This window comes from Pan troglodytes, chromosome 10 (assembly GCF_028858775.2).
Source record: "Pan troglodytes isolate AG18354 chromosome 10, NHGRI_mPanTro3-v2.0_pri, whole genome shotgun sequence".
NCBI lineage: Eukaryota > Metazoa > Chordata > Mammalia > Primates > Hominidae > Pan > Pan troglodytes.
The window spans coordinates 82,042,989-82,331,346 of NC_072408.2; the positions used below are offsets into that span (position 1 = coordinate 82,042,989).

The 288,358-nt window shown below is 36.4% G+C and overlaps 5 protein-coding genes and 1 pseudogene across 35 annotated transcripts; 4 read left to right on the plus strand and 2 right to left on the minus strand.

The window, feature by feature from the left end:
* Positions 1 to 335: 335 nt before the first annotated feature.
* On the minus strand, positions 336 to 116,640 carry CAPS2 (calcyphosine 2). Of its 30 annotated transcripts, none has more exons than XM_016923872.4 (19): positions 116,492 to 116,572; positions 51,165 to 51,274; positions 49,982 to 50,031; positions 47,926 to 47,971; positions 47,723 to 47,836; positions 45,795 to 45,971; positions 40,709 to 40,831; positions 37,238 to 37,305; positions 29,152 to 29,271; positions 24,245 to 24,319; positions 23,277 to 23,372; positions 23,093 to 23,186; positions 17,596 to 17,714; positions 16,066 to 16,142; positions 15,167 to 15,268; positions 13,966 to 14,120; positions 9,306 to 9,425; positions 6,594 to 6,690; positions 336 to 3,409 (listed from the first exon to the last, which is right to left on the minus strand). In XM_016923872.4, exons 2-19 carry the CDS (start codon positions 51,264 to 51,266, stop codon positions 3,234 to 3,236), a joined length of 1,911 nt encoding a protein of 636 aa, XP_016779361.3. In that variant the 5' UTR covers positions 51,267 to 51,274; positions 116,492 to 116,572; the 3' UTR covers positions 336 to 3,233. The 30 variants fall into 30 exon arrangements, with proteins under 30 accessions (XP_016779361.3, XP_054520478.2, XP_016779360.3 ...); XM_054664503.2 differs by lacking the exon at positions 116,492 to 116,572 and adding an exon at positions 112,045 to 112,125; XM_016923871.4 differs by lacking the exon at positions 116,492 to 116,572 and adding an exon at positions 54,860 to 55,102.
* Positions 29,567 to 30,756, plus strand: LOC134807449 (necdin-like; annotated as a pseudogene).
* GLIPR1L1 (GLIPR1 like 1) lies at positions 60,443 to 95,952 on the plus strand. Of its 2 annotated transcripts, XM_001160352.8 has the most exons (6): positions 60,450 to 60,740; positions 69,505 to 69,750; positions 73,446 to 73,546; positions 88,849 to 88,937; positions 95,670 to 95,696; positions 95,795 to 95,952. In XM_001160352.8, the coding sequence occupies exons 1-6, from the start codon at positions 60,567 to 60,569 to the stop codon at positions 95,884 to 95,886; spliced, it is 729 nt and encodes a 242-aa protein (XP_001160352.1). In that variant the 5' UTR covers positions 60,450 to 60,566; the 3' UTR covers positions 95,887 to 95,952. The 2 variants fall into 2 exon arrangements, with proteins under 2 accessions (XP_001160304.1, XP_001160352.1); XM_001160304.8 differs by lacking the exon at positions 95,670 to 95,696 and having other exon boundaries at positions 60,443 to 60,740.
* A 56-nt stretch (positions 116,641 to 116,696) lies between the features above and the next one.
* On the plus strand, positions 116,697 to 157,234 carry GLIPR1L2 (GLIPR1 like 2). The gene is made up of 6 exons (XM_003954446.5): positions 116,697 to 117,003; positions 136,020 to 136,265; positions 139,165 to 139,268; positions 148,505 to 148,590; positions 156,318 to 156,344; positions 156,427 to 157,234. The coding sequence occupies exons 1-6, from the start codon at positions 116,770 to 116,772 to the stop codon at positions 156,801 to 156,803; spliced, it is 1,074 nt and encodes a 357-aa protein (XP_003954495.2). The 5' UTR covers positions 116,697 to 116,769; the 3' UTR covers positions 156,804 to 157,234.
* Positions 157,235 to 205,829: 48,595 nt separating this feature from the next.
* Positions 205,830 to 227,319, plus strand: GLIPR1 (GLI pathogenesis related 1). Its single transcript, XM_009425866.5, has 6 exons — positions 205,830 to 206,617; positions 207,397 to 207,642; positions 215,717 to 215,829; positions 220,867 to 220,952; positions 224,008 to 224,034; positions 224,138 to 227,319. Exons 1-6 carry the CDS (start codon positions 206,444 to 206,446, stop codon positions 224,290 to 224,292), a joined length of 801 nt encoding a protein of 266 aa, XP_009424141.1. The 5' UTR covers positions 205,830 to 206,443; the 3' UTR covers positions 224,293 to 227,319.
* On the minus strand, positions 222,189 to 237,282 carry KRR1 (KRR1 small subunit processome component homolog). Its single transcript, XM_003952244.6, has 10 exons — positions 236,965 to 237,282; positions 233,750 to 233,922; positions 232,250 to 232,384; positions 231,948 to 232,073; positions 231,780 to 231,863; positions 230,661 to 230,717; positions 229,371 to 229,541; positions 227,389 to 227,466; positions 227,189 to 227,282; positions 222,189 to 225,283 (listed from the first exon to the last, which is right to left on the minus strand). Exons 1-10 carry the CDS (start codon positions 237,047 to 237,049, stop codon positions 225,141 to 225,143), a joined length of 1,146 nt encoding a protein of 381 aa, XP_003952293.2. The 5' UTR covers positions 237,050 to 237,282; the 3' UTR covers positions 222,189 to 225,140.
* Positions 237,283 to 288,358: the final 51,076 nt, after the last annotated feature.

Here is a 288,358-nt window from a genome sequence, read left to right on the forward strand (position 1 = left end):
TTTTATTCAGGAAGTAATGTATATTGTAAAAGGGCATTCCAACATCAATGGGTTCAAACAAGATTGAGAAGGAGGCAGAGTTGATGAGGGGGAGTACACATGAGAAGTGGTAAGAATTTGAACTAAGGCATAAGCATTGAAAACAGTGAACGAGAGAGATTTAAAGAACCAATGGATAAATTCAAGAACCAATAGCACCTGAGACTGAGTGGATAATAGAGAGTGTGAGAAAAATCTAGAATATCTCAGAGCCTTGGCCTACTGCAAGGGTAGTGCCACTCACCCTGTACAAACAACTGACTAGCAGAATAAATAATAATTAAGTGCACAGTGGCTCCAATATGAAACATTTATTCTTTATTAAGTACATCCAAGAAATCAGTTTACCTCAGAAGTTTATAGAACTTTAAAATAAAAATGGAAGGATATGTATGACAAGAGCCTCTTCTCATGATCAGAAACGAATACATCCATGTCCACCCTGCAGATTGTCTTTGCTCTTCTCTTGCTTGGCTTATTTTATATATGCCCATTACCTTCTATTTCTTTGTTTTAAGCGCTTTCTTTTTTTTAAGCATTTTCATGTTTGTCCTTGCTGGTCAACCTAGTAGCGATTATAGTTTATCAGGGTACATGTTTTATATTTGCAAGCACTACAAACTATAATCTCATAAAAGCATGTTACATAATCTGCAGTAAACATAGCCTAATGTACACAATTCTCTCCTGAAATACTTGATAACAAACAACTTAAACTGGAAGTCAAAAGTAATATGTAAAATAAGACATGATCTACAGCTGTATCAAGATTATTAATTACTCTAAGTGACTGCCTCTATGCAGAGTCACTGGTTCATTAGCACATATATTTATATACTATAAAATTTAAAACAGGGACATACATTTTTAACTATAATGTGATTGCTCCATCATGCAAATATGTATGTCCTTTCCATTAAAAGTTAGCTTAAAATTCCTATATAATATACCTTTTCTTTTTAATAAAATGTTTTTCCTTAAAATTCTCAACTTTTATTTTTAAAATATAAAAACAGAAAAATCAGTATATACAATTCCATAAACAGTATGGTTAACTGAGAAAGCAATTATATAGCACACAAGCAAGTAACTTACAAAGACATAGAGATCTATAAAATATACATAACTATAAAATTCATGTAACAGCATTACAACATATAATTTAATATTTTAACATTTTCAAAAGGTCTTTTAGAATTACAAAGACTATTAAGCATAGGATTTCAAAAGTCAGTTGTGTTGTGGATGTTTGAAATGTCACTTCTCTTAAATGCTCTTTTATTAAGTTTAACACAAAATAACAGATTTTACTATACCAAAATCAAAGAAGAATGCAGGCAGTCAGGCAAATCCAAAAGCAGAATGATTTACTGTGTCACCAATTCTAACAAAATACACCAAAAAAATCTCATAAATAGAGCTATTTCCTACAAAAAACCACATGTGAATGCTTACGTTAGGAAGATTAAGATTAATACTAAGAGTATGCTGCCATGTTAACATGTTACATTCCAAAAGTAGCTTCCCTTTTTTTTTTTTTTTACAGTGTAACAGACTATACATTTTCTGATTATAGTAACAGAAAAATGTGACATGCCAACATTAAGAACAGGTTTCTTAAGAACTAAATAAAAATTATCAATGAAAAACACTATATGCATATTGAGCACCCCCAGTATTAGTCATTTTTAACAAGAACAATTTGTAGGGTTTAAGATGTCTATAGTTGGATAAATTTTTCCAAGAAAAAGATATGTGACAAAAATAGTGTTATAGAGTTATTTCTGCCAAAATGTCTTCTAGCATATTGTTTTAATTTTAATAACCTAATTTTTAAAAAAATCAAGAAATAAAGAATTTAGCCAGTGAAAATAGCACTAGAGGTTTACACATATTTTCCCTCTAATGTTTTAGTATTAAGTTTTAGTACCTTCTCACATCTTGAAAAGTGCAACTTTGAATTTGTTGGGTTCACATGTATCACACTTCTCATGTTGCTGCCAAGTATAGATGGATACAGTGATATGTCTAAAGTCATATTCTACAAAGTAAATGTTTTCATTTTGAATCACTTATTTTTTCTAATTTATGTTATATTAACATAGAAAATTTAAAATTATGAAGTTGAAAACAACTCATAAAGTTGTCTCTTTTCTCTGTATTCCCAGGAAGAAATGACTAGCAAAGAATTTAGAAAGAATGATTATAATACATGTAACTATTAAATAACATATATTTAGAAGGAAATGTTTCAATTGTTTGCTATACTAAAACAGATGTTTAGAATATCATACATTCATTTTAGGATACAAAATATGCTTTCACATTTTAGGCAATAATTACTGAACTATTCCTTGGATTCATATATGCAACAATATACTTTTAGGATCTTTGTTTAATAAGATAATGTATTGATTTTAATAAAGAACATTTCCCTTTCATATTGCTCAATAACAATCGTATGCTGGTAAAAAGGATTACAGTTAAAAAACAGAATAAAAGAACAAATACAACTGGGCATTAGAATAACTACATTGTGCTCTATTTAACCAACAACAGTACATAATTTAGAAGACAGATTTAAAAGACAAGTCAGTATTTAAATGAGCATCATGTAAACCTCCATCATTTGAAATATTCTATATACAGAAAACATCTATAATCACACTGCTTGAAAAATTTCTCTTGCATATCCTTTAATATTTTCATGTGTTAAAAACACATTGAATTATTTCACTGGCTTTGGGCCCAATTCTAATTTATCAAATTGACAATGGTGGCAAATATATTCTGAGGAAGAGGTAGCAAAAAACAATGTGAAAGGACAGGAAACTTGGTTAATAAATAGATGTTGCCATATTGTTTGATGCAGATGTAACTTTCCTACTGAAGTTAATAAAAAATGACCTCTAAAATATATGCAAGATAAGTAATAAACCAAAAAGATATCTTTACAAATGTAAGGACATGTGAGCAGGCATACACATGCACAAACACTAACACACCCCTACATCTATCTTTCTGGATAGTTCTCTTTCCAAATTCAACGTTTTTGAGAAAACAAAACAAAACAAACAAAAAACCAGAATAAAGGAAGTCCTAGGAAAATATATTCCAGTGTTTGATCATCCTTTACATTGATATCATCTCTCCAATAAAATGCTTAGTGTTGATGACATATGTATTATTAAAGACTAAATCCCCCATGGAGTACGTAAGATGTTAACAAAATCTTCATCATCTACTATTCCTATACTTAAACCTTCATAGTAATCTTCAAATTCACCATATGACACTTCATCAGACTTGCTGCAGGCAACTTTTAATGTTTCTAGAAAGGATGATTTGATTTCTTCCTCTGTTGAATGGCCTATAAAATAGTACTGAGTATGAAACAGTTTCCTGAAAAGTTCAGTGAAATGACTGATGATGATAAAGGAATACTTAATCATCTTATGAAATACTTTCAACAATTTTAAATCTTTTGTCAAACTACCAGCCAATTTATTTACACATGAACTGGAATTATTTCATCTCATTCGATTTGCCACTCCTTCCCTGCCCCCTGCTCTCCTGCACTGATCTATCTCCAGGATCCCAGCACAGAACACAATTTTTTTGATCATAAATTTTTAAAAAGAACAGAGGAATTGAAAGATGAAAGGAAGCTATAGTGACTGGTCAGATAACACTGAAAAGAGAATAAACAGAGGCCCATATATAATAGTAGAAAAAGGGTCAAAAATTTCTATGTGACCCTCTAAAACGTTTTAAAGTCAGGTTATGTTTTAAATAACAGGCTTAGATGGGAATACTACTCAAACCGTTTGTCTAATGGGGTGGACAAAATTAAGGTGAGAGTTAATTTTTTTCCCTCAAACCAGACGTTCTCTAATGGACTTAGACAATAATGCATTGCAAAGGGTCTTTCAAACTAAAGGAATGAAATCTACTTTGAATATTCAGAAGTTTGCTTTCTTTTAAAAACATACACAAGAAATAGAGAAAAAGTGATTACTTTATAAAATACAAGTTGAATGTAAAAAGACTGAATAATTGTGCTACGTAGAGATGGTAATATAAAATAATAAAATGAAGTTTTAATTGAATGTTAGTCAAGGCTAAAAATTAATCAAGATCCAAACTATATGAAAACATAGATTTTGGTAGAAATTTCCCTCTTTGTTTACCAGCCATACTTTTGAACAGAGGAGTTTTAACACAGTTTTTTTTCTGAGGAAACATTTTTCACTCAAATTTATATTTCAAATAGCGAAGAATTTCATACCTCCTTTATACCCCTCACCCAGGAAATATCTACCTCCTATCACCTATAACTAAATTTTTTTCAGTCCTCTCGGAGACCAGAAAATATTTACAGCAAAAAATGTTATATTTCTAAAACTATTATACAGAAATACATTTGGGATATACCATTTCTATTAAACCTTAAAATACTTTTATCTAATATATTACTTAAGCAAATTTAAGAAGGAATATTTTCTATAGTTAAAATTAAATTGTATGTGGTATAAGAGCCTTACCTCAAAATCAATTGTAAATTGTGAACAAACTATATCCCAGAGGTGGGCATGTGAACAGATTATAATTTGCAATAATAAATAATAATGGGGTACTTTTTTTCTTCTTTGAAATACAGTGACAAGTTTTCTTCTATTTAGGAATATTTAGCTTGCCTGTTGTCATTTTTAATACGGACGCAAAGACAAATTATGGAATTTTTGAAACCAAAAAAGGCTTTCCCAACAACAAAAATAAAACCCTCATCAAAAATTCCATGACACATAATAAAACTGAAGCTATTTTAGCAACCTAATTAATATTATTAGATGAGAAAAGAGAAAGAAAAAAATACATGATGTTAAACTATCTTGCTCTTATATTTAGTATGACTAATTAAGAGAAAGAAACAGATAATGACGTGTTTAAAGGAAAAAATACACTAGCAACAATTAAACATACACTAAAAATTCTCATAGAGTAGCTGTAGTTTATTTAATGTTATGAATAAGCAAATCAAGCTATTTCAACAAGAAATAGATAATTAGAAATTTGGAATCCAGTGATGATTAGTTTTAATCTTCATAACCAAATCTCATGTTTTTCATTTCATACTTAAAAGTAATAAATTAACCATATATGAGGGTTAATGATGACGAGAAACCAAAGTAATTACAGTGTATCTCTTTTAATAGTAAGGAATAAAATTCTAAAAATAATAGTATTCTATAGTATTTAGCAGTACAGAATTAAACTTATAAGTTGAAAAGAAATTGTTCATAAAATATTGTCAATAAATATTCCTTAAAGATGGACAATCAATAAATATACAAATGTAGGTTTAACCTCCCTAGTAATGAAGGAACTCCACGTAAAATGGGTTTTTTTAACCCATCAGACTGGCAAAGTGAATTTTTTGGCAAAGTTGTGGAGGAAAAGAACTCTTCAACAAATGGCTATATAATTTAATATAGTCATTTTACAATGTAATTTGGAAGTATCACTTAAAATTTTAAATGCAGACATCCCAGTAATTCTAGGTATTAATATCACTCCAGGGAAGCAGTAGAAAACAGGCCTAAAGAGTCACAAATAAGCACATTTATTGCTTCATTAGTTGTTGATCAATAATTAGAACTTAAAATCTAACAATAAAAGAATGGCTAGGTAAATGATAGTATATTGATTCATAAAAAGAATAATATACTGCAAGATAAAAAATAAGGTGGCTCAATGTGGATTAACATATAAAGAACTCCAAAACATACTTGTGAGTGTAAAAAGCAAATAATATAACATTATCTTCAGTGCGCCTTTCATGTCAAAAAAACTTCAAAAAGTATTAAATATTTATAGTATGCACATAGCCATGAAAATTCATAGAGTAAGTAAAATTCATAATGTATTAACTGAAATATATATATGCTAAATGATAATTTTGGCTTCTATGGAAGGAAATGTAAAGAGGAGAGTTGTGGTGGTCAAATGCTTTCTTTATAAAAAGCATGCACTTATAAAACAATTATGTAAAAAAGTTAGAAAAAATATAGTAGGATATAAATCTCCAGAGTTACTTTAGGGAATTTACAATATCCTCAAATTTTGATAGATATATGTATGTTCATTCTATGTATAGCTCCATCCCTAGAGAAAGACACTCCTTCATTCTGCTTAAATCCTTAAGTATGGATAACTATATAAGCAGATACAGTAAAAATAACTCTGAGAACCTGCATATGTATTTATCTATTTTCTAAACCTATTTCATTCTTTTTAACTTAAATCCCTTACTATCTCCTAAGTAGGAAATGAGTTCTATATTGATAATAAATATCAAATAATCAAATGAGTATGGGCAATAGACCTAAGAATTTTTAAATGAAGAAAGGCAAATAGTTCATAAGTTTCCAGTTCAAAAAAATAGTTTATTTCCTCCCTAATGGCCTCAGTCTAAGGTTTAAATTAATATAAAGATATTATCTTTATTAAGTAACATTTTCAAAGTCCAATGCATTTTAACTCCAAATAATTACCTGAAATTACTTGAGAATGCTTCTTTGCACAGTAACATTTTCTTATGTTTATAATAGGCACACTGCCACTTTTGTTGAAATCCAGTTTCATAAAGGCCTAAACAGACAAATATTATTATTATTAGTTTGTTGGTTGGTTGTTTTGCTTTGCTTTGAGACAGAGTCTCGCCTGTCACCCAGACTGGAGTGCAATGGTGTGATCTCAGCTCACTGCAATCTCCGCCTCCCAGGTTCAAGTGTTTTTCCTGCCTCAGCCTACCGAGTAGCTGGGACTACAGGCGCCCGCCACCACGCCTAGCTATTTTTTGTATTTTTAGTAGAGGCGGGGTTTCGCCATGTTGGTCAGGCTGATCTCAAATTCCTAACCTCAGGTGACCCACCCGCCTCGGCCTCCCAAAGTACTGGGATTATAGGCATGAGCCACCACGTCCGGCCTGGCAAATGTTATTTTTTAAGTAAAATTATTAGACATAGGAATCTAATATTCTATTTTACAGCAGGTTATTTCTGAGCTATAAACAAGACATTTTAAAAGTACTATACTGATACACAAAAGAACAATTATAAATACAGGAGGAAAGATAGTGAAGCAAGATATTAGGAAATCTGTACTCAATTAGAAAGTTCTACCACTTTCTAGCATCCTGACCTTGAGAAAGTAACCTGACCTCTATTTCCATGGCCTCTCTCCCCTGAAAACTGAAGAGATGGGTAAAAGACCTCTCAGGTAACTTCCATCTCTAGGATTCATATGAAACGCATAAATGGCCAAAAGAGATTGCCAAGACAAATATTTTAACTCAAGAAGTGAATTTGCAAATATTTCCTCCCTAAAATCAATGAAAAAGTGAAATACCTTTTAAATGAGTTATGTTACTCTATTTCTTGAAATTTAATACACTTTTTAAAATGTAGTTGTGCTATTGTTCCTCTAATTCAGTGTAGCTCTATCATAAGATATCATGAAATATTTCACTGGGAAGAGTATTCACTACTTAGAAAGACACAAGCTACCCAAAGCAACATTCTGCATTCGTAGTGGGGTCAAAACTAGAATCAAGTCTGGTTATTCATAATATTGCATTCACAGAAATATGGAAGCTGTTGTAGATTGACTTGTGTTCCTCCAAAATTCATATGTTGAACCTAATCCCCAGTAGCTCAGAATATGACTGTATTTGAAGGTAGGACCTTTAAAGGGATAGTTAAGTTAAAATGAAATCATTAGGGTGGCCCCTTATCCAATATGACTGGTGTCTCCTTATAAGAAGGCAGTAGGGCCAGGCACGGTGGCTCATGCCTGTAATCCCAGCACTTTGGGAAGCTGAGGTGCGTGGATCACCTGAGGTGAGGAGTTCAAGACCAGCTTGGCCAACATGGCGAAACCCTGTCTCTACTAAAAATACAAAAATTAGCCAGGCATCGTGGTGCATGCCTATAATCCCAGGTACTTGGGAGGCTGAGACAGGAGAATCGCTTGAACCCAGAAGGTGGAGGTTGCAGTGAACCAAGATCACACCACTGCCCTCCAGCCTGGGCAACAGAGCAAGACTCCACCTCAAAAAAATAAATAAATAAAAGATAGTAGGACACAACACAGACAAAGGGAAGACCATGTGAGGACACAGAGAACAGGCAGCCATCTGCAAGCCAAGGAGAGAGGCCTCAGAAGAAACCAAACCTGCTGACACCTTGTTTGTGAACTTCTAACCTCCAGAGCTATGAGACAATAAATTTCTATTATTTCAGTCATCTAGTCTGTGGTATTTTGTTATGACAGCCCAAGCAAACTAATACAGAACTGTATAACACTTCTCTTGCCCTCTATTCCCATTACCAAGATTTATGAAAGAGACAAGCCTCCAATTTCTACACCAGTTTCTCAAACCTATCACCAGGAAGGACATGGAAAGTATGAATAAGTACACATTTATAAATATTATGTGGTGAATTTGTCTAATTTAAGGTTTTTGCTATGTCTCTTGCCCAGTAAAAGTAGAGACTAATTTCTCTATTTGGGATTTCTATAGTTATTTACATTATATAGAATAGCTTTGTTTCAATATTAAGTACATATGCAAAAGAAAAAAGATAACTATATTTCTCAAAAGTATGCTGTAAAAAATGGCTACCAAAATCCAAGTAATACATAGCTTCCTATTAAAGTCAGTACTCCTGTTTTTAATTCCAATTTAACATGATTATCTTAATTTACAAGTTAATATTTATCATGCATATTCTAAAGACCAGAGAAACATTTTTTAGTCATCATCCTAAAACAAAATGACTGGAGTATTGACACTGGAACAGCCACAATGCTAAGAATGGTATATGCATTATCTTATTCAATCTTTACACCAACTCTGTGAGATAGGAAACTGAGGCTTAGGAATATTTTATAATACATATATTCACATAGCTAGTCATTTACGGAGGCAACAACTTATGGAGCTAGTAATTTGTTAACCAAAATTTGATTTCAAATTTTATTTTCCTGTCATAGTATTTTTCTAAAATATATACACAAGTTATTTTGCTTCATTCTGGGTTGATTTGTATGCATATGGACCTGTTTTCTGTTTTACTAAACCCAACATATGTTATAAGTAAATAGATTTAAAACTTTTAAATGGTAATTCATTAAAGTTTTAAAATACTGAACCTAACAATCTATTAAAAATAACAATTTGAAAGATTACTTAACAAAGTTACCTTTCGAACATATGATTTCCTGTATTCATTCATTTCACCAATAATACCACGTTTGAATTCTCCATAATCAACCTTGCCATTGCCATTGTCATTCAGAATTAGCCATGCAGACTCAAAATCCTAGAAATAATCAGAGATAACTGTTGCATTTTTAAGTTACATATCATCACAACAAAATCATCTTAGTTGTATTTTGTTACATCTTCTGTAGTCCTAGATATGATAACTCATTTAATAAGAAAATTGAAGAAGCTACATAAAAATCCAATCAAAACCACTAAAAAAGTGATTTAGAGGAATCTGTGGTGAATGGTTCTGTAAAGTTAGGAGCCATTTAGGAATGGCAATAGCTCACAAATTTACTTTTTTAAGTTTTATTTTTGATGGACAAATAATAATTGTATATAGTTATAGGGCACAATATGATATTTCAATACATGTGTACATTGTAGAATAATACAATCATATCTATCATCTTAAATATTTATCATTTATTTGTGACGAGAACACTTAAAATCCTCCCTTTTAGGTATTTTGAAATATACATTATTATAAACTATAGTTTCCATGCTGTGCAATAGATCACCCAGAACTTAATCCACTGTGTAATGAAAACTTGTACCTTCTGACCAATTTTCCATTTTCCTTGTATACCACCTCTCTCCCCATGCTCTGGTAACAAATTTATCTTTTCAACTTTAATTTATTTCTATATCTATACATCTATCTACCTATAGATATATAGATATGTGTGTGTGTCTGTGTATGTGTGGTTACCATTTACTCAGTTTTGAACATTTAAATACTTTTAATGTATTATATCTGTGTTAATTCAAAAGTCACATCCGGTCCTGGAGTGCTTCCAATGGCATTATAACCACCAATTATATTTCTGCTAGTCTTCATGCTTGAAAATATAGATTTGAATGACTCTAATATTATTCTATAATTTACACTGAAAGGTATAATTTTGAATAAATCCCTTATGCCAGTTTATTCACTTTACCATTACCACTTACTTCTTCAGCAAATGCACTATTTAATAGAAAGTTCTAACACAGTTTTCCTTGACAACAAAGAAATTACAGCATCATTTTCTCAAACTCAAGTAAATATATTTTTTCAATGTTTTAATCAAGTTGTTAGCTTTAAATGTGAATGTAGATAAAATACCTAACAAGGTGCTTAGCAAATAATAGGTACTCAAAAAACATCATCTTCCACTCCCTTCTATTTTTTTTCAAATAAAACTTTAACTAGAAAAACAAAATCTAAAGATGCCTGCCTTCCCTCAATTCTCAACAACCCCATACATCTTTGTCTATCATAATGTACTGCACATTATGCAGACTTTAAGTGTCTGTGTAGTTAAACTGAAGATGAGCTTGACCTTTAAAATCATGAGTAATATGTACAGGAGAAGACCAATTTGCTCATCCAATTGATGGATTACTAGAATTGAAAGATACTTCTTAAAGCTTAAAAGAAATAATTTTCAAGAATTGAGTAATTTAACATAATTGTCAACAACAAGAAATACATATTTATATTTATATATACTTAAGAGATATAAATATATATACTCTTTCTTTCAAAGATACGGTACACAACGGAAAATAATTACATTTTAAAAAGCTGAAGGAAATCACTAATAGTAACTCTATATAAATTAGGCTTTTTAGGGTACATATCAATTTTTTAAATCTCAAATCAGGGAGAATGGCTGACTATGCCTTCCCACAAACATTCTTGTTTCAAAATTAGACCTAGGTTAGTGATTCTTAAGTTCTTCTTCTCGAGCTGTTTGTATATGCTTATCATTGCATGAGCAGTTTACAGTGATATTACAGAAAAAATATAAAATATTAAAATATATGAGAAAAGGAGGAAGCATGCTCATATTTTCATAATATATTCCCTCTATGTTAGAAGTCTTATATAATTACTGTAGTTTTTGTTCCTAGATCTAATCATAACAATTTAGCAAATTAATCAAAAAGGGAAGTATTGTTATGATACAGAAAAATTACTAGACGGGAATATATTTTCTGCGTTCTAGTCCTATATCAGCTATTACTCGTGTGTGATTTTATAAACACATACACACGCAAGCACACACACACAAACACACACATATATATACATATATATATTATATATATATGTTTTCATCCATAGGACCAGTTCATAATTCCCATTGCCCTTCCTTGTTCTTGTTACAATCTTTTATTATGACAGTTGGGCACTTCAGGCCTTAGAAAATGGAATCTCTCTCTCTCTCTCTGACCTTCTCCTGCCCTTCTTTCACCTTAAGCTCCTTTCCCTCTTCAAGGCAGGAATCGTCTCCTGCCTTTCTGTGTTGGAGCTGGCCATAAAATATTCTCTGACCTCCCTTGTCTAATTGTAGGCCATGAGACCCCCATTTCAGAAGGGGTCCTGCCCCCACCATGGAGGAAGGAATGCTGCTCAGAGGCCAAGAAGAGTCAGAACAGGCATTCCTTCCTGGGTTTCCTCCTTCAGTCTATCAGTATTAGGTCATACACTTTTGTCCAATCACATTTCTACACAGTTATGCATGTATCAGTCATGTCTATCCAATGTAGTCTCCATAGAAAAGCCAAGAGGACAGGGTTCAGGGAGCTTCTGGGTAGCTAAGCTTGTGGAGGTTCCTGGAGGGTGGCACCCAGGGAGGGCATGAAAGCTCTGCACTCTTTTCCCGATACTTTGCGTATTCATCTCTTCATCTGTATCCTTTGTAATATCCATTAGAGTAAACCAGTAAATATAAGTTTTCCTGAGTTTTGTGAGCTGCTCCAGCAAATTAATTGAACCCAAGGAGGGGGTGGTGGGAACCCCCAACTCGAAATCAGTTGATCACAAGTTCCAGGGACCCAAACTTGTGACCGGTGCTCTATGCAGAGTGTGTTGGGGGAAGGGGTTGTCTTGTAGAACTGAGATCTCACCCTGTGGGATCTGAGGCTACCTCCAGGTAGATAATGTCAGAATTGAATTGAATTAGAGGCTATCCACTGGGTTTCTACAGCTTGGTATGGGTGGAACCCCCACAAGCATTTGGTTGCAGAAGTATTCTGTGTTGATTATTACTGTGTGAAAGCAGAGGAAACATAGTTTGTGTTATTTTTCTATTCACACTCATGTGATTGTAAGCAAAGACATCAAGGCTTTCTAATTTCCTATTGCTGTTTTGTTATTGTTGTTGTTGTTTTAATCTACAAAACGAAGAGAGGAAGTTAGATGATCCCTAGTATGTATCACTAGGTAGGCAAAAGATTAAACATCATAAAAACCAAAAAGATGGGTATGTCAGAACAATGTTAGGCAACATGATATTGGCACAGAATTGTACAGCTGATATGGCAGATTCCCATGTAATTTTCTTATTTGAGCTTCCAAGCAACTCTAACTATAGCAATTACCTCTGGATTGCTCAGGCAGAGCCCCCCAATCAAAAAAGTTAAAAGACTGGTCCAAGATCATACAATTCAAATAGCAAAGCTGGAACTTGAACCTAAATGTCCTAAGTTCAATTTACAGTGTTCTTTCTACAAAATACACATCTTGTGACAAGATCATTTGAAGCAAAAGAGAACAATGCAAGAGATCCTTTATCTGAAATCCTTGAGACAAATGTGGTTCATATGCTTTTAGAATAAAATCCAACCCTCTTAGCATGACATGCAAGACTTTAATGTACCAGACATTTCTCTCCATTCTTCTCTTTTCCTTCCTTCCATAAATTTATCCATTCAAACTAATGCATTATCTACTTAACTTTCCATATGCTGGGTTCTATTTCAGATGTTAATAAAGAGCAGGAACACAAAAACACTCTGGTCCCCACCCTGATGAGATTTAATGATCTACTGGCAAGCAGAGTCAGAAAATACTTACAAAGTGGCATGAAAAAAAATAAAATGAGAAATTGGTATAGAAAGGACCAAGGATCAGATGGGAGTGCTCCTTTAGACAGAAGTGTCAGGGTAATGCTCTTGACAGAGAAAGCTGTGGCCTGAATACTAAGAAAACCCAGTATGTGAAGATCTAGTAGAAGATTATTCACAGTGGAGGGAACAGTATATGTGAAGATTATTAATCATTTGCAGTGTCAGAAACAGGCCACACTCCCTTCCCCTCCAAGCTTTCACATGTGTCTCCTTCTCATAAAATACACATTGTCTGATTCACACTCCTTTTTCTCCCTCGTCTGGTTAATTCCTCCTCAACCTTCGAAACTCAGCTTACATGTATCCTCCTCCAGGCATCCTTCCATGATCTTTGTTCTCCTTCCCCACAACCTGTCTTGGAATCAGGTACCTACCCCATGGTGTTCCAACAACATTCTCCACTGAATACATATTTTGTTTTATGTTCATTGTCCTTCAATTACGGTGATCTTGACAGTACAGAGTATTATCTCAGAGCTTAGCACAATGCCTGGTTATTAAGCTCTTTATAAATATAGGATGGAGCAATGTTTAAACTTTAAAAACCAACAGGGCTTGTAACCTGATAGCTTAACACTGATAAAGGGCATAGAGAAGGAGAAAATAAATGAAAACTAAAATTTCAGTAGAACAGTGAATAATGCCACCTAAGAATAACATATTATCTGCTGCAGAGAATTTTCTGTAGCACATACCTTTTCAGACACTTCTAAGTGAAACACTTTTAGAGCTTGCTTAAAATCTGCCTTATCTAAAAGTCCATTTCCTTCCTTGTCCAACTGTTGAAAATATTTTCCCAATCCAGTCAAAATACGAACACCTCTTTTATGTAGTTTTTCTTTTAGCACATCTGTTCAACAAGAAGAGAGATGAAAACAAATTGTTCCTATGCATAAATGTATAAAGCCGCAGTTATCTTTCATAAGAAAATTAAAGTTGATGTAACTGAAATAAGGAATGTGAATATTCAAACAAATCAAATGTAAGACAAAAGACTTTGGAAAACAGGATGTTTTTAATCAAGAGGATTAAACATAAAATCACATGAAATATGCCAGAACTATAGCACCACTGTGTGGTGGAAGTGGTATGTTTTTAAAACAGAAAAATACAGTTTCACTTTATCACCAAGAGAATAACCTAAGTATTACAAATAAAATCTTAGATTTTGTTGTGTAGACAACCTCTTTAACCACCCCATATCTTTAATCTGTTTTCCTTTTCTTAGTTTTTATCAACTGAATTACAAAATTGATGACAGGCAAGTCACCCAAAAATTATCAGTTCAACATTTTAAAAATAGTTTGAAATCTTCAAATTGTAACTTGTATACAAAATAGCATCAAGGCTTTTGAATTCTATCCTATACTTATATATTTCATAAGAGGTTATTTGCTTAGATCCCTAGCATTCTCTTTGTAGCTGTTATTTCACTTAATGCACTTTGTACCATATTTACTTAAGAATAGATTGGTAACTTTACTAAAGCAGTTATTAGATACAATATATGAGAGAAAAAAACAAATGTCACCAAGTTCAATTGTGACTAATACTGTATTGACAATGATATAATAGAGAAAACTGTTTACACACTTTGGCATCAAGAACATATGAGAGTCCAAACAAAACTTTTCAAATCTGTTTCTTGCCTTCTTACTGTGAGCCCCTTATCTTTAAAAGATAAATCAGGATTCATGAAAATTCACAAATTAGGCCAAGTGTGATGGTTCATGACTATAATCCCAGCACTTTGTGAGGCCAAGGTGGGAGGATCACTTGAGCCCAGAAGTTCCAGACCAGCCTGGAGAACATAGCAAGACCCTGTCTCTACAAAAACAGAAAAAAAAAAAATTTAGCCAGGTGTGGTGGCATGCACTTGTAGTCCTGGCTACTCACGAGGCTTGAGGCAAGGAGGCACACTTGAAACCAGGAATCTGAGGCTGCAGTGAGCTGTGATTGTACCATTGCACTCCAGCCCAGGCAATGGAGCAAGGCTCTCTCTCAAAAAACAACAACAACAACAAAAAAAAAAAACCATAAATTACATGTTAATTTCTGTGATTGCTTATTCAATATCTTTCTCCATTTTATACTATGAGATCCAACAGAGTAACTGTCTAATCGAGTCTACTATACTGCATTTTCCCAAATTTGGAAAATGTTTAAGTATCCAAAACTGACATATATCTAATTTATTACCTACAACAACCCTGGAAATTTCATATGAGAAGTACTATCATCCCTGTTTTAGAGATGAAGAAAGAGATGCAAGAGATTTCTCTAAAGTCATGTGTGTCTTGCTCAACAGAGTCCAAACATGAATCTGGCTCCCAGTCTAGCTTTTTTTTCTTTTACACTAGGACACCACAAACCTCTTCAGGATATTATCTAGTACATAAGACAAGTATTATATTACAAAAATTACTTTCACATTTTATTCAGTTTATGAGTAAAACCCATGTTATCTAGTAATTTCTAAAACACTTAATTTTATAATTCATATAATACTAGTTAGGACCATTAAAGTAAGGAAAATCTTAAAACGTTTAGAAATCCTAAACAATAAAAGCATATATATATATAGCTTATTTTAAAAAGTGTATATATATATATATATAGCTTATTTTAAAAAGCATATATATATATATATATATATATATATATTCTTTTTTAAATAAGCAAAGGGTAAATATAAATCAAGTGCCACTGAGAAATATCTGGGAAAATGCTGTTTTACTGATTATAAAAAAGGACTGAAAATTCAAAGTACTTGAGAGTACAGTAATAACACATACCTTGAATTGCTTTGAAGACCAGCCTATCATTGGTTTCTTGAATGATTATATCATCCTCCTGTTCCATAGAAGCAGTTCTGCAATTGACATGTTCACAGGGATGAAATATATATATATTCTATTTTACAATCTTGAGTATAAAAACTCTAAGCTCTTCCCTGCTCCAGACTCAAAGAAACTCTCAAACTTGGAAGAGTGCTTAGAATTTAATCAAGTCCCAACTCTGCCTGCTGCTTTGATGCCTAAGAAGATTAAACTGAGAGCTAAAATCCTTAAAATTTTACAAGGACTACTTGTAAAACTACTTGTTTTGTTTGTTTTTTGTTTGTTTGTTTGTTTGTTTTTGAGACGGAGTCTCGCTCTGTCACCCAGGCTGGAGTGCAGTGGCGAGATCTCGGCTCACTACAACCTCCGCCTCCCAGGTTCAAGCGATTCTCTCACCTTAGCCTTGTGAGTAGCTGGGACTACAGGCACCTGCCACCACGCCCAGCTAATTTTTGTATTATTTAGTAGAGATGGGGTTTCACCATGTTGGCCAGGCTGGTCTCGAACTCTTGACCTTGTGATCCGCCCACCTCAGCCTCCCAAAGTGCTGGGATTACAGGAGTGAGCCGCTGCGCCTGGCCAACATTCATTTTGTAACAATTTTAATGTTTTAAACATTTAATTAAAACTATTAAATTTAAAAGCAATTTTACCTTGCAAAGCATAAAATGAAAAATTATTATTTTTAAAAGCCCCCTCAAATGCACTCATTTTTAGCAATATAGTAAATGATGAAGAAACACAGACTTCCTTACAGCCAGTTTGTAGGATATAGCCTCTAATGTGTATATATATATAAAATATATATTATATATACATATTATATATGTATCTATACATATTATGTATGTATCTATACATATTATGTATGTATAGATCTATACATAATAGATCTATATATAATGTAATATAATGTATAATACATATATAATATGTATATATTATATATTATATATAATATCACAGGAATATATATTTTTTAAATCAAAATATATATTCCTGTTATTAAAAAAATTCATTTTAAAAGCAATGTTTGATGTATAGAACTAATTGTTCACTATGCACTTTATCAATCAATGAATACTGTAAGCATATGGGACCCTCAGACTTTTTTAGATACTAAAAAAAATCATAATAACAATGTGAAAAAATTGTTATAGTATTGTATTGATATCCTTTTTTTAATTTATTTCTTTTGGTAATACTTGGTAAAATAAAAGTGTTATAGCAAAGGCAAATTAATAAGGTATCTTTAACATAAAATTGAATATTTTCAAATATCTCATTGATTATAACTCTTCCCACACATGAAGTGTATTTGAGTACAAGATAATACATAAAAAAGACATACGTAGCTATGCTTGTTTTTTCAAAATATAAACCTTAATGAAGTTATAAATACCTTATAGTAGAATGTCATTTTAAGATAATTTAAAAATAGTGTTTTCACCTACTTTCAAATTGCCAAATGCATATTTAACTTACTTGAGAGAATCCAAAGCTATTTGATCAATATTTGTGATTCGGAGTTTAAGTAATGTGTTTTCTTTGATGCTTTCTGGAAGGCTGAGATGATCAGAACTAAAAAATGTCAAGGTTGCACCCTAAACAAATGAACAGATGAATGAAGCTAGAAAGCATATAAGAAATAAAATATAACTAACATCAATTTTAAATAATGGATTTTGATTAATGTGACACGATATACTTTAATAAGGGTAAGAAGTATATTTGGAGAATGCTTATATGTATTTGGAGAAACTATATAGATAAAGAAACCAATATCTCTGTCAATCTCAGAAGTCTTCTATTTAACAATCCATGTGAACAAAAAAGTCAGCAATATAATAAACTCAGTTTGTTTAATGAGAATGAGAGGAAAAAAGAACAAATAATTTAATTTAAATTATGACCTCCCTGAATAGAGCTAATGGCCCACAGAACGACATACCACAAACTGAAGAACTGTGAAGATTTCTCATACTCTTTCACAGCTGAACTTTTGATGACAGATGTTGCCTAATTATAAAACCTAATTTCAACCTAATTAGAACTTCAAAACTTCAGCCACAAAATTCCTATCAAAAAATCTTATTCTAAACTTATAAAATGATTATTTTAATTTCTGAGCTGCTCAAATAAACAAAGCCAGTGTAAGGACAAATACCAAATATAATTTTTTTTTTTTTTTTTTGAGATGGAGTCTCGCACTGTCGCCCAGGCCGCAGTGCAGTGGCACGATCTCTGCTCACTGCAGCCTCTGACTCAGGGGTCCCAGAAATTCTCCTGCCTCAGCCTCCGAAGTAGCTGAGATTACAGGTGCCCACCACCACGCCCGGCTGGTTCTTATCTTTATTTTTTTTTTGTATTTTTAGTAGAGACGGGGTTTCACCATGTTGGTCAGGCTGGTTTCAAACTCCTGACCTCGCGATCCACTTGCCTGGGCCTCCCAAAGCGTTGGGATTACAGGTGTGAGCCACCACACCTGGCCAACAAATACAAATTTTAAATAGGGGCTTAATTCTGCCTGTTGAATATAAAGGAAGGATGTCCCTCCCCTCCATTTTCTCAGCACATTTACTTTACAGAATTTGTAATTGTAATGTAAGTACTTTCTCCTCTCTTTGAAATGTATACAAATACTTCTGAAAATTAGATAAGCCTGTTGTCAGCTTTATGACCTAGATAAGGCTTTCTCAAGGACCCGTGAGCCACTCTTTGAGTGTAAACATCAAGGGAGAGAGCACTGTTATCTCCCAGTTTCTGTGAGAGGGTGGGAGCCTAACTTTCTTAGGCACCTTGCTCTAAGTGCAGAACCATCTCCTGTCACAAAGATATGAAAAGTTTGTTTTTTCCCCCTCCCCCACCTCGGATAAAGCCAATTAGCTAATACAGATAGTCACTCTAATTACCAGGTCAATCTAGGATAAACTATGTGTGACAAATGGTACCGTGGAGTCTTCTTACTTGAGGACTAGTTATTGTTTACACCAAAAACATGTATGTGTCGGGATAGGAAGGAGGTGAGCCCTTTCCTCCCCATCATAATGCTCATTGCCTACATCCCTGTAACAAAAGGCAAGTTTACAAGAGAATAGCAAAACAAATTTATTAACGTGCATAAGCATAGGAGTCATACCAAAAAAAGAAAAAGAAAAAAAGAAAGAAAACTCAAAGAGCCAGATGGCTGATACTTAAATAACCTCCTCACTGGGGAGAGGGAAATGGGGGAGGTTGTAAATGAATGGGCCTGGAAGACCAGACAGTGTTTTGTAAATGATTCCCTTTAGTTGCTGAATGGGACCAAAGGACAAACAATAGCCTGTGGACAAGTTATGAGAGGTGAAGACCCGCCTGTGTAACAGCGAGACCATGTCTCAATTGAAAAAGAAAAACAACAACAACAACAAACAAAGGTAAGATGAAAACTGAAAAAAGATTTCTCAATTTTTTTAGTTAAAGATTTAAACATATTTAACTACAAAACTTGGCAATATTTACCTATACTTCAAATTTAAAGCTTTGTGTTTTTTCCTGGTGGGCAAATATTTCACCTCCCCAGCATTTGGCAAATAAAGCCTTTTGGGAAACCAGCTAGCAAGATACTGCACCACCATAACTGTCAGTATGATGGAAATTAGTGTATATCCAACATGGCCCTTTTGCACTTATTTAGTCTTTCATCCAGTCTTCACTGACTAAAAATCTGGACACATACGATGTTCGCTTTGTCTTCATGTTTTCAATACAAAAATAGAGATATTAAAAATATGGCTTCAGGAATAAGAGTGGTTTAGGCACTTGTACAAGTTGCAGCTTATCACATTTAAATCCATTCATTAAATACATATGTACTCAGTGTCTTCTAAGTACTTGTCATTCTTCAGGTTGCTAGGAACATGGTAGTGGTCATGACAGGTAAGTCCTTACCTTCAAGGGTAGTTATACCATCATGTCAGAGAAAATAATGAATAGATAAAAATATACATATATAAGGTCAGGACTATGAAGAAAAACTAACCCCACTAAAAGAACAGAGAAGGTATGTTCAGATTTGGACTCTTTCAGTCTTTAATCTTTTAGATCTTCATAATAGAATAACACCCAGAAATTAGGAAGGCTTTGGAGAAATTAGTGATCTTCTGATAGCATGAAAAACAAAACAAAAACCTAAAAGATATAAAGAAAAAACTACCAGAGATAGAAAAGAAGATATAAAAAGGAAGAGCCAAAGAATCTGCAATTCAGATTGGAAGATGGAGAACTATGAGTGATAAAGCGAAATATTATCCTGGATTTAGATTATAATAATCTGGGCAGAACACTTAGTAGAACACAGCAGTTTAGATTGACTTTTTAGTTGAGGGAGGGTAAGATTGAGGATGCCAAGATTCAGAGTCTCCTGTAAATAATTATTATGTTAAGCAATTAAGAATATGTGATCTTGTAACAGTGTTATGCATAGAAGCATATGTGTGTACACTTACATGTGTGCCTAAGGGTACAGTCTGTGTCAGTGCATATATGCGTGCATATGAGTAAATACATATGTGGGTACACTTTTTTTTTTTTTTTAGACAGAGTCTCGCTCTGTCACCCAGGTTGGAGTGCAGAGGCGCAATCTCAGCTCACTGCAAGCTCCGCCTCCTGGGTTCACGCCATTCTCCTGCCTCAGTCTCCCGAGTAGCTGGGACTACAGGTGCCCGCCACCATGCTCGACTAATTTTTTTGTATTTTTAGTAGAGACGGGGTTTCACTGTGTTAGCCAGGATGGTCTCAATCTCCTGACCTCGTGATCTGCCCGCCTCGGCCTCCCAAAGTGCTGGGATTACAGGCGTGAGCCACCGCACCCAGCGTGGTTTCACTTTTATGCAGGTGCATCTATGGGCACATGTGCACATTCATGTATTATCTTAAAAACTGGCACCGAAATTTCTTTTAAGGAGTGTTTAGAAAGACTTAATGGGGCATATAGATATGAAAAGGCAAATTCCACAGCCACATCTAGAAAACAAAACAGAACACCACCACCAAAAAAAAAGAGGGATAGGGTTGAATATTTCTGCATAAAACAATAGAAGATTGGGGGGAGGAACAAGGGGTGGAAGAGTTAGAAAAATGGAGAAGAGTGCTTTTACTATGGGAAATATTCAAGGGATGTATTTTTAAGAGTAGGGATATCTAATAAATTGTAAAATGCTTACAATGCTACAATGTGAACCTCTTTTGATATCCCCTTCAAAATGTCTGCTCCACACACAGAGCATCACATATGTGGTTTATATGTAGCTGGCTGAATTTCTTTCCTTTCTCTCTTTCTTTCTTTTTTCTTTCTTTCTTTTTTTCTTTCTCTCTTCTTTCTTTCTTTCTTTCTTTCTTTCTTTCTTTCTTTCTTTCTTTCCTTTCTTTCTTGGAAATCATAAAAAAGAACAGAGTTCCACATCCACTTCAAAGAAATATGGAATGAGGATAGTGAGAATAAATCATAAACTACACTAAATTTTTGGAGATATCAGCTCAAACTTTAAACTTGGAATATGCATTAAACATTCTTCTGCAGGTTGTGAAATGGGAGTCGAGCTGATTTTCTCTAGATCTCAAGAGGCAGGCTTGAGTTCCACATGTATAGTGTATAGTGTATTTAAGTATAAGATGTAAAATTTTTCCTCAACCCACACTTCTCCCTTAACTGGCCACCAAATTGTACTGACTCTACCTATCAAAGAATTTTTATTCTTCTAATTAGCTTCATAGCCAGAGTCACTTGTTTATTCAGGTTGCCATAATCTCTCTCCTAGATTAATATAATTCAATCCTATCCTGCCCTTGTATATCTAGTCTTCAATTCCTTCCCCACATTGTAACCAGACAGATCTTTCAAAATCACAAATCTGATCATGCCACCTTCCCCCATTCCATCCACATCTTCTCTTCCAGTGACTCCCCAATACATGTTAGATAACTCTTTAACATGGGCTGCTTTTAATAAGCTCTGACTCATCTCTTGCCAACCTCCACCTTGAACTCTCCTCCAACCAGACTGAACTACTTCCAGTTCTCCAAATAAGTCATGTGCTCTCTTCCTTTTTGTTCTTAGAACAAGCTGTCTTCTCCACCTGGAAGCTTTTCCCCACCCTAACCTATTCCCTTATCCCAGCCTTGCTAACTCCTAGTCAAGGGTAGATGGCATCTTCTCTAGGAAGCCTCCTTTGATTCCACAAAACTAGGCCATCACCCCTCCTATCTGGCCCACATTGCCCCTCCTATCTGGCCCTCTTATCTATCTGTGTCTCCTATTAGACTGCCAGCTCCACAAAAGCAGGGAATGAGTCTAACTTACTGTTCCATCTACAGATCTTAGGATAGAAACATATATTACCTGAATGATCACTGTGGATAGTGCTGTATTTTACTCACGATATAAAGTGTAAATATGATTTAAAATTTAAGAGCACTACACAAACTGTAACATTATCTATGCTCCATCCATTCTAGGGAATCCTTGTGACACACCACATGCCGGGAATTTCCCAAAGTGGGAAAATCACAAGGAAGATAGGCTATCCAACAAAAAAATGACAGCTCCAGAGGCCCATACCCCTTCACATGGAGGAAACTGTCCATCCTCAGAGGATAAACCTACTTTGGGTAATACTGAGATAGCCACTCACCCAATGACACAGCTTTGAAGAACTTTTCAAAGTACGAAGATACAACTTCATCTGGAGACAACCCATGTTGTGGAATGGGAAGGGGGGTGTTACAGAAAATAAATGCTATGCTTGGATTCAGACTTGAGATTTGGGGCTGGGAAGCAGAAGCTCCTGGCAAAACATCAACCATTAGCCCACACAAATGACCCTGTTCAGGATGCAGGACAGGAAATAAATTGAAGACTAGAAGCCCTACTCCTCCACCTCCATGGGACTCCACAAAATCCACCATCTGGTATTAAATGTGTGCACACACACACACCACTTACAACATAAAAATCACCAAGTCGGTATTGTTTTCCTTTTCTTCGTCCACACTGATGATTATAAATGCTTTTTTGAATAAAAGGAAGCACATTTGTTCTAGAAAGTAAATGAAAAAAAAATGGAAAGTTATTTAGCTTCTCTCGGAAGTGAACATCTCCAGAGTTCTAACAATGTTTAATGGCATACCTATTTTTCCCAAATTGTCGATATTCATAAATTGTAAGGGATTGGTCATGAGTGAAAAAGAACCCAATGAGCTCTCTGCAAGCATCACGTCCATTACTGGAAAAATAGAATGAAATCAAACATCTTCAAATAGAATAATTTTTAGATGAATTAACTAAAAAACATGTTCATCTCAAGAAGGATATCTAACTCTCTTATGTATGTGGCAATGAGTGAAGGTTATGGGAAACTGTAGGGAAAACACAAAAACATAGCTTGCTGAAATGTCCACTAAAAGTTAGATTTGAATGCAGAAAAAAATAATCTTACACTGACATGAAAAGTGGATATATTTACGATGTACATTATTAATTCAACATAGACTTTTAAGACAATGTGAATTATCTTTAAAAGTGTTGAGACTGCAAGAAGGCACCCATAGATACATATTTATTATCTTTTATTGTCATAGAAAGCTTTAAATTCACTAAACAAATAAGATAATTTAAAATACACATTTTATCAGTAATATACAAAGAACATCAAGTAGAATTATTTATTACTGGAAATCTATCAGACTGAAATAATAGATTTAAAAATTATTTTCCTTGTCACTTACTGCACCTATCAATAATCTGTTAAATCATTAAGATAAAATTAAATAAAGCAGCTTATAAAACATTAGTTTTCAGTTTACAAAACTCTAGTAGTAATATAACTCTTTTAAAAATTCACTGCTGTTACTTTTTAAAAAATATTTAAATTCGCTTTAAAGATAACTTTTAATTAGAATGTTTTTCCTACAGATTCATATTTCCTATATTTTTATAACAGATTAATAGCTATTATTTTAAAATGTTTGTTCTAAATTCACGTATTTTTATTTATATGATACAAACCTATCTAATCTCATTACTGTCATTTCTATTCAAAAAGAGAATATATTTTTATAATCATAGGATTAAAAATTTTAATAAAATCACAATTACCGTGATACGATCCTACCATCAAACTGTAATTTATGAGAAAGCACATTTTCAGTTAATGTAGAATGAGTTCTTATCCTGTTAAGAAATACATTTTGTCAGTAATTTTTCAAGATACCTATAACTTGATGGAAATTATAAATGTACAAAAAAAGTTATGTTAATATTTTGAAACCACACAGATTGGATAACAATAAAGGTAAAAAAACCTCTTTTTTTCAGATTGCTAATTGTAGCAGACACAAAAGAAATAACTCTGAGATATAGTATATAATACGTGAATGACTTTTATATTAGAATCTATAGCATCAAAGTGCTATAAAAGTAAATATTGAATAGAGATACAACATTTGCGACTGGCACTGTTGCAGGGCTATCTGAATGCCATTTCTAATCCTCTTCTTCTTTGCTTCCCTCACACCATAGAATTTGCTCTTAGCGGCCGGGCACGGTGGCTCACACCTGTAATCCCAGCACTTAGGGAGGCCGAGGCGGGTGGATCACGAGGTCAGGAGATAGAGACCATCTGGCTAACACGGTGAAACCCCATCTCTACTAAAAATTACAAAAAATTAGCCGGGCGTGGTGGTAGGCGCCCGTAGTCCCAGCTACTCAGGAGGCTGAGGCAGGAGAATGGCGTGAACCCGGGAGGCGGAGCTTGCAGTGAGCCGAGATCGCGCCACTGCACTCCAGCCTGGGCGACAGAGCCAGACTCCGTCTCAAAAAAAAAAAAAAAAAAAAGAATTTGCTCTTAGCATCTTGCAATTAAGGATGAGTAAGGGACCTAGTTCTGCCAGTAAGCTTCCAGGAAAGACTTTCTTTTGTCCTGGTAAGAGAGTGGCATGAGAAGAGTTCCTGCCTGTGAACGCGGCAGGGATGTGATGCTAGGAGCCACTATAGCCACCATGAGATCAAGCCACCACATCAGAACGACCAAAAAGATATAGGAAAGCCAGCCTAGAGCGGTAACATCACTAAGCTACTGAACCAAAACCAGTAAATGCCTACCTCCAAGCAGCTAACTATATAAGAAAAATAAATCCTGACTTGTTTAAGCCACTATCAATCGGTTTTCAGTGATGTGTAGCTGAAAACATTCCTTACCAGAATAACTAAAGAGTGGGGAAGAGTGCTGAATGAAGTTCGAACTTTGTCACAGATCAATAGGTTATTTAATCTTTATGGCCTTCAGACAGTACTGAATGATCTCATAAAGGCTGCCAGCCCTAAAATTCTATTTAACAATATAAAGCAAAACCAAAACACCCTACTGCCAATAATCTCCTTTATATTAAGAGATCTGAAGACTAAATGATATATTTCTCCTTTGCTTCACAAATAATTTAATAATATTCCTTCCATAAAACTGCAGGTATAATGAAATGGCAGTAATGTAATTAGTAAGTAAGTGTGTGGGTCACTGGGATCTTGAAAGCTACACCTCTATAAAATCTAGGTATCTACAAAAAGGAAGCAGGGAACAGGAAACGTGAGCCTGCAAACCAAATGAGAGTTTGTAAGCACAGAGTAGAGCCATGGGAGTGTAACCATCTCAATTCAGTTTAATCTGCTGGGATTAATGTGTTTATTGAATGCCCACTATGTGCCTGAAACAATTCTAAATGCTGAGACAATAACAGCAACAGTACAGCTACCATTTATTGAGAATTTCCCAGATACTAGTCATTGTTAAAATCACTTTAATGTGTATTGGTTTATTTAATACTTATAATAACTCTGAGGTGTTATTATTCCCATTTTTCAAATAAATTTTACAGAAACAGAGACAGATGAGTAAATTGTCCAGGGCCATATGATTAGTAAATGGCAGAGCTAGAAAAAACTTTGCTCTTAACCATTACATTATATTGCTTTTCAATAGTAAACAGAACTCACTTTAACAGTGACAAATGGAAGTAATAGCTTCAAGGGCCCTATAGTCTTCTTGAAAAGATAAAAGTAAATATGTATTTACATTATAAAATGCAAAGTGCCATGTTGGGTTTTAGATGCCCAATTCCTTTTAGGAACCCAAGTTCTTTACCAATACATAAAGAAGAATCAGAAAGACTGAAGATTAAAGTATGAATTTAGTATTGATAAAGCTACTAGAAACCACGGCTTAGGTATGCAGCAACCACAAGCTACTCCTTACCACTATAATTAAACAGACTAAGCCACTCATTTCCACTGGGGAGGGACCCTCTAAAACAATGCACAGGGCAGAATGTGCTGCTGCCTCCCAAACAAAGGGGAGAGGAAGGGCTGTACTACTCACGCCAATTCCTGCCTCTAAATTTATGAAGCAGAACTCTCTCCTCCTCTGGGAAAAATAAATGGGGCATAAGAGGAGTGAAAGCTAAAAATTCAATAATTCTAATCGATACCCCCACAGGATTTTTCATGGACCTAGATTAGCTTTAAACAAGCTGTAGGTATTTACTCTAATACAACGCAATACTAATTAAGATAGGATAATATTGACACAGGGAACAGATAATACTGGAGAAAAAGCCTAGAAACCAACCATGCATTTGGCATGCATATAAATATGTCATGTCATAACCATGCATATAACAACTTGACATATGACATATGTGGCATTACAAGTCAGAAGGAAAATGATTTAGTGGTAGGCAGAGATTATTTTTAAGGAATATACAAAGGACATTAACAATACAGGGAAAGAGGAAAACTGGCCTATGTTAAAACTCCTACTTCTAATTTTAGTTTTTGAGACAGATATAATCAAGAGAATGAAAAGGTAACTACAGAGTAGGAAAAGATATGTGCAACAAATATAGTTGAAAAAGAATTCATTTCTAAAATATGTAAATAAGATCCACAAATAAATATTAAGAAGACAGACAACTCAACAGGCTTGAATGGAAATTTTGTATGAAGATATCAAAATGGCCTATATACATATGGAAAAGTACTCAACTACATTAGTCTCCAGTGAAATGCAAATTAAAATCACTAATACACATCCATAAGAAGAACTCAAATAAAAAAAGGCAGACAATACCAAGCTCTGGCAAAGATATGGTGCAACAAGAACACTCATACTGCTACTGGTGGGAGTGTAAATTTCAGCAACCAGTTGGGAAAGCTATTTGGCTGCATCTTTCAAAGCTGAACATATGGATACTAAGTGGTCCAACAATTCTACTTCTAAGTATATACTCAGCAGAAATGAGTACATATGTTTACCAAAAGGCATGAACAAGGAAGTTCATAGCAGCACTATTCACAAAGAGCCAAATATCTATCAACCTCTGAATAGATAGGTTGTGGCATGTGGTATAATGAAATACTATACAACAATGAGATTAAAAAAAGACAACTACAAATAACACCATGGATAAAACTCACAAACCTAATGTTGGGTAAAAGAAGACAAACACATTTCACTATGTATATCAAAATATCATGTTGTACATCTTATATACAATTAAATTAACAAATAAGTGCCATTAGAGAGAAAAAAACAAGCTGGACACAGAGTCTAGATTTCTTGTAATTTCATTTACATAAATTTCACAACCAGGCAGTTCTAATCTATGATATTAAGATAGAGAGGTTAACCTGGTATAGCAGGGGAAATGAATAGTAACTGGGAGGCAGCATAAGGGGAGGTTCGGGGTACTGGCAATTGTCTGTTTCTTGATCTGAGCATTTGGTACATGAGTGTTGTTCTGTTTTTGATAATTCCTATGTTGTGCACCTAAAATTTATTCACTGTGAATGTACGTTTTATTTCAATGAAAGTTTACTTTTAAAAAGGACAGTTTAGATGTGTGGTACATAAATGACGACCTCCTCTGGCCCAACATGTCTACATCCTAATCCTTGGAACATGGGAATACATTATATGATAGAAGGGACGTGGCATATGTGATAAATTAAGAACATTAAAATGGAGAGATTATTGGGATTATCCGGGTAGATTCAACGCACTCACACATGTCCTTATTGGAGGAACATAGAGAGAAATGTATCTATAGAAAAAGAGTGCCAGAGTGATGCAGCATGAGACCAGCTATTGAAGACTTTGAAGATGGAGGAAGGGGCCATGAGCCAAGGAATGAAGGCAGCTTCTAGAAGCTGCAAAAGGCAAGAAAATAGCTTCACCCCCACTAAAACCTCTAGAAGGAATGTAGCCCTATCAATCCCTTGATTTTAGGCATCTGAACTCCAGAACAATTAAACAATAAATCTGTGTTTTAGAATACTAAGCTCATGGTAATTGTTACAGCAGCAATAGGAAACTAACACATAATGCTTCCAAATATTTAAATGGATGAAAGCAACGGCTTTCAGAAAATAAGAATGGGACAAAACGATTAAAAAAAGATAAGTACTAAGAATTACAGTAGTTTGAAAATATAAAAAAGCTACTGTGGGTACTGGTAGATTTTTTTACGTCTACTAAAGCCGAGGTTAGATGTCAGTGAAACTGTTGAAGAATTTAAGTGGACAGCATCAGAGGATTGTAAAAGATCATACCAATTCTAAGGTTGAAAAAGCTACAACGTAAAATGCAAAACAAATCTTATAGTCAACACCAAGTTTTAATATGCCAATGAGATTTAGCCAGTATATATAGCACACGTAAAATTTCTCGGTAACTATATGATACATTTTCACATCCATTATCTCCAAAGGTTGTGGCTTTTTTTCCCCTAAATTACACATAAAAAATCTGGAGGGCAAAGAGAGTAAAATAAGGTATTGCCCCTAATATCATGAAGTAGCAGAACTGGGAGCTGAACTCAAAAAATTCCACTTTTCTTTATATAGAAAAAAGTGAAACAAACACAAAAGCTCCAGCTAGATACAGAAGTACATTTTAAAAATACTTTTAGAACATAGTGCATCCTCATTTTATGTAATTAAAATCTTCTTACTTTGTTTCATGCAGTGTTCTTTTTCTAAATCGAAGAGGTGTCATCTTTGAATCTGGAAGGATATGATCACTTTCTTTTTGCTCAATGGCTAAATTTTGTTCTGGATCACTGATTACAGCCCTATACAGGAAAATAAAAAGTCCAACAATTAAATACGATCATGCATTACTTTAAAATTCACATATTTATAAGCAGTTCTAAAAGCTCATATACCAAATGCAAATTTACAACACTGTCAGAATATTTTTATTAAATAAATTTATTAAAAAATATTTTCCATAAGAAAGTAAATATTCCTATCTCTTTTTCCAGAAGTATTATCTAAAACGGAACTGAAATTTCGGAGGGAGCTAAGAGCTCCATGTTTTTATTTTACTATTCTTTAAACAAGCAGACACAGTGCTGGTTTCTGATCATGTGGGAGGTGTGTAGGAGAGAACACAGGTAAAGTAAAATAAGAATACAAAGCCATAAATGCCACAACAGAAATTCAATGAACAAACATAGAAGAGAATAACTTAATTCCTAGAAGACATAGAGAAGAGTTTATGAAAGGCATCCTAGAAGAGGAGATATTTGCACTGATTCTTAAAAGGTGAGAGTACAAGACTTCCTCTCCAGGAGTCGGCGGAGGGAGGGCAGACTCAAAGTGCTCCTGGACGCAGAGGCTCTTGTCAGAGGGCACAGACCCGTTGGAACAAAGTAAGGATCTGAGCGACCCCAACTTTGCAGCCCAGGCCTCCAGCTCCGAGGTGCATAGCAACCCTAGGGTTCCGGTAGGCGTTCCTCCGTCCGCGACCCTGGCAGAGCCGCAGAGCCCTCCTCGAGACCCGACCACTGCCCCAGGTCCCGAGCGACCCGAAGGCTCAGCAGCAGGCCGCGGAGAAGGGCGGCGCCCACCAGGCCCCTAGCACTGCCCAGTCTGGCCCGGCACAGCTGCTGCAGAAGGCGCACGACGAGCTCGTGTGGTACATGCGGGTCAAGGACCAGAAGAAGATGATCATCTGGTTTCCAGACATGGTGAAGGATGTCGTCGGCAGCTACAATTAGTGATGGAGGGGCATATTCAGGCTCACCAGCCTCATCCTCGCCCAGGTGTTCGGGATGCACCGCGGAGGCTGACCAGGCTGCACCCGAGGCTGTCCAACCTCCACACCATGAAGTCTGCGTTGGTGAAAGCGCTGGAGCCCGAGGAGCTGGACAGGGTGGCTCTGAGCAACAGCAGGGTCCTGACAGGCCTCCTGCTCATGATCCTGAGCCTCATTCTACTTGAAGGGCCGCGGCGCCAGAGACAGCGCCATCTAGAACGTGCTGCGCGTCCTGGGGCTGCGGCCCTGGAAGAAGCACTCCACCTTCCACCTTCGGGAACGTGCGGAAGCTCATCACCGAGGAGTTCGTCTAGCAGAATTACCTGAAGTACCGGCCCGGCCCCTACGTGGAGCAGCTGGTGTTCTCGGGCCAGCCGCGAAATTACGAACATGCAAATCATGGAGTTCCTGGCCAGGCAGGCCTTCCGGATACTGGGAAGCTATGGAGGAGGCCAGAGCTCTGCGGGAGGCTAATCCCACTGCTTACTGCTCCTGTAACAGTGTCTCTGAGGACTAGCAAGGTCTGGAGGCCGGTGAATGGTTTCTGGCCCTCACCAGGCCTGTGGAAGGGTGGGGGTGGGTCACTAGAGTATTCAGGATTTACAGTGCAGTATTCACGTGTAACTTTACAGTACAGTGCTTTTATAACTTTTAATGCAATGTTGTCATTTGGGTACTACTGTGTAGTGTTTAGGACATACGCATGTTTGTTTATAAGTAAGTTTGGTTGGCGCTTTCGCTTTCGTGCTACCTTTCTTGGATTTTTGTCCCAGAGACGTGCTAAACTGATGAAATATATTGAGAAAGTTTCCATCTTATTCTTTCGTATGGGACTGATGATGTGTATTGGGGTAGGCTGCTCCTGGAAAGTCAGGAAGAACTCATCAGCAAAGCTGGCCTAACCAAGAGAAAAGTCAAGGCCCCTCTCTTCATGACCTTGCTGGGCACAGAAAACATCCTCGCAGAGTGAACTGATTTGAACGGAACTGGCCTCAATGTGGGCACTTGGCACACTTTACTAAACACATTTTCAACCCCACCAGGAGTCAATGTTAAAGTAAACATTAAAGATTCTTGTGATATAATCCAAAAAAAAAGTTGAGTACAAGTTAGCACTCAGAGGAGAAGGAGTAAGGGTACCACAAGCAGAGGAACAATATGTGTACGGCCACAGGAGTAGACAGCACAGTGAGGACACACCTGAGGACTGAACTCCTCAGGAGGACCTCCATTGTAATGGAGGAGAGTACAGACTCTGCAACTAGACTGCCTGGATTCAATCCTTGCCTGCCGCGATAATTAGCTGTGTAGCCCTATCTGGTCATTTTGCTCTGGGCCAAAGTTTTCTCATTAATAAAAGAAAGAATAATGGTGTCTCCCACACAGAAATGCTGTGAAGATTAAATAAATTAGTTAACATATACATATTGTTTAGGAGAGTACCTATAATCTACTAAGTATTATAGAAGCACTCAATAGTTGAGACTTTGCATCCGAATTCCCCTTTTACTGCATATTTTACTGAATATGAATAAATATAGAGGCTTGATAGCCCATCAGGTGGCATTGCAATGAGCTAGAAAAGTGATAGTAAGGGTCTGCACTAAGGTGGCAGTAAACACACAATTTGATCAAGGAAAAAAGATCCAGTGTTCCATAGATCAGTAGGGTGACTATAGTTACAATAATATATAGTACATTTTAAAGTAGCTAGGAGATAATAATTCAAATGTTTCTAACATACAGAAAAGACAAATATTTAAGGTTATGGATATTCCAAGTACACTGACTTGATCTTTACAAATTATATTGTTAAATTATCTCATGTACCCCAAAGCTATAAAATACATAAATACAAGAGAACACAAACAAAATATAATAATAAGTAAATAAATAGACAAAGTAGAAAGAACAAATTCAAGAAACACCAACAGAACTAGAAAACTAACTGGATTTGAGGTCACCAAGTAGAAAGATCTATAGTAACTGAACAACGTGAAATGAGATTCAATCAGTAATATAAGGAACATAGGTGTCATTGTGTTTTTAAGGCAGAAGAATAGGGTCTGGAGGCAGGAAACCTAAGGTCCATTCACAGACTTCCTAGAACTAAATCAAAAGGAAAATCCCAACTTTCCACACCCAAGTAACAACAGGACCAGAGCTACTCCCTTTGCAACCACCCCCCTTTCCTGTGTGGCAGATGAAAAATTGAAAATACCTCTGATTGGTCCCCTCCCAAGACCAATCAGGATGGTTGTGGGCCAAGTCTAAATTTGCATAGGAGGATAACTTTGTAACTCCCTTCAGCCTCTGATTGGTCACTTTCCATGACCAATCAGATGTTTGCATAGGGTGCAACTTTGTAACTTCACTTCAGCTTCTGATTGGTCACTTTCCACAACCAATTAGACTGATTGCAGGCCACTTCTTCATTTACATAGACAAAATAGACAAAGTATGTAAATAGATAAAGTAGAAAGAAATGTATGTATGTATTTGTCATTACATACATTTACATGTACACCAAGTAACCAATGGGAAACCTCTAGAGGGTATTTAAGCCCCAGAAAATTCTGCATTCAGGCCCTTGAGCCACTTGCGTGGGCTGTTCCCACCCTGTGGAGTGTACTTTCATTTTCAATAAATCTCTGCTTTTGTTGCGTCATCCTTTCCTTGCTTTGCTTTTGTGTTTTGTCCAATTCTTTGTTCAAAGTGCAAAGAACCTGGACACCCTCCACTGGTAATAGTTTTGATTTGTTATTGTTGTTATTAATATTATTTTAAGGGTAAGAATGATAGGTTATCCTCATATCCCTATGAGGCAGGAAAATAGGGGAAATGATGCAGGCAAATAGCAAAAGGAATTAAAAGTTGGATAAAGAACAGAATGAGTAAAAGCATGAGAGCAGAAACAAGGTGAAGGGGTGACTGAGCAAGAAGCGAGATAAGAAGCAGAGGTTCAGCAGCCAAAACAAAAGTGAGATAAAAAAAAGTGAGTAAGGCGCTTGCAGTGAGCCGAGATCACACCACTGCACTCCAGCCTGGGCGACAGAGCGAGACTAGGTCTCAAAAAAAAAAAAAAAAAAAAAAAAAAAGTGGGTAAGGAGCCCCCATGGCCAGCTAGGTTTGGACCAAACCTGTCAGGGGCAGCTCCTCAGAGATGGGCATGCTCATTAAAAAGAAGTATGCTTAAAATGACCCAATATGGTAATTAGCTACTTAAGGTTCATGCCTATGGACTGCATATCACGCATGTACTTAGAATTATGGGATGGAGATGACACACAAGCACACAAGGGCCAAATTAACTAAGCAACATCTATCAATCAAAAGGCAGACACGGGCTAGAGATTAGGCATCCTTGGGAAGAGAAGAAAACAAAAAAAAACACATAAAAGGACCCAAAGTACCAAACTAAGGTAGATTTCATCTCACAGAGCTCAGTCCGCTCCCCCACTCCAAGAGTGTAATACTTCACTTAATACACTTCTGCTGCTTTGCTTCGCTATCTGCGTGCGTCTCGTCCAGTTCTTTGTTCAGGACACCAAGAACCTGGAACTACACGGCACCATCCAGTAACACTTACTTTCCTCCTTAACCAGGTTGGGTTCCATGATTCATCAAAATATAATCCTGTACACACCTTTTAACAATCTTGCCCTCTCTGGCTTTTTCTACTTGCCTGGCAAAACCCTAAGTCTGAATAAATTTGATGATTAACTGGATAAAAGAATAAATGAGTAGACATTTTTTAAAGGGTATCATGAATCTTCAAAACTATGAAAATGAAACAGCAATTCAAAGATAGAAGAACTTATGAATTTATTGAGTTATTTCAATTGCTGGAACATTCAGGAAAAGCTTTAGTCATCTCTACCATATACTGTAGATTCTGTTCATTTGTGTGCCAAGTTAGGAACTAAATCTTCTTTTTAAATTGAGCATTAAGATATTTTTTAAATCCCCAAATGAAAAAGGCTGGCATTTATAAAAAAGTGGCACCTATTCTATTCTCACACTTTATTTATCAGTTCTGTGTTAAATATACATACACAGAATGTTAGAGTTATAAGAAATCTTAATGTTAATTTGGCAGAAGCAAAAATCAAGACATAGAGAAGGAAAATATGAAAGCTCAAACAGCAAATTAGTCACATAGCTAAACCTAAAACCAGATTCTGCTGACTGTATTTAAGTCCTCTTTTCCAGTTCATTCATTCATTTGCCTATTCAACAAGTTTTACTATACAGCTACTAGACTAGGCAATGGGAGTGTAATAGTGAGCAAAACTTCCAAAGTGCTCTGCCCTCATGAAGCTCACATTCTGAAGAGGCTGAAAGATAATTAACATGATAAACAGAGAAAAATACAACATGAATTACATGCCCCCATGGAAGAAAAAAAGAAATGGTAAGAAGATACAAAGTTTTGAGAAAGGGATCATAAATTTATTTATGGTCAATTTATTTATTTAAATTTATTTATGGTTTATTTATGGTAAGGCCAAAGTAGGCCTCACCAAGGTGACTTCTAAGTAAAGATATGAGCTAAAATGAGTAAGCAGACATATAAATTTCTGGGGAAAAGGCATTCCAAGAAGAGGGGAAAATAAATGCAAAGTACCTAAGACAGGAATGGAACCTGGTATGTTCCAGAACAGGGATAAGTCAAATGGCTAGAGGAGAATAGGTAAGAGGGAGAGAAGTCCAAGGTCGAAGGTCCAATGGTGGGCTTGGATAGACTGTGTTATTGGACCGAATTTTTTAGTAATCCTGATCCATATCCTTGCTATGGCCTCATTATAGGTGGTATGTACTTTCTCACCCCTTGACCTTGAGCTTTTGACTTGCTTTGGTCAGTTACACACAGCTATACGACTCTGCTAATCTCAACTGAACTAAGTCATGCAAATGGGGGTTGGTTGGAAATCTGTTTATCTAGGATGGTCTCAGCTAAGTAGCTCAGTGGCATTTGTAGAAGGACCTTTTTCTTGAGACTACCAGGCTAGCCAAGCAGTGTTCTTCTCTCAAAGGTAGCAGAAGCACTAAAGGGCAAATGGAAACACATGAGATCATTTAAAGCCTAAGATCAAACCTAAGACCATTGCTTTTGCTCATATACAACTGGTCAAAATAAAAAGTAAGGCCCTTCCAGCCATGGCAAGCCTTGATAGCTAACCTAAAGACACATGAGCAAAAATTACTGTTCTTTTAAGCTACTGAGTTTTGTGGTGACACATAATTAATACGTGAGCCTCGTAGGCTTCACTATGATTAAAATGAGAAATTCCTGGAAGGTTTTATCTGGCTTGCCTTTTAATGGATTAACTATGGGGTGCCGGGTTGAAAATAAACCAGTAAGAGGCAAATGCAGAAACAATGAGGCCAGTTAAGTAGTCCCTGAAATAATCCAGGAGACACACAAAATAAGTTTGAACAGGATGGTGGCAGCAGAGGGAGTAAATCTATGTTGATAGCAGGACTGAGCATGTTTGTTGACAAGCTGGATATAGTACTTGAGAGAAAGAAAGGGATCGAAGCATCACCAGGATTTTAGGTCTTAGTAACATGAAGAATTGAGTTACCATGGAGGAAAATTAAACATTTGGTCATGGAGGAAGAGAGGGCAATAAAATTTCAGACACCCAGATTGGAGAAAGTTAAATTGAAATCTTAGAGAAGCATCAGAATATAGCTGGTTTTTAAAGGCATGATACTGGATGAGATCACTTAAAAAGCAAACACAAAAGAGGTCCAAGAACTGAGCTGCTGGGCACACCCACGTAGGGAAGATGAAGAAGAACCAGGAGAGATTCTGAGAAGGGGAGAAAGGTAGGAGAACAGTCAAGTGTCACGTGCAGGAAGCCATGCAGAAAAACAAAAAACAAAAAACCTGCCTCAAAGAAAATAAAGTTTCAAATGAGACAACTGCTGCAGATGGGTCAAGTAAACGAGAACTGAGAAATCATTAGTCTAGCAATATGGATGTCACTACTTATGGAAAAAAGTTGTTGGAGGCATGGATGGTGGAAGTGAAAACACTAAGTTCATGAGACAATGGAAGGAGGGACATGGGAGACTCTAGGTATAATTATTTCAAATAATTTACTGAAAAACATGCATGTAGAAACAGCCATCATTATTTCTGTCATGCATTCTTTCTGCCACACAACTAAACAGTTTTTTCAAAGCTAAGTCTTACTTATTCCTTGAAGTAGATTATTCCAACCTCTTCAGAAATTCTAGCATAGTTCCATATTATCAAGCAATTCAGCACTGCGTATGTTAAAACTTTAGTTTTCTAAGGGGTTTTAAAATTCTTAACAGTCTCACAGTTCTAGAACTGCACCAAGGAACCCTGACGTAACACAGTGAATTCACAGGGGCACTATGGGATATTTTTAATTTTTGAGGGAAACTCAGTGATACTTGACATCACTTGCACACCAAGTAAACTACTAGTTCAGCCTCAGGGTAGTTCACAGTTTCAACAAGACAGCACACTATACTCCTTCAATGATGTTACATCTTTGCAGAGCTGAGTTTTCTATAGTTGCTATGATAAAAAGCAAATATCAGGTGAAAATCAATATGGAATATAAAGTGAAAGCGGCAGCATTGTAAATGATTCTAGGATTTGAGACACTGTGCAGTGCCCATAAGATGCATACAGATCCTTAGTAAGAATAAAGTAAGGATATCTTCTTTCAATTTATGTGTATTTTTTTTAATGGTCATTAGTTGTTAGGAAATAAATATTTATTAAGTTGTTTAGAGAAAAATATTTAACAAATAGAACTGTTAGGTATTTCTATTCGTCTAAGAGTGCTATGAAAAAAAATGACTAAAACACTAATGGTGCGGTAAACAGAGAAAGTTTGGGAACCTCTGAGTTAGCCACCCTTTAATTGACCAAGGATATGAATGTCATGCATGAAAATAAATTTAATGAAAATTTTCTGAATTGATTTCTATTACCAGTTGCTAATTCTCACCTAGATAAGTGGTCTATCATCACTTGCTCTGCAACAATCTGTTTCTTCTTCTCTGCAGCCACAATTTCCTGGGAAGATTAAATAAAGACAATTTCACCATTCATAAAGCAGAACCATAAAATACTTAACACAAAAGTTCTAAAACATAAATTAAATATCTCTGATTTCCATCTTAGATATAGATGGAAATAGATTACTATTATAGATTATAGATTACTTTCCATCATTACTAAATTTAAATTTCAGTCATTTAATCTATAAATATCATTTATTTTCTAAGAAATAATACACTTAAATTTCAGTAAAAATCATCAGAATTTTCATGAGCTGCCTTTGCATTTTATGGAGCAGACTAAAGGAGAAAGAGACTATGGCATCCTTCCACTCTATTCCTCCCCTCAAGAGATGTCCTGCAAAAGGCATCTTAACCTGCTCCAAGAAGGCTACCAACACTGACACAAAATAAGCTTAGTCTAACACTATTCATAGCAAAAGAAGGCAAAACTGAGTTTGAATTGTTTGACCTTTCATAAAATATCCAAAACAAGGAAAAACAAACAAAAACTCTCCTCATCAAAAGTATAATATTTTCTCTGCATATAATGCATCAATAATATTTAATAAACTTTTCTCAATTACTAGCTTGATTAAGCTTTCTTAATACTATTTTTCACTTTTCCAATTCATCTGAAACTATTTTTACTATTTTTTAGGTCATATCTAATTGAAATACTGGTAATCATTTAATTCAAATTATATTATCCTGCAGCTATAATGACTAAAATGTATCTTTAGAAAGGCAAATAAAAGAGGTTAAAAAATTAAGAGGTCAAAATAAAGCTTGTTCTATTTTTAGAATGTAAATTACTGTCATCCCCATTGATCACTCCAATAAATGAAATTAAGATAGAGGATTTGTAACCTTAGAAAAAGTGCTTTATTTAAAATTGAGACAAAATATCAAATAAGAATGTCTAAAGACATATCATAAAAACAAAAAGTAAAAACTTGTAAGAAAATCGGAAAAGTTGGGCACAATTATTTAAATGCTATTTAGCCTACACTAAATTTAGTTTTTTTGGCTTTTTTTGAGACAGGCTCTTGCTATGTTGCCCAGGCTGGAGTGCAGTGGCACTACCACAGCTCACTGCAACCTCCGCCTCCCAGACTCAAGTGATTCTCATGCCTCAACTTCCCGAGTAACTGGGACTACAGGTGTATGCCACCACGGCTGGCTAACTTTTGTATTTTTAGTAGAGACGGGGTTTTACCATGTTGGCCAGGCTGGTCTCGAACTCCTGGTCTCAAGTGCTCCACCAGCCTCTGCCTCCCAAAGTGCTGGGATTATAGGTATGAGCCACCATGGCCAGCCTAAATTTAGTTTTAATAATAATGTTACACCAAAATTTAATAAGAATGTTAAAACTAAATTTAATGTAGGTTAAATAACACTCTTATTTAGCCTATATTATAGGCTACATAATGTAGGTTATTTAACACTTTTATTTATTGATAATGTTTAAATTATTATTAAACACTGTTATTTAACATTATTTAAATATTATTTAGCCTACACTGAATCTAGTTTTTTGGTTTGGTAGAAATTCAAAATGTGTAGTTTACACATTTAATATGTCCTATATAAAGCTTATGTTATTTAATACATCTTGTGTCACTCTCTAAGCTCATGATGCTTTATAAGATTTTTATTTAGTAATAAATTTAAAACAGCAATTAAAATGTTTAAAAATTAGCACACCCTAAAAGTAAAGCAAGGTATTTTTTTAATATCTAAGAGTGATTCATAAAGTGGACACTGACTAAAACATTAAAATTATACACAGAAAAGATCCACATCGGCTGAACACAGATGTAAAACCCAGACAGAAACCAAAGAAGGGAGATTAATTAACACCCTAGAGCCCATGCAGAAAGCCCATCTTCAGTGTTGAAGCTTGTGGTGGCTTATACTTTGTAGGAAAGGTTAGAACCCATAGGCACACTGATTTAGAGATCTGTGTAAACATAAAGCAGATTACAAGCAGAAGTGACAGTGATGGAAGGATCTGTCAACACTAAAAAATGAGAAAGGAGCTAGATGAGATGGACACAAAATCCGTAGTTTCACTGCTTCTATTGTCACTTAAGTAGTTTAAAATTAAATAAAGAAGTTTTCACCTACATTTTAAAACAAATAGGTGCTAATTTCAGATGCCCTGAAAGCTTACTCATGTAAACGTTTCCTTAGGGGAAGGAGGAGACAGTTAAATGAGTACTATCAAAATAAAATAAAACTTGATAATGAATTTAGATACATTGCTCCTAATAATGTAGTTGTAAGGAAAAGAAATCCATTAACATCCAGATTGCTTTGAATTACATCAAGAACAATACCCAATGAGCCTTAATTATTGCAATACCCATTTCAAATATAACTTCAGGGATATATCAAAATAAGCCTGATTTGAAACACTATTTTCCTTATAAAGTAGCTTTTTTAATTTTTAGGATAATCCTGATAATATTCATTCTATTAAACATAAATATCCAAGTAATAATAGGCACCAAAAAAATAATGTGCATGTGGTTTAAGTAAAAGAACTAACAAATTTGCAACTTGGGACATCCACAGAAAATCAGTTCACGTAGTCCAGAGATTGATTATATATTACTATTAATTCAGAACATAATTGATTCTGGATGATTGTGACCCAGATAAAATATATATTGAATTGCCACTCAATGATAATAGTAATGTAACTAACTAAATCCATATTGCTTTGTTACTATTTATGCTATTGAAACCAGAGTTTTCCCAACTTGTGAGCCACCACACTGGCATTCCAACAATCCGTTATAAGTATGCCTAAGACATTAATCACTTGGGTTTCTAGGGTGGTCAGTGACCTCCAACTCCAAGCAGCTTGGTCCCTTACCCCAGAACATTACAGAAATGTTTTAATTATCTGTTTGTGCCAGAACTGGTCTAAACCATACTTGCCAACCTAATTGATTCTGTAAAAGACATAATTTAAAGTTAATATTGAGCATCTGGAGTTTTGCTTCACTTTTCCTAAAAAAGAAAAATAACTTATTTCTGGAATTTCCTTAACTGGCCTGAATTTATCTAATGTTAGGAGCTCATTACTTCAAAAAAATAACCAGGCTGCTTTTTTGGGGGAGGGGGTGACACCAAATAAACTCACTAACATAAATAGCAGCCAACTCACATTTTGAACAGTATAAACTAAATTTTTCAAACACCTAAAGATTCAAGACAATTTTTTTACAGAATATATACCAAATACAATTCAATCATTTATAAAAATGAGGACTCAATTTTCCATTAATGAATATTCACCCGAGTTCAAATTCAACTGTTGCAATTATTTATTCCATTCAGTCTTTAAAATCTTAGAAAGCAAATAAGATTAATGGCTCACCAAACAAGTAAAAATGCTGACAACTTACTGCATCCAATTTTCTTGCCCTCTGTTGTTTATCGCAAGGGTTGTCTGCATAACCTTCCTGTAAGAGGGCTTTCCTATCCAGAGTCGTAAGGTCATCTGTGTTGGCTTCTTCGTCTTGCACACACTATGCATGAAAGAAATAAATGAAGCATCATACACATATTTAGAATGTTTGTTTTTAACAAAATATAGGAATAGATAACTACGGAATATCTCAGTGACTATTTGTACAACAGTTAAAAGTACAGGCTCTGAAAATCAGATTGCTTATATTTGAATCCAGCTCTTCCACTTGCCCGCTAGGTGACCTCTCTGTGCCTCAGGTTACTCATAGATAAAATGCAAATTAATAATAGGAACTAATTCCCCAGAAACAAAAAGGATTAAGAGATATACATGTCCAACACTTTATAAAAACTACTTGACATAGTAAGCATTAAATAAAAGTTAGCAGCTATTATAATTATTATTGTCCAATTTGAATCTTTGAAAAATTAATAAATGTGGGCATGTCTACTCCATTATAAAATTAAATTCAGAAATAAAATACTAAAAGATGAGTGTAACCTTCGAGGTAAAAAATTCTTTGGGATGCTAAAGAGATAAATACCAAATTGTTCTTTGACTATGAGATGTGTTTACGCTACCCCAGCAAAACAAAAAAAGTTTCCAATAAAATAGCAACTTTTCAAAAACTTAATAGATTATAAGATTTCTTCCCCCCAGGGCTTATTCTTACTTTAGATCTTCCTTGAAAGGTCACACTCTATCTTAATACTCCTCTCTGTCTTTATGACCTTTGATTGCTATATAAAATTTTGTTATATATATTTAGGATTTATTGCTTGCCTCTCCTAATTTAAGTTCCATGAAAGCAGGAACCTTGTCTGTCATTTTTATTGCTGTATCGCTGGTGGCAGAACAGGATAACACAAAGTGAGCACTCGATAAATATTTATTCAATAAATGAATAATGAATCTCGCTTAGGTATTTAAAAATCAATTTATGAAGATACTTTATCATTTTATTTATTTACCCACTAATATACTTCTTTCTAAATAGTGATTTATTTAAACAGGCACCAAAAAGATTCTTAGCATTTATAGGTAAATTAAGCAGATTAATTTAATGCATATATTTAAATATAAGCAAAGCACTGTATTTTGTTCAGGTTGAAAACACTTTCGAAATAATTTTATTTTGTGTCAGCTTGTTTTCAGCCTTTTACAAAAGGAAAACTGATATTTCCACTTAATAATTCAAATTCAACCTTCCAAAACCAGACTTCCTTACAGTCTTCCCCTACCTCCAGTTAATGGTAACCCTCTTAGGCCAAAAGCCTTAGATCCATTCTTTTTTTATTTTAAAATATTTAACTGACATTAAAAATTGTAAATATGCAATGTGTACAGTATGATGATTTGATATACATATAGATTATGTAATCATTATCACAATCAAATTAATACATCCATCACCACACATAGTTACCATTTGTATTTGTCTGCGTATATGTGTGTGTGTGTCGTTAAGACATTTAAAATCTGCTTTCTTATCAAATTTCTAGGAAAAAAATACAGTATAGTATGATTAACTATAATCACCACAAATACAGTAGTTCCTCAGAACTTATTTATCTTATAACTGAAAGTTCACATCTGTTCACCAAGTCCCCATTTTCCCAACCCCTCCCCCCGAGTCCCTGGCAACCAATATTTTACTCTCTGCTTCTGTGGGTTCAACTTTTTTAGAGTCCACATATAAGTGAAAACATAGAGTATTTGTCTTTCTGTGCCTGGTTTAATGTCTTGCACATTCATCCTTGTAGAGTCATTCTCGGTCTTCCCTTTCTCTCAAGTCTATAACCAATCCATTCAAAAATCTTCTTAGCCCTACCTTCAGAATCTGTCAACAACATGACTTTGTGAGGCACTACGAAGTTCCAAGTCTGAAGCTACCATCACCTAGGTCCAAGCCATCATCGTCAAATTTTGCCTGGATTATTGTGTCAGTCTCCTCAAAGGTCTTCCTGCTTTTATCTTTGTCCTATTCTCAATAAAGCCCATCCTCAAAAGAACAAAGTAGCTTTCTGCCTCACAGAAAAAGGCAAAGTCCTCCCTTGGCTTGCGTGGCGTCCCTGATCTGCCTCCCAAACTCCCTTTAACTCTCTTACCAACCTCCTTCCATCTCTCCCTTGCTCTCCCTCCTTTGACCACACTGTCCTCCTCAATATTTCTTAAACACTCCTACTTCATGACACAGAGTTTCTCCTGACTAGCCTGCTCCTCAGGTGTATGCTAAAATGCTATCTTATCTAAAGATCTCCCCTGTGATCCTATACAAGTTGCTATCCCATACCCAAAGCCCTGACTTTCCTAGATCCCTTCTATACACCACACTTTTCACCATGTGTCATACAAGCTGGGTTGACTGATTAATCATTCCATTGATTGATTTTTTTTTTCTCCTTGCTATTTCCTTCCATTAGGATATAAGCTCTTTAGAGGCAGAAATTTTTGTCTGTTTTATTCACCGACTTACCCCCAGTGCCTGGACAGGGGTATTGCATAAAGTTAAGCATTCAGTAACTATGTGTTGAAAGAATAAATAATAAATGAATAAATTATATTGATCATTTCTAAAACTAAAAGTTTTTTTAGAGTGAAAAAAGGTATTTGAAATGAATAATGATAGGTACAATTAGGAAATAAAGATTATTTTCTACAAAATTGAAGTTTAATGATTTTCATGTTTAATTTCAAGATGTCTCATTATTTTAAAAATATATATGTACACATAAGTTTGCATTTTAGGTAACAAAACAATCTGACAACAAGAGATTTATCACCTTTTATAGTAAGTGGAAGGAAAACACAGCAAAGGAAATTTACCATTAGAATTGCCATGGTTTGGATGTTTGTCCCCTCTAAGCCTCATGTTGAAATTTAATCCCCAATGTTGGAGTGGTGTTTGGGTCATGGAGGTCGATCTCTCGTGAATAGATCAGTGTTGTCCCCTTGGAGGCGAGTGAGTTTTCATTCTATTATTTCCCAAGAGTGCTGGCTGTTCAAAAGAGCCTGGCACCTTCGCATGCTCTCTTGCCTCCTATGTTGCTATGTGATCTCTGCACATGCTGGCTTCCCTTGATCTTCCGTCATAAGTAAAAGCAACCTGAAGCCCTTAGCAAGTGCCTAATCTTCAACTTTCTAGCCAACAGACTCATGAAGCCAAATAAACCCTTCTTTCTTTATACATTACACAGCCTCAGGTATTTCTTTATAGCAACACAAAATGAACGAATACAAGAATCAAGTAGAGTCAAACTTCTATTTTGCAGTTCAACTGATTATCAGTTGACTCATGTATCATACTGATTAGTTAGCAATGATAGCCTTTAGTTCTTGCCCTGGATCCTAAATATTTCTAATTTTAGCTTTGCTTTACCAGTAAAGAGAATCAATTTACATGTTGATCTCTGCTTTAAAGAGGGGCTTATATTTCTGATATCAGGGATGTCTTCTGTTTCCAGAGATTACTAGTGTTAATTCATGTAATTGTAACAGAATTTACTACTAGGCCATTTATATAGCAGTTTTGATTCTCATAATGGCATACATTTGAAAAGATATCAAATAAGTTCCTCAAACCCCTTAAGTACAAAATTATTATACAGAGAATCTACAGAAATGCTTTTTAACTAGAAGTTCTTCTATAAGACCACTAAAAACATATTAAACTTTCACACCTTTAATATAGATTCTAAAAAATCAAAGTGGCAAAATAGCATATTTTCCAGAAGAATTTATGTGTATGTTGGCTTCTATAAAGCTCTTTATTCTTATTATATAAATACTTACCAATTTTATGGAAATATCTGCAAATAAAATTTGTTTTTCTCTTAAACCAAAAGTAAAAAAAGTCCTCATTTGAATTTGCATTCAAGGAAATAAAAGTTTTACTTAAAAAATATTTTGAACAATTTTGCTGCCACTCAGTAAGGCATGTGCTTACAGAAACCTTCATTCCGTTTTCCCAACATCTGTACAGTGATCTAAATATCATTTGGTATATCCTGCAAACAATACATGGCGAGATGCTAAAAGGTTATGAAATTATTTTGCCTACTATTATAGACACCAGATTATCATATTTCTGTGTTTATATTTGGGTCTGGAAAGATGTTTTCAAAATAAGAAAGATCAAATAATCCCATTAATTTTGTTACTCTTTCAGCTAATCACTGTGTGATTTATTTAATTCTAGATAGTTCCTACATGGATTAAAAAATAGCTGAAATGTCATACCCACTTATAAATTTATTATTATTTACCTACAGGAAAATGCTAAGCAAATACAACATTAAAACGTCCCTGGAAACATATTACTGTTATAGAAAGTTAACTGAATTAAAAATTCTATTAAAATTAAAATTAAAAATTATCTTCTTTATGGCCACCAGTATCATGTTTTTCAAATTATTCCTTCTAAAAATCAAGATTGACTTTTTCTGTATGATTATGAAAGCCATTACAATTATTATGTTTAATTTATTATTATATTCATTAATAGTGAATTTATACCTAATATTACATAAAAACATAACAATTTCAGCAACACATGATGTTAAAAAATCATTTCCCATAATGAGACAAAAGACAGTAATGAAGTGATGGTAGTTTTTGCACAAACCAGGATCACCATAAAGTCTCAAATCACTTATCAATTTTAAAATTTAGACTGTCAGACCAACTGAGTTCAAGACAGCTATGTCAACAAAATACATAATACTGTCTTATTTCTAATCCCAAGATATGTGAAAAACTTCTAACAGAGAAAAGGTGACAAAACTATATGGCTATAACTTTTTTGTCAGAAAATGATGACAATAACCCTTTAAATTTGTTGTGAAAAACAAACTAGTCAATGTAAGTAAAATATTTACAACAGTCCTTGATATGCAGAAATAAATGTTAGCTATTATACTTATTATGACTAATAGCAAGATATGTCACACAAAAAGAGATTTCTGTAATATGTGCAGTTTTCTTTAAATGTCATTAGAATTTTTTAAAGCCTCATACATTACCTTTTCATCTATCTTGTTTCTTGGAGACTGTTTATGTGTAACATTTGATTTTGTATTTTCTGCATTTCTCTGACTATACTGCTTATAGCTCTCTTTAATTTCAGTTTTACTTTGCTGATATTTTAGTTTATATTTGTCTGTTGGTGCTGGCAAATTTTCAGGTATTGTGTTCTGATCCTATAGGTAAAAAGAAAAAAGCATGCTATCAGAAAAAAAAAGTATTAATTTTCCTTATTGGCATTAACAGGTTTACCTCTTACCTTAGCATCCATTCCTTAAAAATGACCATTATAGTCAATGTTCTAAGCAGAGATGGTATTTAAGACATTCAACTGGTACAGACAGCATCACTGACCAATCAGAGCAGACGGAACTGCTCGGAATGGGCACTTACCTTAAATACCAGTAAGCTTATACCTTGTTTCCTAGCTGAAGATCCATTTAAGATGAGAAAAAATGACTTATCTTTCTTCTTAGGAGTTTTAGATAAGCTTTTCTTCTGCCCCAGAAGAACTTCACTGTTAATCATTTTTTTCATAATAGATAGAGCAATTGAAGATCACTAATACTGAGAAGGATTGGTTGTCATTACTAGAATATCAATATATTCTATCTATTTGCAAACATGGAAATATTTGCAAATAAAATTTGTTTTTCTCTTAAACCAAAAATAAACAAATGTCCTCATTTGAATTTGCATTAAGGAAATAAAAGTTTTACTTAAAAAATATTTTGAACCATTTTGCTGCCACTCAGTAAAGTATGTGCTTACAGAAATCTTCATTCTGTTTTCCCACTATCTTTACAGTGACCGAAATATTATTTGGTTCCCTACCACATTTCCATGCGAGTGAGAGATAATAGAGTCAGTGGATAAGAGAAACCTAAAAGAAGTGCTGGGCCGGGCGCGGTGGCTCACGCCTGTAATCCCAGTACTTTGGGAGGCCGAGGCGGGCGGATCACGAGGTCAGGAGATCGAGACCATCCTAGCTAACACGGTGAAACCCCGTCTCTACTAAAAATAGAAAAAATTAGCCGGGCGTGGTGGCGGGCGCCTGTAGTCCCAGCTACTCGGGAGGCTGAGGCAGGAGAATGGCGTGAACCCAGGAGGCGGAGCTTGCAGTGAGCTGAGATCGGGCCACTGCACTCCAGCCTGGGCGAAAGAGCAAGACTCCGTCTCAAAAAAAAAAAAAAAAAAAAAAAAAAAAAGAAGTGCTGTACAAATACAAGGGCATATTGTATTGACCTAGGGAGGGACAGGCACTCCAAAACGAGCTTTTTATAAAGCCAGTCCAACCCTTGAAAAGTGTTGAGGATATTCATGTCTAACCCAGAGGAGAAGGATGAAGCAAAGCTTCAGGGTATTATTGATGCAATTTTCCAAAATGAAACTAAGAACATGAATAGAGTCAGCTTTATGAAAAGACTAACAAAAACAGAAAAGCCCTACACCTATACTAGTCAGAATCTATATTCAAATTGTGAACAAAACACTAGATATGTTTGAAGCATAAACATGTCTCAAGGAGACAATCTGGAATGAGCATAGCTACTTACTCCATAGTATCCCAGCAGCCTAAAGCATGAATCAGTTTCCAAGAGACCAGTCTTACATTGCTTAACCAGCAAGATCTGATCTAAGAGCTTGCCATATTTTTAAAATTCCTCAATTCCATATTAGGATATATGTGTACTTTACCAATTTCATTTAAAAATTTTAAAATACCAATTTCCATGTGTGACAAAATGTAAAACAAGTAAAAATTATTTCACCAACCTTACGGTTTGGTATTTAAATACATAAAGTATTTAAACTTGGCAAAACATAGACTGAACATAATAAATTTTTTTATTTTATCAAGAAATTAAATCCAGTGCTAATAATGCATACTAAAATTCTGAAAATTGATAAGCAAATAAATACTAACCAATTTATTTAGATGATACTGAGTATATGGAGTTTGACATGGTGTGACCCAGCCAAGAGTAGAAGATGAATTTGGCAGGTTTGCTGTACTAAGTGGAATATATGAAAAATTGTCCTAAAAAATAAAGTTAATGATATTTCTTATATGCTATGCGTAATATTGTGTTTTAATGTTTATTATATTAAATACTAAATAAAAATTACCTCATCATCAGAGTCAACAAGGCTTCCCAAATCAAGTCGTGGGACCCTGAAAGAAATAATCTATGTATCCCGTAACTTTTTAACATGAAACTTTAATAAATGCAAATCTTATATGTTACATGTTTTATAAATAGGTACACTGAAACCAATAGTGCCATGGCTTCTACTGGCTTGTGACAGGCTTTTGTTAAATGTTCAGTAATTTTTAACTGGTTGTTAAACACATCCATCATTAAAAATACATATAAATTTATAATTAAATTAAATTATATTAAATAAATACTTGGCCGAGCACAGTGGCTTATGCCTGTAATCCCAGCACTTTGGGAGGCCGAGGCAGGCAGATCACCTGAGGTCAGGAGATCGAGACCAGCCTGACCAACATGGAGAAACCCCGTCTCTACTAAAAATACAAAATAAGCCAGGCGTGGTGACACATGCCTGTAATCCCAGCTACTGGGGAGGCTAAGGCAGGAGAATCACTTGAACCTAGGAGGCAGAGGTTGTGGTGAGCCGAGATTGCGCCATTGCACTCCAGTCTGGGCAACAAGAGTGAAACTCTGTCTCAAAATAAATAAATAAATAAATAAATACTCAAAATTCATCACTTCCTGATGATTTCACTGTACTTCACTATTATCTGTGCTCTAGAGATTACCTATGTATCTATGTTTATCCCGTCTCTATGGTAGTGTAATAGTGTGCATCTCTTTCCAGTGCTGTGCTTAGTGATGTCATATAGGCACACTGAAACAGCCTTGATGGGATTATTTACACTGAAATTGGCAAATGCTACGAATAGGACTTGGTTTAATATTTGGTTCATTTCTGAAACTTTAACAAGTGGTGGAGAAAATGTTAATAATGCAGATTCAACCTAAAATTATATCATGTCTATACCTGTCACACAGTGAATAGCCCCAAAATACACTGAAGACACATGGTTTTATATTGAAAACTATTATTTGACTCAGCCAAGAAATCACTCATGTCACTTTTTAAAGTAAATAAAAATATTAACCAATATTCATGTTGGAACTACACTAGTTCATCAGTTGCAACCATAGGTTAGCTAGAGATACAGAGTTCAGCAACAAAACAAAGAGACAATTCTGTGAAACTCTATTGGCTACATGGAATCTACGAGAGAGACTATGTATTTGATTAATATTTGTAAATTGCTACACATCCTTTATATCAGTAAAAGCTATAATCAACTTAATATATGCTCAAATTTCTTTATAATAAACAAGTAAAATTTACAATAAACTTATAATACACCTTCAGAAAATCAGTCCTTAAACTTTTCTCTGCACACAACTGACACAGCAATTGTTACTTACTCGATATCTTGGATCTAGTGCTTGCACCTAACTCTATTCTTTATGTCAAGATGAGCATACAGGTAATCTATCACACAGAACCACATAAATGTTGATGTTTATTCATTTTGATCTTCAGAAATGTCAATATTGTGTGGTTCAGCCTAGTAAATTACTAAGTTTTTAATTTCTATTTTTAAAGAAGCTCTGTAATCTAAAATACTTGAAAGAATATAAAAATTATAATATTCCAAATTTTAAAAGTCAAAATAACATGTAACATAAAACATAAATTAATATACTCTAAACCAAAAATAAAATAATTTTAAGATTCATAAAATTGTCATACTCCTCAAAATTAAAGCACAGACATAATTATCCTTAAATTGATGCCAACTAAATGAATTATACAAGGATAAAAATTTACACATCTCTTTAATGAATGCATATAGCTGAATTTTCCAAATAAACAAATATTTTCACTTTTTCAGGAAAATGTAAAACATATTAAGGAAAATAAAAAACCAAAGAAGTATTACCTATAATTCTACCATCTTATCACAACAGCTATTTTAATTTTGGTATAGTAATTTTCAGGCTATCCATATGCATATAGATTTTTCTGTGGTTCACAATCATAGCTACATTTATAATTTTGCTTTCTTTTTTAACTAGTCAATGTATGTTATATATGTGCCCATTAAACAGTCCAAATGTGAAGAAACGTAACTTACACTGGTGGGCAAGAATTCTGGTTTGTCCATGACTCAGAAGTCCACCTTTGCTTTAATTAAAAAAAAAATTTTTTGAATCAGTATGAATATGAATATACCCTTTATACTTTAAGAGATACACAATAAGTCAATGCAATAAAGCTAATTATAATTTTTCTCAGTAAACTCTATATAATAAATACTTATTAAGCCCCTTCCTACTGTGCTTGAGACACAGATAAAAAGGCAAGTAAGACAGATAATCCCTACCCACATAGCACTCTGCTGGAGAAGACTTTCTCTCAAATAAACAATAATGGGAAAAAAAAGTCTATAACAGAGCAACTACATAGCAGTATGCCCAACCTACTCTAGGGAATTTAGGAAGCTTGTTTTTTTTGGTTTGTTTTTTTTGTTTGTTTGTTTTGTTTTTTTCTTAAGGCGACCTTTAACAGGAGTTCTGAAAGATTAGGAGGAGTTAGCTAGATGAAAAGAGAAGAAAGAAAATTGGTTCAGCTAGGAAACAACTTGTACTGCACAGGCCTCCAGATAAGAGTTAGCATTTGGAAAGGGGTAAAATCCAGAGTGTGAGGGGGGGTAGGGCCAAGCTGTTACATTATAGTACAAGTTAGGGAACTTAGACCTTGTTTTTAAGGTAATGGGAAGACAGTGAAGGGTTTGACAAAGAAAGCAACAAACATGTATGTGTTTGTAAACATTCAATCTTATTGCCAAAAAAACTGCAAGGTATAAAAATTACAGCAAGCTTAGCCACCATGAAATAGAAGATATATATGAGTCTTAGGAAAACTTCAAGTTAATGAAAATAGAAAATAACTCACCCATCAGCACTTATACCCTATTTCTGAAATGTTATCTGACTTGTGCTTTTTTTGTGATATTAGTAGCAACCGTAAAAATTACATTCTACTATTTTTCTTGTTTTATATTTTCCTTAAACAAATATTCTTAAATAACAATAATAATACAATAAGTTTAATTTTAAAAAATAAAACTAATTCAAGCAGTGGCAATTTTTCAAGTAATTATTATTATCTTCAATTTTGGTGGTTCCATTCTTCAAATCTAGGAAATGTTGATCCTAAATATCTGTGAATATAAGTAGTCATAAAACATGAAGAAAAGGCAAAAAAATTATTTATAAGTCATCCTGAAAGAAGAAAATTATATAGAGCTCACATACTTGTAGAGGCTTCTTTCTTCCAAAGAATGGCTGAATTTGGCTCCTAGAAGTGGCAGCAACTCCTTTAACCTCTAAATCCATCTGAGTTCCTGTGTTTATCATGCAGTATACTTTGAAAAAGGTAGAGTAAATGTTAAATGGTAATTCTTACTCTAATTTTAAATAAGTCATACAAATTACCTAACAAGTCTACCTGGAAAGAAATCATAAGGTTAATCACTTCTAGTGCTTTTACCAATATCAACTTTTTACAGGGCAATTACATTATGACCTGTGTTAGTATGAATAATGGGCCCCCAAAGAAGGCCATCTCTTAATCCTCAGACCCTGTAAATATACCACCTTACATGGCAAAAAGGACTTCAGATGTGTTTGAATTAAGAATTTTAAGATGGGGAGATTATCCTGGATTCTCTGGTGGGCTCAGTGTAACCACCAGAATCCTTGTAAGAGGGAAGCAAGAAGAACAGAGTGAGACAGAGAAGATGTAAGGATGGAAGCATAGGTCAGAGAGGGGTGAAGATGCTAGGCATTCTGGTTCTGAAGATGGAGGAAGAGGTCATGAGCAGCCTCCTGAAGGCAGAAGAGGCAAGGAATGTATTTTCCTCTGGCGCTTCCAGAAAGAACCTGCCCTGTTGACAGCTCAATTTTAGCCCCTTAAGACTAATGTTGTACTTCTGACCTCCAGAACTATAAAATAATAAATTTGTGTTGTTTTAAACCACTAAGTTTAAAAAAATTTTTAGAGCAACAATAGAAAACTAATGCATCTCCCTCTTCTCTAATACCACCATGAGATATACATTTATTTCCTTTACTCATTTCCCAAACCTTTATGAGTTTTGGTTTTGCCAGATTAGGCTGATGAAAATATTTTTAACAAGCAGTATTCTTCATCTAGAACAAAGAATAAAATGGAGTAAATGGTCCAATTAGTAATAATGTGGTGATTGGTAAAAATGCTAACAAAAGGATATTGAAAGTAATCAACTTGCAAATATGTACAAAATAAAAATCAAATGAATATATTTCATTGAAATTTTGTATATTTTATACTTCACCTTTATATTACCAAGGATAATTTTACATTTAAATATTTATCCATACTTTTTCTATAGTCTTAGATTTATTTTAATAGCAAATTATTTCTGTTTTGTTTTTTAAAGGAAAGATAGTATGGCATCCTGCCAGCTTGGAATTAGACAGACATACACTGTAATCCTGATTTTTGCCATTTTCCCATAATTTAAGTTTGAGTAAAAACTTAATCTCTATGAACCAATGCTTCTATGTAATATGTAAAATGAATTTAATGTTAGTAATTTTCCTGGTGGAATAATGTAACATTCAATAAATGGTAGCCATCATTATTACTACAATATACTTTATTTATTAAAATTAAGTATATTTATTAAAATTATTAAAATATACTTTATTTATAAAATTAATAAAATATATTATTAAAATATACTTTTATTTCATGCCCAGTGAAAGATATCCCAATTCCTTACTAATTTATCTACATGGTTCTCTTCACCCCATCCCTAGAGCTTCTTCCTCTAAAAATCCCTTGCCATAAGCTTGGAACTCCACTCTAAAGTCAAGGAGACTTATCAACCAATAGTAAACATATTCTGAAAAAAAAATACAAATCATTAGATTCAAAAATTCTCCTATAGCACTACAGATGACTTTCTTTCCAGAGCTATTTTTCACAAAGAAGCAACTTTTAAAAGTTGCTGTTGTTTTGTTTTGGAGGCCAGGGTTGGGTTGGTTGTTTAATCACACAAATTATTGTATTTGCGATGATGATTTCTGGCTAACAAACCCAAGTTGAGATAAGGACGCTGAACAATCAGCAAAGTGATTTTCTCCACACATCAGTCTCTCAATTATTTATATCCTAGTAACAGTTATAGCTATTTCAAATCACTATAGGTCATTTCAAATCAGTATAATTTATTTGCAAATTTAAAAAGCGGCAACATGTAAATCCTCAAATGTCCAGGTCCTCCCAGTTCCTGTACTTCCCCAGTCAGGACAGTCTTCACTCTTCACTGTCATTAGATTTTCTTTCCCCTAATAAACAGTCAAGACCAAGAAGGTTGGCGTCTCCCACCCTTAACAAAGCATGGGTAGTAAATATTTTGTTAATAAGTAAATTAATGTATAGCAAAATACATGTATACATTTTACACATATTCTTAGATTCCTTTCTCTGCATCTAACTGTAACATAATCACAATGCCAACATACAAATTCTGTCTTCAATTAGATAAGATGTTTAAAGCATTGCATTATAGCTATTAGTCTTTAATGCTAGACTGTAAGCCTCATATTTGCTCACCCTATGTCTCAGGATTTAGAAAGCCCACAATGTAGTAGGAACTTAACAAATGTTTGTTAAATAAGTGAAGTCAGTCAATTCGGAATGACAAAACACAAAAGTGGTTAACTTAGATATAGTAAGAGTATTCAAAGGGCAATGCCGTCATACATGGAACACTTTCGGATCTATGGAATTAGAGCAGTCAGGCAACTGACACCCTATGTAGATAATTTTAAGATTTTGACAGGGCTTCAAAGACAAAAACAGCTCAACCTTCTGATCTTCAAACCGAGCCAGCTGAGATCCAGAAAAGTGAACTGTACTTCGCTAAATGTTTGCCAGTTATTGCAGACCCGAATTCACACGTGGGTTTCAGATCTCTTTTCAGTACTACATCCTCACTGGTAAAGGTAATAGAAGAATTCGAGGGGAATGAGCTGTAGGGACTAAAAAATTAGAAACCTAAACTTGGTGGCACAAGAATCAGCAAACAACTGGCTGAGTGAATCTTTGAAACCTATGCCAAGGGTTGTCTTTGTCATTAAGCACTGAATATCCAGCTGGGCTATGTTGGAGATAGGGAGTAGCAAAAGGAAGGGATAGCACTTCTAAATGGCTTCTGTCCCCACTTAAATAGCTGCATGTCATGAGATGATATTGCTAGCATATAATAAATACTGTTGGCTAATGTCTTTAGTGCTACCAAAAATAACTGAACACACTTCCCATTTCCCTCATTTTTTTTTTAAGGATGACTATTTCCACTTCCAATTATTATCACTTCTCTCTTGGTAGTAATATTACTGGCTATTATGTTACTTATATCAAATCAGAAAAAAATGAAAAGCAAAAAATAAACTGATTTAATTCAGCCCATAAATAAGAAAAAAAGAAAGAGATGTAAATACAATTTAGTATTTAAGCTACATGAAGGTAGGGACCAAGTCTATGTTGATCCCAGACGACTACAGACCCAGATATCTGAATTGAAACTTAGGTCATTCCTAATTTCAAGCAAAACAGGGTAATATCTCCTTTCACCCACATCACTCCCCCTGCTCCCAAATTATATTATAATTCAGAGCACCTGCAGTGTAGCAAAAGGCATTCCCCATCCCCTACCTAACTGGGATTCCTGGACAGGACAGGCGAGGGGCACAAGAGACAGTCAGCCTGATTTCACCTAACAAGCTCGGTAAGAAGAGGTCCAGAGTTAGAAGAGTTGGAAAAGGTATAAACTAGCGCGATTCCTCCAAAAACCGCATTCAGAAAGCTTTAGACAGGACAGTCTAGACAGTCCAGGCCCGCGTCTGCAGGTTGCCCGGCAACAGGCGCCGCAGCGCAGGGCTTCTGATTACACTCTCACCTCCAGGGACGAAAAGGTCGTCGGCCCAAGTCCCTTGTTCGTTCTACGCCACCTCCCGCCCCCGCCAATCTGCCTCCTCAGTTCCGCTGCCTGGCTGACCGGAACTGAACTTGTGGCCGGAGACCCCGCCACGCTCTCAGAAGTACTTGCTGGCTGGAAAACCCAAAGGGGTGAAACCTCAGCTACAGCCGCCAGAGCCTCCCAGGGAACCGGCTCCGCGGCGCCCCTAAACCCCGGCGAGGAGCCGGAGCGGACTCACTCACCCGCGCTTCTCCTGAGCAGGGAAAGGGCCAAAGCCCGGCCCGGATCCACGGCGGTTGTTGTGTAATACTTTGTCTAATTGAATTCTGTTTAACATATTTCATAAGGCACCTGTCTGTGCGCAGAGCCCAGAATGACGTTTTGAGGAGAAGAAATTTAAGTATATGCTGCAATATCTGCTCTCAAGGACCTTGCACTTATTTTTTTTAAAGACTGCAATATATTATATAGAGATACATAGCTATTAGACATGGATATTACTTTAAATTTGTGTGACTATGTACATATAGATGATTACATGAATAATTGCATATATATGTATGTGTATTTGTGTGTGTATATATAATTAAAATTTAAAATGATGTGTGGAAAGGGCAAAGTCCTAGAAATCAAGAAACCTGCATTTTATTCTTTGCCTTTTTTTTTTTTTTTTTGAGACGGAGTTTCCTTCTTGTTGCCCAGGCTGGAGTGCAATGGCACAATCTCGACTCACTGCAACCTCTGCCTCCCGGGTTCAAGCGATTCTCCTGCCCCAGCCTCCCAAGTAGTTGGGATTACATGTGCCCACCACCACGCCCGGTTAATATTTTGTATCTTTATATAGAGGGGGTTTCACCATGTTGGGCAGGCTGGTCTCGAACTCCTGACCTCAGGTGATACCCTGCCTCAGACTCCCAGAGTGCTGTGATTTACAGGCATGAGCCACCACGCCCGGCCTAAATATTTTTATGTATGCTCTGTACACAATGTCTTGGCATCAACTCCTCATCTATAAAGGGAAAAAGCTGGTTTGAGATAATTCCAAGGATCCACTCCACTCTAATATGCACTAACTTTCCTAAATTACACAGCCAAGAGTCAGATAGTCAAATTAGAAGTAAGAGTTTATGAAAGTTAATCCAGTTCTTTCATAATCATGTTTTTCTAATCTGCAGTAACTTTTCAAAATTAGCTCCCCTCAGAATGTATGTATCAAAACGTGAATATTTCCAGTATTTCCTGGTGCAAATTTGGGAGTAAAAATACAAATAAATTTTTAAAGTATAAAAATAGTGAAGGAAATGAGGTATAATGTAATCACTCTGTATTTTTCTGCTGCACTCCATAAAATTCATCTATCCATTACCCCCACATAGAAAGAAAAGCAAAAATAAATAGCAGAAAACACACATAAAAATAAAACAGAAAGCTAAATTTAACTTTTAAAAAGTTATAAAAGAACTTAAAAATTCTGGTGCACCAACTAACCTTGGCCATTCCAGAAATAGATGTTCAAGAAAATAACATTAGGACATGCACTTGTTGATTCCTGGCAATTAGACTTTTTACACCTAAATTGTTTTAGTATTTCTGAATATAGCTGTCTAAGCCATTGGGAACATGATCTAAAAAACATAATGTATACAATTCAGACATTTTATTAAAAACGTCTCTTAGAAGAGCAATAATCTTGGATTATGTTTGACTATATATACTCTACTTTTGCCAATCTTTAAATTCATTACTCTATGAAATTTCTGTTGTTGTTACAGGCAGTTAATTTCTCTACACACTAAATGAAACTAAATTAGCTATCTGTTAACCTTTATCCCTATTAACCTTATCCCTATCAACCTTTACTGTTTTGCAGTTCCAAAAGAGTTCGCATTTGAAGCTCAACTTTAAATTTTCATTTACTTGATCATTCATTAATGCAGCCAACATTCACTGAGTACCTACTACTTGAAAATATTTTACTTTATCTTTGTATTTATTTGTTCATTCAGCCACTTATGTATTTGACAAACATCCACTGAACACCTTCTATCTTCAAATATACCCAGTGTTAGAAAAAGTGAAATATATAAGCTTACCCAGCATTTCCTTTTATGTGATTAAGTCAAAAATATTTATTGAGCCCCTCATATGTATATATACATATATATAACAATTAAAATATAGTTTCTGCTCTCAAGAAGCTTACAGTTGTATACAACATTATTAGAAAGTTAAAGAGAACTCATTTATTTATTCGACCAATTTTTATTGAGAGCCTAAAGATTCAGTTCCTGTTCAAGGTGCTAGAGATGTAGCAATGAAGAAAACAAAGCTACTGTTGTGGTGAAGGCTACAATCTGATAGAGAAGGCAGATGTTAAAAAAATAAATAACATAAATTCAGGAGGTAATTAATGCAATGAAGAAAAATAAAACAGGTTAAGTGGATAGGCACTGACAGACAGGGGATATAGAATGATCAGGGAAGACTTCACTGAAGGGAACTCTGTAAAGAGCACTGCAGGCAAAAGTAACAGCAAGTGCAAAGATGCTGAGGAGAGGGCATCCTTATCAAGCTGATGGATGTGGCTGATGCAGAATAAGCCAGGAGAGAATGCCAGAGAACTAGCCATGGTCAGATTATGTAGTGTCTTTTGGGCCATACCTAGGACTTCAGATTTTTTATTGTAGCCCCCCACTGTAATGTGAGCCAATTCCTTAAAAGTTCTCTCTCTCTCTCTTTGTATACAAACATATGTATATGTATATATGCCTATAGACATCTGTATCTCTCTCTCTGTGTAGAAGTATATATGTCTATAGGCATACACACACATATATATGTGTATACAAACATATTTATACATAGAGAGAACTTTACATATATAAATGTATGTGTGTATATACACACATTGTATATACATGTGTGTATATACACACATACATGTGTGTATATGTATGTGTGTATATACATGTGTGTATACACACATACATGTGTGTATTGTATGTGTGTATATACACATACATGTGTGTATTGTGTGTATATACACACATACATGTGTGTATTGTATGTGTGTATTGTATGTGTGTATATACACACATACATGTGTGTATTGTATGTGTGTATATACACAAATACATGTGTGTATTGTATGTGTGTATATACACACATACATGTGTGTATATACACACATACATGTGTGTATTGTGTGTGTGTATACACACATACATGTGTGTATTGTGTGTGTGTATACACACATACATGTGTGTATTGTGTGTGTGTATACACACATACATGTGTGTATTGTGTGTGTGTATACACACATACATGTGTGTATTGTGTGTGTGTATACACACATACATGTGTGTATTGTGTGTGTGTATACACACATACATGTGTGTATTGTATGTGTGTGTATACACACATACATGTGTGTATGTGTGTATATACACATATACGTGTGTGTATGCGTGTATATACACATACATGTGTGTGTATGCGTGTATATACACATATACATGTGTGTGTATGCGTGTATATACACATATACGTGTGTGTATGTGTGTATGTGTACACATATACGTGTGTATGTGTGTATGTGTGTATATACACATACATGTGTGTATATGTGTGTATACACATACGTGTGTATATGTGTGTATATACACATACATGTGTGTATATACACATATACGTGTGTATGTATGTGTGTATACACATATACATGTGTGTGTATGTCATGTGTGTGTATGTATGTGTGTATACACATATACATGTGTCTGTATGTATGTGTATATACACATATACATGTGTCTGTATGTATGTGTGTATATACACATATACATGTATGTGTACATACACATATACATGTGTGTGTATGTATGTGTGTATATACACATATACATGTGTGTGTATGTATGTGTATATACACATATACGTGTGTGTATGTATGTGTGTATATACACATACGTGTGTGTATGTATGTGTGTATATACACATATACGTGTGTGTATGTGTGTATATACACATATACGTGTCTGTGTATGTGTGTATATACACATATACGTGTGTGTATGTGTGTATATACACATATACGTGTGTGTATGTGTGTATATACACATATACGTGTGTGTATGTGTGTATATACACATATACGTGTATGTGTGTATATACACATATACGTGTGTGTATGTGTGTATATACACATATACGTGTGTGTATGTATGTGTATATACACATATACGTGTGTGTATGTATGTGTGTATATACACATATGTGTGTGTATGTATGTGTGTATATGCCTATAGATATCTTTATATCCAGGAAGAGACATATATATATAGACACATGTAGATGTACATAACTGTATTGATTTATCTATCTGTATACCTACACGCACACATATACACACACACACACATATATATGTTCATGTCTTTGGGTGTGGGATATCAGAAGCTCAGTTTGGACTATGTATGTGATATGAAAGTAGTATATACAGCAATTCTCCATTAGCTGGTAGTAGACTAGAAATATATTATCTATTGCCCAGTAGAATTTCCATTAGGATCCTTGCATTTTTCGTTTTTTTATAATCTAATTTTCTGCTTTTTATTTTTAAAAAGATAGTAGCTGCATCAAAGTTGTTTGTTTTGGTTTTTGTTTTTTGTGTCAAGGTTGACTATGGCGGATCATTCAGCAGATGTAAGTACGTGTTCACTTGAATTAAACAGCATTGTAAACAACTTCAAATTACTAAGTAAAGGTATTTATTTGAAACATAGAAATACTAAAAAAAATTAATGTCATGGGGAAAAATGCTGGTTTATTACAGAATATCAATATAACTGATGTAATGAATTTAAAACATTAAGCCAAATGAAGTTTTTTTATGTTGCATTGCAGGTAAAATAGACAATCAAATGTACTCTGTCCATCCCAGTCTCAGTGTATCAATTAAAGCAACTCTTGGAGTCTGCCAGTCACCATACAGTGGCTCTGTTCCAAACTATCAAAAAGGGAAGATTTTGTCAAGAGGAACTACTTGGCTACATTTTCCAGGCATCTATTTTTATCTATCTAAGCATTCGGTCTCTTCAGACGAAAAAACAGAAGGAAATTATTAAATGTTTGACAAGTTGATAATTTAGGATCACTGTATGTCACTGTATAAGAATTGCCTATTCTTACTCTATTCCCAATCTCTGAGGGAAGTGGCAATATGATTCTAGATTATTTAGAACAATAAAAATCTATACACGGAAGCTGCGTCTAAGAAACGAATATATAGTGCTTTGCACTCGACTGGCCCATTGTCAGCATCCCGCACTTGTTCTTTACCTAACTTGTGTGGCTTGCATATTGCAATCTGTATTACAATCCAGGCGCGCTCTGCAGATTACAGATTGGATCCACAGAAAGCAGTTTGGATGGTTGAAATTCCCTCCACCAGAGGGCGACTCAGAGCTTTCCCCTGTAGCTCAAAGCGCTGTGGAAGGGGAACCCTGCTGCCTGTTCTTCCCCACAGCGACACTGACAAGCTGATCCAGCCTGCTGGGCATCCCCGCGCTGGGCTCGAGCCTGTGCGGCAGGATGGAGCCAAGGGAGAGCGTGGTGCGGGGGCGTGGGGAAATCGGGTTGCCCCAGCCGTTACTGGTCCGCGCAGTCAGGGCATCCTCCACATACTTCCATGGCTCTGAAGAATAAATTCAGTTGTTTATGGATCTTGGGTCTGTGTTTGGTAGCCAGTACATCTTCCAAAATCCCATCCATCACTGACCCACACTTTATAGACAACTGCATAGAAGCCCACAACGAATGGCGTGGCAAAGTCAACCCTCCCGCGGCCGACATGAAATACATGGTGAGAAAGAACCAGGGCTGGGCTCTTAAATCCCTGACTCATCCTGAGGTATCTGGGTGATAAATTTCACGGACTTAACTTGTACTAATTCAATCCGGACTTTACATATATGCAGTTAAAAAGAAAAAAATTCACACCTTGGTTGGGCTGTCTCCTCCAGAGTCATAGGAGTGAACAAGAAAGGAAGACTTGAAGCTGTTCCTTGCCTCTTGCGGGGAAGGTGGGGATGCTGGAGCAGTGTTTGGAAGTTGCTTTGTTGCACCACTAAAGTTATAAGTACTGAACACAGGATTATTTTGTTTTCTTTCTTCCATTTTTTAGCTAGCAATTTCCACCCCCCACAACCAAGATACAAGATACCAAAGAAATAGCCCAGGAATGGAGATTCTCTTGTTCTCTTACTTATTTTTATATCATATGAATCCAAGATCAAAACAACACTTCATGTGTAGTATTATTTTATTTGAAAAAAATACAGTACTCTATTGAAGAATAAGCATAAAAAACATTGGATTATTAAAATAATCCATAGAATTTACAAAATTTTAAATACTTGACTATGAATTGTATGATTGGAAATTTCCCTTGCATTATAACTTTTTCTTGTTTATAAATGCATCATTATAAGCATAAACGTTGATAGTATTAGTCTATTTTATGTACTATGCAGATGTAGATACAGTATAAGTCATATCTATTCCAGCTTTCTTCTTTTCTATCCAGTGGAAAACAAAAGTAATTATAAAATCACAACTCAGGCATTAAAATAAGTTCAAAACTGTACTAGTCTACTGTATAAGAAAATTATATTTTGATGGGGGAGAAAGATTGAAATATGTATCAGAAATGAAACAAGAATAAACTAATCTCTTTAATGCAGAATTGTTAAGATATTTTAATATATAATGTTTACCAGCTTGGGGTTGTCCAAGGCATAAATTAACTAGAAATAAATATTCAACGGAATTCAGAAATACTAATATTAGTATTAATATGGGTGATGCCTTTAGAGTTTTATTGTAAACTGTATGATAAAAAAGAGTAAATGTGGGGTTAAATATAATAAATGTTCTTTATATTTCTTTTGTACTCATTGACTATTTAAAGCAAAATATGATAACAATGAATTGTGGAGTTTATAATAATGTAGAAACAAAACACATTATAACCAATGCATAAAAAATGAAGTGAAGTGTCAATAGAATTATTCTGCTGAAAGTTCCTTATATTGTTAAGAATCACAATAATATTTCTGGATGGACCGTGAGAAGTTAAGAATGCATATTTTAATATCTAGAATAACCATTAAAAATATATGAAGAAGTAGAGCTAAAAATCCAGTAAATAGAATACTAAAGTCCTTGATTAATTTTTGGAAAACAGGAACAAGGAACAAAAGAACAAAGAGGGAATCAATTAAAAATAGCAAATGGTAGACTAAAACTTAACCATGTTAAAATTACATTAAATGCAAATGACTACTACATACTTTAATTAAAAATAAAGATTATCAGATTGGATTACTGCTTTTGTAACAGAAACATATCACAAACAGATTAAAGTAAAAAGATGGAAAAAATACGTTATGCAAACTCTAAAATTAAGATAGAGTAGCTATATTTATGTCTACCGAAGTAGATTTTAAGACAAGGAGAACTACCAGAAATAAAAGGGGACATTTAGGAAAATAAAAGGGCCAATTCAACAAAAGACACAGCAATCTTCAATACAAATAAATGTAATAATATATTTTAATACACAAAAATTGGCAAAAGTAAAGGGAGAAAGAGACAAAACAGTCATAGAGATTTTAATCTTAGTAAGAGAACAAGTAGGTAAAAATCAGTAAAAATAAAAAAAGATTTGAACATCAAACAATTTTACCTAATTGACATTAAACAATTTATACCACACTGCAAAATACAAATTTTTATCAAGTATTCATTACATTCATCAATATAAACAATATGCTGAACCATAAAACAAGTCTCAATAAATTAACAGTATTTGAAATTTTGTTCTATATTTTCTGAAAAAAAAGACTTAAACTAGAAATAAAGTGTGCAAAATCTCCCAAAATGTGAAATCAAGCAGGACATATCTAAATGGTCCATAAGTTAAAGAAGAAATAATAATAGAGATTACTATAATTTAGATTCGAATGTTAATGGAAACACAGCATATCAAAATTTGTGGGATATAGCAAAAGAAGTGTTTGGAAGCATACGTATAGATTTAAATGAATATTTTAGGAAAGAAGAATAGTTAAAAATCAAGACCTATTCTTTCAATTCAAGAAGGTAGGAAACAAGTTTAAATTAAGCACAAGAAAATTTTAAAAAAACTAAAGATGATCATAATTTGATGAAATTGAAAGTAAAAGTATGAGGACTAAAATCAATAATATCAAAAGTTGGTTTAAAACTATATATTAATAAAATTGATAAACCAGTAGTAAAAAAAAGATTAATGAAGAAAGACACAACTCAAAAATCAATTTTAGGAATGGAAAATCACTTTTAAAAAACTCCACACATTAAATGGATAGATAGAGAATATTTTGAACAACTTTATACTAATAAATTTGACAACATAAAGAAAATAAATGGACAAATGTCTTGAAAATCAGCATTTTATAAAATTGACACAGTATTTTGATATGTTGTTTATTGAATGATTACTAGTGAATAAGTGCATAAAATGCACTAGTTTTAATGTACAATTTTTTTTACATATGTATACGTCAGTGAAACTACCTACCTCAAGATTGGAATTTTTATTTTATATATGCGTGCCATGTTATTTATCACATAAAGTCTCACAAATATTACATTCTGTACTATGTGTTTTATAAAGTAACATTAAATCCTTGAACTTTGCCTAATAAAAGTATTGCTCATTATTTTTATTTCTTTGATTTCTATTATTATTTTTCAACTATTGTCTTCTTTGTCTTGTACAAATGAAAGAATCTGGGGTTAGAGATTGACTTTGAACCCAATATAAATCTTTTGACAGGGATATTTAACCAATGTATGAATGAGATCATTCATCTGCATCTTCATCAATCTAAATAGTCTTATGCCATTACATAAATTAAATATGTAATTTAAAATATTCTTAACAGAAAATTCAGGTGAATTCTAAGAGAAAAGCAACACCAATCTTATACAAATCTCTTTGTGAAACTGAAAGAGAAAATCTTTTGGAACTTTATGAGTCAACTTTTACCCTGACACCAAACCAGAAAAAACATTACAGGTTAGAAAATTATAGCTCAATGTAGATGCAAAAAATCTTCAACAAAATTATAATCAATTGAATCCAGCAACACAATCTCAGGAATAAAAAGTTGGATTAGGACTTGAAAATTAATCAACAAAATCAGGAACAAAACTGGAAACACCATTAACAGAAAACTCCCCAGAAAATGAAAAATCTGTGAGAAATCTGACTTGGATTGGGGGAATTTAATTGCTGTTTACAGTCTGCCACTCTTCATAGATTCAATGAGAAAAATTATTGATCATCTCAATAGAGTCATGAAAACCATTTGGTAAAACTCTGCATCAATTCATTTTATTTCATTTTTTTTTCCATTTTTTCCTGTAGGTTTTTTTAATAATAGTTTTGGGGAAACAGGTGATGTTTGGTTGCATGGAAAAGTTATTTTTTTTCAGTTTTTAAGTTCTGGGGTACATGTGCAGGATGTGCAGGTTTGTTACACAGGTGAACATATGCCATGGTGGTTTGCTGCACAGATCAACCAATCACCCACGTATTAAGCCCAGCATCTATTAGCTATTCTTCCTGAAGCTCTCTCTCCTCCCACCGCCTTCTGCCTACAGGCCCCAATGTGTGTTGATCCCCCCATGTGTCCATGTGTTCTCATTGTTCAGTTCCCACTTGTAAGTGAGAACATGTGGTGTTTGGTTTTCTGTTCCTGCATTAGTTTGCTGAGGATAATAGCTTCCAGCTCCATCCATGTCCCTGCAAAGGACTTGATCTCATTCCTTTTTATGGCTGCATAGTATTCCATGGTGTGTCTGTAGCACATATTTTCTTTATCCATTCTATCACTGATGGGCATTTGGGTTGATTCCATGTCTTTGCTATTGTGAATAGTGTGCAGTGAATATACATGTGCATGTATGCTTATAATAGAATGATCTATATTCCTTTGGGTACATACCCAGTAATGGGATTGCTGGGTCAAATGGTATTTCTGACTCTAGATCTTTGAGGAATTGCCACACTGTCCTCCACAATGGGTAAACTAATTTACACTCCCACCAACAATGTAAAAATGTTCCTTTTTTTCACGTAACACTGCCAGCACCTATTTCTGGACTTTTTAATAATTGCCATTCTGACGGGCCTAAGATGGTATCCAATTGTGGTTTTGATTGCATTTTTCTAATGCTAACTAATGTTGAGCTTTTTTTTCATTTGTTTTTTTGGCCACATGTATGTCTTCTTTTGAGAAGTGTCTGTTCATGTCCTTTGGCCACTTTTTAATGGGGTTGTTCTTTAAATTTATTTAATCTCCTTATAGACTCTGGATATTAGACCTTGGTCAGATGGATAGATTGCTAAAATTTTCTACCATTCTATAGGTTGTCTGTTCATTCTGATGATACTTTCTTTTGCTGTACAGAAGCTCTTTAATTAGATACCATTTGTCCATTTTTGTTTTTGTTGCAATTGCTTTTGATGTTTTCATCATGAAATATTTGCCCGTGCCTATGTCCTGAATGGTATTGCCTAGATTTTTCTTCTAGGGTTTTTATGATTTTGGGTTTTACATTTAAGTCTTTAATCCATCTTGAGCTAATTTTTGGATAAGGTGTAAGGAAGGGGTCCAGTTTCAATTTTCTGCATATGGCTAGCCAGTTCTCCCAGTGGAAAAGTTATTTACTGGTGATTTCTGAGATTTTGGTGCACCCATCGCCCAAGCAGTGCCCAATGTGTAGTCTTTTATCCCTCACCCCACTCCCACTCTTCCCCATGAGTCCCCAGAGTCCATCATTCTTCTGTCCTCATAGCTTAGCTCCCACTTAGAAGTGAGAACATACAATGTTTCATTTTCCATTCCTGAGTTACTTCAATTAGAATAATGGTCTCCAACTCCATCCAGGTTGCTGCAAATGCCATTATTTTGTTCCTTTTTATGGCTGAGTCATATTCCATTATATGTATATATTTTATACACACATATATAAAATATATATTATATATATATATATATATACATACCACATTTTCTTTATTAACTTCTTGGTTGATGGGCATTTAGACTGTTTCCATATTTTTAGAACTGCAAATTGTGCTGCTATAAACATGTGTGTGCTAGTGTCTTTTTCAAAAAACGACTTATTTTCCTCTGCGTAGATTTTTGACAAAGATGCAAAAGCAATTCAGTGGAGCAAGGATAGTCTATTCAAGAAATGGTGTTGAAACACCATTTAATGCCTATAAGAAAAGAAAAAACTTTTTGACCTAAAGAGCAAAAATTAACCCAAAATGAATCATAAATTTAAATAAAACTATTAGAAGAAAAACAGGAGAAAATCCTCAGGACAGGGCTAGATGAAACTTCCTAATATAATGAATTATTTTGATTTTTATCAAAACCGAAATCTATTTTTAAAAAGTCAACAAATTTGACCTCATCAAAATAAGAAACTTCTACTTTCTAAAGTACCCTGTTAGGAAGATGAGAGGACAAACTACAAACTAGGAGAAAATATATTCAAACCATATATTTAAGAAAGAACTCCTATCTAGAGAAATAAGTCTCAAAACTCAACAGTAAAAAAAAAAAAGAAAAAAATTCAATTAGAAAATTAACAGAAGACTGACATTTAGCCACAGAGATATACAGATGGAAAATAAGCACATGAAAACATGCTAAATATCATTAGCCATTAGTGAAATGCAAATTAAAACCACAAGGACATATCACTACACACCAATTAGGAAAGCAAAAATAAAAAATAATGACAATACCAAATACTGGTGAAGATATGGAGAAAATTGATCAGTCATACTTTTCTGGTGGGAATGCAAAATGGTATAGCCACTCTAGGAAATAGTTTGGCAGTTTCTTACAAAAAAAAAAAAAAAAAACACCTAAACATACACTTACATATGACTTAGACTTGCAATTGCACTTCTGGGCACTTTTTCCTTTTTCTTTTTTCCTAGAAAAAGGAAAACATTGCTACATAAAAACCTGCTCACAAATATTTATGGATACTCCCGATTCAATGCTCTTGAGAAACAGGAGTTTAGTGACTGTATACATGTTTGTAATAGCTCAAACTTGTAAACATCCAAATTTCCATCAATAGATGAAAGTTAAACTGTGGTACATCTATACCATGGAATATGACTTGGTCATTAAATGGAACAAACTATCAACACATGGAACATCCCCGTGGCTCTCAAAGGCATTATGCTGAGTGAAGAGAAGCCAATCTCAAAATGGATACATAGAGGAGGATTCTATTTATATAACATTCTTTTTTTCTTTTTCTTTTTTTCTTTGAAACGGAGTCTCGCTCTGTCGCCCAGGCTGGAATGCAGTGGCGCTGTCTCGGCTCACTGCAAGCTCCGCCTCCCGGGTTCACGCCATTCTCCTGCCTCAGCCTCCAGAGTAACTGAGACTACAGGAGCCCGCCACCACGCCCGGAGAATTTTTTGTATTTTTAGTGGAGACGCGGTTTCGCCGTGTTAGCCAGGACGGTCACGATCTCCTGATCTCGTGATCCGCCCGCATCGGCCGCCCAAAGTGTTGGGATTACAGGCGTGAGCCACCGCGCCCGGCCTTTTTTTTTTTTTTTGAGACGGAGTCTCTGTCACCCAGACTGGAGGGCAATGGCACGGTCTTGGCTCACTGCAACCTCCGCCTCCTAGGTTCAAGCAATTCTCCTCCTCATCCTCCTGAGTAGTTGGGATTACAAGCACCCGCCACCACACCTGGCTGATTTTTGTATTTTTAGTAGCGATGGGGTTTCACCCTGTTGGCCAGGCTGGATCTCCTGACCTCAGGTGATCCACCCGCCTTGGCCTCCCAAAGTGCTGGGATTACAGGCATGAGTCACCACGCCTGGCCACCTATTTATACAACATTCTTGAAATAACAAAATTACAGAACTGAAGAACAGATTGGTGATCGCCAGGGGTTAAAGATAGTGTGGGTAGTGAGTGGTTGTGACTTAATAGGTTAGCATGAAGGATCCTTGTGGTGTTGAAACAGTGCTGTATCTAAATATTGTGGGAGTGATTACTTCAATTTATACATGTGATAAAATCACATAAACCTACACATATACAAAAATAAATGCATGTAAAACTGTTGAAATCTTTAAAAGGTCTGTAGATAATACCAATGTCAATTTCTTATTTTGATATCATACTATTGTTACAAAAAACATTATCATTGGGAAAAGTAGGTGAAGTCTACACAGGACCCCTGTGTATTATTTTTGTAACTTCTTGTGAATTTATAATTAGTTAAAAATAAAAAGATGTTTAAAAATAACCTTGGCAATTATACCTACATTAAGACTGTTGCTTTTGTCATGAGTTGTTTCTGGACTCTGTTCTGTTCCATTGAGCTATTTGTCTTCCCTTGTGTCAATATGACAATATCTTAATGTAGCTTTATGATAAATATTGATATCTGGTAGAGAAAGTCTCCAGTTTTATTCTACATTTAAAAGATTGTCTGAGCTTTACTTGGAACATTGCATTTCCACATAAATTTTGTAATCAATTTCCACCCCAAAAAAGCTACTTGGAGTTTGATTAGAAATAAAATTATATGTCATAATCAATATTCTTTTGCAATACAGAATATTCTGGTCCATGAACATTTTATATCTCTCCATTTATTTAAGTCTTTTACAATTTCTTTCAGTTACGTTTTTGCAGTTTTCAGCAGAGAGATCTTGTATATCACTTATTAAATTTATTTATACATATTGAATGTTTTGCAGCTATTCATTTGTAGAATATACATAGATATATAATAGATTTTTGCATATTTTCCTTGTATCTTTCAACTTTGATAACTTCATTTATTTTTATAGTATTGTTTATGTATTAATTTAAATTTTTATGTATCCAGTCATGTAATCTGTGAATAATGATAGATCCCAATCCTTATACATTTTATATATTTTGTCTTATGTATTTACAACTCATGTATTTTATTACACTACCTAACTTCTTGTACAATAATGAATAGAAATAACAAGGGCAGATATCTTGTTTCATTCCTAATCTTGAGGGAAAGTTTTAGTATTTCACCATTTGATAAGATTTTTGTCTGTTTGTTTGTAGCTTATCAAATTAAGGGGATTTTTTCTTTCTATTCCTAGTTTTTTGCCCTTTTTAATTATCAATGAGTATTCATCCTTTAATTGTAATAAATTAACATGACCTTCTGAATTACTAGACTTTGAATTCTGGCTTATTTTAATCACATTCCAATTTATTTGTTTAGTGACTCTAATGTACCAGGCCATCTGCTAAGTACAGGTAATATAACAATGAACTGTCATAGAGTGAGTATAAATAAGTATTTCTGAAGTAGAACTAAAAAGAAATGACTAACTATGAACATAATAAATACCAAAGAAAAACTATATCTTATTAAAATAATAAATTTAAGCAAAACTTAGTTGATTATAATCATTAGAATAATTTAATGCAAATACTTATGCACAATTCAATTTAAATTATTTTTATCTTTCAGATTTGGGATAAAGGTTTAGCAAAGATGGCTAAATCATGGGCAAACCAGTGCAAATTTGAACATAACGACTGTTTGGATAAATCATATAAATGCTATGCAGCTTTTGAATATGTTGGAGAAAATATCTGGTTAGGTGGAATAAAGTCATTCACACCAAGACATGCCATTACGGCTTGGTATAATGAAACCCAATTTTATGATTTTGATAGTCTATCATGCTCCAGAGTCTGTGGCCATTATACACAGGTAAATATTTGACATCTTTATTGATTAGTTCTTATTTGTGCATATTTTAATTGCCAGAATTTATTTCTCTGTATGTAAAGTGCCTTTATTTTTCTGGCTGCCTTTACATTTTTTCCTTTATCATAGGTCTTGAGCAATTTAATAATAATATACCAAAGTTTTCTGTATGTTTCTTGTGCTGCAGTTCACTGGCCTTTTTGAAGTTGTAAGTCTATAACTTAAATCAAATTTAGAAGAATGTTGGCCATTGTTTCTGGAAATACTTCTTTCTCTCACTCTCTCTCTTCCCTTCCCTGGAAGTGGGAAGTTCTCTTCAAGTTACTCATGTAGAAAGCCACTTGAAGTTCTCCCCACATAAATTGATGCTCTTGTCTTTTTTCTTGGTTTTCTTCTCTCTGTGATTAATTTCAAGTAATTTTATTGCTACATCTTTAAGTTTGCTAATCTAGCCTTCTGTAATGTTTAGTCTCCTGTTAATCCCATTCAGTTTTCAATCTTGCACCTTAAAGTTTGTATCTCTACAAGTTTAATATTTTTACATCTTCAATGAATATACCTAATATGTTTTCTCTTTCATCTAGCTTTTTAAGCATATGAGATAGAGTTGTAATAATTAATATTTTCCCTGCTAGCTCTAGTATCTATGTTAGCTCTGTGTTAGTTTCAATAGATTGATTTTTCTCTTCATTATGAATCAAATTTTCTTCCATCATATCATGTTGGGTAAATTTTATTATATTCGCAATTTGTACGTTTTGCCTTGTTGAGTGCTGGGTTCATCTGTATACTATAAATATTCTTGAGCTGTCTTTTTGGGTACAGCTAAGTTACCTGCAATTTATTTGATCCTCTTTGTTCCTGCTTTTAAAATATGTTAGGTAGAATAAAAGTAGCGTTTAGTCCAGAGCTGATAATGATCTCTCACTACAGAGGCAAGATTCTTCTGCACACTCTACCTAATACCCTGAGAATTATGAAGTTGTCCAATTTGGAAAGTGGGAATAGGTCCAATTTCTGGCTTTGTGTAAACCGTGGTATTACTTCCTCTAGTTCTTGTAAATGGGTCAGACTAGTTTCTTCACATACATGTTTTGATTAGTACTTTGCTGAATAGATGATGAGGACCCTCTGCACATTGTCCTAGTGTGTCACTGTACAATTCTCACCTCTTCAGTACTATGCCATCTAAACTTCTGTGTCCGTGGTCTCCCCAAGACTCTCAATCAGACTCTCATAACTATGAGAGTGTATCAAACTTCTCCTGAGCCATAATCTAGAAACTGTCTCCAGGCAATAAACCAGGACAATTATACAGTTTCTATCTTTTTTTTTCTGCAAATCTCAGGGGTATTATGTTGTGTTGCCTAATGTCTTGAAAACCATTACTTCCTATCATTTTCTCAATTTTTAAAATTATTTCAGATAGAAGTGTAAATGTGTCTAAAATTCACCTTTTGGGCCATACTTTAATCCTAGACATGGTACTGAGCCCCTAGGAAAGCCTGTTTAAGCAATATAAAGAGCCAACCTTCTTCTCTAGACTTACCCATTTGCATAAGTTGAATTTATATATAGGGTCTTAAAGCAACTTGTTCTTATCAGAGGTGCAGTGAACAAATAATAGCAACTTCCATGTTCCCTTTATGTTCACTCTTCGTTCAACAACAGGTTGTTCTAAGTCTAGACACTCTCTAGGACATCAGGAAAGATGTTGGTAAAGTATATGGTTTGGATACTAAGGGAAAATTGAGAGAATGAATCAGGTGTCAGATGTCCTGACTAACAAAAAGATGCAATATCCCTAAGATGATATCAAGGCTGAGTCATAGCTTTTATATATCCTTTGTCTTCTCTTTTGCTGTAAAGTAAAAAAACAAACAAAACAAAACAAAACAAAAAAAGCTGGTTCTCAAATGCCCCTTCTCCCTTCGTATTACTAAATCAGAAAGGGGAGCTTACTCTTTATTGGCTAGTTTACACACAAGGTTAAGTAATTAGGAATGGTTATATTCTTATAAAATCAACAACTATATCTTGCTTAATGTTCTAAACAAAATAAGGGAAAATTTTCTTGCACTTATCACCTACTGATATTCATATTAGAGTTACATCCAATGTTCATATTAATATTACATCTAGTTTCTTTAATGAAAGCAATACATCGTAAACCTACATAGTGAATATTTATTCTCACGATTCCAAAAGCCCCAAAAAGTCACAATTTAGATAAAATTTAATGATGTAGTTAGTTATTCATAAGCCAAATTGTTAAACATGATTTTTTGGAAATATATATATTTTAGTTGTATTTTTGGTTAATTGTTTAAAACATTCAAAAGGAAAAATGCTCTTTTAATCATCTCACTTTATCTCATTTCATTAAGTGGGAAACTACCTCAGAATTGATCTGTCACTTACTCACCAAAACCACAAAGATGGTTGAAAGCAAAACTCTTTTTTTTTTTTTTTTTTTTTTTTGAGACGGAGTCTCGCCCTGTAACCCAGACTGGAGTACAGTGGTGTGATCTCAACTCACTGCAACCTCCACTTCCTGAGTTCAAGCAATTCTCCTGCCTCAGCCTCCTGAGTAGCTAGGATTACAGGCACATGCCACCACGCTCAGCTAGTTTTTGTATTTTTAGTAGAAATGGGGTTTTGCCATGTTGGCCCGGCTGACCTCGAACTCCTGACCTCGCAATCTGCCCGCCTCAGCCTCCCAAATCTCGTTTTTAAGTTCTCAGTTCACTTTGATTTTTCTTGCACTTTTGCTGCCTCTCAGGCAAACAAAAAGCTGGTAAAATATATTTTGCAAAACTATTGACTCTGGCTAGGACAAGCCTATAGAAAACAATTGATACATCAATTTACGAAATAGCTTAGTACATTTTGCTAATAAAGTTGTAAAATAAATGAGATCAGAAATTTGTATTGTTAAAATTTATTCTGCGTCTAAATTCCTTGAATTATTTTTCAAATGGAGTAAACCAGTATTTTTTTCCCTTTTTTGTTTATTTGGAAAATGAAAAAATTTTATTCTATCATTGTCACAAAAACTAGTAATGTTCCTCACCTCTTTACCTATCTCCTATAACTAGTTTTCCATAGAAGTCTTCTTCCTTTTGAATAACTTTGCTATTCTTTGCAACTAGATAAAAATAAACATTCACCATCCTTACGGCAGGCATCTTTGAAAATCAACTCAATATGTTTTTCATTCCTACCTATGTCTTGTGACTTGACAAAGGTAAGAATATGGTTAAGATTGCAAAATTTAAGATGTAATTTGTAAAATTTTTCTGAGAAAAACAAATAAATGTAAGTTATTGTTTTCATTTATAGTCTGATTTTCATATTGTTTGTATGATATTCCCAGGGATAGAATTAAAATGTATTTCATAAATAATCTAGAAGAAATTATTTTGGCTGTATATTATGAATTTGGTTATATATTATATTATCCTTTTGATTTATGAGAATTACCAGTAAGGAAAAACTAGCTTGGTAGCTCTCATAAAATCAGCCATGACAATATAAGAATTTTAATATAAATATAAACATTAGAAAAAATATGTAACTAATAAATATTTATGTACATTATTTTTTGTAGCATGACAAAGATTATACCAATTCTCTAAATGCATTGTTTGCATAGAATTGTTTTCCATATTCTATCTTGACATTCCTTTTCTTTATAGTTAGTTTGGGCCAATTCATTTTATGTCGGTTGTGCAGTTGCAATGTGTCCTAACCTTGGGGGAGCTTCAACTGCAATATTTGTATGCAACTACGGACCTGCGTGAGTTATTTTCTCTTAAAAATATTTTAATTGAAATTAATGTTGATGATGGTTGCCAAATAAGAGGACCTTATACTAGACACAAGTGTATTTTTGATAAGTAATGACTCCCTCTACAATGCTAATCAAATGAGATAGGTGAAAATAGAAGATGGTGACAGAATATTGCCTTACTTAAAGAAAAATTATACCTATTATAAGATATTTAAACTTGAGAGAGAAAATGATGGAGACTGATAGGTTTAAAAAAAGAGATAATATAAAATATGTTGCCACAGTAATATATAAATACTGAAACACAAAAAGGCTGGCAGATGCTTCTCTAATATAATATAAAATAAGTGGAATAAGAAAATGATTGAGAATGATTGTAAAAGAACATACTTTTAAGAAAAGAACAACATAACTTTAATTGTCTTGCTGATAATTGCATATCTAAATGAAAATATAGCATAAGCTTAAAGGGAAACTCCAAAAATGAAATTCTAGTCCTCTAATCCCAGTGAATCTATACTAGGAGACTATAAAAACAGTTAATAACCCAGCTCTTCAACAAACATCAATTTAAAAATAAGCAGTAGAAAAGATAAAAACAAAGACAAAGAATAAATATGCAAAACTGATGAAAAGGAGCTGAGATATGCCAAAAGTACTAGAGAGAGGCAGAAATGTGTATATATCTCTCTGTATTTTCTTCCATGACCTTTCACTTGGAAGCAAAAACAAGAATGAAAAATACAAATTTTTATAGCTTGGGAAAAGTAGAGTTTTTATAGATTCAGAGAAATTATAAAACTACTGACACATTTATTATCATCTTTTCTCTTAAGGAGACTAATCACAAGATTTGAAATGGAAAGAGAATAATAATAGGGGATGAAGGCTCAAGATTTGATGAAAAAGCAGTTAAGCATCATACTGCTTTGAATAAGTCAGGTTTTGGGGTCCAAACAAATTATGTACGTAACAGATTTCTTATGGGTCTTGTGAAAGCATACGAGAATAGTGTTATGTCACCCCTGGCCAAGTGGTAGGGACCAATATACCCTGTCACTTGAAACAAAAGCCATAAAAAGCAAAACAGATGAAGCACATGAAGCAATGGTTTTAAAGACACTGGCTATAATACAACAAAGGGCTGTGATCTCTGAAAAATAACAACAAAAAAAAGTTAGCCCTATAATTCCCCCAGCTTCCTGTCTCAGTGAGAGTGTTCAGGTCATGGCATATGAAATTACTAAGACAGAGGTTGGCTGGCTCCCTGGGTTGAAGAAATGGAGCTAAAAGTATAGGAATACCAATACAGCTAGAGTTCACGGAAAAGAGTACCAGAGAAAAGAGAACTACACACAGAGAGAACCCTAGAAATCTGCAAATAATATTCCTTGAGTATTGATTAGCAGAGTATTGATTAACACATGCACGTGAGGAAACAACTTCAGGCCAGGTTAAGAAGCATCTGAAAGAATAAGAGGACACAGTTCTTGGCACTCACACAGGGAGCAGAACTAAACTGCTCCAGACCCACCTAACAATTCATAATGTAAAACCTGAAAGGATCAAAATGTTCCCATGTAATTTGACTGTATCCCACATAAGAAATGATTGAGAATGATTATAAAAGCACAGAATTTTAAGAAAAGAACAACATAACTTTAACAACAACAACAGCAAAAAAACTCAAGGAGGTTTACAGAAATACACAATACCCAGCACCTAACACTTACAATGTCTGGTATCTAATGAAATATTACCAGCCATATAAAGAAGGAAAAAAATAAGACATAAGAAGAAGCTGAATCAATAAGTTGAAATGAATGCAGAACTTACACAGATGTTATAATTAAAAAAGAAAGACATTAAAATGGTTATTATAACTGTACTCTATATTTTTAAATGCTAAGCAAAGATATGAAAAATATTAAAAACAGAGGACTACAATGTCTGAGATTTTTTAGAAGTTAAAATTAATGAAATATTAGACATTCCAGAAAAAAAGATTAATGAATTCAAAATCATAACATTAGAAATTATCCAAGACAGTGATTCAGGAGTTCAAGACTGCAGTGAGCCATGATTGCCTTGAGAAACAGAGCAAGACCCTATCTCTTTAAAAAAAGAAAAGAAAAAAATTATCCAAGATAGAATCCATAGAGGAAAAAATATCCAAAAAGATAAAAAGTGTATCAGCTGCAATACAACTTTTAGTGGAAATTGATTTCCTTACATTGGACTCCCTGCTGGCCAGCGGGGCAGGCTGGAGACTGCCTAAGAAGACCGGGTCCCGGGAGGGAGGGGTGCCCACCACCACTGTGGCTCCAGTTGGCCATTTTCCCCTGCTGCTGGTGCCAGCAAGACTGAGTGGTTTGGACCAGGAGAAATTCCCCACAGCACAGCACAGCCACTGTGACAGTTTGTGCCCAGACTGCTTCTTTAAGCGAGACCCTGACACATTCCTTCTTGCCAGGCAGGGCCTACCTGAGGGATTTTCAGCACCCCCAGCCAGGGGTTTATGGACAGATCTCTGATTTCCCTGAGAGGAGCCCCTAGGAGGAGGGGCAGCCACAGTATCATGGACTGCAATCTTATCCTTTTCTGATGGCAAGCTCTGAGGAGTCTGGGTAGTCTGGACAAGGGAAATTCCTGCTTATTTAAGTGGGTCCCTTATCCTATTTCCCCTGACTGGGTGAGATCTCCCAACAGGGGTCTCCAGGCACTGCATACAGGAGCATTCTGGCGGGCATCAGGTCAATGCCCCTCTGGGACAGAATGCCCAGTGGAAGGATCAGGCTGCCATCTTTGCTGTTCTGCCACCTCCACTGGTGATACTTCCAGGTGTCAGAGGGACCCAGGTGAACAGGGTCTGGAGTAGGCCCCCAGGAAACCACAGCAGCCCTACGGAAAAGGGGCCTTACTGCTAAAAGAACAAACAGAAAGCAACAACAGCATCAATAAAAAAAGACCACAAAAACCCCATCCAAAGGTCAGCAGATTCAAAGATCAAAGGTAGATAAACCCTTGAAGATGAGAAAGAATCAACGCAAAAACGCTGAAAACTCAAAAAGCCAGAGTGCCTCTTCAGCTGCAAATGATCAAAACACATCTCCAGCAAGGGCACAGAACTGGGATGAGGCTGAGATGGATGAATTGACAGAAATAGGGTTCAGAAGATGCATAATAATGAACTTCACTGAGCTAAAGGAGTATATTCTAACACATTGCAAAGAAGCTAAGAACCATGATAAAATATTACAGGAGCTGTTAACCAGAATAACCAGTTTAGAGAGGAACATAAATGAACTGATGGAGCTGTAAAACACAACACAAGAACTTCACAATGCAATCACAAGTATCAATATCCAAACAGACCAAGTGGAAGAAAGGATATCAGAGCTTGAAGACTATCTTGCTGAAATAAGGCAGGCAGACAAGATTAGAGAAAAAAGGAACAAACAAAACCTGTGAGAACTATGAGATTATGTAAGATTGAACCTATGACTGATTGGGGTACCTGAAATAAATGGGGAGAAAGAACTGAGTTGGAAAACACACTTCAGGATATCATCCAGGAGAACTTCCTCAACCTAGCAAGAAAGGTCAACATTCAAATTCAGGAAATCCAGAGAACCCCCATAAGATACTCCATGAGAAGATCAACCCCAAGACACATAATCATCAGATTCTCCAAGGTCAAAGTGAAGGAGACAATGTTAAGGGCAGCCAGAGAGAAAGGCCAGGCCACCTACAAAGGGAAGCCCATCAGACTAACAGCAGACCTCTCAGCAGAAATCCTAAAAACCAGAAGAGGTTGGGAACAATATTTAACATTCTGTTTTGTTTTGTTTTGTTTGAGATGGAGTCCCGCTCTGTCACCCAAGGTGGAGTGTACTGGTGTGATCTTGACTTACTACCACCTCCGCCTCCCAGGTTCAAGTGATTCTCCTGCCTCAGCCTCCTGAGTAGCTGGGATTAGAGGCGCTCCCCACCACACCCAGCTAATTTTTGTATTTTTAGTACAGACGGGGTTTTGCCATGTTGGCCAGCCTGGTCTCGAACTCCTGACCTCAGGTGATCCACCCTCCTTGGCCTCCCAAAGTGCTGGGATTACAGGCATGAGCCATCGTGCTGGCCCAATATTTAACATTCTTAAAGAAAAAAATTTTCAGTCTAGAATTTCATATCCAGCCAAACTAAACATCATAAGCGAAGGAGAAATGAGATTTTTTTTCAGACAAGCAAATGCTGAGGGAATTCATCACCACCAGGCCTGCCTTGCAAGAGCTCCTGAAGGAAGCACTAAATATGGAAAGGAAAAATGGTTACCAGTCACTACAAAAAACACGCTGAAGTACACAAACCAACAACACTATGAAGCAACTATATAAATCAGTATGCAAAATAACCAGCTAGCATCATGATGACAGGATCAAATTCACATATAACTATACTAACGTTAAATGTAAATGGCCTAAAGGCCCCATATAAAAGGCACAGAATGGTAAGCTGGATAAAGAGCCAACATCCATCAGTGAGCTGCATTCAAGAGACCCATCTCACATGCAAAGACATACATAGACTCAAAGGGATGGAGGAAAATTTACCAAGCAAATGGAAAACAGAAAAAAGCAGAGGTTGAAATCCTAGTTTCTGATAAAACAAACTTTAAACCAACAAAGATCAAAAAAGACAAAGAAGGGCATTTCATAATGGTAAAGTAATCAATTCAACAAGAAGAGCTAACTATCCTAAATATATATGCACCCAATACAGGAGCACCCAGATTCATAAAACAAGTTCTTAGAGACCTACAAAGTGACTTAGACTCCCACACAATAATAGTGGGAGATTTTAACACCCCACTGTCAATATTAGCCAGATGACAGAGACAGAATATTAACAAAAATATCCTGAAGTTGAACTCAGCTCTGGATCAAGTGGACCTGACAGTTATCTGCAGAACTCTCCACCCCAAAACAACAGAATATACATTCTTCTCAGTGCCACAAGGCACTTACTCTAAAACTGCACATAATTGGAAGTAAATCACTTCTCAGCAAATGCAAAAGAACTGAAATCGTAACAGTCTCTCAGAACAAAATACAATCAAATTAGAACTCAATATTAAGAAACACTCAAAACCACACAACTACATGGAAATTGAGCAACCTGCTCTTGAATGACTCCTGGGTAAATAATTAAATTAAGGCAGAAATTAAGAAGTCCTTAGAAACTAATAAGAACAACGATATAACACACTAGAATCTCTGGGATGCAGCTAAAGCAGTATTAAGAGGGAAATTTATAGTGCTAAACGCTCACATCAAAAAGCTAGAAAGATCCCAAATTGACATCCTAACATCATAACTAAAGGAACTAGAGAACCAAGAGCAAACAAACCCCAAAGCTAGCAGAAGACAAGAAAAAGCCAAGATCAGAGTGAAACTAAAGGTGATACAAACAAGAAAAACCCTTCAAAAAAATCAATGAATCCAGGAGCTGGCTTTTTGAAAAGATTAATAAAACAGATAGACTACTAACCAAATAGAATAATAAAGAAGAGAGAAGAATCAAATAGACACAATAAAAAATGATAAAGGGGTATCATCACTGACCCCACAGAAATACAAACAACCATCAGAGAATACTATAAACACCTCTGTGCAAATCACTTGGAAAATCTAGAAGAAATTGATAAATTCCTATAAACATATGCCCTCCCAAGACTGAACCAGGAAGAAGTTGAATCCCTGAATAGACCAATAACAAGTTCTGAAATTGAGGCAGTAATGAACAGCCTATCAACCAAAAACAGCACAGGACCAGACAGATTTACAGCTGAATTCTACCAGAAGAACAAAGAGGAGCTGATACCCTTTCTTCTGAAAATATTCCAAACAACTGAAAAGGAGGGACTCCTCCCTAACCATTTTATGAGGCCAGCATCATCCTGATACCAAAACCTGGCAAAGAAACAACAACAAAAAACTTCAGGCCAATATCCCCGATGAACATCAATGCAAAAATTCTCAATAAAATACTGGCAAACCAAATCCAGCAACACATCAAAAAGCTTATCCATCACAATCAAGTTGGCTTCATCCCCAGGATGCAAGTCTGGTTCAACATACGCAAATCAATAAATGTAATTCATTATATCATCAGAACTAAAGACAAAAACCATATGATTATCTCAATAGATGCCAAAAGGCCTTCAATAAAATTCATTCCTTTATGTTAAAAACTCCTCTCAATAAACTAGGAATTGAAGGAGCATACATCAAAAAATAAGAGCCATTTATGAGAAACCCATGGCCAATGTCATACTGAATGGGCAAAAGCTGGATGCATTCCCCTTGAAAACCAGTATAAGACAAAAATGTCCTCTCTCACCACTTCTATTCAACATAGTATTGGAAGTTCTGGCCAGAGCAATCAGGGAAGAGAAAAAAAAGGGGGGGGGGTATTCAAATAGGAAAAGAGGAAGTCAAATTGTCTTTGTCTTTGTTTGCAGATGATATGATCCTATATTATCTCAACCCAAAAGCTTTTTAAGCTTATAAGCAACTTTGGCAGTCTCAGGATACAAAAAAAGTCACAAGCATTCCTGTACACCAACAACAGACAAGCAGAAAGTCAAATCATGAATAAATTCCCATTCACAATTGCTAGAAAGAGAATAAGATACCTAGGAATACAGCTAACAAAAAAAGTGAAGGACTTCTTCAAGGAGAACTACAAACCACTGCTCAAGGAAATCAGAGAAGGCACAAACAAATGAAAAAACATTCCATGTTCATGGATAGTAAGAATCAATATCATGAAAATGGCCATACTGCCCAAAGTAATTTACAGATTCAATGCTATTCCCATTAAACTCATTGACATTCTTCACAGAATTAGAAAAAACTATTTTAAAATTCATATGGAACCAAAAAAGAGTTTGTGTAGCCAAGACATCCTAAGCAGAAAAGAACAAAGCTGGAGGAATCACACTACCTGACTTCAAACTACACTACAAGGCTACAGTAACCAAAACAGCATGGTACTGGTACAAAAACAGACACACAGACCAATGGAACAGAATGGAGAACTCAGAAATAAGACCGCACATCTATAATCAACTAGTCTTCAACAAACCTGACAAAAAGAAGCAATGAGGAAAGGACTCCCTATTTAATAGATGGTGATGGGAGAACAGGCTAGCCATATGCAGAGAATTGAAACTGCACAACTTCCTTACACCTTATACAAAAATTAGCTCAAGATGGATTAAAGGCTTAAATGTAAAACCCAAAACTATAAAAACCCTAGAAGAAAATCTAGGCAATACTATTCCGGACATAGGCATGGGCAAACGTTTCAAGACAAAAACATCAAAAGCAATTGCAACAAAAGCAAAAATGGATAAATGGGATCAATTAAACTAAAGAACTTCTACACAGCAAAAGAAACTATCATCAGAGTAAACAAGCAACCTACAGAGGGGGAGAAAATTTTAGCAATCTATCCATCTGACAAAGGTCTAATATCCAGAATCTACAAGGAACTTAAGTAAACTTACAAAACAAAAAATCATTCAAAAATGGGCAAAAGACATGAACAGACACTTCTCAAAATAAGACATTTATGCAGCCAACGAACTATAAAACACAGCTCAACATCACTGGTCATTAGAGAAATGCAAATCAAAATCGCAGTTAGATACCATCTCATGCCAGTCAGAATGGCAATTATTAAAAAGTCCAGAAACAACAGATGCTGGTGAGGTTGTGGAGAAATAGGAACGTTTTTACACTGTTGGTGGGAATGTACACTCCACAATAGTCAAACCATTGTAGAAGACACTATGGTAATTCCTCAAAGATCTAGAACAAGAAATACCATTTGACCCAGCAATCCCATCGCTAGGTATATACCCAAAAAATATAAATTATTCTATTACAAAGATAAATGCACAAGTATGTTCAGCGCAGCACTATTTATAATAGCAAAGACATGGAATCAACCTAAATGCCCATCAATGACAGACTGGATAAAGAAAATGTGGTACATATACACCATGGAATACTATGCAGCCATAAAAAGGAATGAGATCATGTCATTTGCAGGGACACGGATGGAGCTAGAAGCTATTATTCTTAGCAAACTAATGCAGGAACAGAAAAACCAAACACCACATGTTCTCATTTACAAATGGGAGCTGAACAATGGGAACACTTGGCCACACAAAGGGTAACAACACACACTGGGGCCTGTTGGGGGTAGGGTGGGGAGAGGGAGAGCATCAGCAAAAATAGCTAACGCATGCTGGGCTTAATACCTGGGTGATGAGTTGATCTGTGCAGCAAACCACAACGGCACACATTTACCTATGTCACAAACCTGACCATGCTGCATTTTTACCCTGGAACTTAAAATAAAAACAAAAATATAATTTAAAAAAAGAAAAAGAAAAGAGATGCCAGCAGATTTTTCAGTGGACATAATGCAAGAGAAAAGACAGCAATATCTTTAAAAACAAAAGCAAAATAAAACTGTCAACTGAAAATTCTATACACAGAAAATCTTTTAAAAATAAACGTTAAATATGTTTATAGATGACTGGAGATGATAAGTTTGTGGATAAATATATAAGATGTTTTCTTATTTAATTCTCTTTCAAAGATAATTATTTAATCAAAATAAATGTATTGTGATATTGTATATGTAAAATTGAACCACCTTGAAGTTCTTTTAATCCATGTGAAGTGCGATAATCTAACTTGATTGTGATAAGTAAAAGATGCACACTATAAATTCTAAAGTAACTGCTAAAATTAAGCAAAACAAAGAGTAATCGCAAATAAGCCAACAAAGCAGGTAAAATGGAATTTTTAAAAGATATTTAATTAACCCAAAGAAAGGCAAAAGAAAGGAAAAGGGAAACAGAAAACAGATGAAGCAAATAAAATGAATAAGATGATAGCATCAAACCTAACTATCAATAATAATGTTAAATTTAAATGGTATAAATGCCCCGAACTAAAAAACAGAAATTGCACAATTGGCTAAGAAATTGAAAACCAGCTTTATGCTGCCTATGAAAAACTTTAGGATTCTTTTTTTTACTTTGAATATAAAAACACAAATAGACTAGAAGCAAAAGAATGGAAAAAAGTTTACCATGCTAACATCAGTCAAAGAAGGCTACAGTGCTAGGCACAACGGCAGACACGTAATCCCAACTACTCAAGAGGCTGATGTGGGAGAATCATTTGAGGCAAGAAATTCAAGACCAGCCCTAGCAACAGAGTGAGACTGCACCTATAGAAAAATTTAAAAAAAAAAATTACTTTGGCATGGTGGCACATGCCTGTAGTTCAGTTACTCAGGAGGCTGAGGTGGTAGTATAAGTAAAGCCTAGAATTTTGCAGCTGCAGTGAACTATAATTTCACTACTGTACTCCAGCCTGGGAAACAGTGTGAGACTCCATCGCTAAATAAATAAATAAATGCTGCACTGTTTACATTAGTATCAGAAAATGTAGATTTCAGAGCAAAGAATATTATCAGAGATAAATTTCACTTCACAATGATAATTGGGTTAATTAATCAAGAGAACATAAGAGTCCTACATGTTAAGCAGCTAAAAACATAGATTAAAATTATGTAAAATAAGATCCAATATTACTGTAAAGAGAATTAGATAAATCCATAATTAACATTAGATATTTCAATTATCCCATTTGATAAAAGGAAAAACAAGTAGATAGAAAATAAGTAGGGATATAGAGTTGAACACTCTCAAGCAACTTTACCTGATGGACATGGTAGACTATACCACCCCAAAACAGAGGAATATATATTTCTTCAAGTGTACATGAAATATTTAATAATAAAGACCACATGCTATGTCATAAAACAGATCTTGATACATTTAAATGTATTAAAATAATACAAAGTATGTTGTTTGATGACAGCAAAATTAAATTACAAATTAACAGAAAAACCATTGTCCAATGTCCAATGTCCAATATTTGAATACTAACATACTTCTAAATAACTCATGAATCAAAGAATAACTCAAAAAAGAAGTTAGAAAGTATGCTGAACTGAATGAAATTAAAATAAGAACATACGGGATGCTATTAAAACAGTAATTATGAGAAAATTTATGGCACCAAAGGCCCACAATAGAAAAAAAAGAACAGTCTCCAGTCAATGACCTTGCCTTCCACCTAAGAAACTAGGGGACAAAAAAGAGAAAAGTAAATCTAAAGTAAAAAAAAAATGTAATAACAAAAATAAAAGCATACATAAATAACAAACAGAAAAACAGTTAAAAACATTGATGAAAACTAAAGATTAACATTTTATTAATAAAATTTATCATCTGCAAACCATACTGATCAAAAAAAAGATAAAAATAATATGAGAACATAGGTGATAACACTACAGATTTTACAAATATTAAAAGTAAAATAAGAAAATAATAATAACATTTATGCCAATAAATTTTACCACTTGGATGAAATGAGAGAATTGTTCAAAAGACAAAAATTACACAGGAGAAATAAAGAGAAAAGTATAGAGCAATATCCCTCACAAACATAGGTACAAAAAAATCTAAACAAAATTTAGCTATTGAATCCAACAATATTTTAAAAGCATAATACACTTTATCTAAGAGGGGTATATTCCAGGAATGCAGGTCTCATTTTACATTCTAAAATGAATCAGTTAATCAACCTGAAAATAAGAATTATATGATTATCTCAATAGATTCAGAAAAAGCCAAACATTCATTCCTGATGAAGGCTCCTAACAAGCTAAAAATAGAAGGGAATGTCACAAATCCAACAAAGAACACCTATGAAAAACTGACAACTAACATTATGCCTAACAGTAAAAAAAAAAAATTGTATGTAACATACCAGACAGTAAATATGTTAGACTTTGCATGCCACATACACATTTTGTTACATATTTGTGTTTCTTTTTGTTTTGCTTTTTTAAACCATATATATAATATATTATATATGTTTAAATATATATAATATATAACAATATATAATATATTATATATGGTTTAAACATATATAATATATAATTATATATAATATATTACATATAATTATATATTATATTAGTACAGACTGCATAAAACAGATAAATATATAATATATTATTACAGACTGCATAAAACAGATAGAACATAAAAATATAGAAAAACAGACCATAGGACAGATTTGGCCTCTGGGCCACACTGTGCTGATTGCTACTGTATAGAAAATCCACTGGAATCTACCAAAACTCATCTAAAACAAATAAGTTTAGCAATCTTTTAGGATACAAAATAAGTATACAAAAATTAATTACATGTCTGTATACTAACACTTAACAATCAGAAATTGAATGAAAATAACATCATTTATAATAGCATCAAAAAATATAAATTATCTAGGAATAGATCTGGCAAAAGAAAGAGACATGTACTGAAAACTACATAATATCATGAGAGAAACTAACAAAGACACAATAGCGACATATATGTTGTTCATGAGTTAGAAGACTCAGCATTGTTGTCTTTTTTTTTTTTTTTTTTTTTTGCTGAATTGATCTATGAATTCAAGACAATCCCAGTAAAAATTCCACCAGGATTTTATTGTATAAATTGACAAGTTGATCAGAAAATTCATGTGGAAGTGCAAAAATTTCGAATAACCAAAACAACTTGAAATAGAATAAATTTAAAGGACTAATACTATTGTTTTCAAGTGCTAATAATATGGTTTTCAAAAGTTATTAAAACTGTAAAATATTCCCAACATTGTGGTATTTGCATAAAGTTAGACAAATAGATTAGTGAAATAGAATACAGAGATCAGAAATAGACTCACACATTGTTGACCACATTATTTTCAACTAATTTTTCAGAAATGCACAAAGGTATTTCAGTGGAAAAAAAATTAATAAATCATACTGGAACAATTAGTTATCCATAAAGTAACCTGGATCTATACAACTACAAAAATTAACTCAAAATGGATCGTTGATGTATTTGTTCATTTTCACACTGCTATAAAGAAATACCCAAGACTGGGTCATTTATAAAGGAAATAAGTTTGACTACAGTTCCACGTAGCTAGGGAGGCCTCAGGAAACTTACAATGATGGCATAAGGCAAAGGGGAAACAAGCACCTTCTTCACAGTGCAGCAAGAGAAAGAAAAGGAGGAACTTCAAAACATCTTTAAAACCATCAGATCTCATGAGAACTCACTCACTATCATGAGAACAGCATGGGGGAAACTGCCCCCATGATCCAATCACCTCCCTCTCTCAACATGTGGAGATTATAGTTCCCTCCCTCAACACATAAGAATTACAATTCGAGATAAGGTTTGGGCGGGGACACAGAGCCAAACCCTATCATTCTGCCCCAGCCCATCCAAATCTCATGTCTTTTTACATTTCCCAACCAATCATGCCTACCCAACAGTCCCCCAAAATTTTAAATGATTTCAGCATTAACTCAAAGTCCATAATCCGAAGTCTCATCTGAGAAAAGGCAAGTCCCTTCTGCCTATAAGCATGTAAAATCAAAAACAAGTTAGTTCCTTCCTAGATACAATGGGGATACAGGCATTGGGTAAATGCTCCCATTCCAAATGAGAGAAATTGGCCAAAACAAAGGGGCTATAGGCCCTGCACAAGTCCAAAATCCAGTGGGGCAGTCATTAAATCTTAAATCTCTGAAATAATCTCCTTTGGCGCCATGTCTCATATCGGGGGCATGCTGATGGGAGAGGTGGGTTCCCATGGCCTTAGGCAGCTCCTTCACAGGCTGATATTGAGAGCTTGTGGCTTTTCCTGGTGCATGGTGCAAGTTGTCATTTGATCTACCATTCTGAGGTCTGGAGAATGGTGGCCCTGTTCTGACAGCTCCACCAGGCAGTGTGCCAGTGGGGACTCTGTGTGGAGTCTCCAACCCCACCTTTTCTTTCCACACTGCCCTAGTAGAGGTTCTCCATGAGGGCTCTGCCCCTGTAGCAGACTTCTGCCTAGATATCCAGGCATTTCCATATGTCCTCTGAAATCTAGGTGGAGGTTTCCAATCTTCAATTCTTGACTTCTGTGTACCCACAGGCCCAACACTGTTGCAGTCTTTCTTCCCCTTAGCTCAGATAAGTCTGAGGTCTTGTCTCACAACCAGGAAGAATTTCCAGTGTGCAGACACTGGAAAGTGAGTGGAGTAGAATTAATTAAGCAAAAGAGAAACTCTCAACAAAGAGAAATGTGGCAGGAAGGGGATGGTTCCCCTACCCAAAGACTGGAAAGTACCTCTTTGTGGCTGGGACTGGGGCTCTTTATGGACTCAGAATGAAGAGTGTGTGCTGATTGGTCTGTGAGTATGCCAAAATAAATAAATAAATAAAAAGTTAAAGTGAAGACACCACTCAAAGCTGGCCACAACAGTGTAGAAAACTAATTAGGAAAGGGTAGGTATATGTAAAATAGGTGAAGGGTGGGTATCAATCAGAGGAGAGTGCACCAAACAAGAAAACAAGTTCTCAATCCAGTCCAAAGATTTAACTTGTAGCTTGGCTTTCAGATTTTAAACTGTCTTTGGCTTGAAGGTGGGGTTTCACCAGGAACCCAACCCTATCTGCCTAGGCATCTGGCTGCCTCCTGCCACTCTCAACACCATATGGAAGTCACCAAGGCTTGGGGCTTGCACCCTCTGAAGCAACAGCCCAAGCTGTACCTCAGCCCGTTTTAGCTGAGGAAAGAGATGTAATTGACTCATGGTTCCACGTGACTGGGGAGGCCTCAGGAAACTTACAATCATGACAGAAGGTGAAGGGGAAGCCAGAACCTTCCTCACAGTACAGCGGGAGAGATAAGAGAGAAGGAGGAACTTCTAAACACTTTTGAAACCATCAGATCTCAGTAGAACTCACTCACTATCATAAGAACAGCATGAGGGAAACCACCCCCATAATCCAATCACCTCCCTCCCTAAACGTGGGGCTTATAGGTTCCTCCCTCAACACATGGGAATTACAATTCAAGATGAGATTTGGGTGGGGACACAGAGCCAAACCATATCAATAGACCTAAATGTAAAACCTACAACTATAAAAACTTTAGAAGAAAAGATAAACAAAAACCTCTACGACCTTTAGATAGCCAAAGATTTTTAAACTACCACATTAAAACAATGATATATAAATTTAATGTCATTAAAATTAAAAATAACTACTATTCAAAGACACTGTTAAGAGAATGAAAAGACAAGCCACCTGGAAGAAAGTCTGTAAACAACAATAATAACAGCAACAATTATCAAATAAAGGATGTACCCTGGAATATAGGAAGAACTCTCACAACTCAATATAAAGAAAACTTAAAACTCAATTTTAATTTTTTTTAAATACAAAGAAGATATGTAGGTAACAAATACACACATTAAAATGCTCAACATCATTCGTCATTTAAAAAATACAAATTAAGGTCACAATAAATACCACTACACCATTATTAGAATGGCTAGAGAGTGACCATGCCAAATGCTGGGGACAATGTGAAGGCCATGGTATTCTCATGAACTGTTAGATCTGTGTCCCTATAATGATGTATGTATGAATGCTTTCAACATTCATAGCAACCCTATTGGTAGTGACCAAAAACTTGACCAACCCAAATGCCCATCAATGGAAGAATATGTAACTAAATTGTGGCATATTCTTTAATGGAATACTACTCATGTTGTTATGTTTTTATTTGTGTACTCTAAGTTAAAGTAACACATTTTTAAATCTTTCACAGATAGAAGATAAAGAAAGAGGCTTTGAAAAATTTATGACTTATACTATTAAAAATCAGGCATAATAGCTGTCAAGTCGTACATCATCAAACAGAACTAGATAAGGACTATGATATTATACTTTAAAATTAAAACATAAAACACGTTTATGTTCATACTTAAATATTACTTATTTCATGTACAAAATGAAGAAATAATCATACTATCTATGACAAAAACTTTGCAACTATCACATGCATAATTACACTGGGTTCACATCTCATTATTCTTCTATAGAATATTCAAGAATAGAACTTCCACGTGATTCATCCTGTAAGGAATTGTTTTAATAGCTTATTTTAACAAAAGAAATGAAAATAAAATTGAGACATATTATTATTTTTCATTTTCAACATTTATGACTTAATAAATGACTAAAACAACTTGCATACATGCATGAACAAAATTGGAGAAATTAACAGCCATTTGGCTAATCAATGTTTCTCTTTTTACAGAGGAAATTTTGCAAATATGCCTCCTTACGTAAGAGGAGAATCTTGCTCTCTCTGCTCAAAAGAAGAGAAATGTGTAAAGAACCTCTGCAGTAAGCAAAAATATATATATACTATTACATTTAGAGAGTAAAGTTTCCATATATTTATTAAATTTTAAAATTTGGCTTCTCAAGTTTACAAATTATGGACAAGATTTGACTGTTGTTATCTTATGATATAAATCATGTCATAAATTGTAATACTTAAACTCAGATGATTCCTGCTTTCTTCACTGATTACTCCCCCTCTGAAGCTAAAGAGCAGAAAGGAATGAGGTACAACCATGATTCAATTTGCTGCTGCACTGAAAATAACTATGGGTTGAAATGCTTCTTATTTTTACTCGCTTTCATTGACCTCTTGTTATTAGTTGTTAGAATACTGACCCATTCAGAAGTAATTTGTTAGTAAATGTCCAAAGTAATTATGATTTAAAACTAACATGTTTCTCTTTCATGATCGGCTTTTTGGTTCTCAAAACAAATATGCTTTTTAAGACTAAAAGTATAAATTTTGGGCAGTGAGTCCAGAGGAAAAAAAATGGAGCCATGTGTCAACAAAATAACAAACTCTGTAAAACATTTGAAGAGATTTATTCTGAGCAAATATGAGTGACCAATGGCCTGTGAGACAGCCCTCAGGAGACCCTGAGAACATGTGTCCAAGGTGGTCAGGCTACAACTTGTTTTTAAGGAGACTAAGACATCAATCAATACATGCAAGATGTACATTAGTTCTGTCCAGAAAGGCAAGACAACTGGAAGTAGTGCTTGCAAGTCAGAAGTCAAAGGCAGATTCAAAGATGTTCTGATTGGCAATTGGTTGAGTTAAGTAATTGTCTAAAGGCTTACAATCAATAGAAAGGAATACCTCGGTTAAGATAAGGGGTTGTGGAGACCAAGGGTTTATTAAGTAGATAAAACCTCAAGATATCAGGCTTCTGAGAGACTAGATTGTAAATGTTTCTTATCAGATTGAAAGAGTCTCTTCTATTAGACTTAAGATCTGTATTGGTGTTAATGCTGGTCAGCTTTTTCTGAATTCCAAAAGGGAGGAAGGTATAATGAGACATGTCTGACCTCCCCTTTCCCATCATGGCCTGAACTAGTTTTTCAGGTTAACTTTGGAATGCACCTTGCCAAAAGTAGAGGTCCATTCAGATGGTTGGGGGGCTTAGAATTTTAGTTTTGGTTTACATTCTCCCCCTTCTGGCCAACATTTGCCGTAGGCAAGATCAATGGCCAGTAAACATTTACTTTATCGCATAGTGTTGTCAGGGTGGCATGGCTGCCTGCCCCAGGTTCATCCTGTCCCTCAGTGGAACCCCTATTGCCAAGGGACCTAGATCCAAAAACTTATAGCCAATTTAAATGTTCCAGCCCAGATGGGAATGGACATGGACAGGCATTCATTAACTGTTAAATTTTTTTAAGTAATATAAAAGCCAACAAACAAAAACACAAAGGTGAAGATACAAAATTGACTTATCTTTAACTTCTATACATTGAGCTGCTGTAATCTTGGTTTTAGTTACAGACTTATAGCAATTAGCTACACAGAACATAAGCATTATTAAAACCTTTTAAGCTAAGGAATTTAGAGCTTTTTGTTGTGCCACATTTCTTTTTGTTGTCTTTAGTAATGTGTCCCAAGGTGTCTGATAAAAATTTTTAATATATAATTATCTGCATAAATCTCATAACTGGGAGTACCCAGGAGGCTTTGTCATGGGTATCTTTACATTCTTTCAGTAATAATTTGTTGTTAATTCTACAGGAATCAGCAAATTATTTATGGTTAGAATGGATTAAAAGGTGCCACATAACAGCTCAGAAGGCAAAGTCCCTGTTTTACCAGCTGTTTAGGCATCTGTGTACCCATCCTTCATTGAGAGGATCTGAACTAATTATATCCCTCAAAACCAGCCCTTGTAATCTCAGGCAACCACCTCTTGCACAATAGTCCCTGGGCCTAGAGGGAAGGTGCTTGTATAGTTTTAGCAACAGAGCATATGCAATGAAAAGCAGATCAGGCTCAATGGGATTCCAAATGAGGAACATCTGCAGGTTTTGTCAAATCATCTATTGTCTTCAGAATGCCATGATTCTGGTTTTCCTGGAAGAAGTAAAACCATGAGCAATAAATCACATTAATAATTTGACAATTAAAAAAGAATGTGTGTGTTAGAACAGAAAAAGGAAACTATTCATTAGAACAGAAAAAGGAAACTATTCCACTAGGGCACTAACTAAAAACATAAAAAATTATAACCTGGTACTCTTTAGAGGATTACTGTAGCCAAGAGATAATTCATAATTCCTTTTACCTTCTTTTACATATAACTTTTAAATAACCTTTGAATGAAACAAACATTATTTACCTTTCAATAAGAATACATTTTTTTAAAAATGTTTTCCTATCATTTTTTAAGTTGGATGTTGCCCAGAGTTAATGAATATACATTGTTAAATATAACTTTAGATTCAAACTTTAGACAAGTTTTTTACAAACATTTATTCTATTACATTTACCTCATTTAATAGTTCACCTACAGTATTTATAAAAACTGTGATAGTCATCATTTAAAATTATTTCCCTGTTAACCATTTTTATACCCTATGAATTGTGGGTGTTTACTCAAGAAATAAACTTAAGGCTAACTATATGAGTATTTTACCAATAATTCAGTATGTAGCTGTTTTCATTAAACCAACAATACCAAATGTCTTATTTAGCAAAAATTACACAAGCCAAGATTATTCTGTTTTGGGCTGGCTTTATAGTTTTATAACCCTTATGCAAAATTTTGACACCTTATAATATTTGCCAGGGATAAATATGAATCCACTTGATCAATAAACAAAGAAAAATGCCACAATTCTAAGTCTAATGTTACTTTACAAAGAATTTTAAAGCCAGTTTATTTATTAAAGATTTTATTTAAGTCATGTGAACTTGAAAAGCATGTGGGCTTATTATTTTACTTGATTTATGACTACTCTTAACTTTAAGCCAATTTGGTACCTTGTGGCCACAATCCATAACAAAATACATAAACACATACATACACACTCATAGAAAGATCCTATTTTTTATTTCAGAACTTAAGCCATAAGATATTAATACAAACTCACTGGTTTTACAGAAAGGAAGAAGATTGGATCTAAACAGTGGGTTTTGTCTCAGTAGAAAAGTAACAGCAGATTTAAAGCAGGCAGAAAAGAAAATAGAGAAGTAGAGAACTTAGGAACTCTTGAGTTGCAGATTGACCTTTGGGCTATGAATTTTTGTTTGACGTAATTTGCCTATTAGCTTAAAATGTGCAAAACAGACCATAATATGTAACTAGTTTGGGTACTAGTAAACCTGGCATGCCCTCAAGCTTTTTCATTTTGCACAAACACTTGCAAAGAGAGGCACCCTAAAACTAACACGGCACCTCAAAGTGGATCATTCTCCTTGTCTTTCCTCTTTTTCAGATTGTTGCCCACTTTTTTTTTTCTTAAAAGGAGGAATGGAGCTGTGGCCTAGGGTTGTAGATCAATGTGTGCTGATTTTGGGTGAGACTGTAGTGTTTTACCAATGAGTCATTTCCACGCTCTTATGTGTCTCAGTTTCTCTCTCCAGAGGTCTATCACCTCTGAGAAGGCTAAAAATGCCAAGTGAACAGCTCTATATGCATTTCTTGAATGAGTCTTTTAAAACTAATTTTGTTGAGGGTTCCCTGTAGGGCCACTGCATGTCAAAAGAGGTTAACCACCCAGACATTCCCACTCAGTCCCCAGTCACCCAAGGGGCAGCTTGCAGCTTGGAGTAACAAAATGTCCTTTCTCTTCAGAGCTGAGGAGGTAAGTCTCTCATTTATCTCTAAAAATGACAGTTTAAGTTTCTCACAAAAATGCACAGACAAGCCAACTGAGATTAATTTGGGGAGAAAAAGTAATGGAGAAGACACTTTAGAATACACCTCCAAAGTGGAAACCAAATAGGGTACCCAAAAGGCGGGGGTTCTCCTTGGCTTTAGAAAAAGGCAGTGGAGAAGATCCTTTAGAATGCACCTCTAAACTAGAATTAGGATCCTAAACAACAACTTCCTAGGAGGAAAAAAAAAAAAAAAGAACTTTTTGACTCTTTCGTAGTAACACTTAGCTTAAAACACAAACATATTGTATAACTACACCAAAGTATTTTATTTCTTTATGTCCATCTATAAGTTTTTTTCCACTTACAATTTTTATTTTACTGTTTAAACTTTTTGTTAAAAACTGAAATACGAATACACACATTAGCCTAGGCCTACACAGGGTCAGAGTCATCAATATAACCACCTTCCATCTCTACATCGTGTACCACAGGAAGGTCTTGCACATCAAATTATATTCTTTTTTGTAATATATTTGTTATTATAAATATTTTAGAATTTTATTTTATAATTGATTTTATTGGCTTAAAAAATTTAAATGCTTTTGTATATTAGTCTATTAACAGTTTTACCAAACTCTCTTATTATTTCTGACAGTTTATTGATTTTCTTGGATTTTATATGTTGACAAATCATGTCTTCTGTTAAAAATAATGCAAGTTTTGTTCTTTCTTCTAATCTTTATATTATTTATTTCACAAATATTAACAGATAGTTCATTCATTTCTCCAGTGCAATGTTGAGCATAAGCTGTAACAATAGACACACCCTTCTATTATTCTTAAATTTAAAGACAATGTTTCACCATTGTGTATGTTTGTTTTAGATTATTTTCATTGGTCCTCATAGCCAGGTTATAAAAGTTTTCTCTTTTCCTTATTTTGCTGAGTTTTTAATTTGAATAAATGTTAACTTTAACAATTTTTTCCTGCATCTCTTGAAATAATGCTATTTCTTTCCTTTTAATGTCTTAATATTGTAAACTGTATCAAAGGGTTTCTAATATAACACAGCTACACTGTAAAATTTCAAAAGGTAGCAGGAGTTAAGTGATGCCCCAGTAATACAATATTACATTATTCTTTCATTCTCGTGATAAATCCAATTTGGTCATGAGGTTTCCTTAAGAGATGGCTAGATTCTTTTTAACTTTTTATTTACAATTTTTTGCATTTAGTTTTAGAATTGTGCTTGGCCATATAATTTTCCTCCTGCATTTTTCGTTATTTTGCTGAGTTTTTAATTTGAATACATGTTAACTTTAACAATTTTTTCCTGCATCTCTTGAACTAATGCTACTTCTTTTCTTTTAGTGTCTTAATGTTGTAAACTGTATCAAAGGGTTTCTAATATAACACAGCTACACTGTAAAATTTCGAAAGGTACCAGGAGTTAAGTGATGCCCCAGTAATACAATATTACGTTATTCTTTCATTCTTGTGATAAATCCAATTTGGTCATGAGGTTTCCTTAAGAGATGGCTAGATCCTTGTTAACTTTTTTTATTTACAAATTTTTGCATTTATTTTTAGAATTGTGCTTGGCCATATAATTTTCCTCCTGCATTTTTCCTTGATTTTTGACTTCAAGTTTGTATTAGACTCATTTTAAAAAGTTGGCATTTGGACATAATTTTGCCTTTAGTATTTTGGTTACAGTGTGTATAAGATTCTGATTAATTTTTTAATGTTTGGTAGACATTCTCTATAAAGCTATTTTGTTCTAATGTGAATGTGTTATGTGTAAATTTTAATTACTAATTTTTTTTATCATTATGGGATATTTGGGTTTGTGGAAGACTTCAGCAAATTTTCTGTTTTATCCACATTTCAATGAAATTCTCTTATATTTTTGTATGTACTTCATGTGTAATTATGTTTCATTTATGTTCTATGACTTTTGACTTGTACTTTTTCTCTGTTTTGTTGATCAATCTTTATCAGAAAATATATTTTAGCTTGGTTGGCTTCTTATTTGAGAGATACGCAATATAGCATAACAGTTATATATGTAGACCTTGGAGTCAGATGGTTTAACTCAAGAGGTGATTAAGCGTATTAAATATGATTAAATACACAAAATTATTTGAGCCTCTCAAAAAGTAATTTTTCAATACATTTTAGCTATTACTATAATTCAGTTCCAAATTTTCTATCATTTAACCCAGTTTATATTTTGTAGCATTCATCGCTGACATTATCATTTTTACTCATCTTATTTATTTATTTAATTTTAAAATTGAGTATAGATTTTTCTCTCCTCATTTTTCCACAATAAAAGGGATTTTATTTTTTGCTGGTAACCATTATATCCAAAGCTAGAATCATGCTGAATACGTAGTAGAAAGTCAAAAAAATTAATTAATTTTTTTTAAGTAGATTATTTCCTAATGAAGTGCTGGATGCTATTAGAATGGTAAACTGGGGGGAAAGTTTGATGTGGAAAAGACATCGAGAAATATTTGGAGTAAGGACCATTACAGAAATGAATGAGATTGTTAATGAGTTCTGCATACAAAAAATTCAACATGAAGAAATTACGTTTCTTCAGGGACGTGAATTGGGAATGAAAGAGTGGGAAAAATAAAGTTAACTACTTTATAGCTTTTTCTGGTTTTGACTTTTGTGCCTTCAACACTCAGAGGTGTTTTAGAAATATTTGTTGACATAACACTGTTGGTAGGAAGCATCGTAAAGAGTTTTAAGTACTGTAGGATTGAGTAGGAAAGTTTCATTTTCTTGTTAAAAAGTCAAACTAATTTTTGTTAGTTGATTGTCTTATTCTAAAAGCCATAAAAGCAAAGAAATATGTTTTCTTGTTTTATAATATTTTATAATATTAACTTTAATTTTTACTTTAGGGACTCCACAACTTATTATACCTAACCGTATGTATCAAAATATTTTAGTATTAATTAAATTATTTCCTCCCATTGAAAATCAATTGAACTCTTAACTATTCTGGTTTTGTTTTTGTTTTTGACAGAAAATCCATTTCTGAAGCCAACGGGGAGAGCACCTCAGCAGACAGCCTTTAATCCATTCAGCTTAGGTTTTCTTCTTCTGAGAATCTTTTAATGTCATTTATATACAAAAGAAATTCTCAAATGTTAAAATAAAGGAATAGTTTATTGCTTAATATAACTTATCATCACTTTGCTTCTTTATTGAATCTTCTACACTCTTGCCTGATACCTAAATTTAATGTTTGTTTTTAACTCAAAAACTGTATTGTAGTATGGAAAATGGATAGCAGTAGAATAAAGTCTTAAGATTATTTTTTAATTACAAATCCATATGTATATCAAAAGTGTTCCACTCTTTAATTTTCTAATGAGAATGGATTGTCATTTTAGTTATAGTACATTTAGAGAACTAAAGACATTTCACATATCAAATAGTTTCCTTATATACCAGTAGTTTCCTTTATGAATACCATCAACATCATTCAGAAACAAAACGTTACTGAGGAAAGTTTTTTCAGATAGCATGTAATGTTATACATTATGGCCATAATCAATGGTTGGGGAATAAATCAATGAATTAAACTCAAAAAGTTAAATTAACTAAATTTTCAACCTTTAAAAAGTAAATATATGTTCTGCAAATTAAAGTTGCACTCTTCTAGGAGATTTATTTTTAAATATGCCCCACAGAAAATAACAGGATGCTAACAGCATATCTTTTAAAAGCCATATAAAATTAGTATAGGTAACAACATTTCTACAAACCAGATAATTATTCGGTACTGGCATTTCTTTTTTCTGAAGGAAAAAAACATAATATTTAATAAATTCAGTTTTCGAAATCATCAATGCTGAATTGTTGACTCTTGTGGAGTAAATTATCTGGATGTTTTTCTTCTCAACTAAGGCAAGCTCCAGCTTCCCTCAGCTATTGCATTAGGGCTCTCTAAAGGGACAGAACTATTAGGTTATATGCATGTATAAATGAGAATTTATTAAGGAGAATTGACTCACATGATCTAAAGGTGAAGTCCCATCTGTAAGTTGAGAAGCAAGGAAGCCAGCAGTAGCTCAGTCCAAGTTTCAAAATCTCAAAAGTCGGGAAGCCGACAATTCAGCCTTCAGTGTGTAGCTGAAGGCCTGAGAGCCCTGGTAAACCACTGATGTAAATCCGAGAGTCCAAAAGACGAAGAGCCTGGAGTCTGATGTTTGAGGGCAGGAAGCATCCAGCACACGAGAAAGATGAAGGCTGGAAGATTCAGCAAGTCGGCTCTTCCATCTTCTCCTGCCTGGTTTATTCTAGCTGGCAGCTGATTGGATGTTGCCCACCCACATTGAGGTGGGTCTGCTTTCCCCAGTTCACTGCTCTCCTTTGGCAATACTCTCACAGACACACCCAGGAACAATACTTTGCATCCTTCAATAAAGTTGACAATATTAACCATCACAAGTCCACCCCTTGTCTACTTGAAAAATACACATCTCCTGAAATCATATATAATCTCCAAATAAAGACAATAAGGTTATAATTATGTCTAATATAATACAGCTATCCTTTGTACAACCGGAAGTGCTCTAATCATTAACCTAAATGTTATTACATAAAGTTAAGAACACTTAAATGTCTAAATGAAGTCAGTAAATCTTATGTCACATGATAAAGGAAAAATAGAGGGAATAAAATGAAGATACTTTCTTAGTACAAGTGTATACATGCACAAACATATTCTTAACAAAATAAGGAGAAAATACTTATGACAATTACAGTCCTCGTTTCTGCAACTGGTCACGTGGTTGTATTTATGACTACCTGTTGTTAGTTTCCCATTGACCTTAATCACAGGCATGGCAAAACTAAGAAACGCTCTATGGAGTCTCTTATATTCCATACATACTCTTCCTTACCTCCATTAAGGAGTAGTAGGTTGATTTCATCTTTTTTGTTTGTTTGTTTTTTGTTTCTTTTTTGAGACGGAGTCTCTGTCGCCCAGGCTGGAGTGCAGTGGCACTATCTTGGCTCACTGCAACCTCCGCCTGCTGGGTTCAAGTAATTCTCCTGCCTCAGCCTTCCGAGTAGCTGGGATTACAGGTGCCCATCACTGCACCCAGCTAATTTTTGTATTTTTAGTAGATAGGGTTTCACCATGTTGGCCAGGCTGGTCTTAAACTCCTGACCTCAGGTGATCCACCTGCCTCAGCTTCCCAAAGTGCTGGAATTACAGGTGTGAGCCACCACGCCCAACCTGATTTCATCTTGATAGTTTAAGTCAATCACCCCAGCCAACACTATAACTCTTGTTAGCCTGTTGACTTAGAGGTAGGAGGAGCCCAGAGTAACCAGGTGGCAATCCTAACCTCCAGTTTAATAGAATACTTCTTGTATCTCCTGGTGGCAGCATTTCTCCCTCTGGAACTAAGATCTGTAGACCAGCAGAACGTAATGTCATGGGAACAGGAAGCAAAAATTTTGCTAGTGGATCGCTAGGGGTGATGGCGAGTGGTGCCACTTCCACTTCCACCCTTTGATGCCTGGACTCGTGAATCCTGGCTATGGGAGAAACTGTGCCATATATTGGATGCTGATTCAGAGCATACATAGCTTCTGAAGAACTTTGCCCCAGCTCTGTAAAGTATTGTCACCTAGTTGGCGTAATTATGACTTCAAAAGGCAATCCCACCACTCTATCAATCCAGCTGCTTCAGGATGATGGGGAATACGGTAAGACCAGTGAATTCCATGAGGATGAGCCCACTGTTGCACTTCTTTAGCCACAAAGTGAGTGCCTTGGTTAGAGGCAATGTTGTGTAAAATACAATTATGGTGGATAAGACATTCTGCGATTCCACAGATGGTAGTCTTGGCAGAGGCATTTTGTTTGCAGATAGGCAAACCCAGATCCAGAGTACATGTCTATTCCAATGAGGATAAATCACTGCCCTTTCCATGATGGAGGCAGTCCAATGTAATCAACCTGCCACAAAATAGTTGTCTAACCACCCCAAGGAATGGTGCCATATCGAGGGTTCAGTGTTGGTCTCTGCTGCTGGCACATTGGGCACTCAGCAGTGGCTGTAGCCAGGTCAGCCTTGGTGAGTGGAAGTCCATGATGCTGAGCCCATGTGTAACCTTCATCCCTGCCACGATGGCAACTTTGTTCATGAGCCCATTGGGTGATGACAGGGGTGTCTGGGGAAGAAGGTTGAGTGGTGTTCACAGAATGAGTCATCCTATTCACTTATTATTAAAATCCTCCTCTCCTGAGGTCAACCTTTGGTGAGCATTCACATGAGATACATATATCTTCAGTTTTTGACCAATCATAGAGGTCCATCCACATACCTCTTCTCCAAATTTCTTTGTCATCAATTTTCCAATCATGCTTCTTCCAAGTCCCTGACCATCCACCCAAACCACTTGCTACAGCCCATGAATCACTATATTATCATACATCTGGCCATTTCTCCTTCCAAGCAAAGTGTACAGCCAGGTGCATTGCTCAAAGTTCTGCACACTGGGGAGATTTCCCTTCACCAGCATCCTTCAGGGATACCAAGAAAGGGGCTATGGTGCTACAGCTGTCCATTTTGGGGTGGTGTCTGTATATCATGCAAAACCATCTGTAAACCAGGCCCTAGTCTTCTTTTCCTCTGCCAACTGATCATAGGGAACTTCTCATGAGGCCATCGATGCAGGCTGGGGGAGAGAAGGCAGGATGGCAGGAGTGGGGGCCATGGTCATTTGAGCCACTTCCTCATGTAACTTGTGCCTTCAGGATCTGCTTGCGCCCCATCATGTATATACCACTTCCATTTGATGATGAAATGCTTCTGTGCATGCCCAACTTTATGGCTAGATGGGTCAGAAAGCACCCAGTTCATGATAGGCATTTCAGGTTGCATGCTAACTTGATGACCCATAGTCAAACGTTCAGTTTCTACTAAAGCCCACTTACAGGCCAAGAGCTTTCTCTCAAAATGAAAGTAGTTATCTGCGGAAGATAGCAGGGCTTTGCTCCAAAATCCTAGGGGTCTCTACTGTGATTCACCTATGGGAGCCCGCCAAAGGCTCCTAACAGCATCTTATCTGCCACTGACGCCTTAAGCATAATTGGATCTGCTGGGTCATATGGCCCAAATGGCACAGAAGCTTGCACAGCAGCCTGGACCTGTTGCAGAGCCTTCTCCTATTCTAGACCCACACTCAAAACTGGCAGCCTTTCGAGTTACTCGACAGATGGGCCAGAGTAACACACCCAAATGAGGAATGTGTTGTCTCCAAAATCCAAATAGGCCCTCTAAGCATTGTGCCTTTTTCTTGGTTGTAGGAGGGGCCAAATGCAACAACTTAACTTTCACCTTAGAAGGAATATCTCCACAGGCCCCATAGCACTGGACCTCTAGGAATTTCACTGAAGTAGAAGGTCCCTGAATTTTAATGGGGTTTATTTCCCATCCCCTCGCATGCAAATATCTCACCAATGAGTCTAGTGTCTTTGCTTTTTCTCACTCATTGGGTCCAATAAGCATTATGTTATCAATGTAATGGGCCAGTGTGATACCTTGTGAAAGGGAAAAGTGATCAATATTTCTGCAAACAAGATTATGACATAAAGCTGGAGAGCTGATATATCCCTGAGATAGGACAGTGAAGGTATACTGCTTGCTTTGCCAACTGAAGGCAAATTGTTTCTGGTGGGCCTTATGGACAGGAATCAAGAAAAAGGCATTTGCCAAATTAATGGCTGCATACCAGGTACCAGGATATGTGTTAATTTGCTTGAGCTATGAAACCTCACATGGTACAGCAGCTGCAATTAGAGTCAACACTTGGTTAAGCCTAGGATAATTCACTGTCATTGTCCAAGATCCATTTATCTTCTGCACAGGCCAAATGAGAGAGCTGAATGGGGATGTGGTGGGAATCACCATCCCTGTTTCTTTTAAGTCCTTGATGGTGGCACTAATCTCTGCAATCCCCCCAGGGCTGCAATATTGTTTTTGATTTACTATTTTTCTAGGTAGAGGCATCTCTAATGGCTTCTTTTTGGCCTTTCCTACCACAATAGCCCTCACCCTATTGGTCAGGGAGCCAATGTGGGGATTCTGCCAGCTGCTAAGTATGTCTATGCCTATTACGCATTCTGGCACTGGGAAAATGACCACAAGATTCATCCAGGGCCCCACTGGCCCCACTGTGAGTCAGAACTGAGCTAAAATTCCATTAATTACCTGACCTCCATAAGCCCCTACTTCAACTGGAGGACCACAATGATGTTTTGGATCCCCGGGAATCAATGTCAGCTCAGAGCCAATATCCAGTAGTTCCTGCAAGGTCTCATCAGTCCCCTTTCCCCAGTGCATAGTTACCCTGGTAAAAAGCCAGAGTTCTCCTTGGAGAAGGATGGGAAGAAGATGAACAGTACAAATTTTTGGTAGTATAGTGGGGTCCTTCTTCAAGGGGATCCAGCCTCCTCTTTATTCAAGGAGTTCTGCGTCTGAAAGTGGTTCAAGTCTGGAAACTGATTGAGGGTCTGTGATTTGCTATTTTTATAATACAAATTAGTCTTTTGTCCACTCGACCTGAAAGTTTTCTGCCTATACAAATTAAGTAACAATGCTGTAGGCTTCCTATCAATTTTACTTCTAGAAACACCGTAATTAATTAGCCAGTGCTAGAGGTCTACATGAGTCATACTATTCTGATTGCTGCTTCGGCTGTGCTGTCCATTATGGTAATTATGCCCACCTTGTCTTTGACGGTTGAGTGCCACTACTTGGCCCCTGCCACTTCGGGATCCAATTATTCCCATTGAATATAAGTTTTCCAATTGAGTGACTGTGGTTCCCACTGTAAGATCTGGCATACGGAGAGGAGCAATTGCAGACTTCAAGGATGCAGGTACTCCCCTCACAAATCTGTTTTGCAAGGTATTGGTGAAGGGTATGTCTTCTGGATCCGCCCAGTTGGAATGAGTAAGTCTAAAGTGATGAATTCACTCTAGCATTTCAATCTCTCTGAGCCTTTGGATCCCTTCGTCTACATTAAACCAAGGGACATCTGGCATTTCCAGCTTACTCACAGTGGGCCATCGTTTGATCCATGTTTCAGCTAACGAAGCAAATAAACTATTAGAACTTTTTTTAACTCCCCAAGCTGCAACATTAAATGAAGAATCCCTGTTTAGTGGGCCCATATCAATAAATTCAGCCTGATCCAACTTTATGTTTCTTCCACCATTATCCCACATCCTTAATATCCATTCCCATACCTGTTCTCCAGATTTCTGCTTATATAAATTAGAAAACTCAAGCCATTCTTTTGGAGTGTAGTGCACTTCTTCACCCTGAACCTTACCTCTAGGGGCCTGCTGGTACTTGAGTCTAATTATAGGTCTAGAAGCAAACAGCAGTGTTGAGGATGTGTCCTGAGGAGAATCAGCTTTGTCTTGCCTGGCAACCGCCTCAGGCAGTACAGGGTTAATCTCCTGAAAGGTGGAAAGGCTGATGGCAGTATGGGTGCGAGAGGGGATATTGCTACCACCTCTGGCAAAAAAGGCTCATCAGAATTTAGGAGCTCAGTGCCTCCAGCCTCATCCCTCATCAGGGTCCTCCCACACATCCCCATTCCAAGTTGTAGGGTCCCATTCTTTTCCAATCAATGTCCTCATTTTAACAATAGATACCTGGTGAGGCTGAGCGTGCACCTTTCATTGCAGGTCAGCCACTCGCATGATAAGAGCTTTTGTCTGGTTTTCCACAATTTAGCCCTTTGTCTTCAGGAGTTAAGACTCTCACTCAGGGCAATCTTAGACGATCTGAGGCTCAGTATGGGCTTCTGGAGCTGGGAATTAGAATCCCTGAGCTCATCATTTTCTTTCATCATTTTGTCCAGGGAATTTAGAAGCAACCAACCAACTTTATTATATTCCTTGATTCTCCACATATAGTTGAAGGTATTATGTATACAGTCACTAAACTCCTTGTTTCTCAAGAGCATTGAATCAGGAGTATCAATGCATTTATTTTGCATAACTCTTTAAACAGTTCATGCCAAGAACTATCAGTGCTCTCCATCCTATTAGAAGTAGAGCCCTTAGCATTTTTTAGTCTAATCAGATTAAGCAGCCAACTCCAGAAACCCCAAAACCAACTAAAGAAATCCATTCTTAAAATTCTGTTCCTCTAAAACCACTCCTGGTACCAAAATCTGTATTTGGCAGGGTTCCCTAAAGGGACAGAACTACTAGGATATGTGCATATATGAAAGGGGTTTATTAAGGAGAATTTACTCACACAATCACAAGGTGAAATCCCACGATAGGCCATCTGTAAGTTAAGAAGCAAGGAAGCCAGCAGTGGCTCAGCCCAAGTCCCAAAACCCCAAAAGTCAGGAAGCCCACAATGCAGCCATCAGTCTGTGAACAGAGGCCCGAGAGCCCCTGGTAAACCACTGGTGTAAATCCAAGACTCTAAAAGCTGAAGAGGCGGGAGTCTGATGTTTGAGGGCAGGAAGCACCCAGCACAGGAGAAAGATGAAGGCTGAAAGACTCACAAGTCGGCTCATTCCACCTTCTCCTGCCTGCTTTATTCCAGCCACAGTGGCAGCTGACTGGATGGTACCTACCCACATTGAGGGTGGGTCTGCCTCTCCCAGTCCACTGACTCAAATGTTAATCTCCTTTAGCAACATTCTCACAAACACACCCAGGAACAATACTTTGCATCCTCCAATCCAATCAAGTTGATACTTAATATTAACCATCACAGATATATATATATGTGTGTGTGTGTGTCTATATATATATAAAATATCTGTAATATATATAATCATTTTAAATGTATTTTTAATAGAACTGAACATTGTTTTGTATATATTGTCAGATATCTAGGAATTTCCACATAGCTGGGTGGTTGATACTTTTTTTTCTTTTTGAGACAGGGTCTCACTCTGTCACCCAGGCTGGAGTGCAGTGGTGCAATTTTGGCTCACTGCAACCTCCACATACTAGGCTCAAGCAATTCTCCCACCTCAGCCTCCCGAGTAGCTGGGACCACTGGCACGTGCCACCACGCCTGGCTAATTTTTGCATTTTTTTGTAGAGATGGGGTTTTGCCGTGTTGCCCAGGCTGGTCTTGAACTCCTAAGCTCAAAGCAATCCACCTGCCTCAGCCTCCCCAAGTGCTGCGATTATAGGCATAAGCCACTGTGCCTGGCCGATTGGTGCTATTTTTTATAAAGAAGCCAAGTAGTTTTATATTTAAGTCTGCTTACATCTGTCAGTGTTCTCCAGAGAAACACAACCAATAGCGGAGAGAGAGGGGGAGAGGGAGAAGGAGAGAAAGAGGAAGAGGTGGAGTGGAAGAGGGAGAGGCAGAAAGAGATTTTTAGTAATTGGCTCACAGGATCCTGTGGGCTAACAAGTGGAAATTTTTAGGGCAAGCTGTCAGGATGGAGATTTAAGTGAGAGTTGCTGTTGCAATCTCTAGTCCAAATGTTGAAAACTCAGGCAAAATGTTTATGTTGCAGTCTGGAGGCAGGATTTCTTTTTAAGAAAAACTCAGTCTTTGTACTTAAGGCCTTCAACTGGTTGAATGAGGTCCACTCACATCAAAAAGGATAATCTGATTTACTTGAAGTCAACTGATTATAAATTTTAATCATATCTAAAAAAAATCTTTACAGCAACATCTAGACTAGTACAACCAAACAACTGGTCACTGTAGACCAGCCACATTGACACACAAAACTAACCATCACATTACTATTTGACATCATGTATATAGAGTCTTATATTTTTAGTAATGTAAGCTTTCACTATTTGTTTAACTATTGCATTGTTAAAATTCTCATTCATAATTACTTGCTTTTTAACTTGTGGTATGAAATAACCTAAAGGTAAATTCACATGTATGTAGAGTATATTTTTCTACCTATTGCTTTGTTTATCATTTTGTTATCTTCATGTATTTTAATTAAACATTTTCATTAATAATTAAAACATCCTCTGATTTTTAATATAATTACTCCTTTACCCCTTTATACTTATTCATTCAAGAGAATATGATTTTCTTTAAGTCAGATTCAAATTTAAAATTTTAAATTTTTTTACAGAATTATATTCCCTGATGAAGAGGTACTTGTCAAAGAGTGTTAAATTAGCACTGCTATAGGAACTTTCAGGTTGTGACAGTTCTCAGAAAATGGAGTTTATTCACAGGACTTTGGGTCCATGCTAAAGCTATGAGCAGAGGCTAGAAAGGCAGAGCATCTCCATCTTATTAGTGGGCTTTCCTCTTCCTGTCAAGAAGAGAAAATTCTGGGCCAAGGATATGTCTTTTTTATTTCTTGTGATCTTAACAACAGCCTCTTGACAGGACATCTTGGGAAGCCTGTCATTGCTTGAGGTTCCTTTACTCTGAGTAGACTGTTGATAGTGACTTTAAGTAACCCTCCTATTTCACTTAGTTTGGAATTGCTAGACAAACTGCTCTAGGCTTAGCTTTTTCAAACTACTGAGAATAGTTAACTCAAGATTTAAGTAGTGCATTTTTCAGGAGATTCTCTCGTCCTGCTAGGACAAGTTTGGGTTGTCAAACTCAAATAAGTGTGTGTTCCCAGAAATTGCTGAATCACTTCAAAATATGAAACAAAGAAATCAGATTTGCCAATAATAGTTGGGCCAGTTTTCTACCTCTTGGGAGAAATGGTGAAGAGATAGTTTAAACAGTATTCTCTGTAGTTTATTATTATTATTATGATGCATCCCTATCAGTAAAAAAAAAAAAAAAAAAAAAAAAAAATTGTAGAGTGACCAAAAATCCTAGTTTGCCTGAGACTGAGAGGTTTCCTAGAACATAAGAAAACATGCCCAGACTAGGACATTCTCTAACAAATGTGGAAGTGGTAACCCTTCGATTAAATCAAAAGGTACTATATGTACATTTAACTAAATGTATTATGTATATTTTTATAATAAAGTAATATATTACAAAATACATAATAATTGAACCTAAAAAGGATGAGGTAAAATAAATTTAAAAATAAGTGTTAAAGAGATGTTTATGCCAGGAATATAAGAAGAAACACTTCTGACGGTTTTATATTATTTGCTTGCATTTGTATCTTGACAACTATATTGAATCGGCAATTTCCTCTTAGCAATTTTTGCAGGATATGTGATCATTTTGAGATGGTTTGCTTAGTTAAAACTAGGTAATTTGAACTGTAATTAAATTTACCTGTGATCACTAACTGTACCAGGGGAAATAAATAAATTCCATTATCATCACTTCGAGTGGAACTCCCATTTTCTCTCAGGAAAGCAACATATCACTTGCCAATGTCCTCCAGACTAAAACTACCAGCATCTCACCTGTAGTTATATTCACTGGGTTTGCTTCTTGCAGCTAGGGAAACTACATTGATTATTATAAGAATAACTCAATAAATATTTATTAAGCATGCTCTCATGAAAACTAATATAAAAAAACATTTATTAAGCATGCATAATATCTGGCACCATGCTAAGTGTTAATAATTATTTTTAGTTCTTGTGAAATCAATGAGTGAAAATAAGAGTATTTAAATTTAATAATAGTAATACCTAACAGTAGGTATTACTATGCCAAGCACTAAGTGCCTTACATCTAATAACTTATATAATTCCCTCAATAATGAGGTAGATGCTATTAATTTTTATTCCTTGAACTACCAGTAAAGCTAAACATATTTTCATAAACTACATTCAAATTTACCAATATATTGTTTGAGAGTTATTAAGAAAGGCTAGGAATGTTATTTTCACCTTTGATGAAAAGATTACAGGAAGTTGTTTCAAACATATGACCATACTTCATATTGACCTAATGAATACAGAAGTAATGTACATTCAGGAGTCAAATTTTAATATAAATAGTCTCGGATTTATACTCAATTTTATGGCTCGGTCTTTTAGAGACTGATATGGTCTGGCTGTGTCACCACCCAAATCTCAACTTGAATTGTATCTCCCAGAATTCCCACATGTTGTAGGAGGGACCCGGGGGAGGTAACTGAATCACAGGGGCCAGTCTTTCCTGTGCTATTCTCATGACAGTGAGTAAGTCTCATGAGATCTGATGGGTTTATCAAGGGTTTCCGCTTTTGCTTCTTCCTCATTCTCTCTTGCCGCCGCCATGTAAGAAGTGGCTTTAGCCCTCTGCCATGATTGTGAGACCTTCCCTAGCCATGTGGAACTGTACTAAGTCCAATTAAACCTCTTTCTTTTGTAAATTGCCAAATCTCAGGTATGTCTTTATCAGCAGCATGAAAACAAACTAATACAGCGACAAACGATACTTTAGTTCCAGAGGTCCAAATTCCTCCTGGAATCTAGTTATATACACTCCATCATACCTATATGTGAAAAGAGTAGACGCAGGATGAATATTTCAACTACACTGTTATTTAGACTTTTTTTTTTTTTTGGTATATTACCTGTTCATTTTCTTCCTCTATTTTTCTAATGGTGCTGCTATTATTCATTTTCTTAAGTGTTTTTTTTTTTTTTTTTGAGACAGAGTCTCGCTCTGTCACCAGGCTGGAGTGCAGTGGCACAATCTCGGCCCGCTGCAACCTCTGCCTCCCGGGTTCAAGCGATTCTCCTGCCTCAGCCTCCCGAGTAGCTGGGACTACAGGCATGTGTCACCATGCCCAGCTAATTTTTGTATTGTTAGTAGAGACAGGGTTTCACCATGTTGGTCAGGATGGTCTCAATCTCCTGACCTCGTGATCTGCCCACCTCAGCCGCCCAAAGTGCTGGGATTACAGGCATGAGCCACCGCACCCGGCCTCTTACGAAATTTGAATGGCTCCCTGTGTATCTGGGATTTTAATCCTTGGACATTTATCTAGCAAATTTCTCAGTTGCCCTATTTTACATTTTAACGAAGTAAAGTCTATCTTTCTACCTTTCGAAGTTGGCTTTTATGTGTGGTTCATTTTGCTTTTCTCCTTTAATGCTTCTCATGCACAATTATCTGAATCTTAAATTTGAATTATAGAAAAGATCAATCATGTATAGAAAAGAAACAACGAGAAGGAGTCAATAAAATAAAAACAATGTTTCTAATAACATCTATACAGAGAACAAAATAATACATTTTAGTATCTTCAGTCTTATCCCATGATCATTTTCAGTAAATGTAGATTAAAAATACATTTTTAAATTTGCTAGCTTTTATCCAAATCAAAAAGCATATGGAATTAGAGTATTATTTCCTTAAAATTTCAAGTGTAGACCAGGCATGGTGGCTCACGCCTATAATTCCAGCACTTTGGGAGGCCAAGGTGGGTAGATCACCCGAGGTCAGGAGTTCAAGACCAGCCTGGCCAACATGGTGAAACCCCATCTCTACTAAAAATACAAAAATTAGCTGGGTGTGGTGGTGCATGCCTGTAGTCCCAGCTACTCAGGAGGCTGAGTCATGAGAATCACTTGAACCCAAGAAGCGGAGGTTGCTGTAAGCCAAGATCATGCCACTGCACTCCAGCCTGGGTGACAGAGTGAGACTCCATCTCAAAAAAAAAAGAAGAAGAATTTTAAAAAATAATTTCAAGTGCAGTGTACAAGTGTACAGAAACTGAGAACTTAAGGAAAGTCACAAATCATCTGAGATAAGCAAGAGGCTTAAAGTTTATCCCAAAATTGCTCTTGTTTTTAAAATTAAAGCTATATCTGTTATACATGACAACAGAAATATTAAATGGGTATGCAAAAAGTATATAAGTAGCAGAATTTAAATAATTTAATGAAACCTTATTTTCCACATTCCTTGTAAAGAAATAAATGACTCTGTCAATACCCTCTAACAATTCCAATGCCCTCAAGAAACCAAATGTGATAAATTATTTCCATCACTTTCAATATAAAATAACTTAAAACTGTTTTGCCCCAAATTTCAAAGTTCAAAAATCTACAACCATTCAAACCTTATTAGAAAATGTACACAACCTGTGATTTAATACGTATTTCATGAAACTATGATTAAATAATTCTCATGTATTACATGCCTCTTTAAATTTTTTGAAAATATATATCATAGAATATAATGCATTAAAATTTTTTTATATGAAGTATATAATGGGAGCTGATTCACTGACAGATACGAAAGATTGAATATTTGCAGAACATTGTCAGCAAACCCCACTTCTTTCTACAGAAACCAAATGAGATGCTTTTGTGTGTCCTTCCATACTCCTATCTTAGTCACCTGGGCTTAAAATCTAGCTTTACAACACTAATCAAAAGAAACCAAGATAGCTATATTAATTTTGGCTGCAGCCAACTTCAAAACAAGGAAAGTTATCAGGAATAAACAGGGGCATTACATAATAATAAAGGGGTTAATTCCCCAAGAAGACATTACAATCCTTAATGTATATGCACCTAACAAGAGAGTGTAGAAATATATGAGACAAAACTGATAGAATGACAAGAAGAAATAGACGAATCTACTATTATAGTTGGAGACTTCAAAACACCTCTACCTGAAATGTATAGATTCAGCAGGCAGAAAATCAGTAAGGACATAGTTAAACTCAACAACAACATCAATCACCTGGATGTAATAAGACGTCTATACATTATTCGACAATAGTGGAATATATATTCTCGAGCTCATATGAAACATTTACCAAAATAAACTATATTCCGGACCATAAAACACACCTTAACAAATTTAGAATAGAAATCATGTAATGCCTGCTCTCAGCCCACTAGTAACTGAACTAGAAATCAGTAACAGAATGATAACCATAAAATTCCAAAATAAGAGATTAAATGGCACACTTCTAAATAACACATGGTCCAAAGAAAAAATCTCAAAAGAAATTTCAAAATATTTTTAAATAAATGAAGATGAAAACAACTTGGCAAAATTTGTGGGATGCAGCAAAGCATTGCTTAGAGGTAAATTTGTAGCATTGAATAAATATATTAGAAAAGAAGAAAGATCTAAAATCGCATATGCTTTCACTGTGAGAAACTAGAAAAAAAGGAGCAAATTAAACCCAAAGTAAGCAGAAGAAATAATAAAAATTTGAACAGAAATCAATAAAATTGAAAACAAAATTAATAGAGAAAATTAATAAAATCAAAAGCTGGTTTTTTAAGGCATAAATAAGATTGATAAGCTTGTAGCCAAGCTAACAGGAAAAGGGAAAAGACATAAATTATCAATATCAGAGATGAAGGAAGGAACATCACTACAGATCTGATAAACATTAAAAGGATAACTGAGCAACACTGTGAACAAGTCCACACCCATAAACTTAATAATCTAGATGAACGGGCCACTTCCTTGAAAGACACATCTCTCACAACTCATGCAAGAAGAAATAGACAATCTGAAGAGGCCTATTCCTATTTAAGAAATTTAATTGATAACTAATAACCTTCCAAAACAGAAAGTACCAGGCCCAGATAAATTCACTGGTGAATTCTACCAAAAATTTAAAGAAAAAAGTGATCGGTTCTGTATAATGTCTTTCAGAAGATAAAAGCAAACAGAATACTTCTTAACTCATTCTATGAGGCCAGCATTACCCTAATACCAAAATCCTGCAAAAACATTACAAGAAAAAAAATACTACAGACCAGCGTCTCTCATGAACATAGATGCAAAATTCCCCAACAAGATACTAAGCAAATTGAATTCAACAACATATAAAAATAATTATATTACATGATGGAGTGGAATTTATTCCAGATTGCTCTGGTCTAAATATTTGTCCCCTCCAAATTCATGTTAAAATTTAATTTCCATTGAGGCAGTATTGAAAGGTGGGGCTTTAAAAAGATTATTGGGTTATGAGGGCTCTGCCCTCATGAATGAACCAATACATTCATAGATTAATGGATTAATAGGATAATAAGTTAATGGATTAATGGGTTATCACAGGAGTGAGACTAAAGGGCTTAGTAAAAAGGGGAAGAGGGACCAGAGCTAGCATGCCCAACCTTCTTGCCATATGATGCCCTGCACTGCCTCAGGACTTTGCAGAGAGTTCTCAACAGCAAGAAGGTATTTCACCAAACGCAGCCCCTCAACCTTATGTTCTCAGCCTCCATAACTGTAAGAAATAAATTATTTTTCTTTATAAATTACCCAGTTTCAAGTATTCTGTTATAAGCATCAGAAAATGAACTAAGACATAGGTATACAAGCCTGGTTCAATTTGCAAATCAACTAATGTAATAAATCACATCAATAGGCTAAAGAAGAAAAATCATATGATTATATCCATAGATGCAGGAAGAGCACTGGACAAAATCCAGTATGAACTCATGATAAAAATTCTCAATAAACTAGGAATAGTAGGAAACTTCCTTGAGATATTGATAAAGATATCAATATTTACAAAAAAAAGCTATAGCTAACTGCATACTTAATGATGAGAAACAGGAAGCTTTCTCACTAAGATCAGGAACAAGGCAAAGATGCCCCTCTCATCACTGCTCTTCAACTTCATACTGGAAATCCTTGCTAATACAATAAGACAAGAAAATAAAAGGTTTATAGATTGAGAAGAAATAAAAATGTCTTTGTTTGCCGATGACATAATTATTTATGTACAAAATCCAAAGAATCAACAAACTCCTGAAACTAATAAATGATTTTAGCAAGGTTGCAGGATACAAGGTTAATATAGAAAAGTCAGTTACTTTAAATTGCTTTCCTATATACTAGCCATGAACAAGTAGAATTTAAAATTGGAAACATAATAGCGTTTAGCACACACAAACAAATACTTAGTCATAAATCTAACAAAATATTTACAAGATCTGTATGAGGAACACTACAAAAGTATGATAAAATAAATCAAAGAACTGAATAAATGAAGAAATATTCCTTGTTCATAAATAGAATGAACAAGGAATTTGTTCATTCTATTTCCTTGTTCATAAATATTCCTTGTTCATAATAGAATGAACAAGGAATTTGTTAGGATATCAGTAATTCCCAATTTGATCTATTGATTTAATGTAACCCCAATCAAAATTTCAGCAAGTTAATTTGTGGAGACTGACAAAATTATTCTAAAGTTTATATGAAGAGGCAAAAAAACCCTGAACAGCCAATACATTGGATGAGAAGAACAAGGTTGCAGGACTAACACTACGTGACATTAAGACTTACTATAAGGGTACATGTCTCAGTCTGTTTTGTGCTGCTATCACAGAATATCTGATATTTGGTAATTTATTTTTAAAAAAGATCAATTTCTTACAGTTCTGGAGGCTAGAAAGTCCAAGGTTGAGGAGCTTGCATCTGGTGAGGGCCTGCTGGCTGTGTCATCTGATGGCAGGAGTTCACAGAGGAAGAGAGTGCATGCACATGTGCAAAAGAAGGGAGCTGAACTCACTCTTTTATCAGGAACTCACTCCCTCAATATTTTACCAATCCTGTGATAATGGCATTAATACAATTCATGAGGACAGGGCTCTCATGACCCAATCACCTCTTAAAGATCCCACCCCTCAATGCTGTTGTATTGGGGATTAATTTTCCAGCATATGAATTTAGGGGGACACATTCAAACAATAGCAAAAATACAATAATTTAAAAAGTATAGTATTGGTGAAAGTAGAAATAGAACAGAATAGAGAGCTGAGAAATAGAACAGCATAAATAAAGTCAACTGATCTTTGACAAAGGAGCAAAGGCAATATAATGGAGAAATGTAGTCTTTTCAACAAATGGTTCTGGAACAACTGAATGTCCATATACAAGAAAAAAAAAACCAGTCTAAGCACAAACTTTATACCCTTCACAAAAATTAATCAAAATGGATCACAGACCTAAATGTAAATACAAAAGTATAAACTCACAGAAGGTTATATAAGAGAAAATCTAGATGATCTTTAATTTGGCAATAACCTTTTAGATACAATACAAAAGGTATGATTTATGAAAGAACAAATCGATAAGCTGGGTGCCATTAAAACTAAAAATTTCTACTCAGCAAAAGACATTCTCAAGAGAATGAAAAAACAAGCCATGGCCTGGGAGAAAAATACTTACAGAAGATATATGCAATAAAAACTATTACGCACAATATGCAAAGACTCTTTAAACTCAACAATCGAAAAACAAACAGCTTAATTTAAAAATGGGTCAAAAACCTTAATGGACACCTCACCAAAGAAGACATACAGTACTCAAATAAGCATATGAAAAGGTGTATCATATGTCACCAGGAAAATGCACATTAAAATACCAATGAAATACCACTACACACCTTTTAGAATGGCCAAAATCCAGAACACTGGCAACACCAAATGCTGACAAGGATGTGGAGGAACATGAGCTCTCATTCACTGCTGGTGGGAATGCAAAATGGCACAGCCACTTTGGAACACAGTTTAGCGGTTTCTTAAAAAACTGAACATTATGCTTACTGCCATAGTCTGTTTAATGTTGCTCATAAGAAAATACCTGAAACTGAGTAAGTTATAAAGAAAAGGAATTGACTTCTTAGAATTATGGAGGCTGAGAATTTCAAAGCCAAGGGGCCATATCTGGTGTGGCCCTTCTTGCTACTGGGGACTCTGCAGAATCCCAAGGCAGCACAGAGTATCACATGGTAAAGGGGCTAAACTAATCCATTAACCCATTAATCTATGAATGGATCAATACATTCATGAGGACAGACCCAATCACTTCTTAAAGGCTCCACCTTTCAATACTGTTACATTGGGGATTAAGTTTCAACATGAATTTTGAAAGGGACTAATATCCAAACAGTAGCACTTACTATAACATATAGTTATGATCCAGCAATCATGCTCATGGTATTTATCCAAAGGAGTTGAAAACTTATGTCTACACAGAAACCTGCACAAAGATGTTTATAACAACTGTATTCACATTTGCAAATTGATATGGTTTGGCTCTGTGTCCCCACCCAAATCTTACCCTGAATTGTAATAATCCCCACGTGTCATGGGAGGTACTAGGTGAGAGGTAACTGAATCATGGGGGCAGGTTTTTCCCTTGCTGTTCTCATGGTAATGATTATGTCTCATGAGATCTGATGGTTTTATAAAGAGAGTTCCCCTGCACATGGTCTCTTGGCTGCCACCATGTAAGATGTCCCTTTGCTCCTCCTTCGTCTTCCACTATGATTGCGAGGGCTCCCAGCCATGTGGAACTGTGAGTTCATCAAACCTCTTTCCTTTATAAATTACCCAGTCTTGGGTCTGTCTTTATTAGTGGCATGAGAATAGAATAATACACCAATACCTAGAATCAGCCAACATGTCCTTCAGTAGCTACTGGAATAAAGAAATGTTGGTACAACCAGAAAATGAAAAATTATTCAGTGCTAAAAAGAAATTAGGTATCAAGCCACGAAAAGACATGGAAGAAATTTACACACATATTACTAAGTGAAAGAAGCCAATCTGAAAAGACTACATACTGTATGACTCTAACTATATAACATTCTGGAAAAAGCAAAACTATGAAGACAGTAAAAAAAAATTAGTAGTTGCCAGGGTTAGGAGGCAGGGAGAGATGAATAGTCTGAGCACCGGGGATTTTTAGGCAGCAAAACGACTCTATATGGTACTAAATGCTGGAAACATGTCATTATACATTTATACAAACCCATGAAATGTGCAACACCAAGAATGAGCCCTAATATACACTATGAACTCTGGGTGGGAATAATGGATAAATGTAGGTTCATCAATTGTAAATGTACTACTCTGTTGTGGGATGTTGATAATGAGGGAGTTTATGTTTGTGTGGGGACAGGAGGTACATGAGAAATCTCTGTACCTTCCTCTCAGTTTTGTTGTGAACCTAAAACTGCTATTAAAAAAGAGTCTATTTTTAGAAAAGGAATTGGTAAAAAAACAAAACAAAACAAAAAAACCACAAAAGTAGCTCTACCACTCCCTGGCTGGGTGGCCTCAGGCAATTTGATTTCTCTTTTTCTCAGTTGTTTTTCCATCTGTTAAAGGGATAATAACTATTTCTTAAGATTTGTGTGACTTGAGTGAGTTGATATTGTCCAAGCATTTTAAATAGTGCCTGACACATTAAATATTTGTGAAATAGATTAAAAATAGTATTCACCACTCTGTATTGTAACTGTTTGATGATTCATCTGTGTCACCTTTAATTAAAAGCTCCCTGTGGATAGACTCCATGTCTAGCTTGTTCAGCATTTGAGCCTTTAGCTGGGCTGTGACACACAGGAAGTACCAAGGAAATATTTATTGAATGAGATGTCTAGCAGTGGAATGGGCTTCCCTGTTGGTCTAATTATTTAAGAAAAGGATGTGATGATCACCTGTCAGTGATGTTCCGGAGAGTATACCTAACACAGGAGGCTAACAATAGTGGCTAAAATTTCTTCCAAATCTAAGATTGCATTATTCTATACTTTTTCTTTAGCATTTTTTGCAGTCTAACAACAGTACCACCATAATAAAAGAATTGCATCTTTCAGCACTTGCCACCTTCACCCTTAAATAGGTTCTAGCCATACTAAAATACTTCTAGCGTTTAGGATCTTCCTCTCCTTAGGCACATTACATGCTTTTCCCTTTGTTTAGAATGCTATCTTAGACTTGTCTGTTTCACTTTCTGTATACAATTTCCAGAAAGGCTTCCCTGGTCCTCCACAAGAGTACCAAGCAATAGAATTTTGGCTTTGTATTTATCACATGTTTTATATACTGCCTGATTGCTAATTCACTAAATTGTAAGCTGCTTGAAAGCTGGATCTGTGTCTTGTCTACTGATCTTTCTCAATCACTTAAAACACTGCATAGTAGTAAGTATTTAAGGGCATGAATGAAACCATCTTACATAGGTCTATTGTTTTTCAATTGTGTGCATCACAGACAATTTTTAAAAGCACTTTTCTTTTTATAAATGTTTGGATAACCTGTTACAATGTTTTGTAGTAAAATTCTCTCCCAATGTCAATTTTCCATATCTGCTTAATGCTATTAAGCACAATATGTAATATGCAAACGTGTATTCCAAAACTAATACTTGCTTTTTTTCCATGCTTAGAATTTAAAGTCTTCAAAGCAAGTTGGTTTTGTTTTGTTTTGTTTTTGAGGAAAATGTTTGGAGGTAAACAGATCAGACCAAAATCAGCTAGATATTAGCCAATTTTGTCTGGAACAAAAAAAGAAAACAAAAGAGTTTGTTCTTACTGTGAATGCCACAATTAGTGAAAAAGATGAATCTTGATATTCCGGGCTGTCTGAATTGTGCTAATGAGAGAAGAAGTAGAAATGTTTTAACCTTTGAAGAGTTTGGTGATCCCTACTCTCCCTTCACTCCCATTTATTTTGTGGTTTCCCACAAAGGTTCATTTAAAAACTGAAAAAAATCTCATCGATTAAGTTGGCCTTAAGAACTAGAAATATTTCTGTATTCCATTCTGTCCCTGAGGAAAATAAAGGGCAGGCCCTGCACCAAATTTCCAACTCAACAGGTAATGGGGAAAAAAAATTTAATTGAATTTCTATCTGTATCGCAGAAAAATCATTTCACCTGGCACAATTAGAAGGTTCCTCAGACCTGTTACTCAGCAATTGGCATTTACCATACAAACTGATGACTCATTAATAACGACATATCATTCAGTGTCAGAAATCAATTCGGGATAACATTTCACTACATTAGTTTAGTGAAAAGGGCTTACTCACGTAACACAAGTCTTTCTTTAGTTTGTCAGACATCTATTACAAGCTTTCTTCACTCTGCAGGTCTAGCTTTCCCCTCCTCTCCCCCTCCGCTACCCACTCTCCCCTCCCTCTTCTCTCCTCCCTCCTCCTTACCCCCTCCTCCCTCCTTTGTTTTTCCTCCTCCCTCCTCCCTTTCTCCTTCCGGGAGGCGGGACAAGGCTTGCTTGCGTCCTCCGTAGATTGGCAGGTCACTGGGACGGCCAGCGCGTGCGCACTGGCCTGTCAGCGGCCGGTGGACCATGGAGGCCCCAAGGCCCTTCGCCCGGGAGTGGAGCGCCCAATCCCTACCCCTGGCAGTAGGGGGCGTTTTGAAGCTGCGGCTCTGTGAGCTGTGGCTACTGCTACTGGGTTCTAGTTTGAACGCGAGATTTTTGCCACACGAGGAGGACGTAGACTTTATCAACGAGTACGTGAACCTCCACAATGAGCTGCGGGGCGACGTCATTCCCCAAGGGTCTAACTTGCGCTTCATGGTGAGGCCGGAAGGCGGTTTGCCGACCCTTCCTCTACCGTTGCCACAACGCCTCCCTGGGTCTCGGGTAGTTGGGGCCACTGCTTTGAGGCTGAAGGATCGCGGAGAACCGCACTTTTAGCTTGGATTTTAAAGTACACGTGAAGTTTATACAGAGAAAAACTGCGGACACTCTAACACATGCTTATTACCATGATATTACACAGGGCCAGGACTAAGGTGATGGAGGCACTGGCCTCAAGTGCAGATTTTAAGGGGGCGCCAATTCAAGAAAATGATATTTTAATGCAACGGGTTTTTAAAAATTAAAAATCAGTGCAAAATTATCAATATCAAGGATAAAGAAAATGTTAAAAAATTTAACAAAGAAAGGTTCCTTGGGTCTGGATTAGGGAAAAACAAGTGCGACACTCTCAGGGTGGTGCAAATCAAGATGAGATTCTGTTTGTATTTGAAATTTTTATTTTTAGCTTTTTCCATCACCGATGTCACATTAGCTTTGCCTTTTAAAAATGTTTGTTATCTGAATTTTTTTTTTTTTTTTTTTTTGGTGCCCATTCCAAATTTGGCTCCTAAGGAAGTGTCTCAGTTTCCTCACCCTAGTCTTGACCCTGATTTTGCCTTACCTTACAATGCTGTTCTTGCTTTCCCCCTCTTTTACATCCTATAGTCATTTAACAACTCATCAACTATTCCCTGGTTGCTACTGAGTTTTCGTGACTGTCATTAAAATGACTGACATCCGGCAAATAAATAACTGTCCTGTTAGGGAATTAGAAGCTTCAAACTTATAAATTATATTGCAAGGACTACTTTCCTAGACATGTCTTTTCTTCCTTCAGCATTAGTTCTTAGCACAAATTTCAGAAATGGGATAAAGGGTATGATATTTTTTATTAATTTAACACATAGCAATTGCTATGCTAAAGGGTAGTGCCAAATTTAGCAAATACCAGCTGTTCTGTTTTCACCACATCCTCACTGATTTGGACATGTTCAATTACTTGCTAAATGAAGAAATTACAAAAATGGTCATTTGTTTTCATGTTGATTTTAAAATACTATTTTGATAGGACATACTTGAGTTCTTTCTGGGTCATTTCCTTTACCTTTTATATTGTCAGCATTTCCATGTCAGATTATATGCTGTCTTATAGAAATATGCTAGCATTTGGTTCTATCTGCTGAAGATACTTTTTTCTAAGCCAATTCTTTATCTTTTGAATTCAGTTATAGAGTTTGGGGATATTTGGGAGTTTCAACTAATTTCCCATTTTTTGTGACTAATTCTGTTTCTTCCCAATTTGAAGATTATCCTTACTCCTGAAAATTAATAAACACATAATACTTTCTAATACAACTTTTCATAGGTTTTCTATCTCATCTCTAAAAATTATATAGTATTTCAAACATAAGGTATATAAAATAATATACCTGTATACTCACAATTGGTATTTTTAAATATAGACATTTTTAAAAGAATAGTATTTGATATATAGGTTAAAGTCCCACCCTAAATTTTTACCTTCTTCTTCTTTCTTGAAGTTAATGTATATTTTTCCCATGTATTTTATTAGGACATAAATATTAACTGTAAATAGTATAGTCTATCATAATAGTATGGCCTATTTAAAATGTTTCTTTAGCAGATTTGGACATCACTCAATTTATTTTAACTCTTTTATTGGTTATTTTTAGTATTTTAATGTATGTACTTTTTATAAATTCCAAAAGTTAATACCTGTAAACTCCACCCAAATATTAATAAGATCTTAGAACACAAATTCTGAATACTTTCCATCCTTATTCATGCTACTGCCGTGTAGTACTTTTGTTCTACCTTGCTTTTAAATACCAAAAAAATTGTTGTTTTTAAAAAATTGTATTACAATATACAGGACATAACATTTACCATTTTAACCATTTTTAAGTGTATAGTTCAGTGGCATTAAGTACATTTGCATTGTTGTGCACCCATTACCACCACCCATCTCCAAAATTTTTTCGTCTTCCTGAACTGAGACTCCATACCCATCAAATAATTACTTTACTCTCCATCTCCCCTCCTCCCAGGCCTCTATCACCATTCTACTTTCTATTCCTATTAATTTGACTTCTTAAGGTACCAAATATAAGTGGAATCATATAATATTTGTCTTTGTTACTAGCTTATTTCATTTGGTATAATGTCCATAAAGTTCACCCATGTTGTAGCATGTGTCAGAATTACCTGTCTTTTTACAGCTGAATAATATTCTACTGTATGCATATACCACATTTTGTTTATCCATTCATTGGTCAGTGGATATTTAGATTGCTTCCATTATTTGGCTGTTGTGAATAATACTGCTATAGACATGGGTGTACATTTATCTGCTCCAGTTCCTGATTTTGCTGTTTCTGGGTATATACCCAGAACTGAAATTGCTGTATCATATGATAATTCTGTTTAATTTTTGAAAGAACCCCCATTCTGTTTTCCATAGTGGCTGCACCATTTTACATTCCCACGAAGAATGTTCAAGGGTTCAATTTCTCCACATCCTTGATAACACTTGTTATTTTCTGTTTTATTTTCCTTATTCCTCTTTTTTTCTTAATGATAACCATCTAGCAGTTATGAAGTGATACCTCACTGTATTTTTTATCTGCATTTCCCTAATGATTACTGATATTGAGCATCTTTTTATTTGCTTCTTGACCAAGATTTTCTCTTCTTTGAAGAACTATCTATTCAAGTTGTTTGCACACTTTTTGGCCAACTTGTTAGATTTTTTGTTGTTGAATTATAGGAATTTTTATAGATTCTGTATATTAATCTTTTTCAGATATATGATTTGAAAGTATTTTCTCCCATTTTGTAAGTTGCCTTTGCACTCTATTGATAATATCCTTTGATAAACAAAAGTTTTTAACGTCAATGAAGTATAATTTATCATTTTTTGTTGTTATTGTATGTATTTTTTGTCATATCCAAGAAGTCATTGCCAAATTCAATATCATGAAGCTTTTCCCCTGTGCTTTGTAAAGGTTTTATAGTTTTAGGTCTTTGAGTTAAGTTTTGTATATTGTGTAAGGTAAGGGTCCAGCTTATTCTTTTGCATGTGGATATCCAGTTTTCCTAACTTCATTTGCTGGAAAGATTGTTATTTTCCCCATAAAATGGTCTTTCCACCCTTGTTAAAAATCGTTTGACCATATATGCTGGCATTTATTTTGGGGCCCTCTATTCCATTCTGTTAGTCTAATATGTCTGTATGCTATTAATAGTTCCACAATGATTACTGTAGAATACTGGTAAGTTTAGAAATTAGGAAGTGTGCATTCTTCAACTTTTTTCATCTTCTTCAAGATTATTTTGGCCATACAGGGTCCTTTCAGATTTTTTACGAATTTTGAGATGTATTTTTGTATTTCTGCAAAAAAAAAAACAACATTATTGGGATTTTGATATGGGTTTCCATGATTTGTAACATTTTGGGTAGAACAGGCATCTTAACAATATAAAGTATTCCAATACTTTAACACAGTATGTCTTTTCACTTTCTAGTATCCACCTTAATTTCTTTCAGTAATATTTTATTTTCAGTATATATGTTTTTCCCTCTTTGGCTAAGTTTATTCCTAAATATTTTATTCTTTTTGATTCTATTGTGGTGGAATGGTTTACCTAATTCCCTTTCAGATTGTTTATTATTAACATATTGAAAAGCAACTAATTTTTGTGTGTTGATTTTGTAACCTGCTACTTTTCTCTAATTTTCTGAATTTATTTATTGGTTCTAACAGTTTTTTGTGTGTGGAATCTTTAGGGTTGTCTACATATAAGATGACTATGTGGCTACTTTTCTTCATTTTGTTAATGTATTCTATCACATTGATTAATTTTTATATATCGAACCATTCCTGCACCAAGGAGTAAATTCCACTGGGTTATCATGTATAATTCTTTTAATGTGCTGTTAAATTCAGCTCTTTTTAATGTGCTGTTAAATTCAGGTTTTTGTCGAAGATTTTTATGTTAATATTCATAAAAGATATTGGCCTATAGTTTTCTTATAATATCTTTTTCTGGCTTTGGTATCAGGGTGATGCTGGCTTCATAGAATGAGTTAATAAATATTCTCCCGTCTTCATTTTTGGGGAAGAGTTTGAGAATTGATGTTAATTCTTCTTTAAATATATGTCTTGAACTCCTATTAGAATTCACCAATGACTCCATCTGGTTCTGGGCTTTTTTTGGTTGGGAGATTTGTATTACTGATTTTTATTATTATTATTTATGAAATTATTATTTTATTATTTTTATTCAATCTTCTTCTTAGTTATAGGTCTGTTTAGATTTTCTGTTTCTTCGTTACTACCTTTTGGTAGGTTGTATGTTTCCAGGAATAAGTCTTCTGTCTTTATTTCTTACTCAGTCTTGCTAAATGTTTATCATTTTTGCTGATCTTTTTGAAGAACCAGCTCATAGTTCTGTTTATTTTCTCTGTTGTTTTTCTGTTCTCTATTTTATTTATCTCTGCTTCAATCTTTATTATTTCCTTCCTCTGGTAACTTTGGGTTTTGTTCGATTTTCCTTTTCTTTTTACCTATGGTGTACAGTTAGGTTGTTGATTTGGAGTCTTTCATCTTTTTAAAAAAATGTAAGCTCTTACACTCATACATTTTCCTCTTAGCGCTGTTTTTTGCTAAATTCCATAAGTTTAAATAGTTGTGTTTTCATTTTCATTTTTTTCCCAAGGTATTTTCTTTTGTGATTTCTTTTTTGATTAATTGCTTAAGAGTGTGTTGCTTAGCATTATTATTTCATTTTTTTTATTATTTTTTGAGACAGGATCTCACTCTCTTGCCCAGGCTGGAGTGCAGTGGTGTTATCTCAGCTCACTGCAGCCTTTAACCCTGGGGCTCAAGTGATCCTCCCATCTCAACCTCCTAAGTAGCTGGGACTACAGGTACTCACCACCACGCCCAGCTGATTTTTGTATTTTTTTGTAGAGGAAGGGTTTTGCCATGTTGCCCAGGCTCGCACCTGGCCCATTATAATTATTTATGCTAGCAACTATTACTTCTTGTATTGCACTACCACTTTCTGGAATCAGTTTCCTTGTGCCTAAAATACGTCTTTTAATAGCTCATTCAGCAAGGGAGTGTGAATAGTAAACTTAATATTTCTATATGTAAAATAATCTTTACTTCACACTCCTGAATGATATTGTTCTCTCTCAGCACTATCTTCTGTCTCCCACTGTTGCTTTTGAGGTTTCTTTTGTTAGCTGAACTCAGAGGTTCCCACAGTATGGTTCCTATACCAGCAACAACAGAATCACCTGTGAACTTGTTAGAAATTAAAGTTCTCAGGACCTATCCCAGACTTACTGAATCAGAAATCCTGGTTTCGAAACCCAGTACTCTGTATTTTAATTAAAGTCCTCCAGATGATTCTGAAGTGTGCTAAAGTTTGAGATCCACTAGTCTTTTGGTTGTTACTTTAAAGATGATTTATGTTTTCTCTCCAGCTACTTTAAATATTTTATATTTGCTGTTCTGTAGTTTTACCCCATACTAGTAGTAAGCATGCATTTATTTTTATTTATTTTGTTCAGGACTTTTCTTTTTAATCTCTATATCCATGTCCATTGTTAAGACTAAAATTCTTCAGTATTATTTCATAGAATGTTGCCTCTTCCCCATGCTCTCTAGTCTCCCTGTCTTGAACTCCTATTAGATGTATGTTTGACTTTTTCATTCCTTTTCTCCACAGCTCTCCGTTTTCTCCCTACAGTCCATCTCTTTTTCTGTTTTCCTTCAGAGTCATTGTTTTAGAACTGCTGTTCATTCACTAGTTTTCTCTTCAGATTTTTATGATATATTTAACTGGCCAATTGATTTTTTAAAATTTCTAGACATTTTTTTTTAATTTGCTCATATTCCCCCAGTGTCCTGTTTTCTCTTATGATTTCTATTTTTACACTCATTTAATCATTTTAAACATAATTATTTTATATTTTCATAAAATATTTTTAGTGCTTTATTATTTTAGTTTCTTTGGGTGCCAGTTCTCTTGTTTTAGCTACTGAGCCTCTGTCATGTTTATAATTTTCTATCCTATGCTTATTTTCAGCAGAGATTTTGTGTGTGTGTGTGAAAGAGTCCCATATTGTCCAAATAGTGGAAAAATAAATATTGCTACAGACTAGTTTTTATTAGCTTTTGCCTTACTCCCCTGTTACAGTCAGTTTTACATTTATATTTTTTATATTTATAATGTGTTAAGTTTTGATATTTAAAATTTGTTTGGGTATTCTTAGCATATATAGGCAATGTAAGTATAGTGTCCACTTGTAGGCATAGTATAGATCTAGAACTGATTTCTCACATGACATGACTTTTTTCCATCTGACTTTCTGTCACTTCTTCAGACTTCTAGGAAGGGTTTGGTGGTCTGCTTCATTTAGGAAGAAGTCGGCATCCTGATTTTTCCGCAAGTATTTCAGTCCCAGAACTTGTCTTAGATGGTTCTATGGCTACATCTTCTTCCTATATTGTTGGCATTTATATCTAATCTGATATTTCCTCTCCTCAGATTAGGCACATGAGTTCACCACTCTGACTTTTAACTATTCTCTTCATTTCTGGCACCTGAGTATTACCTTTCCTTCCTTTGAGCTCAGCTGTGGATTAAAAAAAAAAAAAAAAATGCCTGGAGCGGTGGCTCACGCCTGTAATCCCAACACTTCGGGAGGCGGAGGCGGGCAGATCACTTGAGGTCAGGAGTTCTGACCAGCCTGGCCAACATGGTGAAACCCTGTCCCTACTAAAAATACAAAAATTGCCGAGCGTTGTGGCAGGCGCCTGTAATCCTAGCTACTCCGAAGGCTGAGGCAGGAGAATCGCTTGAACCCGGGAGGCGGAGGTTGCAGTGAGCTGAGATCGCACCACTGTACTCCAGCCTGGGGGATAGAATGAGACTCCGTCTCAAAAAAAAAAAAAAAAAAAAAAACTTTTATCATATAAAGATTGAATTATATGAATTGCTCTTCAACCATTTTTGACCTAGAAAACGCAAGCAGTTTCATAGGATTTAAACTAAACATTTTATTCCTATTTTTATGGGTTTGTAATATTAGAAGATTGTGTCTTAGCTTCGTCCTCTTTGTTGCTTGAACTTTCTTACATTCTTGGATGCTAGGAGCACAGAATCCCTCCCTTCTTTTTCTGAGCTGTTCTGGGGCTGAGTGATTCCTAATTCTAACCTGACATGGTAGTACTAGGAGAAGGCTCAAGACTTAGAGTCCTCTCATGTACCAGATAATGGGCTGTAGTTTTATATGTAATATCAATTTTTAATTTAATATTACAAATAAATCTTCCTCCTTTTTAAAAAAAGAAAGAACAGTGCAGTCAATGTTAACATTTTCTAACAGCCACTTCAGTTATGTTCCCTTTCTCCATCCCCAGAGAAAATAACCTTTATGAGTTTGATATGAATCATTCTAATACATTTTTTAAGGTTTTGAATATATATGTGATTATCTAGACCAAAAACACAATGTTTGGAGGTTTCTGTCTTATATTTCTATAAGTGGCATTATGTGGAATTTATCATGTTACTTGGTTTTTCATTCAAAACTATACATTTGAGATTTATTTGTTGATATAAATCTAGTTAATTCAGTTTTATTTGCTATGCTATTTATCCCTTAAATGTACTACCTTTTTTACCTATTCCTTTATTGATGGACATTCAGGTTGTTTTAAAAATAAATAAGCATAGCCAGGATATTTTGAAAAATGAGGATTATTGAACATATTAGATTTTATAGCATATAATAAAGCCTCACTAAGTAAAATAATACAGTATTAGTATGTTAAAAGATACACCATTGAAAGATATAGAGTTCAGAAATAGCCTAAATATATGAGAGTTTAGCATATGATAAAAGTAGCATCTCAAATCTGTGAGCTATAGATAGACTTTTTAATAAATTGGTGTTGATCGATCTGGGTAGTCATTTGAAAAAGGTAATATTGCTTCATCCATACATCAATATAAATTCCAACTAAGTCAACAATTCCCCACAGACAAGACAACAAAAGTATTGTTGAACTTTGGAGTTTTACTAGCCTGATAGGTAAAATATGATCTGTGATTTTTATTTCTCTTATTATAAGCAAAGCTGTGTATCCTTTCATGTGAATAAGGATCTGTTAGTATCCTTTAATGATTATTTTTCTATTAGTTTTTTTGCCTTTTTTTCTCCCATTATTTATTTGGGAAATGAGCCCTTCGTCTTTGGTATGAGTTGTAATTATGTTCCCAGTTTGTCAGTTTTTTAAATCTACATATGTATTTTTTGCTATTCAGACTTTTTAACATTTTTGTGTAGCTGACTAATCAGTTTTTTAAAATTGCTTCTGGATTTTGTGTCAAAGTCAAAGACCATGCCTACTCCATGTACTACTGGTGTGAAAGCAAAATGATATAGTCCTTGTAGAGAAGAATCTGGCAATACCTACTACGTTACAGATGTATTTACTCTTTGGCTCTCTGGTCCCATTTCTGGTATCTATCCTAAGGACATACTATACAAGAAGGAAATGGTATCCCTAAAGGTTATTCACTGTACCATCATTTAATATTAACAAATTATTGGAAAAATACTCTAATCTCCAGCACTGAGGGTTAACTAAAGTAAGTATGGTTCACCCACATAAAAGAATACCATACACCTGTGGGGAAAAAAAAGAATGAGAACGTTTTTTATTTTTTTATTTTTATTTTTTGAGACAGAGTCTCGCTCTGTTGCCCAGACTGGAGTGCAGTGGCGCCGTCTCGGCTTGCTGCAACCTCTGCCTCCTGGGTTCATGCCATTCTCCTGCCTCAGCCTCCCAAGTAGCTGGGACTACAGGCACCCGCCACCACGCCCGGCTAATTTTTTTTTGTATTTTTTTTTAGTAGATATAGGTTTTCACCACGTTATAGGATGGTCTCAATCTCCTGACCTCGTGATCCTCCCGCCTCGGCCTCCCAAAGTGCTGGGATTACAGGCGTGAGCCTGTACGTTCTTTATACTAACAACACAATATCTCATGGATCTTGGAAAAGCAAGGTACATTATGATACGTTTTGTATAAGAAAATTTAAAATAATGTATATTTGAATAGAAAATAGTGGACAGATCCACGGAATTAATTAGTTACTTATAGAAGTCCTAGGGGAAATAGGATGGTGGAGAGCAAGACAACATGACTTCTCAATGATTTTATGTGATTTTGTTTTTATAAAGTATTAGATATCTGTTCAAAAAAATATTTTTAAAACAAAATATTCTTTAATGCATGTTGATAATTTCACTGGAGATTATAAGTGATAAAGCATTCATGAAACAAAAAATATATACAGCAAAAAAATGTAACGGCAACAATTTAAAACAATATCCTCAGTAAAATACAGTATTTAGTGTATTAGGGCTAGCATTCCTGAAGTCTGATCTTTGTGTGCGATGGCATGAAATGGGCAAACAAAACATCAAAATAGAAGTGAGCATAATTTTATATATATATATATGTGTGTGTGTGTGTATTTTTGTTATTTAATCATATGTAATTTTAAACATGGTAATTGAAGTTAAAGATAGTTAAGATAATCATAAAGATTATCATAATGATTTGATGTTGGTGGCTAGCAGATGGGAAAAGTTAGTTGAACTTCCAGATTTACAAGAGAAGTGAGCAATACAAAGAAACTTCAAGCCTGCAATATAAGGAGGGAAAAATAGGAAATGACTTTTAAAAAACTGTAAACATAAAATAATATTTTAAAATAAATATATGTTATCATAAATATGAGTGAATTTAATTTCTTTATCAATAATTTGCAAAAATATATACCTGAAATGATTGAAAATAAAAATATGAATAAAAATATTTATGAAACTTCCAATTTAAAAAAGAGAAACAATATTATAAAATAATATAGAAATGAAGACTAAAGATAAAAAGAAATACTATGTATTGGAAAAAAAAAGGTATAATCCATGAAGATAAAATAAAGGCCTTCACACTGGCCAAAATAGAAAATATATCAAGTAAAATTTCCTAAAAATACAAAGAAATATTTTTTAAAACAAGATAATTGTGGGATGTTTTCTATACTTCTTTTAAAGTCTTATAAAATAGATTTGACAAGTAAATTATATATAGCAACGAATAAATAATCCTGTCAATAAGGGATTCTAATATCCATGAAAAACATCTGTTTTATGCTCATAAAGAAAAACTTAAGTAGAAATTTTACACGCTAAATTTCTGACTAGAATGTAATAAAACTAGAAAGAACAAAAAATGTTGGTTGATAGAATCTTAACTACTTAGGAATTAAGCAACATTCTTCAAATTATCTTCGGATCAAGAACAAAAAACAAAATTTCCCCAAAATATGGGCACAATATCAAAACACATGACATAAATAAAGGAAAAGGCAATTAGCTGTAAATGTCATTTTACAGAAACTGACTGACAATAAATGAACTAAAAAATTCAAAGAAAAGAAACAAAGAATGAGAGAATAGCTGTATAAGTAAAATTAATGAAAAATAATTTTTTCTAATAAAACAGCATTCTTATTTGCAAGAACTGGAAAAAAATAGACACATTCGTGATAAGCCTCAGGGAATAAAAAGAGAAAAATTATTTTAGAAGTGAGAAAAAGATTTATAACCACAGATGGAGATGAGATTGCAAGAAGTGTAAGACAGTATTTATTATGTCCAACCATGTTAATAATATTAGGTATCTAGATGAAATCAAGTGTTTTTCTAGCAAAATGTAAGTTGCAAAGTAAATACAGAAAGAGAAAACCCTAACAGCAATGCTTTAGAAGACAGTAGCAAGATGTTGAAGATCTGTTCTTTAAATAGGCCTCCATCTTAGGTAACAATAAAGATAATTCTGAATAATCTTCAAAGAACAGATAATTTCCAATGATATTAAAGTGTTTCTGTGTGTTTAAAAAATGGAAGATTCAACTCATTTTAGAAATCTAGAATAACAAATCTCCAAATGTGATAAACATAACAAGGAGAAAAAGGGAAAAAAATGTAGGCCTATTTCATTTATCAATATACATTGGACAGTAAATAGAATAATAATATTCTCTAGTCTCTTAATAATGTTTTCCTTTACTCTTCCTCAGTCACATTGTGTACAACTCATTACTTAAATTTGTTCAGTTTCCAAAATCAGTGTTATGTATATTTTGACGAAGACTCTGAGCCTTCTTGAATAGACCTTGACCTTGGGCCCTGTCCTAAAGCCTACATTGCCCAGTGTTATTGCAAATCACACCTAGCCCAGTTTAGACAGCATCTGTTGCCCTTGATGTCTAATCGCTCTGGCCTGCCTTCAGCAAGAATCTTTGTAGTCAATTTAGCAAGAATCCCCTACCCTTGATGTCTCCTTTTAGTAATTCTCCATGCACTGACTTCCTCACTCTGTTCCATGGGTATAAATCCCCACTTATCCTTGCTGTATTTGGAATTGAGCCCATTCTCTCTCCTCTAACATGATAGTCTTGCCACCTACCACAATAGCCCTAAATAAAGTCCTCCACTTTGTTAACAAGTGTCATGAACAATTTTTCCTTTAAGTTATGGTACAGCTGTGACTCCGATGGTAGCAGATTCATCATTGGATTTCCAAACCTCTCACCCAGGACTCCAAGTGCACCCCTTTGAAGACCTTGTCTTCACTCCTGAATGATTGATTGGGGATCCATTGGTGAGTCTGACTCCTGAGCCAGTGCTCCAGATGACAGTCTGTTGAAGGATGGTGAGGATAGATTTTTTGATTTTTAAGCTTCTGTAAACTCTCTGAAGCTGGATTACAGTTTTAGATTTCTTTGTCTGAAAGGTCCCTTCTAGGCTTGAAATTTATTTCCTGTTCTTTCTTTCAAGTGGGGATTCACTTATCGATCCTGGACTGAAAGTCTTTCTTCCTGGCTCTTTGTTTTGTGGGGAGATTCACTTCCTGAGTCCTAGGCTGGACATTTGTCTTGGCTTCTTATGAGGTCTCCTTGTGGTCTCCATTTGATTCTGCTTCTCTCCTGGGAGCTTTTCAGTTTACTAACCCCCGTCCCGTTTTTGAGCCCCTGGTAACTCTATACTCCACTAACTATGTCGGCTTCCTTTTTTGTTGGTGTGAATTTAACTAAGGATAATTTGGAACATCAGTGGCCTCTTTGGGAAACTTCAAATCTCTGCAAACTGGCTCCTATAAGACCCCTCCCTTCCCATCATCTCTGCTCCTCCTTCTTCCTTGTACCACCTTTGATCTTCCCTTCAGTTCCCTTGATATGTCCACCTTCAACCCCTTACCTCCTTCATCCTTCTGTTCACACCAGCCTCTACAGTTACTAGAACTTTAGATCCCCTGCCCCCTTTAGAGGCTTTCAAGAAACTCAGGAACCCTCAGAAGCAACTACCTGAGACTAAAAAGGAAAAATAACAAATTGGAAAGAGACTAGATATTTGATCTACCCAGATAGGCTTTGGAAATATCTAAACAACTATTTGATTTTCCCACAGTCTTTCACCTAAAAAGTAGTTCACAGTGTCTGTGAGATTACATATCAAGACAAAGAAAGCCTTAAAGGCTTTTCCATAAATAATGGTAAAAAGCATTAGCCCTCATATTGAGTAGATCACCTTAACTTGTTACTTCTGTTAAAAACATAATTCCAAGTATTTTATATAAATCAGTGAGTTTTCTATTATTGTGTTTCACTTGACTTGTGGCTAAAATTTTAGAATGGACCTATAAGATCTCTATATATGTCTCTCTCTGTGTGTGTATACATATATATGTTGTGTATATGTGATATTTTCTTACCTTGAGATCGTATTACAAATTTAATTTATAAAATCTCTTAAAGGAGGTCTACTAAAATTGCCTTAGAGCTCAACAAGTCTTATATAAATTAAACATTCCTCACACTCTCAGAAAAATACAAACTAATCCACATTCTTTTCAGATTCACTTGACTTGGGTGAATCTTTGCCAATTAAGACTGGTTTAGTAATGTTGGTTTAATAAAACACAGCTGTGTCTTCTGAGTTATCAGAATTAATTATCATACAAGCATATATTTTTATTCTACTTGGGTTTACTAAGTCAAATAAACTTGTGATAGCTACTAGATATTTAAGATTATAAAAATTATACATTCAGCCTAAGAACACATGTACAAATAAAGATATAGTAAAAATGAATTTCTTGATATCTATTACTTTATATGTATCAAGTGAAACAATAAAACAACAAATGTGTATTTAACCCTTTTTAGTTTTTTTGCTGTTGTTATTCTTTTATATTTACCTAACATGCATGTGCCATAAGAATAGTTAACAAGGAAATAACTTGAGATGCTAGGTAGCTTTGTTTAGTGTTATGTCTTACTAAAAATAATTTCCAAAATCTTTTTAGTAACTTATAGTCTTAAAGTTATGTTAGATTAAATTAATAGATATTCATTGATAATTTCTAAGTAAGATAAACTGCTAAAACATACACTTTTAAACATAAGTTTAAGTTTACACACTTTTAGTTTTTAATACTATGAAGCAGAAAATACCTATAAAAGCTAGTGAGATGGTATATTCATAAAATTTGCTAGTCTACTATAGAATGCTGGTATGTGACAAATAATTCACAGTAATTTACTTCCTAGTTTTTCTCTGTGAAATCAACGGTACTAATGTATACAAACACTTTGTATGAAAAGTTTACAAGGAATGTAGGATATGTTTTTGTCAAGAGAAGGAGAAAGTAATTTTGTCTTAAAATAAAATGACTGGTCAAGATGAGAAAGAAGAAAATTTAGGACAATATATGTAGCAGACTGCCACGATTACTGCTTGAGACCATCACTACAACAGTTACTACTGTTACTGCTTGAGACCGTCATTACAAGACTGAACAGAGGACAAACGCAGAAATGAAAACTTAAAAGAAACTGTTTTGAAGGAAGGGTAACATGGGGAAGAAGAAGAGGGCTCCCTGCCTCTAGTGAGCAAGGGCAGCCACCCTGAGCTTCCACAGCCCTTTGTATTTATTGGGTAGAATGAGCAGGGAGGAAGAGGTAACAATTGGTCAGCTGCGTAATTGATCACAGGTTCAAATTATTACTAATAGGCTTAAGATGTACCTAATCACAAAAAACACTTATGCCTGGGTCATGACTGCCCTCAGCATTCTTTCTGGGCAGCAGACGCAGTTTGTCAGTTTGCCAACAACCCACTTTCATGAGAACAGTTTGCAGTTTACTCATATAGCCTCTAGTGGTTATATGAGTTGATCATGTCCCTCACTCTTTCGGCCTTCAACAAATATAGAAATATGGATATAGAAAGTTTGAAAAGTCTTGTGAAAAGAAAAATTTATGTTGCATGGTCAAAGCTGGCTAAGACCAAATGGTTTTATTTATAATGGTTTTTTAGAAAACCTTAAATGACATTTAAAATTAAAAGTACACTGATGCAAAACTAGAATTTGATTTTTTCTCTGTAAAAATGACAACATTTACTTAGGTTACTGGTCTGCTCTTAATAAGAAATTGTCAAAAGTTTTTTTTTTTTTTTGCTTTTAAAGTAATCGACTTAGAATAAAAAGATTGTGTATCTTAAAATAATTTCCTGTGCTTTATATCAACTTTATTATTTTCCTGATTATTTAAGAAAACCAAGTATTCTCACTTTTAAAAGAGCTAAGGTCTTTTTAAAAAAAAAAAAATTATGTTACCCCCATAGTTACTTTTGAAATCTTTTGTCATACTGGTTAAATAGATTGCTTAAGTATTGTTTCATAGCTGTCTAAGATCTTATTTAGTCAACTGTTCAAAACTTTCGAAATTTTTTATGACATTGCTTTTCCAAGATCAAATTCTAAATGAAACCTTAATTTTGAACTGAACTTGAAATTTCCCAGAACCCTAGACTATCTCAAAGAATTTGTTCCTTTACTTTGTTTTTTTAAAAAAGTTAAAACTAATTAGACTTATTTAATAGGTTAAATTGCATGAAATGCATTGTCAAATAAGAAGAGAGGTGTTGGGCATGGTGGCTCACACTTGTAATCCCAACACTTTGGGAGGCTGAGGTGGGAGGATCACTTGAGCCCAGGAGTTTGTGACCAGCTTTGGCAATATGGTGAGACCCTGTCTCTACAAAAAAATAAAAGAATTAGCTGGGTGCGGTGGTGCACACCTGTAATCCCAGCTACTAGGGAGGCTAACAAAGGAGGATCAGTTGAGCCCGGGAGTTTGAGGCTACATTGAGCCACAATCACACTACTGCATTCTAGCCTGGGCAACAGAGCAAGTCCCTATCACAAAAAAAAAAAAAAAAAAAAAAAAGAGAGAGAGAAAGAGAGAGAGAGATGCAAATACGAGAGGGGCCTGACAAAGACTCTCTACTTAACCAAACTTTAGTCAGACTTTCCTGAGCCCTCTCTGGCTAGGCCTGGGATTTAGGCCCTGTCCTATGGCCTGCATCACCCAGTTTTCACAAAAGTCCCACCTAGCCCAGTTTAAGGAGAGTCTCCCACCCTCGATATCTGATTACTCTGAATATCATCTGATCAAAATCTTCATCCCCTACCCTTGAGCTCTACCTGGCCTGACCTGACTACACTGGCCTGTCTTCAGCAAGAATCCTGTTAGATCAATGTAGCAAGAACCCCCACAAACTTGATGTCTCCTCATAATAATTTTTTATTCATTGACCCCCTCATCCTACTCCATGGCTATAAATCCCCACTTATCCTTGCTGTGTTTGGAGTTGAGCCTCAGATGTCTCCCCTGTTGCAAGTCTTCTAAAGCCTTCATTACTGTGTTAACAAGTGTCATGAATATTTTTTTCTTCAATAATGAAATTTTTCATCTGCAACTTTATATCCTTCAGCTTATTCATTGAGATATTCCCATGTATTGAATGGATGAATAAATAAATGAATGTGTAAAAGCACAAAGGGAAAATTAAAAGACAGAGAGAATAAAATACAAAGTTCCTAAATCTTACAAGTGGTGTGGAACTATAAAACAAAATAAAGGGGAGAAAATTAAGAAATAACAGAAGCAAATTTTCTAGAGCTGAGGAGAGACATAAGTTTTTAGATTAAGATAAATGTCAGGGAAAATTGTGAAATACAATATTTTGTGCACTGTTTATCTTACACATAGAAATTATCTTTTCTATAATTGTCTTTGAGCTAGGCAATTTACAATTTTTAAATTGTAGAAAAGTAATTGTAATATAACTAATTTTGCTCATAGAAATGCAAATTCATTGTGTCTGATGAAATGTAATTGACTATTTCCCTGTGGATAAGACCCAGTTTTTGCATTTATTTGTGAATGGATTTCAGCACTTCTTGACAGCATGTAACCTTGAGAATTCTTTGGATTTTTCTTGAACAAGCTATAATATCTTAGTAGTTCCCTCATTAATTAATCACTTAAAATGATTGACACATATATGAGAGTTATGATTATACCTTCCTTTTAAAATTATTTTTTAATGGAGTCCACCAAATGCTAAGCCCAATTAATGAGAAAAGGCCCATACCTAGACATATTCCAGGGAAATATATTGAAATAAAATCTTAATATCTTCCTGTTACCTATAAGAGAGTACAAATTAGAGTATGGATTCAGCTTTTCTAGCTAAACAAAGAGTAATGGCTAACAAAAATTTTTTGCCTTCTCAAAGCACATTTATCAACCTTGTCTTGACATATTTCATTAAATATCTCATTAACTGCTTCTTGAAACTTTAACCTCTCTTTTCAATTATGATTTTTATTCATAGTTGAATAAAAGAATTTGGAGCTCTTACAATTTATTTGCACATAGTCATGAGAAGTAAAATGCTTATAAACTTAGAGTTGGGAATTAGATTTCATGGGTTTAAATCCAGGCTCCACAATTTTACTGTCTATGAGACATTTAATACATTTAAACTACTTAACCTCTTTGTGTTTTAGTTACTTCCTCTGGGCAAACAGAAATAATAATAATAATGCATACCTCCTAGGGTTATTGGAACATTCAGTGAGATAATATATAAAATACACTTAAAATAGTGACTGCTATGTAGTAAGAATGAGGTATGTGAAGTATACGCATAATAAATCAGGTTGAAGTGTAGTCCATGGGACATTGTTTGGAAATAGGAAACAATCTAAAGGTCTATTAATGGTGAAATGGTTACATTTATTATAGGTATCCATGCTGCGGAATACTATGCAGACCATGTAAAAATTAAGCAAATCTAGTTATGTTAATATGGAACTCTTTCTCTACATGAAAACTGAAAGTTAAAGGCCAATAATATTATATATGATATGATCACAATAGTGCAAGGGAAAAAAATCACAAAATACCCATTTAAAACAGCCAAACTTATAGTTAAATGTGTGTATATGTTTGTATATACAGAGATAGAGAGATGTATAAACAGGCAATTTTTTTAATAGTGGTTACCTTAGGGGAAGGGAAGTAGTAGGGAGATATTCTAAAGGTCTGATATGTTTATTTTCTATGTTGTATATATGTGTAATCTATGGGATTCACTAAGAAAACTCTAAGGCAAGCTTGTTCAATCTGTGGCCTTCAGGCTGCATGAGGCCCAGGACAACTTTGAATGCAGCCCAACACACATTTGTAAACTTTCTTAAAAGGTTATGAATTCTTTTGCGATTTTTTTTACTAGGTCATCAGCTATTCTTAGTGTTAGTGTATTTTATGTGTGGCCTAAGACAATTCTTCTTCCAATGTGGACCAGGGAAGCCAAATGTTGGACACTCCTGCTCTAAGGAAGTATGAGTATTGATTTTCAGATGTTTACTTTCTGATACACTGTAACATATGTATTTAGTATTTTTGGTTTCACCACTATTTTGTTGATTTTTCTAGTGTGTGGTTTTTGTTCTTGTCCTTCACTAACAGTTAATTTAATGAGTCTCTAAATGATGATAAAAGCACACATTTCTGGTTATTTCCAGATAGCTAGCCAGGGAACAGCATCTTATGCTATTTTCTCATATTTCTGCAACAAACTTTACATGTGCCTTATTTGTTAACACTCACCAACTACTACCATGTGTTAAAAGTTTTTTTTTTTGTGTGTGTGTGTATATATATATATATATATATATATACACACACATATATATATTCTCTTTCTGTCTTCTCTTATTCTCTAATCTTATATATATATATCGGATCTTATATATATAATATATATGTAATCTGATATATATATAAGGTATATATCTAATCCGATATATATAAGATGTATATCTAATCTGATATATATAAGATGTATATCTAATCCGATATATATAAGATGTATATCTAATCCGATATATATATAAGATGTATATCTAATCCGATATATGTGATGTTTATCTAATCCAATATATATAAGATTTATATCTAATCCAATATATATAAGATGTATATCTAATCAGATATATAAAAAATATACATAATTCTAATAAAGCAATGTGAGGACAAAATTTATGCTGACTTAGCATTTTATTCTTGACAATATGATATTTTGCATATAATCATTACTTAATAAATACCTCTTAATATTTTAGATTGTTGTATTTCTGTGTACAAAAAGGCATGAGTTTAAAAATATATACTCTGAGCAGACTATAGGTAAGTGTATTACATACTTCTGAACAGACTACATGTAAGAGTATTATCATTTCCATCATCTAGCATTCTAATATTTTAATTACAAATATATACATAGTCCTTTGTCTCAGGATATGGTCATTTCATTTTTTATTATCCCATGGAAGTTTTTCCCAGCAGAAATTTCTCAACCAAGATGCACAAGTACAAAGTTAGAATTGTTTCCTTTAAATCTAAGGATAACTCAAGAAAAAATATTTTAGACTACAAAAAAAAACTTATTTTGTTCTCTTTGCTTTTTGAATATTTTTCAGACTTGGGATGTAGCTTTATCACGGACTGCTAGAGCATGGGGAAAAAAATGTTTGTTTACGCATAATATTTATTTACAAGATGTACAAATGGTCCATCCTAAATTTTATGGTATTGGTGAAAATATGTGGGTCGGCCCTGCAGATGAATTTACTGCAAGTATTGCTATCAGAAGTTGGCATGCAGAGAAGAAAATGTACAATTTTGAAAATGGCAGTTGCTCTGGAGACTGTTCTAATTATATTCAGGTATCTAATTTTTATTTTGTTATTAATTCAAACACTTCTTAATTGATTTATGCCTGGTTTTATTATGTTTCAAATTTGTACATAAACTCAAATAATAAAATTATCACATTTAATAAGATCACAATTTTAATCAATCTTCCTAGTCTTCAAAATGTCTACCATCCCATCTTTTATGTGAACCATACAATTAAAACATTATTTTAAATATAGTAAACCTAATCTCCGTGTTCAAAGATGAAAGGCACTTTCCTAAAAATAATGTACACTGGAAAAGGAGGAAAGAAACCAGTAAATAAAAATACTTTATAAATGATTGACTATAAACATATGTAGAATATGCTTTTGCACATATCAGTACACATACTACTGTATAGCTGATTGTTTAAAACATTTGAAATGCAAATTAATAGTATTATTTCCCTGCCTCTGGTTCAATAATCCACCCTCACACTTTATACTCCAGGAATATTGAAGCACTTTTCATTTCAGGTACATAACCTTTGTTATTTTATACATCACATTGTTTAACAATAATTTATTTATATGTCTGATACTACACTGAGGGCAGGGACCTTACCTTTTCATCCATATATTCTCAACATAACAACACGACGTTATTTAGGTCTGCAATAAATATTTGTTTCAGGAATCAAGAAATTATTGCATGAACTCCCACATTTATTTAAAAGTTATTCAATCAATAGACCCTGATGTCACGTTTTATGTAGAACTTAATACTTTGGAATTTGTTCATGTTGAACTCATGTCTTTCTCTTTCATCCAATCATACTTCAAAAATTTTTTCATCAGTTTTTTTTTTCTGATCATTTCTTTCTTCTAGAAAGTTATAGTGATTCTCCATTGACTTGCTCATATCAAACCTAGCCTCTTTAATATGACTTTAATACTCAATAAACTAACCAAATCTACTCCCTAACATAGTACTCTGTGTTTTTACTCCTTAATTCTAGTCTCCTAGACCTTTTAGTTTCCTGCATTTGACATGCTTAACTTCACTTTAACTCTTGCAGATACTCTATTCTTTATTCTTTTAATGTATCACCTTTTTAATGTGTCTCTTTATTTCTTTAAGAATCACACTTTTAAAACCACTAAGGCTTGAGAAAAAAGAATGAAACAAGAATGGTTCCTCTTTCTTGCAGAGGTTAACAAAACAAAACAGTACTTTTTGGTTCACTTGGAAGTATTAGAAATATTAAAGTTTTACAGATAATTTCTGGAATGCCTTTGATTATTCCCATCTTTTTCACTCCAATTCAAGATCTGTTTCTCTTTTGTAGGAACCAGCTCTTTTATTTCATTTTTTAATCAAAAGGCCAGATTTTGTTTTATCTTACAATAGAATTTTCTTAACAAAGAGAAGGAGAAATGCCAATAGCATTCAATACTTCTCTACTCTTGTATCATTTTTACTTTTCTATAATTGGATTGTCTCTCTTTTTCTCCCTTTTTTCCACAACTTCCATCTTTTCAAAACTTTTTCTCCTCTTTCTCATCTTCCTCTCTTCCAATAATCTAGAACTTTCCAATTCAACCAGAGGTTGAAAATTGATTCATCAGGCATGACGTCCTTTGGCTCTGAAGCATTATTCTGGATCAACCGTGTTCTCAAACAGTTCTTACAAGCTAAAATTGACAAATGGGATCTAATTAAACTAAAAAGCTTCTGCACAGCAAAAGAAACTACCATCAGAGTGAACAGGTAACCTACAAAATGGGGGAAAATTTTCGCAACCTACGCATCTGACAAGAATCTACAATGAACTCCAACAAATTTACAAGAAAAAAACAAACAACCCCATCGAAAAGTGGGCAAAGGATATGAACAGACACTTCTCAAAAGAAGACATTTATGCAGCCAAAAAACACATGAAAAAATGCTCATCATCACTGGCCGTCAGAGAAATGCAAATCAAAACCACAATGAGATACCATCTCACACCAGTTAGAATGGCGATCATTAAAAAGTCAGGAAACAACAGGTGCTGGAGAGGATGTGGAGAAATAGGAACACTTTTACACTGTTGGTGGGACTGTAAACTAGTTCAACCCTTGTGGAAGTCAGTGTGGCGATTCCTCAGAGATCTAGAACTAGAAATACCATTTGACCCAGCCATCCCATTACTGGGTATATACCCAAAGGATTATAAATCATGCAGCTATAAAGACACATGCACACGTATGTTTATTATGGCACTATTCACAATAGCAAAGACTTGGAACCAACCCAAATGTCCAACAACGATAGACTGGATTAAGAAAATGTGGCACATATACACCATGGAATACTATGCAGCCATAAAAAATGATGAGTTCACGTCCTTTGTAGGGACATGGATGAAACTGGAAACCATCATTCTCAGCAAACTATCGCAAGGACAAAAAACCAAACACCGCATGTTCTCACTCATAGGTGGGAATTGAACAATGAGAACACATGGACACAGGAAGGGGAACATCACACTCCGGGGCCTGTTGTGGGGTGGGGGGAGGGGGAGGGATAGCATTAGGAGATATACCTAATGCTAAATGATGAGTTAATGGGTGCAGCACACCAACATGGCACATATATACATATGTAACAAACCTGCACATTGTGCACATGTACCCTAAGACTTAAAGTATAATAATAAAATAAAATTTTAAAAAAAAAGAATATGTTATTGGTAGAACCTATTAAAGTATTTCTCTAAATATAGTGTTGAAAATGCTGCCCAAACTCCTTGGTAACTCTCTACACATCTCTAAATGAAAATAGTTTATATTTCTTGAATTGCTTGGTGAAAAGTTCTATGTGAATGGAATATATTATTGTTTATAATATGAAAGTCAATGTTTAAAATTAAATTTTGTGTCTTTCTTGAAAATTTTATTTTAGCTTGTTTGGGACCACTCTTACAAAGTTGGTTGTGCTGTTACTCCATGTTCAAAAATTGGACATATTATACATGCAGCAATTTTCATATGCAACTATGCGCCAGGGTAAGTTACTTAAAATTAATAAAAGAATATAAAAATCAGAATATTTCAAGGTGAGTTTTTCTAACTTTTAATATATTTTTATAAGTGTTTTTTGAACTATAAAATAAATATAATACTTTACATTGAAATATTTTCAATCAATTTTATAATGAAATAAGTCTTAAATTGGACATATTGATTGTACTTATACACTAGCCAAATATTACTTCCTGGAGTAACCTTCACTTTAGTATTATTTCACAATATTTCACTTAATTAGCATAAGACAAATTATTTTCCAAAATAGTTTATTCTAAAATTTATAGTAAAAGTAGAAAGAAAATTAGATGTGTTGAAATTTATTTAGTAAGAATTGTTTCATGAATATGTCAGTTTTGTAACATGAAGAACACTTTTAATTGACCACCTCTTGGAGATTACATTGTTAACTGGGACCTGTCTTATACGTATAAGGAATTGTAACATCTCAGAGATTGAAAAGCACTTCAAACATCTTTTAGTCAAGCTATTCATATATGACTATACCGTATACCTGAGTGCCTTCAAATGGTGGAAAATAACTGCATCTCAAAATAGCTTCCATTTCTTGAGAGCTCTTTTGAAAAGTTCCAAGCTTTCTTACAGGTCAATATAATACTATAAATAATATTATTATAACTTCCAAATAAGTTAGAAAACGTTTGAATTAACATCTTAAATAAACAGTAAGAATTGACTGCCTACCAAGATTGAGAAGGAATTTCTGCCAAATAAAATGCTTTGGGACTAAACCAGACAGAAAAATTTAAAAAGCAGTGATTACTGATTGTATTCCCCTGGCTAAGAAAAACAAAAGAACTATGCTGTGCATCAAATTAAACTCAGAAAGCTCTTTCCTGATGAGAAGTCTTGCTAACTTTGAATATAGACATGCAAAATAAGTTTGGAATATAGAGTTGCAAAACATTTTAGGTGTCCTTTCACTCCTACAGACTGGAAGCATTGGGATACCTATTACATGCAGAAACTTTAAAAATTACTACTGATTGGTCTTGCAGATTCAAATGGAATTGTACACTGGGGAGGAGGGGGTTGGTAGAGGTTTTTCTGGGGCATAAATCCTCATTTATTCACTCAGCAAGTATGTACAGGCTCTGTTTTTTCTGCTAACAAGACGCAAAAAGATACCACATTGAGTTTATAGTCTTGGCAGGGAGACAAACACTTTTTAGTAAGTGAACACATAGATAAATAACATTTTAATTAGACAATAAAATATACTGTAAAAAGCAACATTAGTAAATAGAGAATGACTGGTCTAGAAGACAGATAGGGTAGTCATAGAAGAAGGGTGTCATTTGAGCTGAAAACCAGATGTTCCAGGTAGAAGTATGTTCCAGATAGGAACATGTATAAAAATCTCAGAGATTGGAATGAGTTTAACATGTTGGAGAAAGGAATAACTGTGGTTAGATGTAGGAGTTGAGGTGGAGAGTTAGGTGACAGCTAGACCAAATATAATAACATACATTATGTTAAAGATTTTGGAATTTATCCTAAGTAATGACGAAGCCATTGGAAGGTCTTAAGCACAGAGTGACATGATCTCATTTTTGTTTTGAAAAGAACACCTTAACAAAAAGATTACTGTGGCTGTTGGTAGAGAATGAAATATAAGGAAACAAGAGTGTAAAGAGGAAGTACAATTAGGAGGCTGTTTCCTGTAGTACAGGCTACAGACTGATATTTTGGATTAGGGTTTTAGCATGTGGATTGTTTATCAAGTTGGATAATGAATTACCACAAATGTAGTGATTTAAAGCAGCAACATTTATTATCAAACAGTTCTATAGGTCATGAACCCAGGCATATTGTGGCAGGATTGTCTTCCCAGGGTCTCAAAGGCCAAAATCCAGATGTTGACTAAGTATTCACTTGGAGGATTGGCGAAGTAGCTGCTTCCAAGCTCATTCAGGCTGTGAGCAGAATTTAGCTCTGTATGGTGATGGGACTCTTGTCCTTGTTTTCTTGCTGGCTCTGAGCCATGTGTTGTCTCTTCTTCTGGAGCTGCCCATGTTTCTTTGACACATGGCCCCACCATCTTCAAGTCAGCCAAGGTATGTCAGAGCATTTTCATGTTTCAAATCTCTGTCTCCTCTTCTGTGACCAGCTAAAGAAAACTCTCTGCTTTTAAAACACGCATAGGATGAGTCAAGGCCAACCTAGATAATGTCAATATTTTAAGGTCAGTGGTGCCTTATAATATAATTATGGAAGTAAAATTCATCATATTCGCTCTCCTGAGAATTATTCATGGCATGTACCTGAGGAGTGGAGGATCTTGTGATTCATCTTAGAATTCTGCCTACCATAGAATGGAAATGGTGAGGAAAGGTCAGTTTCTGGGTATATTATGAAGGTGGAGCTAATAATACAAGCCGATTGGCTTGAGTTTAGGGATAAATTGAATAAAATAATCAAGCAACACTATGCCTATGTGTTTAGTCTAAAAAACTGGGTGGATGGTGATTTCATTAACTTAGAGAAGATCAAAAGATATGTTTTCTATTTGGGTATATTAGATAGAAAAATAAATGTAGGAAATGTGAATGAATCATGAGAAGCAGATAGCCATATGAAAGTATGTGGTTGTTTTCTAAGTAGACGAAGCTTCTGGTATAAAGGCCCTGAAGTGGAAGTCACAGTGAATTAGATCAGCATGTGGGAGAGTGAATATGGAGACAATTTAAGAACTAAGTCCTGGGGCACTACGCTATTTTAAACTAAGGCAAAAGAGCTAGTAAAGGAGAATGAAGAGAGGTTAATGAGGTATGAGGGAAACCAAAAACCTGCTGGTAAGGTACTTGGAAGTCAAGTGAAGAACATGAGCTAAGAAGCCCAAACTGGTTAACTCTATGAGATGCTGCTGAGAGAATGAGAAATTGAGGAAGGAGAACTGACAGTTCCATTAGATGAGATGAAGGTATTTGGTGACCTTAATAAGAATAGTGAGTACAGGGGTCTCAGATGACTACAGTGATAAGATGAAGCTACCAGTTGTTGAAATTACCCTTTTTTTCTTGCTACTCTCTTATTGCACAAGATTCTTTGCAATATATATATATTCTTTGTCTTGAAATTTGCTAACCATTTTTCCTTTGATACAAATATTGGCAAGTCTACCTTGAAGGATCTAGATTGGAACAGTTATCAGTCAACTCAGTCCAATTCTTATTTGATTATGTACCTAAAATAGGCAATCACATTATCTCTCTTAAGGATAGTTGGTAGAAAAATCAATCCATTACAATATTATAAAATACTGGGTAGAAATGAATGTAAAATAACCAAATTGAAAATTAAAAGGTATAGTGGGATGAATGGTGCCCCCCCTACCAACGTTATGTTTGGGTCCTAATTTCCAGAACCTGTCAATATTACTTAAATGGCAAAAGTGTGAATATTACCTAATATGGCAAAGATGTGGTTAATATAAGGATCTTGAGAGGAGCTTATTCTAGATTATTTGGGTGAGGGCTAAATGCAATCACATGTATACTTGTAAGAGATGGAGAGGAGGATTCGCATAAGACACACAGAAGAGGAGGCAGTGTGACCACAGCAGAAGCAGCTACAGTGATGCATCCACAAGCCAAGGAGCTAAGGCCACCAGAAGCTGGAAAAATCAAGGAACAGATTCTTAAGAGCCTTTGAAGGGAACACAGCCCTGCCAACACCTTGATTTTGGACTTTGGGCCTCCAGAACAGTGAGAGAATAAATTATTGTTGTTTTAGCCACCAAATTTGTGGTAATTTGTTAATATAGTTACAGAAAATTAATGCAGAATGGAAGAATAAAACAGACCTGGCCATGCATACTGAAAATAACAAGTCAAAGCAACCTTGAAAATTTTTCTCAGAAACACAAAGGTGAAGAATAGAGGTCAAAATATATATGAAAAAATAAAGGAAATATGTATGGCATATAAATCTACAAATTGGTGTTTCTAAAGAATAGAGAAGAGCCAAGGAAAGAGAAATAATAAAGAAAAGAAAATGTTCCTAATCTACGAAGATATCTGTATAAAGATTAGAATACTTTATAATGTATCAGAAAAAAACTGAAACAATATTTACATATAATTATTTACAAGTCCTTATTTTTCATTTTCAAAGATAAACACACATTTTAAGTACAATTTTAAAAAGTAAAATAAAACAATATTAATTCGATTACTCTAAAACTTAAATATTAGAAAGGACACAAGGATGACCATAAGAATTTATGCTTCATTGATAGGTAATGTTATTAACCGAGCTAGGAAAAGATATAGAGTGGAGGGAAAATAACTTTTATTTTTAGGCATGTTGGATCTGCAGTTGACTACAGGACCTTTCATTTAGTTAAATATAATTTTGTTGTAAGTGTGCCAAAGACATTGCACATTACATTTTATGTAATGTAATTTATAAATATTTCCCCTTATTGTGTTATATAGATGAGGGTCAATAAGTAGATCCAAATCCATATGTAATGATTGTGATAAAGTTGGCATTTAAAATCACTGGTTAAAGTATTTAGGTAATGGAATTAGGAGAGCCTACTGGCTGGATAAAAGTAAAACTGAGTTTTTCACTCATCTTAGAGGATTAAATTTCTAATACATAAAAGACTTAAACATTAAAAAGTGAAGTCATGAAAGCTATATTAGTGAATTTACTTACAATTTGGAAGGTATAAGGACTTACCTATCAGAACATTAAAGTCCAGAAACTATAAAGGAACACATGTATGAATCTGAGTATAGAAAAAATTATTTATTAAATAGAGAATCCTTTCCCCATTGCTTGTTTATGTCAGGTTTTTCAAATATCAGATGGTTGTAGATGTGTGGCGTTATTCCTGAGGCCTCTGTTCTGTCCCATTGTAGTAATAGTTTGAAGTCGGGTAACGTGATGCCTCCAGCTTTGTTCTTTTTGCTTAGGATTGTCTTGGCTATTCGGGCTCTTTTTAGTTCCATATGAAATTTAAAGTAGTTTATTCGAGTTCTGTGAAGAAAGTCAGTAGTAGCTTGATGGGGATAGCATTGAATCTATAAATTGCTTTGGGCAGTATGGCCATTTTCATGATATTGTTTCTCCCTATCCATGAGTTTGGAATGTTTTTCCATTTGTTTGTGTCCTCTTTTATTCATGTCCTTTGCAGGGACATGGATGAAGCTGGAAACCATCATTCTCAGCAAACTAACACGAGAACAGAAAACCAAACACCACATGTTCTCACTCATAAGTGGGAGTTGAACAATGAGAACACATGGACACAGGGAGGGGAGCATCACACACTGGGGCCTGTCAGGGGGTGGGGTGTGAGGGGAGGGATAGCATTAGGAGAAATACCTAATGTAGATGGTGGGTTGATGGGTGCAGCAAACCACCATGGCACATGTATACCTATGTAACAAACCTGCATGTTCTGCACATGTACCCGAGAATTTAAAGTATAATTTTAAAAATTAAATGAATAAAAGAAGAGACAATAGAATGGACAGGGAGAAAATAGGAGAGAAAATAGACATGACACCTCAGTGAAATTAATGAAGCAGTGTGGCAGGAGTAAATAAGTGAGCACCTTGGAAGGAGGATAGGAGGTTATAGCCAGTGAGTGAAATGTCTGATTTTGTGAGTTCAGAGGTGGAGCTGTTTTAAGAGGTAACAGGATCCAGAATGTAGCTATAAAAGTGACAACTATGGAGAATTGGGAAGCATTTTGGCAGTAAAGACATCTAGTAATGGAAAAACCAAGTTATTGGATGAATTATCCATATGAATGTTGTGATCAAATAGGTACCAACTTCTGAGAAAATGAAAAACGATTGACTAAAAATGATGTTTCAGGTGCCAAAGTCTTCAGTGAATAAGGAGGCATGATCTGAAGGTAAATATCTCTCTCAAGGAGGATTAGAGGATGGCACAGCTAAATAATATCAACCTTAAAGGAGCTTTAACTGTTTAACGGTTTTAACTGTTTAACTGTGTTCCACAGTCCTTTAGGTGCAGGATATGTTAAGTGAAGGGAGGAGACCCAGCCAACAAAGTTTTACAGAAAGTGATATAAATAAAATAGCTTTGCACATACAGGGATAATTTGAGACAGAAAAACAACAGAGTTCATACTTTCGTTGACCTTGAATAGGCCCAGGAAGTAGTCATGGAATTTTTGGCAAAGACAAATATATTAGATGTTGCAGAAAGACAGCCAGATGGGATCTCTATTATAGTTTATCTTCCTTGCTGCTGCCTACACTGTATTTCTCTTAAACTTATTGGAATAGATTCTTCTTGGAAAAAAATAAGTCTTCTTGGAAAACCCATAGATCTTCCAGAAACAAACTAGAAGTCAGTGTTGTGGTGATACATAAGAAGTAGTGAAAAATGAAACGAGTTGTAAGTAGTCTAGTTGTTCTGGCTGTATGAGATGGAAAAATCGACATCTGTTTCATGTGCTTTGGCTCTTGTTCTGTGAATAATGTACAGACTATGTGAGTCTGGATGGAGAACTTTGAAGAATCTGCCTACAAATTGTAATTGCTAGGTTGTCAAGCTATGGGCTGGATTACCTCCTTGATGAACAAGATAGTGGCAGATACGAGTCTAGTGTAGGCAAAGAAAGTTTCTACAACCACCAGAATTGTGCTCTCATTTTGAAAGACTGTGTATCTATATCAAAGTTTGAATAATGGCCTTCTAATGAACTTGGGGTTGGAAATGGGTACACTTGTCTGTTAGGCCGCCCAGGTAACATGTCCTTATCTAGGATCTGGACACATGCTCTATAGGTAGCATTGTACTGAGGCTATGGCCAGATAGAGGCTAAGAAAAGTTCTAGAAGACTGTGTTCAAGAGTCTTGACTTGGTCTTGGTGAACCACTGGTCTGCTTCTTAGAAAATGCAAATTTTCTAAGGCACTGCCAGGGCAGCTGTGAAATTTCAGTGGACTTTGCTGCTTATAGATAGTTACCTATTATTTCCTCCTAATCTGGCCCAATAATTCCAATTGAAGTTGGGAGTTTTGTTGTGGATTCAGACTCAAGTTAATTTAGGTTCACTTTCTTAGAAACTCAGAACTAGAGGAAGATTAACATAGGGGAGGGTATTAGCCTGACATTTCTGGCTGTCTAATAGAAATAATGATTATAAAACTCAAATCTTTGAAAGAGGGGACTCATTGTAGTCTACCACAGTGTGGATTTATTTATTTTCAGTTTTATGTATGTATGTATGCATTATTATATTTATTTATTTGCCTTCCCACAGTTTTTCCACGCTACAGATATCAGACATTATGATCTTGGGGTGATGGGACTATGCTCTAGTTCTCAAAGGCAGTTTTTATAGTGAGTAGCTTTTTACTTAGGTATAAGGACAGAGGTCCCCCATCCTTGGGACCTTAGGAGACAATACATCTGCTTTTGTGTTGGAGGCATCTGTTTTGGTGAAAAGGGGTTGGGACAGGAAAAATAGACCAGGGTGTAGCTAAAGGTGACTAGATCAACTCTTGAGTTTCTGCTCTGGCTGGGTTCTAAACAAAATGCATTTCTTTCTTGAAATAGTTGGATAATAGAACAGTGAAATTGAAGAAGTGATATATGATCTACAAATAACCACAAACCTCTGGATGTTCCTGATGGACTTGAATGCTTACAATTCAAGGGTATCAGATGCCTTATTGGGTATCACCCAAACTCTCTGATTAAATAAGATATATCTGAGAAATGTGATACTCAGGTTTTTGAATATATATTTCTTAGGCTTGGCCATTCTTCTAGAAGGCCTAACCAAGGACTTAAATAACGAATGTTTGTTTTTATAGCTCCCAATTATATACCAGGTAAATAGGCAATACTGATTAAATTACCAGGATTAATGATGCTGCCCCCACTCAAATGTATCTTTTCCCTACTTGTTTTTTCTACCTTTCTTATCCTAGATCATTTATTTAAATTTCCCAATTTAAAAGTACTTTAGGGCCTTTTTTCTCATTTAGCTGTAGGCAATTGATGTAATTATTTCTTACTTCTCTCTTTAGCTCTGTACAATGGGTTAAATCAACTTTGTAAACTCCCATTTATATTTATTTGCTTCTTTATAAATTTATGTGTTTTTATATATACCCCCAAAATAATTGATGCAGATGAGTCTTTGGGACACAAGCATTTCAGAATTTTGTAAACTCTACAGATACTTAATATATCATTTCTATGAAACTTTTTATGTATTTGGGCCAACCAGGAAGCAATTAATTATAAAAAATTCTATATCATTTATTTTTAAATTTTATTTCTTTATTTCTTCATTTATTTTAGAGACAGAGCCTTGCTCTGTTGCCCAGGCTAGAGTGCAGTGGCACAGTCAGCTCACTGCAGCCTCAAACTCCTGGACTCAACTGATCCTCCCTCCTCAGTATCCCGAGTAGCTGGGACTACAGGCACGCACCATGCCCGGCTAATTAAAAAAAAAATACCTTTTTGAAGAGACGAGGTCTTGCTATGTTACCCAGGCTGGTCTCGAACTCCTGGTCTCAAGAGATTATCCCACCTTGGCCTCCCAAAGCACCAGCATTACAGGTGGGGAAGCTACCCCACCCAGCCTACATCATTCTTTTTTTTTTTTTTTTTGAGACAGAGTCTCACTCTGTTGCCCAGGCTGGAGTGCAGTGGCCCATCTCAGCTTACTGCAAGCTCCGCCTCCTGGGTTCACGCCATTCTCCTGCCTCAGCCTCCCGAGTAGCTGGGACTACAGGCACCTGCCACCGCACCTGGCTAATTTTTTGTATTTTTGGTAGAGACAGGGTTTCACCGTGTTAGCCAGGATGGTCTCGATCTCCTGACATCGTGATCTGCCTGCCTCAGCCTCCCAAAGTGCTGGGATTACGGGCATGAGCCACCGCGCCCGGTCTACATCATTAATTTTTAAAGGATACATTTTGCTATAAACTAAAATGAAAGAAGCTTTAAAACCGATTCTTATATTTAATTATAATACTTTGTTTCTAGGGCATGGGAATTCGTTTCAGAAAAGACTGTTTCCTAGGGGAGAACAAAAGGGAAACATTGAATCTCTAATTAAAGTATTTCCTTAAGTCCAGTTTCTTAACCCACCTTTTTAACCTGATTAAAAATTAGTAACTATATTATTTAAATTACATGTAAAAATGGAAGCTTATTCTAACTAAATGTTTTCTGCTTTTTCGTTTGTAGAGGAACACTGACGAGAAGACCTTATGAACCAGGAATATTTTGTACTCGATGTGGCAGACGTGACAAATGCACAGATTTTCTATGCAGTAAGATAAAGAAAATAACTTAAACATGAAAAAAATGCATAATGGATTGGACAACAAGAAAAATAAGCGATTGAACACTAGTTTTTTATGGTCATGTTAATATTATTCCTTTGATCAGAATGCTACTATTATGTTATCAAAGGATGGTTGACACAGTATCATCTTTAGATTTTTCTAAACTGCAGAGCTTTTTCTGTTCTATCTTAACCCTATTCCTTCCCCTGAGGACATACCAGAGTGTCAGAAAGAAAGAATGAGAACTAACAGTTATACCCTTAAAAAGCTTCACAGTTTATGCCCAAACAGCAGCCTGTTTGATAATAACTGCTTTAAAGGATAGTATATTCCAAAATATTTATGAAGTAACATGTATTTAATACCCTTTTCTTTTAGTTTTTCCTCCAAAAAGCTGAAATCTCCAAATATTTCAAAAGTAAAAAGTAGAAAATATGTTTGATTACATTTTTCTTTTAGTTTTTCCAAACATGAGAGAATATGCTCCAAAAGTATAACTGTAGCTAAAATATACAATGCTTAGAGGAATATGGTAGGAGATAAATTTGGATAATAAGTAAATAGCATATTATGTTGTTTTTTAATTATTATACTTTAAGTTCTGGGGTACCTGTGCAGAACGTGCAGGTTTGTTACCTAGGTATATACATGCCATGGTGGTTTGCTGCACCCATCAACCCATCATCTACATTAGATATTTCTCCTAAGCTATTCCTCCCCTAGCCCTGACCCCCTGACAGGCCCCAGTGTGTGATGTTCTTCTCCCTGTGTCCATGTGTTCTCATTGTTCAACTCCCACTTATGAGTGAGAACATGCAGTGTTTGGTTTTCTGTTCTTGTGATAGTTTGCTGAGAATGATGGTTTGCAGCTTCATCCATGTCCCTGAAAAGGAAATGAACTCATCCTTTTTTATGGCTGCATAGTATTCCATGGTGTATATGTGCCACACTTTCTTTATCCAGTCTATCATTGATGGGCATTTGGGTTGGTTCCAAGTATTTGCTATTGTGAACAGTGTTGCAATAAACATATGTTTGCAGGTGTCTTTATGGTAGAATGATTTATAATTCTTTGGGTATGTACCCAGTAATGGGATTACTGGGCCAAATAGTATTTTTGGTTCAAGATCCTTGAGGAATCCCCACACTGTCTTCCACAATGGTTGAACTAGTTTACACTCCCACCAACAGTGTAAAAGTGTTCCTATTTCTCCACATCCTCTCCAGCATCTGTTGTTTCCTGACTTTTTAATGATCACTGTTCTAACTGGCATGAGATGGTATCTCATTGTGGTTTTGATTTGCATTTCTCTAATGACCAGTGATGATGAGCTTTTTTTCATATGTTTGTTGGATGCATAAATGTCTTCTTTTGAGAAGTGTCTGTTCATATCCTTTGCCCACTTTTCGGTGGGGTTGTTTGTTTTTCTCTTGTAAATTTGTTTAAGTTCTTTGTAGATTCTGGAAAAGAGACAGGGTCTTGCTCTGTCACACAGGCTGGAATGCAGTGGCATGATCATAGCTCACTGTAACGTCGAATTCCTGGGCTCAGGTGATCCTCCTGCCTCAGCCTCCCAAGTAGCTAAGACTATGGACAGGTGCCACCATGCCCAGCTAATTTTTTTTTTTTTATTTTTTGCAGAGACAGGATCTTGTTATGTTGCCCAGGCTGGTCTCGAACTCCTGGCCTCAAGTGATTCTCCTACCTCAGCCTCCCAAATATATTATGTTTTTGTGCTGAAGAAAAAACAGAAACAAAAACTAGTGGACAGTTTTACTATAACACCATTACAGGGATGAATCCACCCTAACATTTCTGCTCTTGCTTCACTTGAATCAAGATGCAAACTCTTGCTCTTCCTCTCTTCCTTGTCTTTCTTTTTCTGAGAAATTCAATGCTAAAGTCATTGGGCAGGTCAGGGGAATGTAGTCATCTACACAGAGGGGCATCCAAAGGTGATATGTTAGAGCCTAAACAGCATAACAAAGGATCCACACGAGATGCAATGGGCACGGAAAGGAAACCTAAGCAAGGTAAGGGTGCTGTCCACATAGAGATGTGGCCATGTGTGGGAAGTCAGAGACCTCATGGAATGAAGTAACTGTCCATACATGAGGTTTGGGGTATCAGAGCCAGAGCAGAATAAAAAGATGTCCATGCAGGGATGACTCAGTATGTAGCATCTGTGCCCAGGCAAGGTGAGGAGAGCATCAACATGGGATGGAAGGGAGAGTCTGAGCCACTGAGGAAGGCATCCCTGGGGGGATGGTCCTGCAGTGGTTGTTGGAGGCCAAGAAGAATAAGGAGAAGAGTCCATGTTGGAGTGGGCTGAGAAGAGATTTCAGAACCTAAGCCAGTAAAGGGGGCATCCATACTTAGGGGCAATCACACATGAGGTGTCTGAGTGCAAATTAGGTGAGGAAAGTTTTAATGTGGGGAAGATGACTTGACATGGGTGAAGTCAGGGCCCAAGTGGGGTAAGGAAGGAATCCACACATGCAGAAGCCCAGAGCTGGGTTTCAAAGTCTGAGCACGGTGGGAGGGTGTCCCAGCGCAGGGCCAGCCCCTAAGTTGGCCAATTAATACAAGACAATTTTTCAGCATAAACATATTCCAAATATTACATTGGACAAACTTATACTAAAACAATATTTATTGCTTTCTGAGATTCAAATGTAACCTGACATAATTTATTTTTATTTGCTAAATCTCAGTGTCTAAGCAGAGTGAGGAGGGCACCTATGCGTGCTAGGGGCTAGAGACAATGATGGGAGATCGGAAGCATACTGGGGGATTGATCAAAAAAATAAATTAAAAGTATAATGGGGGCTAGTTTTCTCACTGTCAGAAATGGAATACAAATATGTAAAGGAAAAAAGTAAGCATGAATCTTATGGTGGTGAATTGGAATTTTAAGTGTTGGAAATTAAGAATTTTAATAAACATATATATAAATGTGTATATATACACAGATAAAACTATAACTATGGACTCAGTTTCAACATGTGAATAATTGTAGGACCTCAAGAACAGAACCAAAACAATAGAACAGAAAATACAACTAGAAAGAGATATATAGATATTTAAATAAGTAATAAAACAAATTTTATAGAAATAAAATTACTTGAATCTTAAACATTGAAAGTGCACACTATGTGCCAGGAAAAAGTGACACAAAATAGTCAACACAGTAGACATAGACTAGTAAATTACTGGACTTCAGTGGAAAAGAAAGAATCTTAAAGCATCCAAGCAAAAATGTAAGATCAGTTATTAAGAAGTTTAACAGTCTGGGTTGAATTAGAAAAATAGTCACTCTAAGTATTTTAGCAATAAAGTATTTAACATAGGAAATACAGTTTATCTGAATACTGTAAACACTAAGGGAGTGAAGGTCAGGGAAGTGGCCACAGTAAGGCAGAGAAGTGGCTACAAAGCAGATAGTTCTCCATTGTATTATACTAAGAAGCCACTGTGAAACTCACATTGATCCATCTTACCTGCCCTACTATCACCCCGGTGGTTGCTTTTCTTATATCTTTCCTATTTCATTTGCATTCCTGTCATTGGCAAACTCTTACCTGAAGCTATACAGAGAAAATAATTCACAGAACTGTACTTCCTGGTTTCAGCTCTACAATACAAAATTGACTTCACACTCACGTGGTAGTAATGCTGCTTTGGCAATTGATGTTCCCACGTAAAGGGGGAAAATTCAGTCTGGCTTCAAACTTCTCTACCATAACAGTAAATGCTAAGAGATGGTGGAATGATGCCTATATACCCTTAATATAAGAAGTGTCAACCAAGAATTTATATACAGCAAAACCTATTATTCAAGTGTAATGAAATAGACAGATGTTTTGGGAGCATGCAGTTACATTTGGTGTATAGTTCTCATGAGCACTTCTTCAATAAACTAAAGGATGACATTCACCAAAAAGAAGAGATGAATGAAAAAACTTGAGTGAAAGAACTCTCTGTGAGCCCTGAATCTTAATGGATAGACTAAAACTCAAACAATCTGAGAGTTATAGTCACAAAAAAAATACAAGAAATATTGGAAACATACAAATGATACAATTAATAAAACTTGGGAGGAGAAGAGAGAGATAGAAAAAATAGCTTATTTCCTCATCATTTATAGCTAAGGGCCAAAGATACTAAATAGAATATTTAAAGCTGACAAACAATAGAGGTGTAAGTAAGTTTAAATGTATGTAACTATTTAATGAAACATATAATCAATGAAAATTAATGATGAGAAGTGAAGAAAGATGCAAAGAATAAACATACTATTACATAACTGCTCATACTAAGGTATCAATAGACACACAAATACCAAATGAGAAAATACAAACTATATGACAAAAGACTTTTTAAAAGAAAATCTAATATAGAAATCATTACATAAAATATGAAGTAAGACCAAGCGCAAAAGGCTAAAATAACTGCAAAGATCCAAAGGAAGGTCAGTTCATCTCCAAGGTGCCTTAACAATGAGTTCTAAATTTTCCCCTAAGGGTAATATTATTGCAAGACAAAGTTCTTTGTTGCTATTGGGCTCTCTATGTGAGAACTCATTTATCCTCCTACTATGCTTCCTAGTGGAATTCAGGATTGGTTATCTGACCATCATATTGTTTAGCTCTGTGTCCCCACCCAAATATCATCTTGAATTGTAATCCCCACATGTTGAGGGAGGGACCTGGTGGGAGGTAATTAGATCAGGGGGGCAGTTTCTCTCATGCTGTTCTCATGATAGTGAGTGAGTTCTCATGAGATCTGATGGTTTAAAGTGTTTGGCAGTTGCCCCCCGCCTCTCCTGCCACCATGTAAGATGTGCCTTGCTTCCCCTTCACCCTCTGTTATGACTGTAAGTTTCCTGAGGCCTCTCCAGCCATGCAGAACTGTGAGTCAGTTAAACCTCCTTTCTTTGTAAATTATCCAGTCTCAGGTAGTTCTTTTTAGCAGTGTGAAAATCAACTAATACATGAAATTGGTACCAGTTATAGTGAGGCATTGCTGAAAAGATACCTGAAAATGTGGAAGCAACTTTGGAACTGGGTAACAGGCAGAGGTTGGAACCATTTGGAGGGCTCAGAAGAAGACAGGAAGATGTGGGAAAGTTTGGAACTTTCTAGAGTCTTGTTGAATAGTTTTGACCAAAATGCTGATAGTGATATGGACAATGAAATCCAGGCTGAGGTGGTCTCAGATGGAGATGGGAAACTTGTTGGGAACTGGAATAAAGGTCATTCTTGCTATGCTTTAGCAAACAGGCTGGTGGCATTTTTACCCATGCCCTAGAAATCTGTGGAACTTTGAGCTTGAGACAGATGATTTAGGGTATCTGGCAGGAGAAATTTCTAAGCAGAAAAGCACTCAAGATGTGACCTGGCTGTTTGTAAAAGCATACAGTCTTATGTATTCTCAAAGAGATGATCTGAAATTAAAACCTATGTTTAAAAGGGAAGCAGAGCATAAAAGTTTGGAAAATTTGCAGCCTGACCATGTGGTAGAAAAAAAATATATATTTTTTTTTCTGGGGAGAAATTCAAGCTGGCTGCAGAAATTTGCATAAGTAACAAGGAGCCAAATATTAATCACCAAGACAATGGGGAAAACGTCTCCAGGATATTTCAGAGATCTTCATGGCAGCCCCTCCCATCACAGGCCCAGAGGCCTAGGAGGGAAAAATGGTTTCATGGGCCAGGCCCGGTCCCCGCTGCTCTGTGTAGCCTTGGGACATGGTGCCCTGCCTCCCAGCCATTCCAACTTAAGCTGTGGCTCAAAGGGGCCAAGGTACAGCTCAGGCCATTGCTTTAAAGGGTGCAAGCCCCAAGCCTTGGTAGCACCTTGGCAGCATCCATGTGGTGTTAGGCTGGCAGGTGCATAGATGACAAGAGTTGAGCTTTGGGAGCCTTCACGTAGATTTCAGAGGATGTTTGGAAACACCTGGATGTCCAGGCACAAGTTTGCTGCAGGGGTGGAGCCCTCATGGAGAACCTCTACTAGGGCAATGCAGAGTGGAAATGTGGAGTGGGGGCCACCACACAGAGTCCCTACTGGGGCACTGCATAATAGAGCTGTGAGAAGAGGGCCACCATCCTCCAGATCCCAGAATGACAACTTGCACTATGTGCCTGGAAAAGCCACAGGTACTCAATGCCAGCCTATGAAAGCAGCCACAGAGCCTGAACCCTTCAGAGCCACAGGGGCAGAGCTTCCCAAGTCCTTGGGAGCCTACCCCTTGCATCAGCCCTGGATGTAAGACATGGAGCCAAAGGAGATTATTTTGGAGCTTTAAGATGTAATGACTGTCCTGTTGGGTTTTGAACTTGTATGGGGCCTGTAGCCCCTTTGTTTTGGCCAATTTCTCCCATTTGGAATGGGAGCATTTACCCAATGCCTGTACCTTCGTTGTATCTTAGAAGTAACTAACTTGCTTTTGATTTTACAAGCTTATAGATGGAAGGGACTTGTCTTGTCTCAGATGAGACTTTGAACTTGGACTTTTGGGTGAATGCTGGAATGAGTTTAGACTTTGGGGACCCTTGGAAAGGCCTGATTGTGTTTTGAAATGTGAGAAGGACATGAGATTTGGAAGGGGCTGTGGCAGAATGATATGGTTTGGCTCTGTGTTCCCACTCAAATCTCATCTCAAATGGTAATCTCCAAGTGCTGAGGGAGGGACCTGGTGGGAGGTGATTGGATCATGGGGACAGTTTCCCCCATGCTGTTCTCATGATAGTGAATGAATTCTCATAAGATCTGGTGGTTTAAAAGTGTTCGGCAGTTCTCCCCTCACTCTCCCTCCTGCCACCATGTAAGATGTGCCTTGTTTCCCCTTCACCTTCCACCATGATTTTAAATTTCCTGAGGCCTGCCCAGCTATGCAGAACTATGAGTCCAATTAAACCTTTTCTTTTCTTTTTTTTTTTTTTTTTTGAGACAGAGTCTTGCTCTGTCGCCAGGCTGGAGTGTAATGGCACAATCTTGGCTCACGGCAACCTCCGCCTCCAGGGTTCAAGTGATTATCCTGCCTCAGCCTCCCAAGTAGCTGAGACTACAGGCAAAACCTCTTTTCTTTGTAAATTACCCAGTCTCAGGTAGTTCTTTATAGCAGTATGAAAATGGACTGATACATCTCTCAGCCCAAATGAGCAGAAGAAAGGGAATTTATTTCCTAAAAACTATTATTATCTCATTGGACTAGTTAACTAAAAATATTGAATGCCAGGCTATAGAGCTAACTTTACCTTCTGGGAAATTAAGAGCAACTGAAAGCTTCTGAAAATAAGAATTAAATGAGGAAAGTGAATAGATTTCTAAGATTAATTAGGAGTTATCTGTGGGGGCAAAGAGAGATGAAAATAGATATTGTAGAATCCTAGAATGTTGGAGCTGGAACAATATTTTAAGGGCAGAAGTGGAGAAATGTATGTAAGGTCAATGACATAAAGCCAAAGTTAGCACTAGAATGCATATCTCTTTACGCATATATTTCCATACTTTCTGTAGCAGACCAGGCTGATTTCACTAAAAGAGAATATATTGTACTTTAAAATTGGCTACTGGTTGGAGGGAGGACATCAAAGATAATGCCTGAGAACTAGGAGAAAGTGACACTATTATTGGGAGATTATCTTATTTTTTAGACAAAGAAGAAATTTTATGTAATTTTTGTGGACTTTCTTTTTCTTTCTAGGTAATGCAGATCGTGACCAAGCCACATGTAGGTATTGTTGTCCTTTATTTCTTGAACAATTGAACTGCTTTATATGAAATCCAGCTTTCAATTGCTTCTTTGTTTACAGATTACCGATTTTGGTATCCAAAATGGGAAATGCCCCGGCCAGTTGTGTGTGATCCACTGTGCACATTCATTTTATTATTGAGAATATTATGTTTTATCCTGTGTGTCATAACTGTTTTGATAGTACAGTCTCAGTTTCCAAATATCTTGTTGGAACAACAAATGATATTTACCCCTGAGGAATCTGAAGCAGAGAATGAAGAGGAGGAAAAAGAGGAAGAGAAGAAAGAGAAAGAGGAAATGGAAAAAGAGGAAGAGAAGAAAGAGAAAGAGGAAATGGAAATGGAAATAATGGAAATGGAGGAGGAAAAAGAAGAGAGAGAGGAGGAGGAGGAGGAGGAAACACAAAAAGAAAAGATGGAGGAAGAGGAAAAATAAGAGTAGAAAGAGGAGGAAAAAGATGTATCACCAATATAAACCAAAAGTGTAATACAAAAAAAGACAGAAAAAAAAAAAATAAAACACTGAGTTTTAACAAGAAAGAAAATATGCAAACCACCATTGGAATGTTTTTTATTCCCTTCTCTCCTATACTTATTCAATCAATTTAAATTTGTAAAACAAAGAAACAAAAAACATGTAAAGTGGGCTCTTTGACACTAAGAACAGATAAAGACATGACAGGAAAAACACTGAAAAACATTTGACCAGTCTAATTAATCTTAAGATTTCACCATGTTATTCTAATAAAGTAGGGAATTTTCATTTTCTAAACATGTTTCCATCTCTGTGTTTTAAATAGTAAGGTGCTTAAGATCATTCCAAGTTCATAACAACCATTGAATAAAATTTGTATTTTTTTGTTTTTACTGTTACTGTCATAGTTTTTATTGGTGATAGTGGTATTTTCATGTGATATTAAGGTATCTAATATTATTATTTGTCTTTGTGGTTTTTGGAATAGTTTAAGTGGTACCTGTACATCCTGCTAGGATGCAAACTTATTATTTATAATTAATGTTCAATATTTCATTAAAGACTTGCTGTAATTTTATGCCACCAAGGGCTAATAAATGCCAGAATTTTAATTAGTTGTGGTAGAGGAATCTGGGTGCTTCCAAATTTATATGATAAAATAAATAAATTTTTAAAAAACTATTAACTTGTTATTCAATAGGTATAGTAAAAGTTAATAGATTAATAAGATAACTACTTACCACTAGTAATACTAATAAATGAACTAAATAAAAATACCTAGCATAGGAGATTTCTTTATCTATAAAATAAATGGATAGTACTAGATGACCACTAAGACCTCTTCCATCAATAAATATTCATGGATCAACTTTGTAAAGGAATCAATAGTAGTTGTGAAGTACACTAAGCAAACACCTGAGGGAAAAACTTGATTCCCATGAAAATATTCCTGAACTCAGCACCTTATATGGCAAAATAATAAATATCTTTTATTACTCAATTTTAAAATAGGCAAAAAGCAATGTATAATATTTTTCCAATTGCCATTCCATACTCAGCTGTCTTATTGTTGCACACTTATTAGAACTCAATGTGACTGAGATGTGAAAGGTTGATATAATTCTATTTATGACAGGGACTTAGGGAACTTATTCTAATTGAGAATCAGAGGCTTAATAAACCTGAAGGTTTAAGTGAAAGAAATGACATTGAAAGAAAGAATCACTGCATATCTGATGTTTTCAAATAAAACAATCTCTGTTTTCTGGTTTTGATAGAATATTGTGTTCTAAAGCTATATTTCTCAATGTGTGGTTCCACTGAGGGAAAGAAAAAAAAAAAAAAACCTAGCATAGCCAAATACCTCAAACGGTATAAATGCTATGTGTATTTACTCTGTTGTTCTTTAGTTGTATCAATATTCTGTTAAAAACCTGTTCAAAGTAGGGCAAGATGAGAATTATATTAAAAAGCCCTGAGCTATCCTCTTGGATTTGAATGTTTCTGTTTGGTTTGTTTCCTTTGCTTTGTTTTTTTTCAAAGAGCTCCTGTTTGTAGAAATTAGATATTTTTCTATCTATGAAGTCAGCCTCTGTTCCACCAGTCCCCTGAGAAAAAGCCTTAGGTAGAGAAAAGGGCTAGTTCTCTACAGTGACGTTATTTATTATTATTATTGTACATTTGTGTTGTATTTCATAGCTTCCAAAGTCCTTTCATGTAAGTATTTGATATTCAAAACCATTCCTGTGGAGCTGGCATTGCTTCTAGTTTTAAAATAAGAAAACTGACCTTGGATTTGTGAACATTTGATGCATTTACAAGTACAATTTCTTCATTTATTAATTCCCACACATGACTAACTTGTTATGTATCTGTATGCCTAACAGAACCTGGGCCTGGCCCAGGAAACCATTTTCTCCTAGGCCTCCAGGCCTGTGATGGGAGGGGCTCTGAAAACTCTTGACACGGACTGGAGACATTTTCCCTATTGTCTTGGAGATTAACATTCATCTCCTCATTACTTATGCAAGTTTCTGCAGCCAGCTTCAATTTCTCCTCAGAAGATAGGTTTTTCTTTCTATCACATTGACAGGCTGCAAATTTTCCAAACTTTTATGCTCTGTTTCTTTCATAAAACAACCCAAGTCACCTCTTGAAAGCTTTACTGCTTAGAAATTTCTTCCTCCATGTGAGAAATGGGAGTTCTTTTTCAAAGATTATAAAAAGTCACAATTTCTTACTATAAGATTGCTATATATATATAGTGGATTTTATATATATATATAGTGGATTATATATATATAGTGGATTATTTATATATATATATATTTATATAATGAATTATATATATATATGCCAAATCAGCTGTCCTAGCTTGCTCCAGCATGCCTGGACAGAAGTGGACAAGCCCCAGCCCATAGTGCATGCCACTCCTTATTTGGAGATGCTTCCTTAACTATCCCTGGGCAACTTCCTTTTCTTTCTTTGTTCTATTCCCCTTACCTAATTAAGAAAGTTTTAAACTAATAACCAATCAGGTAAAGTGTAAAATGTGAGGTCCTATTCCAGCCAATGAAAACTGGACACAGCAGTAGGGTAGACATGTCAGGTTATAAATTACTCTGTCTCCTTTGTTTGGTGTGCTCTCGTGGCTGGACAGCTACTGAGTAGCACCCTTTCTGCAGAAAGTAAAGCTCACCTGGCTGAGAGATTGTTTGTTCCTGCATTCTTTTTTTTTTTTTTTTTGACACCAAAAACTTCATTCCCAACATCCACATGTCCTAAATGATCTCTCTCAAGTTCAAAGTTCCACAAATCTCTAGGGCAGGGGCAAAATGCCACCAGTCTCTTAGATAAAACATAGCAAGAGTCACTTTTACTCCAGTTCCCAACAAGTTCTTCAACCCCATCTGAGACCACCTCAGCCTGGACCTTATTGTTCATATCACTATCAGCATTTTGGTCAAAGCCATTCAACAAATCTCTAGGAAGTTCCAAACTTTCCCACATCTTCCTGTCTTCTTCTGAGCCTTCCAAATGGTTCCAACCTCTGCCTGTTACCCGGTTCCAAAGTCACTTCCACATTTTCAGGTATCTTTTCAGCAATGACTCATTCTAATTGGTACTAATTTACTGTATTAATCCATTTTCACGCCGCTGATAAAGACCTACCCAAGACTGGGCATTTTACAAAAGAAAGAGATTTATTGGACTTACAGTTCCACCTGGCTGGAGGGGCCTCACAATCATGGCAGAAGGCAAGGAGGAGCAAGTCACATCTTGCATGGATGGCAGCAGGCAGAGAGAGAGCTTATGTAGAGAAACTCCCATTTTAAAAACCATCAGGTCTCATAAGACCCATTTACTATCACAAGAACAGCATGGGAAAGACCCACCCCCATGATTCAATAATCTCCTACTGCGTCCCTCCCACAACTCATAGGAATTATGGGAGCTACTGATGAGATTTGGGTAGCGATACAGAACCAAATCATATCACTACCCAAAGGAAAAGAAATCATTATATTGAAAAGACACCTGCATCCATATGTTTATCACAGCACTATTCCAAAGACGAAGTCATGAAATCAACTCAAGTGGCAGGTATGTAATGTCCCTGTTATTTCCGATTGCGTTTATTTGAATTGTCTCTTTTATTCATGGTTATTCTAACCAACAGTCTATCAATATTTTTTATCTTTTCAAAGAGCCAATTTTTCATTTTTTGCTCCTTTGTATCATTTTTTTGGTCTCCATCTCATTTAGTTCTGCTTTGATCTTTTATTTATTTTCTCTGCTAGCTTTAGGTTTTGTTTGTTTTTGTTTTTCTAGGTTTTTGTTTTTTTTTTTTTTTAGGTACAATGTTAGGTTGTTAATTTGAGATCTTCCTATCTCTTTAATGTAGGCATTTAACACTATAAACTTTCCTCTTAGAACTGCTTTTGCTGTATCCCAGAGGTTTTGGTATGTTGTGTATCTAGTTTCAAAATTTTTTATTGATTTCTGCCTTAATTTCATTGTTTACCCAAAGATCATTCAGGAGCAAGTTGTTTAATTTCCATGTATTTGTATAGTTTTGAGATTTCCTCTTGGTATTGATTTCTAATTTTATTCCACCCTGGTCCAAGAAGATACTTGATATGATTTTGATTTTTTAAAATGTATTAAGACTTGCTTTATGGCCAAGTATATGGTCTATTTTAGAGAATGTTCTATGTACTGATGAGAGAAATATATATTCTGCAGTTATTGTGCACTGTTCTGTAAATGTCTATTAGGTCTAATTGGTTTAGAGTCATTTCAGTCTAGACTTTCTTTGTTGATTTTCTGCCTCCATAATCTGTCTAGTATTGTCAGTCAGGTATTGAAGCCCAACACTATTATTTTTTTTTTTTTTGAGGCGGAGTCTTGCTCTTTCGCTCAGGCTGGAGTGCAGTGGCGCTATCTCGGCTCACTGCAAGCTCCGCCTCCCGGGTTCATGCCATTCTCCTGCCTCAGCCTCCCGAGTAGCTGGGACTACAGGTGCCCACCACCATGTCTGGCCAATTTTTTGCATTTTTAGTAGAGACAGAGTTTCACCGTGTTAGCCAGGATGGTCTCGATCTCCTGACCTTGTGATCCGCCTGCCTCGGCCTCCCAAAGTGCTGGGATTACAGGCGTGAGCCACCGCACCCGGCCTCACCACTATTATTTTATTGCTGTTGATCTCTTTTCTTACATCTAGGAATATTTGTTTTATGAATCTGGGTGCTCCAGTTTGGGGTACATATATACTTAAGGTTGTTATATCTCCTTATTGAATTGATCCCTTTATCATTATATAATGATCTTCTTTGTCTTTTTTTTTTTTTTTTTTTTTTACTGTTGTTGATTTAAAGTCTATTTTATCTGATATAAGTATAGCTACTTCTGCTCACTTTTGGTTTCCATTTGCGTGGGATATTTTTCTCACCCTTGTACTTTGAGTCTTTACCCATTAGGTGGCATTCTTTTAAGCAGCATATGGTTGAATTTGTCTTTTTATTCAATTCACCAGTCTAAATTTTTAAAGTGGAGCATTCAGTTCATTGACATTCAAGATTAATATTGATATGTGAGGTTTTATTCTTGTCATAATGTTAATTGTTACCTAGTTGCTTTCTAGTCTTATAATTGCTTTATAAGACCCATGAGTTTTATTTTGTGTTCTTTTATAATGGCAAATATTATCCTTTTGTTTCTATGTTTAGAATTTCTGTGAGAATTTCTTTTAGGGCCAGGCTAGTGTTAACAAATTCCCTTAGCATTTGCATGTCTGAGAACTACTTCATTTATCCTTCATTTATGAAACTTGGCTTAGGAGGATACAGAATTCTTGGCTGGCAGTTCCTTTCTTTAAGAAGATTAAAAATGGAACCCCAATCTCCTCTGACTTGTAAGGTTTATGCTGAGAAGTCTGCTGTTAGTCTGATGGGATTTCCTTTATAAGTTATTATATGTTTCTCTCCTGCTGCTTTTAGGATTTTTTCCTTCACATTGACTTGAATAGTCTGAAGACTATATACCTTGATGAGGTATATCTTGTAGAGTATCTTCTAGGGATTCTCTTTGCTTCTTGTATCTGAATGCCTAATTCTCTAGCAAGACTAGGGACGGTTTCCCAAATTGTTCCCTTGGATAGGTTTTCCAAGCTTTTTACTTCTTCTTCTTCTTGCTTAAGATTGCCTATAACTCATAGGTTTGGTCACTTTACATAATCCCATATTTCTTGAAGGCTTTGTTGATTTATTTTATTTTATTTTTTAAATTTTTGTCTGCCTAGGTTAAATCAAAGGATTGGTCTTCGAGCTCTAAAAGTCTTTCTTATGCTTGTTCCAGTCTATTGTTAAAGCTTTCAGTTGTATTTTGTAACTCCTTCAATAATTTTTTTTATTTCCAGAAGTTCAGTTTACTTTTTAATATGTATTTATTTAGTAATTGTTTATTCATATTCTGAATTTTTTTCTGATTTCGTGTTGGTTTTTAACTTTATCTTGGACCTCATTGAGCTTCCTTACAATACATATTTTAAATTCTTTATCTGTCATTTTAGAATTTTCATTTTGATTAAGATCCATTGCTAGAGAGCTATTATGATCCTTTGGGAGTGTTGAAACACTGGTTTTTTATACTGTTGGAATTCTTACGCTGATTCCTTCTCATCTGAGGAAGCTATCATTTTTTATTTTTGAATTTACTTTCTTTTGAATGACACTTTTTTTCCCTCGAGGGTGTGACTGTAGTAATGTATATTGTGTATAATCATTTGGCTTTGATTCTGGGTGCTTTCAGTGAGCCAAGGTTCTGTATGAGTTCCTTAGTTATAGATAGCTTTTGTGTGGTGGCTTTCTTAAATGCTGATTGTAGTAGCAATGTATTGGGTATATAAGCAGGCTCACTACCTTCTGTCGGGCTGAGAGTGCAGAGGCCTCAGGAAGCTTATCTCATTCCCTAGCACTGTGCTCTTCAGTCAGCAGGTTTTATATTTGGTTGGGCACTTCAATTTCCAGTCCAGTAGGTGGTGCTTATGGGTAAAAGCTGGCTACCACAGAGGTTGATGCCTATGTTCTTTTTCTTTGTTCACTGGGAGGGGATTTCTGTTGTCACAGGCAGTTGGCTGGTCTGTGGACTACTCAATGCCCTGAGTTCCTCACTCAGCCCAGAGCAAGGGACAAATTTGGGCAGAGCTGGACTTCCAAACTCGTCTTTGAATACCCCAGTTACTAGTGGAAGCACCCACCCTGATGGGGCAGGGGGGCAGAGAGGGGCTCAGGGTCCTGAGGTCTCCACTATGGGGGGATAAAGGAGGCTGCACTAAACAAGAAGACAGTCTGCTTCCCTATCACACACCTGTCCAGGGGCTTTTGTTATTTGGTTCAAATAGATATTGTCCTTATCCTCAGCCCACAATTCAGCTGAGGTCAAGAAACATTCCCATTCCATGGCTACTCCTGAAATGGCCTTGGGGCAGAACCTCTTCCCTCAAACCTTAACAGGCAGCTCTGCAACTCACTTGCACTCTGCCATAGGAATGCGAATGCTCCACATTGGGATGGGCCCCACCCTTTGTGCAAGCTTAGGCCAGTAGGCACACCATCTGTGGGGGTGAATTAACCCTCAATAGCCCTAGAAATGTTCTCCCCAGGTGCTATTGTGCCAATTCCCAGCAGGGACAGCTGCTACTGTGTCAGTTCCCAGCAGGGACATCCACAGCAGTAGATGAGGGGTGGAGGAGACCTTATTTCCACATCCGTTCGAGGCACTGGTACTGCCTGGCTGCTGTGGTGGGACCACCCTCCTTCCCTACAGAGCCCAACACCACACCCATTTCTCCGCTGGGAGGGGCACAATCATCGTCTTCTCACAAGCAGGGAGCTCTCAGGCAGATGAGAGTGCACAGTCTGGTTTCCTTTGTCCCAAAGGGTGCTTTGGCACTCTCTCCCTTTGGTGTGGGTGAGGGTGGGATTTTTGATCTGCAGTTGGCTGTATCCACAGACACAGCACCTGCAGATATGGAGGGCCAACTGTACTGCCTCTATGCTGGAACTTTAGCTGCACCTTCAAAAGACTATCCTAATGGTTTATCGGCCAGCAATTTCTACATAGTGTGATGTATAATACAACCAGTGGGTTCCACAGTCAGGACACCCCTCCTGAAACTCCTTTACTGCAAAGTGATACCTCTGATTGGATGCTTGCTTCTGTGGGATTCTATGCCTGTGAATCAGGAACTCAGTAAATCCCCAAATTGTGGTGTTGGCTAAGACTCTGAGGGCTGGAAAGTCAAATTCATATCCAGAATGGGTGTCAGAACAGGTGTCTGTTTCAACGAGAAAGAACTATTGACTTTTCCACGATGGAAGGGGACTAATATAGTCAATTTATTACAAAATGCCAGTTGGTCTTTTCAAATAGTAGCATGGTGGGGACTCATCTACATTGTTGATAGGTCATACATACAGAGGTATTTGGATCAGCCTCAATAAGTGGGAGTTCATACAAACAGACTTATGTGTTGCATTCATGCATTCCATTTGCCTGTAATACTTATTCTGGGTAGAAAAAGGACCAAGGCTGACTAATGTCAACTGGTTGAGTCATTTTGTCTATTGATTATTCAGTGGCTCTGGTAGGCATTAATCTATAGAAACTTTTCACACACCATTCCCACTCCCATATCTCCACTCATATGTCATTGGCCCAGACCCTCTTATTTCTGATCTTCCAATTCTTTTATTTCTAAACCCCTGAACTCTGGCCAGGCATTTGCCACAGTTCACACTTATTTTCACCTCAGGCCACTTCTGCTTTCATACAAAGTGAATGGCCAGGTACACCCAAAGTTCCACCTTGAAAATGTTCTCTCACCACTGTCTTTCAAGGCTGCCACCCCGAGTATGGCTGTAATGTAGCCATTGTCCATTTTCAGCTTGTACCCACCTGTCAAGCCAACCAACTGATAAACCAAGAATGAACTTTTTTTCATTTCCTTTATCTAATGGGACAGGAACCCATCTCTCATATGGTGCTAAGTGAGAGCTGAAAGAAGATTACTGGTACAACTGTGGTGGGTGATATGGAGCTCTAGCTTGTCTGCTTACGTAGTTTACTTATGCCCTCTGTTTCTACTTAGATACAATCTTAAATGTACCATTTACATCTTATAGATATGTTGTAACTGGAACTGCCTAACTTTATGATTCAATCTGACAAAACACAAATCATGATGGATGGTTCTGGACACATGGTCACTTGGTATCCTATCAGTTTCTATGCTTCTGTCTTTGTAATAGAGAATACAAATGCAGCAATTTGTGCATCAGCATCTTCCTGACCCCTGAATCTCTAAAGTTCTTATTGAAGTGACAGATTCCTCTGGAGTGCATATGCCTTACCAAGACCTCTAGTATGCTAGTCACTTCTTGCTCATCCTGCCAGATCAGCATGATGCCATTAATATAATAAATCAATTTGAAATTGTACAGGATTCCAGACAGTCCAGATCTCTTCTAAATATTTTCTGTCAATGGGTAGAACTGTTAACATAGCTCTAGGGCAAAATTTTATTCTTTCCATGTGAGTGCAAACTATTTCTGATTCTCTTGATTGATTAGAATTAAAAAAACACATTTGCCAAACTAATGCTGCATACTATATATCTGAGGCCTTATTAATCTGCTCAAGCAATAATACAACATTCAGCATGGCAGCTATGACTGGTTCTATTACTTGGTTGACCTTGTGGTAGTCCACAGGTTTCCTCCAAGATCCATCCATTTTTCAGCAGGGACCAGACTGGTCCATTAAAAATACATAGGATAGGCCAGGCATTGTGGTTCATGCTTATAATCCTAGCACTTTGGGAGGCTGAGGTAAGTGGATTGCCTGAGCACGGGAGTTTGGGACCGACCTGGGCAACATGGTGAGACCCCACCTCTACTAAAAATACAAAAAATTAGCCAGGTGTGGTGGTGCATGCCTGTAATACCAGGTACTCAGGAGACTGAGGTAGGAGAATCACTTGAATCTGGGAGGCGGAGGTTGCAGTGAGCTGAGATTGCGCCACTTCACTCCAGCCTGAGCAACAGAGTGAGACTCTGTGATATAGTTTGGCTGTGTCCCTGCTCAAATCTCAATTTGAATTCTATCTCCCAGAATCCCCATGTGTTCTGGGAGGGACCCAGGGGGAGGTAATTGAATAATGGAGGCCAGTCTTTCCCATGCTATTCTTGTGATAGAGAATAAGCCTCATGAGATCTGATGGGTTTTTCAGGAGTTTCTCCTTTTGCTTCTTTTTCATTTTCTCTTGCTACCACCATGTAAGAAGTGCATTTGTCTCTCGCCATGATTCTGAGGCCTCCCCAGCCATGTGGAAGTATAAGTCCAATTAAACCTCTTTTTCTTCCCAGTCTCAGGTGTGTTTTTATCAGCAGCATGAAAAAGACTAATTCAGTAAATTGGTACCAGTAGAGTGGGGCATTGCTAAAAAGATACCCAAAAATGTGGAAGCTACTTTGGAACTGGGTAACAGGCAGAGGTTGGAACAGTTTGGAGGGCTCAGAAGAAGACAGGAAAATGTGGGAAAGTTAGGAATGTCCTAGAGATTTGGTGAATGGCTTTGACCAAAATGCTGATAGCAATATGGACAATAAGGTCCAGGCTGATGTGGTCTCAGATGGAGATGAGGAACTTGTTGGGAACTGGAGTAAAGGTGACTCTTGTTATGTTTTAGCAAAGAGACTGGCGGCATTTTGCCCCTGCTCTAAAGATTTGTGGAAGTTTGAACTTGAGAAATATGATTTAGGGTATTTGGTGGGAGAAATTTCTAAGCAGGAAAGCATTCAAGAGGTGACTTGGGTGCTGTTAAAGGCATTCAGTTTTATAAGGGAGGCAGAGCATAAAAGTTTGGAAAATTTGCAGCCTGACTAATTTCTTCTGGGGAGAAATTGAAGTTGGCTGCAGAAATTTGCATAAGTAGCAAGAAGTCTAATGTTAATCTCCAAAACAATGGGGAAAATATCTCCAGGCCATGTCAGAGACCTTTGTGGAAGCCCCTCCCATCACAGGCCAGTAGGAAAAAGTGGTTTTGTGGGCTGGGCCCAGGGTCCCCGTGCTGTGTGCAGTCTAGGAACTTGGTACCCTGTGTCCCAGCTGCTCCAGCCATGGCTGAAAGGGGCCAAGGTACAGCTGGGGCTGTTGCTTCAGAGGGTAGAAGCCTCAAGCCTTGGCAGCTTCCATGTAGTGTTGAGCCTGTGGGTACACAGAAGTCAAGAATTGAGGTTTGGGAACTTCAGCCTAGATTTCAGAAGATGTATGGAAATAACTGGATGCCCAGGCAAAAGATTGCTGCAAGGGCGGGGCCCTCATTGAGAACCTCTGCTAGGGCACTGAGGAAGAAAATGTGGCATCAGAGACCCCACACAGAGTCCCTACTGAGGAACCACCTAGTGGAGCTGTGAGAAAAGGACCACTGTACTCCAGACCCCAGAATGGTAGATCCACCAACAGCTTGCACCATGCACCTGGAAAAGCCACAGATTCTTAATGCCAGCCCATGAAAGCAGCTGGGAGAGAGGCTGTACCCCGCAAAGCCACAGGGGCACAGCTGCCCAAGACCATGGGAACCTACCTCTTGCATCAGGGTAACCTGGATGTGAAACATAAAGTCAAAGGAGATCATTTTGGAGCTTTAAAATTTGACTGCCCTGCTGGATTTCAGACTTGCATGGGCCCTGTAACCCCTTTGTTACACCCAATTCCTCCCATTTGGAATGGCTGTATTTACCCAATACCTGTACCCCCATTGTATCTAGGAAGTAACTAGCTTGCTTTTGATTTTACAGGCTCACAGAAGGAAGAGACTTGCCTTGTCTCAGATGAGACTTTGAACTGTGGACTTTTGAGTTAATGCTTAAACGAGTTAAGACTTTGGGGGACTGTTGGGAAGGCATGAATGGTTTTGAAATGTGAGGACATGAGATTTGGAGGGTACATCTTTATCAGCAGTGTGAAAACAGACTAATACACTCTGTCTCCAAAATATATATGATAGGGACTACCATTCCTCCGATTTTAGATCTTTAAAGGGGAACAAATCTCTGTCATATCTTCAGGAAACAATATTGTTTTTTATTTTCTGTCTTTAAGCTTGGTAATGTCAGAGGCTGTGTCTTCCTCCACAGCCAAGGACCCAATGTCGAAGACTATCCAATAGTAAATTGGAGAGCCAGAGAAATGACCATGCAGTAAATCTGCAAACCAAATGGACCCACTGCAAGATAAACTTTAGCTAGTAATATTTTACCTTGCCCCATTCACCTCCATGTAACAGGGCCCATGGTGATACTTTGGCTCTCTGCATATCAATGTCAACCCAGATCCTGTGTCCAATAGTCTCCCAACTGTGTGTATATTCTCCTTTTCAAGTACTTATTCACCACAGAAATGTCCATGGATCCCTTTGGGAAAGACTAGACAAATCTTTAGAGTACATACAGAAGGGGGTTACTAAGGAAATCTTTAAAGTACGTACCAGTGGCGTTTTTCCAAGGAATTCAGCCACCTCTTTAGTCTGTAGGTTCCAGGTCTGAAAACTGTCTGAAATCCAGTAATTAAGCAAGGGATCATGATTTTTTACGACTTACTTCCTTGAACCACTGCTAAAACCAGCTGTGCTAGTTCAGATTCTCCAATACTAAAAGGTGTGCTAGTTCAGAAGGCAATGTCAAGATAACATCAGAAGCGCAAGAGAGAGTGGTCCAAGAGACTTACCTCCTTGGACCACTACTAAACTTACTAAGACTTACTTCCTTGGACCACTAGTTCAGACGCTCCACTACTAAAACCAGCCATGAGAAGTGCAAGAGATTCATTCATTGATGCGTGTAAAAGCTAAGGCATTAACTAGTATAATATGGGAAGGAGAAAGAAAAAGAGTAACTTTACAGGAGAGAAAACTGACAAACACTACCTCAGCCAGGTGATCCAGGTCACCATCAGGTCAACATCAAGTCATGTTAATAGTCACGTTAATAGTATGTATTTTTGATATGATGAGAATAGCACTTTTCCTCCGTGGTCTTCTTCCCAAGAATACATAATCCCAGCCTAACTGTGAGAAAAGCAACAGATGAATCTCAAATGAGGAACATTCTCTAAAATACCTGACAAGTACTCTTTAAAACTGTCAAAGTCATCAAAAACAAAGGAAGTCTGAGAAACCATCACAAACACAAGGAGACTAAGATTAGAAGTATGTCTACTCAATGTAATATGATATCCTGAATGGGATTTTGGAAGGGAAAATAAAAGGGTATTAAGTAAAAACTAAAAAAATAAATAAATAAAGTGTGGACTTTAGGTTAATGATAATGTATCAACATTGGCTCATTAATCATGAAAAATGTTCAATGTAAGATGTTAACAATAGGGGAAAGTTGGTATGAGGTATATGGGAACTCTGTACTATAAAATTTTCTGCAAATCTAAATGTGTCCTAAAATATAGAAGTTTCTTAAGAACATTTTGTAAAAAGTGTATTTTATGGCACATGAAAATTACATAAAATTTAAATTACAGTGGCCATGAAAAAAGTTTTATTGTAACACACACACACACACACACACAAAATGGCAGAGGAAACAGGAGTAGACAGAAAATGCTTTATACCACAATGTATATCTGATACTTTTGAAGGGGAGTGGGGCTGGGGGAAGGACAGAGATTCAGGAGGAAGAGGCTCTAATTGCAACTCTGAAAAAATCTGAGCCCACACAAGGGAAAGTTGTGGCACAAAAATCCTCAGTGGAGATCTTTTGTGTCGGGAGAAGTATGTGTTGGGCAAAAATGTCTTAGTACAGTGTCATGCTTAGTCATTGAGTGGGGCTGGCCAGGAAAAGAGTGGCTTTGGCTGAAATGCTGTGGCAGATTTCAAAGGTGCTGCAGCTGGAGACTGTCAGCTCACTGCACTCCTTTTGACAAGTTCTCTTGAAGGGAAATCTCAGGGATGTGCCTCCATATTGCCACATGGGTAAAGCAGATTCACCTGAGTAACTGAGAGTGACATTTCACATAGATCAAAGCTGTAGGGAAAAGAGAGATCAGATTGTTACTGTGTCTATGTAGAAAAGGAAGACATAAGAAACTCCATTTTAACCTGTTCTCTGAACAATTGCTTTGCCCTGAGATGCTGTTAATCTGTAACTTTGCCCCAACCTTGAACTCACAAAAACATGTGTTGTATGGAATCAAGGTTTAAGGGATCTAGGACTGTACAGGAAGAGCCTTGTTAACAAAATGTTTACAGGCAGTATGCTTGGTAAAAGTCATCGCCATTCTCCATTCTCAATAAACCAGGGGCACAAACACCGCAGAAAGCCGCAGGGACATCTGCCCTGAAAAGCCGAGTATTGTCCAAGGTTTCTCCCTATGTGATAGCCTGAGATATGGCCTCGTGGGATGGGAAAGACCTGACCATCCCCCAGCCTGACATCCATAAAGGGTCTGTACTGAGGAGGATTAGTAAAAGAGGAAGGCCTCTTACAGTTGAAATAAGAGGAAGGCCTCTGTCTCCTGCCTGCCCCGGGAAAGGAATGTCTCGGTATAAAACCCGATTGTACATTTGTTCTATTCTGAGATAGGAGAAAAACCGCCCTGTGGCGGGAGGCAAGACATGTTTGCAGCAATGCTGCTCTGTTATTCTTTACTCCACTGAGATGTTTGGTTGGAGAGAAGCATAAATCTGGCCTACGTGCACATCCAGGCATAGTACCTTCGCTTTAACTTATTCGTGACACAGATTCCTTTGCTCAAATGTTTTCTTACTGACATTCTCCCCACTCTGCTCTCCTGCCACATTCCTCTTGCTAAAATAGTAAAAATAGTAATCAATAAATACTGAGGGAACTCAGAGACCGGTGCCGGTGTGGGTCCTCTGTATGCTGAGCGCCGGTCCCCTGGGCCCACTGTTCTTTCTCTATACTTTGTCTCTGTGTCTTATTTCTTTTCTCAGTCTCTCCTCCCACCTGATGAGAAATACCCACAGGTGTGGAGGGGCTGGCCCCCCTTCACAAAGCATTTGTACAGCCTATCTTATAGCTTTTAAGCTTTCAAGGAGAAGTTGAGGGGGAAATAACTGTGGGGGTTTTTAAGAAGGATTCTGACTAAAGAGTCTGAGATTAAACTCCCTCCATAAGAAAAATAATTCCTGGAGGATGAGATGAAAATTCCAATTGATAAGCAGGTCAGGAAGATCTGAAGCTATATGGTTAGGTCATGGTGTAATGGCCTGAGGATAAGTAACTGTGCCTTCCTGAACTCTTGGGTACTGAGCTCAATGCACAATATAACCCAAATCACAGGGCAAGAACCATATCCAAATATTAAAAGGACACAGAAATGCAGTGGTGAAAGAGTGAAAAGTGTTGGATTGGCAAATCTGACAAATTGTTATGAGGAACACCTGACCCTATTGTTGGTACAAATGTGATGCGTGAGTAGGAAACTCAGCTGGTGCCACTGAGAGTTAAGTAAGGAAGTTTCTTTAAGTGGGAACCTTGGAGTAGTCAAAGCTGAAAGACATGGAACCATTTTAATAGAATGGCCCCATGGGGTACAATAGGAAACTACTTCTGGCCGAAGGCTGGCGGAGTGCTATAGGGAAGAACATTGGGCTTTTAGACCTAATGATCCTTGATTCAGTTACTCAGCTCTTTGTCTTTTAAATATAACTATAAGCATTCTAGTGGGTACTGGATGAGACTATATCTTCTAATGAGTGACTTCAATAATTTTAAGATCAAAGATTCTAATAAGAACTTGAGCATTGCATGAAAAGCATTTAAATAAGAAACACGCAGCTCAGCAAACTGAACTGATTAAATGCAAAGAATATATTCATAAACCTGCAAAGGTGAGTAGCATGGAAGGAAACCGTGGGATCTATGAACAATGGAAGTCACCTCCCTACAGACAAGACTGTCCCCATGAAATGACTTACCTCTAACATTGAAAGCTTGTGCCCCACTGTATGAGACTCTTAATTCATAAAAGGGAAAAAAAAAAAAACATGGAGCTTGGTTTATGGATGACAATGCTTGATTAATAGAGATTTGTATTTGAAAGAATGCCAACTAACAGAAAATTTCTAGTAAAAAATGGAGTATATCAGCAAAATTGACAGAATTATATCCAATGTGGCTGGCATAAACTCCCATTGAGATAAATGGATGAGATAGATAGATACATACATTGATATCTACTATTATAGATATCTATTTATATAATAACTCTGTCAATGACTAATGTTCTAACTATTTGTTTTGGCAAGTGAGGCACAGTGAATCAGACATAAAAATACCAATCATTAGGATGCTGGATTAAAAAAAAAAAAAGCCATGAGTCTTTAATTTAAAAGTAAATAGTGGTCATACCAATGCCCTTCAGTCACATTCAGAGGTAGAAAGTGAGAGTGACTGAGACTACAAGATACATTTAGTGTTAGTGATTTCTTTCAGTCTTTGGTATGAGTTAGGGGCACAAAAATATCTCTTGGAGTATACATGAAAGAGAAAGGGGAGAAATAATTAGATTAAAACTTTGAGATTAAGTCCTGCCATATAAACACATATCTGAGCTCTTGTCCAGTTATTTCTTTAGGATAAATTGTTAAAACTGGGATGGTGGGGTATAAAAATATTGAAGGCATTTGATTTGTTTTGCCACAGTAATCTTTTGGAAATGTTAATAGCTCCTATCTATGAATGAGAGTGCAATCATTAATTTTATTCTGTCAATCTGACAGACTACAAATGCCATCTGCATGTTTTAATTTACATTTTTAATGCTAGTGAGGTAGGAAATTTTTTAATGCTTTGAAGTTCTTTTATTGATTGCCTATGCAAATTCTTTGGCCATTCTTCAGTTGGTGTTTTTGTCAATTTATTATTGACATGTAAGACTACATATATTTAGGGATGCTAATCATGCTATGTTACATGGGTTGCAATATCTCTCCCTAGTTTTCCATTTGCCTTAATATTTGCCTATGATGCTGTTTAGAATCTCTCTATATAGCAGGAAAGATGGCTGTCAGTATCCTAGGCCTATCCCTTACATCTCACAAAGGAGAGACTGTGGTGTGTCTTACTAGCTTCAGCCCAAAATTCCTAGGAATGACTCAAATTGACTTATCTTAGACCATGTTCTAATTCCTGAATCAATCACTATCCTCAAGGAATGCAGAGAAAGATCAAGAAATACTTTGATTGGCCCAATCTGGAATCTGTGCCCATTTTAGCACCTGGAGATGGAGGACTAGGGCACCATAACTGAAGCCAAAACATGGCTACAGAGAGCAGGTGGATAGCAAAACGTTCCAGACACAGGAACACTATACTTTACCACAGTTAACTGCAGCAGTGTGCCACTGTAATTTTTCCCAGGTTAATAGACAATAGTCCTGACCTCGCTTCGTGAATAACCAATTAATCACTCAAATATGTTTGGGCACATACCAGACCTAAAAAAATCTCACAATTGTGGTCAAATATAATTTTGAATTTGAAATTTCAGCACTGGAAACCGCTGAATTAAACAAAGTTAAAGTGATCCTTCCTATGTACTACAGGAATTCTCAGAGCCTTTGAGATGCCAAGTATGAATTAGGTACAGTTAAACTGTGTGTGGAATACACAGAAGTTTTTGTGCTTTTTATCATTGAGGACTTTCTCACGTATCTATTTTTTTCAAAAGAATACAGTTTGGTAAAATGTTCCATATATTAAATTATTATAAACACTTGCATTTTTTCTGGACTTTTAATTTTATTCCATTGATCTATTTAGTTAAGTTTGTCGTAAGAAATGGATTATACTGAGATGCTGTTAATCAAGAAATATCATATCTCCTCCCTCCCCTCAACACCCACTCCCTGGCTGCATGAGAACTATAGAAGACAAAGTAATTGTTTACTGTTAGCAAGGGCTTTATCCCCAAATCCCACTAAAGAACCACAGTGAGCTTGCTTAAGCCATGTCCAGCTATGGCCTGTGCATTCTCTCACACTACTACCTCAACCTGGCTCTCAGAGCCTACCACTGAGTAGAAATGAAACCCATACCTGCCAGCACCAGAGAAAACAGAAGCAAAGGAATTTAGCAGATATATATCACAGGCCTATCCTATGTGGGTAACAGGGGAAGTGTTACAAACTCCAGAAGGAGCTGCCTCCAGGCATGGAAGAAAATAGAAAAAAGAGCACATCTATGTTTATTAAGACTTTTTAGTCTGTTTGAGTGCTGTACCCAAACAACATGGCCCACTCAATGCAACGAAAAATGATAAGTCAAGATCAGTATTCTTGCTAGAGGTAGAGTAAGAGATCTAGAATGAATATGAGTGCCTGAGCTCCTAAAAGAAGCCAATTTATTCATTCTTCTACCAGTGAAATTATTATGATTAGTGTATTTTCCCATTCCGCTTAGAAAAATCACTCATTTTCTTTTTTCAAGTTTTTGTGCTAGTCTCACTTATCTTTTGAATGAACTCTAAGATACTTTTGTCATGTTATAAACAAATCCAATTATTATTATTTTTGAAGTGGAGTCTCACTTCTTTGCCCAGGTTGGAGTACAATGATGCAATCTCAGTTCACTGCAACCTCCACCTCCCAGATTCAAGAAATTCTCCTGCCTCATCCTCCCAAGTAGCTGGGATTATAGGCAAGTGCCAGCACACCTGCTAATTTTTGTATTTTTAGTAGAGATGGGGCTTCACCATGTTGGCCAGGCTGGTCTCGAACTCCTGACCTCAAGTGATCCGCCCGCCTCAGCCTCCGAAAGTGCTGGGATTACAGGCGTGAGCCACCGTACCCGGCCCAATTAATATTTTTTAAAACTTTATTTTGTTATAGAAGTTTTAGGTTCACAGCAAAAATAAGAGAAAGGTACACAGATTTCCCATATATCTCCTACCCCTACACATGCATACTCTCCCCCATTACCAACATGCCCCTCCAGACTGCTATATTTGGTGAACCTGCATTGACACATCATAATCACCCAAAGTCCACAGTTTATATGAGAGTTCACTCTTGGTGTTAGACATTCTACAGGTTTGGACAAATGTATAATGACATGTATCTGCCATTCTACCATCATACAGAGTAGTTTCACTGCCCTAAAAATCTTCTGTGCTCTGCCTCTTCACCCCTCCATTCCTCTTCAACCTCTGGCAACCACTGATCTTTTTAATATCTTTTATAGTTTTGTCATTGAAGTATCTCCTATGTTATCTCCTAGGAGTTTTAGAGTTTTGTCTTTTCCATTTAGGTCTATGAACAATTTTCATTTAAATTTTTGTGAAAGATGTAGGATCTGTGTCTAGATTAATTTTTTTGAATGTGGATGTGCAGTTGTTCCAGTACCATTTATTGAAAAGACTCTCATTGCTCTATTTTATTACCTTTGCTTCTTGGTCAAAGATTAGTTCACTATATTTATGCAGGTCTATTTGTGGGCTTGCTAGTCACACCATTGATCAATTTGTCTAATCTTTTGCCAATAACATTATAGTAAGTCTTAAAGTTAGATTGTTTATTTAGAAGTGTGCTTATTTGGGGATTTTTTGGTTACCTTTCTGTTATTAGTTTCTAGTTTAACCACACTGCAGTCTGAACACAGACACTGTATGATTTCTATTATTTTAGATATGTTAAGGTGTGTTTTATGGCCCAAAATGCAGTATATCTTCATAAATGTTCTATGAAAGCATGAGAAGAATGTGTATTCTGCTGTTGTTGAATGAAGTAGTCTATAGAGGTTCATTATATCCAGTTTATTGATGTGTTACTGAGTTCAACTGTGTCCTTACTGATTTTCTGCCTGTTGGATTTACTCACTTCTGACAGAGTTATGTTGAAGTCTCCAACTATAATAATGGTTTCATCTATTACTCCTTTCATTTCTATCACTTTTTGCTTTATATAATTTGATGCTCTGTTGTTAGGTACAGTCATATTATGGATAATTGTCTTTCTGGAAAATTGACCCCTTTATCATTAAATAGTGGCTTTCATTATCCTTGATAATTTAACTTGCTTTGAAGTGTGCTTTGTCTGAAATTAAGATAGATACTCCTGCTTTTTGATTAGAGTTAGCATAGTATATCTGTCTTTATATTTAAAGTGGACTTCTTAAAGACAACGTATAGTTGGGTCTTGCTTTTTGATCCACTATGACATTGTTAGTCTTTTCATTGGTAAACTTAGATAATTGACATCCAAGGTGATTATTGATATAGTTGGACTAATATCTACCATATTTGTTATTGTTTTCTATTTGTTTTCCTGTTCTTTGCTCCTATTTTTGTCTTTCACTCTTTCTGCCTTTTATGGTGTTGAGCATGTTAATTGAGATTCCATATTCTCTCCTTTCTTAGCATATGTCATATATATATAATTTTCTTTTTACTTTTTTACATGGTTACCCTGGAGTTTGCAGTATACATTTGCAACTAATCCAAGTCCACTTTAAAATAGTTTGCCACTTTACAGGTAATGTGAGTGCTTTCTAATAACAAAATAATCCTAATTTCTGTTTCTTATCCCTTGTATCATTATTGTCATCCATTTCACTTATATATAAGCATATACAGTATACGCACATAAGACATGTACATAAACATACATAATCAAGTACATTGTTGCTATTATTATTTGAACGAACTGTTATCTGTTAGATCAATTAATAATAAGAAACATACAAGTTTTTGTTTATCTTCACTTTTTCCTTCTTTGATGATCTTCCTTTCTTTGTGGAGATCTGAGTTTCTGGCCTAAATTATATTATTGTCCTCTCTGAAGAACTTCTTTTAACATTTCTTGCAAGGCAAGTATACTGGCAACAAATTTTCTCAACTTTTGTTTGAGAAAGGTTTTATTTCTCCTTCCCTTTTGAAGGAATATTTCACAGGGTACAGAATTCTAGGTTGTCATTTTTCCTCCCAGCACCTTCAATATTCCACTCTACTCTCTTCTTGCTTGCATGATTTCTGAGGAGAAATCAGGTGTAATTCTTTGTTCCTCTATAGGCAAAGTGTTTTTGAACTCTGGCTTATTTCAGGGTTTTTTCTTCACCTGTGATTTTCTATAGTTTGAAATAATATGCCGGTGTAGGGTTTTGCTTTTTGTATTGTTTGGCATTTATCCTCCTTGGTGTTCTCTGAGTTTCCTGGATCTGTGATCTGGTATCTAATAATAATTTGGGGAAATTCTAGTCATTATTGTTTCAAATGTTTTTTCTACTTCTTTTTATTTTCTTTTTGGTATCCCCCTTATACACATTTGCACCATTTGTGATTGTTCCACAGTTTTTGGATATTGTTTCCTATTTTTTACAATCTTTGTTCTCTTTGCTTTTCAGTTTTGGAAATTTCTGTTGATAAATCTATAAAAATCAAGGCAAGTGATTCTTTCCTCAGCTGTGTCCAGTCTCCTAAAGAGCCTGTCAAAGGCATTCTTCATTTCTGTTATGGCGTTTTTTATCTCTAGTATCTTTTTAATTCTTTCTTAGGATTTTCATCTCTCTGGCTCCATTGCCATCTGTCTTGCATGCTGTCTACTTTTCCCGTTAGAGCACTTACCATATTAATTATTGCTGTTTTAAATTCCTGAGCTTATAATTCCTACATCCCTGCTATGCCTGGTTCTGATGAGTGCTCTATTTCTTCAAATTATTATTATTATTTGTTGGCTTTTTAGTAAGTCTTGTAATTTTTTATTGACAGACATACATGATGTACTAGGTAAAAAGGAAATGCTGTAAATAGTTATTATTTAGTAATGTGGTGCTAAGGTGTCAAGGGAGGCAAAGTGTCCTATAATCCAAACATTAGGCCTCAGTCTTTCAGTGAGCCAGTGTCCCTGGGCTGTAAAGTGTACAAGTGCTCCTCAGTTTCCCCTCTCTCCTTAGGTGAGACAAGATGGCTAGAGTGGGCTGAAGTTGAGTATCTCCCTTCTCTAATGTGGAGTTCAGTATTTCCTCCAAGGCAATTAGGCTTGTATAAAACCCCTGCAGGTTAGGCTCTGGTTAAATAGCTTCTGCTGAGAGCAGACCTTGTTAAGAACAGAGTACTCTGGAGTATTTCAAAATGGTTGCTTTCTCCTTCCCCCTGCCAGAAGCACAAGGTAATTTTTTTTTCTGTGAGGACCTTGTCGAGTTCCTAGAGGTAAAATTCACAGAAGTTTGGGGTTCCCTCGGAGTTTTTAACCCTCAGATTTGTCTACATTGAACCTCCAGCAACTCATCAATTACAGTTCAGGTTTTCCTGTGCTGGCACTGGTTTCTGCAGCAGCCTCTGCTCATGAGTCAGCTCTGGTAAGTCATGACTCTCTTTGTTTGCCTGTCTGTCTCTCTAATATTGAAGGCAACAGTTTGCCCTGTGTCCTCACCTCACTTAAGTATCCAAAAGGAGTTGTTAATTTTTCTTGTCTTTTTTTTTTTTGAGATGGAGTCTCTCCCTGTTTCCCGGGCTGGAGTGCAATGGCATGATCTCGGCTCACTGCAACCTCCGCCTCCCAGGTTCAAGCGATTCTCCTGCCTCAGCTTCCTGAGTAGCTGGGACTGCATGCGCCTGCTATCATGCCCAGCTAATTTTTGTATTTTTAGTAGAGACAGGGTTTCACCATACTGGCCAGGCTGGTCTCGAACTCCCGACGTCAGGCGATCCATCTGCCTCGGCCTCCCACAGTGCTGGGTTTTCAGGCATGAGCCACCGCTCCCAGCCAGAGTTGCTAGTTTTTCAGTGTGTTGAGCTTTTTACTTGGTAGGATGGAGTTGTGATGTCCAAACTCCCTACATGCAGATTCACAAACCAGAAGTCTTTCAATCAGTAATTCTACTTAGGATTTTTATAATTGGGATCATATTCAATTTATATTTAAGGAAAGAAAAGTACTTTTATCTGAGGAATGTGAGCCCTTTCAAATTATTGGGCCCAGAGAGACATTAAAATGAGACAGCAATCATGTCCTACTTCCCCATTTTGAGCTACATTTTCATCTATTGAAACTACTTGCTATTGCCTATAAATTAAATTAATAATGCCACACTGGACACCATAACCCACAACCCATGGCTTAACAATGTATAGCCAATCACTAATCAATGTTATTTCTGTAAACCTATGAGAATTCCTGACAAATAACTTTGTATTAGCCCACTCCCTGGCCCATTTTTTTGCCTTTAAAAATCCACTTGCAGCTGTTGCTAATTGGAGTGTGTATTCAGGGCCATTGAATCTATGCTCCCAGGTTGCAGTCCTCAGCCTTGGCTCAAATGCTCTGCTTATATTAATTTTGCCTCAGCTTCTTCCTTTTAGGTTAATATAAGTTGGTGAAAATTGACACTTTTCAATGCAATTTTCTAATTCATGAAATTGGCTCCATATTCATTCAATTTATGTATTGTCTCTTGTCTCTTAATTGCTTTCCTCTGTAAGACACTATTTTGCCTCTGCTGCTCAGCTGCTTCTTTCACTATTTTTTTCTTCCTTGAGGATGCCTTCTATATTCTCCTTACTCTTTTCTCTCTTGTTCATGATACATTCCTGAATTACAAATAAATAATGTACTAATATGTATATATTTGAGTCCTTAACAATTTTATAATTTATATATAATTATTAGGATGTAAATGCTTAATGCTATAAGTTAATAGATTATTCAATGTCAGGGGCATCTGCATACATGTTACTCTCTACCTTTAATGCTAAATTTATTCTAATTTTTAAAGCTATGAAAATCTATTTTCTCAAGCAGGTAATATTTATTAAATAATCATTCTTCCTTTAAAAAGTAGATTATAATTACAGCTCTAGTATGACAATCTATTGAACTGTTTACATAACTTAAGAGAAAGAAGAGTAGTATTTTTGTAAATATAATGATTTAAAAACTTTGTCTTGTACTAAAACCTCAATACCTGGAAGCAAACTACCTGGATTCACAATTTCTACTGTGATTCCTTTACAGAGGTATAGTAATGCTTATTTTGTTACCCTCCCAAGATGATCCCAAAGAAAATCTTTCTCTAAGCAGATTCCATTATATTGCTGTCCTCTCAAGTTGAGGTACTCAGGAATTACCAGCAAAATCTGGATTAGATGCTGTATTAATTTCCTAGGGTTACAAACTGGGTGGCTAACATCAGAAATTTATTCTCCCTCACTTCTGGAGGCTAGAAGTCTGAAATCAAGGTGTTGACTGGACCATGCTCCCTCCCGAGCCTCTAAGAGAAGATACTTTCTTGACTCTTCCAGCTTCTTGTAGCCCCAGGAATTACTTGGTTTGTGACAGCATAACTCCAATCTCTGCCTCTATCTTCTCATGATTGTCTTCCTTCTGTGTGTTTCTGTGTCTTCACATGGCATTTTTTCCTCTGTGTCTGTATTTCTCTTATAAGGACACTAGTCATATTGGATTTAGGTCCATCCTAATGACCTCATCTTAACTTGATTACACGTGCAAGGACCCTATTTTCAAATATCATTCTGAAGTACAAGGGGTTAAGACTTCAACATATCTTTTGGAAGGATAATAGGTGCCTTGGGCGGGATGCTGATATCTCTCTGAATAACTTCCCTTAAAGTAACTTAATTTTTTTTGCCTCGCACACAAAGCAGAAAGTAGCTATCTCCATTGTATCACCACTCTGATATAGGCACCAGCCCTTCCCTCTATCTTCTTCATGCTTACTGTGTAGAGGTGAAGCCGTAGGCAGAACAGCTATCTTGTGACTACGAGATAAAAAGTATGAGTGGAATGGCCTGAGGATGATGAAGCAGGAGTATAGAAAAAGCTTGAAATACTGTTGACATTACATTGATATTGAGCCCTCCCTGGGTTGCACTTGTCCCCATTTGGACTTCTTTTTATTTTAGAGACGTTATACTCTATAGCAATTAAGTTATTGTAAATGAGTTTTTGTGCAACTAATCTATGTTCTCTCATGTTTGGTTTCTCCCTTGGAAAACAACCTCAAAACAGTGGAACTAGAAACAGCTTGTTTCTTTTCACACTGGTTCCTGTGCCTGATAGTGGGGAAGCTGTAGGCAGGCCTTCCCATTCTGGCCCCGCCCATCTTTCCCCACTTCCAGACACTAAGCAGGGAGCTCAGACCACTGTGCACTCTGCGATCAGCCTATTGCCTGAGGCAACAAAGAGTTTCTCCTGGTAAACAATGATCATGTATATACCCAGCTACATTGGCTGCAGCCAGCTCTTACTGGATAGTAGCTTAAACCACAAAGCCTAATATAAAACCTGCTGACAAAAGTGCATACAGCTGTAGAAGCAAAGCCAAAACACCCTATCCACCGTTCTCTACAGTCACACCCCTTAGGGTGAGGGAGAGGAAAAGGGAAAAAAAATTATAGGGAAAGAAACAAAAATAAATCCTACTGCTTATGCAAGCTTTTGAAAGTGAATCATGTTTATAAACGATTAAATATTGGCATATCTTAGAAGTGCAACAGAAGCAGATAACATCTTTTTAATATAATAAGTAGTATATATTTTAGTCCTATTTTTCTTTTTTTGTTTTGTTTTAAATCAAAGTATGACTACATCTCCACACCTATTAATGAAGTTGTAAATTATGATTTCATCAGTGATAGATGTTTTCCTCACAAAAAGGACTATCAGTAGCAACTTACTTTTTCCCATGTGTGATTGTGTTTGACTTTGTCTTTGCTGACTTTAATTTTAGATCTCAAATGACCGCAGACACTACCTGTTGGTAAATTTCATGTTTGGTTTCTGATCTGGCTGAATGTTTCTTAATCCTTTCTCTCTCTCTGGTTCAGCTTTCCTAGCATTGACTTTTACCTAAATTTTTAAGTCTCCTTGCAACTGGCAGTGCCAAGGAATCCTGTCTGAGTCTACCTACATTGGGTTAATAAAAGTAGTAACACCTAGTAAGAGTGATCAAGAGAAAAACAGAAAAAAACAAAAATTACCAATATCAGGAATAAAACAAGGGACACCACTAGAAGTGCAAGAGAAATTTAAAGAATAAGAAGGTGAATAACTTTGTTAATAAATTCAACAATTTAGATGAAATGGACAAATTCTTGAATGAATTTTGAAAACAAACATGACAATAAAGAACAATTCTGATAGCCTCATGTTAAGAATTGTAAAGGATCTAAGATTTTATCCTAATTGCAAGCTAACAAGTTAGTAACACTTTCATGGAAAGAAAATACAAGACCCCTAGGTCAGAGATAAACAACGGTATTTTACTCATAGCAATGGTAATACATTACACTTTTTAAAACATTATTTTCTTACAATTTATTTTTATTTGAATATATGTATAATTTTAAAAATTGAATAATTTTCTCAGTATGTAAAAAAAGCTGTCATTGGAGCCACTGATGACAGGACATTTTTTAAAAGCTATTTTAGCAAAGAAACTGCAAAAAGAAAACAGGAGAAAAAAATTGGCAATCAAAATGTTCAAAGGAAACAGCAAAACTGCTGTTGAAACCACCATTTCCTTTGAGTTGAGCAACTTCAAAATAATGTTTCTCAGAAGTGTGAAATTAAGCTAAAAATGTTTAGCTAGCTGAATAATATAAACATTAATACAGTGTTATCACACTATATGGCCTACATTATCTCTTCGACTATTTACATCATGTATTTCCCCCCTGTAATATAAACACTCAGATGCCTGACAAATTTAGATGCCTAACAAGTTTAACTCATGAATGACTAAATCTAGCAGTGCTATTCAAAATCATGTAAGTACTTATACATACCAGCATTACCTATTAATTTTATTTATTTCTGCATGTTTATTTAGAAATTATCATGGGAACCAGCCCCCAATATTTCAAGGTAGGTTCTTTTCTATTTTCCCTAAGTGTCAGCTGGTCTGAGAAATAAAGAGACTACAAAAGAAAGAAATTTTACAGGTGGGTCTCCGGGGGTGACATCACATGTCGGAAGGTTCCGTGATGCCCCTGACCTGCAAAACCAGCAAGTTTTTATGGATTTCAAAAGGGGAGTGGCGTATGAATAGGGAGTGGGTCACAGAGATCACAGGCTTCAAAGGCAATAAAGTATCACAAGGGCAGAGAGGCAGAGCGAGATCACAAGGCCAGGGTGAAACTGGAATTACTGATGAAGGTCCATGTCCTGCTGGGCACACATTGTCATTGATAAACATCTTAACAGGAAACAGGGTCCCAGAGCAGACAACCGGTCTGACTAGAATTTCGCCAGGCTGGAATTTCCCAATCCTAACAAGCCTGCGGGCGCTGCAGGAGACCAGTGTGTATTTCATCGTTTATCTACAACTGTATAAGACAGACACTCCCAGAGCGGCCATTTTAGAGACCTCTCCCTGGGAATGCATTCGTTTTCCCAGGGTTATTCCTTGCTGAGAAAAGAATTCAGCGATATTTCTCCTATTCGCTTTCTGGAAGAATAGAAATATGACTCTGTTCTGCCTGGCCTGCAGGCAGTCAGACTTTATGGTTATCTCCCTTGTTCCCTGAAAATCGCTGTTATCCTGTTCTTTTCAATGTGCCCAGATTTCATATTGTTCAAACACACATGCTTTTCAATTTGTGCAGATAACACAATCATCACAGGGTCTGAGGTGACATACATCTTCAGCTTACAAAGATGATGGGATTAAGAAATTAAAGACAGGCATAGGAAATTATAAGAGTATTGATTGGGGAAGTGATAAATGTCCACGAAATCTTCACAATTTATGTCCAGAGATTGCAGTAAAGACAGATGTAGGAAATTATAAAAGTATTAATTTGGGGAACTAACAAATGTCCATGAAATCTTCACAATTTATGTTATTCTGCCGTGGTTTCAGCTGGTCCCTCCATTCGGGTTCCCTGACTTCCCACAACAAGAAAGAATATCCTATTGGAATTTATAATAATTTTAAAAATTTAGCCATCATAATTATCTTAGGATAATTGGTATCAGAAGAGGATTGTTTAAAGCAAATATACTTTTTAAAAATAAGTTCAACTTTTAGATTCAAGGGGTATATGTACAGGTTTGTTTCATGAGTGTATTGTGTGATGCTGAGATTTAGGGTATGAATGATCCTGTCATCCAAGTAGTGAGAATAGCACTCAATAGGTAGTTTTTCAATCATCACCCTTCTCTCTTTCTCCCCCACTCTAGTATTCCCCAGTGTCTATTGTTCCCATCTTTATATCCACGTGTACTGAATGCCTAGCTCCCACTTACAGGTGAGAACATGTGGTATTTGGTTTTCTGTTCCTATGTTAATTCACTTAGGATAATAGCTTCCAGCTGCATCCATGTTGCTTTGAAGGATGTGATTTCATTCTTTTTTATAGCTGCATAGTATTCTGTGATATATACATACTATATTTTCTTTACCCAATCTACCATTGATGGGCACCTAGGTTGATTCTATGTTTCTGCTATTGTGAACAGTGCTGTGATTAACTTACTAGTGCATGTATCTTTTCTTGCAGAATGATTTATTTTCCTTTGGATATATATCCAGTAATGGGATTGCTGGGTGAAATTATAGTTCTAAGGTCTTTGAGAAATCACCAAACTGCTTTCCACAGTAGCTGAACAATGTATTAAGTGTTCCCTTTTCTCCACAGCCTCACTAGCATCTGTTGTTTTCACTTTTTAATAATAGCCATTCTGACTGGTAAGCCACCCGGTTCTTCCTGTGAAGAGGTTGTGGTGCAGTGGGGACCTCTACACACCACATCCAAGCATATCTCCAGGCCTCTGGAGCACCCACTCTCCTACATTAGAAGTTTAGGCTGCAACCCCCTCTCGGTACACAGAACTTGGGGCCAAGGAGGTTTCCCAGCTCCAAGCCTAGAGATACCTCTAAGTGCTTGGGGGCTGCTCCCTGGATTCTCCCTCAGCACTGGTTCTTGTGCCTGCCATTGGGGAACCTGTAGGCAGGCCTTCCCATTCTGGCACCACCCATCTTTCCCCACTTCCAGACACTAAGCAGGGAGCTCAGACCACTGTACACTCTGCCGATCAGCCTATTGCCTAAGGCAACAAAGAGTTTCTCCCAGTAAACAATGATCATGTATATACCCACCTACATTGGCTGCAGCCAGCTCTTACCCATAAATGCTATCTACTGGCTTGAATCTTAAACCACAAAGCCTATTGTAAAACCTGCTGACAAAAGTGCATAGAGCTGTAGAAGCAAAGCCAAAACACCCTATCCAACATTCTCTACAGTCACACCCCCAAGGGTGAGGGGAAGGAAAAGGGAAAAAAATTATAGGGAAAGTAACAAAAATAAATCCTACCCACATGAAAAGAATTATGAAAATTAGAAGTGCCAACATCTTCAGATGTGAAAGACCCAGTGCAAGAATTCTGGCATCAAGAAAAATCTGAATGGAGTGATACCACCAAAGCATCACACTAGCTCTTCTGCAGTGGTCTCTAATTAAAATGGAAACTCAGACATTACAGATAAATAATTCAAAGCATAGATTGCAAGGAAGTTCAACAAGATTCAAGGCAAGGTTAAAAATCACCACAGAGGAGCTTTGAAAGCATTCCAGGAAATGAAGGAAGAGATAAGCATCTTTATACAGAAATCAGTCAGAGCTTCCAGAATTGAAAAACTAACTTAAGGAATTTCAAAGTAAAATGAAAGGCTTTATCAATAGGCTAGACCAAGCAGATGAAAGAATCTTAGAGTTTGAAGACCAGTCTTTCAAACTAATCTAGTCAGACAGAAATAAAGAAAAAAGAATTTTTAAAAATGAACAAAGTCTTCAAGAAATATGGGATTATGTAAAGCTGCCAAACCTATGAATTATTAGCATTCCTGAGAAAGGAGAAAAGGTAAACAAACTGGAAAACATGTCTGAGAGAATAATTCAACAAAACTTTCTTAATCTTGCTAGAGAGGCAGACATCCAGATATAAGAAATCCAGAGAACACCTGTGAGATACTATACAAAATGAACATCACTAAGGCATATGTCACCATATTGTCCAACGTCAATATTGAATAAAAAATCTCAAAGGCAGCTACAGGAAAAGGTCAGATTATTTACAAAGCAAACCCTATCAAGCTAACATACTTCTCAGACTTACAAACCGGAAGAGATTTGGGAGCCTATTTTCAGTATTCTTAAAAGAAATTCAAATCAAGAATTTCATATCCCACCAAACTAAGCTTCATACATAAAGGAGAAATGAAGTCTTTTCTGAACAAACAACCACAAAGGGAATTTATTACTAAACCAACCTCACAAGAGATCGTTTTATTTTTTTTTTACTTTAAGTTCTGGGATACATGTGTAGAACATGCAGCTTTGTTACATAGCAATACATGTGACATAGTCGTTTGCTGTACCTATCAACCTATCATCTAGGTTTTAAGCCCCGAATGCATTAGATATTTGTCCTAATGCTCTCCCTCCCCTTCCCCTGACCCCAGGACAGGCCCCAGTGTGTGGTGTTCCCCTCTTTGTGTCCATGTGTTCTCGTTGTTCAACTCCCACTTATGAGTGAGAGCATGCAGTGTTTGGTTTTCTGTTCCTGTGTTAGTTTGCTGAGGAAGATGGCTTCCAGCTTCATCCATGTACCTGAAAAGGAAGTGAACTCTTTCTTTTTTATGGCTGCATGGTATTCCATGGTGTATATGTGCCACATTTCCTTTATCCAGTCTATCATTGATGGGCATTTGGGTTGGTTCCAAGTCTTTGCTATTGTAAATAGTGTTGCAATAAACGTATGTGTGCATGTATCTTTATAGCAGAATTATTTATAATCCTTTGGGTATATACCCAGTAATGAGATTGCTGGGTTAAATGGTATTTCTGGTTCTAGATCCTTGAGGAATACCGCACTGTCTTCCACAATGGTTGAACTAATTTACACTCCCACCAATAGTGTAAAAGTGTTTGTTTCTCCACACCCTCTCCAGCATCTATTGTTTCCTGACTTTTTAATGATCTCCATTCTAACTGGCATGAGACGGTATCTCATTGTGGTTTTGATTTGCAGTTCTCTAATGACCAGTGATGATGAGCTTTTTTTCCATATGTTTGTTTGCCATATAAATATCTTCTTTTGAGAAGTGTCTGTTCATATCCTTTGCACACTTTTTGATGGGGTTGCTTTTTTTCTTGTAAATTTGTTTAAGTTCCTTGTTAGACCTTTGTCAGATGGATAGATTGCAAACATTTTCTCCCATTCTGTAGGTTGCCTGTTCACTCTGATAGTTTATTTTGCTGTGCAGAAGCTCTTAAATGTAATTGGATCCCATTTATCAATTTTGGCTTTTGTTGCCGTGGCTTTTGGTGTTTTAGTCATGAAGTCTTTGCCCATGCCTATATCCTGAATGGTATTGCCTAGATTTTTTTCTAGGGTTTTTGTGGTTTTAGGTTTTACATTTAAGTTTTTAATCCATATTGGGTTAATTTTTGTATAAAGTGTAAGGAAGGGGTCCAGTTTCTGTTTTCTCCATATGGATAGCCAGTTTTCCCAGCACCATTTATTAAATAGGGCATCCTTTCCCCATTGCTTGTTTCTGTCAGGTTTGTTGAAGATTAGATGCTTGTAGATGTGTGATGTTATTTCTGAGGTTTCTTTTCTGTTCCATTGGTCTATATATCTGTTTTGGTACCAGTACTATGCTGTTTTGGTTACTGTAGCCCTGCAGTATAGTTTGAAGTCAGGTAGAATGATGCCTCCAGCTTTGTTCTTTTTGCTTAGGATTGCCTTGGCTATATGGGCAATTTTTTGGTTCCATATGAAGTTTAAAGTAGTGTTTTTCTAATTCTGCGAAGAAAGTCAATTGTAGCTTGATAAGAATAGCATTGAATCTACAAATTACTCTGGGCAATATGGCCATTTTCATGATATTGATTCTTCCTATCTGTCAGCGTGGAATTGTTTACCATTTGTTTGTGTCTTCGCTTATTTCCTTGAGCAGCTGTTTGTGGTTCTCCTTGAAGAGGTTCTTCTCATCCCTTGTAAGTTGTATTCCTAGGTGTTTATTCTCTTTGTAGCAATTGTGAATGGGAGATCACTCATGATTTGTCTCTCTGCTTGTCTATTATTGATGTATAGGAATGCTTGTGATTTTTGCACATTGATTTTGTATCCTGAGACTTTGCTGAAGTTGCTTATAAGCTTAAGGAATTTTGGGGCTGAGACAATGGGGTTTTCTTAATATACAATCATGTCATCTGCAAACGGAGACAATTTGACTTCCTTTCTTCCTATTTGAATATGCTTTATTTCTTTCTCTTGCCTGACTGCCCTGGCCAGAACTTCCAATACTATGTTGAATAGGAGTGGTGAGAGAGGGCATCCTTGCCTTGTGCCAGTTTTCAAAGGGAATGCTTCCAGTTTTTGCCCATTCAGTATGATATTGGCTTTGGGTTTGTCATAAATAGCTCTTATTATTTTGAGATATGTTCCATCAATACCTAGTTTGTTGAGAGTTTTTAGCATGAAGGGGTGTTGAATTTTATCAAAGGCCTTTTCTGCATCTATTGAGATAATCATGTGGTTTTTGTCATTGGTTCTGTTTATGTGATGGATTACATTTATTGATTTGCATATGTTAAACTAGCCTTGCATCCCAGGGATGAAGTCAACTTGATCATGGTGGATAAGCTTACTGATGTGCTGCTGGATTCAATTTTCCAGTATTTTATTGAGGATTTTCACATCAATGTTCATCAAGGATATTTGTCTGAAAGTTTCTTTTTTTCTTGTGTCCCTGCCAGGTTTTGGAATCAGGATGATGCTGGCCTCATAAAATGAATTAGGGAGGGTTCCCTCTTTTTCTATTTGGAATAGTTTCAGAAGCAATGGTACCAGCTACTCTTTGTACCTGTCATAGAATTCAGCTGTGAATCTGTCTGGTCCTGGGCTTTTTTTTTTTTTTTTTTTTTTTGGTTGGTAGGCTATTAATTACTGCCTCAATTTCAGAACTTATTATTAGTCTATTCAGGGATTCGACTTCTTCCTGGTTTAGTCTTGGGAGGGTGTATGTGTCCAGGAATTTATCAGTTTCTTCTAGATTTTCTAGTTTATTTGTGTAGAGGTCTTCATAGTACACTCCAATGGTAGTTTGTATTTCTGTGGGATCAGAGGTGATATTCCCTTTATCATTTTTTATTGTGTCTATTTGATTCTTCTCTCTTACCTTCATTTGTCTAGCTAGCAGTCTATCTATTTTGTTAATATTTTCATAAAAACAGCTCCTGGATTTACTGATTTTGTTTTTGATGGGTTTTTGTATCTCTATCTCCTTCAGTTCTGCTCTGATCTTAGTTATTTCTTGTCTTCTGCTAGCTTTTGAATTTGTTTGCTCTTGCTTCTTTAGTTCTTTTGATTGTGATGTGAGGGTGTTGATTTCAGATATTTTCAGCTTTCTGATGTGGACATTTAGTGCTATGAATTTCCCTCTTAACACTGCTTTAGCTGTGTCCCATAGATTCTGGTATGTTGTCTCTTTGTATTCATTGGTTTCAAATAACTTCATTATTTCTGCCTTAATTTCATTATTTACCAAGTAATCATTCAGGAGCAGGTTGTTCAATTTCCATGCAGTTGTGCAGTTTTTAGTGAGTTTATTAATTCTGAGTTCTAATTTGATTGCACTGTGGTCTGAGAGACTGTTATTATTTCCGTTCTTTTGTGTTTGCTGAGGGGTGTTTTACTTCCAGTTATGTGGTCAATTTCAGAGTAGGTGCCATGTGGCACTGAGAAGAATGTATATTCTGTTGTTTTGGGGTGGAGAGTCCTGCAGATATCTATCAGGTCCACTTGATCCAGAGCTGAGTTCACCTTCTGGGTATCCTTGTTAATTTTCTGTCTCGTTGATCTGTGTAATATTGACAGCGGGGTGTTAAAGTCTCCCGCTATTATTGTGTGGGAGTCTATCTTTTTGTAGGTCTCTAAGAACTTGTTTTATGAATCTGGGTGCTCCTTGTTGGGTGCATATATATTTAGCGTAGTTAGCTCTTCTTGTTGCATTGATCCCTTTACCATTATGTAATCCCTTGTCTTTTTTTATCTTTGTTGGTTTAAAGTCTGTATTATCAGAGACTAGGATTGCAACCCTGCTTTGTTGTGTTTTCCATTTGCTTGGTAAATATTCCTCCATCCCTTTATTTTGAGCCTGTGTGTGTCTTTGCATGTGAGATGGGTCTCCTGAATACAGCACACTGATGGGTCTTGACTCTTTATCCAATTTCTCAGTCTTTGTCTTTTAGTTGGGGCATTTAGCCCATTTACATTTAAGGTTAATATTATGTGTGAATTTGATCCTGTCATTATCATGCTAGCTGGTTATTTTGTTCATTAGTTGATGCAGTTTCTTCACAATGTCATTGATCCTTTATATTTTGGTATGTTTTTGCAGTGGATGGTACTGGTTTTTCCTTTCCATATTTAGTGCTTCCTTCAGGAGCTCTTGTATGGCAGGCCTGGAGGTGACAAAATCCCATAGGATTTGCCTGTCTGGAAAGGATTTTATTTCTCCTTCATTTATAAAACTTAGTTTGGCTGGATATGAAATTCTGGGTTGAAAATTCTTTTCTTTAAGAATGTTGAATATTGGCCCCACTCTTTTCTGGCTTGTAGGGCTTCTGCAGAGAAATCCACTGTTAGTCTGATGGGCTTCCCTTTGTAGGTGACCTGACCTTTTTCTCTGGCTGCCCTTAACATTTTTCTCTTCGTTTCAAACTTAGAGAATCTGATGATTATGTGTGTTGGGGTTGCTCTTCTCGAGGAGTATCTTAGTCGTGTGCTCTGTATTTCCTGAATTTCAGTGTTGGTCTGTCTTGCTAGGCTGGGGAAGTTCTCCTGGATAATATCCTGAAGTGTGATTTCCAACTTGCTTCCATGCTCCCCGTCACTTTCCAGTACACCAATCAATTGTAGGTTTGGTCTTTTCACATATTCCCATATTCCTTGGCAGCTTTGTTCATTTCTTTTCATTCTTTTTTGTCTAATCTTGTCTTCATGCCTTATTTCAGTAAGGTGATCTTCAATCTCTAATAGCCTTTCTTCCGCTTGATCAATTCAACTATTGATACTTGTATATGCTTCATGAAGTTCTCATGCTGTGTTTTTCAGCTCCATCAGGTCATTTATGTTCCTCTCTAAACTGGTTATTCTAGTTAGCAGTTCCTGTAACCTTTTATCAAGGTTCTTAGCTTCCTTGCTTTGGATTAGGACATGCTTCTTTAGCTCAGAGGAGTTTGTTATTACCCACCTTCTGAAGCCTACTTCTTTCAATTCATCAATCTCATTCTCCATCCAGTTTTGTGCCCTTGCTGGAGAGGAGTTGCGATCATTTGGATGAGAAGAGGCATTCTGGTTTTTGGAATTTTCAGCATTTTTCACTGGTTTTTCCTCATCTTCGTGGATTTATCTACCTTTGATCTTTGAGGATGATGATCTTTGGTTGGGGTTTCTGTGTGGGGGTCTTTTTTATTGATATTGATGTTATTGCTTTCTGTTTGTTAGCTTTTCTTCTAACAGTCAGGCCCCTCTTCTTCATGTCTGCTGCAGTTTGCTGGAGGTCCACTCCAGACCCTGTTCGTGTGGGTATCACCAGTGGAGGCTGCAGAACAGCAAAGATTGCTGCCTGCTCTTTCACCTGGAAGCTTTGTCCCAGTGGGGTACCAGCCTGATGCCAGCCAGAGCTCTCCTGTATGAAATGTCTGTCAACCCCTGTTGGGAGGTCTCCCCCAGTCAGGAGGCACGGGGGTCAGGGACCCATTTGAGGGGGCAGTCTGTTCTTTAGAGCTGGCACACTATGCTGGGAGAATCCCCTTTGTCAGAATCAGCTGCTGTCTTCAGAGCCAGCAGGCAGGAAAGATTGAGTCCACTGAAGCTGTGCCCACAGCCACCCCTCTGCACTGGCACTCTGTCCCAGGGAGATGAGAGTTTCATCAGTAAGCCCGTGACTGGGACTGCTGCCTTTCCTTCAGAGATGCCCTGCCCAGTGAGGAATAATCTAGAGAAGCAGTCTGGCCACAGCCACTTTGCTGCGCTGTGGTGAATTCCACCCCATCCACACCTCCCAGTCTCCTTAGCACTGTCAGGGGAAAACTGCCTACTAAAGCTTTGGTAATGGTAGATGCCTCTCCCCCAACTAAGCTCGATCCTCCCAGGTCTACTCCATACTGCTGTGCTGGCAGTGAGAATTTCAAGCCAGTGGTTCTTAGCTTGCTGGGCTCTGTGGGAGTGGGACCCGCTGAGTGAGACCACTTGGCTTCCTGGCTTCAGCCCCATTTCCAAGGGAGCATATGGTTTGTCTCGCTGGGGTTCCCAGGCACCACTAGGGTACAAAAATAACTTCCGCAGCTAGCTCGATGCCTGCCCAAACAGCTGCCCAGTTTTGTGCTTGAAACCCAGGTCCCTGGTGGCATAGGCACATGAGGGAATCGCCTGATCTGTAGATTTCAAAAAATGTGGGAAAAACGTAGTACCAGGCTGGGTAGCACAGTCCCTCATGGCTTCCCTTGGCTAGGGCAGGGAGGGCCCTGGCTCCTTGCACTTCCCAGGTGAAGCAATGCCCCACCCTGCTTCTGCTTGCTCTATGTGGGTTGCACCCACTGCCTAACTAGTCCCAATGAGATAAACTGGTTACCTCAGTTGGAAATACAGAAATCCACCTGCCTTCTGCATTGGTCTAGCTGGGAGCTGCAGACTGGAGCTGTTTCTATTCAGCCATCTTGGACCCTCCCTGACAAGGGATCCTTAAGGGAGTTCTAAACATGAAAACAAAAGAATGATATCTGCTACCACAAAAACACACTTAAGTACATAGCCCTCAGACCCTATAAAGCAACTACACAAGAGACCACAAAGCAATCAGCTAACAACTTCACAATAGTTTCAAAGCTTTACATATCAATATTAACTTTGAATGTAAACCTTCTAAATGCTCCACTTAAAGGGCAAAGAGTGGCAAGTTGGATGAAAAAAACAAGACTCATCCACCCATCCAACTGGTGTCTTCAAGAGATCCATCTCACATGTAACAGCACTCACAGGCTCAAAGTAAAGGGATAGAGAAAGATTTATTATGCAAACAGAAAACAAAACAGAGGAGGGGTTATTTTTATATCAGCAAAATTATGTGGTAACACAGAACAGCGTTTTTCACTTCACAGTTGATTTTCAAAGTAAAGAGAGTCATTAAAAAGTATGTATCAGAGATCTTCATCAATTTTCCAAAGAACTCTTACCATCATTTGACATTTAAATTATTCTTTTTTTTTTTTTTTTTTTGAGATAGAGTCTTGCTCTGTTGCCAGGCTGGAGTGCAATGGCGCTATCTCGGCTCACTGCGACCTCCACCTCCTGGGTTCAAGTGATTCTCCTGCCTCAGCCTCCCTAGTAGCTGGGACTATAGGTGCGCACCACCATACCTGCCTAATTTTTTGTATTTTTAGTAGAGACAGGGTTTGACCATGTTAGCCAGGATGGTCTTGATCTCCTGACCTCATGATCTGCCTGCCTCGGCCTCCCAAAGTGCTGGGATTACAGGCATGAGCCACCGCACCTGGCCTAAATTATTCTCTTTTCAAGGACTAATGGAGTTACTATTTTGTTTGCTCTCCTTCAAATGTTAATTGGTTTAATTCTAGTTAGCTGTTTGTCAACAGGTTTCGAATTTCTAAAATCCTGAATCTCTTGTGAGAATTGTGATGTCTTTGTGCAATTTATTTATTATATCACATTTGCCTTGTATTGTTGGACATTAACAGCACTATACAATTAATAAGAAACCTACAAAGATGTTGACTCTTCCCACTAGAATTAATTGTAATTATATAGAAAGTAATTGTATAAGTTTGTTAGTAAATTTGTGAGTGTGTTATGACTACTTTCATTGCCCTATGCCACCTTGTACAGGTGGTGACTTGAATGTGAATACTTGGAAAATGTGGATGCCATATTTTAATTGTTATAAACGTATATGTTAGTACAGAATTTTATAGAGTCTCCTGATAATGGGGCATGGTGGCATTATCACCTTTTTTTCTTTTTATTTAAGTTGTGGGATACATGTGCAGAATGTGCAGGTTTGTTACATAGGTATACATGTGCCATGGTGGTTTGCTGCACCTATCAACCCATCAAATTCTATGTTTTAAGCCCTGCATACATTAGGTATTTGTCCTAATGCTCTCCCTCCCCTTGCCTCCCACCCTCTGACAGGCCCCGATGTGTGATGTTCCCCTCCCTGTGTCCATGTATTCTCATTGTTCAACTCCCATTTATGAGTAAGAACATGCGGTATTTGGTTTTCTGTTCCTGTATCACCTACTTTTTAATTATAATCTCATATTGACAAGAAACTTGAATTTACCAGATAGTTTGGAGAAGTATAAAAACAGAATATTCTTAATATAAATTTATACACCACGTTCCCAGTTAGAAATATTCCTAAGCTCTTTCAGCCTATACTTTTGTGTTAATCACTGTATCTATACTGAGCATTATGGATTTTTTATTTAAAACAGCATGGTTTAATAGAAACATAAGCCACACATTTTATTTCACATTTTCTTTTAGCTACATTAAAAAGGTAAAAAGAAGCAAGTAAAGTTAATTCTCATTTTATTATTTAATCTAATGTATCCAAAATATTTCAACTTATAATCAATATAAAAACTATTAAGGAGATATTTTACATTCTTTGTTTCATACCAAGTCTTTAAAATCTGAAGTATATTATGCATGTAGAGCACATCTCAATTTAGACTAGCCACATTTCAACTGCTCAGTAACCCCATGTGACTAGTAGCTCTAGTATGAGATAGCACAGATGTATTTATTTATTTATTTAGGGACAAGGTCTTGCTGTGTCACCCAGGCTGGAGTGCAGTGGTGTGATCTCAGCTCACTGCAACTTCTGCCTCTGAGGCTCAAGTGATCCTCCCGCCTCAGCCTTCCAAGTCGCTGGGACTACAGGCACCTGCCACCACACCCAGCTAATTAAAAAACATTTTTTTTTTTTTTTTCGTAGAGATGGGTTCTCACTATATTGCCTAGGCTGGTCTCGAACTCCTGGGCTCAAGAGATTCTCTCACCTTGGCCTCCCAAAGTGCTGGGATTACAGGAATGAGCCACTGTGCCCAGCCCTGATAGCACAGATTTAAGGATTGAGCTCTTACAAGTGGCTCATCTCTAGAGCACGTCTTATTCAATATTCAAGTACTTTTCTTAATATGATTTGAGGTAGGGATTCTGTGTTAGAGGGTGTTATGAACTCAATGTTTGTGTCTTTCTAAAAATTCCTACGTTGAAACCTTAATCCCTAAGGTTGGGCCTTTGAGAGGTTATTAGTTTCAGATGAGGTCATGAGGGTGGAGCCCCTATACGGCATTAGTGTCCTTATAAGAAGAGGAAGAGACTAGAGCTCAGTTGCTCTGCCATGTGAGTACACAGCGAGAAGTTGACCATCTACAAGCCAGGAAGATGGCCCCCATTTGGAACTGAATTAGCCATCACCCAGATGGTTGTATGGGACTTCCCAGCCTCCAAAATAGTCAGAAATAAATTCTGTTGTTTAAACCACCCAGTCTACTAAGACAGAGGGAAAGACCGAAATGTAATACAATGACAACAACCACTGCCTCACAATTTGGTGGAAAAGAAAGACGTATGAAAACGAAATAAGGGAACAAAGAAGAAAGGCGATTCTTACGGGAGTCAGAAAATACAACATAGAAAAGGTAACATTTGAGTTGGGCCTTGAAGGATAAGCAGGAGTTTGATATAGAAATAAGTAAGCAAATGGCATTCCAGTCAAAAGGAACAGAAACACTGAGTAACTGAAGAACCTGTATTTTGTGTCTGCTAAGAAGTTTAATAAACCTGAACTACAAGAGACAGGGTCTCCAGGGTGGGTAGGTGGCCTGAGGATTGCAAAGTGTTTGTATCAACCACTGCTCAAAATAAGAAGATCTGATTTAAAATGTTGCTGAGCAACAACAAACTGATGGTGCCCACAGCATAGTTTTTCTATTTTCTGTAGTTTTACTTAAACTAAAACAAATTTTTTTAAATCAAGGATTGGCTAAGTTAGCTCATAGGAAGATCCTAAGATTACTGAAGATTCTTGTGTGAACATGCTTGCGATTTTTGATTATTGGCTTCCAGGCTAGATAAAGATATAAAGACAGCTTGGGACTGGGGATGCTGGGCTGACAGTATAAGATAATGAGAAGCCTGAAAGTCACCATACATATGGAGAAAAGACTTAGCAGCAGGGACAGTGAAGAGCTTAAGAAGTAGAAGGGAGACTCTTGTGGCCAAAGGACAGGAATTGGGGGATAGAGCAATTCTACTTGGTAAGACCCAGGGTATGTCTGTTTGGAAGATTTGTTAACATTGCTGGAATAGAATTGCTTAAAGAAGTTTGTGGGCAGAGTGTTAGATATTCAAATGCAGATAAAGACTATAGGCCAAGGCTCAAGACCTCAGGGGTTATAAAGAAGTTCTGAGGATGAAGATGGTATGAGTAGAACTGGTATAAATGAATGTCAGACATCTCAAATGTTACTGAGGGAACGCTGTGTAGCAATGTCAGCATTGGAAAACTGGGAGCTATTTGGTCCCAACATCCCAAGATACAGTGAATGAGAGTGAATGAATGCCTTTAGCCAAGCGCTTTACCAGGGATAGGATGTCAAAAGGGCAAAGAGAAGCAGCATGGCACAAAATAGTGGTTCTCAAACTTTGACTGTGTCCCAGTAACACTGGGGAGAGCCGATTAAAAGCACCGATTGGTTGTTATGGTGTGGACATTCAAATGCATGTCAAGAGAGCCATTGTTATAAAGAAGAGAGACCGCCTGGGTTTTTTTTTTTCTTGCTAGGGTATGCAATTTCTTTCTTTTTTTTTTCAATTATACTTTAAGTTTTAGGGTACATGTGCACAACGTGCAGGTTAGTTACATATGTATACATGCGCCATGTTGGTGCGCTGCACCCATTAACTTGTCATTTAACATTAGGTATATCTCCTGGGTTTAATTCACTTCTTTCACTTACTAACAGTGTAAACTTGAGCAAATTACTTAACTCTGACTCTCAGCTTCCTCATCAAACATGTAGCTGTATAATACATACATTTCAGGATCATAATGAAGTAAACTTGAACTGAGAACATGCCAGACTATAGTGTGCCATGAAAAGTATCAGGCCGATGGTCACGGGACACAGTGAACTGGCAGAAGACAGCTACTCTCTGTAAGTGGAATAGTCTAGCATGTAACTATTAGGCTTCCCCAATCTTGGGCAGGGTCGAAGCTATAGGGCAGAAGATGAAGGCTCATTGCTATATATCTATGCTAAAGAAAGTTTTAAAAAATATTTAAAGACAAGTATAACAATGTTTAAGAGTTTAGAAGTTCATGTTACTCAATTCTCATCTTAATATTATCTTTAAATCCATATTTTTAAAAGTGACTTCTTTGTTTAAGTATGAGCAGCATAGATTCCAGCAGTGCTTATAAATTAGGTGTGGTGGCTCACTCTCTTTTCATATCACATCAGTCAAAGAAAAAAGCAGAAGTTCCACAGCAGCTTCCTCTTTGAAGAAACTGCCTCAAGGGCAGCTAAAGTAAGGAAGTGATAAAGTAAAATCTAGCATGCAAAGGGAGAGAAAATGTAAGTACTTAAATATATGAATTAACAACATGCCTTCTTTGACCAGACTTCAGTCAGGCTCCTCTAAGCCCTCTTCTCGACTGGGGCTTGATCTTGGCCCTCATCATTCCCAGACCTGCATAGCCTGGTTTTAGCAAGAATCCTGTTAAGTCAATTTAGAGGAAATATTTCCCATTCTTTTCTGATCATCCTGGCCTGACTACAGCAAGAACCCTGTTAGATCAGTTTAACAAGAATCCCCTCATCCTTGATGTCTCTTGTTAGTGATTTTTCCATCCAGACTCTGCTCCTTGGCTATAAATCCCCAAGTGTCTTTATTGTACTCAGAATTGAGCCCAATTCTATACTAAGGTCCTTTTTTCCTTTTTGCAATTTTTTAAAATAAAATATATCTTTACCACTTTAGTGTCTGGCTCTGGTTCTCTTTAATAATACGTACAACCAGATACATGTATACATATAGTTCCAATGTTTAATATATGGTCTCAATGCCCATATGCTGATGATGAAAGTATAAATTAGTACAAGTTCCAAGAGAGTAACTGGATACTCTACATTTGAAATCTTTAAAACACTCATATCCTATTCACTTATTCTAATTCTAGGAATCAATCTTACTAAATATAGAATATATAAAGATATCCACAGCATTATTATAATAAGGAATAATTGAAACATCTGAATATTCAACAATAATGTATTATGTAAATTATGCATTCATTTGCAAAAACATTGTATAGTCCTTAAAATGTTTATGAAAAATTATAATAATCAAAAACATGCTTATGAAATAATAAATACAGAAAGCAAGATACAGAATTGCATGAAATTATGCCCTTGATTAACAAACAACATTTCTATATGTGTATTATATATTTCAAATATATATATGAGAATATGTATAAAAGATTGATAGAGGCACATGAAAATGTTGAGGGGGGTCTTCTGAGATGTATTGATAATTTTTGTTTCCTTTATCCTCAAAAAGTCAGGATTCTTAGTTGCAAAGAAAAGAAGCCACTAAAGTGGAAATGATATTTATTAAAAGCAATTCGGTAGCTGACAGAATGATTAAGGCGGCTGAGAACAGTCTCTAGGCTAAGCTTCCTAGGGCAATGCCCACCAAGTCTGCTGTAAAGAAAATCATCACTGTTGCTGCTATTGAGTAACAAATGCCAGCAACAGAACTTTTCTAAAACTTCTGGCTACCTGCTTTTCTAGAAAACTACCACCTCTTAACTACTACCCCCAAAAGCTGTACATGTCTGTTGCCAACTATCTGTCAAAAATAGAAGCTTCATGCAGAGGCTGTTTCTTCTTCATGTTGCTCATCTCCAGATCAAAGTCTTAGAGAGCTCCGAGCAGAGGAGTGACATAGCTGACTTATATTGTAAGAGGATAATTCTGACTGCCAGAGGAGCATATATGTAAAGGGCAAGGAAGGAAGCAAGGACAGTACTTAGAAGCCATTGTAATAATCCAGGCAAGAAGTAAAGCCAGGTTGGTAGAAGATGGAGTGATGAGAAATAGTCAAATTCTGGATACGTTTCAAAGATAGACATAATAGGATTTGCTAATTGCCTACATTTGAGGAGTGAGAGAAAGAAAATGCAGGAATAATCCCAAGATTTAGACTTGAGAATGTGGAAGATATTTTGGTGACAATGTACTGAGATGAGGAAGATCTTGGGGCAGACGTGACAGGTAGCAGTTGAGTGCATGAGGTGAGCTCAAGGCTGGAAATAGAAATATGGAAAATGCCTTGCATAATAGCTGGCAACTAGTGGGATAGTGGGCAGGGATTTCCTGTTGGGTACAATTTTGGGCATATCTGGGCTTGCCTAATCAAAGTCCTATTTTCATGTAAATGAAGGAGCCTCCTAGGAAGAAAGTTGTGCTGAAATTGACCCAATAGAAAATTCTTTAGCCCTTGACAGAGAAGGAAGATTCTGAACAGCATGGATACCATCACTCGAATTTATCTCCTAATCCAAATTCTGTAGATAGGCAATCAGGGAAGATGTAAGTAAAAACTAAAGGGCGTCTGAGCATGTAGCACTGCTTTGGGGCTGACCCTATGGACTGACTTCTTGAGGCACCCCTAATAGAAACCCATGGAACCGTGGCCACACAAGAGATAAGACAAGTGTCTGGAAAAGTAGCATAAGCTCTTGGTGGAAATGGACTTCTTCACCAGTTAATGTAAAAGAAACCCTCAGACAACCTTTTGTGGGTGATTTTACAAGGTGTTGAGGTCCTATGTTAGGCAGTTGTAGGCAAAATCAGTGAGGTATGTATTACTATCCTAATCTGACACAGTTGGCTCCATTTGGGGAATAAAGATCTGGTTGTAGTATATATTATCACTAATGAAAGGGATTGAGAAAAGAAAAGTAGTAAGAGTATAAAAGAATAGATTATTTCTGCTCTTACATCTGAGAAATTGAAAGGAAATATCACATAGCAGAATCCTTGGCAACCAGAAGAATTCAATGTAGCTATAGTTATGCTTGAATATACAAATATAATTAACCTAGTCCTGAGAACTGCATATAACCCAAAATCATCCAAGCTAGGCAAAAGATGTTAAAGTAAAAAATTAATTCTACAAAGCTATATATTTTTAAAAGGCAATTATTTTTGAAAATGATCCTTTGTTGGGTAGAGAAAGGGAATACATAATAAAGCTAAAAATGTCCAAACATACAACATAAAATTGTTGCAGTCTAATAACTAAAAAAGCCAATATTACTGTTTTGTACATTATTTTAGAAGAAATGAGTATATTTAGCAGGAGCATTGCTCTGCTCCAGTGTCATTGTATAAGAATTAACCTTGAATATCAAGTGGCATTTGCCCAACATTTTTCATCTGAGTATCTAAAACTGTTTAAAAACTAATTATAAAACATCATTTATGGGTCATTAAATACATCTATTTCTAATAGGAAAATAAGTTATTTATTTAGACTATTCAAATGAATACCAGATGCAGTGTATAAAAAGTCACAAGGTAAAGAACCCATCAAGAAACAAATTTAACACCATTGTGAGTAGTTTATATCAAAAATCAATTATTGATCTATAGCAATAATACTTACAGTGTCAAGGTATATTTTTTCCTAACTTGATTTTATTCTCTTATCAACATGTAATGCTATAAATATGAAAGTGTTCTAGGTTAAACGTAGCCTCAACTGTATGTATGTGTATTAGTCCATTTTCATCCTGCTGATAAAGACATACCCAAGACTGGGTAATTTATAAGGGAAAGGGCTAGGCGCAGTGGCTCACGCCTGTAATCCCAGCACTTTGGGAGGCAGGCAGATCACGCAGTCAAGAGATGGAGACCATCCTGGCCAACATGGTGAAACCCCATTTCCACTAAAAATACAAAAAAATTAGCTGGGTGTGGTGGCATGTGCCTGTAGTCCCAGCTACTTGGGAGGCTGAGGCAGGAGAATCACTTGAACCCGGGAGACGGAGGTTGCAGCGAGCTGAGATCGTGCCACTGCACTCCAGCCTGGTGACAGAGGGAGACTCCGTCTCAAAAAAAAAAAAAAAAGAAAAAAGAAAAGAAAAGGAGGTTGAATGGACTCACAGTTCCATGTGGTTGGAGAGGCCTCACAATCATGGCAGAAAGCAAAAGGCATGTCTTACACAGCAGCAGGCAAGAGAATGAGAGCCAAGCAAAAAGGGAAACCCCTTATAAAACCATCAGATCTCATGAGACTTATTCACAACCATGACAAAAGTATGGGGGAAACCGCCCCCCTTGATTCAATTCTCTCCCACAGGGTCCCTCCCACAGCATGCGGAAATTATGGGAGCTACAATTCAAGATGAGATTTGTGTGGTGACACAGCCAAACCCTATCAGTATGGAATGCACTTATGCATACCTAGAGTAATAAAGGAAAAGAAATAATAATAATAGCTGGTATATATAGTACTTACCCTGTGTCAGGCACTACCTAATCTGTTTTTAGAAATAACTTCTTATTTAAATTTGTTTATCAATCCAATGAAGGAGGTAATATTATCATTCCTATTTTACAGATAAGGAAACTAAAGGACAGAAAGACAAAATGCCCATTCATACACCTAGTACAGGGTATTTGATTTGAACGCAGACAGTCTAATGAACTTGTGCTCTTAACAACTACAGACAAGATTTGCAATGAGACCTTAAGTTAACATCTTACTAGTGTCATTCCCCTGGTCTAGTTATTTATCCTCTTTATGTCCCAATATTTTCATCTGTAAATAAGAATAATTATGTGTATACACATACATATATATACACACATATATATGTCACAAGATTATTATGAGAGCATAGTCAGATAATGAATTTGAAAAGGTTTGGTGCTTGTCATCACTGCTGCCAACTGACCTAAGCTAACATGGCCTCAAATGTCAGGTTCCTTTGATAAATATTGAAGCCTCTTGAAGTTAGAGCTGAGTTATGCAAAGGCTGTGTTCCCCTCCCTTACAAACCCAGTACCTGATAGTATGCTATTATGAAAGTAAGTCTTGGACAAATTTTGCTAAATGTCTTAACATTCATTAGCAAACAATTACAGAAACATTCCTGCTTTCTACTCTTAGACGCTCCAATGGTAAGCTCACTAAACAGACATTCTAAAGTTAAGACTAGCAGCCTTGAAGTCAAGGCAGAAAACGGGGACCTCTTGTGAGGTGGCAATTCCCTTGAACACTACACCAGCAGTAATAGAGATCTGAGGATGTCTGCTTCTTTATACTTCATTCATGCAATAGCAGGAGGCTGTGTTCAATCTCCCCACAAGCCATTCACCATGAAAATTACTCATTTTGCCAGTGAAAATGATTCTCTAACATGCCCTGTTCTAATTAACAAACTCTCAGGTATCAATTTCCATAACCATATCTGAAGTGTTAACCATCACCTTTGGAGTGTGGATTCTTGGTTAGAGTACTTCAGCACTAATTAACTGCTTCTAGAATATGGACTACTTGTTAACTTGTACATTGTCACATACGTAAAACTAATTTATACCAAATTAAAGTATCATCACACAACAATGTAACAGTGACGTGTTTGCTTAATAAACATAGCCCCTCCCTCTTTCTGAATCCTTTATCTTTGTCTATCCCCACACCCAACACATAGCCCCAGTTTAGAATAGGTGGCTAGAGGTTTTGGAGCCTAAATGTTTTTGGAATCTAATCAGGAAGTGTGGGATTATAGAAAATTCTATATCATTTCTCCCCAAGAAATAAAAAAGCTCATCATATATATAAATGGATATATTTAGAACAGTATAGCAAGGTTGAGATTTTTCCACATAATATAAATGATTATCTCTAGCTACACAAACTGTTGCTTTTTATAAGACACTTGAGTAAAACTTGCGGGGATAGAGAGACATAGTCCATTATGCAGTATTACCCACAATACTGAAATTGTGGATATTCCTTTAGTCTTTTATCTGTGCATGGGTTTATCAGGCAATGTATATGTATGAATTTGTGCATGATTTTAAAGATCCCATGACTCTCCACAATAATTGCAGTTTATTTTATTACTATGAAAGATAGCATGTTCTCACTGTAAAAAAAGATACAGAGAAGAATTAAAAAGAAAGTTAAAAATCTTTTAAAATGCTACCATGAGTGTTGAGCACTAAAAACCAATCTCTCTGTCTTAACACATATGCATAATTATCAAAGAGATCATGGTGAAGACTTGGGTTAAGAAGTGGAAAAAGTCATAGCAAAGTTCAAAGCTTTCTAAGCAGTGCAGGCTTACATTTGCTTCCACGTAAAAGTTCCTGTTCTGTGGCAGACCACTTCTCTGGACTTTTGGTGCAAACGTGTAGTGTGAATTGAAAAGTTTTAGAGTTGTAGCTCTAAGGAGCTAACCTGGTCTGCACAATAACACAAAAATCATCTCTGTGACGGCAGACTTTCCCTTGTGCTGATTATTTTCAGGAAATTAGAGAAAAAATATTAAATCATTTCAAGACCAAGATAACATTGCTCATTCTTGGGAGTTGTATGTGTATAACAGGGATTACGCAGGCAACCAAAAAAACCACTGATTTTGCTTGCTCGTGGGGTTTCCTCTTTCTTGTTGTTGTATTCAAAACTCAGTCTAGCTCACAGAGACCCAGAAGAAGATGAGAAGCAGGCCTTAGACATGGTTACCACTTCAAACTGGAGAAAGTTCTCTTTGTTTATTGTCACTACATTGATCAAAAAGTTGCCTATGAGACCTGGATAAGACACTGCTTATCTCAGATTCCTATAATGTAAAGACATGCTAGTAGAAATTAGGCAGCCTGGACAAAATTTGAATTTATGTATGAGTATTTTTAAGGTTATTTGTGTGTGTGTGGCAACAGTAATTCTGCCTTATGGTTCTGTAATGGTTTTTGTTTGGTTGGTTGCTTGGGCTTTTTTGAGATGGAGTTTCACTCTTGTTGCCTAGGCTAGAGTGCAATGACAATCTCAGTTTACTGCAACTCCGCCTCCCAGGTTCAAGCAATTCTCCTGCCTCAGCCTCGCAAGTAGCTGGGATTACAGGCATGTGCCACCATGCCCGGCTAATTTTGGTATTTCTAGTAGAGACAGGGTTTCACCATGTTGGTCAGGCTGGCCTTGCACAACTGACCTCAGATGATCCGCCCTCCTCAGCCTCCCAAAGTGCTGGGATTACAGGCGTGAGCCACCGCGCCTGGCCCGTATGTTTGTTTTTAATGATGGGGCCTCGCTCTGTCACCCAGGCTGGATTGCAGTGACCTGACTATAGCTCTTCACAGCCTCAAATTGTGGGGATCAAGCTATCCTCCCACCTCAACTTTCTGAGTAGGTGGGGCTACAGGTGTGCCTGAAATGTTTCTTTACTTTTTGTTTGCATTAGAAATATTTCCCCACCTCATTCCATTTTCCATATCTCTTAATTTTCTAAAATACACGTGTTTTCTAAAACCAGGTCTAAACCCCACCTACAGCTAAAATCCTCCAATAACTTCCCATGACTTTGGTGATAAAATAAAAAATCATTAGCAGAATTGAGAAATCCTTCCTGATCTGACTCTTAACTTCTCTCCCCCAAGTGGCATGAAAGCATCATTTGGATTCTGAATTCCATGACACCAGGTATCAAGTTTCCTACCAGTCAGAATCACTACTTATTTACAGACCATATTTACAGAGGGAGACAATATGGAGAGGTTCTTGCTCTATTCTTGCCATAACACCATGTCTTCAACTTCACAACTAGATATATAGTTCCTATCCCTCTAATTCCCTTCTCCTCTCCAGCCCTTTTTCACTTGATCAACACCTAGCTGATTCTAGCCTCAGCAAAGACCTCACCTGCTGTATGTAGGCCAGCTCTGCCCTTTCCAGAATAGGTTAAGTATGCTCTCTTGTGTGTCCATATCTCCCTGTGCTTTCCTATATCCAGATCTCCAACAGCCCCTGTTGTAACCATCCTTGTCATCACCATCTCACAGCTCTTACCACTGTAAGCTCCTTGGGGCCAGTGACTGTGTTTTTATTTCTGTATTACTAAGGTGAATATACAAGGCAGAAATTTAATATTAGCTAGTTCATTTGATCCTGCCAAACCTCTATAATTAAGGAAGCAGAAAAGGTCCCATAGCCTCATTCAATAGGTGGCTGAGGTTTAGAGACTTTTGTATCCTGTCCAAGGTCTTACAGCTAGTTAGAAACAGAAACTAAATTCTCAACTTGAGTCCTGTATTCTTTCTACTATTCTCTCTCTCAATCCCTCTCTCTCTCTCTTTCTCTCTCTCTCTCTTTCTCTCTCTCTCTCTCTCACACACACACACACACGCTTACATGTTTCTACCATCGTGAATGAATTCTAGGTCACGTTTATGATGTTAACCAGATATTCCAACCACTATGTGTTGATATGACTCTAAAAAGAAAAAGATTTCTGAAAGCATTTTGCGAGGCATTTATAGAAGTAAGAGATATTTTCATTTTATCACCGCAACCTCCATTAAAAATTGGAGACTATTATTCCTGGAGACTTCAGAATTTTCTTTGGAAATATCTCCCAATTCAAAAGGAAGTCTGACACAGCCTCATAAAAATCTATGTCGTAATAGGTGCTGTGTCACTGAAAACCACTGAAAAGACAGGGTTAAGAACACAAAGTGAGCTGCACACCATATATGGAGAAACCCGTTTCTTAAAACTAGTGATGAACTCATGCTCTGTTCTGTTTTCTCAAAGCTGAAGTCGGCTAGGTTTGCAAAGCTGTGGGCTGAGCACTCAGGCAATCACACTCTCAGAAACTGCGGCGGCTCTGGACTGCAGCCTCCCAAGGCTCCATGCCAGACAAAGCATGCGTGTCACACTTGCTACAATAGCCTGGATGGTTTCTTTTGTCTCCAATTATTCACACACAGCAAATATTTTGCCAGATATCGAAAATGAAGATTTCATCAAAGACTGCGTTCGAATCCATAACAAGTTCCGATCAGAGGTGAAACCAACAGCCAGTGATATGCTATACATGGTAAGGAAAATATCATTAACTGTGGCGTCAGTCAGTCAGAAACAACTAATGTGTATTGACTTTGGTGTTAATACCTTCGTAATACTGAATGATTTTTTTTTCATTGTGCTTAACGTATGCAGTAAATTCACAGTCTGTGATCAAAACACTTCCAGTTTAGCTCTGTCTACCCAACTGTTGTTATAAGCAAGTGCCACAGCACATTTTACTTCTCTTTGGACACTTCCTGTTTTCTGGTTGTCAGTGGATTTTACTTCTCTTTTTGTTATTTTCCTCCCTGTTAATTTTTGTGATTTGTTTTTTTGTTTTTTGTTTTTTGTTTTTTTGTCTCTAAATTTACTTTTTTTGTTGCTGACAAAGTACTGAGTTGCTCAGGTAGGCAGAATGGCATCTGGGGAAAGGATGGGATTTTGATTCAGTAAGGCTTGGGATTGAATTTCAGATCTGTGGCTTTAAGCTGGTTTTTAACCTTTCTGAACTTCTTAGGATATGGGCTGTTGTGATTATGGAATAATGTTGTGAAACACGGCACACACTATTTTGCCCATAATTAGCCTTCAGTGAAATGTCAGTTTTCCTTAGATTCTAAATTCCATGAAACTAAATTGTCACGTTTCCTACCAGCCCTACTCAGTGCTTGAAGACCATATTTATAGAGGACTCATATGCAGTGGTATCTTCTCTCCTTATCTCACCTCGTTTTCCATTCAAATTCCCACTGTACTCACCCCAGTTACATTTTAGATGAACCCCCTATTGTTTAATGTTTATTTTTGCAGACTTGGGACCCAGCATTAGCCCAAATTGCAAAAGCATGGGCCAGCAATTGCCAGTTTTCACATAATACACGGCTGAAGCCACCCCACAAGCTGCACCCAAACTTCACTTCACTGGGAGAGAACATCTGGACTGGATCTGTGCCCATCTTTTCTGTGTCTTCTGCCATCACAAACTGGTATGACGAAATCCAGGACTATGACTTCAAGACTCGGATATGCAAAAAAGTCTGTGGCCACTACACTCAGGTAAGGATCTGCCCTATATTATCTTGAAACTGTCTTTTCAAGTGTGAGGAGAAAAATTGTACTATGAGGTTAAGAAAATGTATAGTATGCTAGTATACCTGTAAATATAAGGGAGTTAAATAGAACAGCCTCCAATAACAGAAAATAGTGCTTGAAAAGTTCAGTTGTGTGAACTAAACACATAATAGGTAATATGTGAGGCCCACCAACTTGGACAGGCTTTGAACAATTCCTGCAACAGCTATTCTCCCATAGGACTTTATTCCATTTGTGAGAAATCAAGGAACCTTATGAGTGAAAGGATTTTCAGGTTCCAGCTGGCATGAGTTTTAAATGAAATTTGAGCCAATTGTTTTGGGACTATAAAATTGGAAGAAACAAGACTCTCAGACAGAAACATCAATAAGAACTGATGCTTCCACAACCTCTCATTCTCTCAACCATCGACTGAAAACCTACTGTGTGCCATGCACTAGGCACCATGCACGGTGCTACACAAGGAGGGAGAAAAAGTCAGTCCCAGGCCAACAGAGAGGCCAACGTGTAAACTTATATGAACCATTCTGAAGGTATTCTGCCCCCAGAATCCATATTATTAGTCCCAATAGCCACATTCAGAGCCACCCATTGAGTTTTTTTTTTTTTTTTAATTTTTACTCAAGCTGATTCTGGCTCCCTAACCCTACCTCACATTTGCAGCATGATGGAAACAACTCTCTAGGGAGCATCTGTCATAATCCTCTTCAGACACTGCCTTCCTCTCCTGGCTACATTTTGTTTATTTACTGTCACTTCCTGGCCATCCTTGTCAAACCAATAACGTACGGTACTTAACCTATAATTGACTGTTTTGGGGCACAAAAAATCAGTTGAAATGAGGTATGAAGGCAAAAACGTTTCTATCAAGGCAGTTACATTGAAATATTAGGTGGTTTTAAGGAACAACCTGGTGTTAGAAAAACTCCCTCACTCCAGCTCAGCCTTATAAAGCCTGTGATCTCATTCGTGGTGTTACAGATGAACCAAGTTTGGTGCAGTTACAAAAAATTATTATAAGAGTAAAATGAATTTCTCCTAAATTTACTTTATAAATTAACAATTTTGGTTTACCTTTACAAATAAATTTAACCAGGAAATAAGTTTCCTTGGATTCCAACAAGACCTAGGGGAGTAGAAAGCTAAATCTAGATAGCCTACAAGTGGTACTTGTACTGTTATGCATTGCGGTATTTAAATACTCAGAAATAATTGTGAGTTTGAGGGTGCCTACTTTCATTTATTTGTCAGTGTTTAAGCTTTTACCCTATAACAGGCACTAGTGATATGTCTTAGTCCAGATTCTTGGAAAACAGAGCCTGAGACAATAGTTTATGAGCTAACATTTTATTGGGATACAATCTTGGAGAAGCGGAAGTGAGGAGGAATAGGTAATGAGCCAGGGAAGGAGGAGAAATACAGCTGGAAATGGTCCCTGACCCTCAGAAATTGACCTTTTGGGAGAGACTTATGTGTAAATGGATTATGACAGTGTTTGGCTAGTACAATTTAGAGAAGCTGACAAAGTGCCATGTGAGCAAGGAGGACAGAATGAGCAACTTATCCGGCCAAAAGGAAGTGTAAAGCTTCACACTGCTGGAGATGTGTGGATTGGTACTTGAAAACTGAGTGGGAGTTTTTCAGATGAAAAGGAAAGGGAAGAGAATTCTCAGCAAGGTGTGGAAAGTATACAATGTGTATGAATGGGCCTGGTACTTTAGATCAATGGCAAGAAGCTCAGCATGCCAAATATATAGAGGTCAAAAGACTGTAAAATTGACAACAGACTCCTAAACCATGCTCAATACACAAGTTAAGACACTCCATGTTCACTATTCCAGGAAATCTAAAGAAGAGAACATTTGAGTTTATGCCATAAATGCCTGAGATTTCACAGATGGCCCTCCCAAAATTAACTGAGCTTACTTGTAAAATTTCCCCTTACATCTAAGGGAAAAAAGGAGGACTAATATTTTTGTCATGAGAAAATTCATTTTCTAAAACCCAGTCCCATACATACAGATATTAAAACCCAAGCTCAGTGATCCTAACATGAGTGATCCTCTTTAAGAAACCACTACATTCTACCCCCACTTCAGAAGAGGGGCACTCATCACAGGGAGAATGTCCAAGAACCCCCTGGGCTGGGAAGATAGAGCAGCAGCAATCACTTTTTAAATGGGCATAGTGTTTAGCTCTCTACACTGAAGACCTCATTCAATTATTACCACAAATCTATTAAGGAGATGTTAATGGTATTACCCACAGGTGAATAAACAGACTTAGAAAGGTTAATAAGTTGTTCCCCTGATGTCATTTAGCTAGTAAGATGAAGAGTTGAGGTTCAGATATTAGATATGTTGGAAGGCTTAAATAATAATTTCACTTGCGTCCTTGTGAAGAGACCACCAAACAGTCTTTGTGTGAGCAATAAAGCTTTTTATCACCTGGGTACAGGCAGGCTGAGTTCAAAAAGAAAGTCAATGAAGGCAGATGGGGTGGAGCTGTTTTATAGGATTTGGGTAATGGAAAATTACAGTCAAAGGGGGTTGTTCTCTGGCTGGCAGGGGTGGGAGTCACAAGGTGCTCAGTGGGGGAGCTTTTGAGCCAGGATGAGCCAGGAGAAGGAATTTCACAAGGTAATGTCATCAGTTAAGGCAGGAACAGGGCATTTTCACTTCTTTTGTGATTCTTCAGTTACTTCAGGCCATCTGGATGTATACGTGCAGGTCACAGGAGATATGATGGCTTAGCTTGGGCTCAGAGGCCTGACAAATAAAATATGTATACATTATCTAATAAAATACTAGTATTTAGTAGGCATTGAACAAAGGGTAGATCCTTACATGAGCTGGTTTTCCAACAATCATAATGGAAGAAGGATCTGATAGCTAGGTGAAAGACTGTTTTCATCATGACAAGAAATCTTCCCGGGGGACTCAAAACTACTCAATTGCTGTGTTAAATTCATGCTGAACAGTTACTTTAAGTGGATATTACAACCTCCTACTTATCCTCATCTCCTCTTCAAAAATCGAGCTATTTGCAGATTTTGGCTGATGATGGGAGGTTGTACAGAATAAAGAAAATAGATTCAGGCCCATTAACTCCTCACAAAATGTATGATATTTCTTGATGTATTCATTCAACACTTTAGCTTTGTCTTCACTGGAGATAGACTGGCATTGAGAAAAAATGTTGGTGTATAAAATGGAAGATGACTCAAATTCGACATTCTGTTGCTGACAGTTCAGCTTTATAAAGTTTAGAAATAGTTTAATTAAAGTATCTGGGCAGGGTAGATTACTTGGATTTGATAGTGCTAGGATTTCTCACTAGATGGCGCTACTGATCTTATTTTAGTTTTTCTCTCCCTGCCTCCTCCTCCCACCCTCTTGACAGCTTTATTTTTATACTCGCATAGAACCATGGAAATGTGACCTGTTTCACAATTTCTGTAGTAGGTTTCATATATGTTACAATGTTACCATACTCCCGATAATGAACCAGAAGAGCTCATACCGAGAATTGAAAGGGAAAGATGGTGGGAAGGGGTTGTGGGCCTATAAGGGAGACATCTTCCTTCCCTCTGGGTTCCCCAGGTGCAGTGCTTTTGTAAGAAAGGTATACAGAGTGGTTCCTGGTTCTGAAGAGCTTGCTAAAAGAGAAAACACTCTAAAAGCATCTTGCTGAGGGCATGGACTGTCCTCACAGTACTTCATGGCCAGTCAGAATTAGGTTCCAATCTTTTACCTACAAAAGGAAGAGCAATAACACTTTATAAGGATTAAACATGATGTCACATGTAAAATGCTTAATGGTACACCTAAGTTCTCAAAAATGAGTAGCACTTATAATTATGGTTTTTTGTTTACTACAGTAAGAAAACATACAACAGAAACCTGCCTGATAAAAAAAAAAAATTAAAGTGTTAAGAATTTTTAAGCCTAAGAAACTTAGTGGTAAGGGAATGAAACGAGAATATTTGCTGAGTGCTTGCTATGTTCCAGAAGCTCATTTAAAACTTCAAAATAGGCCTATGGAGTTGGTATTGTTATTATCCTCATTTAATAGATAAGGAACCTAAGACCAAGGTCACACTGTAAGTGGCAAAGCTTGAATATGAACTCAAGCCTTGTGGCTCCAAAGCCCACAAGTTTAACCAAAAACCAGAGTGCCCATGAAGCTTTTAAAAAGAGACTGACTTGGAAAGATAGATAAACTGTGCTACATCCACGTAATAAATATTACTCAGCAATAAAAAGCAGTGACTACAAATGAATACAACAAATGCCTATACTAAGTGAAAGAAGCCAGATTCAAAAAGCTATATTTAGACTGATTCCATTCATATAACATTCTGGAAAAGGCAAAACTACAGAAACAGATTAATGACTGCTGGGGTCTGCGGGTGGGGGTTGACCACAAAGGGGCTCAAGGGAACTTTCTGGGGCGATAACAATATTCTATATCTTGAATGTGGTAGTGGCTACACAACTGTATTCTTTTGTCAAAATTCATAGAAATGTACATCTAAAAATCATAAATGTTATTGTATCTTTATTATACCCTAATAAACCTGACTTTTAGAAAAAGAGGCCAACTAAAACACACAAAATGAATGGTAACTAACATTTGCACACTTCTGAGGAAAAAGTATTAAAATGGGGAAGGGATCCAAAGATTAAGAATACTTTTGATATAACAACGCTACAGAAGAAAGTGCTGGAAGACCAAAGGATAAAAATATAAAATGAGCCAAGGTGACAATAAAGGAATAAAGACAACACTGAACACAGCATGCATAGGAATTACCTGAGGAACTTGTTAAAATGCAGACTCCAAAAGCAACTCCAGTGACTGGCATTCAGTAGGTCTGGGACAGGCCCAAGATCATTTTAAACAAAGGACCCCACATAAAATCACTTGAGATATAGAATAAAATTAAGAAATTTTAAAAATAAAACAAAACTGATTAGAAAGTAGAAGTTTAAGGATCAAACCTGAGGATTAACAACCCTTATAAAACTGGGCTTTCGCAGTGAGACAGAGGCCTAAGCTGATTCATTGCCTGTTCAGGCTGGAGTTCCCCGCAGGGGGTTCCTGGGGATAAATGTTTCTAGGGAGCACCCCTTTTAGATCATGGAGTAGGGAAGTACACTCGCCCTTGCCAAAGGAGGGTACCCTCTCCAGTTGCCAAACCAAGGAGAAGGCAGCCCACACTCTGCCCATCATCTCCCTAGTCACGTCCCCACTTCTACCACACCTTTAAATCTTGGAGAAGCTGAGACTCCAACCTCAGCTCCCCTCTTGCCTCACTTCCTACTCTCCCTCCAGGTGTCACAGGAAAGGGGTCGGGATCCAAACCCCAAGAGAGGGTTCTTGAATCTCGCGCGAGAAAATCCAGGGTGAGTCCGTAAAGTGAAGGCAAGTTTATCAAGAAAGAAAAGAAATAAAAGAATGGCTACTCCATAGACAGAGCAGTCCTGAGGGCTGCTGGTTGCCCATTTTTATGGTTATTTCTTGATGATATGTTAAACAAGGGGCAGATTATTCATGCCCTCCCTTTTTAGACGATACAGGGTAACTTCCTGATGTTGCCACGGCATTTGTAAACTGTCATGGTGGGAGTGTAGCAGTGAGGACACCAGAGTCACACTCATCGCCAACTTGGTTTTCGTGGGTTTTAGCTGGCTTCCTTACTGCAACCTGTTTTATCCGCAAGGTCTTTGACCTGTATCTTGTGCCAAACTCCTATCTCCCCTGTGACTTAGAATGCCTAACCGTCTGGGAATGCAGCCCAGTAGGTCTCAGCCTCATTTTACCCAGCCCCTATTCGAGACGGAGTTGTTAGTGCCAGGCATGGTGGCTCACGCCTGTAATCCCAGCACTTTGGGAGGCCGAGGCAGGCAGATCACCTGAGGTCAGTAGTTTGAGACCAGCCTGACCAACATAGTGAAACCCCATCTCTACTAAAAATACAAAATTAGCCGCGCATGGTGGCACATGCCTGTAATTCCAGCTACTTGGGAGCCTGAGGCAGGAGAATCACTTGAACCTGGGAGGCGGAGGTTGCAATAAGCCGAGATTGCACCATTGCACTCCAGCCTGGGCAACAAGAGCAGAACTCCGTCTCAAAAACAAACAAACAAAAAAACAAAACCACAACAAAAAAACACAACACCAAGATGGAGTTGCTCTAGTTCAAACACCTGATACAGGGAGTAAATTTCATTTATTTTTAAAGTAAACTTCTTCATTTTCTGCAGCCACACTGGCTTTTCTTTGAGTTCTGTGAATGGGTCAGTCCCACCCAGGGATCACACAGGATGTTGCCCTCTGCTGGAAGACTCCAGACCAGCTCATCCCAGCTCCAGCTCCACCTCATTTCTTCAGAGAAAGGCACCATGCCATATATGCCCTTAGCATCTTCCACTTCCTATTCACAGTGGTCAAACCCTCACCTGATGAGTTTCATGACTGCTTTTTTTCTAAGTTTTGTGAATGTACCCACTGGTTCTAGCTCACTCAATTTTGAATGTATTTGGCACAGTTCTTATGACAGAATTGCTCAAAAACTTATGAGTAAAAAATAATTTAAAATGTAATTTGGTACTGCTGTAAAAATGAGTGCATTTAATTGCTAGCTGTATCCACCTTTAAATACTCTCTTCTTTAGGCTTTTGTGACACCAAACACTCTTGGTCAAGATGGGCTATATAATTGAATTTGTGGAGCCCATTGCAAAATGATGTGGAATCTTTTGTTCAGAAAGCAAAAGAAAAGCACCACTAAAGGTGCTAAAATATGTGACAGCACTGATCTAAACCAAGCATGGGGCTCTTTTGAGTGCTGGATCCCATGTAACAGCGCAGGTCTCTCTGTTCTTGGTTTCCCTCCTACATCACTGACCACTCCTTCAGTCTGTTTTGCAGGCTGGTTTTGTGTTTGCTTTCATTATCCCAGACTCTCATTTACTTGATCTATTATATTTGCCTGTGTGATCTAATCTTGCCCCATGTCTTCCAGATTTACATCTCTAGCCTTACCCTGTCCTCTGGACTGCAGCCACCAAGTCAATCTTCACTTGATGTCTAATAGGCCTCTCAAAATCAACATATTCTGAACAAAACCCCTGCCCATGCTCCCACCTACCCTCCCCCTTCCCTAGTTTTCTCCATCTCAGTAAATGTTTCTCAGGCCCCAAACCAAAACTTTATCTCTTCCCCTCTTACCCTACACTCAAAATCCTTTTAACTTTACCTCTAAGCTGAGCCATGAACCTGATTCATTCTTGGGAGCTCCACTGGCATCACCCACGTGTGAGTCACTATCTTTTCATTCTTGTACCACTGAAACAGCCTCCAAAATTACCTGCTTCCTGTTCCCCTTGCTCTTCTCAGTCCGTTCACTTCATAACCACCAAAGTGACCTAAGACATGAAAAAGAACATAGCACTCACAAGAATCTCCCTGATCGGTTTCTCTGCCTTTGACCTCACTGCTTACAACTCTCTCCAACTCATCAGATCTTGGCTTCACTTGCTTTCTTCCTGCCAATCTATAATGCCAAGCAAATTCCATCTCAGGGCCTTTCTCCCTGGTGTTCCCTCTGCTTGGAATGCTCTTCCTCCATTGTTTAAGTTTCCTGAATGTTTGTTCTGAGTGCTGCATCCTCGTCGTCCAAGTCTCAGTTCAAATGCTTCCTCTTCAGAGATGTCTTCCCTGAACACCCAAGTAAAATCAGCATCACCTCGCCAGCAATCACTCCCTATTGCATTACCCTGTTTTATTTCTTCATTGTACTGTCAAAAATTATCTTATTATTTCACACACATACACACACACACACACACACACAGCCCCACACCAATAATGGTAACTACAGGTCTATCCAGCTGATTTCTGAGCATCTAAACCTTCCTGGGTTTTAAGCACTCTAACTAGAGTGGTATACCTCACCATGTTTATGAAGACCTAATCATACCCAATGTTTATCTTATGGTTTCTCTCTGTTAAAAATCCTTATTTCCTTTCAGGTTGTTTGGGCAGATAGTTACAAAGTTGGCTGCGCAGTTCAATTTTGCCCTAAAGTTTCTGGCTTTGACGCTCTTTCCAATGGAGCACATTTTATATGCAACTACGGACCAGGGTAAGTGCCTGAATCAACCGGTTTATAGGAAACGCCCCCCCCAAAAAACAACAAAAAAAACATTTTAGCAGTATTCCTCTTCATTATAGAAAATCTGGATAGTAAAGTATAAATAAAAAATTAACATAACCTTTAATTCTTCTGCCCAGAGATATACTTAATTAACATTCTGGTACATTTTTCTTGGAGAGAGAGAGGGTGTGTGTGTGTGTGTACATCCTTTATATATACTACCTAAATACATACGCACATATTTTTAAGAGTGGTAAGACTAAAATATTCATCAGGGACATAAATTGTATATGGTAATACCACAAAGTGGAAGAACTGATGTTATATTTATTGGTTTATTAGAAACTTGGCAATTTTACACAATTTTCAAAGCAAAACAGATTCCTCAACTTATATAACCTATTTCACTTACTTTTGACAGTTGTTTTTAAAACAGATATAGTTCCCACTTTGGGAAACAGGGCAAACACCTTCCTCCTACTTTCTTTAAACTTACATATGTGTGCTTGTGTCATACACATATTTAGAAAACTGATCATACTGAAAATATACATTTTCTATTTTTCACTTAAAATTATGCTGTGAAAAATTTTCCCCTTTTCAAAATTTTAAGTGATTTTAATCATAAAAATGATAGATTGTTTATATAATGCTTACAATGCTCTCAGCACTGTTAAAGTGCTTCACATATATTAACTTAATCTTCACCAGAAGTTTATGAGATGGCTCCTATTACTACCCCTGTTTGGCAAATGAGAACAGCAAGGCACACACGGGTCAGCAACCTGCCCAAAGTTCTACAGTTAGTGACTATCACTGATGGACTTTGATCTGGCTGTCTAGCTCCAGAGTCCATGCTCTTGATGGTACCACCATCCTGTTGAAGAATTTAGATTGCTCACTATATTTTCATTTAATATATGATGAACAACCTCATATATATATCTTCAGTCACTTCTATTTCCCTATAATTCCTTGAGATACTAGCACGTAAAGACTGTGACCATTTTTGTTTTAAGTACATATTGCCAAATTACATTCCACCATTATATCAATTTGTATTTCACCATCAGTACTAGGTATTATAATTTCTTAGTATTTTCTAATTTGATGGAAATGGCATTTCATTTGCTTTCTTTTGCATCTCTGTGATTACTAGTAATTATAAATTTCTTCACATAATTGTCTATTTATATTCCTTTTTCTGTGAATCATGTGGGCTGACCATTTTTCTACTAGATTTTCTTATTTATAAAAGTTTTTATATTTTAAAGGTTTTTAACCATTTGCAATATATATAATGATCTTTAATTTGTTGCCTTTGAATTTTTGGATTCCTGGAGATTGGCTGAAAGAAAGCCATTTCCCTGGTGTAATGTGCAGAAGACATGCTCGATACTCTGACTGAGTGCTGTAGGTGTGAAGGAGACAAAGCGTCATTCAGAAGATGACAGCTTTGACTTAATATCTTAAGAGTTGGAAAATAAAGAAAACCCAGAAAAAACTAGACAAAGCCATAATTCAGTTAGTGGTAACTTTTCATGACTTTTTTTTTTTTTTTGAGACAGGGTCTCTCACTCTGTCACCCAGGCTGGAGTACAGTGGCTCGCTTACGGTTCACTGCAGCCTTAACCTCCCAGGCTCAAGCAATCCTCCCAACTCAGCCTTCCTAGTACCTGAGACTACAGGCACATGCCACCATGCCCAGTTAACTTTTTGTAGAGACAGAGTTTTGCCATATTGCCCAGGCTCATCTCCAACTCCTGGGCTAAAGTGATCCACCTGCCTCAGCCTCCCAGAGTGCTGGGATTATAGGCATGAGCCACTACACCCGGCCTCATACGACATTTTTAATGGTTAAGATACAATTAATTTACTGTGTGACCCTGGAAAAGTTAACTCTGAATCTCAGTTTAACCTCCAATAGATCAGGGTTACAGGACCCATCACTTAGAGTAGCTATGAAAGTGACAAGAGAAGGCTTTGTAAAATACTAGGTATATATAATGCTTGGCAATAGTGAATGTTTTGTAAGTATTCATGATTTTTATTCATTAAAGTATAAATGTAAATTTTCCTGGTTTAGACTCACTTATCTTCAGAGTTATAAACAATATTAAATTATAAAACTTACAACCAAAGTTATAATGCTTCCATAAAGACTAACTTCAAATATTCATTTATTCAACAAATATTTGTTTTACTGAGCTCCCAAGGAGAACAGGGCAGTCTCTGTCTTTATGAGAGTAATATTTATGGGGCAAACAGATAATAAAAATACAAGTAAAATAACTGCATCATTATGGGGCAATTAAGGAACTATAAATAATACTGTAATAGAAACTATCAATAGGCAAGGCCCCTATTTAGAATAATCAGGGAAGGCCTTCTTGTGTTATATTTAAGCTTAGGCATGAAGAATGAGAAGGAATCAGACATAAGAACTCCTGGAACAGCTGTCTAGTGGAGAAAAGAACAGCAAAACTTCCGTGAAGAAAAGTTTGGCAAGTTTAAACCACAGAGACTGGTGCCCTCAGTCTGCTAAACAGATGAAACGGGGGGAGGAAGGCAGTTGCAGATCTAGCGGGAACTTTTAGATCATGACAAAGTTTACATAAGAAATCATTCAAGTATATTAAGCAGGGGAGCGATGAGACCTTTAAATTTGGACATCAGTCTGGATGGAAAATGGATTAGAGGAGCATAAAAGGTAAAACAGAGAGACCAGTTAGGAATGTCATTTCCCTTTGCCCTCTGCCCTCTGAGGTATTATTTTCCTATACACAAAAAGTTGTAGGCCCCCCTTCCACATAATCTTAGGAAGTCCAGTATCCTCCTCAATATTTCTGATACCTCAGAATGGGGTCTGGGATGCTTAATCTTCCAGTTGCCTGTAATACTCTCCTCTTCATTTCCCCTGGGCACCATGAACAAGGGTATGGTGTGTAACAGATCTTTACTCAGAGTGGATTAGTGGAGGAGAGGATTATAGCACAGAAGAGGAAATAACTTTGACCACAAGATAGTCAAGATAGTACCAGTGTGCTTAGGCCGTCACTGCCTTAGGGACCCTTACCCATATTTATCTTTTTCTTTAAAGATTTGTCTTCGGTCTTCCCCTGGGTCCCATAACCCCAACCCTCTTCTCTCTCAGGCTACCAGGGAAAACATTGAAATGTCCTGTTGCTTTATTGTGCTGAATACTTTAGGTCCCACAGTCTTAATGACTCCCATCTAGACAAATCCAGGCCTTTCCAGTAGCATGTTTCTCCCAAGATGAATACTACCATTTCCACAGACCTCACCGACTGTCTTTGTTTTTAGCTTATTTTTAAGTAGCATTTTTTACCTTTTCCTTTACAGTTTGGAATGCACAACTAAGTATCATAAATGACTTTATTAAAATCATTCTAGAACTTAAACCACTTAATACTGTGCTTATTAACAATGAAAGACATTCCAATGATTAATGTCTATTTTGGACATCTTTTGAAATTGCTATCAGAATTTCTACTATATTACCTTTTTTCCATGGTGTAGAGTAAGCAGAGGGCTAATTAAATTTCTGAAGCAACTTAAAATTTGGAGCAAAATGAGATAAGAACATAGATTTGGGGTTGGAAATAAGGTATCGTTATAAAGTTGTGTGTCTAAGGTGAGAGTTCTCAACTTTGGAGGTAATTGTAGAGTGCTGGGGAGAGGAGGACCATAAACTTTGATTAGAAAAAAGTTTTATTTTTATTTTCACTAATCTCTATTAAAAATAACATTTCCTTTCATTATGAATGAAGACAACACTCCACCATCATATTAGCAATAAACGTGACTCTGACTTAGCAGTATCATCTTTGTAAATATCAGATATTTTCATACCACATTCCACTTGCTGCAGAGAACTCAAAATATAGTTTGTGTTCATCACTACATTGAAACTAATAGCCCCTGGTAGATCTTAATAGAGAAGCACATATTACTTTATCACAAATCTTGTTTTAAACATTTTGATAACTATTTCAATTTAATTGGTTTCCTTTATAATCCTATGTATTTTATGCATTTAACAACAAACTATGTTGAGAAAGAGCCCATAGGCCTCACCAGACTGCCAAAGGGTACAATTACACAAAAAAGTTTAGAACTTTTTCCAAAAGCAGAGTTCCAAAAAAAATTAGTGCAATGGCAGGTTCATTGAGATAAATGTGCAGCCTCTCCCCATTACTACTATGAGGATATTTATGGGGATATAAAATGCTTGGATATTATTTCACTTTCTAGTCTGTGACCTTGGTCAATTACTTATATTCTGTGACTCAGCCTCTAGCTATATAATGGGTATAAATAGACAACAGTAACTTCCTCATAGGGTTTTTGTGAAGATTATTTCATTCAAGGTTGTTTAGAACAAAGACAAGCACATGGTAGTGCTCACTAATTAGCAGCTATTATTCATATCACATCTTGTATGTGAAAACAATTTGTACTTTAGAAATTCCCCTATACCATTATTATTTTTTTGGAAGGCACCAGCCAAATGGCTCCTATCCAGTGAAAATTATGGAGGGCTGACCAACTGAGAATATTGAATGTGGGTCAACATAGCTTTTCTAAGATGGACAGTTTTTTGAATGGCAGTAATCATATAGGCCAGAGGGTAGGTAAAGAGAGGGAGCACAGCCCTGGAGTCAAATCCAGGTTTCCTCTGACTCTGAAATGTATAAATTGTGATTAAAGGTATCTCTTACATCTTTTGTCTCATCTGTAAAACAAGAATAACTTCCTCTCAGAGCTGTCACAATTAAATGGGATGCAGATTAAAACAGGTGCATAGACACAGGTACATAGAATGAACTATGCAAATATTAGCAGCCTTCCATTTCTGCCTTCCTGTCTTCACTTCTATTACCAACTCTCTGGACCTTTGTACTTCACTCCACTATTCTTCTGGATTTAGTTAAGGATTCATAGTAAATTGCAATTTTAAAAAACCGAAAAACTTCTAATGGACATCCTTCTTCTGCTTTACAGAGGGAATTACCCAACTTGGCCATATAAGAGAGGAGCCACCTGCAGTGCCTGCCCCAATAATGACAAGTGTTTGGACAATCTCTGTGGTGAGTAAAAGGAACAATCCACCAATAGAATAACGTAATAGTAACATGTAACTTTCTACAGAATTAACAATGAAACCATGTTTTATCCTAACGGCTATCTTCAAGGAAACTGGCATCAAGTAGCAATTAAACCAATGGCTTACTGTTCTAGGAATACATTTAAGAGAAATTTACATGTGAAAATCACGTTCTTTTTATTTAGTTCTAATTGGTCAAACAACAACAACAAAAAACTGTCAGAAACTGTAGACTAAGATTCCTAAGATTTGCTTATTTCAGCAAGATCAAAAATAAGTACAACAGGTCATCCAAACAAACAGAATTCTGGTTTTTTTTTTGTTTTTGTTTTTGTTTTTTTTTTGAGACAGAGTCTTGCTCTGTCACCCATGCTAGAGTGCAGTGGTGTGATCTCAGCTCACTGCAACCTCCATCTCATGGGTTCAGGCGATCCTCCTGCCTCAGCCTCCCAAGTAGCTGAGATTACCATGCCACCATGCCCAGCCTGGCCAACATGGCAAAAACCCCCTCTACTAAAAATACAAAAACTAGCTGGGTGTGGTGGTGGACGCCCGTAACCCCAGCTACTCAGGAGGCTGAGGCAGGACAATCACTTGAGCCCAGGAGGTGGAGGTTGCAGTAAGCAGAGATTGTGCCACTGCACTCCAGCCTGGGTGACACAGTGAGGGTCTATCTCCAAAAAATGAAAATAAAATAAAGCTGCAACATGGCACTTTTTATTAGCCAGACAGCATTTAATGAAGAAGTGTAGAAGCTGCAAGCAGTTAAATTTCCAAGGATGTTTTACTGAACATCCAAGCAAAATTCTGCTTTGTGATTTTGAAATATTAGTAAGTGACCAAGAGTTTATTTCTTGTTCTTGTTCTAGACACAAGCCCTTCCATCCCAGTATGTTTTTTACCATGGTGTGAAGGGGAAACTTCAATTAAGCTGTGCAAAGCCTGTGGTACTTTCGTGTCCATATTTGTAACAAACTGAACTCAGAGCAGCCGGGCTAGAGTAGGGTGCTTAGAATAGAGGAAGGACAGAGTCGGCCAAGTTCCACTGCACGAAATTTAGTTTGGAAAAAAGTGTTCCATTGCTCACGTTTTATAAGGTCCCTTGCAGGCCTAAAATTATAAAATTCTATATATTAAACTGCTTGCTCTCCTCCTTCCCATTTAATGTTGAATACTTATCTTTACATACAATCGTACTTTTGCAAAGTTTTCTGAGCCATTTTTCTCCCAGTCCAATCATTCTTTATTTCACTTATATCACTCTTGTGAAGAAAAGTAACATGTAGCCACAATGCAGATAATATCAAGGTATCAATGTATTCACTGAATTCTTCCTTTCACTCACTCTTCACTTCAAAACATATATATTTCTTCCTTCCAAATTAACCAGTATACATAAGGGCTAAAACTATGGATTTCAGAACCAGTATGCCAAGTTTTGGTGCAATTTCCAGTTTGACCACTGTGACTTTGGGCAAGTTTCTGCTTCTATTTTTTTCAACGAAACAACCGAGTGAAAAAATTGTTTCCCTTTAAAAATCTAGGCAATTAGTAACACTACCACCACCACAATGACAAAAATACTTCTGGTTTTAGCTTTTGATCTTTGGTGATCTAACCTGAGATGCTCTTTAATCTTGGGGAATAACATTTAGAAGATTAAAGCTGTAGTCCAATAATGAAAACCCTTGGACTCTTGAGAAGACACATGCTAACTTGTATTTATAAGATGTGAAACTCATTACCCATTTACTTCAGATAAGTGCTCAACATCTTACAGATTGATCTTGTCACTAATTTCCTATTCTCAAAGCTAGATTTATGTAATTTGTTTTCATGTAAGTTTAGGCTTACTTGAAAGTATTCTATTCTTCGCACTAATACTGAATAAGTAAGATTTGTGACTAAAAAACTTAAGAATCACCATTTGACCTTTTGTAAGGTCTGATGAAGGTAAAGGTTAGAGGATAAAAGCTTTTATTTAACAGATTCCTTCTCAGACAAATTATGGCAAGCACTGGAGCGTAAATTCCTTCGTGGTATTCCTTCGTGGTCTCCTAGATACTGCTGGTAGTTCAATAAATACCCTTGGAGGCCAAATCAGGACTGTTTTACAAAATGTGCTGGGCATATTAGTGGTACATAAGATGATTTTAGCTAGTTCACAGATGTACATTTGTTTCAATAGTTGAATATTGAACATTTAAAAATATATATAAGAAAAAATAACTAGAACATCACACTCTTGATTTCATGGACATAACTGCCAAGAAAAGTGAGGGTAGCATCTTTACAGTAATTCACCACAAAGCCCACTCACAGGTATGAAGACCAGGGATGCTCACAGTACCCAGAGGACCAGATGATTGATGGGTTCTACCACGAGCATCTAATAGTGACTGCTGCAGAATTGGTGTGGAAAAGGTTTCTATTTTATAAAAGAAAGTATCCAGAAGGCTAAAGGCAGTTGTGGAATTTATTTCTTCCCAGTGCTCTGATTGTCAAAATTTGAATAAAGCTCAGTGAAAGGAGGACAGTAATTAATGACTTGATAGCCAAACATCGTAATGATGATTTAGTGATATACTAGACTGGATGAAAGAGAGGTCACTGTCTTTTCACTATGGATTCATCATAAACAGTATCATTCTTCTCAGGAAGAAACTTATTTTTAGAACTATATTTTAATAAATTTCTCACATTCTAATATTTAATTTTTATTTTTTAAATTTTATTACCTGCTAGGTATGATGTGTAAAATGATTTTCCATTTATAGTAATGGTATAGTTTCCTTTTTATAAAAGGTTTATAAAGTTTATGTAAAAAGTCAACTTAAAAATACCAAGTTAATTCAGTCAGTTCAAAAAGTTTTGAATAATTAAACTTGGAAAGTCACTGCAATAAAGCCAAAACAAGTTAATGGTCATAATTATAAGACTTAGCTTTTTAAAATAAAACTCTCAACTGTATCTACCCTTTTAATCAACTGTATCTACCCTTTTAATTTTTTTTCTTTCTTCCCCCTAACTTTTTACAGTTAACCGACAGCGAGACCAAGTCAAACGTACGTACATCAATCTTAAATTGTTTCATTAAGAGCTATGTGAATTCTGTCAGTGCATTATGAGGAACAATGTCTAAGAGGGTATTCTATGTTTGTTTCACAGGTTACTACTCTGTTGTATATCCAGGCTGGCCCATATATCCACGTAACAGATACACTTCTCTCTTTCTCATTGTTAATTCAGTAATTCTAATACTGTCTGTTATAATTACCATTTTGGTACAGCACAAGTACCCTAATTTAGTTCTTTTGGACTAATACAATTCAGGAAAGAAAAAACCCAAAAACCAACCTTATTCACATATGGCTTTTTTTTAACCAATAACAATTAGGTGTACTTCTATTTTAAAACATTTCAGAAAAAAATATATGTTATAGCAATACTCTTACTCAAAAGAAGAAATTTCCTAACTCTATCAGATAAACTCATCTTTACTATAAATAAGCATTATTTGCAGGTTGCCACAGGTGGACTTTTAGTAAGTAACCTAACCCATGTTTCAGCTTCTAAATCTGCAAAATGAGCAAGGAAATGAGCAAGGTACAGTAGCACATTTTTAGGTGATTCTTAGTAACTCCAGTAGCCTTCATTAGTTAAAAACATTATTATTTTTTGCATGCTGCTTCGACTCTAAATATCTGGTTTTCCCTGTCTTTTTGGTTTACTACTTCCCCAGATTCAGAACAGAGGAGTAACTAGGGGATCTGATTTTAGAGGCCTTAATTTTCTGTTCATGGACTGTTAAAAGTAAAACCAAACTTTCAAAAGGGATAAACCTAAATATTTACTTATTATCAATCATTAGAGAGGGAACATCAAATGCTGGGACATCATTACTAACCAATAGCATCAGACACTGGATTTAATGGATAATCACAATGGTCGTAATGTATACAAAGACATATATACCACTTTCTAGTATAAATTTTTCAAAAAATACAATAATAATATAATTTATAAAGAACACTCTTCTATGAACCACCACCACCACCACCAAAAAAAAAAAAAGCCCTCAGAAAATTTCTCACAAATAAGGCAACTAATGCCTGATATCTCAAAATCCTTTACAAAAGGAGATAGTTCTAGTCAAGGAGTTTTGGGTATGTTACTTTTTTTTCTTCTTTTTCTTTTCATCTGCCTCCATCTTAAGTGCAATTTCTTCAGCTGTAAGAGCTCCCAGTTTCTTATTCTTTGCTTTCTTAACCTTTTCCTTGATGCTGGCCACATCAATTTTAGTTTCAGTAGAAGCTAGACAAATTAAAAGCACAACACATGTAATACTTTAGATTTTACCAAGTAAAACAAAGAATATATGTTTAACAAAGAATATATGTTTAAGGCAGTTAACTTCAGAGTATTTTTATAGTAAAACAAAGAATATATGTTTAACAAAGAATATATGTTTAAGGCAGTTAACTTCAGAGTATTCTTATAATTGAATAATTGAAAGATGATCACAGTATAAAATATAAAAACACTTGCCTAAAGCAGTTAGAAATTTCTTCAGACTAAGATAAAACAAATCATAAAATACTTTAAATATATATTAGTACAAGTATACATAAAAATGGCATAAATGGCATAATTGAACCAATTACTGGATTCAACTATATTAAGACTATTTCCTTAAATCCTACTTCAGACTAAATTATTTTACCTACATTCTTTTCCATATTTTGGAACTTTTGAGTCATTATTTTCCATCTTGCACATTAAAATAATTTAAAATTACATGTATTCCTTCTCAATAAGTTTAATCAGCTAACCCTAAGCTAGAGGTCAAAATCTACTTCCTCTAATATCAAAACCAAAATTTAAAGTTTTCCAAATATTAATTCAATATTAATTGAATATTCAATGAATTCATTTAATGTTAGATTAATTCAGAATATTAATTCGATGAATGACTAATTAATAGTATTTTAACAAGATTCTGGTATATTTAACAACATTTTGGTAATAAAGACAATAATTTGAGAGTATGTGGAGGTCCCCCTAATAGAAGCCAACTATCTAATCAATGCCAAAAGTGTGAACAAAATAGAGAAAGGAAGCAGTGAAAAAGAATGCAACTTTTTCTTACCATTCAAAGTACAGGATCACAGCATAAAAGAATCATAAGATAAAACATCATAATGTACAAACTACCCAGCAACCTGAGGAGCACAGAGTGTTAAAGCCTCCACCGTGTGGAGAAACTAAATTAGGGTAACTAGCTATTGAGTATATTGAGTACCTTCAAAGCACTCAACTGACAGGTTGTACAGACTGGAAATTATAATACTTATGACATTTCTACCTTTTATATAACCAATAATCTACCATAGAATGTAGTATTTTTAAAGCTATTAACAAGCAATATATTGAAATAATAATGTATTATATCTGTTTCTGACCCAGTCTATGTACAATATTGCTAAAATAATAATGTATTATATCTGTTTCTGACCCAGTCTATGTACAATATTGCTGGTGAGCCCTCTCCCTTCAGTGTGTCACTGTTCACTTTGGAGGGTTACTTTAGGAAGAGGATAAGTGTTACCACAGGGGAAAAAAATGCAGAAGAGGATGCATCAGAAGAAATGGCATGACAATGTTTTCTCTTAGTCTCTTAGTGTCTTTTTAAATACTAGGTTAGTGCGAAAGTGATTTCTGCCATTTAAAAACCACAATCACTTTCGCACTAATAGCTCCTGAATAAGACCTGTCAGCATCCTTTAGTCTAAGGTGATGAGAAATCCATGTTACCGATATAGAAGCCAAACTCTAAGCCAAGATCACATAAAGAGAAGAAAAAGTACAACTTCTGATAATTCCTCTTTGAGAGGCATGACAGCAGAGCTCAGGGACCTTCTTGCATTTCTACAGAAGATGCACTGGCTGCCCTGGGTTTGTATCTTTCACAACAAAGAGTCTTTTCCAAGCACAGACCAGAGGTCAGGAGAGGACTGTCGATCCAGTTTGCACTGAAATAGGCATTAGCTGCCTCTAAATTATAAATTATCTCAGCCATCCCTTGTCCTTAGGATTAGTAATTAATGAAATGCTAAGAGAACTGAAGAAAAGATACAACTGTTTCTTAAAAAGATTCAGACAAATTTACTATGGGTTTACTTTTCCTAATAAAGACTTTTACATCATAGAAAGCATTACCTTCCTTAGGTTTCACAATTGGTTTTTCCTTAGGTGGAATAAATGCTTTGTTTCTTTCCTCTTGTCTCTTACTGATGGCTTCTGCTTGTTTAGCCTACATTAATAAATAAAAAATACATCAGTTAAATGTATTTATAGTTAAATAATTCAAGTATCTATGAACTTTGCTATTCATGTGAGCCAGACATAAAGTGCCGTACCTTTATTGCTTCCATTTTCTGCCGCTTCTTCTGATTTGCCTTCAAAAAGTATTCACCACTAGCCAATTCTTTATCAATCTGTTGAAAATGGTATTTACAATTACATCAGAAATAATGTAGAGGAGAAGTCATGTCCTAAGCAAGTCACAATATCCTTAGGGTAAAAACAATGGGGTCAAACTGATTTATTAATAAAAATGGTAGTGACATAAAGGAAACAGAGTCTAAGCTGAGGGGAATACATACACAAAAGTGTGGAGGTAGGAAAGCACCTCCATGGAATACAACCCAGAGTAGTTCAGGGATATGGCATGGAAGGTCACTGATTCAGAAAAGTGTGAGAAGAAACTGGAGAGAGAGTTTTGGGGAAAATTTGAAGAAGCTTCAATGGCAGACAAAGTAGGAGGGATAAGATTTAGAAATGACTGTAGGTTTCTGAGAAGACTGTAAAGACCAAAGAATAATTTTAATGGAGAGGAATGAAGAATAGATGAGAGCCTGGAATAAAGGTAGTGGCATGCAGAATAAAAGCCAGAACTATCAGGAATTGGTGACTAATTAGCAAAAGCAACAGCTTGTTCATTCAATATACAGCCAACATGTAAAATGTGTATAACTGACCTGTCTCCCACTTACATAGCATTATTATATCTAAGGCACTGTTCTAAGCTCTTTATAATTACTCATTTAATCCTCATTAACAATTCTTTAAGATAGGTATTACCATTACTCCCACTTCAGGTATGGGGAAACTTAAGTATGGATGGGATAAATAACTCGCCCAGTCACATAATGAATAAGTGTTAAGAACAAGTCAATCGAGACATCACTGTTTCAAGAAGCTTACACAGCTACAGAAAAAAGATAAGTCAATTACTACAAGAAAGGGCCATAAGAAATAAGGCAGGTGTTATGGAAGCATGGTTTAATGACTGCATCACTCCACTTTCCCCCTAACTACTATCAATTTCCTCCATGATCCAACACTTCCATTGTTTTTTCACTATGATCATCATTTTCCCCGTCAATCACAAATCTTCCCTGAAAGACTCCAACCATGGTTGTGGAAAAAAGAGATGTAGAAAGCAATGAGTTCACATGCTGAGCAGAAGTAGAAAGGGAAGGCTTTAGGATATAGCCAAGGAAGGGAATAATGAAGCAAGAACCCCCAGGAGATAGGTGAAGTTGGAATTCAAAGAACACATAGAAGAGGCTGATGCAGGTGGAAGAAAACCCATACGTGAGAGAAGAGGAAACAGAAAGGGGTTCTTATCTGGTGGTCTCAAATATTTCAATAAAATGCAATGTCATATGCTAAACATGGGAGGGCACTGAGAGAATTAAGAGGAAACATGAATTTTGAATGAAATTAATCCAAAGATAAAACTTTCTCTAACTTAATTTGGTAGCCACGTTGCAAGGAAGAAGTCAAGTTTTTAGACTGATCCAAGTTTTAGAGCTTTGCTGAGAAGGTGGGACAGAAGTAAAAAGGGGCATGAATCAAAACAATGATGTACAAGAACAAAATGGAAACTGGTCATGGTGGGAAAGGAAATGAAGCAGAAGACACCTGACAAAAGGAATCATAACTTAGAAAAACGGTGGGTGTTACAATTTACAATTTAAGATTTCAGAACAAGAACAATCATAGAGCACACAGTCACAATAATGTTGCCAAATCAGAGAAAAGAGTATTGCAGACTAAACGAACTTTTATCCATGGAACATTTACAGTGGCTACAGGGTCACAAACCTCCTGGATGCAGTTTATAATCAATATGAACGCCCCACTGCACACCCCCATGCACTCAGCTCAAAATATGCCTATTTATATTTACCCTCAGTTTCTTATAGCTCTGCACACACACACACAATATATATATATATACACATATCCCACCTGAAATACTTTCAATAAAGTTTCTGACCAAATACATTAAAATAGATTCTCCTTCATATGAAGTTCAACATTTAGTACTAACCTGACTTTCTGGTTGTGGTGGTGGGAATGGCGTATATTCTTTCTTAACAGTTTTTTTCTTTGGTTCCTTGCGTTTATTCACATTTTTGTGTTTGAACTGCGGCAAAAATCTCTCCCAACTTTGTGATCGTAATTCAGAATCTTTTGCCAACTCTCTCTTAATCATTAAGCTCTTTAGTCATGCAACAAAGTAAAAATTTTTACTTTCCAAAGTCACACATTTGTCAGACTCAGACATTATAAATATTGCTTCTATAAATAATAAACAGTTCCTAGTTTCTTTGGTGAAATTAAACCAATTACATAAGCAAAAAGGTAGGTTATCACAAACATGTATAATTATTAGAAAACCATTAGAAATTTAATTATAAAATGCAGAATTGTTAAAATGAGACAAAAATAAAACGGAATTTTCAACCATTATTTCATTAAAACATTTAAAATGCAACTTATAAAAGCAGGGAGGGCTCTTAATTAGCTGATGTTCCCTGCAAGCAGGAAGTTTTCAGTAGCAACTGAAATATCACAGAAAAAGACAAAAGTAAACTTTCTCACGATTACAGAAAACCAGTATTTTCACATTTCCCTATTCCATTTAAATTTCAGACCATGGAACATCAGAGGATGCAAACCAGGGATCAGACACATAGTTTTGTTTTTGTCTGCAATATCCCAATATCCCAATGTAACTCAAAATCACTTTCCCCCAATCTAACAGTGACTTTGTAACTTAAGTTCATCAAATTTAAGTGGATTGCTCAACAAACCCATCATAAAATAGTTCTATATACCATAGTTACATTTCCAAGAATAATCAAACTTTGTGCACACAGGGATATAACAGATCTCTCTCAAAGGAGCTACAATTTGAGTGTTAAATTCATAAAAAGGTTTTAATGCAACATGAGATGTTCCAGATTTTAATAGAAAAAGGCAGATTTCTGAAAGATCATATCCTTAAATACATGGGTTCATAATCTAAGAAAACTGGATTGATATGATCTACAACAGATTCTGTGAAGCTTACTTTCATTGATTACAACTATATAACATATTACAGTATCCCCTTCAGTAGTTTTCACACTGTGCTCCACAGAGAGCTTCTAAGAAAGTACCTACAAAACTGGGGTAGAATTAAGTAGGCTGAAGTCTACCCCTAATTTACCCAAAATAGCTCTGCTTTATCTGTTTGTGCATTAGAATTTCATAAAACATTTAATTTCAAGAAAGGTTTCTGTAGCTAAAAGAAGTATGATAATCACTGGTACAGTTATATATAATTACCACTCACTTTAATGTTATAAATTGGATGAATATTCTTCATAGTATCAAGGACTACTTTTCTAACCTGAAATTTGCAAAGAAAAATGAATTAGTCACAAGGATTTTAATGAGCTATGGAGAAGAGGATTAATACTGCAAAAATCAGGTAATGGGTACCAAATTAAATAATGTAATTAAATAATTAAGTAGTTCCTTCAACTGCTCTGAGTGGCTTCTCGATCTTTCATAAAGGCAGTCAATCTCCCTTGAATACAATACAGTTTCTCAATTACTGCTAAAATGTAGCACAGAGAACTAATACAACACTCTAAAGCAATGTGATTTAGGAGGAAGAGGGCTGGAATACAAGGACTGCCACTGCATACAGGAAAATCACTTTCCTGTTCCAGCTTTCTCATTTGTAATATAAAGATAAAACCATATACCTCAAGACTCTCTTTTAAGAATTGTATTCAATATACTTAATTATTGCTCCATGAGAAAAGAGCAGACAATTTATGACAAAAAGGGCCAATAGGATTACTATTAAAGGCCCTGGAAAGGAAGCACAACCTCACAAGCCAGATCCAGACAGTAATAGTACCAAAAGGAGTTAACAGAAACAGCATTTGCTCCACAGATTTTCTCACCACATGTAATTTGAGAAGTTAAAGAAAATGTTCATGAAAAGTTATTAAACATTATACTAAAATTCAAACAAAAGAAACTACATCTTGAAGAAAAGTTTTCAGTGTGTGACCTCTACTGGCTGTATACACTACTGCAAATAACTGGATTTTTGCTCAATTTTCCCGTCATTCGGACATATGTAACTATACCATGTTCATACATGCTACAGACTGAAGATCTTAATGCTCATTTAAATTTTATAGTGGGAGGAGTAATAGTGTGCAGACCATCTAATTCAGAAATGGATGTCTCCATAGTTGCCAAGGTTGGCCAAAACATGTTAGGGTCCAGATATGATGATTCCCTTGAATTATATGACATAAAAAGTATTTACTAATGGGAAATCAAAGCACATTCTAAAGAAATAAAATTATAAAGCATTATCCAATAAACTATATTATAACCAAATTATTTGTTCTCTGCTGAAAATGAATCGAAGATAATACATAGTTCTCACCTCTTTTAAGCCACTAAAAGGTCCAATGGCTGAAACTGTGTTTCCCTGAACCATAATGTAACAATTAGTTAAGAGTTCCAATGCCTGTATCAAGAGATCAAGTTAAAATTCATTACTCTGAAAAATTATTAAGGAAGAGACTCAAGTTTTCCACTAATTAAAAAATACCTTCAATGTAGATCCTTTGGGACCAATAAGCCGTTGTCTTCGTTTTACAAATCTCTCTTTATTCCTTACTAAAGAACCTATTTTAATGATGTCACATGCAACATCATCCTGAAGAATTCGTACTGCCTTTTGCAAAAAAAAAAAAAAAAAAAAAAGAAGACATTATCAACATTTTTTACAATTACATTCATTTTCCAGGCCCACGCTATTGTTACCTAAGCACAAATAGAAAACTTGATGGTGGGATGTTATAGGTTAACACTGATGCAAACAAAGCAAAGTCTCTGTAATTCTAGATTTACCTGTTCAAATGAAACACTCCTTGCTAACAGTTTTATCAGATCTCTGGCCCTAATGATGATATATGGATCAAAAGTCTTCTTTGTAGTACAAACAGTCATGCTGCCTTCGATCAGGTCCAGGGTTGCATTAACATGCTACAAAAGGAAAGAGCAAACAAGCAGTTGTCTAAAAATGAGTTTTTTTAGATAATTATAAAGCCTCTCCTAACCAACCTATTAATTTCTGTCACCTCTCAATTCCTATCAATTACTTCCCTGAAGAAGCTAGGTAGTTAAGTATAAATAATGAATACTCAATTACTTTCACACTTTACAGACTAAAAGAAACTGGAGCAATTGAAACCATTTACCCTTGGTTTTAGAATACTTTGTACCCACTGGAATATAGATTGCCTCTAATTTAAAAATTATAAATCAAACAAATGAGGTCATACTTAAAATCTGACTAAGGTAAAAATGTAAAGCTGTACAGCTTCCCTATTCTGGACCCAGCTCCAGTCTACTATCTGCTCCATTGGGTAAGAATTGACTTTCCCTTTCAAACTTTTTTCTAGCTAATTAGGGGACTAAATACAAAGTAAAAGCAAATTATCATAGTTTCAGAAAAAAGCAATGATTAGAAAACGTAAGCATTAACTTTCAACAGGAAAAAACAGATTTCAACAAAGCGAATTAAAATGCTATTTTCTCACTTGTGAGCATAATCTCAAGAATATTTCAACATAGTTAAGTGCTGAACAATTCAACATATGGTTGAGTCTCTATGAGTTTACAAAAAAAAAAAAAATGAGCTCAATCCCAGATGCAGCTATAAAACACAACCTGCAGCTTGCTGAGCCACCTTCACCCACAATGGCACAACCAACTCCAGAGCAGTCCCACAGTTAGAAACACATTTTATATCACAACCTAATACATACACACACACACACACACACATAAAGCCAATATCAAAAAAAGATACTTTTACCATGTGATATGTCATTTTCTAAAGGCTCATTATAGCCATTAAATTGACTTCTCAATACACTAATGGGTTTCAATCCCCAGTTTGAAAAAAAAAATGCAGTTATCTAGGAGCATAGCATCAGCAATAAACAAGGAAAAGTTGGACACATCCACATCTTCCATTTAAGATGAAAGGTAATCAATTAGAAACATGACTCAGCTCAGATCATGGGACAGATACATGACAACTATCATGGCCTGGAGCAGGCATACTGAAATTGGGACTTCACAGGTGAATTTCAGACAGTTGTGAAGCTCCTAAAATATTAAAGGTATGTAAATTTTTCAAAGTAATTTATTACTCATAAAATTAAAACAAATGAACATTAGGTAAGAAGAAAACTTACCTAAATAGTTTAAAATACCAAAGGAACCAAAGTAACCAGCTATGTTAGCACCATTAAAAAAAAAAAAAGCATTAGCATACATACACTTAAAGGCATAAGCAAGAGCAAAGTCTCAAATAAATGTATTGATATAAGATACACATACATGTTCATTTAAGGCTTTCTGCACCAATGGCCAACACTCTTTCAAGTAAGCTTCCCTGTATTTTGGGAACAAAGTTGCGAAACTGCTCTCCTCCAAAAGTCCTCTGGGATTGTCCTCTTTGGAAAAAGCTGGTTCCTTCCAACCATCAGGAACCGTAAGGAGTTCTGATTCATCTACAGAAAGGAAAAAATTTACACATCACATTTTAACTGTCTTTTGGACACTTTATGAACATCCTATGCACATATTCACAAGCCTTCCAATACTCCTTGCATTTCCTTTTCCCCTGCTTTTTATATTATTCAAGAGTCAAAGAACGTTCCTCTGTCATTATCATCAATTCTCTGTATTAAAATTATCTGTACACATTTCAGTTGCCTCCTATGACAAAGTTCCTTAAGAGCAGAAACCCTCTTCACACTAGTTGGCATATGCCAGGCAGATAGTGAGTACTCCAGAAACATGTACTGCACTACACTATCATAAAATTGAAGATTTGAATGCCATTTTGGTTAGTATTTTAAATACAATTAACCTTTCTGACTTTCCTGGAGTGTATGGAATCTGGATGTATATGTTTGTGTAAAACTTCTGAAAGAGAATTCTAGTTTATCTTTCAGTTAATAATCACTGGTAATTCTAGATTTTCCTAAGCATTTTGAGTGCCTTATTTCCATATGCCTTTCATCGTAACTATAAAAGGTAGAATCTGTATTATTATTCTCATTTTATAGAAGATGGTCTAAAAAGGCTAAGTGACTTGCCTAAGGGAACACAAAGCTCACTCAGCCTGGGACTCCTTTCACTACAAGAAAATGCCTCCTAAGGACCGTAAATTATCTTCTGAATCATTTATTTAAAAAACTCTTGGTCTTGAATTTGAAGAACTCCTTAAATTCAATAGCTATACTCTAATTCAGTTATACTCAAAGGTATGATCCATAGACTTGCAGTATCAGCACAAAGTGTAAGTCTGTCAGAAATGCAATTATTGGGCCCCACTACAGACCTACTGAATGAGAATCTCTTCGACGAGGGACAAGAGTCTGTGTTTTACCATGCTCAACAGGAGACTCTTAAGCACGGTATTTGAAAAACACGTCGTTACCCTATGTTAGCAGCCTCAGACAGGTAAACTTTCTGCTTATACTCACATCCACGTTGCTATTTCTGGTTCAAATCACAGACAATTGGCTAGTCTTCATATAAAGGATTCTCCAATGTCCTTTAAAGAACACGAATTCCACAAAAGTGATTACTTATATATTATACACATTTTTTTTTTTTTTTTTTTTTTTTTAAAGACAGGGCCTCGCTCTGTCACCCAGGCTGGAGTGCAATGGCTCCATCCCAGCTCACTGCAGCCTGGACCTCCTGGAGTCAAGCGATCTATTCTCTTGCCTCAGCCTCACAAGTAGCTGGTACTACAGGCATGTGCCATCATGTCCGGCTAATTTTTTTTTTTTTTTTTTTTTTTTTTGTAGGTTAAGGGTTTTGCCATGTTGACCAGACTGGTCTCCTGGGCTCAAGCAATCCCCCCTCCTCAGCTTGCCAAAGTGCTGGGATTACAGGTGTGAGTCACTGCAACTAGTTACTTACAATGCTTACCTGACGAAGTCCCTATCCAATTTAAACACTTCAAAGGCTATGGATAATTTTTTTTTAAATCCCCACTACAACCTCAGGAAAAAAACTGACAAAAGAAATACTCAGGAGTTTCACAATTAAGGAAGCCTCAAAACATGTGAAAAGATATGCAACCTCATAGGTGATCAGAAAATGCAAACTAAAACTGCAACCAAATACCATTTCATAACTACCAAAATGACAGAAATTCAAAATTCAGATAACATGTATTCATACGAATGTAAGGCAATGACAACTTTCGTCCACTCCTAGTGGGAACAAAACTGACACTAGCACTTTGGAAAAAGTTAGCATTACTTACACACACCCTACACTTCAGTGATTCCAATCCTATGTTCACAACCTAGAGAAACCCTTGAACATGTTAACCAGAAGACATGTACAAAGATGTTTTAGCAGTATTGTTTATAATTGCAAGCAATTGGGAACAATCCAAATGTCCACCGATAGTAAAATGAAAAAATAAATTGGGGTATATTCATACAAGGAAACACCACATAACAGTGAAAAGACTAAAACTACACCTGCAAGTATCACCCTGTTTGAAAAACAAAAAGCTAAATCTAAGAAGACACAGAAAAATGCATACGGTCCACTTTCATGTATATAAAATTTAAAAACAGGCTAAATTAAGCCACTTCATGACTACAAGAAGAGGAACAGAATGCAACACAATTCAGGGTGGTTACGTCTGATACAGGAAAAGAGAATATGATCTGAGAGGTGCACGTAAGGGTTTGAGGGGTATGGTAATGCTCTATTTTACTTAGTCTGAATGCTAGTTTCCCGCATGGTTTTATTAAACTCTATATAAGTTGTATCCTCTGCTATGTACGTTACATAATCATTTAACGAGCAACAACAAAGAAACTTTGAATACTTTCCCAATGCATCTAAATTGAGAGTTCAATGTTTTTAACACTTCCTATAAGCCTGGTTGAACAGATCCCCAGGCTATTTATGACTTCTCTATCATTCACACTGAAGAAAACGGGTAAAACCAGACTACAACGCAGGAGTTAACAATTAAAAGGTAACACAACCTAAAGAGTAAGGGCTGTGTCGTCTAATATTTTAGCATCTGACAAACAGGAATTGATAATCTTTCAAAATGTCTTTACTGACAAACTAGAGCTAAGGACATGTCGGACAGCTCCTTTCCCCATACCTCACCCCATTATCAGGGTCCACTCCTGTATATCATGACTACCTATTCCCACCTCACCCTATTCCTCATTCCGTCAGTGACTTTCAGCCACCCGCAGGCTACAAGGTTCTGCGTCGCCCTAGGCATTTTCTTAATACTCATCCTTTTACAAAAGACGTAATCCGCAACAGCTTCGCTTTGGGGACCCTTTAGCAAAAGCAATGAATTAGGAACACCTGGGTGGCACCATATCGGCCAGCCGTTCCTGTGGGCCCAGCCAAAATCTTATCAGCGATTATTCAGGTACTCAACTACACAGTACAGGCTCCAGGTGGTTTTATAAGTCCACGAGGAACGAAAGAAAAAAACATCGCAACTCAACGTACACAAACCCCAGGCTTCGGTTCCCACATAACATCACCTTGGTTCTCCGGCTTCGGCTTCTGGTTACGATATTCACTTTTTCCAGCCCCTTTTTCTGGCCGCTCCAGCGAGGGAGACGCCATTTGCAAGCTGCTTCCGGTGGCTCCGGAAATGAAACTGTTCTTAAACCCTACCTGCTAAAACGCCTACACTCAAAATGAGTTCCGCGGAACTCAGACGAGGAGATCTGCGCAGTCTCCGTGCGTACGTGCGTTAAAGCCCGCGCTTTTACACAAACCACAGCTTCTCCTACGTGGCCAATGAAGAGCCGGAGACTTTCTCCCAGTATGCCTTGAAACCATGGAGTTTGCGTACTGGGACTTGTAGTTTAGCAGGCGGTATAGGCAAATTGGATACTGTTTTATCCGTAGTTTCCTCGTGGCCTCACGGTCTAACCTGGGCCATCGGACAGCGGAGTGCTACCAACCTGTCATTGATGTCATTCATTCTTTCGATAAATGTTTATATGTTGGCCAAATATGCGCTAGATGTTGGGAGGAAGTACAAATATGAGAATACAATGTACATTGGGCCTCCACTGCAAGAAGTGACAGGAATAGCTACTATTTATTGTGAGACTACTTTGTTTCAGTACTTTATTTACATTATTTCTAATTTTAAAAACAGTGACAAAATTAAACTTTTCCAAGTTGTTTCTGATGGTAATCTTCCCGAGTGTTGGTATTTCTCTGTCTAAGTCAGAGGGATGGTAATTCAACATCCTGACGTTTCTGAAGTATTTCAACTAGCCTAAGATTTCTCAAAATCTCTAAACTAATTTTCTACCCCCAACATTACATAGGGCTAAGATGTGTAGAGAGGTTCATCACTAACTACAAATAACTGCACTTTTAGAAGTATAAAAGGTCTTCGACATGCCAAATACAAGATTTTTTTAAATTTTGATTTTATTGCTTGCATTTCTAAAATTTTCTGCAGCAAATAGGGAAAGTCTTTGATAGGTTAAATTCCTTGCATTAGTGAAATACACGTTTGTCTGATAAATCCACTCTCGTGTATCTTATACAATAATTTAGGTTTTCATATATGAGATCCAGGTATGAAACAGATTGTTACATATGGACAGAAGAACCCACGACAGAGGGGTTTTTTGTTTTTATCCTGTGAGTTTTATAAATGACAGGGATTTTATCTCTGTTCTTTTAATTTCCTCAAAAAATGATAAATTCCTAAAATAGAACAGATAGCAGCAGGTGAAAGTTATAAAGTGAGGAGTACACCTCATGAAGCAGGTTTTTACCATTCTTATTTTAAGTAACTCAATCACTAATAAGTGGAAGGCCCGTCTTCAAGTTCAGGCAGTTTGACCTAGCAGCTTCAGGGGGCTACTATTCATTAGGAACTTCAGATGTGTTAGAGGGCTGATAGGGATTAAGGGGAGGGAATAGTCTAGAAATAATATTTGTGTTAAAGCCCTTTATTTTATAGCAAAATTGTCTACATAGGCTTTTCTTCCCATTTACGTGTGTATTTTTAATCTTAGTATTGCTATTATTTGAGGAATATTGAGAATATGATGGAGATGGGAAAACGAAAACCCACCCATCCTTTTCTTGGCACTATTGAGTCTGTTTGTAAAACCCAACCTTTTAATTACCATACTATGCAGAGCCCACAGTTCACCTGTCCCTTTTTGAAATTTTTACATCTTTTTCCAAATCATTACTGAAAGGGGTGTAAAAACATGGATAATAATTGAGTTCTAAGATTCTCTAACGTCCTCAAGACCTCCTATTATAGATGACACCACACTAAAACTGTCTGCTTTCCAAAGGAAAAGATTCATCAGGCTCCTACAATAAGTTATTTCAGTATTAAGTGATTCTTTCGCTTCCCTAACTCAAAAGCCCTCACGTTGTCCACCAACTGAATATACAATATAAAAACAATATATGATTGGAAGTTAAGTGAATTTTTTTAAGTCTGTTACTTGCCTTCCAGAACCCATAATCTAACACAAGTTATATCACAGGAATAGGGAGTTATCTTACATATAAGATATAAAAGCTTTTACTAAAAAATAAATCCTGCAACAAAAATCACAAATTAATTTAAAAATATTAATTATAATGACTATTAATCATATACTGAAGGGTATATATAATTATACAGTACTTTTTCCTCTGTGATAATATGAGATAAAAATATAGCAAGATACTAATTTGATGCTAGTAGTTATAAGAAGTAATGTATAAAAATTAAATGAATAGAAAATTGCATGAGACTGAGAGGCTGAAGCTTTTCCTTAGTACACATACATTTTTTTTTCAGTTTTAAAACAGACTCTGATGCTTAAATATTGTTACTCATTAACTGAATTTTCATATTTTGGCTTGACAAGCAGGAATAGCACATATATAATACTTACTAAAATTAAAATTGACAGTCAAATTGAAGGAGAACAATGTTTCAACAATTTGCTTAAACTATGTTTTAAGCAATTTTGAAGAAAAATTTTAAAATAAACGTAGTATGGAATAAATAAATTCCGAAATTAATTCGACTAGTTCTTCTAAGAATTAAACATTGTAACCAAGATTACATATGAATAGTTTAAACTTTTAAAACCTCTTAACAATAGTTTCCACATGTGGGAACTATTTGCTCTAGATTCCTTACTTTGAAAAAGAGCAGATCTAATTTCAACATCTTCCAAAAATTCATTAGAATTGAAAGAACAATTTGATTTTAAATAAATATTGAATAATGACTAAAAATTATAAATATTTATTGAATACATATTGAAAATAAATATTGAAAAATCTCCTAAAATCACCTTAGAAGACTATAAACTCAAAAGTGATTATCAAAATGACAGTGTCCAAATTTTCATCTCAATTTCAATGATTCACTGATTATAAAGTATTCAAAATAATAATTTAAAATTTAAAATGATGAGAAATAGGGTAAAACAATAAAGGATATAAAAGAGGGCAAAATATTCGCAAAACATTTAATGGGTTGATTACAATAATATTCAAGGTGATAAAAAGATGTAAGCAATTCAATCGAAAAATGAGGAAAGCCCGAGGGCGGTGGCTCACGCCTGTAATCCCAGCACTTTGGGAGGCCGAGGCGGGCGGATCACGAGTTCAGGAGATTGAGGCCATTCTGGCTAACACGGTGAAACCCCGTCTCTATTAAAAATTCAAAAAATTAGCGGGGCATGGTGGCACGCACCTGTAGTCCCAGCTACTAGGGAGGCTGAGGCAGGAGAATCGCTTGAATCCAAGAGGCAGATGTTGCAGTGAGCCGAGATCATGCCACTGCACTCCAGCCTGGGTGACAGAGCAAGACTCCGTCTCAAAAAAAGAAAAGAAAAACGGAAAATATATTAGTAGATATTTGTGATGGTTAATTTTAAGTGTTAACTTGACTGGGTAATATTGTCCCGATATTTGGGCCTACATTATTATGGATGTTTCTGTGAGAGTACTTTTAGATGAGATTAACATTTAAATCAGTGAACTTTGAGTAAGGTAGATTGTCCTCTATATACTGTGGGTGGTCCTCATCCAATCAGTTGAAGACCTGAATAGAACAAAAACATTGACCTCCCCTGAGAAAGAAGAATTGTGCAGCAGAAGTCCCTTGTACTTGAATTGCAGCATTGTCTTGTCTTTGTCTCCAGCCTGCCAGCCTACCGTGCAGATTTTGGACTCGCCAGCCTCCATAATCATGTGAACCAATTTTTTAAAATAAATAAAAATAAATTACACACACACACACACACACACACACACACACACATTGGTTTTGTTTCTCTGGAGAGCCCTAATACAACAATTTATAGTAGAGCTAATCCAAATGACTGACGAACATATGATGTTCAACCTCACTACTGTCAACAAAGTATACAGACTTAACAATGAAATATCACTTCTCACCCACCAGATTGAAAAAAAAGAAAAGAAATAATAAACATACATTAAAAAAAAATACTGCTAGAGGAAAGAATAGTCTTATACATGGCTAGTGCAAATGTAAACTGTTACTGCCTTTTTGCAGAGCAATTTAGCAATATAAAATACACACATATGGTTCTGCAGTAATTCTACACCAGATAAACTATTGAATAGAAATAAAGGACCATTCAATTAGAATGTTTCTACAATAGTGTTGATTACTACCTTCTATAGAAGTAGTTTAGTGAAATATACTTTGGAGCCATACTGACTAGTTTGCCACCGATTGGCTATATAGCCTGGGGCGTTTCTTACCTACTCCTGCTCAGTTTTCTAAAATGGGGAGAATAACCTAACCCCTCAGTAGCTTAATACATGTAAAGCGCAAAAAAAAAAAAAAAAAAAAAAAAAAAAAGACTTAGCACATGATAAACACTTAATAGGTGTTAGCTATTATTGTTTATACTGGCAAAAAGTAAAAGCATTTAAACTATCAATTAGGGATCTAGTTAAATAAATTGATATTACTTTCATAACCATGGGCTATTATACAACCATTTATAAGAATTAAATCTATATGAAAAAATACATAGAATATTGAGCAATAAAAGCCAGATATGTAATATAAACATACACATACACACACGTATATATAATATGATCTCATTTTTCTAAGGCAAACCATTCATTTATTCAACAAATATTTACTGAGCATCTATGACGTTCAAGACACTGTTCTAAATACTTGGTTATATTCTATGTGCTGAATATAATATATGAATACATGAGTTTGTATGTGATTGTACAATAAAAAAATGGAACAGATACACATTAAGATTTTAAGACTGGCTAACTTAGAGATGAAGATGATTAGAAAAGAAGATGAAACTAGGCAAAAAGACAGAAGAAGATGTCCATGATAAAATAGCATGTATAAAATGATACTATTTACATACAACTGTGTGTGTGTGTGTGTGTTTGTGTGTTTCTGTATGAAAAGATGGTCATCTAAATGTTGACTATGTTACCTCTCAGTATAGAGACATTTCAAAGTATGGCAATTAAATGGCAATACAGTTGTAAATCAATCACAATATACATCATTTTTCTTTAACATCCTTGGAAATCTGAACATAAATATGTAAATAAATAAACAAATAGAATATGTACTTAAATGACACTAAAAGGGGAAAGAAAAATGGACATCTCTAAAGGGTTTCTTGGCACAAATCTAGAATCTAGATTGGAAAGCCCTTGGGTCACAGCCACAGGCAGGCCTTTCTTTTTCTTTTGGAGACAGAGTCTCGCTCTGTTGCCAATGCTGGAGGGCAGTGGTGCCATCTCAGCTCACTGCAAACTCTACCTCCTGGGTTCAAGCAATTCTCCTGCCTCACCCTCCCAAGTAGCTGGACTACAGGCGCCTGCCACCATGCCCGGCTAATTTTTGCATTTTTAGTAGAGATGGGGTTTTGCCATGTTGGCCAGGCTGGTCTTGAACTCCTGAACTGAGATGATCCACCCACCTCGGCTTTCTAAAGTGCTGGGATTATAGGCATGCCCTTTTTGATTGTGACTTCTCTCCTCTTTAGCCTCTTAAGCAATCTAGACCCACATGCAGCCACAATCATCTTCCTGTGAGAAATGTGCTCCACTTGTTCTTACCCTGCTTATTCATTTTCCCAGGGAAAGCACAGATTGCCCTCACAACAACTCTCCTTTGGAATTAAAGACCTTAATTCTCACGGTAACCAGAGGGTAGAGGGGAAAGAAAGAGTAAGGATGAGATTTAACAATGTCTTTGGAGAGTGTATTATCTCTTATTAAAGCAAACAGGAAAATGGCAAATAAATGTGGTTTATTTTTATTTAACATTTCTACACTGATTTATCAGAGATAAAAATTAATTTTGCACAGTAATCTACTTTCTTGCTAACTTTATTTTCTTTTTTAATAATCTAGATAGGATTTCTCAAATACATAAGGTTGACACATTTTTATTTTCTTTTTTTATTATACTTTAAGTTTTAGGGTACATGTGTACAATGTGCAGGTTTGTTGCATATGTATACATGTGCCATGTTGGTGTGCTGCACCCATTAACTCATCATTTAAACATTAGGTATCTCTCCTAATGCTATCCCTCCCCCCTTCCCCCACCCCACAACAGGCCCTGATGTGTCATGTTCCCCTTCCTGTGTCCATGTGTTCTCATTGTTCAATTCCCACCTATGAGTGAGGACATGTGGTTTTTGGTTTTTTGTCTTTGCGATAGTTTGCTTAGAATGATGGTTTCCAGCTTCATCCATGTCCCTACAAAGGACATGAACTCATCATTTTTTATGGCTGCATAGTATTCCATGGTGTATATGTGCCACATTTTCTTAATCTAGTCTATCATTGTTGGACATTTGGGCTGGTTCCAAGTCTTTGCTATTGTCAATAGTGCTGCAATAAACATACGTGTGCATGTGTCTTTATAGCAGCATAATTTATAATCCTTTGGGTATATACCCAGTAATGGGATGGCTGGGTCAAATAGTATTTCTAGTTCTAGATCCCTGAGGAATCGCCACACTGATTTCCACAATGGTTGAACTAGTTTACAGTCCCACCAGCAGTGTAAAAGTGTTCCTATTTCTCCACATCCTCTCCAGCACCTGTTGTTTCCTGACTTTTTAATGATTGCCATTCTAACTGGTGTGAGATGGTATCTCATTGTGGTTTTCATTTGCATTTCTCTGATGGCCAGTGATGATGAGCATTTTTTCATGTGTCTTTTGGCTGCAGAAATGTCTTCTTTTGAGAAGTGTCTGTTCATATCCTTCGCCTGCTTTTTGATGGGGTTGTTTGTTTTTTTCTTGTAAATTTGTTGGAGTTCATTGTAGATTCTGGATATTAGCCCTTTGTCAGATGAGTAGATTGCAAAAATTTTCTCCCATTCTGTAGGTTGCCTGTTCACTCTCATGGTAGTTTCTTTTGCTGTGCAGAAGCTCTTTAGTTTAATTAGATCCCATCTCTCAATTTTGGCTTTTGTTGCCATTGCTTTTGGTGTTTTAGACATGAAGTCCTTGCCCATGCCTATGTCCTGAATGCTATTGCCTAGGTTTTCTTCTAGGGTTTTTATGGTTTTAGGTCTAACATTTAAGTCTTTAATCCATCTTGAATTAATTTTTGTATAAGATGTAAGGAAGGGATCCAGTTTCAGCTTTCTACATATGGCTAGCCAGTTTTCCCAGCACCATTTATTAAATAGGGAATCCTTTCCCCGTTTCTTCTTCTTGTCAGGTTTGTCAAAGATCAGATAGTTGTAGATATGTGGCATTATTTCTGAGGGCTCTGTTCTGTTCCATTGGTCTATATCTCTGTTTTGGTACCGGTACCATGCTGTTTTGGTTACTGTAGTCTTGCAGTATAGTTTGAAGTCAGGTAGTGTGATGCCTCCAGCTTTGTTCTTTTGGCTTAGGATTGACTTGGCGATGCGGGCTCTTTTTTGGTTCCATGTGAACTTTAAAGTAGTTTTTTCCAATTCTGTGAAGAAAGTCATTGGTAGCTTGATGGGGATGGCATTGAATCTATAAATTACCTTGGGCAGTATGGCCATTTGCACGATATTGATTCTTCCCACCCGTGAGCACGGAATGTTCTTCCATTTGTTTGTATCCTTTTTTATTTCATTGAGCAGTGGTTTGCAGTTCTCCTTGAAGAGGTCCTTCACATCCCTTGTAAGTTGGATTCCTAGGTATTTTATTCTCTTTGAAGCAATTGTGAATGGGAGTTCACTCAAGATTTGGCTCTCTGTTTGTCTGTTATTGGTGTATAAGAATGCTTGTGATTTTTGCACAATGATTTTGTATCCTGAGACTTTGCTGAAGTGCTTATCAGCTTAAGGAGATTTTGGGCTGAGATGATGGGGTTTTCTAAATATACAGTCATGTCATCTGCAAACAGGGACAGTTTGACTTCTTATTTTCCTAATTGAATACCCTTTATTTCCTTCTCCTGCCTGATTGCCCCGGCCAGAACTTGCAACACTATGTTGAATAGTAGTGGTGAGAGAGGGCATCCCTGTCTTGTGCCAGTTTTCAAAGGGAATGCTTCCAGTTTTTGCCCATTCAGTATGATATTGGCTGTGGGTTTGTCATAGAAAGCTCTTATTATTTTGAGATACGTCCCATGAATACCTAATTTATTGAGAGTTTTTGGCATGAAGGTTGTTGAATTTTGTCAAAGGGATTTTCTGCATCTGTTGAGATAATCTTGTGGTTTTTGTCGTTGGTTCTGTTTACATGCTGGATTACGTTTATTGATTTGTGTAGGTTAAACCAGCCTTGCATCCCAGGGATGAAGCCCACTTGATCATGGTGGATAAGCTTTTTGATGTGCCACTGGATTTGGTTTGCCAGTATTTTATTGAGGATTTTTGCATTAATGTTCATCAGGGATATTCGTCTAAAATTCTCTTTTTTTGTTGTTTCTCTGCGAGGCTTTGGTACCAGGATGATGCTGGCCTCATAAAATGAGTTAGGGAGGATTCCCTCTTCTTCTATTGATTGGAATAGTTTCAGAAGGAATGGTAACAGTTCCTGCTTGTACCTCTGGTAGAATTCAGCTGTGAATCCATCTGGTCCTGGACTTTTTTTGGTTGGTAAGCTATTAATTATTGCCTCAATTTCAGAGCCTGTTATTGGTCCATTCAGGGATTCACCTTCTTCCTGGTTTAGTCTTGGGAGGGTGTATGTATCGAGGAATTTATCCATTTCTTCTAGATTTTCTAGTTTATTTGCATAGAGGTGTTTATAGTATTCTCTGATGATAGGTTGTATTTCTGTGGGATCGGTGGTGATATCCCCTTTATCATTTTTTATTGCATCTATTTGATTCTTCTCTCTTTTCTTCTTTATTAGTCTTGCTAGCGGTCTATCAATTTTGTTGATCTTTTCAAAAAACCAGCTCCTGGATTCATTGATTTTTTTGAAGGGTTTTTTTGTGTCTCTATCTCCTTCAGTTCTGCTCTGATCTTAGTTATTTCTTGCCTTCTGCTAGCTTTTGAATGTGTTTGCTCTTGTTTCTCTAGTTCTTTTCATTGTGATGTTAGGGTGTCAATTTTAGATCTTTCCTGCTTTCTCTTGTGGGCATTTAGTGCTATACATTTCCCTCTACACACTGCTTTAAATGTGTCCCAGAGATTCTGGTATGTTGTGTCTTTATTCTTGTTGGTTTCAAAGAACATCTTTATTTCTGCCTTCATTTCGTTATGTACCCAGTAGTCATTCAGGAGCAGGTTGTTCAGTTTCCATGTAGTTGAGCGGTTTTGAGTGAGTTTCTTAATCCTGAGTTCTAGTTTGATTGCACCGTGGTCTGAGAGACAGTTTGTTATAATTTCTGTTCTTTTACATTTGCTGAGGAGTGCTTTACTTCCAACTATGTGGTTAGTTTTGGAATAGGCGTAGTGTGGTGCTGAGAAGAATGTATATTCTGTTGATTTGGGGTGGAGAGTTCTGTAGATGTCTATCAGGTCCACTTGGTGCAGAGCTGAGTTCTGTTCCTGGATATCCTTGTTAACTTTCTGTCTTGTTGATCTGTCTAATGTTGACAGTATGGTGTTAAAGTCTCCCATTATTATTGTGTGGGAGTTTGGTCTCTTTGTAGGTCTCTAAGGACTTGCTTTATGAATCTGGGTGCTCCTGTATTGGGTGCATATATATTTAGGATAGTTAGCTCTTCTTGTTGAATTGATCCCTTTACCATTATGTAATGGCCTTCTTTGTCTCTTTTGATCTTTGTTGGTTTAATGTCTGTTTTATCAGAGACTAGGATTGCAGCCCCTGCCTTTTTTTGTTTTCCATTTGCTTGGTAGATCTTCCTCCATCCCTTTATTTTGAGCCTATGTGTGTCTCTGCATGTGAGATGGGTTTCCTGAATACAGCACACTGATGGGTCTTGACTCTTTATCCAATTTGCCCGTCTGTGTCTTTTAATTGGAGAATTTAGCCCATTTACATTTAAGGTTAATATTGTTATGTGTGAATTTGATCCTGTCATTATGATGTTAGCTGGGTATTTTGCTTGTTAGTTGATGCAGCTTCTTCCTAGCCTTGATGGTCTTTACAATTTGGCATGTTTTTGCAGTGGCTGGTACCAGTTGTTCCTTTCCATGTTTAGTGCTTCCTTCAGGAGCTCTTTTAAGGCAGGCCTGGTGGTCACAAAATCTCTCAGCATTTGCTTGTCTGTAAAGGATTTTATTTCTCCTTCACTTATGAAGCTTAGTTTGGCTGGATATGAAATTCTGGGTTGAAAACTCTTTTCTTTAAGAATGTTGAATATTGGCCCCCACTCTCTTCTGGCTTGTAGAGTTTCTTCTGAGAGATCAGCTGTTAGTCTGATGGGCTTCCCTTTGTGGGTAACCGTACCTTTCTCTCTGGCTGCCCTTAACATTTTTTCCTTCATTTCAACTTTGGTGAATCTGACAATTATGTGTCTTGGAGTTGCTCTTCTTGAGGAGTATCTTTGTGGCATTCTCTGTATTTCCTGAATCTGAATGTTGGCCTGCCTTGCTAGATTGGGGAAGTTCTCCTCGAAAATATCCTGCAGAGTGTTTTCCAACTTGGTTCCATTCTCCCCGTCACTTTCAGGCACACCAATCAGACGTAGATTTGGTCTTTTCACATAGTCCCATATTTCTTGGAGGCTTTGTTCATTTATTTTTATTATTTTTTCTCTAAACTTCTCTTCTCACTTCATTTCATTCATTTGATCATCCATCACTGATACCCTTTCTTCCAGTTGATCGAATCGGCTACTGAGGCTTGTGCATTCGTCACATAGCTCTCATGCCGTGGTTTTCCACTCCATCAGGTCCTTTAAGGACTTCTCTGCATTGGTTATTCTAGTTAGCCATTCATCTAATCTTTTTTCAAGGTTTTTAACTTCTTTGCCATGGGTTCAAACTTCCTCCTTTAGCTCAGAGAAGTTTGACCATCTGAAGCCTTCTCTCAACTTGTCAAAGTCATTCTCCGTCCTGCTTTGTTCCATTGCTGGTGAGGAGCTGCATTCCTTTGGAGGAGGAGATGCACTCTGATTTTTAGAATTTTCAGTTTTTCTGCTCTGTTTTTTCCCATCTTTGCGGTTTTATCTACCTTTGGTCTTTGATGATGGTGACATACAGATGGGGTTTTGGTGTGGATGTCCCTTCTGTTTGTTAGTTTTCCTTCTAACAGTCAGGACTCTCAGCTGCAGGTCTGTTGGAGTTTGCTGGAGGTGCACTCCAGACTCTGTTTGCCTGGGTATCAGCAGCGGATGCTGCAGAACAGTGAATATTGGTGAACAGCAAATGTTGCTGCCTGATCGTTCCTCTAGAAGTTTTGTCTCAGAGGAGTACCCAGCCATGTGGGGTGTCAGTCTGCTCCCACTGGGGGGTGCTTCCCAGTTAGGCTACTCGGGGGTCAGGGACCCACTTGAGGAGGCAGTCTGTCTGATCTCAGATCTCCAGCTGCGTGCTGGGAGAACCACTACTCTCTTCAAAGCTGTCAGACAGGGACATTTAAGTCTGCAGAGGTTTCTGCTGCCTTTTGTTTGGCTATGCCCTGCCCCCAGAGGTGGAGTCTACAGAGGCAGGCAGGCCTCCTTGAGCTGCGGTGGGATCCACCCAGTTCGAGCTTCCTGGCTGCTTTGTTTACCTATTCAAGCCTCAGCAATGGCGGGCACCCCTCCCCCAGCCTTGCTGCCACCTTGCAGTTTGATTCCAGACTGCTGTGCTAGCAATGAGTGAGGCTCTGTGGGCGTAGGACCCTCCGAGCCAGTCTCGGGATCTAATCTTCTGGTGTGCCGTCTGCTAAGACTGTCGGAAAAGCGCAGTATTAGGGTGGGAGTGACCCAATTTTCCAGGTGCCGTCCGTCACCCCTTTCTTTGGCTAGGAAAAGGAATTCCCTGACCCCTTGCACTTCCTGGGTGAAGCAATGCCTCGCCCTGCTTCAGCTCATGCTCGGTGCACTGCACCCACTGTCCTGCACCCACTGTCTGACAATCCCCCATGAGATGAACCCAGTACCTCAGTTGGAAATGCAGAAATCATTCATCTTCTGCATCGCTCATGCTGGGAGCTGTAGACTGGAGCTGTTCCTAATCGGCCATCTTGGCTATACTCCCTATTTTCTTTTTTTTAAATCTTATTTTAGGTACAGTGATACATATGCTGACTTGTTATATAGATAAACTCCTGTCACGGGGTTTGTTGTACAGATTATTTCATCACCCAGATACTAAACCTAGTACCCAATATAGTTATTTTTTCTGCTTCTCTCCTCCCACCCTCCACCCTCGAGTAGGCCCCAGTGTCTGTTGTTCCCTTCTTTATATGAGTTCTCATTATTTAGCTCCCACTTACAAGTGAGAACGTGCAGTATTTGTTTTTCTGTTGCTGTGTTAGTTTGCTAATGCAGGAACAGAAAACAGATGGAGCTGGAGGATGGAGCCTCCAGCTCCATCCATGTTCCCTCGAAAGTCGTAATCTCATTCTTTTTTATGGTTGCATAGCCACATTTTTATTTTCTAACATACATTAGCTGCTTTTCATTCCAGTCAACTTCATGGAAAAGTTTAAAATTCTAAATCAGTATATCTAACAACTCAATAACAGTAATGATACCTGTGGCTGTAAAAGTAAGCCCTCTTCTAACTCCAAGTGATTTCATGATGAAATAGGTATCTAGTCAAGCACACACAAAAAATGTACCCTAGCTGTAAACTAATTATACATTATCAGTCATAAAATTATTATATTATTAACCTATCTTTAGAAAAATAAAGTGTTGATAAAAGTGAATTGTTCTGCATGTAACCCAAGAACCCTGGGAATCTAGGACAGAGACAAGATTTACGAAACATATTCAGCAAGTCTTGAAATGCTTTCTGCTGTGCAGCAGGATGTTTCATGTAGTTGGTGCCTGGGTGAAACATCTTTGCAGGATACCCACCTCTTTCTCCAAGGCCACACTTCGCAAATTCTGTGGAGAATAAGGTATAATGTACTGTTTTGACTCTAACCAGACATTTAATCTTAGATAAGACTTAACCAACTGGTTTCTTTTATTGTAAAATGAGAGAGTTGGGTTAGATTACTGTTTTTCAAACTTTAACCAGCCTCAGAATCACATGGAGGGGTGGCCCCACTCTCACTTTATAGTAGTATAGTAGGCCCTGAGAATTTGCAGCCCCCCAACAAGAAAGAATTATTGAACCCAAAATATCAATAGTGCCAAGGATAAGACGCTCTGGCCTAAAGGTATTCTGAGTTGCTGTTATTCTACTTTAAAGGGCCAGTAAGTGCCTAACCAAGCATGCCATGAAAGCAGAGTTATTTTCCACTTTTTTTTTTTTTTTAAATTTAACCTACCTAGGGCAGTATTAGTTTGGTTCTAAAGCCAAAGATTCCAGATGGCTGTTCATTATGATGCTGGGCTCCTCTGTGGACAGGTCTCCATTTTCCTCAACCATATCATTGTGGAATTCTGTTGCCTCATGACCTGAAAAAACACTGGGATTTGTACATACAGTGGACCCTTTGGGTTGAAAGACACTCATTATTGCTTGAATATTAGTCTCTTCAGGCCCCAAGCCAATAAAACATTCATATTTTCATTGGGAATCTAGCCTCTCCTATAATTTACATGCAATCTTCCCTCTTTCTCTTTGTGATTGTTCTCATTGATAAGGACCAGCTTTGATATAATTTTCAGTTTGAACGTTCTTCCCCCTAAAGGAAGCTGGAATACATTCCATGGTATTAGGTTCCACCATAGCAACGGAAGGCTTTTTATTGCATGCATGAATATTCAGGATTTAATCAGTGGCATGTGAAATGTATTGATACTACTGAGAATTATTTTATGCTAATAGAAAAAGCAAATGACAGTCTTTTATTTGTAAACATAACACTGAAAGAACACTTGAACTTTTCTGGAAAGCAAATCTTTAGTCATTTGTTGAAGCTATATGCCTTTCCCATCCTTTAGATGGCAGTAACTGCAGATGGCCCATAATAAAATGAACTTTTTAAGTGAAATATTTTAAACATTTAATACATTTATATTTTTAAAAATGATTTCATGATGTTAATAAGATGGTGGCATTGCTTCTTCATAATTTCAAATTCTCTAATTAAAAAGTCTAGCTACCTGACACTGGGAGGTGTGTAAATGCAGGCTTTAACATAATACTTTTTATCATCCAACAGTGATTTTAACCTCTTTTTGTTTACCATTCCCTTTACTATGTGATGAAATACAGACTCTTTCCCCAGAAGAGCACATGTTTGCATAGACATAATAGCACTCTTCCATAGAATCCCTAGAGGATCAGGCTACCAGTTTAGGGGGCCTTGCCTTAAAGCAACATGAGAGGAGTGTCTCAGAAGCCTGAATCTGATCTTATAAGCACTAGAGTGTCCTGCTCTTAGAGTTGCCCAGGGGAGGCAGAGGGGATGGAAGCACTCTTTACCTTTAATAAATAAGCATATGCCTTCTTCTACAATTATGATTTCAGTATGATTAAATAGTTGCATAGAACTATACTTCTCAAGACTCCTTTGACGGCAAGTCATAGAAACTCAAAGTAACTTACGTAAAAAAGAGGATTTATAGTCCCATAACCTGGATACTGCATCTAGGAACTCAACAGTGTCATCAAGACAGTAATGCCCTCCCTCAATCACTGACATGTTCTCTCTCTCTTTCTCTCTGTCCCCCTTCTGTGTCTATCAGCAATTCTAGGATGTACATTCTTAACAGAAGAAGAGCTTCTTTTTCTGAAGAGTTATATCAAAAGTCCCAGGTGACCACTTATGTTTAGTTTTATCAGTATTTATCAGTTCCATGCATATTTTTGTTTTTATGGCTACTACACACACACACATACAATCTTTAAACAAGATAAAGTAGGCTTTACATATTTTATATGACATATTGTACATTATACTTAATAAACATGTATGTAATTATTATATAACTATTTTATATTAGTTACATTCATATAATGTATAGGTATATTATATATATACAAAATTATATATATAATGTGCATGTACTTATGAAACTTGCTTTTTATGTGGAATATATTGTTTTTAGATATATTCATCTTGAATCCATGTAATGCTAGTTCATTCTACCACAGTAAATAACTTTTGAAATTTGTTTATAAAAGACATTGTGCCTTCCATCTTTGTTGCATTCTCTCTCTAGCTCTTTCTCTCTCTCTGTCTCTCTGGGATCACTCATTCTGGGGAAAGCCAGCTGTCATGTTGTGAGCAGCCCTGTGGAGAGGTCCCTGTGGTAAGGAACTGAAACCTGTCAACAGCCACATGAGAGAACTTGGAGGCAGCTCATGTAGTTTAGTCAAGCTGTCTGATGGCTGCAGCCCTACCTAATTGCAGCCTCCTGGGAGACCTTGAGCTGCAAGCTCCCAGCTGAGCTGCTCACAAATTCCTGACCCTCAGACACTGTGTAAATGTTTAAGTTGCTAATTTGGGGGATAATTTTTACACAGACAAACATAACTAACACAATATTGAAGCAAATCTAAGAATTTATCAATGTATCAGGTTTTGGTGGGGATACAGACATGAAATTTTTCTCAGTAGAAATAGTTTTCCCTGGTTCTTGCCACTAGAGGGCAAATGGTCACAAATAATGGCTTTTTCTATTTCCATACAACTCAGATGTCCGATGCAAACATTCTTAGAGACCATCTGCTCTGTTGCCTTACAGATGAGTATACAAATGCCCACAGACATTAACTTACTTGTTCAAGTTCACACAGGCTAGATCTTAACGTAAAAACTCAGCTGCAGTTAATAACATACAAACCAGCTATTTTTAAATTTTTTTAAATTTTTGTGATATACACCTGTACACCATACATCTATGTATATATATATACACCTATGTGTATACATCTATACATAGGTGTATATATTTATGGGGTACATGAGATGTTTTGATACAGGCATGCAATATGAAATAAGCACATCATGGAGAATGGGGTATCCATTCCCTCAGGCATTTATCCTTTGAGTTCCAAACAATCCAATTACACTATTTAAGTTGTTTTAAAATGTACAATTAAGTTATTATTGACTATAGTCACCCTATTGTGCCAATCAGTTAACTATTAATTAATGCTGCTATTTCTGAAAGTCACTAGGTACAAATAAAGAAGGCTTTATCTTTTTTATTTCAACTAGCATGTTAAAATTCCTAAGATCACAAAATTTATGATAACAACCATTGCTATTTATTGGGTACCTATTATGAACAACTTATTATACACATGTGCTACATGTCTTTTCATTTAATCTATCTAATGAAGCTTTGAAACTTACGCCTATCAACGCATGAGGGTCAGTGTCTTGTCCAAGGACACGTAGCTAGAAAGAAGGAAAACAAATTTGATTCTGATAGACGTTAAATCTCTTTGCAATATTTTTCTTAGGGCACAGCTCATAGCCTCTGATTATACCAGAAGTTTGTTGCTTCTGGAAACTTTTAGTATGTTGAGACATTTAAATGATTGCCATATAACATTGGAACAGAAAAGAAAAAAATTGATGACTCTCCTTCCCTTTTTCCCAGAAAATTTCTCTCTCTCTCTCCCTCTCTCTCACACGTGCACACACACATCACACACTCTCTCTCTCTCTCACACACACACACACACACACATATTGCCTCTTTCCTTCATTCTAGCAGACCAGCTTTGTGATACTGGTTAACCTTCCCAGAGCTTCATTTTGTTGCACCTTCTTCATTTCTAAAATAAGAATACACCTACCTCTTTTAAGCTCTCAGCAGGGATGCTGTGATGATTAATGAAAAAGTCTTCATGAATCTCATTTGATTTTGCAGAAGACAGAAGTTTAATAAAGCTGAAGAATCATTATAATGGTAATTAGTCATATTTTAGGACAGATGGGCAAGTGTCTGGCAGTGGTGGCTTAGCTGGAGCTGTTGCCACACCAAAGCAATAAAGTAATGTCAATATGTCAGCCACATCAAGTTAGACGCAAGGAGGGTGCAATAGCAGCCTACTTCACACACTGCTTTGTTCATCATCTCTGCTTGGCACAGACTGGGACAGAGTTACAGCATTTCTAAGACAGACAGGCAGGCAGTTCGAGAAGAGCCACCTCATTATTGTGGCATATAATCTCCAAAGATAGCCACCACTGATAGCTTCCTTCTTTGTTGATATGCATGTTGATATGCTCCACACTAAGAGAGTGAGGAGCCCCTTGAATCTGGCCTGGCCCTGTGACTTGTTTAGATCGAGAGAATACTGTGGCTATGACTCTGCTAATTCTAGGTCCAGCCTTTAGAAAGACTGGCAGCTTCTGCTTCCTCTATCTTGGAAGAATGATGCAGGATAAGAAGTTCAAATACCCTGAGCCCATCTCACTATGAGAAAGCCCAAGCTAGCCATGTGGAAAGAGGGACAGAAACAGGCCTGACCAGCTCTCGGATATTCCAGTCATCCCAACTGAGGTTCTGAATGTGAGTGAAGAAGCAATCTTAGACATTTCAGCTTCAGTAGATACCATGTGGAGCAAAAGAACTGTTCAGTCCAGATTGTTTTTAAGCCATTGTGTTCTGGCATGTTTCTTATATAGCAATAGATACTTGAAACACCTATCAACATTTAAAATAGGGTCATATATCTCTTGATATTCTCTCTTTGCTAAATGAAGTAGAGGATTTCTTCAGAGAAATGAAATAAGGGAAAAACAGTAAGAGTTTGATACAATTGAGAGGATAGTTGCTTTTTAGAGGATACAAATTTTAGTTTTATAAAAGTCTGATTAAGATAGAGCAGTTATCTTTTCTTTGTTCACTCAGGCATTCATGCTCAAATATTTGTTGAATAAATATATTGCTTACTATACATCAGACATATGGATTATACACACACAGTCTCCAACTTATGATGGTTGGACTTACATCATAACCTTCATAAATTGGAGAGCCATCATGTTTTTCACTTTCAGTACAGTATTCAATAAATTGCATGAGATATCAAACACTTTATTATAACATAGGCTTTGTGTTAGATGATTTTTCCCAGCTGCAGGCTAATATAAGTGTCTGAGCACATTTAAGATAGGCTAGGCTAAGTTCTGATGTTCTATAGGTTAGGTATATTAAGTACATTTTCAATTTAGATTATATTTTCTAACTTATGATGGGTTTATCAGGACACAATCCCATCATAAGTTAAGGAACATCTGTAGGGCTAAGTGAGATAGATAATGTCCCTGATCTCATAGTGCTTATATCCTAATTGGGGAAGACAAATAACAACCAAAGCAAAAAGATAATTTCAGTTGGTGATAATGCAATTAATCTGGGGAAGGGTAATGTGATAGCATTATCAGAGTCTTTCTAAGGGTTCCCCACAATGCATTAGCAATAAACTAACAAACAGAAAAAAATAAAGAAAATGTTCATCCCAAGATTGTAATACAGTTTAATTATCTGTAACCTAATTAGCAGTTTCTGGGTATGAGTAAACACAATTCATGGTGTGGGCAGGGCTTTCCCATTTTGTGCTTTGAGTCTTAGCTTTGTTAACACTGAAACTGATCTGGTGGGGTAGATTTTTTTCTCCTACCTTATTAGCTTTTTAGGGAAGTAAAAATGGAATGTGCTAGCATTGGTGGTACAGGTACTTTGCTGGTCCACATGCGGTCTATTAACACCATTCCTAAGACAGAGCCATTGATGTACTCAAAGAAAATGAGTTTGATGGGCACCTTGGTTGATTCAATGCCTTCACTATTGTGAATAGCACTCTGATGAACATATGAGGGCATATGTCTTTTTGGTAGAACAATTTATTTTCTTTTGAGTAATGGAATCACTGGGTCAAATGGCAGTTCTAAGTTCTTTGAGAAATCTCTGAACTGCTTTCCGTAGTGACTGAACTAATTCACATTGCCACCAGCAGTGTATAAGTGTCCCCTTTTCTCCATAGCCTCACCAGCATCATTTGTTTTTTGACTTTTTAATAATAGCCAGCTGAGGCCAGGTGCGATGGTTCACATTTGTAATCCCAGGACTTTGGGAGGCCGAGGCAGGCAGATCACTTGAGGCCAGGAGTTCAAGACCAGCCTGGCAAACATGGTGAAACCCTGTCTCTACAGAAAAAATACGAAAAAAATTAGCCAGGCGTGGTGGTGGGCACCTGTAATCCCAGCTACTCGGGAGGCTGAGGCAGGAGAGTCGCTTGGAGCTGGGAGGGAGAGGTTGCAGTGAGTGGAGATCGCACCATTGCACTCCAGCCTGGGTGACAAGAGTGAAACTCCATCTCAAAATAATAATAATAATAATAATAATGATAGCCAGTCTGACTGATATGAGATAGTATCTCATTGTGGCCTTGATTTGCATTTCTCTGATGATTAGTGATGTTGAGCATTTTTTCATATGTTTGTTGGCCACTTGTATATCTTCTTTTGAGAAGTGTCTCTTCATGCCTTTTGCCCACTTTTGAATGGGGTTATTTGTTTTTGCTTGTTAAATTGTTTAAGTTCCTCATAGATTCTGGATATTAGACCTTTATGAACATTTTATCCCATTCTGTAGGTTGTGTGTTTACTCTGTTCATAGTTTCTTTTGCTGTACAGAAGCTCTTTAGTTTAATTAGGTCTCACTTGTCAATTTTTGTTTTAGTTGCAAGGGTAGATAGGTTAATGAAATGTAGTACATACATGCCATGGAATACTATGCAGTCATAAAACAGAACAAAATTTTGTCTTTGGCAGCAACACAGATGCAGCTGGGGGCCATTACCCCAAGCAAATTAATGAAGGAAAAGAAAACCAAATACCACATGTTCTCACTTACCAGTAGGAGCTAAACATTGGGTACTAATGGACATAAAGATGGCAACAATGGACACTCGAGACTACTAGAAAGGGGAGGGCAAAAGGGTTGAAAAACTTAACTACTGGGTACTATTTTCAGTACCTAGGTGATGGGATCAATAATATCCCAAATCTCTGCATCACAAAATATACCCAGCTAACAAACCTGTAGATGTAGCTCCTGAATCTAAAATAGAAGTTGAAGTTATTTCTTCAAAGGAAAATAAGTTTGAATTAAGAGAATCAAGGAACTAGATATTTTACAGTCCTACATTTCTGGAAGGCTTCACTTACTTAATTTCTTCTGAAGAAAGGGCATTTTTCATAAGAGAATTAGAAAGACCACTCTTCTTTTGCATACATAGCATGGTTCTCTGTGATATCCCATGAATGTTCTGTTGAGACCCTTCCACATTCTTTTGAAATTAGCAATGATTTCCTTGAAAGAGGAAATTCTGTCTTAATTTCTTCGTTTATTTATCCTCTCACACAATATCCTGCCCATAGTACATGCTTAATAAATATTTGTTAAATAAGTGAATGTCGGATTAAGAGACCAGTGTCTACATTTGAAACCCAGCTCTGCAACCTACTAGCAGTGTGATCTTGGTCAAGTTACTTAATTACTCTCAACCACTACATTGTTACTTTAAAATTAATATTAAGTTTCCAAAATGGTGACTCTTGATAAATTAGAATAGACACATAGCCATTGACAGCTAATGCTGGCAACACTGTGTGTGTGTGTGTGTGTGTGTGTGTGTATAATGTATACATATATACATGTATATGTATATATATTAATTTGTATTATGTATTTTAATTAATTTCAATCATTTGTAGGCATACATATATGTGTATGTACATATGTATGTATATATATGCACATGTGTATATATGCCTACAGATGTGTATATATACGCCTACATATATATACATGTATATACACACACGTGTATATATATGTGTGTGTATATATATATACACATATATATGTACACACACACACATATATATGTGCCTGCAAATGTAATCCTTCCCTCATAGAGGTTATTTGCCTTTAGATAAAATCTGGGAAAAGTGAAGATCATTACTGCTAGAATTCAATTTGAATATATTTTTACTTAAATACTGACTTTTTAAACTTTGCTTTCTTCTAAGACAAATTTCTTAGTTGGCCAACAATAACTGGCAATGTCTAAGCATCTATGATAACTTATCAAGAGTCACCACTTTGAAAACTTAATAATATTAGTTTAAAAATAATTATGTGGTGGTTGAAGTTTATTAGTGGAAATGAGGCAGGAGGACAGAGGAAAGAAACAGCAAACTTGATGTATTTTATGACCTAAAGGTCTAATGCCAGAAGAGCTAATCTTACAATGCCTGTTCATGAAAAACTCATTGAAAAGTCCCATGATATTAATAAGTTAAATGTCCTTACCTACAATGAATCCCAGTAGAAATTTTACAATAAATTTGTCTTCAGTGAAAGGTACTAGGGTAGAGAAAGGAAAAAAATCACATAAATTAAGAGTTTTTGCCATTTTTTCTGTTTGTCACATATTTGTGGACTAGGTAGATGAGGAATTATTGATATAGAATTCAACAAAATTCAATGAGATATAATTTTAATTATAATTATAATTTTAGAGCATAAGATTTATTTGGCAAAATGGGAACATATAGTGGTTGGGATGCACCAGTGTTTAAAAATGAATAATAATAAGATAATATTTTGGTTAGGACAATCAGCTTAACATCAAAAGCCATTTGTTTAGACTGTAATTTAACAGAAAATATAATGCTAATATTCAGTTTATATAATAATCCCTTTAAGTGGTAGAAATTATAGCCTTTAAGAGTCAAACCTCTTCTTTTTTAACTTCTAGGGAGAGCCTTATCTGCTCTCAAAAGGTCTTAAAATAACCATCTGATCTTTCAAAATCTATATCAGTCCTAATTCTAGGGTGTCTCGTCCTTCAGCGAACATAAAAGTTTATAAATAGATTTAGAAATAGCAACAACAAGTGATTCCTCCTTCTAAAATGCATTGTTACCTTGGATAACAAATAACTGAAAGATTTCCAACTACTTGCATTCCTTTCTGACCAGGCAATCTGAGGGCATGCTCTAGCCCCCAGCCATCCAAATAGCAACTCTATTTGGAATAAAATTAGATAGAAAATTATCACTGTAACCTTGCAAACACTGAGACTACCCCACAGAAGTAAGCTGATAAAAACATAAGATAAACAGCAGATCCTAAAGATATGCCAAAAATTTAAAAAAGTGTTTTTATCGTTGAACTCCAGCTGGATATAGGGTACAAAGTGGAGAATATGAAAACTGGTTACACATTCCATACCACTCTAAACAGCTCAATGAAGATTCCTTGGGATTTATTATGACAGATACTGTTACACTTTCTTTAGCTCTCAACTTAAAAGCATATGTTTGGTTCAATCCCCACCCAGAATTACTGGGTTTATATCACTGTCAGGTAACCAATGTCTTCCCAGATAGTGGAATATGTTACTGAAAATATCTTTATTTGCCTTCACTCACAGATTCACACACAGCGGGGGCTTAAATGATCCTTAGTCCTGGGAAAGTGGGTGATGAGGGGGTCAGGAACGGTGCAGGTAGAAAAATGTTCTCTTAGTGGAATGTAGTATTGGCTGTTCACCCAATTTCTGCAGATGACCTAAATAACAATTGCCTTAGAGATGCTGGTAATTTGAAATAAAAATTACAACCTCTATCCGATGTTGGCTAGCATCTCTTGAACCATCTAGTCTTTTATTTATTCCATAAAAATATATCAAGTGCCTTCTCTGTTCCCCAAAGTGTACTGGGCCCTACAAATACTGCATTTAATGAGACAGATGTTGTTCCTAACCTGCATATGAACTTGCAGTGTAGACGTGAAGGGAGACACTAAACTACAGTAAACTAAAAAGCAGCGCTAAACACATGTTTGCGGTCAAGTATTACATATGGGACACACATAGTGCTATGGAAACCTGTTATAGGAATGTCCTTACTTCTTCCAACTGGTAGAAAAGGACACCAAAGTGATCCTCATCTGGGTATCCCAGTGCAAATGACTTAATTTCCTGGGCTTTGGTTTCCTTGGATAAAAGTAAGAGGAATTGGAATAAATGATTTCTAAAGTCCCTTTCAGTGATAAGGTGCTGGAATCCTTTTCAAATCTTCCCAATCCCAAAAGCATATTCCAATGGCATATTCTCTGCAAGAATAATTTGAGGACTTGTTAATGACTAAGTGCAGACAATGGTTATGTCTTTGACCATCCCTAGAGTGCCAGCAGTGAAGCTTAATTTTAGAAACCTGGGATGCTCACTGACCTCTACTGGAAATACACTACAAAGAAAGTCCTTGTGGAATCCTGTAGGGTCTTACCGTCTGTTTCACAAATGCCCCTTTTCTGTGTGCGTACCAAGCTGGGTAGGGGTACTATTCACTTCTGATTCATAGTGAGCTGTCACGTGCCCTAAAAGTGCTGTCTCAGAAGGTTGTATCCTCTCATTTTTCTCCCTTAAGTAATCAAGCAGATAAACAAAACCCCCAAATTATTCTTGTTAGCCTTTCATCACCAAAATAAGGGAAAGAGTCACATAAACAGAGAAATAGAAACCTGCTTATGTTTTCCATGGTTTCTGAAGTAAAGATGCAAATGACTTCTGTAGTAGATGCTGTAGTATGGCTCTTTCAATACCTTTTCCAACCCTTCTCTTGTTTTCCTCTATTATTGATGCCAGAAAATGGAAATGCTTAACTCTCAGTCTCTTTCAGGTCGTGGTAGCTCAATTCTGGCCTATAAGATGTAGAGGAAGTCCCTAGAAACCAAAAAGGCTTCCTATTGCTTCGCTTTTCTCATTCTTCCTGTTTGGAACAGGCATGTGATGGCTGGAAATACAGCAACAATAATGAAACTGTGAGGATGAAAGTCATGGTGAAGTTGATGGAACAGAAAGAAAATGAACTTGGTTCTTTCATGACATATTAGAAAAGCCACCTCAGCCTTGAACAATCTTCATTAAACCTGATATTTAAATGTTTACTGGGTTTTTGTTTGTCACAATGAATATAATTCTAACTGATCAACTTCTAAGAATAATAATACTGATTGTATACAGAAAGCTCATATATAGAAACTTCAGGGTGGCCTTGGTGCAGTTGGAAGTAGCCTAAAATTGACCAGAATATCTTCATACTGGTTTAGGTTGTATAAAATCATCCTTGTTATTTCACAGTATTTTATCTTCTAGGTATAAGATTTTGATCAATAAATATTAGAATATTCAAACTAAATGGAAAAGCTGCCAGTCCCTACATTTACTGACAAGAAGACTAAAATACTTTTAATTTTGAGAAGCTCAGTGTTGTGACCACTCTGAATTCAATGGTGAGGTGATGTTCCCCATTCAGAGGGATAGAGTCTAAGGCTAAAATATTTGTTTTTAAAAATGCAAGGTTGTCTCAAGCTACATATCATGGGGCATAGTAAACAAAAGTTCCCACTCTGCAGAAAACATCCCTCAGATATTTAAACGTTTTGGGAATGTGAGGGGTTGTGTCTTATCACACAAAAAGTTTTGAAAATATCACCACTCTAGGCTCTAGAGTCAGCCTACCTGGCTAAAATCCTTTGTAAACCCTTACTGGCAGTACAATTTTAACAAGTTATGGAACTTCAGTAATGCTCAGTTTCCTCATTTGTAAAAAGGAGTTATAACAACAATTACCTCCTAAAACTGCATCTACTGGATAATAGTTACATTTCCAGTAAATGCTATCAATTACAATTATTGTGGCAGAAGCTTTACCTTAAAGTTTGTTTATGTTTCATTTTTGGTTGATATTACCTTTCTTTACCTGTGTTTAAGTTATGTGGGTCTTTATGGATAAAAAGTCATCAGCAGTGTTTTTTAATAGATGATATGTAAGCCCACTAGAGTCCTTGGAGTCCTCGAAGCACCTGGAAGGCAAGAAACATTTTTGCCCAGTGTCCAGCACAGTGTTTGGCACATAGCAGGTGCTTAACAAACATTTGTTAAATAAACAAGTAAGTGACTGCTATGAAAGGAGATAAAGAAAATCCCTTGGGCAACTCGTTACTTTACATTTATAAGGGGCCAATATAAATAATAAAATAAATAAAAGCTATATTTAGAGCATAAAGTACCCAATGTCTCTGTATACTAACTTCTGAACTCCTAGAACTTGTTTTTATCTACAGTGTTACTAGCATTTTGAAAAGACCTCAAATGCCTGGGCTCTCTTTGTTATTTATTAGTTTTGTTTGTTCTGTTCAAGTAGTATAGCAATGGTGTGGGAATTAAATTGCAACCGTATGAACGATGTGTTAAAATCTAACATGTTCAAACAGGGGAAAGCAGAACCAGACAAGAAACAAATTTCAAGTCTCAAGAAGCCAATTTTGTATTTCTGCAGACCCCACATATAGAATATAGGCACTGTATTAATAATACATTAATGCTTTTGTCTTCTAAAGAGTGATTTGCTCAACAATAGGCCTTCCTCGGCAGTTTTATGCTGTAGTTGACTGGCACGTATTGTCCTTAAACACAAAAATATAACTATAAATAAAAATGTAAACTGATCAGAGAAGGGAACTCAACATATGCCCCTGATTTCCCTTAGGCATGCTTGGGGATACCCACACTCTTGCAAAGAGAGACAATAAAACAATGATTTCAGGTGCTGTCACTACAGAACAGGTAGAATCAAGAAATTCCTGAAGACACTGAACTGCAATTTTCTAAACTTCAGGTTAGATGAAAAGTTGATGTCTGCTACCTTGTTGATATTTGACACATTCTTGGGTACTATATCTGTTATGAATTCCATTAGTTTTGTTTGGTTACAAATAACAAAACAAGCTAAAAAAAGCTGCAGCTTAAAATACCTAGAAGATTATTTTCTTTCATGTAAAGTAGTCCAGAGATAAACAGTCCTAGATTGGTATAAACATATCAAATATTCTTAAATGTTTTCTCCAACTCATGCATTTTAACTAGAAATTTGGCAGACTTGAGCGATTCCATGTGATGGTGTTGCTATGTTTTGATTAAAATGAACTCTTACCTAATTCCAAAATGTATATTTCCCCTTAAATAACAAAGCATTGTCACAATTTATAATTTTTTTTTTGAGATGGAGTTTTGCTCTTGTTCCCCAGGCTAGAGTGCAATGGCACAATCTCAGCTCACCACAACCTCCGCTTCCCAGGTTCAAGTGATTCTCCTGTCTCGGCATCCTGAGTAGCTGGGATTACAGGCATGTGCCACCATGCCTGGCTAATTCTGTATTTTTAGTAAAGACGAGGTTTCCCCATGTTGGTCAGGCTGGTCTCAAACTCCTGACCTCAGGTGATCCGCCCACCTCGGCCTCCCCAAGTGCTGGGCTTACGGGCCTGAGCCACCGTGCCTGGCCTAGAATATTTTTAAAAAGCAATATAGAATGCTACATTGATTTAGGGACAAACATAACAGAAACATAAATATATTTAAAAAACAGTTTAAAAATGTGTTCATACATGCATGTGTGTGTGTGCGTGCACACGCACGCATCCCAGGCTCACTAAATTGGAATTGACAAAGACTTTTAAATATGTAATCCTGTTAGAGTAAGTAGTTAGACAGACATGAGCAGGGCAGAAAAGGGTCCCCCCACCACCCAGGAATGCCAGGTGACCATCAGGTGATGGTCAGGTAGTTGTTAAACTGTCTCTCTAAAGTAATAATTGGTCACACCTGGTGCCAGGGAAAGGCAGTCTCCCAAAGATAAAAAACACCCGAAGTTGGTGGTGAGCAGCTTCCTAATAAGATCTAAGGAGTTGGGCAAGTGGGTTCAAGCATGCACACTAAGAGGCAAAATGGCGGAGTTTAACTCATGTATAAATTTTCTCTAGGAACACGCGACTGGTAAGGAAAAAAATGCCTCAAGAGAGCATGCGTACAACTTCAGTAAACACACTGTGCATGCGGCCCCTCCAACATGCTGGCTGGCACATGTGGAATGCCAACGTATAAAACCCCAAGTCAAAGGTAAAACTGGGCAGTTGAATCTCTCACGTTGCCCGCTTGACCCCCCTCCAAGTGTACTTTACTTCCTTTCTTTCCTGCCCTAAAACTTTTTAATAAACTTTCACTCCTGCTTTAAAACTTGCCTCAGTCTCTCCCTCTGCCTTATGCCCCTTGGTTGAATTATTTCTTCTGAGAGGGCAAGAAGTGAGGTTGCTGCAGACCTGTATGGATTCACTGCTGCCAACAATCCCATAATTTCTTTGTTAGAGTATCCAAATAGTATCCATGCAGGAGATATATTTTCCCACAAACATTTGTGAAAGGGAAATAAAAACTCAGGACCCCAATTCACTATGCCAAAAGGAAAAAATTAAACTGAAAGCAGAGTCATACAAGAAGCTGCCTTTCCTTTTGTTCCTAAGCAAATAGCTACAGATAAACGGTTATGTTCACCTTATCTTATGTAATGTGCTGCCAGATGAATACATAATTGACTATTCCCCTACCTGCTCCTATTTTCTTGCAACACGTGGGTTACCGTACCCACCCTTCTTTCCCTCCAGCCCACTTTTTCCCCTTTAAATACTGAAGCCTTCAAATTCATCTTTGGAGAAAGGCACAGACCATACATTATTTCTGTGATTCCATGTTTTCTTCTTCCAGGTATGTCCTTAACCTTGGCAAAGTAAACTTCTAAATTGATTGAGACCTGTCTCAGATGCTTTTTGGTTTACATATTGTAGGTCTACAATGTGCAAATTACCTGCATATTGTCTGAGACATAGTTCTTGCCCAAAAGGAGCCCCAAATCCATAAATACAGAACTCCAAAGACACATGCTATATTACGGGTGGTAGGTACTATCACAAAAGTAAACCTGAGAAGAGAGGAGGGAGTGAGGAAAACCAGGGTGGCTTGGAACTTTCTTTGCCAGGTGGTGTGAGAGAGACAAGGGCTGCAACAGAAGGGGATCTGCAGGGCCTGAGAGTCTTGTACTACATGGCAGAGAACCATTTCAGCCCCATCAGCACCCTTGAGGCAGTTCTGCCACCCCCATAAAGAGAAGCTCCTAAACCTGGCTTAGGCGAGTGAATAGGAAAAGCCATCAGTGCTTAGCAGGCAGGCTCTTTAACATGCATTCACGTTGCTGGTCTGAATGTCAAACAAGGGACAGCAAGGTGTGACCCAGAGAGACAAAAATCACTGCACTGCCCCTGTTTAGGTCCTCTTCTGCATTCTCATTAAAACGAAAAATGTAAACTGAAATCTATCCAAGCATAAATTTCACTCAGTCATCCACAGCCCTGGGCTTTATGCCGAATTTGCTGATATCAATAAATTATATCTGTATCCTTCAACATTTTCAGTAATTCAATTTATTAGGAGACCAGATTTATCCACCTCCAATTTTCAGTTCTATCCAGTTCATCTTTGGTACCCAAATCATTTCAGAGAGAGCACTAGGTGAAGATGCAGGTGTATGCAAGGGCTGAAAACACAATTTGTTTCATCCTTCTAGGGATCAAAGTTATTTGCCAAGTATAGCGTTAACATTTGGGTGTCCAGCTTAAGGCATAAGACTTTTCTTAATAATAATTTTTCCATTGCTTCTCTAAAAAAAAAAAAATCCAATATAATGTTGACTAGAAGATATCGTGCAATGTTTTTACATATCCTCCAATTAATCAAATATATACACATGTGTATATTTATTTTAAATTGAATGCCTATTTAGATTTTGTTTAGTTATGAAATATTTTAAGCATATGGAAAGCTACAGAAACAAAAGTCATTTAGTACCCAGTATCTACAATAACATTTTGTCATTTTTTTTTCAGAGTTCCTAACCTTTCAGGCCCAATTACTATCACTATCTTGAGGGTGGAGAGTGTCTCTCCCATGCATACTTTTATACTTTTATTACTTATGCATGCCCCACAATATCATACAGTATTGTTTTATGTTGATTTTAATTGATAAACATGGTATACTGAACATATTTTGCAACATGCTTTGTACTCTATATTATTGAGATTTGTACATCATAGTACACACAGCTCTCATTCATTTTAACTTCTAACATGATATAAATATACTCTTATTTTGTATTGTTTACAGATACTTTTAATTATTGTTTTTGCTACTGTAATGAAACCAATGAACTTTTCTGTACATGTATTCTGCAATGTGTAATAATTTCTCTGGAAAATACACTTAGAAATTAAGCAACTGGGTCTTAGTTGAATATTCATCTTTCATAAATATTGCCAATTTTTGCTGTAAATAAATATTCTCTTTTCTCCATGTCCTCACCAACATTCAGTTTTTAGCCTTCAAATTGTATCAGTCTGATAATCACAGAATGGTATCATATTGTATTGCAAACAACTCCATCTAGTATGTAGTTTTTCTTTTTCTTTTGTATGGTTTTCTTTGATGAATAGACATTAAAAATTTTCATAACTCCAATTTGTAAATATCTTTTTTATGATTTGACGTTTATGTATCTTGTTCAAATCTTTTTGTCTTCACAAACTATGATCATAAAATATTCTCATTTTTCCTAAGGCTATCAAGAATTTATTTTTACATATTTTTATATTTTGTCCCTTCAAATCGATTTTTGTGCATAGTGTAAAGTGGGAATGAAACTGTATTATTTCCAAATAAAAAAACCAATTGTCTCAGGACTATTGATTAAATTGTCCTTCCCTATGGTCTTGCAATGCTTCCTCAGTCATAGATTAAGCTTCCATATATGGGCTTTCTAGTCTGTTTCACTGGTTTACTTACTTATTCCCATACTAACACTATGCTTTTTAAAAATAATACATACTGAAATCTAGTACTGAGATTTTCTACATCTTGTCTTTTGTAAAAATTGCATAAGAAATTCTTGCTCCTTTGCTTTTTAATTAAATGTTTAAAATCAGTTCTGAAGTTACACACATACATACACGTCTTTGGGATGTTGGGATTGAGATTTGGTGTTGGGATTTGACTGTGTGATCACAGTGAATTTAACATTAATTTGGCAAGAACTGACATGATACTGAGTTTTTCTATCCATAAACATGATGTCGTCTTTCTGCTTATTTAAGCCTTCTTAAATGTCTTTCCATTATGTTTCATATACTTCTGCCCATTTTTATTAATAGATGTATTCCTAGGCCCCTAACAACTTTGTTCTTATATTAAATGATGTCTCGTACAATTACATTTTCTGCTATCGTAGACAATTAGGAATGTAATTGTTTGACTTTTATATATCAATATTATATGTAGCCAGCATTCAGGACACTCATTAATTCTATTAATTTGTCTACAGATTTTCATGAGATTTTTACGTAATTACAGAGTCTCTGTATCATGATAGTTTTTTCTTTCTTTCAAGTCCTTAAGCTTTTATTACTTTTTCTTGTCATACTGCCCCAAACACTCAATATAATGTTGACTAGAAATATCAAACATTGTTTTTAAATATCCACAAATTAATAAAATAAAACACATACATACATACATATTTGTTTATTTTTATGTCAGAGCCTATTTAGTCCTAATTACATGTTATACATTTCTTTGCTCACTACTGCCACTCTCTCTATGGATCCAGTTCCTTTCCTCCTGAAATATATCTGTTTTTTTTAATTCTTACCTAAAGAAATTTCTTTGTGTATAGAATTCTAGGTTCGCATCTTTTTCAGCATGTTATGGATACTATTCACTTGTCTTCCTGCCTTTATTGTTGCTGATTACAACATGGCTATTGATCTAATAATTCTTTCTCTGTAGGTAATCTTTGATTTTTCATCTTGCTGCTTTTAAAATGTTCTCTTTGTCTTTAACATTTTGTAGTTTTACCACAATGTGTCTATATGTGTATTCTGTTTTCCTTATTCTACTTAGCACCTGTGTGTTTTCAGTCTGTAACCTCATGTATTTTCATTAGTACTAAAAATCTTCACCTGTTGTCTCCTTATATATTATCTCTTCCCCACTCTTTCTTTTCTCTCTTTGAAATTCTCATTAGAGTTTTATCTTATTCTGTACTCCAATTCTCTTAACCACTTTTTGATATTGTGTTTATGCTTCATTCTAAGCCATTTCCTTAGAGGTTTCTTTTAATTCACTATTTCCCTTTTTAGCTGTTTCATTTCTATATGTTTTATTTGATTCTTTTTCGTATTTATCTGTTCTATTTTCAGTATCCTATTCTTCTTGGTTTCTAGTTCTTTTATCTCTTAAATACATTAAACGTATTTATTTTATAGTCTTTTTCAGATTGTTCTATTAGCCAAGCTCTTATACAGTATTAATCCTCCAAATGGTTATCTCCACTAACTTTACCTAATAAATGTTCTTTGTGTAGTCAGTAACTTTTTTAAAATTGTGAGCTAATTTTTAGTTGAAGATTATTTTTCTAGTGTGGGATTCCCAAGCATCCTATTTTTTGAACTATTGGTACAAAGCATTTTTATATTTGCTTCTGCTGGTTACCTCAAGGTACTTATTGTTTAACAATGTCTAGAATCACACTGTTGGTTATTTCTCAATTAAGGAATTCTACACAAAACTAGTAATATAACTTCCATATCTGTATATAGATTTGCCAGTGGGATTTTTTTTCACTCAGCTTTAGGCCAAGATAAGCTTTCTAGTGACTCATCTTGTAGCCTTAACAATGTTCCATATGTCTGTATGGGCATCTCAGTTATAGTATTTTAGTTCACAACCAAAAACCAAATTTGCTGTCCTAACATGGGTATTACCCAATCCTAACTGCCAATGAAGGATCCAATGAGATATCAGATTACAAGGCTGTTACACTGGCTGTAAAGTTTTTTTTTTCTGATGATGATTTAAGATTTCCCTTTTAATTTTTTATTTAATCAGCTATTTATATGTGAGGGGTAGGTGTGGGGAGGGGTGTGCACACACACAGGCTTGTCTATTTATTAGGTTATATTGTATATAGCATTTCCATCTATTTGTGATAAGAGGGGTTCCATACTAGGTTGGTCCACATGATTGACAGAACTAAGAGGTTTGCTTAATTCATGAATGCAGAAAAACTTAGATTACATGGGACATTCCTTTCTATGAAGTTTTTGTATTTCTCCTATAGTGCCCAGTCAACTTATATAATCAAACAGATTTTCAGCCATGTGCTTATTACTGGCTGTATCCAGATTCTTGGATTCATCTCTAGTTTCTGGTTTCTCAACTAGGAAAAGCTGAAATAAAGCTTATTCATAAAGAAATGTGTTTTAAAGATTATTTAAATTGTAACAATAAATATATTGATGACACATCATAATAGCTATTCATCTTATGAAGATATCCAAAGCATAAGTCTTAGGTCACTGGAGGGAAATTAATTAAATCAATAAGGAGTAATTCCAACATGCCATTATTTTACAGGAGAATAAATGATTTTGGCTGAATATCATTTTTAAATAAAATATAAAATCTTCCCTCACTTTCATTAACAAAGTGTCCATCTCGTTAAAATAAAACTAATGAGTGCTTTTAAAAATTCTCATTTCCACAATTAATACAGTTAAGACCCCCAAGAATACTGATCTAATTTTGTTATTCAAAATTCTTTCTTTTTATATTATGAATCATTTCATTGTCCACATGCCAGTTACCACAGGAAACAAGAATAGTCCTTGACCAAAGAATCGCACAATCATAAAAGATATAAACATGTAAATAGAGTATTATATCTTGATATATGTTTGAGCTACGTTTCCAAAGGATGATGTATGACAAACTACCACAATTCAGTACGATTCAGCCTCAGCTACGAAGTAGGGAGTGGAAGAAGAAATAGTGTGAGGCCAGGGCCTTATATTCCATGCTAACAATTTCAAACTTTATTTGGAAGATGATTGAAAGCCATTGAACAGTTTTAAGCAAGGAAGTGACTATACAGTCATATTTCCTTTTAGGTAGATGATAAATTTGAAGGGCTGAATCTAGGGATAGGGATACCAGTTAGGAGGCTGTTTTAATATTCTAAGGAAGAATCAGTACAGATAATGGGTTGTCACAATAGAAATGGAGGTATAGGAAACAGAACTGAGAAATATTTAGGAAGTAAATCATTAGGGCTTAGAGACTCACGAGATTTAGCCAAGAATATGAAGGGAAAAAAAGAAGTTTCAGGTGACTCCAAGACTTCTGGCTTCAGTCATGTAGTGGATAGTGGTGCCATTAACTGAGATGAGGAAGACAGAAAAAGAAGCAGACATGAGGAAATTTATAAGTTTTTAAGTGCCTTCGGAAACAAGATATACAAGCACGGTGCTTAGGTGAGCAGGCAGGGCTACAGAATGAGATTTTTTTGCATCATTAATACATAGATCACGGTTAACTAAACTCTAGATAGCATCCATGTTTGAGAAGCAAATGGGTGATGAGATTAAAGTGGACTGTCAAGAGTGGGAGGAGAGTCCTATAAGCCAAAAGGGCAGATTTTCAGTATGAAAATATATGGAGTTGTGTGTGTGTGTGTGTGTTTTATTGCTAATGGTGGTCCCATTTAGATACTTCTAAGGTAATTCTATTCACTGTCTTCACTCTTTTTTTTTTTTTTTTTGAGACGGAGTCTCGCTCTGTTACCCAGGCTGGAGTGCAATGGCACGATCTTGGCTCACTGCAACCTCCGCCTCCTGGGTTCAAGTGATTCTCCTGCCTCAACCTCCTGAGTAGCTGGGATTACAGGCATGTGCCACAACGCCTGGCTAATTTTTGTATTTTTAGTAGAGATGGGGTTTCACATGTTGGTCAGGCTGGTCTCAAACTCCTGACCTCGTGATCCGCCCGCCTCAGCCTCCCAAAGTGCTGGGATTACAGGCATGAGCCACCGCACCTGGTCTTGTCTTCACTCTTTATAAGAATTCACCATCCTTAGCAGAAACTTTTATATGAAAATGCAAGTATTAAAAGTAAACAAAACTGAAATTCCAAAACATACCAGTTAAGGGAGTAGGGGGGGAGCTAAAGAGTGTATCAAGGATGACTTTGATGCAATATTTCTGGTGTTTCTTAAGAGATCATATTCTTCAAGATACTAGCAACCTTGTCCATGAATGCAAAACACCACTGAGTAAATATAATTCTAGACAAGAATGAGAGTTTCACAGCTCATTTTTCTATCGGCCAGCAGGGTGCTGCCACTGTTGTTAATAGTCATTGTTAATGGAAGAACTAAAAAGCTCTTTTTGAAGAGAGAGACATCCCTTTATGCCAAAGTAACTGACTAAAAATCTATGCTATTACGCAAATTAAAAACCAGGGGACAAATTTTAATTAAAAATATTTATAGCAAGTGGAATAACAGCTGCCAGTTTCTCTCACCACTCATGAATGTGTTTTGCAGCTGGCTATAATTCTCTCTTGTTTCAATCAGCTTAACCAATAATAACAGCTGTTCACTAGACAGGGGACATTTTATTAGCACCCATTTGATATGTAGTCACTGCTTAAGAAATCTTTAATATGAATGATTTTTAAGAGAATCACACCGTGACTTGATGGATCATTGTCTAAAGAACTTTTCTGCTTCTCTAAATGAGTAAAAAATTCCTTTGACCTCTAAAGCATGTCCATCTTCCATAAGGCTCAAACAAGTCTATGAATTTCTTAGTCTAGTCATATAAATGTCTAAGAACATTTTAGACCACATTAAGCAAAACTAGGGAAAAAAACATAACAGGAAAGGGAATTGGGAGGAGGTAAGAGTGTATACAAGGATGACTGATGCAGAATTTTTAAGAGAGCATGTTCCTCAAGATACTAGCAATCTTGTTCTTGAATGCAAAACACCACTCAGTCAGGGCCTAATCACAGCTTTTGTTTGTTCATTTGGTTTGTTGTTTACTAAGTTCTCAATGTTTGTCTAGGAAGACATTCTGTTCTAGTTCATGAAAAACAGAAAAGTCAGACAAGAAGTCAATGAAATGAACTGAAGTTGCTTAAACGAATGACACACAAGATGACAAAACATTTAGTAAATCTACGACATATGTTAAGAGAGGAAACTGATGACTGATTTGAGGGGGATTCACAGTAGACTCTGCAGCTCAGAGCTTACTGAATAAAGGCAACATTGCCCGCTATATACTCAGGTGGAGTAAAACAGATCTGATTAGCATAGCTTAATAATGGAAGGAAAAAAATGTTTTCTTAAGAAAAAATATAAGATAGGTTATTAGAGCAAATCTTAACAGAATTCATAATCTTGCTACTAGAGGAGACAGCAAGAAAAAGTGCAATTGAAACTTCATTCTTATACACAGATCCAAGGTACCATATATGGGACATGCTCATGATTTTCAATGTTTTCAGGATTCCTTTGGAATATGCCTTTCTAAAGATATTCCCAGCTTCCACATATTAGAAACTTATCTGGAATTAAACTAGATACCAGAGGTCAACTGGACCCCTAGTTTTATTCCCTAAATGTTGTATGTATTAAACTTTTTACTGGAAGCATTTATTGAGTCATTTAAAAAAAAGATGACATTAAAAAGAAGTAATTTTTGGCTGGGCATGGTGGTTCATACCTGTAATCTCAGCACTTTGGGAGGCCAAGGTGGGTGGATCACCTGAGCTCAGGAGTTCAAGACCAGTCTGGGCAACATGGTGAAACCCCGTCTCTACTAAAAATACAACAAAAAATTTGTCAGGAGTGGTGGCACATGCTTGTTGTCCCAGCTACTTGGAAGGCTGAGGTGGGAGGATCACCTGAGCCTGGGCAGTAGAGGTTGCAGTGAGCCAAGATCATACCACTGTACTCCAATCCTTCATATTTAAGTATGATGCTGCTGAGCAATCATTTTTAAAACAACATGAAACAGATTGAAATTGTACATGAGGATTAGAGAGAGCCAACCAGAAGCAGGAGACTGGATACTGGACCTGGAGACCTGAGTTTGAAGCACAAATTTCTTATGGCTGCCCATAGCAGCCCAAGTTTTGAAATACTTAATTGCAAAAATCAGATTAAATTTATAGTCAAAGGTCTGTCTCTTTACCAGACTTTTTTGAGGCAAGAAGGAAAGAAATGGCATTTTTTTTTTTTTTTTTTTTTTTTTTTTTTGACACAGAGTTTCACTCTTGTTACCCAGGCTGGAGTGCAATGGCGCGATCTCAGCTCACTGCAACCTCCGCTTCCCGTGTTCAAGCGATTTTCCTGCCTCAGCCTCCCGAGTAGCTGGGATTACAGGCATGTGCCACCACACCTGGATAATTTTGTATTTTTAGTAGAGACTAAAAATACAGCCTGTTGGTCAGGCTGGTCTCGAATTCCTGACCTCACGTGATCTGCCCATCTCAACCTCCCAAGTGCTGGGATTATAGGCATGAGCCACGGCTCCCAGTCCATTTTTATATTTACATTAAAATGAAAAAACTCTACACAACTTTAAGGGCTTTTCATGCTCTGATTTTCTTCTAAAACTTTGAGTGCCTCCATCTGAGTTGCTGCACTAAATTTACGTGGAAGGCATAAAAACAGACAGGAAGCCAAATTTACATTTTCTATGGGCCAGAAAACTTCATTTTAAAATAGAAGAGAATTGTCAGGAGATAGGAATGAAGTCAGAGAAATCATAAAGGAGAGAAGCATCTGACGTGTGTGTGTGTATGTGTGTGTGTATGTGTGTTTTAAGGTGAAGGTAGAAAGACAAAATTAAAGGGAATTAGACAGAGTGAGAATTTGTAACAATGGGATGCTTTTATTACAATATTTCACTTTTATGCTTCGAACAACTGACTTATTTGAAGCAATTTGAGTTTATCTATTTTAGTGCAAAGCAAAAAAATACAAATATGGGGACTTCGAAATGGCAGCTTAACAAGCAGAAATGATAGCAAAATCCTTCATTCTTTCTGCTTTTCACTGAACATCCCCATTGAGGCTACTTACTGGCTGCTGTGTAATCCTCATGTTTGTAAAAGGATATGCTTATGATTTTCTAGTCAGATCAGAATAGAATAATCAATGTCTGCAAAGCACAAGTGGTTATCCCTGCTCTAATTCCATAAGCACCAGGTATTATCAATTAAAGATGTTCCTCTCAATCTGCTATGAAAAAAATTTACATGTTGGAAGCTGGTTGAATTTTTATTTATACCAAATTTACAGTTTTTTTACATTTTCTTTCACAACCTGCTTTTCATGCTTGGATAAATTTTTATGAACATGATTTGCATCTTGATTCTTGAAGTTATGAACAAATCATAGGACATGAATAAAAAGGGATATGGTAAGGCTATACATCTTCTGTTATCACGCTAAAGTTGTATGACATGTTACCGTTGCATGTCTCTTTACCAGTTTATTTTCTTTTAAACCACCTTGGATCTACATGACTGTGTTTACTTTTAATTCTACTGCATTTATTCTTTACATGCATTTAGAAAACGCAGCCATACTTTTATTAAAAGAGTACTCATAGCAGTTCTGTAAAAATTAACGACTCAAAGAGAAAGAAATAAGTGATTAGTTAGAAAGAAAGTTGCAAAGCATTCCTTTGTTTTCCTTACTTACTTCTAACTCATCTTTGTGGTACTTTCTGGATTGGTGGGGAGGGGTGGGTTGTAAAGATAAAGGATATCAAGGAGCCTAAACTGAAAAGAACCTGTGGAACCGGAAAGGTAAGTCAGCTAGAAAGGAAGAGAATAGATGTAATCAAATATAACTTGATGAATGTTAATTAGCTCTCTTACTTATACCCCAGTACTCTAATTTATTACAAAGCATTGAGTAGAAAAAAACCTGACATTTCCATTTTTCCCCTGTTTACTAGAGATACATTCTCTTACTCATTCAAACTAAAATTCAGACAAGCCTCAACTTCAAAAGTTTCTGAGTAAATTGGATATATTCAGTTGTTTATAAAGAAAGCCTATTGAATAGATATAAAATTGCAAACTAGCTTATCAATCTTGGTCTCAGATTTGTTCTTTATGAATCTTTATATAAGCAAAAAGAATCTTTTACTCTCTGGTAGGAAACATATCTTGCTTCATGCACTTTTATGACACATTTGGAACCTTATGTTATTTTTATTTGGTGATTGGCCAGAGGTTCAATTATCAACTTTGTTTCAAATATAACTTATTTAATTGTATGTTTCTCTTATCTTTTTTAATATTGGCAGTATTTAACAACCAGATCTCAATTAAAAAAAAAAAAGTAAAACAATTGCCTTCACAAGGCAGCACGAAGTGAGTTCAGCACATCCCAGGGAGACCAGGAAAAAGAAAACAGGCATAAAAAGCCATGAGAATATTTAGACAAGGCAAACACAAAAACTCCTATGCTATGTGAGTCATGTATATAGTGGACCAATTTTATGTTCATTAATATTTATTGAGAACTTATTAATGTCAGGAAGCTCTTTGTGGAATTTCTTATTTGTTCTTCACAATAATCTTATGAAGTTGAATCACTATTAGCCCTTTTTAATAGATGAAGAAACAGGCATAGAGAAGGAAAACAATTTTTCCAGTGAGGGGGCAAGGATTAATTCCAGTTTTATTTGACTCAAGAGCCCATGCTCTCAACAAAGGTATATATCAACTCCCTTCATGCCCTGACGAGAGACTTCACATACCTCAAAGTCACTCACAGCCCTGACTTAAAAGAGCAGTGGATTTGCTCCTCCAACAAGAAGGTCTAAATTAGCAAACATCATGTGGAATAAGTAAATTACAAAGATTGAAACAAGCATCTTCACTTTGACCCTCTTCCATCTAAATTCTAAGAAAGCATGTACATACTCCTCAGATGACTACATCGTTTACTTTCATGTACTTATTTTCATCTGCACTTTCCAATTTCTGAAGAAATAAACACAATTTAGTAAGATTAAATGCTTTTTTTTTTTTTTCATTTCCTAGGTTTCCAACAATTGCTCTGGGAAGAATGGGCTCAGTTCTCCCTCTGCTTGTCAGAATGATTAATTAGATTTAATTTCATGCTGTCTCCTCTGCTGTCTTTTCCCTCTCTCCAATGACTAATAACTCTTCTACAAAGTCCAAACAAATGGCCTCCGTATCTAGTTTCTATTTTTGGAAGTTTTCCCCAGCCAAAATGCATAGAACCTCTTCACAGACAGCAGCTTAGAAATTCCTAGCTAGGATTCCTGCCCTTAACAGTCGCACTTGATACGGCTAGATGGCCCGTTGACTGATATCTGGGGTGGCATCATGCCAGCTCAAAAGTTGTCAAGCCATTTGAATCAAGAATCAGCACTAGGCAGTGATAAATACGGATGGGCAGCCTGCAAAGCAACTCTGTGAGGGGCCATATCTTCTCCAGGAAGTACCCTTGTGCCAGCACTAAAGCATTAACACCACGTGTCTTTTTCTACACTTGACATCTGTGGATACTTAGAGTGTGTGACAAAAGGAGGAAGAGAAGGAGGATAGAAAAGACAAGAGAGTTTATAGGTGTGGCTAGCAAACCATAGAGAGGGATTCTGGTGGGGGCCCAGGAGTCCATTAGGAACCCTGCCTTACTGACTATTTATCATGTTATGTGAGAATAACAGGTGCCTCATTTCAAGGCCAGGGCTTAAGCACAATTGAAGGAAGAGGCTGGGAATGAGCAAGTCAAATCTCTGTTTCTAGCCATGCCACAGACCTTTAAAAAGGGGAAAAGAGTCCATTACTCATTATACCACGTGACCACCAGATGAAACCTTAGGGTGGGAAACAGCCCCTTTCCAAGACACAGACACAAAGAAATGAATTTAAACATGTCATAAACCCAGATCACTGGCATCCTGAGTAGGTGAGAAGACACAGCTGTTTGGAGAGTCCCAGACATCCAGACGAATTTGACATAGCTTTAATAAATTCATCAGTAAAATGAAGATATCTGGTAGTCTAAATATGTGTATAAGCATGGAAGGACTTCAGATTCAGGCTTTGTGGGGCTGAAACACTGCCTTGTGGCTAATTTAAGGCTCACAAAGTTTAACAACTGGCCAAGTGTCATTTTTCAGATAATCCTCAATTTCCTCAACTGTAAACTGAGAATAAAACTAAAACATACCTCACAGTGTTGTGATTAGGCTCAAATGAGATGATTTGTACAGAGCACTTATTAAATGGTAAAGTCCATACAAATGTATCATTGAGCATTTTAGAGTAGCTCACTCCTTTGTAAACATGACTTATGATACTAATCTCTATCACTGATAATTTTTCAAAATCATATACAAAACACAGCTTATAAATCATGACTCTAGTATTGGTACTACAATTGTTTTTAAACTGGTAATGTTTCAAAAGTAGTCATCTTGGGATACCATGTCTTCAATTTTTTTTTTTTAAACAAGATCTCACTCTGTTGCCCAGGCTGGAGTGCAGTGGTGCAATCATGGCTCACTGTAGCCTTGACATCCTGAAATCGGGTAATCTTCCCACCTGAGCCTCCCAAGTAGCTAAAACTACAGTCTCACACCACCATGCCTGGGTAATTTTTATTTTGGGTAGAAATAAGGTCTCCCTATGTTGTCCAGGCTGGTCTCAAACTGCTGGACTCAAGCAATCCTCTTGCTTCGGCCTCCCAAAGTGTTGGGATTACAGGCATGAACCACCACGCTCCACTGAGATACCATGTCTTCAGACTAACAAGGAAGTCATTTCACTTCTTAAAAGTCATCCTGTTGAGTTACCTTTGGAATCTATATACAAACTGAAGAAAAAAATCAATGCTCACTTATGACCCAAAATAGCATCCACCCTATTTACCTGACAATACTTTGTATGCCTTTTGGCTCAGATCCAAAAATCAAGTTTATACTCAAAGGAAGATAATTTATATTATGCTTCATGGTTACAATTTCACATAACCTTACCATTTGTATCTACTTGCAATTCTTTAGACTAGGCTGGTTAGGTTCAACCAAGCCTGGCTTATAAAGAACCTGAGGGAGAGAGAGAGAAAGAAAGAGAAAGAGAACGAGTCTATACACTCTGATGCGAACTCTGATTTTTCTGTCTCCAAGGGGATTTCTTATCCCAGAGAGGAATTTTCCCCATTCCTTGGGTTGTTCTCCTAATCTATCAAATCCTCAAATCATTAAGTCAGTTCTAAAGTGTGGTTGCAAAAAATGCTTTGAACAATGGTAACACCGTTGGCACGTGAATATAGTCTCCCAGAAAAGCCATATTCAAATTTCTGACATTTTCACAAGTGTAAGTTCTGATATATTCATTTAAAAGTCTGTTCGAATTTGTATCTTAAAACAACCTTGTGTGTTATTTCTAAATCTCTTATTTTCAAAAGAAACAGGCTCAGAAGGTTTAGGGACTATAAATATTCATTGACATTGGTTCAATTGCCAAATCAGTATTACAGTAGGTCAGTATCAAATCATGAAGAAATACGCAATGAACTCAGAAGCATGGTGGAAAAAAAAAAAAAAAGCCCCTATGTGTATGGCGTTATCAATGTAAGGTTATTTTCACATTTTGGACATATTTTTCAAACTCAGAAATTCATTCCATATTGATTCTGTTTTTTCATAACATGCCAAAATGAAATTCTAAAAACTCAATGTTACTTCTTCAGAGAAGCCTTTATTCTCTCTGTCCCTCCAGACTATAAATGGTTTCTTTCTGTGTTCCACCAACACTTGGCTTATGACTTTTTTTTAACATTGGCACATTACTTTCTAGTTGTTTATTTGTATCAATCTCCAATTTATACACTATGAGTTCCTTGAGGGCAGGGGCCCCTTCTGGTTCCCCTTTTCTAGCCCATAGCATGGTGCCCAGTACATAATAATATGTTCAACAAATGTTTGATGATTGAATATATGCAGAAAATTTAAATTATGAGACAGTGTAAATAAATAAAAAGGAAAAGGAGTTTACAACATATAAACACACAGCCAGCCCAATCAAATGATTATCTATCTATCGTCTTCTCTTTATCTCTCAGAAAAGTGTCAGGCATTTTGATTCAGAAATTCTAAACAGCATGCAGCCATAGCCACCTCAGAAGGACCTGAGCTGAGGACACCGCCTGAGGATTATGGTTGTTAATAGAATTATTTTTAGTCCCTCTGTTTAGCTGAATGCATTCCTTTGTGGGGAATTTAAAGTGCTTCATTCACATGTCCGCTTAATTGTCACAATCCTGTGGCTGTGTAGGGACAAGATTAGCACTGCATTTCATGAATGAGGAAGCTGGAGAAGGTTGACTCATTGAAGGCCACTCAGGTAGCTCTTAGGAAAGAGAAGATTGGAAATGCTTTTCTTATTCTTGGTGTTTCTGCTGTGTGGAACTGCCACTGATTTTAGCATCAGAATAATCAAAGCTTGACTGCCACTGAGAGATCCAAACATTCACAAACCTGAGAGTCTTGGTGGCTAAACTGCCACAACCAAGAACATACTGAGTCAGATCCTTTTTACCTCCTAATATGTGAGGCCTGAAGCTCAGTTTCTGTGAATTCCTTCCTTGGAAACAGCTACGTAATTTTCGGGGCCCTGTGCAAAGTAAAACTGCATGCTCCTTGTTCAAAAAGTATGAAGAATTTTGGGAAGCTTTCTGCAGATCATTCAATGAAGCATGCAGGGCATTTCTGAGGTTCCTCATTCAGGCAAGTAGCTTTTTTCTTGCTCTTCTATCATCGCCCAGATCTTCATCAAGTTTTACTTAACTATTACTCCTAATATCTTCTATTTTCTTTACTTTATTCAGTGAACCTCTATGCTGGCATTGGGATGAAATTCCTAAAATAAAAATCTGTTGAGGTCATTACCTTGTTAAAAATCTTTCAAAGATTATTTCTTATCTCCTAGGTAAAGTAAAACTTCTTATGCTTCTCTTTCGGTTATTTACTGGCATATAAAAAAACACCCAAAACTCAGTAGCTTAAAACAGTCACTATGTATTTGCTCACAATTCTGGGTTTGGCAATTGAAGAAGAGATCAGCTGGGATACTTTGTCCCTGCTCCCTAGGGTATTGCTGGGCTCACTTATGTATTTTGTGGTCAGGTGACAGTTCAGCTAGCGACTAGCTGGTCCCAGATGGCAGTTGACTAGGGCTTTCAGCTAGTGTGCCTCAGTTTCCCTCCACATGGGCTCTCCAGCAAGCTGGCTGGGATCTTCTCATAAGGGAGCTGGATTTAAGATAGTAAAACTGAAAGCTGGAAATGCCTCTTGAGGCTTCAGCTCATAAATTGCACAATGTCACCTCTGCCACATTTTATTCGTCAAAACAGATCACGAGACCAGCCCAGATTCAAGATGTTGGAGAAATAAATTTTACCTCCTGAAGGAAGGAATAGCAACATTACATTGCAAAGAGGATGTCTACAGGGTTGTGAGAAATTTGTGGCTGTATTTTGTAATACCTTAGTAACACCTTGCCTTGCATTCTTCATGACCTACACTTACTGACCTTTCCTTCTTTGTCTCCCGTTACTCTCAAAACACAATATTGTTTTGGTAATTATGATGATAATGATAACAACAACAGATACAGATATTGATATTATCTTTGTGTCAGGCATCATAACTCATGTGCATGTATCATGGCACTTTATCCTCCAAATTCCCTATAATGCAAGTAAATGGATATTTTATCCCCATTTTAGAGATGAGGAAACTGAGACATTCAGGAGCTTACTAGGTCTCACAACAAAAAAGAACCTAAACTGGGATTCAAACTCAGGTATGCATGATTCCGACATTCATTAACATTGTACCATGCCACACAGCTATACCAAAGTGTTTCTCTTACTTAATGTGTATTCACATGCCTTTATGACATTCACATGCTATTCTCTTTGCCTGAAAAAGCCTATATCTATCTCTTTCCTTGTCTTCCTTTCCTGTTTCATCCCCTTCTTCACACACAACAGAAAAGCACATACACAACTCTTTATGAAAACGTTTCTGACTCTCCCAGGCAGAGTTAGGTGTCCCACTGCATGCAGATCTGCTTATCTGTTTCTTCTTGAGCATTTACCTTTTGACATAGGAATATTGTCTTATTTTTCTTTCTTTTTTTTTTTTTTTGAGATGGAGGCTCACTCTGTCACCCAGGCTGGAGTGCAGTAGTGTGATCTTGGTTCACTGCAACCTCTGCCTCCCGGGTTCAAGTAATTCTCCTGCCTCAGCCTACTGAGTAGCTGGGATTACAGGTGCGTGACACCTCACCGGCTAATTTTTGTATTTTTAGTAGAGACGGGGGTTTCACCATGTTGGTCAGGCTGGTCTCGAACTCCTGACCTCGTGATCCACCCGCCTCAGCCTCCCAAAGTCCTGGGATTACAGGCGTGAGCCACCGCACCCAGCCTAAATATTGTCTTATTTTTCTATGCAACTCTCAGGATTAGTATTTACCTTATAGTCATTGTTTAATAAATGATTATTGAATGGAACTTTTTAAAGCATGCTAACTTTGATAATAATTAAGATTATAGTCAGGCTTGTTGATAATTTTTACGGAAATAAGCAATTGAAGTAGTTGAAATAGCCAAAACAATTGTCCATGTAGAGTTTCAGACAATCTTTTGCCGGTGCCAGTTGCATTAGACCATTCATTCATTTATTCAATTATTCAGGCTTTTACAGGACATTGTGTACTTTGACAAGGCATTCATGCATTCAGTCACTCATTAAGAAAATTAACAGATGTAAAAATGAACCAGTCTTATGTTTAAATAACACTGGATTTTCTATTTTGCTTTGTTTTGTTTTTGTAATCAATATAAACTACAGTCTAGATTAGCTAACTTAACACCCATTCCCAACCCTGTTCTTTGCTTGATTACCTTCACTATCGAGGCTATAAATACTATATACTCACTTTCTTAGCCTCGCTTGCAGATGTGGGTAGTCATGTGGTACAGTCTTGTCAATGACGCATAATTTGAAATATGTTAGAAATTTTTTTGTGAAAATTTTATTTTCCTCTTTAAATAAATACTAGACACTCATTTCCCTTTCTCCCTGCTGTGAGTACAGACATAGTGCCAGAAGTTGTAGCAACCATCCTATAACCATGACAAACAACCATCATGCTATGCACAGCAAAGTATTAAGACAGAAAAAAACTAAATCCCCCATGACACAGATGAGCTGCCGTATAAGCCTCCTGACTCTCTACATACAGACTTTATGCCAAGTGAAAAGGGAGAGCCCTATTTGTTTAAACCACGATTGGTCAAATTTTTTTCTTACTTGTAGCCAAATACATCCCTACCTAAGGCACATACAGTTTGGCAATACAGTGTGGAAATTACCTAAAAGGATGTGAGTGTTTTGGGGGAGGGGATTATTTTATTTAAACAACAACAGTGTAACATGAGTCTATAAGGGCAAAGATACTTGTTTTGTTTTGTTTTTATTCACCGTAATATCTCCACAACTTAGAGTAGTAACTGGCACATAGTAGGCATTCAATAAATATTTGCTGGCTGAGTTAATAGTGTAAATGAGGAGCTGCCTCTTGAATTGTGTATCCTAGCTTCACTTCTGCAAGGTGCATTTTAGCTGTATACCTTAAATGGTTTTCTGAAACCTAACGGCAACAAAAGTTTCATGCAGCCTCAGAAGTCAACCACCATAAGAAGAAGCTTCAGGCATCCTCAGAAGTCAATAACTATAAGAGCTTCTAAATTTGGTGAAATCTTATTCCCATTTTATTATAATATCATAAAAGTCAATTTAAGAGGATACCTGCAAAGGATCTGAAATCACAGCTATAGTGATGTTACATTTGACCTGGGTTCACCTGCTGCATGACTTCATGTGCACAAATCCCTCATGCTATCTCTCCGACAGGATGTGATCTGGTAAGGAGGCTTTGGAAATGTAGTCATAACATTTGCAGTTTATTGCCTTCTCTCTGTATTTTTCATCAGAGAGATGACAGAGGTTCATGAGGCACAGAAGTGTTACTTGTTGAACTTCGGGCTTTATGTATGTATACGCAGGTATTTTACTACCTTTCGCATCCAACAACTCTCACTAGATCAGAAGCAACAGATGACATTTGAGTGAATTCTATATTTAAATAATTCATCATGATGCATTATTTCTTCATCTATCTTCAAGAGATATTTTTTAAAGGAGGATCTTTCCTCTTGTTGATCCACTCTAACAAAAATATCTTGTTTTATTTTCAGCACGTAATAGGTCTTTGAGAAAATACTTGTTGTGTGCACAATTAAATTATAAGCTGTCAGTGTAAAGAAAAATATGTCAATGTTAATTTAAATAACTAAGAATGAAGTTCACTATCGTGTCAACAATTCATTTGTCACCTTCTGAAAAAAATATTGTCAGAATCACTATTACTCCTCCTTATTAGAGATTTCTAATGAAAGGTTCATGATGATTCTTTAAAACTAGTCCTTTGCCCATCTTCATAACGACGTTTGCTTTATAGAAAACAATACTAGTTATGTGATTCAAAGTGGATTTTTCTTCTAGAATAGTCCTGCCTATAATGTCCAAGGAAGAGCAATTACTCTCTCGAGAACCATCTGAACTAGTCCAACAATTTGCTTGAGGAAAGCTTGAAGTATTAACCTGTTCTCACTTTGTTTTTTAAAAATAAAAACACGTGGTAGTAAGAATTCAGTTTCCATGAATGTGCTGCATGCTGGTCAGAAGACATGAAGTCCTTAGATTTTTTTATAAGAATTAATACAACATTATGAAGGCATTTTAGTTCTCCATTTACCTTGGGAGCTCACTAGCTCTAATAAGTGCAATAGTAAACTTTGACATTTCTCTAAATTGTGCCAGGATGTTAGCTATGAGAAACATGTTTGGAGGTTATTTGCCTCATTTTCTCCTTCCTTTTGCTTTCCACTCAGTTTTCCCCACCTTGCACACAGGTCTGTTTACCTAACTTCGGAGAATTTGTGCTTGGTTTGCTTCAGCAAAGAAGTAATTGGATTCCTCCATTGATTTTTGACCCCCATTCTAACCTCAACCATCACCCTTCTCTAGCCCAAGGGAGACCTGAGCTTTGTTTTTAAGGGAAAGGGCAATGAAAAGTCAACGCACAGGTCAGGGACAGGCAGTAATGAAACCCCGGGATCAGGTGGCAGCAGCTTCAGCTCCTTTCACAGGACACTGAGCAAGAATGAAGACTCAAGGACACCATTCAGAGAAAAGCAGATGGTTTGTATCAAGCGCTTGGTTATACTCAATCTCCTATCAGCCATTGTTGTCTTGCAGAAACATTTCCAGCTACGCAACTGGCCTGTTTTATGGAGGGACAGAGCAGTTTATGGTAGAGATGCTCTGTAAACTATTTTTATAACCTGGAAGGACATTAGATATAATCTATGAAGCAATGAAAGGTATGAGTGTTTTGCAGATTATCCCCCAACATTAGCTTCCCAGGAGTACCCCTTTTACAAGTCTGTGGTTTATGCTCCTTTGGGCATGGATGTCGGATCACTATTTTGGGAACTGACAACAATAACAGCCAGCTTGACTGTGTTCATACTCTCGAGTGTATATAAGCATCCACAAAATTTGGCTTCTTAATGTGAAATGACACCTGATATGAAACTGTCCCCTAAGGAGGTGTCAAACACAAAAATTCAACGGAAGCTAGGAAGCATGCGTCCAGCTGAACGTGCACACTGAGAAAAGGCTTTTTCAAATGTAGTAAAAGGAACTAATACAAGTGAACTCTGTAATGAATTTAAATCTAATACAAGTGAACTCTGTAATGAATTTAAATAGTCTACCGTATGTTTTATTAGAAGAATGTCATTTGGGGCTTGGTTGGTGGATAGAAAGTTTTCTAGAGGCCATGTCAAAAAAATATACAAAAATACATAAAAGAATTTCTGATGTTTATTTAGTGTTTGTGAAGATCCAGATACTATGTTAAATATTTTTCAAGCCTCATAGGTTCATAATTAAATTCTTTAAGGAAAGAAAGCACTATTATGATCTCCATTTTACTGTAAAGGAAACTGAAGTTTAGAAAGGGCAACTAACAAATGAATGCTTAACCCAGGTCTATCTGAATCTAGTGCCCTAAAATCTTAACTGATAGGCATTGTTGAATATTTACCTATGATTTCAAAGCCAGGCATTATACTAAATGAAACTAAGAGATAATAACCTGGAAAATGTGAATAGTCAGAACTATTCCATTAAACAGCCAGTCAGAGTTGAGTTATACAAGGATTCAAAGAAATGTATATGTGTGCTTCACACAGAAATTAATTTCGGGATGGCCAGTTTGTCAAAAATGATAGCATTTTTTTTTTTAAGACAAGAGTCTAGCTCTGTGGCCCAGGCTGGAGTGCAGTGGCATGATCTCGGCTCACTGCAACCTCTGCCTCCTGGGTTCAAGCAATTATCCTGCCTCAGCCTCCCAAGTAGCTGGGATTACAGGTGCCTGCCACCACACCAGGCTAATTTTTTTGTATTTTTAGTAGAGACAGGGTTTCACCATGTTGGACAGGCTGGTCTCCAACTCCTGACCTCAGGTGATCCGCCCACCTTGGCCTCCCAAAGTTCTGGGATTACAGGCGTGAGCTACCGTGCCGGGCCAGCACTCTTTTTGAAATACTAATTTTTAAAAATAGATGAACTGTGCCTTTTTTTTTCTTTTTTTGCATTTTATCACAAGCTCATGGATCTATGCTATACTACAAGCCCATTTCTTTCATCTATTCAGTGGTTTCTGATGACCTAACACTGTTAGGTAAAGGTGCATGTGTTGCCAGTAATTTTCTCACCAAGAATTACTTTAACTTATGTGGTTAAAGGTGTCAATACCTTCCCAGGAAAAGCACTGAGTGGGTTAGTGGAAGGCACACACTTATCAAGCAGCAGTTCTTGAGCAGCAATGCTTGTTGTAAAAGTGCTAATATTTATTTTCCACACTAGAGGACAGTGCTTGAAAGAGTAACAGTCCTTACCTCCAAGGTTAGGCAGCACCAAGACTGGAACAATCAGACCATTATTAGCTTCCCTAACCCACGTGCAGAGCACATAAAGATTTTATTTCTTTGGGAGAAAAAAAGAGAAATAAATATGTTTGCTCTAACATGCGGCAGTAATCAATGATGATGCTGTATTAACTTCCTGGGCACAGAGAAAGAGAAATGCCAGTAAAATTTACTAATTAGAATTGCCAAAGAATGAATGAAAGAAGACATCTTTATAAATGCACGTGAAATCCTTTCACAATAAGCTCTTAAAGAAAGCATTTTTGTTGAGGCTGTGACTAAATGCTCAGAAAAATAATCTGATGTTTTGGGTTGATTATCATTAGAATTCAGTGACGAAAAACTTATTTACATAAACATCTTGTTTTCTCTCATCAGTATAATAGTCATACATGCTGTGGGGTACAAAATACAAGGCCCAAAACATATATGTAATGTTATTTGATGGTTAAGTTTTGCCCTTGGAAGCAGGAGATGGGTGTTGGAGAGGGAGTGGTTAGTGGTGTTTGAAGATGGATTTCAATACTATAGAAACCCCTTTTGGTTTTACCTGCATGAATCTTCAAGCAAGAGTATCACTAACTACATAGACTGTCAAAAGGGAGGCATTGTTTCCTTAAGCCATAATTAAAGACAGTCCCTCGCCTTGACCTTTGCTTGAACAAGGACCATTGGGACCCTGCGGGATTAACTCAGCATTCATACTTTTCAAAAGGGGCTGGTGGGAGTAAGAAAGAGGAGGAATATGAGAGACTAACGAAAGATTTCATTGAAGGGCACCAAATCCAAGACTTCTCATTGTTCCTGGAGCCAGCCCAGGTGATTCACCAATCAGCCAGTGGAAGGGGCTCTGTTTTACTGAACTGAGGTGGGTGTAGTAACCTCTACTTTCCCATTCTCAACATCTGACCCTTTTCTACTTCACTGTTACCCTCATCTTCTGTTTATATTGATTGCCTACAGTGTCACAGAATTGAAAAATACTGGGGAGCCCAGCACACTCCTGGGTACTACAGCAGATTACACCAATTTTAAATCTTCTCCCTGCCCTGAAGGATATATGGATACACTCGGTAATAGAAAAGCTTACCGTCTAGTGGAGAAGATGCCCCGATACCCAATCAACCATCCCCTCTCCTAGCGTGAGAACAGCCCTATCTGAGCAGTACTAGGTATTCACTCCTATTCATTTTCTACCCCTGACTTGAGGACACAGTCCTGGGGACAGTGACCCCAAGATTTCTTTCTTTCTTTCCTTCCTTCCTTCCTTCCACCCTCCCTCCCTCCCTCCCTCTCTCCGTCCCTCCCTCTCTCTTTCTTTTCTTTGAGTCTCGCTCTGTTGTCCAGGCTGGAATGCAGTGGCGCTATCTCAGCTCACTGCAAACTCCGCCTCCCAGGTTCACGCCATTCTCTGGGACTACAGGCGCCCGCCACCATGCCAGGCTAATTTTTTTTGTGTTTTTAGTAGAGACGGGGTTTCATTATGTTGGCCAGACTGGTCTCAAACTCCTGACCTCGTGATTCACCCACCTCGGCCTCCCAAAGTGCTGTGACCCCAAGATTTCTAACAAAAATCACCACAGTCTGGAATATCGAGAATTTTGTTCAGCCCTCTGTAGCTATGTGACCCTGTACAGCCCTGCCCAAGACAACTAACCACTCTGTACAACACAGTTTCCTCTTTGCAGAATGAAATTACAGATGTAACCACATCACGGGATTAGTGTGTGAGTGGAAAGGAAATAAGGGTGGGAACAACCCTGATGCCCATCACAGAGCTCTTTCTGTTATGGATCCTTCATGAGCTCATAAACGTCACTAATTTCAAAAGAACAGGCTTTATTCAGCCTTCATTTGGGATGTACAAAATTTTGGCCCCGGATGGAGACCTGATTATTTACATTCCAAAGGATCTTCAACTTTAAAACCTTAACATAGCATTTTTTTAAAAAATGAATTAGCTGGAGTTGTAGAATACTAGATCTGGTTTAGATTTTAGAGCTGTTTTAGGTAGTCTCCTGGTGATCCACCTCCATATATAAATAAGGAAATAGCAATTGGGATGTTTTCCTTGGGCTAAGAGCAATTTTTTGGAAGAGCTAGTCTTAAAACCAAATCTTCTGATTCTCAGCCCTGTTGGTTGGTCAGCTAATAACTGCAAACACGAGATTAGAATCAGATATATATAATGATAAAGTGGCCTAAAACCATCACATTATTCAATGAAATTTGCTTATTAAAGAAATCTACATTGCATACCCATTCAGAAATATATTTATAAGAAATACTGAAGTACAAACAGCAAGAGGAACCAAAAATGTGTGCACAAATGCAACCAACATCAATATGCCATCACCAGCCATCCAGGTTATTTCTAGTCTTATCAAAATCAACATAGCAATAAAATGTCTCCTTGTCCTTTCAACCTCCTTATTAAAATGCATTAAATTTGTTTTTTTCATACATAGAAAGATAAGGTTATTAATTGCAGGAACTGCTTATC

Coding starts and splice junctions, on each gene's coding strand:
- GLIPR1L1 (XM_001160352.8), top strand. CDS start 60,567: ATGGCTCTGAAGAATAAATTCAGTTGTTTATGGATCTTGGGTCTGTGT. Junction 60,741..69,504: donor CGGCCGACATGAAATACATG/GTGAGAAAGAAC, acceptor TTTATCTTTCAG/ATTTGGGATAAAGGTTTAGC. Junction 88,938..95,669: donor ATGTGTAAAGAACCTCTGCA/GTAAGCAAAAAT, acceptor TTTTTACTTTAG/GGACTCCACAACTTATTATA.
- GLIPR1L2 (XM_003954446.5), top strand. CDS start 116,770: ATGGAGGCCCCAAGGCCCTTCGCCCGGGAGTGGAGCGCCCAATCCCTA. Junction 117,004..136,019: donor GGTCTAACTTGCGCTTCATG/GTGAGGCCGGAA, acceptor AATATTTTTCAG/ACTTGGGATGTAGCTTTATC. Junction 136,266..139,164: donor ACTGTTCTAATTATATTCAG/GTATCTAATTTT, acceptor ATTTTATTTTAG/CTTGTTTGGGACCACTCTTA.
- KRR1 (XM_003952244.6), bottom strand. CDS start 237,049: ATGGCGTCTCCCTCGCTGGAGCGGCCAGAAAAAGGGGCTGGAAAAAGT. Junction 233,923..236,964: donor GCCGAAGCCGGAGAACCAAG/GTGATGTTATGT, acceptor TCCTTTCTGTAG/ATGAATCAGAACTCCTTACG. Junction 230,718..231,779: donor CTTTTAGTGGCTTAAAAGAG/GTGAGAACTATG, acceptor TGCAAATTTCAG/GTTAGAAAAGTAGTCCTTGA.
- CAPS2 (XM_016923872.4), bottom strand. CDS start 51,266: ATGATAAACACAGGAACTCAGATGGATTTAGAGGTTAAAGGAGTTGCT. Junction 17,715..23,092: donor GACTTGGTGATTTTTATGTT/GTAAGTGGTGTG, acceptor TCATTTGTTTAG/GGTGCAACCTTGACATTTTT. Junction 9,426..13,965: donor ACTTAGAAGTGTCTGAAAAG/GTATGTGCTACA, acceptor GATTATTTCTAG/GATTTTGAGTCTGCATGGCT.
- GLIPR1 (XM_009425866.5), top strand. CDS start 206,444: ATGCGTGTCACACTTGCTACAATAGCCTGGATGGTTTCTTTTGTCTCC. Junction 206,618..207,396: donor CCAGTGATATGCTATACATG/GTAAGGAAAATA, acceptor TTATTTTTGCAG/ACTTGGGACCCAGCATTAGC. Junction 215,830..220,866: donor ATATGCAACTACGGACCAGG/GTAAGTGCCTGA, acceptor TCTGCTTTACAG/AGGGAATTACCCAACTTGGC.